This window comes from Pagrus major, chromosome 15 (genome assembly GCF_040436345.1).
Source record: "Pagrus major chromosome 15, Pma_NU_1.0".
Classification (NCBI taxonomy): Eukaryota; Metazoa; Chordata; class Actinopteri; order Spariformes; family Sparidae; genus Pagrus; species Pagrus major.
The window spans coordinates 15,196,260-15,440,285 of record NC_133229.1 but is presented as its reverse complement, the minus strand read 5'-3'; the positions used below and the strand labels follow the sequence as shown (position 1 = coordinate 15,440,285).

Here is a 244,026-nt window from a genome sequence, read left to right as displayed (position 1 = left end):
ATGTGGAAAGCACTGAGACACCATGGACAGGCCACCAGTCTGTCACAGAGCTATTTTAATCAATACTTTAAACAAATGTTCACTTTATTCTTTGTTTTCTTTTCTTTCTTTCTATTCAGACCTAATATTTCAGTAAAACTGTGAATTTAAGAGAGTTTACCTGTTGTCGACACATCAAAATTACAGAACGTGGTCAAGATCCTGATAGTGGAAGAGATGAAGGGGTGACGGTTATGTTTTGAAGTGTATATTTTAATCTTACAAGAATCCTACATCCTCAAAACAACATACCATCAACCCACTTAACCTAACATCAATCTACTCAAGGCAAAACTCAACCTAAAGTTCTCTCTCATATACAACAAAGCAAACTGGCTATTGAATCTTATGCTTCAGTTAGAACAAAATTACACTGAAACACAAATCTTTGCCTCTAAAACTTAAAACTTTATCAGTTTCTCAACATCAGATATTTGCTAACAGTCAAAACAAGAGTGGAGCTCAGACTTGAGACTCAGTGGAAATGGAAAAGGCACACACAATTTGCATTATTTCGCAACATTGAATCTTTACACATGAAATGGCTTCTGTGGACAAACGCTTCCCAGGCCACTACTGCAAATATTTGATAATAATCTAACTGCAAACATTTCTTAAAACTCGAGTGTATGATTAACAAATCATTTATGAAGGTGAACTGAGGCCAAACATTCTATTGTAATGTTATAAAAATATGAATTTATGTGATCCACCAAACATAAGTTGTATCTTGTACATTGTAAAAAAATCAACAAATAAAAGGCGTACTATCTAATCTCAGACACATGAGGTGAACAGACATACTGCACATTTTTAATGTTTATTATTAATTGGAACATAATCAAATAATAACAACGTAGCAATGATAACACTCATTAGTTTACATAATCATACTTTTTCCACAAAGATTGCCATTACAGTGAATCAAAAAGTGAACTGTAGTCTGACACGGGACATGGTCACAATCTACATTAAGCCTCATGTCCTTTACACTGGAGTAGCACTCGCTAGTTGATATTTTTCATGTAAAAAAAAACAACAAAACAAAAACAAAACACGAACAAAAGCATGAAAACTGTTCACTGAACATGTCTGCGTTACTTTTCTTTGGCAAGAACAGTTTTGAAACATCTTGTGGGAGAAACACAAAATGGGTCTTTGACAGTTTGAGGAGCACAATCCTCTTAAGTAGAAACTTTACATTTCCAGAACAAGTTCAGCATTTCTGCTTTTGTCCTCTCAGTCCCAGCTGTCTACAACAGGTGATGGTAAAGACGCCCCCTTTAATTCCTGGGCTGGAACAAGATCTTCACAGTCGCACATTAACAATTGGAGGCTATTGTAGAAGCGGCACAGGCACTTAAAAGACATTGACACTGGCATACAATCTGGTACAATAGTCATGCAGTGGTACAACTTGGCCAACATGACCCGTGAGGTAATAATTAACATACTGAAGAGCTGAATGAAGCGTGGTCTATATTGATCCAGCCGCTTTTGCAGCAAAAAGACCCCAGTTTTAAAACGTTGAATACCCGTGCAACAGAAAGAAAAGGGAACCAACTTTAGCATCAGATTGTATATGTACAGTCTTTTAGAAATATACACATCTACCAATTAGTCATCTTTTCTACAGTGTTGGCTTGTCTTTAGCTATCAAGCTTGTCCACAGCTTTTGCGGGTGAAGGCAAAGCCATCCAGTTTGCATAAACACTATCATTGGCATATCTTGTAAAGACTGGGTTAGTGGCATCATGTCTGTTGAGCGGTACCGGGCTCTTCTCGGGCCAGTTGGGGTATGACATGCCTAAAAACGAGAACATATCATTTTTCTGCACTCAGTGAAAGGTAAACAGCGTGCAGACAGTAAGGCTCTCAAATCAAACTCTGTAGTGCCTGTCTCTGATTTGACTCTCAGAGGTGTAAAGTTATGGCTTGTAAGTGAAATATCATATAGTTTAATGTATCATGGCTATAATGTTGCTTATGCGCCTATATTTGACATATGGCTTCAGAAATGCAGATACACAACAAGTAACTAGTCTATTATGTTCTTTACTTTTAATCAACGTCACCTGAGAGTTACGTTCAAAAGCCTTACTGTTTCTCTGTTCAGTATTGTGAAATCATCATAGATTAATAGCTAATATACATTAGAAAGTCAGGAGGTTTAAGACAATCTGGAATTAAAAAACAACAGTGAGTGATTGATGAAGCGAGGACCTGTTTCAAATGTTACACACTGTTTCTTCCAATGCAAACAAATAATGGAGTGATGACAATGGAGATGTCATGGAGTGGAAGAATGGACTATCTACAAATAAGATGCAGATGAAGCATGAGTATGAGCAGTGCCAAATAAATTAGAATGAAGGGTATATTCAATATTTACAAATGTTTTTTGGTCAGCATTCATGTACATTCGAAGCAGGTCCAAAGAAAAACAAAACAGTCAAGACACAAGATCTTTTTTTTTTTTCACTGAGCCTCTCATTTACGATGAAATGGGAGATATGTCAGCATTAATCAGCGAAAGGCATGCCTAGATCACAGTCACACACACTCGACTACGGAAAAAAGCCAATCACAAGTTGCCAAAAAAGAGAGCTTGTGTTGTGTGTCCTGTTTCTAAAATCTAGTAAATGCGTGGGAGATTCTACCATAGAGCTTGTTTTCAATCCATGTGGAGGGGAGGGTTCGAGGGAGAGGGGCGTTATTACAGTCCACTAGTGGTGTGTCCTCTTCAGAGAGGGCGTCGTCGTACAGCAGGGCATCAGCTGGCGTGGACGCCGCCAGGTCCAGGTAATCCTGACAAGAGCAGATGAAGGTGCGATTAGGCTAATTACTGAGGAGAGGAGTCGCAGCACGCTAAGCCTGCTAATGCTAAAGGACAGACAAATGCAGTGCAGTGTAGTCAAATGTCTTTTCTTTCCAGTCATTACATCAAGTGACATGCCCCACTGCCTCCTGTGAAGAGGGAGCCATCTATACTCTGAGATGTCTGCATTCCCTTGTCCTTAAATGCTCTATATTTAGCATCACTTCAACAGCAGGAGGCTTACTGGTATGCTCTGTGATTACGCTGCCCAAGGCCACATTTAAGGACTGCTCCTCTAACGCTAATTATGGTATCTAAAGCGTTTCGGAAGAGTGACAGATCATACAGTGAGGCAGTGTACATGCTATCCAGCAGAAATGATACACTGCTCACTTTGGGCCAGCCAAACATCCAAAAGGAGTGGGAAGCAAAAAACTTTAACATCTAACTGTCAGATTTCAATGATGCATCACGGAAGTTTTGTCAAAATTGCGCCAGTATTGCACGGAAAGAGGCTGATTAATAGCTGCTCTTAACTTCTTTCCTGTGGAAGAAGATGAATAAGTTATTATAATGTGTAGCTTCACCATACCCGACTTTTCACCATCATCTTTTCCAGTTCTTTGCTGATGTCTGAGAACGTCGGCCTCTTGTCTGATTCTTGTTTCCAGCATCGTAGCATGAGGTTATACCTGCAGAGGGAAAAGTTTATACACTGGGTGAAATGAGTATCATTTAATCCCACTCAATAGTCATTTTCCATGGCTGAGTGTTCTTAATGTGGAGGTGGGGAGTTATTGCACTCAGAGTAACAGAGAGGAGCTCACATTTCCTCCGAGCAGTTCTCCGGTCTCTCCATCCTGTAGCCGGTCTTGAGCAGGTTAAAGAGGCGTTCAGGAGCAATACCTGGGTATGGATTTCCCCCCAGTGTCACAATCTCCCACAACAGCACACCAAAGGACCAGCTGGAAGAAAACACAGGAGAATAATAAGATTCATGAGAATATTTTCATAAATATTGAGTGGAATAATCTGTGTAATTGCTTAAAGAAATAGTTTTGGGAAATACCCGTATTCGCTTTCTTGCTGAGAGTTGAATGAGAGGATCCATCTCTAAAGCTCACTAACTAACACATTATATCTCATTTGTTTCCCATAAAACCACACATGTTTTGTACAGATCCAACAAACAAGACTTAACATGTTAATAAGTGAGCATTAAAGGTGCTGGAAAGCAGATTTTGTTATCTTTACACAAAGCCAAGCGAGCTGTTTCCCCCTGTTACCAGTCTTATGCTAAGATAAGCTAACCAGCTGCTGATTGTAGCTTCCTATTTATCACACAGATATGAGAGTGATGTCAGTCTTCTCATCTAATTCTCAGCAAGAAAACAATTAAGTGTATTTCCCAACATAACAAACTATTTCCTTTAAATGATAATTGTACTCACACGTCACTTTGTGTTGTGTAAATGTGATCAAACAAGGACTCTATAGCCATCCATTTAACAGGTATGCGGCCCTGAAAACCAGAGAAAGACCTTGTTAGATTTTGTTAGAAAGATTGTTTCAACTACACCCAAATGTGTGATCTCTTTACCTTGCTCCTCTTAACATACGAGTCCTCTTCATAAACATCTCTGGAAAGGCCAAAGTCTGAGATCTTCATCTTCCGTCCTTCAGCTACGAGGACATTTCGTGCAGCAAGGTCCCTGTGAACAAGCTGTCGGACCGAAATGCTAATTTAAAATGCGTTTCAGTGCAACGCAATTACAATTCAACTGCATACAGTACAAACACCAGAAGTGGATTCAGAGCTTCCACTTCAAATTTAAACTACTCTCACCAAAACACCTCAAACGAAAATAAAACTGCTTTCATTTGTTAAAGGGACACTTCACCATAATCAAAACAATATATTTTTACCTGTAGTGATGACTGTAGTGCTATTTATCCATCTGAATGTTTTGTGAGTTGTCGAGTTTTGGAGATATCGGCCATAGAGTCGTCTGCCTTCTTTTAGATACAGTGGAACTAGATGGCACAACATATTTACTGCAATATTAACTGCAACCGCCCAACCATATCACGGCTCAGAAAGAAGTGTGCATCTGCTCATGGGTGAGAGGCTAGCTAACTAAGCTAGCTAAGGTGACAGCTCAGTTGACAAGGATGCCATTAATGTGCTTCCTGGACATGAGCCTCTCGCTCGTGAGAAGATGCATGATCCCTTCTGTGCAGAATTTCCCACATGAAACTGCTCACAACAAGTCCTGTGTATTATTGTTAGTAACTGGGTCAGGATTACATTGCTCTTGATGTTTTCTAATGTCTTTATGTAAACAAAAATGTATTTTTGATTTTGATTTTGGGGTGAACTGTCCCTTTACAATATATGCACAACATCACCTGACATTTTTACTTTCAGCACTTCCATTTTCACTTCTATTTCGCCTTCTTTCAGTATTTGTAACTTTCAGGATTTCAACTGTCTCAACCTGAAAATTTTAGCACGAGAACAGAAATGTTTTTTGGTTTGTCTGATACCTTCATCTCAGCCAGGTATTGCATGCCTCTGGAGATCTGCCATGCAAAGGAGATCAGGTCACCCATGGTGAGTGCCCTGTCGTCTGGGTTCTCCAGGTAGCTGGAGTTTCGGTTGGCGTCTCTGCCCATGTAGCTCGGGCCAACTTTCCGACTCTCTCGCAGGAAGTTACGAAGCGACCCATACTTGGCATACTCCACGATCAGATACAAAGGGCCTATTCAGAGAAATGCAGCACTTAAGACTCCTTGTGCAACACACATGCCCTGAGAGAGTGAGAGAGGATAGCAGGAGGAGCGAGTTCTTACCGTCCTGGCTGCATGCTCCATACATCTTTATGACGTGCGGATGGTTGACTTGCTTCAGTAAAGTGAATTCTGACAGCAGGTCTCGCAGCTCACTGTGGGAGGCGTTTTCTGTCACGGAGGAAAAGAGGGGATCATAATGATGAAACCATTCGTCTCTTCAGACATTCACTCCTCATATATCAGCATTACTTTCCCAACTCGTCTGGTTTCTGTCTGGCTTGTCTTACCTTTAAGCATTTTCACAGCCACTGTGGTATAACCAGCTTTTCCTTTCAGCCTGAATGCTGTGGCCTTAACAACTTTCCCAAACTCTCCTTCTCCTAAAGTCTTGCCAAGTACAAGGTTTTTACGAGGAAACTCCCACTTAGGATCCTCCTGTTGGAAAAACATATGAATATTTTTTTGATTTCTTAAGCTGTTCGACACACTTTGCTGAAGAAAAAGTCTGTTACAGACTGAAAGAAGCAGCTCACAGGTATTTTAAAGGTGTCAGTCTCGATGGATTCCTGTGATCCCCGGCGTAAATTGTTAGCAGGGAAGCTGATGGGGTAAGCCTGAGCTGGCCTTCGGAAAGTCATCTCAGCAGAGGCGATCGGGGGCTTAGGCGAGTTCTTGTGGTATCGATGGATGAAGTACGAGGACAGGAGGATGGAGACAATGAAGGAGAGGAGCAGAGCCGTGGCGATGATGGTCTTGCACATGTCGTCACATATGGCCTCTGCAGGAGAACATGTTGCACGACATGTCATTTTTCAAGAAAGCAGCAATCCGTGTCTGGTCAATTCTTATAGGAGGAGCTCTTATTTCACTTAATTACAGTTGATTTATATAAACTCACCCTCAATGTCTTCCTTCTCACAGAAGCATTTCTCAGTGTAGCAGTAGCAGGTTCCATAACCGGCCTGGATCCCATTCCTCAAGCCTCGCTCATGACCTCCGATTACACTCCCCTCTTCAGAGACAGATGAGTTCAGAGTGAACATGGTTTATGTAACAGTCGTGTTTTTAGAATTATATGCTTAACATCTCTAAATTTGTGTAATAAAAAGCAAGGCAAGTGTTTCTTACTTGTACAGTCTTGCGGGCATATTGACGTATCTTTGCTTTCAACTGCATCACAAAAGCTATCTGGACATGTCCGCAGGTCAGGGGAGCAGGTCGAGTAATTTTCAGATATTCCTGGAATGTAAACACAAAGCAAAACCTAAGTGGAAGAAACATTAGCAGATGACAAACAAATCCTGAAGTTTGATTCTCTTGTCTGGAAGTTAGCCTGAAATTAAAGACTGAGCAGATCAAACAACAACACAACATTTCCTGTTGCTAAAATTATGTTTCTCAGAAGGATGCAGATACTGATCTGGTCCTTTAATTTGTTCCAGCAACATGTCCTCGGTGATCATGGTCTCACTTGGTTCTAAATAAATTACTATTATACTTCAGGGATGTTAAATAGTTATATGATGTTATAAAACACAGCTTATATTTGTGTTTTAAGTACTCATTAAATTAAATGTACCTTTCTCACTGCCCTGCCTCCACTGGCATCTCCCTGTCGTCGCCCCCAGTCCCCGGGCAGACTCACAGTCTGCTCGCCGTCTGTTTTCAGCACAGGACAGGAACTGCTGGTTCTCCGGATTGGCCTTGTTTGCTGCGCAACAGTGCCAGAAATACACATAACCACATTTTTAAAAGACATTTGGGAAAAGGGAACACTGGTGAAAAGAGACTGTGTATGTGTGCCTTCGGTGGTGTAGAAGTTAGTTAGGAAATTAAACACAAACTGCCTCTGAAATAGCAGCGAGTGATCACTGTATTCAGAGAAAACTGAACAAACTGATGTGAAAATTAAACCAACTTTCTTTTTAAACCCTGGGAAATGTAATGTGGACCTTGTCTGACAGCCTCACCTTCACTATCTAGAATAATGTGGATCTGCGTGCTGGCCTCCAGTTTTGTCGTCTCCTCCTGAGCCACAACAAGGTACTGCAGGTCCTGACACTCGGGCCTGCGCAACGCCTCCGTGTCATTCACATAGAGCAGTCCCCACATCTCGTCTGGGGCCTGGGTGATGCTCACTGCCGTGTAGCAGGACTGCATGTCAGCGGACACGTTCTTATCTGGCACCTCGAGCCGGTATATGACGCTGAAGCCATCGAACTGCTGGCAGTTTTCCACACAGACTCTGCCAACCTGAGAGGAGACGGAGCGTTGAACATTTAATTGACAGGAGGGTAATTGAAGTGGAAGGATGACATAATGCAAAAACATTTACTACAGAGATACAGAAGTGAATTCCAGTTATTGTTTTTGTTGTTACTAAGCCAGCAGGTGGCAGTCTCTCAGTATGTAAGAGTGAGTCAGCACTATTGAATAACACCAACACTGTTAAACATTTCAGAATTAAATTTCATCCTCTTATTGGAGCATAAAATCACTGCGGCATCAAAACTTTGAGATGTATTGAACTTCTGGCCTCATGCTCAGAAATGTTTAATGTTTTGTTCTAGGCCTTTTTAGCAAGTCTGAGCACCTCAGGAGAAAAGCTTTATCATCTTGAGAAATGTTGAGTGACGCCAACAGGTTGTGGCTCATCCAGCTGTCAAGTCATTGTCATGTGTTTTCCTATTTGGCTTTGCTTGATCATGCATACTGCAATGAGAAACATAATTCTGATAACTGGGATTTGCTGACTAACTGTGCATATGGCCCTGGGCAGAGGCAAATCAAGTTGGTGTTTTCCAAAGTTGCATCGTCACACTGAGTCAAGCTGGAACTGCTGCAAGTCAGTTGTTATTAGTGAGAAATGTTCCTGTTGTCTTACTATCCCTCTGCGACAGTTCGGCAAGAAAACATTTTTGAAACGCAAAAGACAGAGGGAATTTGAACTAAAGATATTGATTTGTGTGAGTGCTAAAGCCTCAGATCAATTTGGATTGAACTTTAGAACAGGACTATGGATTTTGTACACCATCTCTTACATTGGCCAACAATTTTTTTTGCTGTTGTTTCGTTTACATGCAAGGACCCAACTTCAGAAACAAGTTGGCAATAACTAATGTTGCTCCACACCCATGTGACAATTGTGCAGAGTGTAAAAATTATATCTACCAGAAGCCTTAATCAATGTATTAGCTAGCAAAACAGTGAAATAAGACGCAATGATGTGATATATCAAGCAGAATGTCCCTTTAAAGTTGCTGCAAGCATTATTTTCTTATTGAAATAAGTGTTTAACAGCTTTATAGACTACAGTAGTCACTATTATAGAGTGTTTGGTCAGTAAACCATCTCTTGGTCTCTCCTCCCCCTGCTCATGCAGTATAAGAGAAAAGACATTTCCTGGTATCCCTGCCCACTTTATCCAATCATGACAACACTCACAGCATCCTGAATAAATTATCTCGCAATGTCTCCGCTTTCCTTTTAAGTATAAAAACCATTTACCTGCATCCATGCGTTCATGCACTCACACACACACAAAACCTTACAAACACTTAAGTGGTCTGGTCACATAATATGAATCCATTTAGAAGTTAGGCGCTTTTTTGTTACAGGCCACTAACATGCCACACCAGTTTTTCGCCAATTTCTTTATGCCTATCACTCACATTCACAGGAGTTATAGATTTCTATAGTAAGTATTCATGAGTACCTGTGCATAAACAGATGCTCTGCGTGTCAGCGTGAACATATGCGTGACGTTGGAGAAGTTAATGTGGACCGGTAAGATGGTGACGTTGAAGTGCAGCACCACTGTTCCCTCCAGGCCGGGGTAGGTGGTGTCATTGACCAAGTAGTCCAGCTGCAGGGTGCGATTCTCAGTCACGCACAGGTTCCTCTTCAGAACGAGCTCTAAGATCCAGAGGGAAACATGAGAATGTGTCTTAGAAACTACAGCATCCATGAAAACAGATCAGTTTCAGTAGCCCATGGATTACTTACTGTAGTTGTGGACTGTCTCTCGAATGCCTCCACGAGCAGCTTTCTTTTCACTGAAGGTGTCTTTAATATCAAACGTCTCCTTTATCCATGGGTCACTATTGAGCAAGGTCCCATCATACCTGTTGTGACTCTGGTCTATGGGAAAGATGGGGGTTAGATCCCTGTCAAAGACGAACAAATTGCCAAAAGAGCCACCCTGGAAAAAAGAAATGAAAAATTTGAATCCTGATGTAAGATAAAGACAAAATTAGCCAACATTGTGTCTATCAAACTGATGCGATCAGTTGAAGTCTTCTCACCATCGTCCGATTGAAGCCGATGATAATATCTGCTGTGTCCGTTCCATTCATGTACGGCGCGTTATCGTCCTCATCGTTGACAAAAACATCCAGTGACGTTTCCACTTTGGTGATGACCGTTTCTGTCCGGACGGTGCAAACCAGCAGGAGTCTGTAGCGTTCGCTCTCCTCGCGGTCCAAGGGAGCAGTCACCACCAGCTCTGTGGTGTTCTCATTGACAGCAAATGGTGCTGGGGTTTCTGTAGACAAAGATAACAACAAAACTCAGGTGTGTATGTGTCTACAGCCACCACATGAATGATACATAGCTGTTGTACAAGTGATGGTAATGAAATAATAGCATTTAGCTAAAATGCTAAACTAGCATAATAATGGCACAACTTGAAGAGTCACAATATCAGCCCACAATGCTCAGTCACCTTGAGTATTGTGGGTTATACAGCAGTATGTATGTAAGGTTAACGTTAGCTAACATTAGCCAAAATGGTTGGTTTGTTGGTTGGTTTGTCAGCAGGATTACACAAACACTACTTAACAGATTTCCACTAAACTTGGATGGAGGATGGGTGCCTGCGCAGAACAGACCCCATTAACTTTTGGTGTGGATTTGGTTTAAGAGATTTTTTCGCACTGTCTTTAACATTGTGAGATAGGGTGTTTTTTTAACATTTTATCTATGAGTGAGTACAATTTGATGTGGATAATAATAATAAAAATCTGCATCTAGCTGATTAAAATATGTTTTATTTGTTATTGGATTGAGTTTGATTGAATTAAAGGGAACTATTGGACCTTGGCGGAGGTTACGCTCTAATGAGTGTCATTCTAGTTACTTCTGAATTAAACTTTTTATTTGTGAGAGGAAGAATGTTTAATTTTGTCTTCCAAAGGTTACAAAGTCTCTCTTTAATGTGTCCTACCTGATTCCACATTGTAAGAGATGGTGTAGTTGGGGCACACGTTGAGTCTTGTGAGACGTCTGAGTTGCCGTAGAGCCCCGGGGAACCTGTTCTCCGTGATGTGAGGGTTGGAGGTGTCTCTGTGCGGGAAGCATAGTTCCTTCATATCTGTCTGAGCACACTGAGGCATCGTGGCGTTGACGAAGTCAAGGGTGAACCGAATGGAGTTTCTAATGTTGCACTGGAACTTCTTGGTGAAGTTTTGTAACACCATGGCTTGCAGGAACAACTTCTTCACAGACCATGACCTTTGATCTGAGGAGACACACAGCCAAAACCAAAACAAGAGCCATTTTAATCTCAGACAGTGCTCTTTTTGATGACTGAGCTCTTTTTTTTTTGCCTGAATGCAATTACATTATCATCCTGAAGGCGGAAAGCTCATTTGTATGCAAAGAGCATAAACGGCGAGAAACTAATTTACTCTCATGTGCAGAGGATACCTGGCATTGAAACAGGATTATACATAGCCATCAAAACTCTTGTATCCAACTCACATGGCAAGGCGAAGTCGCTCTCCTCCAGGGTTTTATTCAAGGATAGTATCCCAGTGTGGATGTCCAGGTTGAACCAGGAGCTGTAGGATGGACGTCTGAGATTGCTCGTCCAGCAAAGGTAGAAATGTGGCCGCTCAGAGTCGCTGTCCAGCATGGCGTGGACCTGGAGGATCGGCGTCCCTGCCGGCTGGCCAACGTACACTGTCTCGATGTACTCATTCTGAGGGAAGTACAGTCCTGTCGCTCCTGCAGGAAGAAGACATAAAATAACCAGATGTTGAAGGTGCATTATGTAGCTATTGGCCACCTGTCAAGTTCATACTCAAAACAAATAGGGGGCAGCATATCTAACTTGCTATGGTTAGCATTCTAACTTTAATAGATATCTTTTCAACACAATACACAGACATCATAACGCCTATAATAACTGTTGATAATTTTTTTCAACTAAAATTCTTACATATTGCCCCTTATCATGCTCATTTTCAGGTTCATCATTTTATTTTAGGTTTCTCCCAGAAAATGTTAACACGCTTTAATTTTCAAATAACATGTCATTTTTCTCATACTGTCCATTGCTGCAGCACCTCTTTTCACCCCGTCTGAATGCTACCTGTCTCGTTAGGCCTCCCTCCTGAGTAGCTCAGTCTGCTCTGATTGGTCAGCTCTCACAGGTCTGAGCAGTGTATTTGTGACCACGTCAATGCTGGTAGCGTGGTGTATGGTGGAGACTGTATAGTTGTGACATCACAACATTACGGAAGTTCTGACGGTTTGTTGAAGGCACAGTTTCTGAATAAGGGCTGTGTGCATTTCTCTGCCGATTGAGCCTTTTGATACCTTCACACTATTTATAAAAGACAGAACAATGGAAATCTCATTTTCTACAATATGTTACCTTTAAATACAGGCAGCCAAGTGAGTCAAAGGGGGGGTTCAGTTATATTCCCTTTAAGGAAAAACCTTGTGATAACTGAAAAATAAGCCCTGCTGAGACGCTATCTTAATACAGAGCATGAAAACAGCAGCTATCAGACATCTCTTCCCTGATATTTAACTGTGGGGACAATACCCCTCTGACAATGCTGTCTGGTCACTGAATGGAAATTAACACATACATGGAATATGACAGGTTCAGTTTTTTTTCCCTCTTCTGATACGTCTTTCATCTCCCCCGTTAGCGGAAATTGAAAGGAGGGCTCAAATGACACTTATGCAGCTCTTTTAATGAATTTCTCATACGGTCAATAACATGTGGTTTCCGATTCTCCTTGTGTTCACCTTGAGAAGTTTAATTACAAGGGATAACATGATATGGCAGAGAAATGAATCATTACCTGCCAGAGAGGAGTGCGAGGCGTGCATGTGTGCATGTGTGTTGGGGTAATCCATAAAGAGCTATAGCAGGCTGTGTCTTTTACAGGAAAATGGAGATGTGAGTGTTCCTCCTGTAATTATATCCCTGCTATGTTCCTCTTTGACGACGGTAGGCGACCATTTAGGGAACGCACTAATGTCATTAGCAGACAGCAAAACTAGATTTTCTATTTCTGTTGGTGCAGTTGAGGCCTCGGCTCTGGTTTCAGACATTGATTTAATTTTGTGGGGGTCGGATGACAGGAGGCCGAGCTGATGGATAAAATGTGGCTGTCCTTCCTGAAGGATGGAGATACACTCAGGGAGGCTGCGGCCCTTTTTATTAAAAGTGTTCCAGGGACAAAAACAAACAGCAGGATACTTGTTTGTTAATCCTGCAGGGATGGAGGGAGTCAGTTTCATGACTCAGATTTTAGAGATGAGTTCCCATTTCCTAAATCTATCACAACTAAACTGGCATGAATATGCTTGAAAAATGTTGTGAGGCTTTACTGTCTGAAGACTGTGAGATCTTCTTTTCTTCAGTTTATGTTAGGGATATAGATCTGTTAGATGACACTCAAAATGGGTTTCATATGGTGCTACTCTCAAACTGCTGTTCTTACGGATAGATCTTTTTTAAATGTTTTGTTTTTGTTTCAAACAATAAAATAAAAACATGGAAAGACAACTGAAACCAAATAAAATACAAAGAATTGTAATTTCTAGCAAAAAAAAACTTACATTAGAATGGCTCATTCATCAATTTTATGTTTCCTTAGCAATTATCGTGAGACACAAATCTCAACATTCGTCAAAGAAAAGAGAAGTGATCTACAGTAATGGAGGTTAATACAGTTGGCTCTGTTTCTTTTTAACTGACTTGAATTTGAACATGACAAGGTGTAAATTTGTAACCAGACCATAGAAGTATGAAAAAACAAAACAAAACAAAAACTATCTAAAGTTTTTATGTGGGAAAAAACAGTGCACGAAGTGTGTTCAGAGTAAAATCTATTGACATTACTGAATCTGACTTGGAGTGCCCTATGTACTGAGTCTGTGGTTGTAGACACAGCCAGAGGAGTGACTATTTATTCAATGACACTGATGAAAAGTCAATTTGGGCTTGAAACATCGTACCTTTTTCTAATATAATTGTGGAAGGGCAGAAACAAAATGGTTCAACATGGATTTACGGCTTTACTATAGAAGTAAAACATGGTGTTACACCTGTTAAGGAAATATAATACTCATAATATAGAGCAAAATAACACATGGTATGATGGTTTAATGTGAAAAAATACAGAAAGTAAAGCCTAAGATGTTCATGCTGTTCCTTTGTATACTTAAAGCAGCCATTAGAGGGAGCCGTTCTCTTACTGACGCAGGCATAAAGAGAGGAAAACAGCAGCTTAATCATTGTCATAATACATTATTAGACTAATGCCTGCACCGATTTGATAATATGCTAAAGATACTGGATTCATTAGTATGTTCGACAAGCTAGAAAAACACTCCTACTTGCTACATCCCTTTATTAGATAAATAAAGGTAATTAATTCAATCTACAGATATCTTACACATAACACCATCATGAATCAAACACAGCAGATGACAGCAGCTCCACAAATAAAACTAGAGGCTCCAACGTGTTAACCAGCGGGAGCCGAACACATTTACCAATGCTAGACTTGGCTCGAAGCCACGGTGGTTGGACCTCCTGCAACACAATTTGTTTATATCATTCAAAATTCAATTTCTTTCCAGGACCGAAGCCAACAGAAAGCAAGCAGTTTATATCAAAACTAATTAATTGAATGGATCAAGCAGACCTCTCTTAGCAAATGGCATATTTGGTCTGTGAAGCCATGATGAAGATTTTCCAAAAGCATGACTCATTAACTTCCCTAAATGATTCACAAGGAAATACAGAATAATAATGACAGTCAACCTGTTATGACTGTGCACGGATAATGATTTTAAAAATAAAAGATGCAGCAGAGGTTTGATTTCAGCTCTTGGGTTACAGTGAAAGATATTGTCTTCATATTTTGATATAAACATGGACAATAAGCTGTTTCTCACACAGCCTTGACCTCCCGTAACTCAAAGTGTGTAAACATAACCATCATAAACACACCTTTTACAGCCTTCAAACACCAATAAAACTGATACTGAGCTGCCACACACAGTCATTTCTTCAAAAGCAGGGGTAAGTAATTTTGCAAAAACAAAGTCCGTGTTTGAACAGGAGGACTCTTGTAGCAATCTGTGTTTACAATAGATATCATGTACTGCTGAGAGGATAGTGAACTTGCACTCATATGACGCTTGTTTGGTGAAAAACACAACACCACTGGAAAGCCCTCTCGCTCATCTATACACTCTTCCTGGTAGCCTTTGATGATTGCAGTTTCCTCCAGTTAATTATGGCCTGTGTCTGCTTTGTCTTATATTTTAACCGTTGAAGGACAAAAAGGACACAAGCTCATCACAAAATCTGAAACCACGCACTCAGCCAGCCACAGACCACATCGTGTCTAGGACTGGTCGGGGCTGATAGGGCAGGACGCCCTTTCTGTCGTCCCAGACAAAGACAGGAACTCAATTAGCTCAATGCGTGCTTCGGCTGATAGATTTACCAGCTATGAGCTCATGTGCGAGACCAACCCACAGGCTTACTAATCTACCTCTGTGAATCTCCCTCTGAGTGAAACAAAACGTGGGTCTCCCACCCAGACGTCCTCGCTGAGCATCCTTGTCAACAGCATGGCGAGAAGAAAAAGTGACCCGACCCAGCTGTTATACGATTCATTCTCTCACTAATCTTTCTTGTAGACTGGATCTCCTGCGGTGAGAGCTCAGCCCGGTGCCCTTTCTCTCCCAAGGTCAACGTGCACCGCATCTGTCCCTGGTAACGACCCATTGGAAAGGCAGCGTATCTGGCAGCAGACCAATCAATAACCGTTCTAATCAACAGTGATGCTGATTGTTTTCCACTGATGAGACAGACGAGGAGAAAGGCCGATGGCTGCATGTGTGCAATCATTTCTGTTGCACAATAATATGGCGCTCAGCTGCTCGGCTATAGATTTATTACATACTGGTTTAATTTCACAGCCAACTCCACAATTTAGCCCATCAATATCCACATTTTCAAATAATCTATCATCTTTTACATAGCAGCTGGAGCCAGCGGCATTAAGGAGCATTTCACCCAGTTATATCATGGTGATATAAATACAATAAATATCATAATCACTCTGAGACTGATCATGATTACTCTGCCTCCAAAGATATAACAGTTATGGGAATGGTTCTCTTCAAAGATTCAATTAACTAAAAAGCTGCACATTGGGCTATAATTCCACTTATGAAAGCTATTATTGATCATAATGTTGTGAAATCTCTCCCTCCTGGTTTCCTGTGCCAGTATGCATGATTGCTTCGTCACATCATACTGGATCCAGGACCTGGATTTAATATAGTTCTGATTGTGATGCTTTCAATCTCTAAACAATGAAGGAAAGTCATTTCCTGTTATGATGACATACAGTCATCCAACTTTTCATCAGAGTAACATGATATCTGATTTCAGTTGGGAGGAGGTAGTCAGGCTCCAGGTAGATTACTCAGTTTACCGTGATGCATACCGTAACATAATAATCAATTACCCTATTCTGTAATCCAATTAGCCCTCGGAGAATACAAGAGCTGAGATCCAATGAACCGTGTTCATCAGTCATCAAGAAATCTAATAGAACATCTCCTCAGGGATTAGCTGCGAGTACAAATTCAGTTTAGGAAATCCTGTGGGAATGACAGTGGCATCAAAAATTGAACGCGTGGTACATCATAGAGCTGCAGACTGAGTTTGACGCTGCAGTCATTAGACTGCTTTGATAAAACATCTCTGTGCTCATTACAGCGGTGGTAAAAAGAAATCAGATTCACTGACGTGTACACAGATCGAGTCAAGGACATTAGCTGCCTGTGGCAAAAAGCCTACAGTTACATCATTTTTATTTGCATTCAAGTACAAGCTTTGCCAAGAAAAACAGTCCCATCTATACTCATGCTAGCTGCTCTGTGAGGCTATACTGTAGCTCGGCTACTTATGCACACTTTGCTTTGTGCGAAAATCTAATGTCTTTACATAATGCTAACATGCTCACAATGGCAACGCTAACACTGGGATGTTTAATGTTAACCATGTCCACCATCATAGTTAAGCATGTCTCAAAAAAGGCGGTTCCTAACAAGTGGCTAAATGAGACTACAGAGTTTGTTGGAAACATTAAACTTCATCACGCCGAACACGGAGACTCGCCTACTCACTTGTCCGTCTTTACAGGCTGACTTTAGTTGCAAACTATTCAAACTTTAACTTTACAACTTTGAGATTGATCAATTTATAGTAGAGTAAGTACCAACAATGTGTTGGTGACACTGCAATCCAGCGATCGCAGTGTAATTTGTATACAGGCTAATGTTAGCTTTTTACTTCTGCCGATTTCATTTAGGCTTCAAAAATCATAAAAGTGGTGTTCATCTGTGAAGAAAACGTGAAGTATCATTAACTTGTGTTTGCCACAGAGCTTATTTATTTAATAATCCAAAATCTGATGTAAAAATCCCATTGGCTTTTTGCCAAGGGAGGGGTGATGCTAATTTCCGGGTTAGCCTGCAAACATACGTCATCCCTGCAGCACTCCATTGTACTGTTTTGTTGTTGTGTCAAGATGTCTGTTAATGCGAATGGTGATGAAATACATACTTCATACATACTAAAAATTCATTGAATTAAAGTCGTGTAGCATTTTAGCATCATTACATCTTTACCCAGTCAGTTCTGAGTTATTCCGAGCAACAAAAGAGATCACTGTCGACACGACTGCCATTAGCTCCTGCCTGCTTGTTACACTGTCTAACCACATCAGGTGTTACAGTGAATCTGATGTATCACATTATGGAAACAAAGGGAGGGACGTTGCTTTATGGCAGAGACTGGAGGACGCTGATCTTCCAGTACAAATGGAGGCGAAGTGCTTAGAGTTTCTGGAACTGGCAGGTGGTGGTGGTGGTAGAAGCGAAAGGCCGGTGGAAAAATTATTTCCAACGTGTTTGCCCACTTCTGTAAAGTGAAGGATCAAACAAATGGACACGGAGTGATGCCAGGGTGGGGCTGGTGGAGGAGGGGGGAGCAGCACCATTCTCTTTTTGATAAGAAGCAGCCGGGTTTAAATGAGATTTGAATTTTGAGAAAGTCAGGCAATTTTATTCCTGCAATCTTTCACAGTAATTAATATTAATTTGCAAATGAGGCTAAATCGTCGAGTTTAAAACTGGTACACTTAGCACCTTTAAACTGCTATAAAAATAATACACATTCACCCACATCCAGTTCTTCAGCATTAGACGACCATGTGGATCTAAATGAGCTGAGCTTGTTCTTTGTTTCATTCATTGTTGTAAATGATGGGTCAGACACAGCGTGCACCGCTAGGCGACTGGAAAATAACTTGTCAAGACCCATGTGAAACGAGAGGACTAAATGCCCCGAGGGCGAAATTTCAATCAATGTCTCCTTGTCCTTTCACCACAGCAAATTAGATTCTACCCGTGCATGAGAGGGAAGTGTGACCCTGAACTGACTAGAGGATCAGACAGAGAGCTTTGACAGGTAGGAGAAGCATCCATGCAACGGCAGCAGCAGCAGAAGCAACAGTCCAGAGTATGAGGCTGGGACTGAGACTCTCAGCAATGGAAGTTATAATGAAGCGGGTGGTGTCCCTCCATCAGACGTGATATTTCAGAAAACCAATGGTCTAGTTTGGCCAAAAGCTAAATGGGATGATGAATTTTTTGCCAACATTTTGGTGATTAGAAATTGCAAAAGCTGGCAAAAGGAGGAGCTATAAAGTCAAAGTTAAAGTGAAAATGTTAAACTCTGAAAGGATGAAACTGCTGCATCACTGCTCTCATCCTCCTGATTTACTGACTGTCCCAGTAGGCAACTGCTGCATTTATGGCTGACAACATGTTTACTGTTGTTCATTGAATTCTTTTAATGTTAAACTTTGATTTTTGGGGATCTTAGTATTTGTAGCCTATTGTCTATTGTCCTTTAGAGACTGGGAGGGTGGGGGGCGAGATTGGTGGAGGAAAGATTAGGCCAGATGGTCATGGTTTGAAATCACATGGTGAGACATGTGTTGTGTGTCACACTTCTTTTAAAAATCAATAAACTTGTAATAACTAAACACTGAAAACAAGACAAACCAGTGAGAATTTAAAGGTGCAATATGTAGGAATTTGAGTTCAACAATGAACTAAAAACACAATGTGAAGTGTTGTTGAGTGTTGACGTTATGTCAAAGACGTCTATGCATTGTTTTATGGCGATATTTTCTAAAGTTAGCATCCCAGGCTGGACCATTAGCTGCACAGCTACCTGAGCTAACTATCGGAGCTAATTAACTCCTCTTTGTTTGGCATATGAATTCAAGAAGTAGCAAATTCTTACATATTGCATTTTTATGTTTTCAAAGAGAAACAACGCTGTTTACACAATTTAATATAAGAGAGAAACTCTACAGCAAACAACTTGTTTCATGATGTTTTCCAATTACACTAAAAGAGACGTAGTGACAGCACAAGTAGAGAACTGACAAGATTTACAATGCATCCAACGGCAGCACAAGACAGAAGCTTTACTAAATCATATAATGTAATCAGGAGCTAAATCAAATAGCAGCATGTAACAAATGAGATTTATTGGTCTGGTCCTTCTCAAAAGCAAAAGATGCTGATGAAAATGGCCGTTCTAATGCAAGGAGAAGGAGGAGCAGCTAAACATGATGTCCTCAGGGATGTCGGGGTCATCTCTGGAGATGACTACTTTGTTAAGGTTTCAAAGGTCAGAGGGCAAAGCAGGGTCAAAGCTACAGTAGCAAGGTCAGGGTGGGAGATAAACGGATCGATGCTTTTATGTGAAAACATCTGTGGCTATTGGTTGGGAAGTGATGGATTACACAGAAGTGTCTGTTAAAAGGATTTGGTTAATTTAAATAAAGGCTTTCACCACGTTTAGTCACAGGTACCGTTTTGTTTACTAGTCCAGGAGCCTTCATCATGTCTTTAATGAGCTGGCCGGCCTTCATGTAAAAAAATCTAAAGTAGTTCCAAAATGCTTCTCCCAGACATCAAAATTTCTAATCTTACCAAAGCCACAAAATATTTCAGACTGTCCCAGCCTCCAAATTCACTCTAATTTATGCCTTGAACTGCTTAACTTCTTCCTCTTAACTCCACTCATAGGTGCAGCCACATTTAAAAGTGCTGATTACTCTTATAGTGAGCCGTGATTGCCAATTTCCTTTGTTTGATTACCTCAGCAAGAAACACTAAACTAATCAGTAACCTGTAACCTGGAACAGTGATGATGGGAATTGCCAAAAACACTTACGGTGGCATCTTTTGTTTTCTACGATCCAAACGATTAAAGCAAGTTTCAAATATCAAACGACTTGTGTGGTGATAAAAACTCAACTGAGAGGTCAGAAAGTGCACCACAACATGATTAATAAAGCTAATTTGGTGATTTAATAACTTTGGTGTAATGGAGGAAATGGTTTGTTAATATGTCTGCAGTTCAAAATGTGAGACAAAATCATCAGCCTGAACATACACAAGAAAATTAATCTGATGTGTCAGCAGTTAATGCCCGACCCTGCAATCTGAACGGCGTGTGCACTTGTATAACAGGCGATATTTTTCTAAAGAAAACAAACAGCCAGTGTTTGCCCAGAGATAGGAACAGCTGCCGCACACCTGCCCGCGGCTCGCTTCTTCTCCTCCCGGAACAAGTGTAGGTCTTTTGTTGCAACAAACAGGCAGGTGAAGGGCGTAGGGTGTAGATTTCAGCACCCGTTTAATTACCATCACGTCCTTGACACATGAAAACGAACTGGACCAACTGCTTTCGTCTATAAATATCAGGAGAAATGCCTGCTTCGGTGACAATCCGCGGAGAACAGAGCAGAACTGAGATGTAAGTGTATGTAGGCTGTGAAGTGTGATGTGAATCTCTCAGCCCCTGCACTGTCTGTCACCATGACGAATAACCAGAGAACATTAATACACCTTAAAAATTTCATTAATCATTTTAACAACACTGCAGGAAACTGCTCCCTCGGGTGATTACGCAGGGCTGTAGTTTACGATACTGTAAGCCCACTTTTCAGGCACGAAAATAAACAAATTTTTCACATCTCAATTCCACTAAAACACTGTGATGTTAATCTTACTTTTACACTCCACATCCCTGATGAAAGCACTGATAATAACCTCTGTTAAGACTGGTTGTAAGTCCAAAAACAAATTCAGGAATTCCACACAACGGCCTATATCTGTCCGAGCATCACATCTGACATACTTGCTGCACACTGAGATTTGCACACTCCTGAGCTATGAGAGACACTTTAAATATAGACTGCATGTGAGGACAGTGTTGGTACAGTTGGGCTGTGGGATTGTGAATGGGATTATAATATTATGATATATGGCTGTATTCATTTGACTCTAGGTTCCAGTGTGCCATACCACGCATAACAACCAGCACACAATGCAAGTATCACTTTCTGCAGCGTGAAACAGTCCTGGCATTGTGCTCAGATACTTCATGGAAAAACCTTACAACTCACTCAGCTGCCCAAAAAAAAAAAAAAAAAAAAAAGCAATTTAGCACCAAAAAAAAGCAATTTAGCTGTACACATGAGCAGCCAATTTCATGTGTATTAATCAGTTGCCATCTAGTCTTCAGGTCCACTGGCTCTGTGAAATCTTTTCCTCTCTGCATTTCTCTTCATTTTCTCTTCTCTTCATCTTTATTTTCCCACATGATTGTCAGTTTTGCAGGGAAACATAAATATTGTGGATCCAAAGGGCATCCCGAGCCAAACATCTTTTTAGTTCCCGCTGTGCTCAGACCACAAGTCACTGGCTTTCTGACTGTCAGGAGAGCAGGAGATGAAGATGCTTTAAACAAAAACTGATGCTGATTAATAGGAGGATGTCTCAAACGGGACAGAGGAGAAGAAATGTAAAGAAAACACAATTACTAATTTTCTCCTTTGGTTTTACATTCAGATTATTTTTAGCCCATTTAATTTTTACTTTTGCTTAAATATCTTTACAAGTAGCAACATGGGGCTACTTTAGTGCAACATTTTTAAAATTGCCTCCATCTCAGTGTTGTGTCCCCTCAGCAGAGAGTCTAACAATAAAGCTGATAATGAACCTTACCGTCCAGCAGCAGCACCACCACCACCACCACAACGATGTTTCCCCGAGAGAAACCACAACTTGACCCCATATTCGCGAACCATAAGTGAAAGTTTCTGAATGAAAACAGGCTTCAGAAAAGTTCCTTCGAGCGACGTATTAAAAAAAAAAAAAAAAAGAAATTCAAAGCGATAAAATAAATGAAGGCGATGGATGAATAAACCAGTGTGCGTCCTGTGCGCGCGGCTCCGGGCAGCCAGATGAAGTCCTCAGTGTCCCATAGACGGGCTGCTGTGTGCGGCTCCACTGGCTGCTGCTGGGCTGACTGGCTGGCTGACTGGCTGGCTGACCAGGGGGAGGAGGTTCACTGCTTCACTACACACTGCCCCGCTGCTTCCGTAGCAGCAGCAGGCAGCACAGCATCTACAGGAAATTTAAGAGCATAATTTAACAGCAGGTCAGTCATCTCATTAACACTCTGCAGGGGAAAAATTATTAGCAATTATCATTAAATGTGTAATGGTGCATTTTAAAGGTACAGGCACCTGTTCTGAAAAACAGGGTGAACCACTGCTTCATTAAAACAGACTTATTATCATTAATTATGAATTTTATTGTTAAATAATCTTTATTTCACGTGTAAAAATGAGATAAATATATTTACTTCAGTGGATTCAAGCAACATTTTTTAAAAAAAGTGTAATTTGAGAAGGTTTCCAGCAGCAAATGAACTCCAGCCAGTGGGGAGGCAGCAGGGTCTAAACATGAACTATTTCACTGCTGAGCTGCAGCCTTAAACACCACAATATGGATGAATAAACATTTCACAACTTACATCTGCGCTGACTATCTGCTCACAAATGATACTAAGTGCGGTAAACTACTGTAAGAGCAGCAGAGTGACTCTTGGTCAAGCTCTGTGGGACCTTTCACCTCCCAGGTCTTGAGTGTGCCTGAGGTTGAAGGCTGTGTTACTCTGAGGGATCTCTCTGTGACTGCATGGTGTGGAGTGATGCATTGCTGCAGCCTCGGGGCAGGACACCAGTCACTCACACAGCAATCGCTCTCCAATCAATGTCTCTGCTTGGAGCAGAAAACACTGGAGCTCGCTGGGCTGCAGAGAGGACGGCAGGGGCTTCTCTGGAGCTCCAGTGGCTTTCACCAAGCAGAAGAAAACATAATATCACCACTGTTACGTTTGTACCTGCTGCCTTGGGTTGACTAAGTTTGTCTCATTTGTATCATTTGTATCAGCTGGACTGAAACAAAGGTGTGTCCTTCAGTTCATGACTGAAGAAAAATCAGAAATTGAAAAGAAACCATAGAGTGTATATAGAAAGGAAGGCACCTAAGAGAGAAATGAGCAGGAATTAAAAGTAATAAAGAGCTGAATTCCTCACTGGTCAGTTTATATTTATGTGTATGCCTATACAATTATTGAATTATGCTGCTTTGGGGCCTGCTGTTGTATTAAAAATACATGCTGAATTCAGCCTGATGAAATCAACATTAGCAATTATATTCATTATTTTGCTAGTCTAAGGCATTTAACAGAATAAGCATCTATCTGAAACCCTGTATCTCAATTTAAAACAAAGTTATTGCTTAAACTACAATATATAATTTCAGCTACCAGGGGTTTACAGATGGGAGGAGAGCTCACCGATTACTTTTAAACTTTTGGGATTAAAAAGTGGATTTATCTTCACTCCCATTTATCAACCTGACTGCAGCAGCGATCTGTGGAGGTGACCTCCGTTTTCGTTAGCTTACAGCTAATGTACAGTAAAGTATTCTGGATGTTTAGAGTGAATAAACACGAATGATCCTGGGGTCAAGACTCACGTAGCTGGTGGTGAACACACCATTAAAAAAACACAATTGATGATGTGACTCAGGCACAAATGTGCACAGGCGAGGTAAAGTTTCATTCATGTTATGTTTAGTCTCGTTCTCCGACTTCCCTATCCCGGAAGTAGCAACAGCAACCAAATGAGACGCACTGTTATCTTAAGTAAACTCATGGATTTCCCTGGGTTTGAACATTTGTTATAATGTAAGTACACAACTCAGCAAAATATATAACAAAGGTCTATTCGTTTTTAGACATTTTAATGCAGAATTCTTACATAGTATATCTTTAAAAGTGTGCAAATTCTCTTTCTTCAAGGTTTCCTGTTGTCTTCATATGTGAAATTGATGTTAATACGTTAACAGATACTGTACTCACATGTTCACTTACACTGTAAAGGAGGGTAAATGCTGTATCAAGGGAGAGTGTGGGGATCATTATGTGATATAAGAAGCTGAGCAGTCTGCATGGTGTAAAGTTTCCATATGACAGACTATAGGTATCCTGAGACATGTGCTCAATGAGAATCGATGAAGACGAGGAAATGAGGTGGTGTGGTCATGGTATGTGGGACCACAATGGTTTCTTACTGGCTTTTTTCTGACAACAAGTTTCAGCAGAAATTCAATCTGAAATATAAGCAGAATACTCATCTGGGCAGTCTCATTTGGACCCTTTTTGATCTTTATTAACAGCTGCTTGTGATGTTTAATGGGTTTTGAGCTCATTATGCTGCTGCAGTTACTGTAAGCCCTCAGAATGAGTCAGCTAAACGCTTCTGCTTAAATACAAAGCTGTATCACTGCATGCGAATACACAAAAGACATTTTTAGACCTCTGTGGTGAGCCTGTATTGATTTCATTTTCATCTCATGAAGATGCAGCTATGCTTTTCCATTGCTGGTACAGTAGTTTGGGAAAGCAATTAAGGACTTGAGTCGTGTTCAAGGAGGCCGGATGCACCTACAGGGATTCAAACAACAACTCCTCTTTGTAAGACGATTACCAAAACCACTGCATCATAGTAAGCAATGTTATTACGGCTTCTGAGGAGTGTGTAATGTGATTTCACTCTGGAAGAAGAGCACGATGCAGCTTCATTTCATTAACTAGATGGTCATTTCATGATCTACACACCACCTGACCTGATGCTGAGGGCACACTGATCTGTTCAATACTGTCATGTGTGCATTCTATGGAAATATCTATAAATCACTCAACCTGATTGTCAACCACGTGGAAACATTATAACTCAAGTGTGAAAATAAACCCTGTTTCAGTCAGTAAGTAGCTTTGTGTATTAAATATGTAAATATAAAACATGTAAAGGGTTCAGGCTCGTTGAGGGAGCTTGTCGTTGTTCTCTGATGAATTGGATTTGTGTAATTTCCCTGATTTTCTAATACAATGAGTGCAAGAGGTGTCTGTCCCATTAATGACACTCCTTTGTGAGCTGTGCATCTTGACCCCTATTAAAGTACTGTCATTCGGACAGCAGATGGTACCAGCACACACACACACACACACACACACACACACACACACACACACACACAGAAAGAGAAGGAGTGGCCATGGCAACAGACTCATAATGGCTGGCCTGGTGTGTAGTGGAATCACTCGGCCTAATTTGTTAAGTACCACCTCAGTATATTTGATTTAATCAGTCTATTCGGTGCACAAAACAAGTGGCATCACATAAATTGTCAGCTGCCCACACTGACAGTGGATCAGACATCTTCGTTACACACTGGGTGGTGGTTTCATGGACGGACATTTTCACACTTTTATTCCACCTGTGCTGCAGCTTGTGTTGGATTAAAACTTTAAGCAGTTCGTCTGAGCGGCTTGATTTTTCAGATGGCTTGGATATTAGCATCAGTACAATTCATTCATATGTAAGTGGGGAGGTCGTATGTCACTGAAAGTAAACTAAACCCATTAAGCCGAGAACAGTTGGCCAGATTTTTAAAAACTACAGCAGATGTTATAATAATCCATAAACCTTATCATGAATAGTGTTTGTTTAGAATTGAAAGTAAGAGAGCAGCATCCACAGAATAGATGATCATGCTGGTTCATATTTTGAGGAAGAATTTCTTCCTGTACAGCAGGTAAGCGATGAGCACCCACAGTGCAGTTCCCCACAGGCTTTGGAAGAGCCACTCCCAGTGGCTTGCCTGGAAGCGCATCTCCCAGCTGAACGGGAAGTAGAAACCCAGGAGAGAGTGGCCAACATATACAAAGATGGAGTTCATCCCTGAGGAGGAGAGAAGGAGAGACAAACAGCTGTTAGTGAACAAGACTCTGCTCTTTTAAAGGAACATTTCTGTATTTTTTTTTCATTGTCATGATACTTTGCACTCACCACCTCCACTGTAGAGATTTGGAAGATACGGATAAAACAGGTATATAGGAGCAAGCATTTAAAAGCTTTCAAAATAAACTTTAATTGTACATTAATCATTTAAAACTCTTGTCTCTGACTGCGAACAGGAGTAAACAAATAACTGGAAGAAAAGAGAGAGGGCAGATTATAACCTCTACAAAGCAATCCAAAGCTTTTAAGACACTTTTGTAGTATTGATCCTTCTTGATACAGAATTTCGAAACATATAAAATGATAGGTAGGCATACTAAATGTTTTTAATTACAGGAGACAAATACACAGCTAGCTTGGTTAGAAGGCTATCTGCTGCTAAAGTAGCCTGGATCCCCATGTACAGTAGTTAGCTACAACAGTTAATCCATGGCGGCTCATTTCTGTATGTACCTTTGCACTGGCATTTAAAAAACAAACAAGAAACAATGAATTCATTGTGTTTTTGCTTCTTGTAATACCTAAAAGAACAAGTGAAAAGTGTCTGAGAACTAGTGCTAACTGTGTTTTTATTAAATGTAAGGAGATATGTAAGGTGAGTGCAAAGGAGAAAAACAGTAATTCATAGTGAGATTTTGAGTTTTGCATGGTTTGTTTCTGAGACAAGCATCTTTAAATGACTTATGTGAAACTGCCATTAAGCATTTGCTTGCCTGATATACTAGACAGGCTGTTTCCCAAACGACTTCACCAGAGGCCGGCTAGTGAGTGCAAAGTTAGCTTAAAGCATTGTCAAAATGGCAGCAATTATGAGAATAAGACGCAGGTTGAACTATAGCAGAAATTTGCTTTAAACCTGCATTTACTATTTTTTAGTTTGGGTTATTGTTAGGATTGGTGAATGTAACTTCATTATTGGCTCTCCTCTTTCCTCTGTTTTGCTCTGACTCCTGTGTAAAATATCTTTGGCTGCTAAATGCTCCACTATGTTCACCAGCTAGTTGCTAACTTTGTTTGTTTGATGCGGGGTAGGCAATATAAAGTGGATGTGTAGAGCTCTTTTGCTGAAAACAACTGCATGCATATGGAAATAAAGTTGATAAGGGGGTAATCCTCAACCAAAACAGTAAAGTCACAGGCTGGAAAACCAAAACAATGAGCTGAAAGACATTAAAATGCTCAGTAGAGCTGATGAGAACTACAGAGTCATGTGATGATTCAACCCAGTATCAAAATTTAATCTAAAGGATCTGTGTAAACGGACGCGAATTGTCTATTTTTTTGTGTTTCATTCAGTTAAAGGTCCACTTTGTCAGTAAGATGATTTTTGAGTCTCTTCCCCAACTCATTAAATATGTACACTTTGGGATTGTAGGTCAGGTCGGTCATTATCCCAAAGCGTCAGTATTTGCGATTGGAATAGAAACTCAAAAATCAACTTTCTTACAAACTGGACATTTAAAGACACATGGCGCGGGCATGAAAGATAGTCTAAAACTTGTGTCCATGTATTAGGATCTTTCAGATTATATTTTCATGACAATTTCACAAACTGCTGTGATACAGTGTTGGATAACTGCGTGGGTTCTTCACTAAAATTACCCAGGTGATTGTCAGAAAGTAAACGCAACAGCACGTGATTGCACATCTTGAACACATTGTTTCTGAGGTTTTTATTATAATGAAAGTATATATTAACCAGAAAAATATAATGAGCCCTTGATTTGTGTACAAACAGTACCTGGGTACACAAAGGGCCGTCCAGCCCACCAGTCCTTCACATCAGTGACAAAGTACATGCCTCCCAGCAGCAGGAAGGAGAAACAGCCCATACACATCACATACGACAGCGACCTGGCAAAAAAGACCATCAGCAACACTTCACAACAACAGCATCTGGGCATCACTGAAATGTTAGTAACACGGTGTAAACAAGGGTGTAAAAACACAGAGTCTATCAATCCTGGTCTACAGATAAATAACACCCAGAGGTCTTGAGCCAATCCAACACACTGCGGGACAGTGTGCTGGATTCGTCTAAAGCATCAGCAGTGGATCCTTGGCACGTGCCCCGTGGAGCCGTGCCAGCCAGCCATGTCCCTGTCTGCTCTTAAGTGCAAGAATGTTTGATGTAATATCATCTGATGTAAAATGGCTGCCTCCTGGAGCCTCCCTGCAGTGGGCCTTTTTATTTTTTATCTCAGCTGAAGTGGGGCCAAAAAGGACTCTTGGCTGGGAGTTAATTACTTCTAGACATCCAGGCAGGGACTCGTACTCAAGAGCTCAATAACCTGTGCATGATGAACTGCCTATAAAAGCCAGGCAGGTAATGGCGAGGGATGAGCGCAGCGTTAGCGGGGCCCCAGTGGAACATCATGAAGAATTTGCTTACACATCACAGATGAAATGGTATTCTTCCTGCTGCAACATTAAAATGATTCACATCATATTAAGGGGAACGTGGGAGATGGAACCAATGCACAGCTCGTAAAGTCATCTACGTCTGAGGTGGTAATAGTGTTGTATTTCATGCTAAATCATTACAAACATTTATCAGGATGCCATGCCTTGTTTTTCCAAAAAGCAATATGATAGTTTGGGAGCAGTTAGACTACACTGTGGTTATATAGATGCTTTTCCCAGAGCCTGATCCCATTCCACACGGACCTGGTAAAATATGAAGTGAGTGCTTCTGGGGCAGAGAGGATAAAGCATCCTTTATTTCACTGGCCGTAAGGAAGAGCGATCATGTTGGGAGGATGTATAACCGCTCCACCTCACACTCCTGACAGGGCTGGGTGATTATTTACAGTCGTAGCTGTCGTTAGAGGTAAGTAAACGCGTGTTTTAGCAGCCTTGATTTGTGCCTGTTGGAAACCCATCCTTTCTTTTGTGAGGAAAAGTGGCTGGATTTAGAGGGTCAGGAAGCACTTACCAAAGGTTTTTATTGACAGGTATAAATCCTCCGTCTCGTGTGCACTTAGTAAGGATGGCTGCAGAGATTCCCTAAGGGTGGAAATGAAACAGATTTCAAATCGATGGAAGGCGATAAAGCAAGCAGCATCAAGCTGCTAAAATGTGAGGCAACCGAATCAAGCGAGTCCGACAGATTAAACGATTATCTGAGAGTCCGATGAACAAGGTCCGTCAAGTCACACACACACACCACGTTGGACTGAAAACACGCCTGTGTGACCATTCACACCAAAATGTTACTGAGTCACACCCATTTGAGGCCAAGTTGACTCTGTGACTGTGTATGATCTGATGAACTCTGCATCAAAAAAAGCTTTTATTCTCTCATCTGTTTACCTTTACATGTGATTTAGATACTTGAGGAAACATTTTGTGCTCCACAGAGAAACCGAGGCCAGTGGATTAGAAACTGAACATGCTTGTTAGGTGGATATCCATCATGTGTATAGATGACAGAATCGATGGTGTGGAAATAGCCTAGCCGGGACTGGATTGAGTCTCCAGGCTATCCAGGCAGCAGGATGTGGGATGGGGCTGGTATGTGGGGCAATCGCTCAATTTCAATCTCTCACTTCTGGGGCCTGATCGTTGGACTTTAATTAACAGGGGCTGTTGTTTATTAGGAGGAAGATGCATGGGCGCCCTGAATATCAATCCGCCACAGAAATCTCACTGCAGTGAATTGTGGTGTAAAATCTGGCTTGCTGTTTTTTTTTTACTGTATCAACACTTTCTGGTTCTTTGTGAACCTTCTGTGCATAATATCAATCCTGTGGCTGGTTGGTTGGGTGCGTGCAGAAATGAGCTGCCTCCTCCACCGAGGAGACCTGCTAATGTCAAGAGCACATGTCTGAAACAAGAGGCAGTTCAGCTCTGCTTCCTGCCTCCCCTCTGAGGCAAAATCGTATTAGAAAAGTCAATATCAAGAGCAGGCCGATCGCTAAAACTAATTTTGCTTTCTTTGTTGGTGAAAACAGTTTGTGGGACTAAAAATACTTGTAGCTGCTGAGATTAAAAAAAGAAGAAAGTAAAGCAAACATACATCAGCAGAACACGTGGGATGATTATTTGCTGTATTCACTTTACATATGGTCTGTATCTGTTCCCAGAATCAATAAGAAAGAAGGCTAGCTCTCGGTCAGCCACTGCAATGTGAGAAAATCTATTTTACTGTTATTTTCTATCCCAGTTAACCAGGATTTAAAATTCTTTTATTGATCCATCACAAAACACTTTATGATCCTGAATATAACGTCTCCAGCATCATTATCTTTAGCAGCATTCACATCACCCATGTAGCATTAACTGGTGAACCATGAGATATGGCCGAAAAACATAAAAACCTAATGTTTATTTATTCCGTCATGTGTTACTTTATCACTCTGTGCCTCTGGGAGAAGCCAAATGGACCTAATTTATTTCACCTCCCTCCAGTCACTCCCTCCACAATGATAGTCAATAAGATTCAACACCAGGAGACATAATGGGGAGATTTGTCATTTAGGAATTGAGGTTAAAGACATTAAATTATCACAACAGAATTTCAATTGATTCTCATATATATATTTATGTATATAAATAAACAGTTTATATATATAAACAGGATTTTTTTACTCTTTCACCAAAAGACCCATTCCTTGGACCTCTTAACTTGTCATATTGGATTTATTACATTAATATTGGGCCTATTACAGTCCTATTGGATTATAATACTGTAGTTTTATTGTGTATTTCAATAAACTTTATTATTTTGTAATTGGCTCTTTTAGCCATGCTAACACATGGCAGTGTTGGTCTGTCTATGCATCACTTCGGTCCAGACTGAATATATGTCAAACAAAATTTTGTACATCCCCTTATGTTTTCTAGTATTAAGAAGTCTTAAAGGAACAGTTCACCCAAAAAAATTAAATTCTGTCATTATCTACTCACCCCCATGCCGATTGAAATGTGGGGTGAAGTGTTCCTTTAACAGCTATTGGTTTGATTGGCATAAAATGTAATAACAACATTCATGGTACCCAGAAAGGTTTGTACAGATATTCATGCTCCCTTCAGGATTAAATGTAATAACTCGGACATTTTCCTCTCACACCATCATCAGGTAAACAAGTTCATGTGTCCAGAACTTTGGTTTATGACCAAATACCTGCTAAACTAATTGCATTCCCACTAGCCTCAGCCTAGGGCTGGACAATATATCTATTATATGATTATCTTGATATGAGACTAAATATTGTCTCGTCTTTGGATATTGTTGGATATAATTGTTGTCTTTTCCTGGTTTTAAAGGCTGGGTTAGTCATCATATCCACATCCATATGATGATTATTTATCAAAAACCTCATTGTGTTAATATTTTGTAAAAGTGCCAATAGTCACCCTACAATATTGTTGCAACAGGCCAGTTGATCTTGAGGTATTTGGTCAAACAGGGTTGTGAAATTTGATTTTTTTGCCCAGTCCTAGTATTTACAAAGTGCTTTTGAGAGGATTTCAAAATATTGAGATGAATATCGTGTATTACGATAAAGCCTAAAAATATTACTGAGCCCTATTTCAGCTGTACTTTATATGCTATTTTGCTAATTATATGCTTAATTATAATTGTGAACATAGTAAACAGACCTGCTAAACATCAGCATGTTAGCATCGTCATTGTGAGTATGTTAGCATGCTGATGTTAGCATTTAGAAGTAAAGCCTCACACAGCTGCGAGCCTGGATCTAGACTATTGGTCTTATTTCCTGACATGTTTTGGGGGGATTTTTTTCTGAACTTTTCAGAAAGTTGGGCTATCAGTCTGTGGTACTGGGCTACACAAATAAACTTGTCTTGAAGCGACAAACCTACATGACAGATGTAGTATAGATAAGATGAAGTTAATGTTTTTTTAATTCCTTCAGTGTGGTTAAATCAGATGGAATCTGAAGGAACCTGTTATCTAAAATTGCAGAAATGGTACAGAAATATATAAACAGCGACATAACTTAATACTAATGGGATCTATTTCTGTGTATTTTTCTCTGACTGTGTCTACTGGCCCCTTCTTTTCATCCAGCACAGTTTGATTTCAAAGGCTGACTGATGCAGCCAGCTCCTCCAGCTCCATCATCGCTCCAGGTCAAAGGACTGCCCGTTCAGGATGTCTGCTTCCACAGCATGCAGGCTCCTACTAACCCCGTTTCGCAAACGAGCTACATCTCTGCAGCATCTCACTGTACGTACATACAGACAAGGGCCAGGCACAGTCCAGCAGAGCCTGGCCTTTCTGCACGGATATCTGTCAATCTCATCAGAGCGAACTAACAGCCTCATGTCACAGGTTTAGAAATGCAAAACGGGCCATCTCATATAACACTATGCTTCTCCCAGTGGGACACAATCCCCCTCTAAATGAAATAGAGGCCAGCTTGCCTCTTTTTGTGTTTTTGGACCACCCAGAATGAGCCCAGATCCAAAACAAATACAACCTCAAACGCTATCAGAGCAGATTCATGAAGATATTTATCTCTTTAATTTTGGATTGAATAAAACTCTAACTCTATACCACTCTATCCATACTGTCACATGATTTGTCTGTAAATGTTTGTCGAGATTTAGTGCGCAGGTATATGAATTAATCATGCTCTTCATTAGCCATAATGATTGCAGCAGACTGTAAATAATATGCACAACTATTCTAATCTAAAACCACAATTGAGACACAGGCAAAGAGAGACAGTGTGTATCCCCCTGAGGCACTGGATACCCATGTCTGCCCGGAAACAGAGCCACACATGGATGTCGTTTAATTGTACTGAGATCACACACATGTCCTCTACTAAGTCCTGCTAATGAATGGCTTCTGCAGCTATGACTAATACCCCAGTGGCTGGAAAACACTTCGCAGAGTTTACCTGCAAGGCGAAGTAAAACAGCAGGAACATAAAAGTGCTCAGTTCCGTGTGAGTCATCGAAGCAGGACGATGTTTAAATGGATTTGTTGTCTTGGTTTTAAATCATCAATTTCATCATCAGCTGTGTTTAAGACCTCAACATGATGTGACGTACCAGGATGATGGCCCACACGAGGAATCGACAGAGGATGTGATGGTTCATACCCTTGTAGAAAATGATAATTTTCCCAGCCTGTGGAGAAGCAGGCAGAGATAAGCACAGTCACCACAACTCATTCAATCATACATTTAATGAGAAATACCATGTAAACACCAACAACCAGTGTGTCTATGTATTCGCCCTTGGGTAACTAAATAGGCCTGGGATGTGGGTGTCAATGCTGTGTCCCTGACGCAGCGGTCACATTTCCCGCTATCCTGTTGAGCCAGATGTGGGGTGTAAGCCATCCGCACCCTCTGATTAATTTGGTGATGATGAATATGTTTCAGCTGAGGACATTAGCATGGACGAACACAGAGGAAGGCAGCGGACACCTGGCGTGTCGTCTAAGACTCGCTGACTGAAGGGCTCAGCGCTAAATACCCACCGGGAATTGAGCAATGTGGCTGCGTTTGCATGGCAACTTCCCACAACACAAATGGTTATATGTGACACTGTGGCCATCAGAGACTCAAGGTTAAAGACCAAAAGCTTTCTCCTCGCTTTCCGACAACATTTTGTCAATAAAGGACGGCAGCTGTGTACTTCAAATGAGGCGGGAAAAGGTCTTTCGCATAACCTTCACTGAAGTACAGTTAGTTAAATGTAGTCTTGTGGTTTTTATCATCACTGATCCTCTTGGTAAAGAAGCTCTGGTATAGACATTTAAAATTTGCAAAATCACAAATATGTGAAATGAAGTCAATTGTAAGACATTTAGATTAAAGCAACATTATGTAACTTGTTTTTCCTGAAAATAACAAAATCACGTTGATGGTACAGTGTCTTGTAACAGGGTGAATGGTGTCTCTGTCTCAGCCACTCAGGCCCCCATCACTTGTTTCTGCACTATGTAACTTCAGTGAGAGGGGAGGATCACAGGGTTACATACATGTTTACTTCAACATACAAGTTTTCAACACATAAGATTGTTGTGACGTAATGAGTTTTGTTTGTAGTCAGCACCTACATTACATCTGACACATTGTTACAGACCTGGGATTTGTATTGACGACAGTGGTGTTGCACTCAGAAACTGTGGGGGGCACCAAATTGCACAAAATGCCAATTTCTACATAATGTTGCTTTAAGGTCATAGCCACACACGATTTTGATTGGTTTCTGATACGAAACAATTGATCTCCCACAAAGTCTGGTTCCATCTGACTGAAAGAAGCTGCTGATGTCAGCCAATCAGGGGCCAGTACTGTGAGGACATAAGGGGCAGTATTTTCGCACTTACTTCTTGTGCAATCTAGCGTGACATTAAATAAAAGCTGCAAATCTAAAATGTCATATTGGAAAATGAAAAGACATTTATGGAAGACAAAACCAATATTTGTTTCTGAAAACCATTCCAGGTCACTTGCTTGCAACAGCTGTCACTGGAGCTACTTTGTACTTAACATTTATTCCCAATGAAAATTGTGACTGTTCTCTGAGTTTGAAAATGTGAAATTCAAAATGGTTTCAGCATCACTAATGAAATTTCAGAAATCATGAAACCAATTAAAGGGTAATTTGACCTTTTAATTAGCCATTTTACATCTTAAAATACAAGAGGTGCTTGGCCCGAGGTCCACCTTTAACTTGTGGCCCTCCAAGAGAAAAAGGTTGTGCGCCCCTGCTTTAGAGAAACTCTGACGTATTAGAAATACTCTTGCACCACTTGTTGAATCACACAGGAGAAATAAATGATCCATCCTACCTGCATCCCCAAGAATCCCATGACAATGGAGTTGATTGTACCCAGAACCCCCTCTGGGTCAAAGGGCTGCGTGGTGTGATACATTTCCTGGAAAAAGCAACATGAAAAGGGCAAGCAAGGTTTTTTTTTAATTCCACCTTGAAGCTTTCACGATAGACAGATAAAATAATGAACAGTGTTTGAGAAAGATCTTACTTTGCATGTGGGGTATCTGTACATGTTATCACCAAACATCCATCTATCAACGTATCCTGCTGCGCCTCCAGTGCAGTTTGGGTAAAGACCGTTATCACCGATTCCACCAGCTCCCAAATACCCTCTGAGAACAAACAGTAATGAAAAGAAAAAGACAATTCATAGCACTGAAAGCATTGCATAATTATTAAAAACAACTTAAAAAGCTCTAAAAGCGAATACTGGACAGGAATTCAGCCTCCTCAGGCACGTTTTATCTAACTGATGACAAAGATCACCTCTTGTTTTTAAGATTTTTGCTCACCTCACATCCTCACATTCCACTGAAAAATAAAAAACAATAAGATGTTGGAAGAAACACAAGAGCTGTGGGGGGGAAGCATTACAATTTGATCTCACAGTATTGTTACGCTGATGCCATGCAGGGCCACAAAAATGGAGGGAAAAAACCCCACACAAAAGCACTGAGCAGAAGACTCGGAGCGAGGAAGATGGATCCTCTGCCTCTGCTCCTCTTATTGCACATGACAGACTGAGATTGGCTAATTATGCCCTCTGAAGCATCCACCACAGGCCCATAAATCACAGCGGTTCATAACACCAGCAACACAAGGTGCACACTCACACCTCTGCTGCAGCGCAACAGCTCCAACTGGAGATTATCTCAGCATGGAGAGATGGATGAAATTTACAACTTCTCGCATATGTGTACAGTGAATTAATGGGTAGACTAGTCACAGCTTTGATTGGACTTACGTAGGGCAGTTGGGCACTGGCATGAGGAAAGTGATGCAGAGCCACAGAGTCTCCAGCAGGATGATAATCAGCCACTGGGGCCAATAGAGAATCACATCCTGGATGGGGTTCCACCAATGATGCTGCATCGTACAGTAAATAATTCTCATTAACATAAAGTTGTCTTTAAGGATTAAGTTCACCCAAAACTCAAAATTCAGTCATTATCTACTTAACCCCATGTGGAAGGAAAGCCGGGTGAAGTTTTGTAGTTGCATCAGCATGAGGGTGAGGAGATAATGCCAGAATTTTCATTTTTGCATGAACTTTTCCTTTAAAGTACAAAAACTGCTTAACTTTTTTACACATTTTAACATTACACTTTATTTTGGTGTATGTTTGGCCACTTATCCAACAATAAGAACAAAAACTCACATCACCAATCAACAAAAATGGACTCAAGCATCCGAGGTTCACACTGCAAATTAGCTGTATCTAAATGTGCTGTTTCAGGTTGGACTTTCTTTGTCTGCCCCGGTGTGTAATGACAGACTTAAGTGAACTCGACAGAGCCGCTCACCACTGTCAGTGGGATTTCTTTCTGGCCCCAGAAAGTCTGCAAGAGTGACAGAGCAAAGTAGGTGAAGCCCAGACGCTGCAGCACTCCAGGGATCCTCAGCCAGGACCAGGACACTGAAACACAGTCAACAACACACACCATGAGCCCTCATGTGTGCCTTAACACACAATGATGAATACTTGAACTTACAACTCAGGTACACGGACAGATATAATTCAGTGGTGTAAAGCTATTCCTGCCGATTTGAGCAAATTATAAATCAGGAAATTGATAGTATTGACCACGAGAACATCCTCTCAATCATTCTACTTCCTGCAAGAGGATGATGGACAGCAGCACACTGGGAAATGGTGTCAGCCTTCAGGATATGGACATGTCAAGAACGTGGGAAGCTAATCAAAGATTCCCAGTTATCTCTCTGTCTCGACAAATTGGGGAGGATAGGATTGGCTTGTGGTTGAGAGATTGATGGTAATCTACACATTAGTTAATTGAAAACCTCTTTGCCACACAGAGTGCCGTAAAAAAACAGTGTAATCCCAATCATTGATCCGGTTAAATCAAATAAGAGGAGGAAATCTCTCCTTTCACAGGAGAAGAGGAAGCTTTTACTTATGACACATTTGTTAAATCTGCATGTTACACCTCTACCAAGATCATTTACTCTATCTGTCCCCACAGATAATTGTCACTTAAATAAAAATCATCCTGAAGTCACAGTTTTAAGGTGAACTGCGGGAAACTGTTACATCTTTTGTTTCACTTTCTGATCAATTCACACAGGTTTTTTTGTGTGAAATTGAAACCCTTTTTGACGTTCAATATCATTTAAGAAGTGAAAGCTCTGCTGTCTGCTTCCCTTCTCTGAGCACTTTCAGTGTTAGATTGAATGAAATAATGATTCTCTTGTGGAAGTGAGCAGAAATGAATAAAGCCATCTGAAAGTTGAGCAAATAGCTGAGCCAAGAACTTTTCAAAAAGAGTTTTCTCTTCTTTGAACGTCCTCTGAAGGCTACTTAACAGTGCTGGTTCCAGTCTGACTTTCTCACCTCAACTTCATTTGACTGATCTTCTCTTGTAACCAGTCACCATCCAAAAAAGAATAAACACTGCCAAATTATCAGACATAAAATCTTGATTTCACTTTAAAGGTATAATTTGTAAGAAATAGCCAGAATTTGAATACACAGTTGCTCCAAACTATATGGGGCAGCATAACAGCTAAGTGCTGCTCACTATACTCTTTGCTGTAGCTATCGTTGGCTGTAGCAACTAGCTGCCATTAGCAAGAAGCTCAGTTAGCCGTGGAGCTAAGTGGCCCTATCAACTGACAGGAGTCTGCCGGCACCCAAGCTCTGGTCTCGATGGGAGTTACACAGTGTGCAAAGGGGCTCGGTCAACCAGGCTCAGCCGCCTCCCAGTGAACATGACTGCTGGACACCAGACTGGGACTGAACACAGCCTCTGAGACTGAGGGATGCCAGTTGGAAGACAGGGTAAACAGTACAGAGGTGATTTACAGCAGCTCCAATCAGGACTATGACTTCTGGCACTAAACAACACAGCAGGCGGAGACAGGAAAGGCACATTGCAACAGAGGAAACCAAGAGGGAGTTCAGTAATCAGCAGCGGGCGAAATTGGCATATATTAGTCTCCAGCCAAAGCGTCAAAACAAAAATAAAATAATCAAAATTGCTTTGACAATGAGTCAGACATCTAACCGTAGCTGTATTTATGTGAAATGACTCATAGTTGATGTCAAAGGTTAACACCTTCTTCTCTCTCGTCTGACATTGAAATGGTTTAACATATTGAGCTGATATGACTCCATTCTCTTATTAGATCAAACCCTGGGACTGAACTGCTGAGGACGTCCTTGGAGACGGAGGGCAAAGCTGCAGTTTATGGTAAAAGTCACAGTGCTGTTATGATCAGCCCCAGCAGCAGCCTCTGCAGCAGCTGCAAGGGGCTGAGGGGTGTAACACTATCTGTTTGTAATTGTCCATTACCACAGTGCTTGTTTTTGCTCAATCTTCCTCTGTTAAACGTCCCCCGGTGCTGGATTTTGAGACTACACACACAATAACAATATTTTTGTTAACCCAGTTACACAGACATCCACCCAGGAAAGTCCATTAGTGCTGGGGATGGCTAATGTGTGAAGGGCGCCCTGTGCATCCCCAGGTGGACAATGAAATGGGGGTTTTCAGCCTGCTTCCCCTCCTTTAACCCCGACACAGCCCTGCAGCCGTTGCTTTTAGCACAAATCTGGATCTAAACACATATAATATCTTTGTCAACTGACTTTTATTGTTGTGAATGTTATGAAATAAGGCTGAACAATATGGTGATTATTTTGACAGATGTTACGATTGCGATATGTTTCACAATTGGTGGGAAAGATCATTTTTCATTTTCACTGAAAAAAATTATTAATATCATGATGATGTGACATCTATTGGGATCTGTGCCAAACAAACACGTTTTCTTACATCTGAAGAACAAGATGTGAACATACCAAATATAAGCTGCATTTTACTCCTATCTTGTATGACATTATGGCTGCAGATAAGGATTATATTCATAATCAATTAGTTTGCAGATTATTTTTTCGATTCATCAGTTGCTCATTAAAAAAACAATGAAAAATGCCTGTGACAATGTCTTGGAACTGAGACATGTTGTGCTTATCTTCAGGTTCATCATTTAGTTTTGGGTTACTACTAGAATAAGTTTACATGCTGCATCACAGTTTTCCCCCTCCTGTCTGAAACACTCAGTTTCAGCTCCTGTCTCTTTAAGGCCTCCTCCTGAATACCCAGTCTGCTCCGATTGGTCAGCTTGCACACGCCTGAGCCAGCACCACTCACTATGTCTTCAGTCAGCTCTGTCATGTTGTCAGCTTTCAATTAGCTTCACTTCTACTCTGTTTTCTGTGGGAGAGAGGAGCTCATGTTGGCTCGGACCTTTTACATGCAGAAGAACCTTAATAACAGAAGGAAAGGAAAAAAAACTAAAAAGCATAATAGGTCTCCTGTAATCCATGTTTTCCATGTTAGCAATTTATCAAATTTGAGAGGTGAAACTGTCAAATGTTTAGCAAAACTGATGTTTACAATTTACCTTTAATTAATTATCAAAATAGTTGCCAATTAATTGTATGTTGATTGATCAATTGTGGCAGGTCTATAAGAAAGTATGGATTTGGATCTTGAGATTACCTCGCTACAGAATCTGGCAAAAGTGCTTAATGTTATATCATACGCAGTTAGAGCCACATTTTTCAGATGACAGATGCATTACCACGAGAAAAGCCTCTTTCTGTTCTCCTGCTTCAGTACATGTATATAATTAGACATGCTAGAGTCTGTTTTAATCTCTTCCCCGGTACAGAACAGAACAAGAACATCCACATGTGATGTATTTGTTCCATTAACAATCATGGGCTGCATATTCTGCACCTACGTGGTCCATCTCGTGGAGAGTAGTTGAGGAAGCAGAAGCCGAGCATCAGCAGGACGACTGTTCTCCAGGTGATTTTGCGCAGCAGCTGCAGGCGGCTGACTCCTCTCCTCTGCATGGATCTGAAAGCCAACACGACTGAAGTCCCAATAATAAACACAAACCTGCAGAAACAACAGCGTTTATTAGTCTATTAGTGCACAAAAAAAAAAACAACATATTTGTGTTTATTAAAATAGAACTGTAAATGTCCTTTATACCAAACCTACCATGGCATGACAAGATCTGCCACAGTTAGACCTGCAACAAATCAATGCAGAGGCATAAATTAATATCAATAGACACACAGATACTTGAATCTGAAGCTATTAAACTGAGTTCACAGTTCTCGCCCTTTCCTAATCTCTTCAATCCAAAAGGACTAGAAGGTGAATTAAGAACAATGTTATGCCCTTAAAGTGCTGCTTCCATCATTAACTATCCATTTTGAAAAGTGTGATTAATAAATATCTACACTCCTGTGACAGCAGTGGTCCTGCAGCAAAGAGAAGATAAATCAAACCACCCTGAAATCAATACACCCTTGTAGATGTGGCAAAGAAGCTATTATGAAATTTAAATTGAGAACGCCCTTAAAGGATGACATGGATTTTGTTTTTTTGGACTTTGATTTACTCCTGAAAAAAGGGATTAATCTGTCTCTTTGCTCAAGAGCCCCTTAACAGTGGCTGCTACTCATTCACTGCCCCCTTTCCATATTCTCCCAGCTGCCATTTAAACACCCTCCCTCCTCCGTCTCGTCTCCTCCCTGGTTGTTAATAACAATAAAAATCTATGGATCGTGCCTTTGATTGGGGTCCTATGAGAAATGGCATCCTGTGTGTTTAGTTTGAGACGGCATTTATCATAATTAGTGACAACAGGTCAGAAAATGCTGCAGACATGACGAGGAGAACGCTGCCATTGAATAATTGCCTTGAGTTCACACGAGCATTTCATATCTGGATTTATGTGAAAGAAGGTGTGCATTAATGTAAGTAGTCTCAGCTCCTCCCACGAACCAAACTGACCACTGTGAGCTGTTGGTCCTTTCAGGTATAAAAATCACCATGGTTCTTGTTAACACTGAGTAACTGACGTAGGCTACACTTGCCAAAGCGAGCAGTAAAGTTGCAGTCATGCATATGCTAAATCAACATTAGCCTGCCATTCACTTCCATTCTGTCTGTGCGAAGGGGGAAGAGTTCAACTTTGGTGAACTTTGACTTTGCAAAGTCGCAGCCACGACTAATAGCAGAGACAAAGACGTGTGTGTGGTTGACCCTTTTAAATGGACAACGAACCAGCCTACTTAGTTCCATGCGCCTCACGTCCTGCACAGTTAGCTGAAATTTGTTTATGTGTGACCGTACCATAAGCTTTGACCTCATTGCTCATAAACTTGATAGTGATAATCTTCATTTTTATATCTGACTGGCAAACCTGGCTAGTGAGGTGATTATCAAACCAATCAAAAAAACTCAGAAAAAACTATGAACAAAAATGTCCAAAGCTAACTGTGACAAGTGAAGGTAACTAAGGTAAGGATGATATAACGTTACTGTAGAGTTTACACAGGAAGTAAAAGTAGAAAATAGTGGCTGCAGCTGCAGTGCAACACTTTTATTTTGTATTTTTGTGCATGTCTTATACTTTACTTAACCGTTCCATGGTGCATGTTGAAAGAACCAGTAGCCTCCTCCACCATAGTTCACAAAAACCATCACCGTCAGGGAAAACCTACAAAGACAGTACAATGAGTAAGCATTATGGTACGCTAAATGACAAGTCAGTAATAATTGGATTAACCTTCATGCAGTAGAGTGAGCGATGGGTGAAACTGTTTTCAAACTATTCAAACACATGAAATACAGAATCAAACATTCACATCTGACTGTTTTCTTTCAATTCAACTAATATATCTGATTAAATATTAACTTTTGAATTCAAGTTAAAGAGATCAGAGGAGGGGCCAGCCTTTTATTCTGTCACACTCAAATGCAAGGTAATGCAATCTAAGCATTATGAATCACTCAGGAAATGAACACTTGTCCTCTGGATCTCCTCAAGCAGGAGTGCTGACTAAAGACTTTGCGTCTAATATATGATACACTTTATACTTTAGCACTGGCCAAGGCTGCTGAAACACAGCGCACGTGATGGAGTGCTTCACTGAATCAGACGTCGGAGGGAAAAAAGGTGTTTGCGTTGCATGTCAGAAAATGGGCGGGGGCCATTACACTACACAAACTTGTGGGGGAATGTAAATGGCGGCTGCAGAGGTTTGCTCCGAGGCAGGTTCAATCTTTCACAATCCTCAACATTTATGTTTATGATTCATGTGTTATTTAATCAAAAAGAAGAAAAAAATATCATCAGGGGGTCTTTAAGAGCCATAACAAGATTAGGACAACCTCTAAGAACAAGACGGTCTGATAAGGTGCACTGTATCTAACTCTGCCTCCTCTTGTTTTTCTGCCTAGATTCAATTAAGAGGTGCACCAGAGCCATTACTGCTCTTTTAGCCCCAACCTGCTGATACAAGATTTTAATCGGCCACTATCATCTCAAAAGGGCTATTAAAGTAGAGTAAATCCTGCTGCATGTGCCCATGTACTCTTTCTCCCTCTCACACACACACACATATAAATGCACACAGGCTATCATTTAAATTTTGACGAACGTACCCATTAGTCGCCATAGTGACAAAGACAGAGGTTAAATCTCTAGTCAGATGAGACCTGGTGAAAATCACTGCAACATCAGGGCATCTTTTTAATCAAAACACTTTGGGTGTCTGCGAATGAGAGCTTCATTTTAGGCAGATTACATTAAAAAATGCCACACATGAGACAGCAGAGGCGGCTTATTATGATTAAGGGAAACTATAAGTGCTTAATTAATATGATGTGCAATGAGATCACTTTGTTTTATGTTGCACCAAAGTTAATGTGCAGGTTGAGGCACCACAGGCTTGTTTCTTGGTTACTAATCAGGTTAAAGCTGTAAATATCCCCCTGAAGCTCTCCAATGAACATTTGTCACTGCAGTAATAGACTTAATTCATGTCTGGGAATCAGCATTCATGATTTATAGCGAACAGATTACAGATAGACACGTCTTTCTTGCAGCAGTGACAACTGGTTATGACTCGCTGATGGACGCTTATGGACTTCTTTGATTTGAATCACTGTACATGCATTACCAATTAAGAGTGCGAGCTTAGTACATTTTGCCGTTGCAAATGGATAGTTACGCTCTATCACTGCAGAGTATTGAGTTACCTACTGTACTGGCGGTATCAAGTACCCAATCTAGTCATAATAAATTACTCTTTGAGTGGAAATGCCAAGGTTCTTTAACTTCAGAGGGTATCTGAAACTGAATCAGAGGAAAACTTGGAGTTTAGTCAAAATAAGGCCCAGAATGAGTCAGCCATCTGGTGTTAAATGGGACTGACAATCCATTGTTTTGCTGTAATAGTTGTTCCCTCGGTTGTATAGCACTGCTAACTACTGACGGTGCGATTTTCCACAGTAAGGGAACCGGCGACAGGCTTTTAGCAGTGTGGCACAAGATTAAAATCCAAATCCTTTTAGAAAAATTAACGTGCAACCGTACCCTACTGTTCTCTGTATATCATGTCAGTGTGAGCCTGAGCAATGATCAGAAAAACCTTTCGGGCTCAGAAGAAAAGCCTTTTGCCTTCAGAAATGTCTCAGCATTTATGGCAGATGACTGATGTGTCTGTTCTCTGTAGAAAGTTGTTACTTATCAGGGGGATGGATCATAAGTCACAGGGCTGAGGAGGCACACGCAGCGTTAATCTTGAGCCCTGAGTCACAGTTTGATTAAGTGCATTGTCAGGTATGAGAATTTCCAGTATCACCAATCAGGACATCAATATTGCACACGTATCTGTAACCCCAGAGTGACATTTCAGATAATAAGATTGAGCAGGACTGCAGCAGGAAGTGTAACTGAAGGGAAATGAAATCGAAATGTATCCTTCCCTTGAACCTCTGTGAATCCTGATGTAAATGTACTCAACCAATTCAGCTCCCAAACTAAATAAAAACTATGTGGTATTTTGAATTCAGCCCATATGCACGGTGGTTTCAGATGGCTTTTCATCCAAAAGGAAGCCGCAGATGGAGAAGATGCCAATCGTCTGCTGGATGCTGCCTCTGTGCTGCTGGATTTCCTCTCGCTCTCCGTTTTGGCAGGAGATCTATGGCCGTGTGGATGTGTGCTGATATGTTGACGGTATTATTACATCAATTATTTGGCAAGGGGGAGGTCAAAGCCACACCAGCATCCTGTTTCCAGAGAGGCGTGCTTTGTGTCTACCCCCAGGCCACAATTAAGGCTAGCAGGGAGCCCAGATTCAATCACATGCATCACTCCTGTCCAACAGAAACACAGTGTTCCAAACCCGAGACGCACTGATATCAGAAATCACGCCCAAAGCTATACCGCCTGATAACAAAAGCTTGGAGGAGCATGTGGCCAGACTGTGACCCCTGTAATTATTCATTATGTTGGGCCTGTAGATCTTCATCATGCCTCAGACAGCTCTAAAAAGAATTAGCATGAGAACTAGCCACATGTGGTGATAGACTGATAAACAGGATGATTGTTGATGGCATACATACCCTCGGAAAGTGTCCAGCGAGCGCAGACGTTTTGGTTTAGCTTCAGTGATATTGTGCTCGACTTCAGAAGTATGTGGTCCATCCTGTAAAAACAATCAGGGGGTAGACAAAATAATGTCATAACTTTGGCTTTTAAGTAACTAAACACCAGTGTGGGTCATATAAGGTAGCAGCATTTGTTAACCCATTATATGTAGCTATTGCATTTCAATCTGTGCAGGGAAATCGTGGAAAGGTTTGGATGTGGAACTTACAAAAAAGTACAAACAGCACTCAGTTTAGAAAAAAAACTTTTATTTTCAAGAGGTTAAGAGATAACTGTTATTTATTTTTATGTTAGTGACACAGTGTGGTATTTGGGTTGTACATAGAATTTGGAAAATTGTTTATAAATTGTATATTTGTTAATTGATGAGTAGGGGAGAAGGGGTAGAAATAGAATAAGTATACAACTTCCTATTAACTCTTATTATTCATTCCCCTACTGTTGAGGATAATTTTCTCATTGAGTTTGTTGTATAGGTTTATTGTTTCTTTCATTTCATTGTTATTCTTTTTTTGTTAGATGTTCAAAATTCAATCAATCAATCAATCAATCAATCAATCAATCAATCAATCTGTTATGTATATGTTTCAACTTTTGAGTGGTATTTCTCTTTGCTGTTGCAGTTAATTTCTGTTTTTAGGACTTTAAGTTTTTTATTTAACAATAGTATAAACACATTTTTGGGGCAGTTGGGGTCAGCGGAACAAGATGTAAACATTGATCACCTCATAAAGGAAAATCACACATCTACGAGGCGTCTTTACGGATTCATCTGCTTGTCTTGCGAAGCACTTCCCTCCTTTGCCTCTGATTGGCTCACACTGGTATTCTTAACCAAACCCTAACAAGTCTCACTCCACATGCCCAAACCTAACTAACCCGATCAACGAAGGCAACCAATCAAAGGCAGAGTCGGGCGTCTCTTAACAAGGAAAGCGTGGTAAGGCGTCTAGGAGACATGGAGCAACAAAATCATTCATTTAGCGTTGTGTTTCTGGTCACCTGCTGAATGTAAAACAAACATTTACTCTACTTTTAGCTCTGTTTTGGTCCCCACCTACTTAGAGGGGAACTGCAGAGACAGGTTCGTCATTGGGTGTGTCCTTTCACATTACATGTAGTCATCTGATCCAGTGTTAATATAAAAGTATTGATCAGTGCAGCTTTAAATAATTTAGCTTTTTTGTCAATTAGAAGCCCACTTACTTGCCTCATGTTGCTTTGATTACTTACATGTAAAATTGCTGATTACAGGACTTCTTTTAATAGCTGAAAAATTCTGCTAAATGGCATTTAGTTGAAAATGACCCTCTTTTGTATCAGTGATTGATTATAATTATGTTAGAATTGAAGTTTTCTCTTTTGAAATGGCCACATTAATGTGCGTACCCTCTGGGCTTTAACTTTAATTTAAAAAAATTGAAGAGTACACATTTAGAAAAACATAAAATAGCAACACTATCATATACTTGTTCTTGTTTGAGTACTTTATGTCACTGTAATTGTTCTGAGATGCAAAAATGTTGACAAAACCAAAAATCCACATTTGTCAAATGGGTCAGAATTCCTCTAAATGATGATTGGCATCTCTCTGTCCCGGGTCATCCTGTGTGCGGTGTGGCGGCGCCTCTTTTCCCCCCGCTCTGTGAAGGCAGCATTGAGATGACTCTGGCCTGTTGCCCTCTCAGTTGGATTAGCCTGACTCGCTGGCCTCCATGCAGCAGTTAAAAGAGCCAGAGCAGGAAGACACCAGCACTAATATGTTATGATGGATCTGCATGCCATCCAGACAGCATATGGAAGACAGAGACATCTTGCTTGGACGAATAAGAGGAGCCATTCATGCTCACCAAAAATACACAGCAGCTCTTGCCATCAAGCAAGATGATTGGACGGATACGGCGCTCTATCGCTTCCATGTAAGTCTGCTGTACAATTGGCTCTGCTAACATTTGTATCAATCATTCCATTAGTGTCTCCCAAATGGCTTGATGACTGGAGTCTCAGAGCAATTTTGGTATGCATCTCTGGCGTTGTAGTTAGCCAATGAAAACAATGCAATGTAACTGTTGGATCAAGGCAACGCTGACATTTGCTTTGAAAAAAAGGATAAAGTCAATCATCTGCAGCAGTGAAGAAATAAAACTGGTGCAGTAACTTCGTAGGGCAATTTTCTACTTTAGTTTCTGGGAACAGGAATTTTTTTGCACTGAAGACAAACAAAAACAAACAAAATTGTGGTTTTGATGCTTGACCACTCATCTGATGGAAATCCTATGATTGGTTTATGATTGATCTTAATCTAATCACTCAAGTTATGCATCTGTCTCGTCTCATTAAGATATTAATCTAAGGCATTCATGAGAAGCAGCATTCTACTTACATTATCCACTGAGTACTGTGGGCCTTGGCAGCAAATGGTCTCAATAAATTTTGATGTACAATGCCTCCTGTGAACGGGACAAAAGGTTTGAGCTGCCTGGTTCTGATGGAAGAATAATCAGTGCAGGATGTGGATGATGTAAAAAACACATGGGCACCTGTATATGAAGGGTACCACGACGAATAAGAGAGCGATCACAGCCAGTGAGAGAGCTGCCACCAGAACAGCTGTAAAAACAAAAAGGAAAAGGAAATGTTTACAAATGGACATTGTGTAATCAGACTGTACTGCCCTACGTCATTCTGTCTGGAAGTCCAAGTCAGGACCTTTATGCTGTACATCTCTATCAGAATGGGATCTGACCGGGGATAAAAGGCCTGATAACCAGTCCAAACTGTCAGCCTTACTCGCCTCTAGATTCCCTTGTGGCTCTCTGTCAGTCAACCAGTGTCAAAGGGGATCCCTCAAGTGACAAACAGGAACCTAATGGAAAACTCTTGGTCGATCCATCAACTCATCTCAATCACGCTGGGTAATCTAACCCTGCAGGCATCTGACGAGGAAAATGTAAGGCTACACTGGGACAAGAATGAAAAAACAAAGACAGAGGCGAAAGAGCTGGAGGGCAGCATAGATAGGAGCAGGGTCAAGATGAGGTTTACAGTACGAGAGAGGGCATGAATACTGCAGCTGAGATGTATTTTATTTGATAAATAAGTAATGAAATATACCTAGATCATAGAGCAAGGACTGGGGTAAAGCCTATGGATTCATTTTTAAGCTAAAAAAAAAGGTGATGTTAATGGGACAGTTCACCCTAAAAATCAAAAACACATATTTTCCCTCTTACTTGAAGGGCTATTTATCCATCTGGGTTGTTTTGATACAATTTGCCAACTTTTGGAGATATCGACCAGAGAGATGTCTGCCTTCTCTCCAATATAGTGGAATTAGCTGGCACTCAGCTTGTGCTGCTCAAGGCGCCAAAAATATACATTTGAAAAACTCAACAGCAATTTCTCTTTCCAGAAATCATGACACGGTTAATCAAGATAATCCACAGACCTTGTTGTGAGTAGTTTCATGTAGGAACTATTTTCTGTCACTGAACTACAACCGCACAACCATATGACCGCGCAGAAGGAAGCATGCATGGTGGCTCGTCCTGTAGATGGATGGATGTAAACATCAACAGCTGTAACATTAGCCAGCTTAGTTAGCGTAGTAAGCTAGCCTCTCCTTAATGAGTAGACCGCTCAAAACTAGGTTTATGGATTATTTTGAGTTACAAGGTCATGAATCCTGTAAAGAGACCTTGTTGATGAGTTTTTCAAATGTATTGTTTTGGCGCTTTGAGCACCACAAGCTGAGTGCCATCTAGTCCCATTATATTCAGAGAAGGCAGACATCTCTGCAGCTGATATCTCTAAAACAATCTAGATGGATTAATAGCACTACATGTAAGAGGAAAAAGATGTAATTTTTATTTTGAGGTGAACTGTCCCTTTAAAAGAGACAAGCACAACATAAATTATGCTACTTAATGTGATTTCTACCTTCTTTATTGCAAACAAAACTACAAATTTGCGACTTTACTGCTCAGTCATCAGCACCAGAGTGACATTTTACAGCTGTGCTACTGATTATAAAACTATAACACACAGGCTCAGGGGATATCATTTGGTCTTCTTGCGTCAAAGCATTGGAAATAAGGGGGCAGTACGCACAGTGTTTGTCTTCAGTGGAAAAACAAACAAAAAGAAGCCATTTTAACCTGAGCTGAATCCACACTGTGACATCTACTCTGAACAAAGAGCAGTCACTTGATCGCCGTGAATAGTCACGGCATCTCTCTCCTCTCCTGAAAACACCATCTCAGCACATGAAGTGAAACAAATCTAGCAGTCATGCTCACTCTGTTAGTTATAAAAATAAAATTAATTGAGGCATTTCAAGACAAGTTTAGATCATCGATATGTTTGCCAAAGTCGAAGAAACACTTAATATGAGTCGATATTGTGGATTTGTTTGTAAGAATTAAGGCCTCAGCAGGTGACTTGTGGTTTGTGGTACAATGCAGAATACAGTACTAACATGATTAAAGGGTGGATCTGATAGCAGCTGCACAGAAACATATCCTTGAAGAATACTGCACCCAACAACAAATGACCTCATGAAACCCCACGGCCGATCAATCTGAGACACCGAAGTAAACTTTGAAATTCCCTAGCAAGGCAACTCTAACCTGTCTTGAGCTGCTGACCAGACCATTACTTAAGCTGAGCAAGTCCTATGGGGAGTTTGTATAATCACCGGTCTGTGGAGCTAATGGAAGCTCATCATACTGTGAGGGGTGCAGTCACACTGACCATATATCTGCTTGGATAATGGCTACTTGGCCTTAAAAGTCTGATCTACAACATAATCTGCAATATTGTTAAGTAGAGTGTACATTATGGAGAGTGACGCTTTCAAAATCCCATTACGCCTTAATCCTTCCACACTCCCTAATGTATTACCCACAATGCTCCACGTGCGGAGCCAGGCTTCAGCACAAACAGAAAAGCTTTTCTTTTATCCCTTTTCAAGAAAGCATGTCTTATCTGATCAATACACATCATGTCCCAGGAGATGGACGAGAACTGCTGCTCAGTAGATGTGGACAAGCCGAGTGATTCTGGTCTTTGCTGACTCAATTAAGTAGAGAGCGGATCAAAGGTTCGACATGGCTTCTTTTACTGTCACTGTGGCTCATTAAAGCAGTCCTGTTATTCAAGACTATGTGACTGATTGCCTTATTTCGTCATCCTGTAGTCTTCATCAGTGTTGGGCACTTACGCAGGTATGCGTTGTTTGGTGTTTTATCAACATTGTGAATGCAGCTGGGATCACTGGTGGCCTCTGACATCTGGATCCAAACAGAGAAATAACCACCCTCTCCATATGTCTGACTCCACCTGCATCCAAAAGAGTGAAATACTGAGACACACTTCCCGTAAAAGCACATAAAGCAACATGACGTTTTCATTTGATCCCCTCTGAAATTATATTTCCTCATAAATACTTTCTTCATCCACTGCTGCTCCTCTTCCTCTTGACCTGACTGTAAACAAAAAGACTCTTCCCATCTCTTTCCCCCATGAAGCTCAGGAGCACCACCTAGTGTCTCCTCACTTAAAGTGCATCCCTCTGTCTTCTCGTCATCACCAGTTTCAGGCCCCAAAAACATGCATTACACGCTCATATTGATCCACTGTTAGGATGACATACTAGCTATCACTTGGAGTGTTTTTTCAAAGGGGAAAAGGAAATCAATAGCTCCACAGTCTGGTTAGAGACCTCAGCATTGATCTAGGAAGCACGAGACCAGCCCTCTGAGAGGGCAAGAAAAAGCACCAGAGGCTTGTCATCCTGCAACCGAATCTCTGGCACCGTGTTAACAGGTGACCCCCAAATAGAAAAACTCTGCCCTTGTGTCTTGTCAGTGCTGATTGTTTTTAGAAACAGCAACTGTCTCCCACAGTTAACATCCCCGCAAGGTTTCCGCAGGACTTTGAAGTTTTAATGAGCCCTTTTCATCAATATTGGAATGTCAGGTCTTATTAACCCCAAATAGGCTCCTGATCGATACCCGGCGAGGTGGTTTAAGGGAGGGAATCACTCAGGTCCAGAAAGCAGGTCAAGATTACTCCCCCAGCCCTGTAAATAATCTCACAGAATGCTGATGCCACCACACTATATTATGTCTGAGCAATACACCACAGGCAAGAGTTCAAATGAGTAAACAGGAAACAAATCAGCATTTTTACCTCTCTGTGATTTGTAGGTGAAACCGACAGCTGTTTTCATGTTGGAGTGCGTAACTTGTTACCTGCAAAGAGTCGTGTTCCTGGTCTGTGAGTCCACTCGCATAGCCAGAGTGAATTTAGTGCTGATCACTGATGCATAGCTGTTGTTGGGTTTCACAGTGGCCAAATGCTGATACACACACTGAGAGTACAAACAGGAGAGACATTGACAGGTGCAAAAAGGGAATGAGCAGGGCAATGCCAAGGATTCGCTGAAGACAATAAGCTTGTCAAAATAAAATATAAAAGATTGAGTTTATCTGACATTCCTAACATTTCTTGCTTACATGGTTTCCTCTCCATGGGTTTAGTTTACTTGCCATGAGGAGTACTGCAACACCTTTAAAAATAAAGTTGGATAATATCTCCTGACTCTGAAGGGAACTTTCTAAAATCTTACATAGCAGTTGCTAGTGGTGGACCAATAGATGATTGAAATAAAGTCAACTTGAAAAAAGTCTGCACAATGTTGGTCCCTTTTAATTTATTGGCACATCCACAAGTTCACATGTTACGTTTCGAGCTACTGCTCTTCTTCAGACTTGAGTCTTCAGACTTTGAAGACTACAGGCACACAGACAAGTTTTAAAAACTAAAATTTGAGGAATTAAACCTGACGATGACATCAGGGGACATCTTGACTTAAGATTTGTAACAGAAAGACAGAATTACTCACTGAAAAGACTTGTGCATTACTTGTCTGAGAAGATCTGCTTGAAGACACCGAGTTGAGTTACATTATAGACTAGGGACTAAAAATCAGTAAAATATGTCTTCATACTGTCGCCTTGTTCTGTGTACATTGTTTTCAACCTTTTAAAATTGACACATCTAGACATATGTAAAGTTTTTTGGAGAACTAAAATAATTTAGCAGAGAAACCTTCACAAACAGATAGAAGAAGGGAAAAGACTCGTAGCAGACCTCGTAGCAGTAATCTGACGTGTAGAAGACCTGAACCTCTTCTGTCAGCTGGTTATGAAATGTTAACAAAGCCTGGTCCATTTTCACAGCAGGCTCTGCAGAGATTTAAAGCAGCACTGATTTACCGCTGGTACACAAACAGCTTTCTGTACATCATAAACACAAGATATAAGATCACTATCATCGTCAGGATCATTAACTGACTCAATAGTATTGATTCAGTAAGTTCCCACACTACACTTAAGGCATGTCCACTTGTTATATTTGAATTTTAACCTCCAATACAGGGATCAAACATTGATTGTCACAAGAAGCTAAGCTTTGGTAGAATTAAATCTGAACACCAGAATGATCCGCATACTCCTAATGAATCCCAGAAGACTCACTTGATTTTGAATGTCCTCCATAGCAGCTGGTCACAAGGATTAACAAAGTTAGACTTGTTTGTAGCAGTCTCCTGGTCTCCATGTTGCTACTTGAAAACAGACATTCCACTGCACATCTTTATAACACTCACACCAATATAAAAAGTGGTCAAAGGGCAGCGTGCATGCGTGGTTGGTGGTTCCCTCTTCTAACTTGTTTATGGTGTTCAAAATCACTTTCCGGGCAAATTTATTCTACGATTGTGTGGCAGAGATGATGAATAAAATGAAAATATAAGTTAAAAAAGCTTAAAGGGACATTTTACACCAAAATTCAAAAACACATATTTTTCGTCTTTCCTGCAGGCCTATTTATCCGTCCAGATTGTTTGGGTGTGAGTTGCCAAGTTTTGTAGATATCGATCAGCTGTAGAGATGTCTGCCTTCACTTGAATTTAATGGATCTAGATGGCGCTCAGCTTGTAGTGCTCAAAGCTCCAACAAATATATAACTTAGAAAGAAAATAGATCCTCCATGAAACTGCTCACAACAAGGTCTGTGGATTACCTTGAGTAACTGGGTCATGATTTCTGTAAGGAGACATTGTTATTGAGTGTTTTTAAATATATGTTTTGGCGCTTTGAGCACCACAAGTCAAGTGCCGTTCAGTTCCATTATATTCGAGAGAAGGCAGACGTCTCTATGGCCGATATCTCCAAAACTTGGCAACACACACCAAAACAATCCAGATGGAATGATAGCACTACGGGTAAGAGAAAAAAAATACGTATTTTTGACAAACTGTCCCTTTAGCATACATTATGCAAGGATACAGATACAAGAACATCAGCTTTTTGTTGCTTAAAATTGAATCCACAAGCTTTACCCCAATCCTTGGTCTATCGTGTATCATTATTTATTTAGCAAAATGATGCCCTCCAGCTCTTTCCCTCTGTCTTTGTTTTCTCGGGTGACTTGTCCCTTTAAATTAGTAAGTGTGTGTATTAATGTAGAAGTCAGAGGGATAAGCTACGTTTCCAAACACAATTTATACAACCATTTAACCCCAATCTAATCTCTTTGTTCTAAGTCCCAGCATGCCTTCATTTCTAACTAAAACACTGGAGCACTATTCTCATTTCCTCATCCAGCCAACTGTTAAATGCTGATCACTTGTCACATCCTCTCCCTCTCCTCATTTCATTAACCAGTTAATTTCCCTGAGCGCTCACTGTGACAGATGAGTTCACCGGGGCACTCTCACAGGAGCAGCTCATTAACCTTTGACATGAACCCCAGTCAGCTTTTTAAATCTGCTGTCCTGTTGAACAGTGACATCATTAACAGCAGGCTATTATTCTGAAGTTTGAGTTCATGTATAATATGTGTGCATATACAATGTAAAACAGACTATTATCCTTTCATCACACAGCAAACACTGCTGCAACGGCCCTTTAATTGTTGAGTCCTGCTACAATAGCTGGCCTCACGCATGCCTCATGCAACAGATGACAGTTTATGATTAAACCCGTGCTGACAGGAGGCTGAGTAACCTATCAGCAGTGAGGATTTCTGCTCAGGCTTGTGCGGGGGCAGCTAAGCAGGACCTACGGCTCATGTGTCGGATGGATTCATTCCAGTTGCTCTCACTGGCTGCCACAGCGGATTTTCCTCTGTGCAACAGGGAGCTGGAGCTGAACCTCCTCTGTGCATGAAAACACTCTGCAAACATGGTGAGTACACAGCCTCTTTACGGTGTGTGTGCCCAGTGTGGTGTGTCACACAGGCCTGCTTACTGCCTCACACACACCTGTTGCCATTTATTCACTCTCATAGTCTAAAAGTCCACTGGATAATGTTTTATTACAGGTGTCCAGAGAGATTTGAAACAAATCTCATAGCGTGATTTTGCAGGTAGAAGAATGGCATGAGCTTTGTGTGTGTGTGTGTTAAGCCACTGTGTGTGATGAATAGACAGGTTTAAGCCAGTGAGTTTTGTCTGTGTGCTCCACTGATTGAGCAGATTAGAGCGTTGCTATGATACCAGTTGATGTCATCGCTCTGGTTGTGACATCTGTTTGCTCTTTTGCTTTGTAACCATTAGCGCTCATGTGGACAAAGCCTTCAAAAGTCCCCTCTTGGTTGTGTAATAAAGTCAGAAATCTATTTGGGAAGTGTTATGAAATGTTGACAGTGCAGTCTAAATTTCAGGGATCATGAACGAGTCCATGTGACCCTGGATCATGTGTCAAGATTATAACTGAGTGACCAAAAGGGAGTCCCACCCCCTCCCACAACCACCAAATACCTTTGAACCAGCTATTTTTTAAAGCAGGAAGCAGCCTCTCATTGTTTCCAGATGGGATCCTATGCAACCAATCACAGTTTGTGTTTGTGAAGCTGCCCCTCTCAGATCTGCTGCAACGTTACCTCTGCTCTGTCCCACCAGGCTGGTAAAATTCAGGGTCTGACTGAGGAGGAGAGGGCCCACCTACTCCCCCTGCTACGCAACGCCCAGTGGGTGGAGGTCGTGGGACGGGACGCCATTTACAAAGAGTTTATTTTTAAGGACTTCAATCAGGTTCCTACTTTATCATAGTTTATTGCACTCAACTCTACACAACTACTGTATGTTATATATAAACATGGCTGCATGATTTGAGGATATGATGTTCTTTTCTTACAGGCTTTTGGTTTCATGTCCAGAGTGGCTTTACAAGCTGAGAAGATGGACCATCATCCTGAGTGGTTCAATGTCTATAATAAGGTATAAAAGTCAATGAAAAAGGACATTATGATCCCCAATTCTATAAACAGTGAATACGTCACAGCTGGACCTAATAACTTTAGTTTGCTGATTCACGACAACTTTATTCTTCCGCCACGAAACGTGCAAGGTGTATGGTGCTAAGCTAAGCTAACAAAGGCTAAAATGAAGTCTTTAACGGTCAAGTGTGTAGGATTTAGTGCCGTATAGTGAGGTTGCAGATTACAACCAATTGAAATACCCTCGCCTCACCCTCCCTATGGTGGCTGCTAAAAACACAAAAGGCTGCTACTGTAGAAACATGGCGGACTCTGTGGAAGAGGACCTGCTTCCTCTGTAGATATAAAAGGCTCATTCTAGGCTACAAAAACACAATGATTCTAAGTTTCAGGTGATACACTAATGGAAACACAATTATGAATATTTAAATCTATTTCTGACAATAGATCTGCCCACATCCTGCACACTGGACCTGTTGTTTGTCATCCAAACAACAATGTGAATAGTTGGAGGGCTATATCCAGGGTTTCAGTGTCTTTCAGCTTATTGTTTGGATTTTACAGCCTGCAACTTTAATTCTCACGTCCAGACAAAGCATGGAGTTGCTTTCAGCTAAAAGCTTTGATGAACTCTCTGGACGCTACCAGTTCAGCTGACAGACATATTTGGCAGCTAGCTGGTAAACGTAGTGGAGTATTTAGCAGCTAACGAGTCAGGCCCAGATATTTCTATTGGTGGAGACTGAATCAAAGCTAAAATGAAGTGAATATTGGTCTTACATCGACCAGTTGACCGGGAACACAACACCAGATGAATGCTAACGTTGCTCTGCGTCTGCATGCTGTTTGCTACCATGTTCATATCACCTGAAGTGATAATATGTCAGTGTTTTCTCTGCAGCATGTTAATGTGTTGCCCCTGTGTGGCTAAAAAATCAATATATGGAGGTTGAAAATACTTAATATTTTCACTTCTCAACCTTGTAAGGGAGGCAGATAGTGTGAATTTAATATTTTAATTTAAACTTTAGTATATCTTCTGCCTACACATTTTCTTTTAAGAAAGTCAAAATTGTAATATTTACTTTTTAACTGACGTTTGAGTTGATGTCAGTGTATCATCTGAACTGACATTTCAATTATGCTGTCACTGCAGCTACTTTCAGTGTTCACCTTTCAACGGTCATCTCAACTAGTTTTATCACAAAAACATCAAATAACACTTTGACTGCTTTAAAGGTCTTCGCCTCAGCTGACACATCAGCTGCTTTTATCCTTTAAACTCCAATTTGTTGCACATGGAGGCAGTGATAGATGTTTATCTTTATTTTTTGTGAAGTTGGCTGCACTGAAGCATCATCTTCAGGCTCAATCGAACACACTCGAATTTACTAAATTTGACTTAAGTCTGTTCTAGTCACATGATGAGTGTAATGCTCACATTTTTTTTCTTCTCTGCTCCATTGTCCTTTGTTCCCTCAGGTTCAGATCACTCTCAGCACACATGACTGTGGGGGGTTGTCCCAGCGTGACATCACTTTGGCCACTTTCATTGACCAGGCGTCACTGATGTGAACAACACACATTAACAGTCATTCTGGAAGTCAGTCTTTCATTTCTTCATTCCACTGAGAGGAAACGTCTGAGGATGTGACCTGTAATTCCAAAGAATATGAACCAATTACTTTCAATGCATTGTGAATGATGTAGCTTTCGGTGTAGGTCACTGCAAAGGGTCCAATGACTTTAAAAAATGTTGATGTTTTTTGTTTTGCGCTTGGTGAATAAATGAGATTACTGGCCAAAGATAAATAGTAAAATCATGTTTACACATTAAAGTCATTCAAATAACGCCTCAGCAACTATTCAACTTGTTTATACAGTTAACACTCACAGTGGTACATGTGTCCTTCTGTCAAAACTAGTGCCTTCTGTGCCAAATGTTTTTGTACTGTACTGTAACGTAGTAAATGTTATTTCTCCATCAAACTGTTCTTGTCTTAACTGGAAAATGACCAGAATATGATTCCTCTCATCAGACTGAATGCATTTTATTGAAAACACAACAATGTAGACAACTGCTATGGTCAGCGAAGAGTGCAACTGTGTTAACTGCTCATGGATCATTTTCTAAAAAGGAAGCAGCAGGTGCTTCCTAACTTAAAATACATTTGCTAAACAAGGATGCAGTCTGACATGAACAGAGATTAAACAAAAATCTTTAAACCTTTTACATTCAGAGCCTCACATGATGACAAAGTGTACAGTAGTGGTGGACAATAGTCATAAAGAAAACATTAAAGATAATGCAATCCAGTACTAAAATTAAACATTTTAAGACTGACGTAAGGATGTATTTGATTGCATTATACTTGAAGGTCAATGTTCAACCTGTGTATGTCTGAAAGGCCAGTGGACCTTTAATTATGTCGCTGTTATGGAGCCAATTCCCTGAGGAAAATCTGCTATGACGTCATGAGTTCAAACCTCTGAAGGCACAGAGGTGAACGCTCATTATTGCTACATAATGTCAGTAAACCTACGACAACACAGACCAGGATAGATTTTCTCTGCAGACCTGTAAGCGTGTAGTCACTTTCAGATAATGCCTAAAGAGGAATTTACATGTATTTTTTTAATCAAAGGAGATTTTTGTGGCCATTCAATCATCACAATTTTAGCAAACGGGATGGGTCATTATTGGAAAAGTCTCTTTTTTTTGCACGGGCATGGGTTTCCACACCCTGTTGGGCAAGGTATTTAAGGATGAATGGACACATGATGATGATCATTAGTGGGGGTGTTATGTCCTCTTTCTTTGATGTAACAAAAAAAAAATGCACATGAAAGAACCTACATACATTCACACTTAACCTCTTTAAACTTGAAAACACAAGTCACAAAACACTCACAAATTAGAGTGATTAATAAACACCCAGTGGTCACACAAATGGTAAAATTACTCTAACAAGGCAGATATGCTATCATTCAATGCTATGCGTCTAATGATTTATCTCTTAAACAGTAATAGAGCATTCCCCTTCGTTTCACTTCATAAAAGGAAAAGTTACGTATTGCACAGACATGGAAATAATTTCATGGAAATACACAATTTCAACAAGCAATATTAGGAAAGAAAGAAAAGAATGATAAAAGGTCCTTTTGGTGTTACAATATGCATCGTTAAGTTGTCAACCTGTTAGTTAATGTGTAAATATCCTGCTGAATGGATATCTAACCTAATATATCCACATTAAGACAGGGCTGGGAATGAGTTCGTCCCAAGAAAACCTCAATCACAGTGACTCTGTTTTCTTTCAGTTTCAGTGTGTCTAATAACACTTTGAGTACAGTCAAATACCTAAACAACGTAAAGTTAATAATGTCAGAAATGGTTGCCCTGTTAGAATGTGTTTCAATGGATGAATAAGTGATATTTGCATTGAGTAGAAACTGAGGTAGATTGAATTAGGAGACAAATTATTAAAATAAGGTGGTACACAGGTGACTATAGAGGAAATATTAAGTTATAGACCGGGGTTGGAATCAGTCTTCAGTCCAGTCTGTTAAAGGATGTTACACCTTTTGTTGTGTTTCAGCTACTGCGTGAAAAAAAAAAGCCCTTTTCCTTTTCTGAAAAACAAACAACAAAATAACCAAAGTGGCTGATAAGCGTCTGGAAGCCACTTTCAAAATATTCATGCCCTAGTTGCAACTTCTCCCAATTTAAATCTAAAGATAATTAAATGGAATATTAATGGCATTAAAAGCTCCCACAATGTTAATCATTCTCCCACTGCCTACAAATCCAAACGCTGCGATGGACCACGAATGCAGACTTAAAACTAAATGAATGTCATCGAGTGCTGACAAACAAGGACATGCACGATCATGCTTACAGACAAACTTCTACCATAACATCAGAATTGCAGTTTCAAGTGATTTACAGATTAACCTGATATGCTCCTGTCAGGGCGTTGCAGTGCTTTTACAGTATAAATGCTGTTTTCCAGAGAACTATTTCATGATAACACCTTTGACAGGCCTCTGCATGTAGAGCCGGTCTAGAGCAGTACGTCACGTGCCATGCTAGAGGGCAGCACAGCGCTTCTAACAAGCTATCAGTGGTCTGTGTTTCTGCTGAGTCATCACAGAGAGTGAAGCAGTGATGGCAGCAAGCTGAAATGTTCTGACAAAAAAAAAAAAAAAAGATTATGACAGACATATGAATTAAAGAAAAGCAAAAATTGAAATGGACTTTTTAAACAAATAAAATAACACACACAACTCACACACTTCCACTACACTGATCAAATTAAAAGACTAAAACATGTTTGGAACCAGTCATTTCTTCTCTCACATCCCTCTGGGCTGATTCAAATGACGATGGCTTGTGCTTCAAAGATCTTTGCAGATGTTTTTCCGTATGGTGTATGTATGCAAGATAAGGCAACCATTGAGCGATTAACTCTGGAAGGAGGCAAGCGGGTTTCCCTGCGTGCGACGGGTTCGGACCAGGAGGGCCAAGTCCTGCTTCAGTGGGCTTTGCCGTTGCCGTTCATGTGGCTGGTGTTTGACTTGGCCACCTCAGTGCTGTAGAGACAGTCCAAGAAACCTTGGGAGATCTCTGTCACCATGGATCTGTCTGGGATGGACTGGGCCATGCCGTAGATCGCTCCCTGAAGCAGCAGGAAGACATGAGTGAGTTTACACCAGTAATAAAATAAATCACACACTTGTATCCTTTAACACTATTAGATAATCAGACTGTGGCGTTAAGAACATTTAAGGAAGTGTTTGACGATTTACTTTTCTTGGTGCGACCACTTACAACCCTGTCTTGACTACTTGAGCGTCTGTTACTGTTCTGCTCCTAAATCCCCCAGCGTACCTTTCAACAACCCCTAGAGAGCATATTTTTTCTTAGCTGTATATGGAGAGGTTGGCACAGAGGTTTTCAAAGTCTGACACTCACCCCCGCCCCTCAGACCAAATGGAGTAATACTGAATCTAAAAATATGTGTATCAAGTCTGTGTATTCAGATCTCATCAGAGTACCTTTTATAGCAGAAATTGTGGCAATCAGGCTCAAATGGTTTTAAAGTACCTTAATCTCCTCTGTAGGTTATGTGTCAGAGCCTCTGCAGCAGCTCCAATTGCAGACTGTGTTGATCATAACTAACTTCCTGTTGTTTTTAGAGAACTGCACCCATTTATTTCACCTTATAGCATCTTTACCTCATTTCTCTCCCTCCGCAAACCCCTGCAACTCTCTTGTGCCTACCAGGGGGATTTAGAGTTTGAAAGCCTCCTCTGTTAGCCTACTACTAAAATTGCCAAATAAATAATAAAAAAATACATAAAGACATTGAAAACAAACTCTAAATTTGTCAATTGATTTAATTTTAGTGTAAATCTCAGGATGTATTTCTCAGTAGGATTTAACTCTACGTTTGGCCATTGTTTTCATTTCTATTATTAAAATGAAGGTGACGCATCATTCATGGGTGTGCTCTTAACCAACCTGACTGGTGCAACGCAGGTTTGTGCCAGTTGGGTGGAGTTTCCACAACTTAAAAACACACAACTGCACATGCAGCTTGTGTCGAATTGAGTCGATGACGAAAACAAAATGCCACGTGTATCAACAGCGTAGTAAACAGCAGAGCCTGGTAAACATATTTCACATGGTTTGTAATGCCGCAATACAAATGGTAATTGTACTTTCTCACACTCGCCTGTATTTACCAGCCGGTAAAAGATTAGATTAAAGTTTGGCCTTAAATATAGATGAGAGTTTAATTACAGCATTTTAAACAATGTAATTTTCTAAATGGTAGTCTCTCTTTAAATAACTTGCAGGGTGTAATACAAGTCCAGTCATTGTGGTAGAAAATTTGGGACAAAAAGGTTTAATTTGAGCATTGACATGGTTAGTTAACCTTAAAGGGCTCAGCATCCTACACATTTGGCTTACTTAATCTAAGGAGGCTTCAAGTGTCTAGAGGTAAAGATAAGATGGTCTTGAAGGGTTACACACATTGTGTCCGTGTGTCAAGTTTTACCAAGATCTTCATTGACGTCAGATTTGTGTTGTAGGAAACTTAAATGCACAAGTAATTACAAGTGAGGCTTATCTTGTTTATTCTTCTATTCATCAAAGTAAAGCCTGACCAGAAGTACAAGTTTTCCCACATCCCCTTAGGGATGTGCTGCTTCTATCTACAAAATAAGACCTTAAACTAAATTAGTACTTATTCTGTTATAGAATAGCCTCAAAAGCCAACTTGTTTAGTGCAGCAGTGTCCTTGTACATACTTGTTGTTTGGGTTGATAAAACAGACACACACTTTTAAAGATTTGTGTACTATTTAAATCTTTTGCTGTATATTCAACAAATGTGTAAGCAGAACTAGCTCACCATTCCTGTGGTTTTCTCTTTGGGGTTCTTCATGATGATGGCAACCTGCTCTTTGACATCACGGACAAACCGGTCAGCGACACCCGGCTGTGTGTGCAGAACTGTGCAACAGATGTGGATGCTGGGAGAGAGAAGATCATACACTTGTTACATTCTTGACTAATCATAAATGCTACAATTTTAAATGATTGTTACTATTTTTTTTTTTTTTACAATACCTGGATGGGTACTGCAGTGTGTTCAAATTCCAGCCCTTTGTCGTCAGTGCGTTAGACAGGCGGAAAATATCAAAAACATCTGAGCCTATTGCCACCACCGACACCTCTGGATCTCCAAACACAGTCACGCCTTTTATCTTGCGGATTCTGTCAATAATAAAAACAACAAATGTACACATTGAAGGCGATAAGATAAATGACGTATGAAATCAAAATTCAAGAGCTCTGCTTTCATGTCAACAAGTGTGAAGTGTCTTACTCTGTTTTGATTTTGCGTGCTGTGCTAATGATCTTCTTGGTTGCGTCGATGTATCCGCTCTCTCCCATGTGCATCATGGTGGCCCAGCAGGCAGCGATGATTCCTCCCGGCCTGGAGCCTGCAACAGAGGGCGAGGCATAGATTCCCCCCTGCCAGTCTGGAGCTACAAAGTACTGGTAGTGACGGTACTTTTTATCGCTGTACAGGATCACTGAGGAACCTTTGGGGGCGTAACCGTACTGGAAAGGAATGTAGGAACACACACAGGGTTAAAATACTATGAAACTACGGCCTAGAGCCTGTTAAAATAAAACACTGAACTTTAAATTCTATGATTTTTACATTATACCAAGTACAATGCCATTTCCAGGATTTTTTATTCGATATAACTTTTTTTAAACCTTGTGTATTTGTTCTTTTGGTGAAGGGAAGAACACAAGTGTGAGAAAAGAGTAAGTCAGTGAGCTTTAAAGATCTGAAGGTAATAAATAGCCACTCCTTACCTTGTGGGTGTCTGCAGAAATGCTGGTAACACCTTTTAACCTGAAGTCAAACGGGGCGAGTTGGTAACCAGCCTTGGCCATGAACACAATGAGAAAACCTCCCAGACAGGCATCCACATGCAGCGGGAGGTTGTAACGTACAGCCAGCTGGAACACACCGAGGGAAAGTTTCAGAGATTTGACTTCCCCGTTTCATTTCAGGACATATCTATAGTGGAAAAATGTTTCACTTCTAACCTTTGATACTTCCTCAATGGGATCCATGATTCCATGAGGAAACTGAGGCGCTGAGCACACGAGCATGGCGGTGTTCTTGGTGATGGCTCTCTTCATTGCCTTGAAAGAGAAGAAACAATAAATAATAATAACAACTAACGTCTAAGAATAGCAGTCGATTGGCTAATATGTATACTGTATATTCACCTTCACGTCTACTTTCATAGTTTTCTTGTCCAGGGGAATGTGAATGAGCTTCATCCCAAAGTAATGTGCTGCTTTGTCAAAGGCTGCGTGGACGCTCACAGGTGCAAGACTGGAAAAACACAAACATAATGTTAGAACTTCTGTGGAAAACACAAGTAAAGAACAAGCCGTAAAATTGGCCCATGTCTTCAAGTATTTAATTAAAATTTTCTTTATAAGCATGACCATGATTAAGTACAGCCCTACCCTATACATGTTTTGCATGTTTAAAAATTCAGATTGTAAGAAAAAAGCCAAATAAAGGTGAGACATTTGAGAGACAAGAGGTGCTGCGAGTTCTGAGAGCCACCTGCGAGTTCTGACAGCCACCTGCAATGTGCTTTTTTCATCTCAAAATCAGATACGACAACAGGAGGAAGTTAAGGGTGCCCTGGTAACTCAGCTGGTAGAGTGTGTGCCACATGTACAGAGGCTGTATTCTTGCCGCAGCCCCCCAGGATTCAAAACAGATCTGTGGCCCTTTGCTGCATGTCTCTGTCCTGTTACTCTTTAGCTGTTCTATCGACTGAAGCTTGTACAAGACCTAGATAGACAAATGGGCTGATAACAAACAAGCTGAAATTACTCTTCAACCTTAATAAAGCTCCTCTTACATTTCGGGGTATTTGACACCTCGTTCATACGCCATGTCTCTGTAAGCCTTGCAGGCCATCAGGATGCTCTCAGTTCCCCCTGAAGTAACCTGGACAAAAAGACAGAAAGTTGTTTAGGTAAAATCAATCAATGCTATAGGTCCTTCCGTCCTTAACTTATACAATGTGTGTGCCGATGTCTATGATAACTTACTGTGCCACAGGAGTTAGGTCCACCGTGGAAGAGTGTGCAAGACATTCTGACAACCTCTGCCTCCATCTTTCTTACACCAGGGAAGATGTCTGGGTGAAGTGGGTTGCTCCATGCAAAATCTCCATATACCTGGCAACAGAAAAAGTAAAGATCTGCATGAAACACAAACAACGGCAGCAGTAGTCTCTTTTAAAAAAATGCAATGTGTAAAAAATCGGCCACCTCAAAATTCACTCCAAAAATGTATGCGGCAGCACATCATGAGAGTAACTGCTAACTTGTGCTCACTATACATTTTGCTGTAGCTATGTAGTGCTGTGGGGACTTGCTGCTGTTAGCTAGTTAGCTCGGTACGCTGTGCAGTTAGTAGCCCTGGGCAACAGGGGAGTGATGGTGTTTACGTCGTGGGCAAAGCAACTGGATTTAGTAGCCTCCCTGTGAACATGGCCAGACTGGGTGATTTACAGTGGTTCGTATCAGAACTATGATTGAGTGAGTTTTATTTTATATCTATGGAGCTTGTATGAAGCGTATAACAAGGCAAACTAAGAGAGAGAGAAGAGAGAATTGAATTGTATTTTTCTGTTTAGTAAGGAAAATCGGTGTAAGAATATTTCCTGTCTTGACATTTTGTGAATTTATTTTGTTTATTTTTTAGACTAAAAAAGCTAAGAGCTTGTCAAACAAAGAAAACTCACTGTCTGTCTTTGATTTATCGTTAAAAATGTTATTTGTTTCTTCGCATTCGGTTGATGATTTTAGTTCATTTTCTGAATGTTTTAAACTTAAATTCTGACATACACATTACACCTTAAAAGGCAAAAAAAAGGAGTTGTTGGTCAAAAAATACAAAAACGATACAGAAAATAACTGAGTTCTGCTTACTGTAGCGAATACCAAAATGTATTCACGTTCAACCTTGACAATTGGTGCTTGGAATGCCAAAGTCCAGAGATGTGAACAAAGATGCATACCTTCACCAGGAGTTTGGTCAGTGATTCATCACCCCAGTACACTGCACCTGAAACACATCCGTTCTCCCACTGCACCTCATCTGCAACGACAGAAATCTCTGTTTATTCTCAAAGAAATATGAAGGAAAGGGCCACCAGTTTTCTTAAAAGTAATTTGGCTAGAAATAGTTTTCAGACAGTCAGCTTTACAGATAATGAACCCTGAAACTCAGGAATGAATGATGACTTACTCAGAGTCTCGTACTCTCTGATTTTATCCAGCACTTGGTTCTGAGAGAGGCCTTTAGAGGGCAGCTGTTTAGTGTAGCTCATCCCCTCCTTCAGAGTACAGAGACTGGCAGACATGTCATCCAAAGCCTTGTTGAGCTGGCTCTGAATCTGTTATAAAGAGAGGACGAAGTTAATTTATGGGCATCGGCTGTCTCTGCAGTAAAAACAACAGTAAAGTAAAGCATATCATTCCCTCAAATGAGTGAATGTGAAGTGACTGTGTTTCAGACTGAACGTGACAACATGTCCACTAGCAACACTTTTGATAAAATCTGAAAGTGTCCTCATAATGACCAGAAGTAACCCACTGTTATCTCCAGTGCATGATGTTACTGTAAGTGTGCCAAAGGTCTGACCCCCCCCCCCCCCCCCGCCCTGCAGCATGCTTTACTCAGTCATCCAAGAATGACTCATAAGAGCCTCAGACAGTACAATCAGTGCACATCTGCTGAGAAAAGAAGGAACAGATTCACCAGTGATACTTACCTTCCCCCCAACAAAGGGTATTTTTCTGATGAGTCGAAAGCACTGCTTCTTGATCCGGGATCTGAGACCTATTAGCCAAAAACACAAAGGCAGCAGCTGTGGTGAAAAGGCTGGCACACATGCAACCACAAACATTGAACAGCTGACTATGACCCATAATCACACGTCGAGACAAGACGTGGCTTATGAAATCTGGAGCCGTATTCACAAAGCTTTTCATTCTGATCATGTTTTCCTACTCGTTTCCTTAAAGAAGACTCACGCTAACCAACTTTCAGAGCTGAAGTCAGACGGGTGGAGCTGACCTTGTTGCTGTGGAATTCAACCACTGATTGATTGATAGCACATCTAGAAAGTCTTGCTGATTGAAGGAATTTCTTAGTCAAACAGACAGGAGAAACAAGTCGTCAATATATACGAGGGAAACTACCAGGAAGCTATTCATTTTCTTTGCTCAGACATCATTTTGAAATACCACACAGGAGCTTGGCAGAGGTCAAACCTCATGTTAAAAGCTCAGAGAATATGACTGAAAATTACAGTGTGGCAACCAAACTCACACATTATTAAACCAGCCGAAAAGGAGCATTGACTCCAAACGCTTTGTGAACATGGCCTCCCTGTGTTAGCACCTGATTTAGTTCCCAGCAGGCCTACTTTCTACCCATGTATCACGTGTGAAAGATTACTTTCTTGCTGGAAGAGGAAGCCTTTGATCCAGACTGCTCCCAGCGTGGTGATGAAAGTGGCTCCAATGATCTGCCATGGCTCCAGGTCCGCGCAGTGGGAGTTGACCTGCTGCCGGCCCTCCTCCAGGTACACCAGGAGCATCTCCTTATACACTTCCAAGGCACTCTGGACACACAGACACATGCATCTGTTACAATATGTGAAGGTTGTTTTGGATTCACAAAAGATTTTACGGGTGCAGAACATAATTTTAACGCCATGATTTATGCTTTTCATGTAACAATATGTAGGATTGCGTGGGTTTTGGGGCAGACTGTTCAGCACACATCATTAATGTCATAAATGAAAAAATCCACAAAACCTTACATCACTGCAAATATATCTGTCAATACATCTTTTCTCGTGACTAAAGAAAAATGGGGAAGTGATGATTTTCAACCCTGTGATGTTGAAAGCTAGTCATCATTTGTAAATGCCATGCTGCTTATTCAACATCTACAGTCTAAGTACTTCCTAAACAGCGAACTAGAATAGTTAAAAACCGAAGTGACTTGCCTTGAAATTCCTTAAAAATATGCCTTGGATTTCAAAACACTGACTGACTCCAACAAAGCACTCTTAAGGAAGAGTAACTTTGTAACTACTTACTTTAAAAAGTAACTCTTTACACTCATACATTGCCAACATGTTGAAGTTAAAAATGTCTAGGGCTGCAAGTAACAATAATTTTTATTGTCCATTAATCTGACAATGATTTTCTAGATTGAACGATTAGTTGTTTGGTTCATAAAATGTCAGACAATAGTGAAAAATGTTGATCAATGTCTTGCATTGTCCATAACCTAAAGATATTGAGTTTACTGTCACTGAGGAGTAAAGAAACCTGAAAATATTCACATTTAAGAAGCTGGAATGAGACATTTTTTTTACCCAATTTTTTAATTAGAAAATTACAGAAAATGATTTATCGATTATCAAAACAGTTGCCAATTAACTGACTAGGAGCTACAGCTCCAAAGATGTCCAAAATGTTAAAATCCTAGAATATGAATAACTATGAACATGTATATTACTGCTGGTTAGTGGTCTGTTTTGTTCATATATAACCCAATATCATAAATCACAAATTCAAGCACTTACATCAGAAGACATGATCGGACCTACAGAGCCGCCACCGCACTAATACTGTCAGCAGGTTTTCAGACGTTCGTCTCTTGGTTCTCCAGGTGAGAGTGAGAAAAACGCTCAGAGCTAAATAGATCACTCTCACTGGACTCCGCCCACCTACCAGGCTGCCAACAACACATCCAGCCAGCTGATGGGATGTTTTGCAATCAATCAGGATCAGACAAGACAGGAAGTGACCTTACCAATAGACAGAACTATAAATGATGATGTACATCAAGCAAGTCTGATAATTGACAAATGTGATATTTGTTCTGAATGCTGCTTCATGGGTACATCAAAATTATCTTTCCATTATCTGTCCTGAGTTGTGCTTTTATGACAAAAGGCTGATAGCAAGAGGGCTTGTTTCTCCACCTCAGCCATAATCAGATGGAGGAAAGCTTAAGGTTCAATGATAATATCTTAAGTATTTCCAGCCTTGTCTGCCTGAAATGAACCTCCTATAATAGCATAATGAGTTAATTTCATTGTGCAATTAAGATACCGTCTTAATTATGTCTGATAGTTTCTCAGTCTGTCTCCACCTGAATGAATGTGAGTTATCATTTCAGCCTTATCAATCAGAGCCTCGTCCGCCAACAGTGAAAATTCAAACGTAAAGAGTTTGATGCTGAGAAAATCAAGTGTTTTTTAGTGGAGTTAATTTAGTGGAGGGCTGTCAGTGAGCCACAGGTGTCCGCCCCCCTGCCCAGACTGCAGCTGTCATACCTGCCCGTCTGGATAGCTAGTTCTTATACAGGTTTAGCCAGATCGGCTGCACAGGGCAGAGTGGGAAGCAATGGAAAATAAGACATTAATGTGTGTAGACTGGGAGGCTGCACATTTTTATAATGATGTCTGCATGTAAATGTAGAGTAAAGGTGTAAAGCCTATCAGTGACCGTTGTCACGTATCAGTCATAAAGAAAAGATTAAATTGTGTTATCTAACATGTGTGCAAAAGGCCAAGAGACAGGCCTCTTTCTGTTATCCAACACATTTTCTATCCACCCACACTTTTTCCAAACCATTCAGTTCTATCTTTCCCTCAGTAAAACTTATACAGACTTCACACAAAGACTCGCAGACTAGCAGCATTGTCCGACTCATTGTTGAGCAGTGGACGCCCATTCCTTTGCTCCCCTTCATTCAGTGTTTGACTATTCTGTAAGGAGAGCTTTTGTTGTCTCTGAGGGGAGGTCATGTTCTCATGGAAATGTACTGGGGTGTGTGAGGTGGCTGCTCCTGGATACATCAAGGGAAAACACACTATGAGCGCACGCACGACATCACCGTGGCTTGTTGTCAAAGACAGATCCAGAAATCATTCAAGGGGGAATAATTACAGCTGTGGGATGTTTTCCTCAGAGCCTCAGAGCAATCGTGACATGAGCTGACATTTAGGCGTAAATCAAAATCAAGCTGTTTGAGTCACTTCTTCTTTCTCTTCCTGGATTTGACCTGAGGGAGTTCAGACTGTGACAGACGCAGTTTGGAGGTCGATTTTGCATTGACAGCAGATCTATATGTGTGTCAGACGTGCAGCTGCCCTCTAGTGCTGGCTCCTCTGTCTGATGTCTGCTATCAGCAAAACTTGATTCTGCTCCTTTAAGGAAAATCCCACAAATCTCAACAGCTCTCTAGCGGCAGGACTAAGAGTAGTGCTTTGTTTAAACTTCCTGCAGGTTTATGTTGAACAGAACAGGATCTCTAATTTTAAACAGTGGGTGCTACAGTAAACAATAGGAGGGAGCTCCAACACACAGCAGGCACCTCATCAAAGAGGAAAGCAGATTTTTGAAGCATAACTTGAAGCTTTATACAGGCAGCACAGTTGACTACTCTCTTTATTGTCTTATTATGTGTTAGGCTCATTTCATGTAAAGTGTCCCATCTCAGGAGCCATAGTATTAATGTAGGTTGAATGTTTCTTTCAAAACCAGCCATTTATTTGTAACACAAGGCTTTGATAACAAGAGTCACTATCAAACACGCTGTTTGTGGACTTCGAGCATCCCTGAGAGCAAAACAAGTGGGCTCATTAGCTCACTTCACTATTGATAAACAACTCTTCGCCTCTTCGAGCGTCTTGTAGCAGCACTGCCACCGTCCTGTGTTTAATGTGGGGGGAAAAAACAGACTAAAGTGAAGCGACACCTACCAAGTAATCCATGTTGTCGAGGTAGCTCTCGCCGAAAGCCCTCTTTTCTCGTCTGCTACTCGGGAAAGTCACCTCCAGCAGCCTGCTCTGAGTCTTCGGCTCTCATCTACATGCTACTATCAAACACAGCAAAGCTAGCCCCGAGTCAGGAAGTAGCCAACAGGCTGCGCGCGGCCCGAGGAGCAGTAGATCTGACAGTGCTGTGGATAGGTCCGATCACGTGCAAATATGGCGTCCGCATGACGCAGGTGATATGTAGATCTGCTGTTTATGAGAGCGGAGCGCCGCGCGGTTTGACACCCACCACTGGATGAGTTAGCAAAGACCTGGTGCTGCGTTTACATGCTGTCGTAAAATCCAACTCCGAAGCATTTCAGTGCCCTCAATAAAAACAATAACAAATTAAACATGGACCATAGCCAGGATTTTAGAAATACTGAGGTGAAGCCAAGCCAAGGCCTTTACCCTGAAAACAACAGCATCATCTTTTTTATAACTGTATTTAGAACAATTCAGTACATGGCAGTTTCTAGTAGAAATATTGATCTTGTATTCCTCAAATACAATACAAACAGATTCAAAGCAAGACTGAAGTGACAATAATAAACATAAATACATAGATAAATAGAAATGGAAAAATAGAATAACAGTACACGTACATAAAACTTTAAAAAATAAAATAAAAAAAAAGAAGCATCAGCTTCTCATGAGCAATAAAAACAGACTTGAGTCCATCTTTGTGGCTGTGCTTTTTTAAAATGGTTTGTTTGGAAAGAGGTAGAAGAATTTTCTCAATCCATAAAGTAACTCTTAATCTGGAAGTTTAACTGAAAAATTTAAATTTATCAAGTTTGGAGACTGATGCTTTTTATTTTCACTTCTGTTGAGGAAATAATAAACCCTATAATTCTTATCATATCCTATTTATTGGCCAAAATTGTAAGACCATTGGGACCAGTACATACAATTCAAAAGGTACCTGCAGAGTGCTAAAACTCCCAAATTCTCAGACAAAAATACAGAGACTGTGTCCTTAAAGGTAACTATGACTTTGAGTAAATTAATTAAAATGGATGTGAGACTGTTATTTTGACGTATCACGTGGTACTGAGCTACTCTTCTGTGAGAAGAAAACGCTCGTGGGTGTGAAATTGATGATTAGTCATGAACGACGACTGAACTGACAGCCATGTGTGTGTGAGGTTTTATAGAAAATGGTGATGTATTTTGTTTACAACTGTGATGGGTTGTTCACCTTTATTCCACTTTTTGTTTCCATATTTTCGACATTACCCGAAGGCACCATGTGGTCCTGCTTTTATAACGTGACATGTTGTTTTCTTTTTATGAGTGAGAACAGCGCCGCAGAGCAGCCGAGCAGTGGTACTGCAACTACACCTGCAACAGCAACAATATGATGAAGACACAGGCTGCAGATACAACTCTGATGTCTGTGTGAGACAGATTCCAGTCTGTTAAAGGGAATGTTTTTGTTTTTTTTACATTAATATTAATGTTGAAACTAGACAGATAAAGTGAAAATATAAGAACAACAAAGGAATTGTTGTATTTCTTTCATTTTCTGAGGTGATAATATAATAATACACTTTATTTATACAGCCTTTTTTTAGCACAAAGTTTCAAAGTGGTTTATAAAAGAAAATACAACCAGACATGCTGAGAAAATGAGAATAAAAGACATAAAAACAATACAAATAATGTAATATGATGGACCAGCGTTTGTGAAACAATAAGTCAGTGAGCTCAGCCTGTGGTGCACATGTTGGCTGCATATATGTGACAGGCTGCTGTTTTTTTATCCTTTATACAGACTCGTTTGTAGAGCTGGTAAAGGTCCAAAGTGGTTAAATTACCCTGGATAGTTTGTACACCAAGTTTTCATCACAGCACCACTGATCTTCAAAAGCATTTGTAAAAATGACCAAAATTAAAGCCTTTTATTTTTGTTAGATAACTTTCTCTAAAGATGTCGATTTAGGCTAATTGTGATTCCTGAAAAGTAATTGCAAACTTTAGAGTGGGTTTGCTTTTATTAATTTAATTAAATAATCCTCCTGTTGATTTTACTATATCTAATGTTGATCTAGAGCCCTCACCAGTCAGTTAAATTAATAATTGTTTATGACTGTTTCATTATTTTTTTATTTGTGAGTGGCAATACAGAGTATAAAAAAATGAAAAGATATTCAAAGTTTACAAAATACCATGTGCATATTTTGTTATTGAAAGACCTCCTGTTAAATGAGCTTTTTTAAATAGAAAAGTCAAAACATTAATCTTCAGTAGATACATTATAAATGAATAAATGAGTGTAACCTGTTACATTTCCTCTGATAATTTGGTCCATTTGCTCTTTTTATCCACAAAGAGTCACTAATGAACACAAGGCTGGCATTGTAAACAAGCTATCAGAGGAAAGAAAAACACATTCTGCATTAGTTTAGGGGTTGAAAGGAGGCGACTTACAGGCACAGCCCTATTCGTGCTTAAAATCTCCAATCATTACAGAAAAACAAACTGCTTCCATAGGACAGCTATTCCGCTATAATTGGTGTACACTGTCTTTAAAAGCTGAGGTGAGAGGTACAATGCGTTGCTTGTGAAAGGAAACTCCAAAGCACATTAAAAGTGAATTACTTCTTGTGTAAAGTGTGTTCAGGGTCATTCTGGTCACGACGCGCGCACCTCTCCAAAAGCGCACACGTCTCCAAAGGCGCACTCCATACTTTCTAAAAGGCAGTCACATTGTTGAGGGGTTTCACAAGAGGTGTACATATGGCATCCAGGTTGCAATTAAATGTTTTTAAGATGTTTTTCCTTTCTTGAAGAAGTTTCCTCTTTCTTTCTTTCTCTCCCGGCAGCTCTTTGCCAGAAAGAAGAAGAGGAGGGGGGCACATTGAATGGCTCCGCTCCTAGTTTGGGATGACAACAATCTGGTCAGCGAGTTGTTGGACTTTGATTGCCCCCCTCAAAACGTCCTTCAAACAAAAAGCTGAGGACGAAAATAAAGCCCCACCTGGTACCTCTGTTTGCTAAAATAATAATAAATAGATTTCGTTTAATAAATAAGCAAAGGAGACTATAAAGTGAAGTAGTAGAGGAAGTATTAATCAGGAGCATCGGGCAGGTATCACCTGCTCCGGAGCTTGCTCAGTTTATTGTTAAATATTGTTAAATCACTTTTCGAACCAAGTCTGCTCCGATATCTGCTATTTCCACAGCAACTGGGCGCTTATGTTTGCCTATACTTTGCATAACAAGCAGGACACTACAGCACACTGATAAAAAATCAAGGAGAGAGACTGACAACTTCAAACCAACACCTGTCCATGATATCCGAATATGGATTTGGCATCAATGATTATTTGTAAAGTGGTAATATTCAGTTTACTTTAGACTTTTCGTGCCTTTTATAACAGCAAGGCACCATCTCGTATCTCCCTGGTGTATTTGTCTAGTTTATTGAAAGCATATGGTTATCAGATTGTTCCCAAAACACATATTTAGACAGAAAGTTAAGGAGAGCTTTCTGTGATCCTTTGTTGGCAACTGTAAATCATGTTTGAGCTCTGCCACGCTCCCCCTCTCCCCCTCACCAGAGCTGACACGTGTCTGCATGTCGTTGGCATATTTTACTAATCTTTAACGCTCTAAAAGTGAAGTTAAATTATAAAAATGCAATGCGCAATTGAGTTGTGGCGATAGTGGACATGTTTTTGGAGATGTCATAGCGCACACATACAGGCTCACATTACGGGAGAAATCGAGCTTTTATTGTTGTGACACACAACAAGAACCTTTGTACTATCACTTCACACATCAAGTTTCAACCTCTCACATACTCTTTGTTCGGGGGGCCCATGCGTAATTGTCTTTGTCCAACCACCGGAGCTTTGCGCACAAACGCATTAAGCAAATGTTTGTCCAAATATATGTGTCATTAAAAATGATATTTTCTTTGATACAGATTAGTTTTTTCGAGCTAACAAAGAGATAAGTAACTATTTAGAAAAACTCTTGGCAACAGTCAGGTTCAGAGCCAACTTTTAGCAGATTAAAGTTCTTTAAAACCAACCAGATCATGTGATGTGCGCACAATCAAAAATACGCAACTGCATACTTAATAATAAACTATTTATTTAAAAATAATACCGAGATGCTGTTGTTTTCACTTCACTTTTCAATACTGTGATGCACTTGAAGTAGATTTTTGAAGCCAGCTTGCCAAGTTACTATGACCACCATGTCCTCAGCATGGCATGTGCCAATATTTTCAGTGCGTAAAATGTGGCATTTACAACTATCCTCAAGGATAGGGATTTGATAACATTTGCAAACTCACCTCGTGGAAAAAAAAAAAAACTTTCTGGAAAGAAATGCAGTGATATATTAATTATTTCCTCTAGTTCTAATGCATTTGCGCACACAAATTCGACAACCAGCCAAATTTAAAGGTCTTGCCAGCATCTCTTTATTAACATAGAGACATTATTGTTGACGACAAATAAAAAAACAAAAAACAACAACAAATTACTGAGTTTAAAAGCTTCCGAAGAAGCTGAACACTTACCATTACTCGTGTCCCGAGTCACTCTATATATCATAAGAGTGTAATAGTGGATGGAGAGTGCGTAAAAGAAGATAGATGTATTTGTATCATATCTTTATGTATTTCTTTAGTTTATATGCATTATATTATATATTATATGAATTTAAATGCCAAAATACAGTGCGGATTGGGCTCTGAGTGATCACCTCTGCATTGTGCATCATAAACAAGCGTGAACCCCGAGATAAAGCTTCTACAAGACGTCCAGCATTGGCTCTCAATGCTGGAGTCATGGCTGACAAGATGTTATAAATACACAATGAACAGAATGTGAACAGTTACAATAAAATCCCCAACGAAGCAGCAGCTCCCTGATTTTGAAATATTGCCTCCAGACAGACTGAATGGTTGATATTCTCTCTCTGATTTCAGTCAGAATATGAAATGTGGTCATTTTTCATCTAGCACACATTCTGCATTTTGGACTTTACCACGTTCATGCATTTGATTGAAAATGACAAAGAATACAAAAAGAAATACAGCAGTGTGAAGAATGAGAGAGAGGTGGGGGTGGAGGGTGAAGGACGCGCTGTCTGGAAGCTGATTGGCCACTTGACAGGCGCTGTTGATTCAGGCGTCCACCGCGCAAAAAGATAAGATAAAGGCCATATAAAATACAGAGATGCGCATCCATCCCTCACTGTCAGCTGCACCTATACACTGTCTGCTGCCTCCAGCTACAAGACTGTCTGTCTCTTCATCCGAGCATCACCTGTCAAGTAAGTGCAAATATATCCATACAGCTCTAGTGTTTTTTTATTATCTGGTATTTGATCTTTTACAGATATATGCTCTAGATAGCAGTGCAGTTATATGTTTATTCTGCCTCATTTTTATCTCTTAAATTGTTTAAAGAGGTAAAACCTGCACCGGAAGTAAATGGAAACTTTTCAGCAGATTTATTAAAATGTTTGAGGCTTGTGGGGAAAAAAAAGGAAATATGATTTAGACGTTCAGAAGTTAAAAAAGAAAAGAAACACAAAGCTTGGTTTTGTGATTTTTAAAGACATTATTCATGGTTTTCTTGTTGCACTTTTGTAGTTACATTAGAGTTTTGATTGTATTTCACTTATATTTGCACAGGATGTCTCCTAAAACACAGTGCGTCCCCAGTGACCTGCGCACATCCACCGACGCACTGACGCTCAGCAGGTTTTCTGTTCGCCACCAAGTGAATGAAGCCGGTGACTCAAGTGAAATTTTGCCCCGAAAACCACTGTCTGTTATCGGAGGGGAGGCCTCCTCAGTGAAAAATCTAAAACCCAGAAGCAGATGTGAGAAGTCAGGACAGCGGGGCAGGCGCAGAATGAAGGCCAACGACAGAGAGCGTCACCGGATGCACAACCTGAACTCCGCTCTGGACACGCTGAGGAGCATCCTGCCCACACTGCCCGACGACACCAAGCTGACCAAGATCGAAACTCTGCGCTTTGCCCACAACTACATCTGGGCTCTGACCGAGACTCTGCGCATGGCCGACCTACACGGACACAAGCCGGAGCACCTGCAGGTGGGATCAGACCTGAGCAGCCCGGCAAGTGTTTTATCTGCGGAGTGGGACTCAGCATCACCCGCAGAGTCTGCTGGTTGTGTGACGTCAGCTGACTTTGACCCAAGAAACTGTTTCACATCAGGAGATATATCCAGTGTTATCCCTGTCAGCTTTTATTTCAGGTCATTCTGTGGTGAGAATGGTCTCAGAGACACTTGGCACTGTTGACTTTTCACGACGTCCATCTTCCAATGAGGAGTCCTTAAAGGGTAACTCCACCAATTTTACACATTCAAGTGTGTTTACAGGTCTTGGGGAGTACTACTGCATATGTGAAAACATTGTAAAGCTTTCTGTGGCTCCAGAAGAAGCAGCATGTAATCTGATAAATTGCTTTCAGTGTTGTCACTCAGTTTGTTGCATTGTGGGTGATGTAGGCACCAGGTTTTGAAAAGCAGTCCACCGGTCTAGCATTGCACTCCTGTAACACTGGAAATTTTTAATACAAATTATCACAATCAATACAGCAGAGCCAAATTTTGCCAAACTTTTTTAATCCCTCATATTCTTCTTCCCTTTTTAAAACCTGGCACCTACATTACCCACAATACAACTTAACCACTGAGTGACACTGCGGGAGGCAATTTATGCATTCAGCTTCCTCTGGAGCCACAAAAGGGTTTGTATTTTTCCACATATGTTTTACTACTCCCAAGGACCTGTAAACATACTTAAATGTGTAAAATTGGTGGTTACTGTTTAATGACTGCTTAATCAGTGATGTCAGAGCAGGTTGAATCCTAATTGGCCAGAAAGCCAAAATAATTCTGCCCACAGAGCAGAGCAGCAGCACTTCTGACCTCCAGTGTGATTGTACTGTTTACAAGATGTCATGCTTTCCAAAGTAAACTGTAAGTGTCATTTGAGGCCATTTCTTAGTTTTAGAATTTGATTTCATGACAATCAAAGTTTCACTAAAAGACCATGAAGCACAATCAAATTAGTTTAAGCTAAAATATTTATTTGGAAATGATTCAAATGCATTTTTGAGCTATTCTTGCAGCATAAAAGTAGGTCTATTTATTTAATAAAACTGTAGAAAAAGTCTCGTGGTGAAAAGTAGTCTGGCTTTCCATTGTTTCCATGATTCAAAATACTGAACATTTACATTTACAAAGACAAATATTACATAAACACATTGGCTGTCATTCAAATGGAAGACTCTTTTTAGGGAGATAAAAAAAACAAATGCCATCATTTCATAGTATTCATCGATTTTCCTTTTGTAGAAGTTAATGTGCAAATTGACACTTTCGAAGAAGTGGTTCTCTACTGTCCTGCCCACCAGTGACCGTACTGAAACACAATGCGAGAGAAGACCATTTTGTAGTCATAGGAACATGAACTAAATGTTGAGACATCTGGGATTATGTCATGGTGTCCGATCGTGGCGCGCAATCCGAGGCTGAAGTGAGCCCTCTACTTGGGGAAGACGGTGACCACATCGTAGCCCTCAGGCGGAGTCACTCGCTCGCGTGCGTGCGTCTCACAATAAATCTGGTCTTCCACAAAGAAATGTCCCTTCTGTTTTAGGTTGACGTCGCAGTCTGTACAGGTGTAGCACTCGGGGTGACGGAACTTGTCCCTCAGCTTCACCACCATCCCCCTGAAACAGAAACATAACATCACGTTAAGCTTTATTAAAACAAAATTCTCAAGTTTATTCAGACATTAATTCATGAGCTGGATTTAAATCATTTGGATCAGTTTTGTCTTCTACTGTAAAAGCAGAGTGATAAACTACAAAGCCATTATTATTATTATATCCAAAGTATTTGGACACCTGAACATTACACCCACGTGATTGCTAAACACCTAATTTCAACTGAATGACCATCAATCAGCTGTTTTAACAGCCTCCACTCTTCTGCTGATGTTTTTCTGAACCTGATTTTCCCTGTTCAGCCACATGAGCATTAATGAGGTTCAACACTGATGTTTGGTGATTAAAACCTGGCTTCTAGTCGGTGTTCAGTTCATCCAAAAAGCTATTGAAGTCACATCAAAACACAGAAAACCTTTTTTTTTGTTTAAAATGGAGCTGGATTTGTGAACAGGAGCACTGTCACAAGCTACTAAACTAAATAACACTATTGTCTAAAAAATCATTGTATGCTGTTGTGTTAAAATGTCCCTTAATTTGAACTAAGGGGCCCAAAACTGCACCTGAACAAAACTACAGATATTGTGAACAGAGTTTCTTTGTACATTTGCCCTTATATCTTCAATGTTTGGGCATTTTCATGTCTTTTTTACAGACAGACAGCAGAGAGAAATGACAGGAAACGATGCAGAGTGAGAGATGCAACAAACATCCCTGACTCCGACACCCCACCTTCAGCCTTATATTGTATGTCATATGCCACTCTGATTCTCATGTACAATTACTTATGCAAGATAATACCATGTGGACTGTATAGAAAATAGGACGTAACCTGAACCAGGGCTAGTATTATTATTTCTTTTCATGTTTCATGTTCAAGTGGCACTGTCTTAACAACTGTCTTATTTTTTTTGTTTCCGTATTTCACAATCTTTATTTAAAGAGAAAGAACATAAAATTCCATGTTTCCTCTACAATCAGTCAGGGATGGTGGACCAACAGCGTAAGAACATTACCACCACAGCTAGACAAAATGGAAATATAATCCAGATGATAAAACAAAACAAAAAAACACAAGCAAACGTAAGGCCCAGTGCATAGAAGAAGTCCTTTTAGCATGATCAAGTAACTAAATATTAGCAACAATGCAGCAATCACTTATAGTACTAGAACCAAAACCAAAATGACAAGACCAAAAGGGATGGACGCTGAACAAATACACATATTTTCCAGCTGCCACCACAGCTGTCAGAATTAAACCAACAATATGCAATTTCTGCCGCTAGGGGTCTCTCAATCGACACCATGAAAACAAATGGTTTTAGTTTGATGACATCAAGTATCGTGGTATCATGGGAGTTGTTGTCTTCATTGTTAAACGACCACCACTGCTGATAAAAATCTCTTTACGTGGCTCAGGCAGAAATGTTCACGGATGAGCTAATGTTTAATCACGCTACGTTTAGTCATGTTCGCCAACTTCTTCCCTCATTCTCTGATTCTCTCCCAGATGTTATAATGACAGGTGACCAAATGAAACGCACTGTTATCCTGAACAAAATTAGGATTTCTCTGGGTTTGAACGTCGTGGGAAACATTTGGGATAATTTTACACATTATAACTTTTACTACACAAAGATACTAAATCCAAAACAAGGAAGTTCACTCAAATTAAGTAAAAATGTATTGTGCTTATATGTTTTTGGGGAAAGCAACAGGACTTCAGGATAACAGCTGACACATTTGTCCTGTGGTCTTAACAAAACCCAGCCACAGGGTGGAGACAAACTTCAAACAGAAACAACACCACTCTGGAGCCCTCTGTGTTGCATCACAACATTTTGTCACATTGTGGGGGTTTCCAAGTGTGGCTGTCAGGTTTAAAAGCAGGTCAACCTGAATTTCCTCAGAGGAGAGCTGAACACAGATCTGGGCTGACACTCGTGGTCTGGATTCAGACAAAGCCATAAATGGCTCACTTGCACTTCCTTGTGCTGCAAACTAAACATGTGATCTGTCAAACAGCAGGAAGGAATCATAAAATACTTACACAATGCCGGATCCACATTTATCGCAGGTGGGTAACTTGTCTGCGTTTCCCACAGATGATCCAATCTTTGTTGAGGGGGCTTTCACACTCCTGAAGCCTGACGGTTTATCACAGTCACCTACAAACATCCGACACAAACAATCTTAACATACTTTTTTAAGGTTCAACTGGTTTAATCAGGAACAAAACAAACAAAAAACAAAAGTAATATGTCATCAAATTAAAAATGAAAGATAATTGCGTGCCCCAAAGCTATACATTATAAAAGAGAACTCCTTGATCACTCTTCGAGGAAGCTGTGAATAATAACAAGGACCCATACCTGTCTCAAGAATCCCCTGAAGCACTTTGAATGAAGCAGACTGACGAGGAGGCTCGTCAGTCTGTTGGTTCTCCTGCAGCATCTTGTAAACCTCTGAATCTGCTGCTATAGCCGGCCGCTTGTCTGTCTGTGATGGATCTGAAGGAGCTCTGCAAAGCAAGTGTGTACATTTTAATATATGTGCAGGAGTCACAGGATTCAAAAATATCAAAGCATTCTTACTGACCAGATCACAAAAACCTTTTGTGTCTCTTGCTCATTTTCACTTGGACTTCTCTTATAGTTTAGTATTGTTCTATATCAGTATCTTTTCCTGGTTTCAAAGGCTGCAGGAAGTGATGCAATTTTCATAATGCACTGAATATAGCTGAGTGAATACATCTACCTGCTGGGCCATCATATCCACATTACTAATGATTTGTTAAGACATAAATCACTCAGACCTTTTGGGAGCTGGCCTAAATCTAACAAGCTCATTTTTTTCCTGAGTAAACTAATTAAAAATCCACAGTGAATAAACTCAATCCTGCAGTTAAAAGCAAACCAAACAGTGGCCCATGGCTGAGTGTTTTCAATCAATAAAATAATTGATCCCTAGAGACATTGTGTTTCTATCTTTAAAGATTAAACACTGAAGCTCTTTGATTAAAGTTTTTAGATAGTTTTTTTGAATTGAATGTTTTTTCCTGAGCAGTACAGTAGATAAAATGTTAAAGATAAAAAGTACAATTCAAATTGGGTAATGGTAGATAAATCTGTTGGGGGTTGCTTCAACCAAATGGACTGCGAAACATAAGTAATACCTATCAATTAGCAGTGGATGCTGTTAAACTTTGACCAGCTCAGAGCTGAGTAAAAGCACACAAACAGAGAACAAAGCTTCTTGTCTAAAGTGATATGAATCACTGAGTCATCAAAATAATATAATTTATATGTCAAAGGATCTGTGTCAGCATTATGTCGTTGAAGAACTAAGGGTGAATGATATGGGGAACAAATTTAGCTACAATGATAATAGATTAGTTTGCTTAAGTTTACTATATACAACTATTAAATCAATACCAAACTTTCCAGCTTCTTAAATGTGATATTATAAATATATTTTCTGAATTCTTTAATCTTTGGCTTGTGGACAAAACAAGACATTTAAGGACGTTTGAGGACGTCATCTTGAACTTTGGAAAACACTGAATGACAATTTCCGAATTTTCTGACATTTTATAAACCAAACAGCTCACTATATCTCCAGAAAATAATCTACAGGTTAATCTACAATGAAAATAGTCATTAGTTGCAGCCCTGAATTAAGCTCTCCTCGTATAATTTCATTATTAATATGGATATACAGTATATGTTGATACAGAACATTTAAGCAACTGTTAACTCTGCCGTAAAAGTGATGCAAACACTTCACAACTGACGCACTGATAATGGAAGTACGATCAGACTGTTTCCATAATTTATATTAATGTATCTGCTTTTGTCAATATTTTGTCAAAAAAAAAACAATTAATTACATCCATCATAATCATTGTTTCAAGTTTTTGTACATTTCAAACCCAAGAAAATACTTTTGAGTCCCGTCACACTGCAGTAACTGGAAATTGTCTGGGTCACCTTTGTGAGGCAATATATCACTCAAGTTTGAATACTGTTATTTAAAAGCACCAATAAAGCCCAAAATATCATCAGATTATTGATATTGATGCAGTGAGTAAAACACAGCCAACAGATCAATCAAAGTTCAAGACTTAGTGATCTCAAGCAATACTTTGACATTTTTTGGTACAGCTCGTACTGCATTTTCTTTGGGGTCTCGAGTCTCAAACTAAACAGGACTTAATTGTGTCATTTCAGGATTATCTTACTTGCTGTTGGGCTCATTCGCAGTAGCCATGGTTTTAACTTCGTCCACGGCTGAGTTGAAGTCCTTGATGTTCTCTGAAGAGTAGAGACTAGACGGGTTGTTGTACTGGTTGGTCACGACTTTGGAGCCAAAACCAGTGAACGGCAGAGCGCTCCTGTTGTGGCTTGAGCCGATGTGTTTCACCTCCTGTAAAAATCAATGGAAAATTGTGCTGTTAAAGCTTTGTGTGAGTAACCGAGCAAAAGGTGCTGATTGCAGGCATTTGTGAAAGAACTTGCACGCTGTCTGAAACATGCAACACTTGCGCAAACTTGATGCAATGGTGGTCACAACTTTGAACTTGAACTCTTATTTTTGAGTTTTTTTATGAGCTTGCACATGCACAAACATGCAGCTGATATCATGTGGGTTATCAATGTTACACAACATTTGAAATGACTCAACCTCAAGTGCAGTGGTTCCCAAACCTTTTTCTTTTAGTGACACCTTTTCTATCATTGAGTAATCTTACGACCCCTGACCCCCATATCCAAGGTACATTTTTCTGATGTTTTAAGAAACTTTTTTAGGGAAATATGTCTGTTTTCTGTATCGTTTTCATTTTTAAAAAATCATACATACTGAATAGGCTTCTTTTTTGACAGATTCGTTTTTTTCTTCTCCCAGACTCTTGGACTTTGTAATATTAGCACTTTGGTTGTTTTAACTGTGTACTTTTCTAATGCAGGACGAGGCTGCTGGGCAGAGAACGAAGGCTCTGTGAATATACATAGCTTGTGTTCAGGTCTTCACCATGCCCTTATCCTAAGGTCACATCTTAAAAGATAATCTAAACTTAAAAAATGACATGACAAGGTCATTTAGTTTTATTCACAGAAATGAATGAAATGCTCACATATAGGCCTACTATATATTTAATGTTTATACGTTTTGTTAAACCCCTTAAAATCAAGAAGGCCTCGCGAAGCTTTGGCGTCTCCCACGTTTGGAACCAGTTTTCAACAATTAATTCAATAATGTTGCAACTGCTGACTTTGAAAAAAATGAGAGACTTGGAAACATTGTTCGACTGAAAATAAAATCAGTCGTATTTGCTTCTTCGACTGCTGCCTCTAGTTTGGCTCAAAGTCACACATAATTTAACAGGATAATGTGCAACTATGGATTTTGCCTTAATTATAGTTAACGGTCTGTAAAGACAAGCACGTCATGACACTGGCATGCCATCAAAGTGGGCACATAAATACCACCGAATCGAGCTCATGCTTCACAGTGAGAACACGGAAATACCTCCAAAAATAGCTCATGCTTCAAACATCTGACATTTAAATTGCAGAATGCCCTAGAGTCCCTGCAAGCAAATAAACTTACACAAAAACTGGCAACCCTAGCATTAACCAATGTTATAATAGCCTAAAAAGGACAAAAGCAATGTTTTAGAGGAATAAAACAGTGAAGAGGTATCAAAGTGACAGACTCCAGACAAGCGCTTGAAACACGCGTTATTGTGTGTGTGCGAAAAATGCAAAACATCTGTGAAACACACAGAGCCGGAGACACACCACACTGTGTCCTACATGAATTCACACTTTGGCCCAGCTTTCCACTCAGCGGGCAGGAACTGAGGCTTGCGTCAGAGCTTGGCTGATAAACTACCGTCTCCTAGGAAACCTCCTGTTGGGAAGTAAACAATGACCTCATCGTTGGCAGTCAAGAAAAAAACCCCACAAGCCATTGTGAGAAAGAAAACTCGCAGGCTTCCAGAAACTGTATGGCTACCTGTAAATGAGGTTTCGAGCTAAATGAGAGAGCTGGGGGAGTCATTTTCGAAACTCATCCAGCTTTGATGTTGAGTGCAGGCACTCACTTGTGGCTCTGATGCAAGATTCATCTTGTACGGATTTGTCTTCCCTCCCTCAGATGAAAGAGGCGACCACATTTTAGATTCTGACCTGCAGAACAGAAAGAACAAAACAAATGTCATTGCGTTGCCGAGAAATACTGAGCCGCAAAATAATCATCACATATTGGCTTTAAATAGAATACGCCTATTCTTTTTTTTATATCTCTGGGTGTGTTTTCCTGTGACGCTGCACATGAACATGATATTACGCCTGCGTCTTTGAATGCAGCAGACTCCTCGCAGGTATGTTCTTTGGCTCGGGTCCCTTGACAGTTTACTCCGCCCTGTGTTCAATACTTTCCCTCTTAATTTGAACAAACATATTTGCTTCAACCTGCCTGCCTGCCTGCCGAGTCCATTTCAACACGCCTGTTGCATGAAATCATACGCTACCAGAGAATTATGATGTAATGTGCTGCCGACATGACAGAATTACAACACAGCGTAGCCTACATACACTTACCGAACGAAAGATTTCAGTGAAACAAAAGGCATGACTCGCCGTGAATAAACACGACATCACTCCCCCAACACCTGGATTGCTGCTGAGCTGTCTCATATTACTCAGTGTTTTTCAGGCCCGCGGCTATGCAGATCAGACTGGCACATGTTGCTACAACCTACCTGTCTATGGAGAGCACCATTTCCTCTATGCACCCCTTGATCTTGTTCTGCGCTTCCAAGTGAGTCATGGTCTCTGTCGGCTCTCCATCGATGGCCAGGATCATGTCTCCCATACACAGGTTGGCCTGGGCGGCTTTACTCCCAGGGGTGACCTTCAACACAGGAGATGTAACTGATAAAAAAAACAGCAACTTTTGGGAATATGTGTGACTTTGGATTACACAGTTTTAAAGGGTACTTGACAAAGCTGTAGTTTGTTATATTCATTAAAAAATAAACACCACTTATGAATAAATCAACTAGAATTATGAACATGTGGACTTTACAACTTTACAACTTTACATCCAGCCAGATGTAATCTTATCTGAACGCGTCTTTTCTAACCAGAGTTTAATTCTGCTGCTGTATTGTTTAACTGTGACCTTCAAGGACCTTTACACACATTTCATTATTTACAGTACACACAGTCGAAACCACATGGAGGGAGGTGTTTTCATTCAGGCTCAGGCTGAGAGCTGCCTGGAGGGCAGACCCTCTCTTGAAGATAAAGGCTCGAAGCACACAGAGAGAGAGACTCTGGCACAGTCCAGGAATTCCTAATCACTTTTCCATGGGTGGAGTGGACCGACTGACCACTGGGAACAACATTTACAACAGCAAAGGCAGCCTCCACTCAGGCAAAGTACACAGTGGAGAGTCATATTCAAAATCATAAGTCACATGAGTGTCAGACTGTGTATGAAGGATAATAAAACTTTGCATTTGTAAATACCATGCTGTTGTACAGTAACAGAATGAGGCTGTGAAGAAGGGCTTCCTGGACACTCGGGGATGTCAAAATAAAGGCACGTTTAGAATTTTCCCCTCAATATCAGGCTTTTAATTTGAAGTTAAGACTCGAGGATAAAATATGAGAGTGAGTGGACAGGATGAAGTGCTGGTGGTGGCATCATTAGTGGGCTTTTGTTTCACCTGTACACTGAAGGTAAAAGAAAGAAAAACATAGTTCACCAACAAAAAGACATCTCAAATAACAGTGGGGATTCATTATCTTGTCTCATCTGTATTTAACAGTCTAAATGGCTCGAAATAAAACCCAAGACGACCCCACATTAAAAACATACCGACACTGTACAGGGAGCTAACGTTAGCTAAACTAAAGTGATATCACTTTAGCATCTGTTGCGTAGCGTTAGCCTCCTGTTAGCTAACGTTAACTGGCTTTCTGTCAAGTCTGTTCACGGTGAAGTAGAGACGAAGCAACAAGAGGTGAAAGTTTCGTCGCGACAAACCCAGGTGTGGTTACACTGAATTACAATAGCGGCAAACAGTAAAAACTTACCCGGGAAATAGTCAGCGGCTGCTCGAACTCCTTTCCCCCAACCAGCCTGAAGCCCCAGGGTCCAGGACCCTGCATCACCACCCGGAGAGGCATAGCTGACGTTAACGTTGGATGTTTAACTGTGCTTAAAGATCTGTCTCTGGACACCAGCGCACTTCCTACTGCCTATGACATGTGCAGTGATCGATAGTGAGTCAGAAGTTTGAGCCTGGCTTCAGCTCGGCAGCTCCGGAGCAGGGGGAGGACCCTCAGGTTACAGTCGGACGAATAGATTTTGAAGTTTCCACGCTGATAAAGTGAGAGCACAAAGATCGTGTATTGAGAAGGAGGATCACTGTGAGGAAGCTGACCAAGCATCCAGGAATGTCAGGTGATTTTGGCCACAGGCAGATCACAGGTCAAGAAATAAAAAGGGCCCACGATCAAGACTTTTATTTATTATATTTTTTCTTAAAACACCAAAGAAATTTTTTTTATTGATCCTTCTAACATGCCTATGTATCCAAAGCTCAATAAAGCTTATTCCTCTTTGCCAAAAACTATTAAAAACACACATATTAGCTGCACTGGGTGACACTTGCCACAATGTTCTTTACTTTTCTTTTTTTTGAGTCAATCCCACATACAGCCTGCAGCTGCTGTAAATATTTACTAGCGCAATAAATGTGGACTAGACTAGACCGCATGCGAATATAGTCGATTAAAACCGACTAATTAAGATTGATCGATGCAGCTCTACTTGAGCTGGAGTGATTGGTTTTGGGCTTTTCATGTTGACAGTATTCTGTGTATTCTGTAGAAACACTGGCACATCAACTCCAACCTAACATTTTAACTAAAAGGAACAAACGTTGGCTTGAAATTGTGGTTTTAGCGCCTTTTGTGCTTCCAAAATCCAGTCTGAAAAATATTTTGGTTCTGTGATCTATAGTTGAATAAATTTGTGAATTTGGAGTTGATACTGCCATTTGTTAGCTACACAGAGCTATAACTCAAATTGAATGAGAGCAACCATTCAAAATATGTGGAAGAACTGTTTCAATATGACTAACAACCTCTTAAATGCAGCTTTTAACAGATGGTCTCTGATGGCCATAACAACCTTTCACCTGAATGAAAATACCTTGAAAACAGAGCAGAGTGATCCCTCTTCATTTTTTGCTCCTCTCGAAAGAGTTCCAGTGTTTGTTTTAGGGATGTCGGCCTGCCGGTACGTCACCGTGTTATATGCAAGCTTACCATTTATGGTAGAGCTAAATCCCAGGATGTGGAATGTGCCGCTCCCAAAACTTGAATTCCTGCTAGAGGATCTCTGCTGAAAGTGGAGAGAAAAAAACTCTGGGCAGACAGACTGAATGAAACATGTCCTTTCTTGTGGGGCTTACATGCATCCTTAACAGACCTTCAGCCATGCCAGTGATGTCTTTGACACAGTTTGCTTTAAAGTGAAGCCCTCATAATGTAGAGGAACAAAGGGAAAAGGAGACTTCTGCTCCTGACTGTTATGGCTGTGAAAACACATCTGTCAACATCATCTCTCTAATGGGATTTTACTCTTCCTGCTGCTTTAAAGGCCCCACACAGCAGCCAAAATAAGTGTAATATAATTATTTATCTTATCTCAGAAAGAACTCATTTAGATTTATTAGTGGCTTGTTTCACCCCTGGTGCATCAATTTCAGTAATTGCCCACGGTGTAGCCTGAAAGATGTGCAACATCAAAAAAGATCATCAGATAGCAACCCAAAGACAAAGAGCTCCACCTTTAGCCCGCATGAATTTGCATCCGCTCAGGATTATAGTATGTGTTCTCTATTAACTCTACTCCATTAAAGGACACCTATTGTGCTTTTTCATTATTCTATTCCTTTCCTTCAGTGTTTTATATCACTCTTTGTGCATGTAAAAGGTCTTGAAAGTTAAAAAGTCAAAGTCCGCACCAACAGAAGCTCCTCTCTCCCACAGAAAACACTGCTCATGAAACACCATGTCAGTGGTCCCGCCTTTACACTATGTCTCCATTTGACATATTTGCATAATTTATGTCTAGTATGGCTAGTTTGGTATTTAAGAATTGATTTAGCACAGCTGCTCTGTTGTGAGCGGTGCTGGCTCAGGCGTGTTTGAGCTGACCAATCAGAGCATTCAGGAGGGGGGCCTTAAAGAGACAGGAGCTAAAACAGAGTGTTTCAGACAGAGGGGGAATACAGTGCTGCAGCACTGTACAGTATGAGACAACTGATGTGTTTTTTGAGCACTACAGCATGTAAACCTATTCTAGTAGTAATGCAAAATAAAATGAAGAACCTCAAAATGAGCATAATATGTCTCCTTTCACTAACATGTTAAATGTTATTGGAATTCGCAGCTTGGTCTCTGCTTTCCTTTAGATCTTTGCCAGAAATCAAACCAGGTAACACACCAAGTGGTTTAAATGGTTTATTAAATATTGCATAATACCGAAGTCACAGCAGTGTATAGTATCTTTATTTTTAATATTGTCAATGTAACAGCACTGCAAATTGAAGCAAACAAACCAAACCTGTTGCAGGTTATGCGTCTCATCAAACTAGTCCATTCTCATGATTATTAATCATTAAGTTAAAGCATTGTGTCACACTTTTAGGTACTTGCACAGTAACTGACAAGTTCTTAGTAAATGTTCTCCCATCACAGAAACTAGGACTAACGGGAAAACCTTGGTTACATTAAATATGTCATGGATACATTTCAGTGATACTCCAAAAAAAATAAAGACATTAAATGAAAATGAGGCACGATTTTGCATCTAACATAAGGCATTATGATCCTCACAAATGGCAGCATAATGTTCATATGCGTCAAACTTCCTGTGCTCGGTTAACGCTCCACTCTGTGCTTTGCCAAAAAAAAATCCTTCAGGTAAATAAATGGCTGCGAGTGACCGAGAGCTCAGTCTGACGCTCCCATTGCTCGCAGTCTATTTCTTTATTTTACATATTTACAATCCTTCTTGTGCCATGCTGCTCAATAGATGAAAATTCATTTTTTGTACATGTGTGCATCGGCCACATTCATATATTCATACATTCATACATCCTGTGATGTTTAACGGAGCACAATATCACAGAAACAATCTTAAATGAGTTGTGTTGTGACTAAACGAGTGATTGTTTATTTGTCCATCACACAGTTTGATGGAGGTGAAGTGAACCTCACTCTCTTTGTTCTGTCAGGGAAGAAAAGCCAACCAATCAGCACATTCATGCGAATCTGGAGTCGCACAGGAACAGAAATGTTTAGCCAGCAGTGGAGGGAAAAACATGCTTTTGTGGTGTAACAAGATACCTGAATATTATATCAGTGCTATACAGGCCAACACATAACGCAGTGTATTATACTGACAAATCATTTCTCTACTAATGTTGGCAAAGTTGTCTGTTCTGCACAGGAAGAAACATCTGATTTTGCCCCGACAGCAAACGTCAGAGAGGATGAAACACTGATTGCTACAGAATTTTCTTAAATGAATGTACTTCATCAATTATTAAACCACATATATCACCTCACACAGCCAATTAGGTCAATGTTCACCACCACTGCACCACCGTATCTAACACATTCATACGCAGAAACAAAGATATAGTACACATACACTTTTAGATCTAGTAACTGTTTTATCTTTGAACACTTCACATTATGTTTCTGATTTTGTAGGCGATCATAAAGAGTTATACACAGAGGCTGACCTGCTGATAGTCTGGCACCAGCTGATTAGAAAAAGATCTGACTTCAGCTACTTGGAGCATCAGATAGCTCGCTACGTCGATCCTCCTGGTAGAAACTTAACTGATTTCTTCAGCCCTACAAACTGCATCCATCTGCCAGTCCGAGCAGGTCGCAACAAGTCCTATTTGACAGCTCTGCCGAGGATTGATGAGCACAGTGCAGCGGTTGATGACAACGCGGAATTTGATGAAAACACAAGCAAAGAAAAACAATAGCGATCATCTTTCGTTCTGTGAGTGTGGAGGGATCTACTCTGACATGTGGTGTCTGTTACAGGATGGTGCTGGACATGTGGGAGCTCTGTTCTCGCAGGAAGACGGCTCCGATGCTTTGATAGCAGAATTTAAAGCCAGCCTCCGTCGGGGAGCTATTGAAGCTCAAAGAGCAGCCTGTTAACCCTGTCATCATCACTTCTGTTCTCTTTAAGCTAAAGCTGACATATACAGTGATAGTGTTTCATGCTGCGATCTGATTTTACGGTGCATGCTGTACTAATGCTGACCTTATTATTGAAACATTCAACTAACTGTATTACCCATGTTGTAGTCATCACATATGAAAATATGTAGCCATATCAGAAGGCCTCTTAAAGTTTTCTGTACACATTTACATGGCTAAAACGTACAATCTTGTCAGTAAGGGCATGGTTAAAATCTCTATTCTCTAAGACACCTTGTTGGCTTCACTCAACACATTAAATAGCTTTCATGTCATCACTGATTAATATACTATTATCTTGTTAAGTGGGATCTCCCTAAATGTCCAAACAGGAAGTTAAATGCTACCACGCCTGTCCTGTGGTTGAGCTGCAGCCAGGCATCTAACACCAGCTACCTTACAGGCATCAACAAACACAGTTTGCTTTCATTTTGACAAAAGAGGGATAAAAGGAGAAATAATTTCTGAAAATACAGGATGTGCATATGCACATTTTCTTTTATCAAACATGCAACACAGTCCATGTGTCCTGTACTTGTGTTTGCTGTGGTAACTGTGAAAAGGAGAAGCTTAAAGCACACTTCAACATTTTAGTGTTTCTTGTCATGCACATGACTGTGTAAAACTGCTGTATAACAACCTTTGGATAGAAAATGAAGGCAATACTGTACCGGTGTCTAAAGCTTTGAGGTTACACTGAGGTTCTGTGAAAGTAGCCAATACTGACTTGATGATGATTCAGAACATGTAACAGAAAGTAAAACAGGACTCAAAGGGCTTCATACGTAAGGCTTTAAGTCTTCAAACTCTGGGGGTCCTTTTCTTAAATCTAAACTGAGGAAAACTGTCCACCACATTAAATGTCTGGCATGTTGAACACTGCCAACACTGGGGGTGAATTCACAACAGGATTGCACACCTTATGCAGCTGCCAAACCTGCACAAATTAGATAAAAAGACACTGTGTAATTCTCAAAGCACCCGCAAAGGATGAAATGGACCTCTAACTGTGCTGCGTCTCAGTGCTCTGGTGCTATCTGCATGTATATAAATTTGGTAATATGCATACATTTGGGGCATCATTCTATGCAAATGAGGCTCACTGGCAAAAAAATCCAATTCACAAACATAAGCGCTTATAAACACATAGAGTGAAAATTATTAGCCTCTTCAGAGAGTTGGTGAAGCGATGGTTCATTCTTATGAAGTCTCTCCTGATTGAATTTATGCTCCGCAAAAGTTTAATCAGAAAGACTATTCTTATATATTCATTCTCATTCCTCTCTTTCTCTCTCTTCCTCTTCTCCTGCCTCCTTGTATCAGCTGATTAGGGGCGTTTATTCTTTTGCCACAGTCTCCATCAGCGTCTTATCTTTGCTGCTCTTCCGTCCGTTTCTGCCAGCTGTCATTTTGAAATGTGCGTTATACTTTTCCACATGGATAACTGCACTCAGCTGCAAAACATTATGGGCATGTTGTAATATAATTTCTTTTGTGAATTAGACCTTAGGACGGCGGTGGCAGATATTACTTGCAAGTGATGCTCAGTTCAATCAGGGGGCGCAATCCATTAATTGTGAATTCGTCCCTGGAGGTTTTTTTTGGACGTCTAAAAGACTTAATCTTTGAATCATGAGATGCCTGTTTTGCATCATACTTAGCTAATCATGATAAACACTTCTGTACCTGAAAGGTAGCTCATGACAAACAGCTCAAACCCCACATCACATGAAAATACATTCTGAATTCCCCAAAGTCCACTTCAGGTAATGAGATCCACTCTTTGATCCATACACTGCTCTGCTGCCGGCCTCCAGACTGAGGTGCTACGTAAACACTTATTTACTGTATATTACATGGACAAAATGGAAGCTATTATCTGTACAATAAAAGCTAGTTTGTGGGAGGTTTTCACAGAGAAATTCCACACGTGGAGACGGACGAATTCTGTCAACAAGAGTGTAAAATGTGGTCAAGGTGTACACCGTGCTGAGGTTTGGGCAGTGAGCTGTCTCTGTCTCCGCCTCGTGCAGTCTGACATACCTCAGGCCGACCGATCACTTTCCCAGACAAGATGGATTCGCCTGGCTAAATGACTATGCTAACCAACAGCCATGCGCGATAGAAATGACTTCCCAAGCTTGACAGGCAACCATGTGTTACAGCCAGATTAGATATCTTTACAGATTCACCTCCTTCACGTAATTCCCAGGGAAAGTCCCAAACTGTTTTGTCCTCTTTGAGGTACCTGTGGAGAAAAAGAAAGAGAAACATGGATCAGGAGAAAGACAGTGAAGTGCTTCTTTCCCAGATCAAAGGAACAGCTCACGCAAAAATGAAAATTCTGTCACTATCTACTCACTCCTATGCTGATGAAATTTCGTGGTCCACAAAACATTTCTAGAGCTTCACAGCAAAAAAACGTTGCAGCTCAACAACATAAGGTAGAGGGAGCCTTAATAAACAACTGAAAATGAAATGATATAAAATAAATAAAATGGCTCATCCAGGGTACTCCAAGTCTCCTGAGACCCAAAGATCCCAAATTGATTTGACAGGAAGTTGTTTACACCCTCGAGACACGGTTGAGCTTGTGCACCCACTTCAGATGGGTGCATGCCAACGCTTTTAGCTCTTAGCAGCTACATTGTAGATTTCGGCTTGAAAAAGAGTGTAAATAATGTCTTTTCAAATCAATTTCGGAGCATGGGGCTTCTGGAAACTTGGATTACGTCAGACGAGCTCTATGGAAACATTTTATGTTTGTTTTTCAGTTGTTGTTTTTTTTAGTCCCTATCTACTTCAATTGATGCAGCAACACTATTTTGCTGTGAAGCTCCATGTTTGTTTTCTGGACTACAAAAACTTCACCCAGCTTTCCATCAGCATGGGGGTGAGTAGATAATGACTGAATTTTCATTTTTGGTTGAACTATTCCTCTAAAGGCGAAAAAGACCATGATTTCAGTACAAAAAAGAAAAAAAGAACTTATTTAGCTATATTTAAAGTCAAGGGCAATGCCTGTGCATGCATCATGTGCTGTTGTCCTTTAGAAGCCCTATATGGAAGGTTGTGACATGGTGAAAATGACTCTACTTCTCCCGGAGCCCTGAGCATGCACATTGCACGCGTTCAATCCTTTGCTGTCATTCTGCAGAAACCCTATATGGATTAATGTGACACAGCAAGTGTGACTGCACCTCTAAGGAATCTACCCTGAGGCCTGCGACACATACCGACAAACCAGCCGTCATCGCACTTCTCCATGACGCTGACGAGATCTCCCTCCTTCAGCTCTAGCTCGTCCTCGTTCTGTGGCACATAACTGTACAGAGCCTGGAAACTGGAGCAGGATACAAGGACAAGTTGGTAAATCAGTACACAATAAAACTATATAATGGTAAGTGAAATTGAAACACAGATCTTACTCACATTCCACAGTTTAGACGGCTCGGCTCCGGGCTGCTGCTGTGGGACTGGGGTTGCTGGGAAATGATGAAAGATTGTTTACTGGGGTGGGGGTGCAGTCTATGGACAGAGTCATGAGGGTGGTGGGACAGGTTGCTGCAGTACCTCACCGAGGTCTCAGCTATATTCAAGATCTCATTACACACTGCCTCCTAGGAGCAGTAGTAGAAGGTGAAGTCGTCAGAAAAAGACAGACAGCGGCCCCACCGAGAGTCCCGGAGGAGGCCGAGGTGAAGTCGAGGGGAGGAGGTGAGGAGTTAGAGAGGAAGGGGGGACGAAGTGCGAGACAGGAAGGTAGGTCCAGTAAGTAGCAAGGCAGAAAAGGAAGTGATCCGTTAAAAGCCAGGAGGGAAAGCAGAGGAGACGTTGGTGGAGCCCAGGAGAAAAGGCGAGACACCAGAGTGAGAGCATGTAGACAGGAAACATGAAATATTAGTTCACTTTTTACAGGAGAGAATTCAGAATGAACATGCAGTATTAAAGGGAAGTTGAAAGGTACAGCTTAAAGGAACAGTTTGACATTTTGGGCAACTGTACTCTTAGTAGTCTTATTCACTTTCTTGCTGAGAGGATGGATTCCACTTTTCCTTTCAATATGAAGCTGAAGCCAGCAGCTAGTTAGCTTAGCTTATCATAAAGCAAATGTAAACAGTTGGGAGTGTTGGTGATGAAAAGACTCAACAAAATCACTGCCTCGAGCCAAGAAGTCATGTGGCACACAACACCCTAAATGTCATGTTTTTGGTTTTAATTCAGTTATTTCCTGTTTTATGATGAAAAGTGAAAGTGTTTTACTTCCTGTCTTTATCCCACATGTCCTCTGTGTCACCTATGTCTCATTAGTTAGTTAGCCTTTTGTGTACTCAGTCCATGTGTTTTCCCTCTTTAAGTTGTCAGGTTATCCTCATTTGTTGTTTTAGTCCTTTGTCAGCATTCCTGCCAGTGTTCCCTGTGCAATTTCAATTTGTTTTGTTCTTGTTTTTTTTTGTTTTAATCTTGTATAATTATGTTTCGACTGAAACTAGGAATCGTTTTTTTTTGTTTTTGTTACCTAACAATGAGCCTTTTATATCTACAGAGGGAGCCCGTCTTCTTCCACAGAGTCCACCGTGTTGCACTGTCGAAGTAGTCAAAAACGGATAAACAAAACACTGGTTCAAGAGATGACCTTTCATGTTTCCGCCTTTTTCACATTTTTTGCGGCCACCGTAGGCGAGAGGTGTTCAGTTGTTTGCAATCTGCAATCTCACCCCTAGATGCCACTAAATCCTACACAGTGGACCTTTAACTTTCAGAAAGCGAAGAGATTTTTTCCCCCAAAATGTCAAACTACTCCTTTAATGAAATGAAAGTCTTCTAAGATCTCACATATTTAACATGTAACACAAATATAGAAGAATAATGGGAATTAAACATGATGTGAGTCAAATGGATCTTAAAGGTGATGGGTTAAAGAGTTAAAGAGATTATGTCACTCATAGTACACATTATCTTCAGTACCAGCTTACCGCAAATGAGTTAACATTGTTGTTCTCTTGGATGTCAAACAGCATCACAGGGCTTCTTGAGCTCCGTCCTTGATGGTCGTCATTCCTCATAAACTGCAACACAAACAGTTCAAATCAGTAAAGGACATTTCAAAATAAAAGCTTTTATCTCTAAAGCCCGCTCCACGTATCCACCTGCTGAAAATATTGTCATACTTCAGTCACAGTCGGGTTGCATTTCCTTACAGGTGGAAATTTTAACCTTGCAGCAGCTTTTAAAACAGAAGTCAACATGTGAAACCTATAAATACTCACTAATAAATACGTCACTGGCCTAAATAAACCTCTAACCTCCAACGGAACTGAGTTACACACGTCTGCATAGAACAACAACAACATGCAACTAAATGCAGAATTTTATGAAGAGAAAGAAACTTGAGCTCTCAAATCAATCCAGGGAATGCAGGCACAATAGCTCCTCTTATAGTCCTTTACAGCTAGGAAATCTGAAACTCACCATACAAACACTGAAAGACACTAGAAAACGTTTGCGTGTTAGTAGCGCACACACAACAACATGCAGACTTGCAGCTTTGAGCGGTGTGATTGGTTTTAACTCATTCTTTCTCCATGAAACTAGCAGGTTCATCCCTCCATGGGGTGATGATAAACACCAGGTCAAATCTACCAGTTAGTCACGTCTTTCAACAACATCAGCTTCAGTACTTCATCCAACATCTGTTTTAGGGAATCAAACTGTGGCCACAAGCCCTTATTTCAGAGTGAACCTGAGATGCAACACCGCACACCATGCAGAAGATACCTCTGCAGGGCTATTTCGCCTGCTGCCTGGGGCTGCGTGGCCCCTGTCCCCCTCTGCGCCTTCCCCCTCTGTCAACTCCTTCTCCCCCCTCAGCCAGCCCTCCAGCACCGGCCCGCCGCAGGGGCTCACACTGCGTGACAGACGTGGGGAGGGAGGGGAGAGCAGGAAGTCCCCCCCCTGAGGTGGGGTGAAAGTGACGAAGGGAGTGGTCGAGTTGGGTCTGGGCGGGTAAGGCGGGGGAAGAGGGGAGGCAGCTGGGGAAGCTATGGGGGAGACACAGTATGGGCTGCCAGTGATGGGAGGCACAGGGCTGGCAGAGAAGGGCGGGGGCAGGTACTCGCCGCAGCGGTAGGACACGGTGGGCAGCGGTGGCAGGGGAGGGGTGGGGGCGGCAGGAGGGCTCCCGCCTCCCACAGTCAGGGAGATCCACTCAGAGGAGATAGCGTGGACCTCAGGGGACACGGAGCGGCGTGGGGAGCGAGGGAGGGGCAGGGGGGAGGTGGTCAGACGATTACGATACAGCTTTCAAGAGCAACAGGAACGTGGGAGGAGGATGATGGAAGGAAAGACAAGAAATGGAAGAAAACAGAGAAAGAAAAGGAAACAAAAGATGAGACGAATTCACCAGACAAAAAAACTGAATCAAAAAGGTGTGTGTCAGGGTGAACATAGAAGAGGATAAAAAAATGTGGGTCAACTCATCACTACATAAATACATGTATTGTACATTTGGCCCCGAGTCTTTACCTGAGGAGAAGCATTGGTGCTGCGCTGTGGGGACTGGCTGACAGGAGGGTCAGGATACTCCACCCCATTTTTGACGCGGGGTCGTCTCTGCACTTCTACGTAGGTGACGGGGAAGATGCCCTGGCGGTTGGTGCCTGAGACTTTGCCTTCATACCAGTTTTCATCGACTCTACGAATCAACGTGATCCTCTCTCCCTGCAGATACATGTTTTATAGGTTCAGAACAATGTTAACAAATGAAGACTTTTGTAACCATGAATTCCCTCTACGTACCTTTCTAAAGGACATTTCCACCACTGTGTCCCCAGTGAAGTTGAAGCGGGCGAGAGCTTCTCCATACTCCAGTACCTGCACTGGTACACTTTTCTTTGGCTGGGCTTTCTCTGTGGGGGGAAGGAGCTGAAGAAGACAACAAATGACAAGAAAATACAATTATTCACACCGTGCAGCAATATGCAAAACATCTCTAAAACTGCAACTGAGTGATGCAAAAATTATCTTTTTATGGAAATGTAGAAAAATGTAAATGACAAACTAAAACAAGAAACATTATTTCAATAGCTTGTCCTAGTTTTTCATTTCTTTGAAGAGTAATTACTGAGTGAAGAAAGACAGAGAGAACTCACACACCTCAACATAACTTTGAGGGAAAATGCCAACTCTTCCATGGTGTTCCCCTTCATACCAGTTTTGATCCACCTGTCGAATAATGTAGACGATGTCTCCTTTCTGAAACGGTAACTCCCTACAAATGTCCCAAAGAGATTGGTTACACACATGAAAGAAAAGTCACAAACAATTTGAAAAAATGAAAATGAAAATGAAGCAACTGTGATTACGCAGACCTATATTTAGCAGCACTTCTTAGCTAGTCTGCTCGGAGTATCTGATGGGCTGGATTTATTCAAATTCAAGTAAAAGTTGTAATGTATAACCAGTATTCTACTACTCTAAACAGTCATTTCCTTTGATTGTATGAATTTTTGGCATCAAGTCGCTAAATCCACCTATGAGTCAGAAGTTAAAACACATGCCAAAAACCAATTCAGCAAACTTTGTTTATCTTTAAATATAACAGAATCATTAACACATCTAGAATAAATGCAATCAAACCCCACATCCCTGCAACAAATACCACCTGCTGTGAGACTCAGATAGCTAGGCAAGTAGGTAGCTTGATAGATTTTAACACAGTGTCCCAGCTTTATTGGAATTGAGAGTGCAGAAAAAAAACTTACTTTAGAGTTTCTGCTCTGAAGTCAAAGCGAGCCATAGCTGGAGTTCTCTGTGTGGATATAAAACAAAGGTGGGTGACTAATAGTTTATGACTACAACTACATAAATATTATTCTTGGCATTGTACTGAGTCAATGACAGTTATTCAGGAGACTAAACGTCCTCATGTAGCTATATCGTTTTTACTTTGTGTTTACTACACTCTCTGGGCTTTGTCATTTAAGTGTGAAGAAAAGATTCTTCTGCTGAGCTGTAAATCTGCCCAACTTGTCCTCTCAGTGGCCAGTCTAAACATAAATATTAAAGCAATGACAGGAATGAGGTGCATGTGACTGACTGGGTTACTTGTCCTCTGGAGCATTCCCAGTATGAAACTATTGTGGGTTGTTTACTGTGAAACTGGTCGGCCAAGAGAGCAGGCACACCTTGGTAAACACATCTGGAAGTCCATTTGAAATACTCAGTGATAAACTCAACAACTCATATTTTGCCTTCTGTCACTGCTCTCACCCTCTGAATGTTTGACCCAGAGGAGATAGCCGTCTGTGTGTGCAGAAATGACAGGCCTGTCAGCCGCTCGCAGCCTGATTCACACACAAACTAACAAAGCATCTGCTGTCCTTTTTCCTGCTTATAGAAGGATAAGACGCGGCCCTGTGTTGTACCTCTACGCCTGATTTCCTCTTCTCTGCGTTATCTGTGATGTTGAGCAGGTCTCCGAAGCGCTCGTTGGTGATGAACTGGTGGTGCGTCGGGACAATGCCTGTGTGTCGCCTCGACGCCGTGTCAGCCTCTTCCTGTTCCCGCTTCAGCCGCCGCTGCTCCTCCAAGATTTTCTGCCAGGAAACCAGACTGAAGTGTTTGTGCCTGCAGATATGGGTCTCCTCTACTCTTTTATTCATGTGACACGTTCTTGGTTATGTATAATATATGATTTCCTCATTTATAACCAGTGATGGAATATAACTTAGTTACTCAAGCATTGTACTTAAGAATACTTTTGAGGAACTTGTACTTAACTGGAGTATTTCCATTTTTTTGTTACATTATACCGACACTCCACTACATTTTGGAGGTAAATATTGTACTTTTTACTCCGCTAAATTAATTAGACAACTCTAGTTACTAGTCATTTTGTAAATAGCATGAAAATAGCACTGATTCCAATAATCAGAAAATCCTGAGACCTTCTACTGAAGTATGAGTATCGGGCTGGGTAGAGCAGTAGGATACAGTACAGTCTTGTTGTTAAACACACTGTCAAATTATATTTACTGTTTGTCAACTGTACACAATGTTATCAGCTGTGAATCATGCTAGCATAGTGCTAGCTTTCTAAAACAGCTGAGCTAAAGGGTGTTATGAGCTGAGCGGACTAGTTTATCTCCCGTTGCTGAGTCAGATCTAGGGTTTGTCCTATTTACTGGAGCAGTGAACAATGTTTACATTGCATAAGAAATGTATGGGACTGTAAAGACTGTTCCAGCTATTAGTCAAATCCTCAGGTGTTGGCAGGGAAACAAAGTTATTGCAAGTGAAAAACGTTATTTTAATTTTTTTTTACTATACTTTTGATACTTAAGTACATTTAATATCAGATCCTTTAAGACTTTTACTATTTGTTTGGGTGAGTTTCACTTTTATCCAAGCAATATTTAACACAATATCTTTACTGAAAGTGTGACTTTTGGGTACTTTTTCCAACCCTGTTCATAACACAGCTCTCTTTAATAAAGCATTGTCGGTTTGGTTTTCTGAAACTTCAGAATTCACCTCTTTGTCCCCATGACGTCTCCGTAACACTTCATCCGGGCTCTCCCCATGTGCTGGGGACGAGTCTGAAACAGAAACAGAAAGAGGGAAAAGTTGTGAAGCATTTACACTGTCAACCTTGAGGCCAAATCCAATTCAAGAACAAAACTTTCCAAATATAGGATGATGATATTGCAGTCAACTCCTTAATTCCAATGAAAAGAATGATAAAAATATATAATAAATACAACCAGGCATGCTTTAAACGAACACTGTAATATCTGCAACAGTTAAAACAAAAAAGCACACACATTCAAAAAGCCAAATGTAATCCTGCATGCAAGTAGGAATGAACACAGAATGATCCGATGTGTGTTCATGACAAAACAAACGCTGGAAAGAAAATATGAAACTTACTGTACTTTGGCCAAAACATAAACATGACATCATGGTTTTACTGATCGACCAACCAGCATCCATTACTTTATTGAAGTTTCACCTTGATCATATTAGCTCTGTATTTTTATGACTTAATGTGCTCGCCCGCACCACCATAGATGTTTCATTCTGTGTCCCAGCAAGGGCCACAAGAAACAACTATTAATGTTTCAGGTTTGTGTCTGATGCCCCAAGTAGTGGCTGTTGTGTAACAGAAATCAAAGCAGGGAACATCCTTTCTGGCTAAAACAAACCTTTCATAGTGAGAGAATGAAAGATGGCTGATGTAAATTGTTCCAGAAACAGAAAAATAAAACTGATACAGACATGGTGAGACATCAATTTGAGAGAGCGTATGCAATGTTATATAAAAATATCCTGCTTAAACATTACAGAGGAATGCTGGGATTGTAGTTTAAGATGAGACTTAAAAATATATAGCCTTTGTGAGGACCAGATTTGACATATTTCACACTGGAAAAATGTAATAAAATGCAGAATCGGTGTAATGCTTACGCAGGGTCAAGCACTCTTGCATACAACTCAAATTTGATGTCACCAGGAGATAGATACGTTACCAAAAGCTGCCTGAACCTCCTACAGTCACTGAAGTGTTTTGATGGGACCATACTCATTCACAGTGAAATGGAAGAGCACCACACAGCACAATCAGAATGAGATGGAGGCTTCCCTGTCACTTTGTAAACACACGACACAGACTAGAGATGGAGGGCGGCGGCGTCGCTTTGTGGAGAGAAGGGATACAAGGTGAAGAGAGAGGCGAGATAAATGAGTGACCACAGAGGGAGGAGAAGAGGAGGGTGACAGTGGTGAAGGGATGGAGATAGCCACCTCTGCGGTGAGCTGCCAGCGGCTGCAGTAGGTTCCCGTTGGCGTCCAAGCCCTGCCCGTTACTCAGGTGGTCAGTTCCCTCGCCGTTACTCAGCCTCTCCAGGACCTCCAGGGAGGACAGGCGCTGAGGGATTGAAGGTCTGAGCTCAGGAGACCGAGTGCAGGGCCTCTGGGTGCCTGTTGTCACCTTGGTGGCTAACAGGGTCCTCCGAGTTTGGTGGGACTGCAGGTTTTTTCGTAACCTGAAGGGAGCGGGGCCCATGAGGAAGAGGTTCCCAGGCAGCGTGGTCTTCTTTTCCAGAGGCGGCGCCCTCTCCTGTTGGGTCGTGGCCTGCTGCCTCTCGTGCCTGAGGATGGTGGTGAAGCGGGTGTACGAGGCCGGGCAGGAACCTTTGCATTTGCTTGGTTTGTGGAGGAGTTGATGGTTCAGGTGGTGCAGGAGGTGTTGGTGGTGGTGGTGGACATGGTTGTGTTGTGGAGGGGATGCTGTCAGGCGTGCGGAGGGACTCTTTGATTCACTGACATTTGGGTGGATCAGTTCTGGGGACCTTCTACTGAAGATCTGCTCGATCTCGGCCTCAATGTTAGAGGGGGACTCAGTCCTGACAGTGTGTCCATCCTCTGAGGAGGAAGCAGACTCCTCCACCATCACACCGGCCTCCTCTTCACAGCTCTTGCCCTCTGCCTCCACCGGGGAGCAGGCATCCGTCTGTGTGGCGTCGACTACCAAAAGGGACTCCGCTGACACTGCAGAGGCCATGTAGAGGTGGGCGGGGCTGTGGTTGGGGCTGTGGCTGTGGCTGGAGTGCAGGGTAGGCAGGGAGGAGGAGCGGCTGGGCGCCGAGCTGGACCGCTGGATGATCATTTCAAACTCGCTGACCCGTGACGACACTGCATCTCGTGGAATGTTACCCCCGTCCTCTCCCTCTGACCTTTCACCCCTGTCGGCCTTTGCCTTCTCAAAAAGAGAAGCCAGGCTGCGGACGCTGCCATGGGGGCTGCAGCCGGTTGAGCTGGGCCGCTGGATGTGATGCATGGTCCTGTACAGGCTGGAAAACTCTGATGCGCTCCTCCTAATTGCAGGGGAAACATTCCTGAGGCCATCGATGCACTCAGTGCTACAGCTGGACTTACAGTCTGCATGTTGCCCACTCTCCCTTTCCTCTGCTCCAGCAAAGTCTGAGTCACACGGCCCTGTGTACAGATCCTCACAGCTGTGGGCCTTTGGGTGCCTGACAGCTTTAGTCCTGCTTTCCTGACTGTCACCACTGGGCGGCAGCAGCTTGGGCTTGAACTTAGAAGGCAGGATTTGGGGTATGCAGGCTTTGGCAGCAGATAGAGGCTTCATACTCTTACACTGGTTACCTATTGCATTACTGGCAAGAACCGATCGACTATTTACAGAGGAGCAGGGTGAAATTATATAGCTATTCCCACCTTTATAATCCACTGGCAAGCATGCAGGACAACAGAATAAACAACATATTAGATTACAATGGTCACAGGTTCACACACACTAAAACAGAGTCAGGCACATTTCTAAAGTAAAGACCGAGTTTCATCAAAAGTAGATGAGAAGAGGAAGCAGACTTGATGCACTGTGCATCAAGTAATAGATGACTGTTATACTAACAGCATGGCACTGTACCGATGAGTTATGCTTTGTCAAAATGGAACAAGGGGAAATTTACAGTCTGACTTATTAATATTACTGTAAACAGCAACATAAGTGAAACATAAAGTATTAAAACAGCAATATGCCATGAAATGTTATGTGATGTTGGAGGTCATATAGGAATTCTTAACACCGACTGCAGTATCAATTTCAAAATGAAAAAAAAAATAATAACCTATTCAAATCTTTTCTGTATTCATGTTAGAGCTAAATGTTCCCACATGACTGCTGCCTGTCCCACTCTAACCTCCCACACATATTCTTCTCCTCTACTTTTAGCAATTACACAGACGGCTGCAGTGATAAATGGCCTGTGGCACTGCTGTTAGTACACAGCTCCCCCGCGCAGTTGTAAATAAAAAATGTATCCTGAGTCAACCTGCCCAGTAAAATATGACTGTCAAGAACCTCTGAGAAATACTCCAGTCTCAGTTACTGGCTATGGCTATGTGTGTGATAGCACTACAGATGGAACTAGGAAATGACACAACACTTTCACATGCTGTGAGACACTTGTGTATCATGAGTGACCCATCTGTCACATTTATATCTACCAGAAAAACACACGCTGAGGAAGTTAACTAGATTTTATCCAGAGCATGTGGCAACCAAAGGGTTCTGGCCACTAAAAAGACTTCAGGCTCAGTTCTTCAAAACACAAAGATTAATACAGATATTTCTTTTTTAATTCATGAGCACAAGACAGAAACACATGACGAAGTGTTTGGTTTCTAGCACTTGGTTATTTCTTTGAACAAGAGGCTAATGAAAGAGCGTGTTAGTCAGTTGACTTTAGTGCCGAATCCATTTACCTCATGGTTCCACAATTCTCAGCTTATACAACTATATTGATATGTCTTTGTTGCAAGACTGCTAATGTAAATGATTCCTCTTTTAAACTATTCATAATTAGTAGGGCTACAACTAATGATTATTTTCATTATTCATTAATTTGCCAATTATTTTCGCAATTAATCAATTAAGGAAGAGAACCACACAGCACACTATGACGTCTTCACGTTTCTTCTTTTGACCAACCAACCAATTTTTACATTTAAGAAGCTGGAACCAGCTATTTTTTGGCATTTTTGCTTGAAAGATAACTGAAACAATTAATTGATTATCAAAATCAAAATATACATTAATTGACCAATCATTGCAGCTTTAGCCAATATATCATTGTGGAAACATATCAAACTTGAACTCTGAATGGACACTTTCTGAAGTGACATCTGTTGCGTGTCTTCCCAGATGTAATGTAATGACATATTTTAGGGCACACTGTCCCTTCCTGTCTTTTCCTTACATCTCCTCTGTCCCCCAGCGCTTCTCTCTCTCCCCGGCCATGTGCACAGGCATTCCAGCCCCTGACCTCACACTGACAGCTGACTTCCTCATGCCTACCCACCCTCTGTGTCCCTCCTGTTTATCTCACCCCTGTCTGGCTGGGTTGTGAGGAGCAGAGCTCTGTTTATCTCGCACGTCCCCTCCTCATCCATCCCCTCTCTGGCCCTCCGCTCCCTGGCGCTGGAACGCTCTGGAGTCTTGCCCTAAGCCTGCCTAGCGACTGGCGACTCACAACTGGAGCAAGAGGGGGGGAAAATCCCCAAGGTTAGCTTCCATCAACTTAGCAAGACAACCTCACTCCCTCCATGAGTTTTCCAAAGCAGATGGCCAGGACACGTTTGATGAAAACATCCATGGCGTCAATAATAAATCAAAAGCTGCTGAGCGAATGAATGCTGCGAGGTGATTGGCCAATGCTGTGAGGTCTGGGAGCAAAAAAAAATTGTGGATTCCAACAGAAAGGTAAACGGAAACACATGTATCCCTGTCTCTAACTGATTGGTTCTGTCTCAGCAGGAAAGGCCTTTAATGGCTGCACTGTCTAGCCCCCACATCCATAAACATACACACACCTGCCTTTTTACTGGCCACATATGTATCTAAAGTGGCTGGTATCCTACCTTTAGAGGAGGAGGAGCTGCCTTGGCGCTTGTTTAGGGCCCGTAGACCTTGTAAGGGTATGTCGCCGCCCTCCAGGACACTCTTGTAAACATGGCGGTCGCAGTCTGGAGCCACAGGCTCGCCCGTGGATGATCCACTGTCCTTCTCCACCTCGCTGTGTCCAGACTTGCTCGAGGAGCTAGACAGCGGTGAGAGGAACGCAGACAGCTAATTAAACACAGTTGAATTCATTCCAAGAGGTTGTGTTACATGTTTTTATGATAAACAGAGGCGCTCAAATTGGGTAATGAGCTGTCATATGGTTCTTATTTAGTGTATCTTGAGGTAATTCCTGTCTTCGCAGACTTGTGGGAGACAAAATAATCAGACACAGAAGAACTTGAGAAAGAAAGTGCAGAATTTGGAGGCTGATGTTGAGAGAAGGCATTGGCTACCGCACATATCTTGGCATTCCAGAGAGGCCAACAGGACAGATTTCTATAAATATTCTCTGAACATTCCCACATGGTGCATCAGCCCCTGCCATGCACCTGTACAACTCTCAGGTTTACTGTCTTTCACATGCCGCTCATGTGTTGCTCACGCTGCTCCTCTATCTGTATACACAAACATGGTCGTTAAACTGACAGAGACCCCAGTATCAGCTAGGTGAAATAAAAAACCCATACAAACCAGTTTCACTACTGTTAGGAGAGAGCAGAATGTGTTTTCCACAATGTGTTTTACATCTGCAGTGATTGCCAACTCAGAGTTTTACAAGCTTGCACAAATATATGGATACATTACTCTCCTTGTTCACTACCTCAACAAGAAGCTCTTTCATAGCTGTTAGAAAAAAAAATATGTGCAACTCTGACTGCAGAGAGCCATTAAAATCATGTTGGTTCAACGTTACTTACAGGAATTCACTTAAATGCTATACAGGAAGTCTGTAGTACAGGAGCCATGCAAGATTTAAGACAATCTCTTGGGAAGGTTCTGGTTAAATCAACAGTCAGTATCCTGACAGAGAACACGTGACACTGCAGGTTGACTGTAATGTTTATCTATTTACCTGGAGCGATTGTTTACAGCTTACAGAACACATGAATTGCATATACACTTTTTTATGTTTGTCATTGTTTTTCTCATATACTTGTTTGTTGGTTTGTCAGCAGGAATACATAAAATCTACTGAACAGATTTCCACGAAACTTGGAAGGAGGATGGGTCTCAGCCCAGAACAGATCCTATTAATTTTTGGTCCGGTTCCGGATAAAGGGAAGGATCCAGGAATTTTTTCTCACTTTCTTTCACATTGCAAGATTTTTTTCTACATTTTTGCTGATCTCTCAGGGAGTAATGCATGCAAAAAATTGCCAGGAAACAAAAGGTGAAGGCATGTGCCCTACTGAGTGTTATTCTAGCTTGTTCAGCTTTTGTTGTCCTTGCTCTTAGCTGTATGTTTATTCCTGTGCAAGCACGCTGACAGCAATGAAAAACTGGTGTCATACAACCAAAATTTCCTGTTATTTATATCAATCCTCCATATGCAGGGTTTTCCCTATCACTGTCATTTCTGGCACTATGTAAGCCAAATGAATGTAAAATCAATGTGGAGAGCATCAAAACTAACTAAACGACAGGTCTAATGGTTGAAGTTAGTTCCCAGAGGACTTCTTTAATAAGTTTTATCGTCAAGCTTTTTAGGTGTTGATTATTTATCATCTGCTCTAGCTTTTCCAACTTTTGTACACAGATATAATAATAGTCTTAAATAAAGTTACATTGCATATTTTTATAGACAAAGGCAAAATGTCTTAGGGGAAGACCTCTAAACTTCCTGCAAAATACCTCCTACACAAATCGAGGGGAAACGCTTATATACTTTACTATAATAATGCAACATTTACTTGCTATTTTTGTCCGTCTAGCATATTTTAAAGTTAATAAATACCAAGCAAACACAGTGGGTCTCTAATCGAGGTCTGAAAAACGCAAAAATTTACTTAGAGGTTCATTCATTCATCTAATGACACTACACTAGCACATGTGGTTTTGCACTTCGCAATCAAATGATATCTTTACCAGAATGCTCTTCAAAATGTCTCTGATTTCAAACAGACCCCAAAGGGAAAACAACTTCCTGCCCTAAACATATGTGCCTTTGAAAGAAGTTGTTTATGACTTGAGGTTTCCTTTGAAAAGTTTGGGTGAGCGAACTTCCAAGACCCCTTCATCAGGAACCCCTTCCTTCCAAAGTTAACAAGGAATCAATGGATTAAAACGTTGGATTGGGAATCTTTTTCAAATAGTTGGCCATGATGACATTAATGATTGTAGCAGATGGAAAGTTTGTAGCAGAAATGGAGGGAGAAGTTTATTTTCCCTGGACTGTAGCGCGAGACAGTCACCACGGCTCAGTCCTAAATTCCTTACATTTTATGACACAAACAGAAATAGAAGATGTCAATCTCGTCAGACAAAAACAAAAAAGATCAAGGGCTCGGTGGGCTTTGGTTTAACAGCTAGCATCCTCTTTCATAATCCAGCTGCTGGTCATACTTCTATACGCACACCCATTCAGGAGATAACGGTTTTTGAGTTATGCAGCAGCTGGGCGAGTTCCCTCTATCCCAGTGACATCCAGGTTGCCGTCTTTAAATAAATCACCACATAGCAGCCATGTCTCCACACTACAACCAACCACCCACCCCTCTGAGAAACACCATGAAATAAAGACAGAGGACACACTGTTCTGGTAGCTTCTTGCTTTCTTAACAGGATCTCCTCAGGAAGCAGGAGTCCCCCTGCGGTAGGCGGGCGAGCTCTACAGGGTGGAGAAATCTCTCACTGACATTTATCCTCATAACATGCCTTAAATAATCAACAACCTACTGGAAGGAGGAAGCAAGGTTTAAAGCACAAGTATTCGCATAAGAAGAAGGCATGGACTTACTACTGCTGCAGGTCGGAGGCTGTTTCCAGGGGGCTGAAAGAGGGGGCACTCTGCAACAAACCAAACAAAGAAGTCATTGATAGATCCACAGGAAGGTCTCCTCCAGCTAGAACAGAGGCAGGAGCATTAGCTATGGCCAGATTCTCTCTTCTTTCCCTCTGTGTCGTTCACTCGCTGGGTCTGGGTTTTTGTCTCGAGCAGCCGGGGTTCTTAGCTTCTCTGGACTGGGCTTGGCATGGAGGAGTAAAGCGTGTGTTTTGGCCTGCATGCAAGTTGGAGAAAACAAGCGGCAGTGAGGAGAGTGGAGGGGAGGGAGGGGGGGAGTGGGCGGGTGGGTGTGCATCGGTCAGGGGGCGCCCATGCGGGGAGGGGGCTGTCACAGGCTCAGCCAATGGGCTGCTGTCTCCCAGTGAAGCCGTCTCTTTTGTCTGGTATTGAGTCACTCTCATTACCACTGGACCAGACCGGGGGACAATTAACCAGCTGGTGGTGCGAGCAGGCCGAATTACACACACACACACACGCACGCACGCACGCACGCACGCACGCACGCACGCACAACGCTTACACATACTTGACACTCTATCTCACACACTTGAGGAGTCAAAAAGAAACACAAACGCTTACTGAACAAGTAAAGAATACAGTAAAACACTGTAGGAACAGATAATTAAAACAATGTTATAAAGAAGTTATAAAAGAGCAAAAACAAACGAAGGAAGAGAGAAATAAACTGTGAGTGAATAAATGTTTAAAGGGCTAGAAGAGTAAATGTAGTTGGTATTTAGGAGCAGATATTATCTCCAAAACACAGGGGTGATCATTCAGTATGGTAGCACCCGCTAGCATTTTGAATGGTTTACAGCCAACTAATTTTAGCCCACTGTTTCTGTTGCTTTCCTCTTTTCGGACGTCACAGCAGGCAAAAATAACAGACGTGACACGGGCACTATGAATAAGAGCGCAAGTGTTGTTTGCAAATACGATTGCACAATCCCCATCCCAGCCAGCCTGGCCCTGCTGTTAATTCCACATCCACTTCCCCACGGTGTGGCCAGGCCTCCGCTTCCCACACCGATGACCAGACAAGGAGCATTCTCAACAGCTCATTTGCCACAACATGCCTTTGCACTTAGTTGCCAGGGCAGGACGATCATTAATAACCTTTCAGAATAAATGCCTATCTTTAAAAGAACAGAACATCAGGCTGGCAGGTCTATAGTCTGATCTATTTATAAAGGCAAATGTTCCATGTCGACTCGGGAAACACTCCAGTGTCATTGAATAATCTGCAGACCTCCTTGCTCTGCCGTGTCTTGTACCCCCCTCAAATCTGATCTGAAAGATAGTGTCCTCTGACACCCCCTGGGTAATTGGGCTTACACACACACCATCAGTGGAAAGTAAACAGGAAACAAGCATGGAAGGCTTATCTGGAGTGAGGAATGGAATCTTAATCTGGTTATTTACAAGATGCCTGATTAGTGTCAGTTTGTTTGAACTTTCCTTTATATAAAAAGGGTCAAATTGCTCCGTTTCAAACTAATCCGACACTGATATACCACCTATAACTATATACTAAACTTTACATTACTCTGAGACAGTTTCATGTTTTTCAGATAAAGGGTCAAATAGAAGAATAGGGGCAGAGAGTGTACAAGAGATGACAAACTGACTTGATTTATCAGATAAAGACGCACAAAGAGGATGGAACTACTTGTAACCGTGTGAAGTGTCTGAAGCTGTATAAGGACATGAATGAAGGCCTCGGTGAGTCAGTGGAACACCGATGACAACGTTTCTGCAGAATTTCCCGTGCATGTTTCCTAACAGGTGTCCCCCCCCACCCCTCAACTACTCAGAGCTCTGGCTCCTGTGTGCCGCTTTCATATTCAAAATAGCAATCATGAGTAGGTCATGGTAACATGAATCTCATTCTTTCCAGCACCTTATTTGTGTTGATATGTACTCATGAAAACAAACAGCTCCCCCAGTGTGAAAGGCCTGTTATAGCCACGCGCGCCCCTCGTCTCATCTCCGCTAAATGCTTAAAGGTAAAGGTTAAGTGTATAACAGAGGTTAAATATGACTGCACAATGAGCTGGCGGGCTTACGGAGTTGCCTCCTTTAGAATATGTCAGGTGGTAGGGGTGAGACTCTATGTAACTCAGCGCTGAGACAGTGTGGCAGCAGCCCCCCTCGTCAGCATATGCTCGACAGATGGAGTCACTCTGTCGGTTGTAGGGGGCCAAAACGCTCATCCGGACCATAGTTATGTGTGGAATTCCAGCTCCAGCTAGACATGTATATCGATGAGCCTGCGTTTGACCGTAACTGTCACTGGATGTGTGTTCAGACTCATCTTGAACCCAGAACTTGTTAATATTAATCAAGAGGACCATTACTATGATTATACACAGGTGTCACTCCTACTCAGTGGATATTGGGTGACTGGAAGTGGCCACTTGTAGATGATTAATGATGATTTGACAAGACAGGATGAAGAATAAACAGTGAAGTCTTGTATTCTATTTTCTGGGGTTAGGGTTCTGCTACTTTATTATTCCACTCCACTACATTTTGGAGGCAAACATTGTACTTTTAACTCACTACATTTATTTTATACAGTAACTTTAGTTACTTTGCAGATTGCAGGCTGCATCAGAGCCAAAAGGAGCAGATTTTTAAAGGGGCAGTACTAAGTCATACTCCAAACAAATAGGGGGCACTATATCATCAGAGTGATGGTGTTAACTGTAAACTGCTGCTGTTAGCCAGTTAGCTCAATTAGAGCGATCCTATCAGCTGACTCTGCCCAGACTGGTAGCTCGGAGCACTGGGGGAGTGTTGGTGTTTATACTGCTAGCTGGTTAGCATGCTAACTGCAGTAGAGATCTTTGCAACACGGTACATAGACATCTTTGACAGAAAGTCACCACTGTTGTTTCTTCACACTGTTGATCATTTTTGTTTTAAACTAACACTTTTACATATTGCACCTTTAAATTAATTTATATTATCAGCAGTTGGATATATAGATGGAAAAAATATTCATTCTGAGCATCAGAAAAATGCTGAATATCGGATCCAATAATTAACTGGACGACCCATAGTGTACAACGTATTACTTGTACTTTAAATACTTGAGTAAGTAAGGTAATATCAGATACTTTATGAATTTTACTCGCACTATCCATATGGGTGACTTTTACTTTTACAAAAGTATGATTTTGGTGACTTTCACAACACTGTATAATGTAAAGTAATCCTGCTCTTTCGATGTTTACAACTGGCCAATTAGCAGTGTGAAAACCACAGGAAGATTAAGATTTGGATTATATGAATCAGATTAATACTGTCAAGAAGTGTCCCCTTGTTATAACACCATTCATTAGTAGAAGTGGTCCTCCACAGCACTTTGAGGGTTATTAATAAAAACAACAGCTAACTGGACCATAGCCACGAAGGCACAGCTCTTCATTTAACTCCCTGAGCACTGTCATTCTTGCCCACTTCTAGCCATATCGCTCCTACAGTAATACAGAGTGAGTACTGATATGTCAATCAAACTCCAATGAGCCAGTGTGTCTGGCTGGGCCTTAAGGTCAAATACTGCACATACCAGGTGCAGCTTTAGAAGTGACTTTGACATTAAACAGGAGCCAGTCATCGAGCCGAGCTCATCTGGCAACCATCCAGACTGCCATGAGACAGAGTCGGGCCGCCTCCAACGCTAAACCTCCTCCACATATACACTAACCTGGATCAGGAGACTGTGCCCCTGCGTCTGGTTGATGCTAGGACGTGACCTCATGTCAGAGTTACACCTCATATGATCCAGGGTGCGGCTCTGGCTGACAGAGAGCGAGGAGACCCAACATCTGTTTGTGGGCGGCCTGTGCCACGCTTGTCTGGTGCCAACTAAGGCCCAAGGCATGGATGTGCCATGACACTGTATACTGCTTCAACATGCCTGCACCCGCTTGGATATTTTGGTAAATAAACCAGATAGCAGACGGGCAGCAATTATTATTTCAAGGGCCTGGGATTACCCTGGAGCCTAATGCTTGCATGGACTGCAGCCTCTCCAAGTGTAGAGTGACTTCTGGATGAAACATCCAGTCCTGGCCTCCAGTTTATGATAGGTATTTTAATAGGTAGGATGTACATCAAAATGAACAAAACAAAATGTTTGTCTTGAGTTAAAGAAAGGGGTGATGCCTTGGTTGGCAAGAGAGAGCAAGATCCTTGTGTAAAGAAAAAATGACATTGATAAACTCACAACAGCCCAGTAATAGTTTAATTGGTCCTCTATCATGGGCACCTGTGCTACTACTGGAGTTTAATACACCCTAATCAATAATCTACTTTATTAAATATTCAGTATCTCAATTGCACAGGGCGAAAGCCACAGCTAAGGTATGTGGTCGGACACTTTTCTGTTGCCTGAGCCGTTTGTGCTCACTCAGCCTCGCAGATACAAAAACATTGCTGAGAGGCACTTTGGAGGAGGGCAAAAATAGATCTCAGTCGACTATTTTAGACACTTTTGGGGACAAAATGCTTTTATATTGTATGAGGTGGTGACGATTGAGAGAAGTGAAATCAAGGGCTTTAAAAAACATTTGCTGCAGATAGGGTTATTGATAGACGTCCTTTAAAAGAGTGAAAATATAAACAGAGATTATGATGAAAAAATAAGGATGAATAAAAGTTGTTCAGTCGTTGGTCTCATTAAGCCACGTTGATGGGACACATGGTAGTAAATTTAGTTGAAGAGGAAACACATTTTCCTCTTACGCATGCTGTCACATAACATTTTATGTGCAGGATACATTTTTCAGTAAAATACAAGTGAAAGTGGGGGTAGAAACTGTAGTAGTCTTTACAGACAGACACAGTTTGTTTAGGCATTATTTGAACATGGATGTTATCACATGCAATAAAATACAATACACTGTCACTTTAAGGACAGCGACCACTTACCGCTTTGTCAAACTCCATCTCTGAAAAGAATTTATACCAAGGCTCATTCTCTAAATCTACATCTTCTGGACTTACATCCTGAGTCTAGGGGCATGGCAACAAAAAGGGGAGGAGAAAGACAAAGAGAAGACAGTTCAGACAGCACAGAATATACACACCAAGGTAATGAGCCTATCATACATTGATGATGGAGTCAAGGTTTGTACCCAACACCATGAATGATCAGCAACCCTGTACTGTGTTCTCAATGAAGAAGATACCTAATTTTCTTTCCACAAGTAAACTGAAGGATGGGTTCACATTTTTTCTGGTCTATCTTAAAGAAATAGTTGATGCTTTGGAAGATCATGTATGAGAAATAAGAAGTTACATCAAGCAGCCAATTAGCTTTGTTTTGCATAAAAAACTGGAAAAAAGGGGGAAACAGCCAGCCTGGCTATGTCCAGTAATAACAAAATCTGCCTACCATCACCTCTTAAGCTTACATCAGTTTACAGGAGTCTTGTTGTCACCACAAGGTTGCCAGGCAACCAGCTGAGACTACAGGAAGTCACTGCTTCTGGCTGAGTTACTGAGCAGTTTTCCACTGTATTTGTTTTCTGGAAGTTTCAGGCGACAAACTATAACACAGTTACCTTTAACAAAATTAGGGATTTCTCTCGTGTGAACATTGTCGGACACATTTAAGATAAAGTAAGTACACAACTCAACAAAATAAACTACAAAAGGTCCAGTCGTTTTTAGACATTTCAATGCAGAAATGTTACATATTATATCTTTGAGAGGTGCTGGCTTTAGCTAAATATCTAATGAATGCCCCAAAATGTCAGACAACTCCTATAATATACATTCAAATATGCACATTAAAAAATGTTATAGGAAACCGATGGAATACAAAGAGGGAATTTGGTACTGAAAAGAATTCAACTTGGGAAAATATGCACTTGATTTGACTGCTGAAGCCTCATATAAGCCTCTGCTGACGTTTTGACATTTTCTCTCTCTTCTGACATTTGCTTTAGTAAAAAAAAAAAAAAAAATCATTTTGTGGCTAGAACGGACAGCAGGAACATTTTCATCCACCAAAATGTTTCAATGTACAAATGGGATTACAGATAATGTATTAGAATAGACAGGAAAAAAATGAAGCCATCCTTTGAGCAAATCTTTTACCCTAAAAGTGCTGTTATTTAATGTGAACCACATACTTATTATTTTCATTTTATTCTACCTAATCGACAGACACATACAGATGATGACCACCTAAACATGCAAACTCATTTTTTGAGCTGTAATATGATTATCTGGTAGAAATATATTTTTGGTAGGTCTCAAGTTTGTAAGTGCCAACACTACTTTAAGCACCAGAGACTAAAAAGAATGGACCTAATGTAGGAAATGACAGCAACAAGAACACTGACCCATGATAACTGAGCTTGTAAGTGACAAACAACGGAGTCCATTATTTTAAAGTGGTCCCAGGATTAACTGGAGCGAACTCTCTTTAATGAGTGTGTTTGATGCCAGATCTTGGCTGACGACGTTCACTAGCTTGATGTAACTGAGTGTCAGACAAACAATAATTATATAATCAACTAACTGCTTAATCACAATACTGAACACCTCTGTGACCTCTATTATATAAGATGGAAATATAAAAGGATGTGTTCTGCTTTTGGTAAATATTATACTGCAAATCGAGACGGCAGCTGCCGTTTATCTATTATATGTGGCAAAGCTCATCCTCAGAAGACAGCCCTCAAGGACACTGACTAATGCCGCGTCGTTTGATTCAGCAAAAACTATTAAGGCCACAGGCAAAAGTAGGGTGGAGAGCATTACACTTCCTCTCAAGAAAACACACAGGATCCATGTTTTGTGTCAGCACTGGGATCCTCTCACACCGAGCCGATTCACTCCAATAACCTTAAATCGAAGACAGGAAGACAATGGCTATCCTTGTAAGTGATACTCCCCCGTTGCCAAGCAGGATCATCTGTCGCCGCAACGGGACACCCTTTAGGAATGTGGTGCACATGGCGATTCAGGCTGCACATAGGTTGCCTTCCAAGCTGTTAGTGAAGCTGCCACCCGGGAGCTTAGATACAGAGGTGGTGGGTGGGGGTGTGGATGGTGGGGGACAGCTAACACGGCATGCACACAGACAGGAAGAGAGAGACAGAGAGGGAGAGGAATAGGCAGGCGGCGAGCATACCGTTCTCTCCAGCTTCAGCACTGACGATTTCCCCGGCTCGTACTCAAAGATGCTCTTGGGCTCGGCGCGGTACTTCCTGGTGTCTACCTTTTTATCCGGGGGCTCCCACTCGTTCCTGTGGAGAGCCGGGTGTAAGGGAGGGGTTGGGGTGTGGGATGGAAGAGAGCCAATCCTTATCAAGTAGTCTCCATGGCAACCAGCATAGGCTAAGATGTTTTTTTTTTTCAATCTAAACATGACGTCCGTCCTCATTATCCCTGCTCTCTCTCCTCCCCTCACTCACTTCTTCTAATGATGATATGACAGAAAATCCAATTCATGGTTGAGCTTAATCCGTAATTTGATCAAGTAAACAAGATTCAACCCGATGAGTAAAAACAGAGCACAGCGTTTCCAATGAGAATTTCTTAATACACAGCCAATTCTTAAATTACTGCTCAGAGGAGACTGAAATAAGACTTTAAATAAGAAACACCTCATCTTACAAATATTCTCACCACACATAAAGCACATTCTTTCTGGCTTCTTTTTGGGCATCAAGAACATCAAGCAGCTTATTTTCAAAAATGCACAAAGACATGTGCCCCCTTCACACATAACCACTTATGAAAGAGGAAGGTCAGTCCTCCACATGTCATCTGCAGCTCAGTTTATCCTCCATCACCTGCCCTCCTTCATCACTCCATCACTCATTTCTCTGAGCAGATTGTTCTGAGTCAATGCTGAGATATATGTGGAGGGATGAGGCTAATCCCACCTTGAGTGAAAACACTGTGAGGACACAGTAGTGGAGCCACCAGGGTTAAAATAACCTCATATTTGCAAATTCAGGAAGGAGGAATTGATCTTTTGCCCTGCTGTGTGTACTAGAAGTGAATGTAAATAAGGATATCACAGGACAGTTTTTTTTAGAAGTGACTTTTATGTCATACTGTGAATAATGCACATTACGGACTACCATTACAGTTATGGTTTTAACAGTATTTAACACTATGTGTTTCATCGTAATCGTGATGGGAAATTGTGATCTTTCATCCCAACTTTGAAATGTTCTGTAGTTTATAGGACGACTTAAAATAGCCTGTGAATTTCTCCATTTGCACCATTAAAACACAATATTGCATTGCACTGTGGCTTAGGATGTACAGTAGAGCGGGTCGTCCACTTATCAGAAGGTTAGTGGTTTGATCCCCAGATCCCCAGGCAGCATGTCATGTATCCCTGGGCAAGATACTGAACCACAAATTGCCCCTGATGAGCAGGGCGGCACCTTGCATGGCAGCCTATGCCATCAGTGTATGAATGTGTGTGTAAATGTGACAAATGTAAAATGTTTTGAGTAGTGAGTATGTTGGAAAATCCCGATATAAATGCAAGTCCGTTTACCATCCGCCATGTTGCGAGACATAACTCATGTTGCATTATTTACAGAACATCACCAAAGGAAGAGCCACGTGAAGTAATTCACCACTCAGTATTGCTTCATCACTCTATTGGTATGGTCATGTCGCACGAATCTGCTAGTCTATGACGTAATAAGTAGTTTGGAAGAAGAGGTAAGAAGACATTTAACACTGCCTGTCATAGAAACAGACAGAAATAGGATTTCTCTAGTGAGAATTATATATAGGGTGAGTTCTATAATTTTCATTTGTTTGCATTTGAATTATTCAAAGTTGTAAACAGCTTCTTCCTTCATTGACAAACATGAACAGTAGTGAGCTTTTTTTGTGAAATATTGAAATGAAAGTCATAAGGAGGGTTGGAGCAGATGGATGAGACTGACCTTTTGGCAGACGGTTTGAGGGAAGAGGAGCGTGTTGGCACAGGCATCGACCGGCCTCTAGAATCGACCTCGGCGTCACTTTTTGAGCGTGGGACTGTTTTCACTGCAAACAGGCATATAAATATTGATGGGTATGCATATGCATGATGCGTCAACTGAAATGTTGCCAGTGTTTAAGTCTAACATGTGAGTGTCATCCTGGATGAATCTCAAACAATTTTAATACAGATCATATACAGTTATTATGTCCTTTGTAAAATGTGAATTTTGTAATTGAATCAAAAGACCAATTCCAAAACTCACCATCTTTCAAGTAACCAAAGGGGCTGGGACCATCATCTGAAAGAGGAACAGACAATAATTAAAAATCATTTATCACACTTTTTATTTATTTATCTCTGTTCTGTTACTTGAAAAGCATTGAATATAGCACTCAGCTAAATAATTCATAAGGCATTAGAAACTGTCTTTTCCTTTGTTTTCCTCCCTGCCTCACACCTTCCATTAAGACCGAGCATTACAGGTTCAACAGACAAAATCAAAGTGTGCCAAATCAAAGCACTTTACAGGAAGCATTACTGGACTAAAAAGGGATCCAGGCATCGATGAGCGTCAAGGTCCTGAATAAGTAATGCACTGTAAAGCAAAAAAGCCATAACATCCAGAAAGATCTCTGTAAAAGTTAAAGGATTACTTTGAGATAACATTTACAGAATCAGGTATTCTGTATCATGTCATGCTGCGACTGAGAAACCTGCTGTATGTACAGTATGTGGTACAACTAAAGACTTAGGCAGGTCTTTCTCTAATAGAAATATTGTCTTTTTACCTTTCACCCAAAACTAAAACATGAATCTCCACATAAACACTTACACAAAACTGATAGGTGAAGCTTGTTAGCGACAGTGCACATTCTGAAGGTTGTGCAACTGCCTAGGAGACTGAACTCAGGGCAGGACAGTAAAGTACCTCAGTGCAGGACTGCAGCAGCATCTAGTGGCTTTAATCGTACACTACAACAATGCGCTTCTGTATGATGACAATTCTCTTAGATAAAGCTTTTACAACTAATGAAATATTTGGGAAATCAATTGTGTGAAGCTTTCAATATCAGATGGTTAACAGCAAAAAGAGAAAGGCCATGAGTAGTTGTTACATTTTTCAGGTGAAGATAAAATTACACTACAAGGCTTCGTGCATCATCCTTGTCAACATGTCAATACCAAAGTACTTTATAAAATTGGCTAATTTTGTGCCGATCGACCCTTGTGGAGCTGGCCGTGTTTAACTAAGATTTTTAAAGGCACAATCAGTATTTTTTTGGTGGCAACCTTAATCACATGGTATATTTTATTAACATACCTTTACAAAAGTTACTGATGTTCATCTTTTAACAGCTTTGTAAGGCATTAAAGGGGCAATTTAGTTTTGCACTTACATAAAGTTGGTGAACTTACAGGAGATGGATTTTTTTTTTTTTAAACTGTCAAAATTGATGAAGCAGAGGATGTGTTATCCTGACTTTGTGTTCCTAGTGTGAGTCAAGCTTGAAAAACAATGGCTTCTACATTTCCCATACTCCGACTCTTTTTAAAATGACCCAGAAGTACGTGACAGTCATTATAAGTGCTGGTTGAATTCTCTGAATATTCAGGAAAGGTGCTTCAATGTTTCCTGTCTTATTTTCTTTAGTATAGGTTCAGGACTGTCCTTTACAAAAGGAAAGGAGATAATACCAACCCACAACTCCTTGCAGCAGCAACATGTAGAGCGACACACCAGTCATCCACCTTCGCATAATTGCATATCCTAGTTTAAGTGCAGTCGGATTTGGCTTTCTTTTGGAATTCTCCTTCAAATCTTTCCTTGACCTCAGGACTTTCTCCATCAGTGTTGAGGAAAAGACACAGGATGTAGTTTTTTTTACTATTCGATGCAGCCTTGAAGTCTCCAAGCCCTATCCTAGACAACCTAAATTACATCATTAGAGTTTCTACATCCGGACAAGTAAACTGACCTTCATGTGTAAAATAAGTGGACTGCCCCTTTAATAACTTCTACTTCAGTGATATAAGCCTGTCACTTAATTAAAGGGTGGGTGTGCGTATTTGTTTCAATCACTGATTGTGCCTTTTACTGTATTTTACCACTCAGAACAAAGGTTGTTTTTTGCAGCAGACATTTTGCCTTGTCATAGGAGGAAAAGTACAGATGTCACTAACAACATTAACAATAGCTCTGTTCTATTTAAGTCATAACAGTGAGCCATCATGCACAATACATGACCCTGAAGCTGAATCAGCTAAATGGGATTCAGCCATCGTATATTTTATCTTTTACGCCTGAGGTTTTCCTACTCTGACATGTCAAAATGTCTTTTGTGAAAAAGGCCTATTAAATCCAAAAAGCCTACTGATCTTGAAAATGCCCCAGGAGAGCAAAACTGAGTTATATCAGGAAATCTGCACGAAACCTGCAGTGTATGAAAGACTTATGGAGACAGCAGCTCTATGGTATGGAACAGATGTCAGAAAAGATTAGGAAAAGCCTTTCAAATACTTTGTACATCTTCAAGGTATGTGGTTTTGTATTCGCCACAGGGCCAGGTATGACAGATTAAACACAGCTCAAGTATTTGAAAGATCTCAGGATGGCTGCAGATTAGTAAAGCAAACGATAGCGGAGTCACTGCCATCGGATACCTTTGGATTTCATCTGAATGTCATAGTTCTCAGGGAAAATGTAGGTGGGGCGGTAAGGGTTTTCCTCAATAGGCTCTGAGCACAGTGATGGAGAGACAGAGCACAGCGTGACATAACATACAAACACATATAGAAACACACAGAGGGCTTTGACACCAACAGCGAACAACATGATCGGCAAAACTGATCAGGCACAAAAAAATGTGTAAGTGATGATTTTCTCTTACCTGGTATTCTGTGTATCTGTTTAAACATAGTCTTGTACCAGTCTTTGGACTTTTCAGTGTTCTGAAATTAAGAAGGGGAGATTGTTAATTGATAACAAATGAAGAGCGATGATACAACAGTGTCAACTTTGTAATCTTAAAGCAGCCCTGGTGATGTTCAAGGCTATATCTATATAGCACAATTTAGGCACAAGGCACAGTGGGCATAGAAATAATTTGAAAAAGACATTAAAAAAAATTTAAAGATCATGATTACAACAAAATAAATAATAACAGATTAAGAAGAAGTGTATCTAATTTATTTGAAAACCACATCTTAGTGCATACCATTCAGATGCTGGCATCTAAATGGAACACAATCATTGTTTATGTAAATAGTTACACCTCAAAACATAGTTAATAGCTGAAAGATTATTCTAAAATCAGCTTAAATCGACAACATACTATGTTACAATAAAGTATAGTGATATGCTTTAAGTAAATACTAACTCTTCTTCTGTATGATATAAACAAAACACCCATTAACCATCTGCAGTGAGTAGATTAGTGTTCATCTGACAGGAGGTTTTGTCACTCACCCGTACAGGCACAATGGGCTGGTTGAGAGGACTGAGGACAGGGGAGTTCAGTGACAGCCGCAGCCTCTTCCAGTCCATATCAGGGACCGGACTGACTGAGTCTCTCCCAGGTTCAGGGCTTTTGTCCCTTTCTGGGGTCGGATCTGTTACACAAAAAATTAAAACATCAAAAACCTGTAAACCAGAAAAAAACAGCACATTTCTTGTGAAATGAAAGTGAATACCAGGTGATTAACTGTTGAACTTTCACTGCAAACCTTTTTTGTGCAACATGTGCTGGAGGAAAAAACATTAATAAATGCAAAATGCTACTGGTACATCACAGAATGCATTTTGTACCAAAAAATAAAGATGACTGAAATTATTATAACTACCATAAAAACACTATATTTTGCACAATTACTTTTGTGCACATATCTAAAATTCGGGAGTAACCAGTTACCTGTTACTAGTTACATGTGACTGAGTTAAAAAATCCATGTAATTGTAATCTGGAACAGTTACTCTGAAAAAATATGTAATTAAATTATTAGTTACTAACAAAGTGTTGGTGATTACAACCAAATATATTATATTCTTCAATGTAGACACTATTTCTGTTTTGCATCTTTTCACTGTGCAGGAATTCCTCCTTTTTTATATTTGCGGGACAGATTTGAGTATAGCACCACTCCATTCATCAGGCAGTATGCACTTTTGATTGGGTCACTTGTTTGAATTTGCGCTGCCTCTCCTCTGTCAATCAGATCAATGCACATTGCTTGCATTTTACAATTTTGATTGGTTGATTTGATTGATTTTATGTGCGTTCAAGATGTAATTTAGCTCCATATTTTGTAACTGTGCATCCAGTGAGCCACATATGTACAATTTATCAAGCTTTACCGCCCAGTTCAAAACATTTGTTAGAAATGCAATGAAAAAGTATTCAAATGTAAAGTTACACACTTTAAAAATTGTTACTTTTTTGTTGTTACATTTTTGTAACTCTAACTTGTAATATGAAACCAATTACATTTCAAAAGCAATTGTCCTATCACTGCACATATGAAGCATGTAAAACTTGACCTCAAAGAGTGAGCTGGGCCAGGTTTAAGTAAGTGGAAATAAGAAGAAAATGTAAAATCTCATTCTGGTAGTCATGGTAACCTTTATGTCAAACCTGTTATGTGAACTGCAAGGAAATACACAGGAATAAAATATACCCCTGATGTTTCTGTAAAGTCTGCCACCTTCTTTAATTGTCATATTTCCAGTGACACATAAAATATGACTCACTCACTTCAAGAGGCTTGTGGCGAACACATTTCTCTGGCAGTGTTACGGCAGTGGGAGGGTGACAGATTGTTCAGTCAAAGAACAAAAAATATTTGTCTGTAATAAAACTGAGACTGCTGCTGGCTAAGTTTAGGACATGAAAAGTAAATGACAAATATGTATTAGACGTCATCAAGTCCCCAGTGCATACCTTCAAAATGAGAAAGATGCTTTTGCTGCTCTGTTGTGAGAGAAAGACACACAAGGACAGGACAGTGAAGGGTGTGACAAAGCAATGAAGCAAACGTGAGAAAGCACTGGTTATGTGAAACACAGAGCAGGACGATGCTGATGGATCACAGACAAGACAGGGTCTAGATACAGCTAAGACTACCATAAAGCTCAGCTCATAAAATGTCACACAGACATGTAAAAGCATGTTCATGGCAAACTTGAGAGCTTTTGGATATGGCCCCGACTTACAGACTGGCATGCTCACCTCTGTTGTGCTGCAGCAGGACTATGGTGGGGTTAACTGTGCTAGTGCAGGGATAAACAGAGTTGGACGTCGATGTGATACAGTCCTGAATGTCAGTGAAGGACGGAGGCTGATTTTCGCTGATACTTTCTGGTGAATATACCTGAAAGTAACAGAAGATACACACTAAAATTTATAAAAGTTAACAATTTTTCCTTGGAATTTCATCTCAAACTAAAGAGATCACACAGTTCTCATAACTGTAAAACCACAAAGAGCCAAACAAAAAGCCTGTTAAATGAAATGGAAGTAAACGTACCTGGCACTGAGTGTTGTTTACAGGAGGTAAATCAGCTGTGATGTTGCTGCCTCCCTCAGCCAATCCTGCTTTAGAGCTGTCTCCATTAATCTGGCTTGTCCAACCACCTAAAAAGAGTCCAGAACTCTCTCAGTTTGGCAGCCAGTGCAGCAAGAATAAAAACAGACTGAAGATGATGCTAAAAAGTAAAGAGTATTCAGTGAAAAAGGAAAACATTACAGCTAATTGCTCATCAAATAAATCTCCATTACAGTCAGTGGGGCGTGAATGCTTTCCTTGGTGGTTTTCATGCACAGAGATGTTAATATGGCCAGGAAAGGAAAAAAAAAAGATTCTCCCACAATCTCTGAACTCTGTCATCAGAACAAAGCGCCTATTCAGTGAGCTGCAAAGGCCATTTGTTCCAATGGCCTTTATGTTCAGGCTGTACAACAATTAAAGCATCTCCCCAAAAGCCTTGGCCAGCCTCCAGTTCCACTGTGCTCTACGTAACAAACAAGCCCACAGTCAAGGCGCCCTGCTCCAAAGTGCAACGTGGGCAGGCCGCAACAAAAAAGCTCTTTGACACACGCATGAAAATATGAGCAATCGCCCTTTATCGCAACTCTGAGCGCCACTGAGCATGCACTTCAAAACGTGACGAGTTACATAATCCTGACATCAAAACAACACTCTGAAAGGCATGTGGGGAATTCTTACGACAAAATAAAATGATGAAATGCTTTTTAAATTACAGCAACACTCACACGCTGTGTCCACATTCTACAGAGACTTGTGCTTTTTTTCACATGGCTGTGCAACTATTACGGTCCTCCAAATATTTTTTCATCATGTGGAGAGTTGTTATGAAACAGCTGTGGCATTTGCTTGGACTTACTTGGCGTTGTGATGACATTTGGCTCTTCGCTGATGCAGCCCTCATCATCTATGTGGACGAGGGTGGCCCTTAAAGTCACCACTCCTTTGCCTTTGCACACTCTGCTTGGGTCCAGATCTGAAAAGATTCAATATAAGAGTCTCACTGCCACAGCTCCTCATCGTTCAAGGCATTGGAGTGTTATATTCAATATCCTCAAGGTGCACTGCTGCTGGGAATCTAAGTTATTTAGCTAACCCTACCACATGCCCCAAAAGACTGAAATAGAACTGTAACATCAAAACCAGGTCATTAATTTAATATCCTTCTGTCCCGTAAAGCTAATTGCCATGATCACACTGTCAGAGCTGGAAGTAGAGCAGCTGGAGCTCGTCCTGTCTCAGCACAGGTTATATTAAAGTGACAGCACACTGTTAACGAGTGAGTTGAAAGTGAGTTAAAAGCATGACTCTAAGTTTTCTTTGTGAGTGTGAGGTCTCCCACAGTTGTAGACCATGAAAGATTGATGAGACGGAGCGATACGTCACCTGCAGCAGGAATCAGGTCAGGAGAGCCTTTCATGTTTGTCAGAGGTGTGATCCTGACAGCGCAGACCGCCCGAGGACCTGATCGGACTTTAATACACAAAAAAGACGTGGGTGAAATGTCTGAAATTTCTCATCAGTTAAAGTTAAGTTACAAAGCGAATACAAAAACACCCTCTTTAGAGGAAAAAATGTAGAAAACCCAGGAGGAATGAAAGATCTTAACACATTCTATACCAATAAAAGCTTTAAATGAAAGCGTTTGTGTGTCTTTGTGCTTCACCAGTATCCAATAATTAAACTAATTATTTATTACTATAACTACTCAGTGGTAATTTCATAAAGTAGGCCCACTGAATAATTTGTTGAACTCAGAGTGAGATGACTTACTGGGAGTTGCACTCAGTCTTACGCTGCCCTCTTCTGGAGAGGCCTGGAGGAGAAACACAGGGACAAATATTTGATAGTGTTATCAAGGACAGGAACTGATATCTGGAGAACATACTGTCATATATCATTAAGCATCAGCCTGCAGGTAGAGCAGCAAAAATAACCCATGATAATATACTACAGTTAAGACAGATATTCCTTATAGTCTGTTTGTTTTTAAGTTTTCCTTAACAAAAACCCCAAACTACACATGTAAGTTTGAACTGATGAGTCTGACAAACCATGCAGCGTAGCAATGTTGGTAAGGCTGCACAATTCATTTACGTTTTTCAAAGTTGCAATATGGCTCTATCTATCTATCATTCTATCTATGTATCTATCTGTCTGTCTGTCCAAATAACAGGGCTTGCCCTTAATATTCAACTATTCAGATATTCGTCCATTGGATGGGTATTCAGTTTTTAATTTTTGGATTTGGATATTTGTTTCTTGTTTGTTTTGTATTTTTGTATTGTTGCATAATAAATACTGATAGCAACAGGGTTTCCCATACATTCAGTTATTTTTGGCAGCCCGCCACAATATCAAAATTGGCTGTTACATATTTATTTTCTATTTTCAGAGCTGCGCTCTCTGGTCTCATGGTGTAGTTTTTCCCACACATAGACTTTACTTGGGCATGGGGCAAAGGTACATTAAAGTATATATATTGGTGACCCATTTTAGCCTTCATTTTTATTTTTTCAGAGAGAACGACTCCATCTGTGATCGACTGACAAGTGGACAATCTGCCCTCGCTCTATCTCTCCTGTACCTGCTCCTGCTCTGCAAAGAAAATAATTGCAATATGATTTTTTTTTTTTTTTGCATATTGTTTTTTTGCATATCTATCAGTGCTGTATATCTGCTGATTTATAAGATGGCTGTAACTTCTCTTTTCTCGGCATCAGACCCAAGAAACTTCACATCAGATGGAATTCCTATATTAGTTGTGGATCAGAGTCAGTTTGGTAACCAGGCCAGTGCTTTGCTGCAGTGTCAGCCTGCAGCAAGCAGGGCGTTTTATCATGACAGACTCTGTATTGCAAAAGTAATATTACACATAGAGAACATTTATTGAAAGGGCCTGCTTGGCTGTAGTGTATACTGCACAAATAGTGGAGTCACTGCAACCAATAGCTGTAATTGGGGACCTCATACGGCTAATGAAATTGTGCTAGTACTCCTGTGGTTCGGTTACACATTGAAATGAGATACAATGAAGGCAGACAGGAAGGCGGTGAACTTCCAGTCATCTGTTTAAATCTAGTCTACAGCACACAATACTCCATATTTTACTAGCAATCAATGACACAGATATGGCTTGAACTGCACCATAATTTGTAATGTTATTGTCTTAAAAAAAACAGTAACCTCAAGTGTTTAACACAGAAAAATCTAATATATAAAATGACGTTTTCATACCCTGGCAAGTGCCACAAAAAGTTCATCTCACTGATATTAAAGTTCACAGCAAAGCGAGTAAACAGCAGCACAGATCGGATGCCTATTGACTGTGTCCAAACAGTCCAATATCAGTGTTTTTCATGCCGTACTCAACCATGATATCTATGAGAAAACAATCTAATCTAGGAAATCAACAGCTGCTACAAGTGAAATGAAATAGAAGAAGGAATTTTCTATGGATAATGGTTCCGATATACTGCTTATAACAATTCGATGAGAGTGACAAGGAGCTCGACACTCATCTCTGACGGCATTAAAAACCTCACTTTGCATGCAGTTACTTCATCAAGATTCCTACATCTTTTCCATAGTCAAATTCATGCTTTTGAGCAACTTGCAGCAGTGCTAAATTACATATCTATACACAGTACATACTGTAAATACACTCAAAATGATCACATCAGATTACATCAGATGTTATTGTTCTATAAAACAACCATGATAGCATTCTACAGAGGGATGAAATATTAAAGAAAACACCCATACGTATCCTGCTTCTTTTGGTTTAAGGAGGAAGTCTGGCTTTTTTCGGACCAGCGATATGAATTCAAAAATGCATCTGTGTTCCCCTTTAAGGAACGAGTAGGGAGGGTGTGAGAGAGAACAAACATATGTTAATCTGAGCTGCATCAGTGGAGCATGCACAAGCAACACCAAGGCCACCAGAAAAGTGGCTGAGAAACACTTCCCATTGCTCCGCCGGGCCTCTCATTGTACTCAGCCAGCACGGCTGATTTAGGAGACGTCCCCATTTAAAAGGCCAAGAAAAGGGCTGATTGAGTCAAGACACACACACACAAAGGCACTCAAACAGTCACTCAAGAATACATGTACACACACATAGACGCTCACAGCTGGTGTTTTATGGCTATGAATAATGAATGAATTTATTATATGATGAATTTTTAAGCTGATTTTAAAGTTATTCCTTCACTTGTTCCACTCTGAGCATGTGTGGGACTGTGTGTGCACTATGTTTACACATGGCAGTAAATAAGCCAACCTGCAGAACAGGCAGGGGACTCATGTTCCAGCTGGAAACCTCCGCAAATAGGCCAAAATGGATGAGGGAAAATGGGAGCGATTCCAAACAAGTCCCATGAGGACACAAAGCACAAACCTTTTAAAACATCTTCCAGGCTTGGAGCTGAGCTGTCCCTGAGCATCAGAAACTCTGTGTATTTATTTCCACTCTCTCTTTAATAAAATCAACTTGCTTCCTGACCCCCTACATCCCAGAGAGGCAACGCGTTCATGATCTCATTTCCAAAACCATTAACAGACATTCCTTTGAGGAGTGCTTACACTGATCTCAACTGTACTTCCGCTGTATCCTCAGATGAACCCCAAAATGGTGAATATAACTACAAAAGAGGGATGTGGGAGTATTTGAACCTCTCACATATGATAGATAGATAATGGGAAGATGACAGCCTGCAGTGTTGAGTTCGCTGTATAAACACGCGAGAGCAGAGATCACCCCTGGCCTTTTTAGGAAGAGATGCCTCAGAGCAGAGCCAGGCATAGAAGGCCATCCATCGAGCCTGTGAAAAAAGACGAGACCAGTGCAGGAGCTGTGGGACGGGCCAAGACAAACAGGAAAATAAGAGGAGACTTTATCAGCAAAACTCCCGTAAAACTGCAATTCACCTAAATGCACCATTACTCCTTAACATCGAAGAAGCTTTTAGATGTCTGATCTGATCTGGAAAGTAAAAACGAGTTATAGTGAAGCTGAAGTGGAGAACTCAATGTTCAGCAGATTGTGAGTTAAACCGAGAAGCTCAACAGTCAAAAGTGGGATTTTTTTCAGCTTTAAGCTCACATTCTTCATAAACATTGGCAAAAGTACAATAATATGTGTAATGTCAAAAGCACTTCAATACTATTTTGATTCAACATTCTTGTTGTTAACTTTGTTTAGCTTATAAGAATATTAATTACCTCCATTTGATTTACTTTACTCATTTGTTGCTTGAAAATACCTAAGATTGCACAGTTTAAGTTTGTTTTTTGCCTTTTTTGACAGATTGTGTGACAATCTCAGAGGCTTTTGAACATCCGCACTACCTCAAGAAGAATACTGTTATCATAAATGCAAAACAAATATTGAATTATTGTTAATGTTTACTGCAGTCATTCTACTGTTCTCTGCAACTAGTCAAGAAAAGAAAAGTTGTTGTTGTAATGCTGTTGCCTTGTTATATTTATCTTTGAATAAACAATCTTAACATTTCCGGTATTGAGATGATACTACTCTACACCAAGGATTTTTGGTAAGTGACCTGATGTCCAGACCAGAACTAGAGTCAAACTAAATGTTGGTGTTTTCTGTAAAAATGAGGGAGAACACAAAAGCTGCTATAAAGTAGAGCTGTCCTAGTGGCAGTCCTACTGAGCTCACATGTCCTCTGATAGTCTCTTCAGACTCGAAATTCACAGACCTGAGAAACCGTGTACAAACCATTTCTAATAATACAGGTGTCATTCACACACTAAAAAAAATCTGGAAAATCACAGCTAATGAAACAGCCTCTCAGCTCAAGCCTGTGTGAGTACCTAAAAGCAGGAATATGCAGGAAAGGCAGGATGACTCATCCCATCTGCAGCTCAGGTCCACTACTACATGATACTCTTTCTCACACACACAGATGCACAAATCTCCAACTGAAAGCTCTTGGGTGTAACTAAAATACCTTTCCAAAACAAGCAACTCCCAAAAGGCTATGATCATCCCAAAGCATCATAGCGGATCTAGAGAGGGGCATTACTGTACCTACTTGACAATGTGCACAGTGAGTCCTTACTCCACGGACATCAGGTCCTTCTGAAGCCTCCTGAGACTTCTGGCTGAGCTTTGAGGGTCTCGTCTTGGCGGGACGGTCCCAGCTTTGACCTTGACCCTTGCTATGTAGGGGGTCTGTTTGTTTTTGACAACAGGCGTGCCCAGATGGACCTGTCACTACATGCCACCTGGGAATGTGGCACCCACTCAACAACTGTGCAGACCACCACATAAAATTCTCCTACCCCCTCGAAATGCTCCTGCAGGGCCACTAGATGAGAGACAGACAGACCACTGGAGGACGGCTGGAATTTGCTACTAGATGACTCAACTGTCCATAAGGTCATAATGCCTCAGTCACCATGATGAACTACTGCAATGACTATTAATGACTGTGTGTTAATGTGTGATTAGATCTATGATATCAAAATCTTTAAAAAGGGATTAGAATGGTAAGATAGCAGAAACACGTAGTTAAGGAATAGTATTTTAGTGAAACAGTTTTGACACTGATGTATGTTGTTTTGAGGGCTGACACCAATGTTTATGTACCAAAGCTCATTTTTGCAGTTTTGGTTACAAGAATTTACAGATTTTTTCCCCACAGATTTTCTCTCAAGTGAAGCCCAGACCAGTACTGTTCATGAATGTGCTAAAAGAGTGTGTGAACTGAACATATCCCTCTGCAATTAGTAAATGTAAAAGCATTGTTAACGTGTGTTGTTGTTAGCGTGAGTTCACGCACTGTGTCACATGGAACCCGACATGGCTGATAACACTGGCATGGCTAATGCAACTGGCAATTCAGATGCAGCTACCAGAGCCAGTTCATATAAACATTTGAAGGAGGTTTATGAACAAATCAGTAACTATTCCAACAGAAAAGATATCACATTTTTAAACCTGCTGGGTCTCAAGAAACAGTCAGAATGCCAGCCAGGTCAGCAAAGACTTGTACTGGACTACACTGTAGGAGATTTGCAGCAAATGAACTCCTTCATTTTAATCTGTGTGAACAGTACGTTGAGCTAGTTCTTGTGAAGCGTGAACTTGCCTCAGACTGAAGCTCTGTGACCAACCACACCTTCTGGATAGTAGGGAGAAGTAGATTATCACTTATTTTGAGCAAATTATTCAAAAGAAATATTATTAAACTCTTAAATTATCGTAATAAATAAAACATTGAAAGAAAAGCTGCTTTTATGTGGCTGTGATGTGGTCAATGATCAGAGAGATCATTTTATCAGTTGTGGGTAAAAACAAACTGGATGGTATCCAACAAATCGGTCTAACCCTAGAAAATTGATTTTTTTCCTGAACTGCTTTATGATCTAATAATTCAACGTCATATCCAGCAGACCAGAGCATTTTCTATTGGCAGCAACAATCAACAACTTTATCTGGAGCAGGCTGCAGTGAAAACTAAACAAAGGCAGAGTGGTACCAAGTTGAACTGCGATGAATTTCATGCAGGGGGTCTGTGCTGCAGTCAGAGGCCGCCTTAAAAGTGAGCTATGTTAACACAAAAGAGCTCTCATCGCATGCTCAGCTGTACTATGGATGAAGAGAAAGGGCTGTTACGTAACGCCGTTTGACTTCTGCTTTGTCAACAAATGGCAGAGAGGAGAGAAGCTGTCCAGCACTGTGCGTGGATCCCACCAAACAGCTCCAAACATGGCTCGATAGGGACGCTCCAGAGCAGCAGCTTATCCCTCTAATTGAGAAGAGACCCCCACCTACCCCTCCACCCTCCCTGCTCTCTTCCATAAACAGCTTCCACTCTGGACAGCAGCCTGGGATTCTACACATTCCTCAACCAAGCTATTTGAAGTTCATTTCAAACAACTGCAGCATAAAAGGAAATGTATGTAACTTACACACTGCAGTCATTAAAGGCCTCAGAGCAGGATTACGCATCATGTTGATAATGGATAGAGCTTAAGCTGAGTCTGTATGGACGCTGCTTCTATGCCTTTGAATTCTTTGAAACTCATCTAATGAAATATCACAGTAACAGAGACTTAACAAGTTTAAAGTGATCCTGTGGTATCACCCTCATATTTGAGGACTATTTTAAGGGCGTTTGTAAGAGTAAAATCCGCTGTTTTTGAGGACAAAAAACAAAAGCAGCCATCACACCAGCCAATGACAGATATGTCCCTCAGTGCCTGTAGAGGCTCACAGCCTGCCAGCATGTCCATGAGAAGCCCTGACAGTTATTGGATGTGACCATGGCCAGATCCCTGGGACAGAGAACACTTGGCTGGCACGTGTGAAGGTCCTGGGGAGGACTGCAGTTGGCCGCATGGGCTGAACGTCCTGTTACAGATGCTGTGTTAGGGAGCCAGCCTGCTTATAACGTGCCTGCTAGGCTTTTAGAGCCAGTGTAATAAGAATGTCAGGGAGCTGACAGTTTCGCCAGGGTGATACATCTTCACAGCAAGGGCTCCGGGCTACACTCCAAGAGTGAGAAAGCTTGGATCACCAGGCCCGGAGTGAAGATAAACATTGAACTGAATATTCAAGTAGCCCCGTTGTGTCTCTTTAGGGGGCTCTTACAGAGTTTACTTTGGTAGGTGCAAAGTGGAAAATTCAAAATAAGAAAGGAAAATAAGGAGATCATAACTGGTAGAGCTACAACAATTCACTAACTATTAAACCAGAATGGCACTAGCCATTCCACCAAGGCCCGCCAGCCCCTTTAATTTAATCAAACCTAACCCAATATCAAAGTCAACAGCCTTGTATCACTCTAAATTTTAAACCTAAACCTAAATAGGCCTGATTTTTAAAATCAAATCCATGCATTATTCCCTGAGAAATTAACGAAAATGTTGCAATGTTCTCGCAATGTTAAAGAAAGTGAGAAAAAATTCCTGAATCCATCCCTTTGCCTGGATCGGCACCAAAAGTTAATAGGATCTGTTCTGGGCTGACACCAATCCTCCATTCAAGTTTTGTGGTAATCCTGTTGACAAACCAACAAGGCAACAAACAAGCCAACAAACAAACATATAGACAAGTGTGAAAACAAAAGAAAAAAATCTGCTGTAGGTGATATATTTTTATTAAAATAACTGTATATTCCAACAGTAATCACTGTTATAGAGTGTTTGGTCATTATGTCTCTCCTTCCACTGCTCATGCAGTAAAAGAGAAAAGAGATTTTCTGGTATCCCTGCCCACTTTATCCAATCAGGACAGAGAACTCTACAAAGAGGCTGCTTTTTGCTGCTTTGTCCGGCGATTACCACTGTGCATTCATGTTGTGACGTAGAGAGGAGGGAGGAGATTGCTAGCTGCAAAACGGACAGGAAGTTAGCTAAAACTACAATAACACTTACAGCAGCTTTGATAGCCAACTATTTTGATAATCGTTAAATCAGTTTGAGTAATTTTTCTCACATTCCAGCTTCTAAAATGAACATTTTCTGTTTTTTTTTAAAACTGCTCTATGACAGTAAACTGAACATTTTTGGGTTGTGGACAAAACATGATATTTGAGGATGTCATCTTGGGCTTTGGGAAACACTGATCAAAATTTTTCACCATTTTCTGAAACTTTATAGACCAAACAACTAGTCAATTACTTGAGATAATAATCAACAGATTAATAATAATTAGGAAAACAAATAATCTTAGTTGCAGCCCTAATAACTGTGATACAGTAAGTGACATAATTGGGGGAAAAAAATCCTCAACGACTACAATCTAATGACAAATTCCTTGAGATAATATATTGGCATTTAATTTGGGAATATGAATAAGCGACACACATGATGTTATCTAATGTCATCACTGGATAACGAGCTCAGCTGTGCCCAACAGATTCCTCCGGCCTTAGATAATGGGGCGTTCTACACATTAGGTGAACAATTCAGATGATTGTCTGAGAGAGTGCTGAAAGTGTTTCCTCATCTCTCAGCTGGATGTTTTGACTTGGACATGGATTGGAAGCTCTGAGTGTGTTCCCTAATATAACTCTCCGAGCGCCTGTGTGACAGGGCTACTCGATAATTGAGTCATAGGATATGGCGGCTAAACATGAATATAAACAGCGATGTGATAATCCAGCAATTTTAAGTGCTATGAAGGTATCCTCGTGTGAAATGAGCGTGCAGCAGGACTCCAGCGGGTCCCCATCATCTGTCTATTTCGGGAATGCCGGCCCAGTCTGACTCCGTCCCGTCACACCCAGACACAAACACAACAGCCATCAATTACAGGCTGGCTTCACAGGTGGCAGCACGGATATCAAATTTTCATTATTGTTTATTATATTCTGCAGTGAGTGATTTATAAAACATGCTATGTGTCTCTGTCACTTAATAATTCCGGTTTGGTTTGTGTGATGATGAGTGAGAACACATGCTGGTTCTTATTAAAATATCTGCCAACAACTGTGGTGATGCTGTTGTTTCCACCATTTGCGGACATATAATACAGGAGAGGGGGTGGAGGGTTGGCGTTGGGAGAAAGAGGAGCGCTGCTTAAATCCATCACTAACGCATAAATTGTCTTTTCACTGCCTTGTTTACATGCGTCCATGATCGGGGGGCTTCTTTGTGCCAAAGCATAACACTTCACTTCACCGACCACTTCAGCCAATGGCAGCAGATGGAGGAAGCTCACAAGAGAGGTGGGAGGAGGGGGTTGCTAAGCGACCTGTTGTAACATTAATGGAGTGAAAACAGAAACCTGGTGTCTGGCTGAAACATCCGGCCTGATCCTAAGCCATTGGTTATTCACAGTGAAGACAAGGCTGTTTTCTACAAACATTGTGACGACAAGGTTTTTGTCAATGACATGCTCATATGCAGCTTCACTAAGCAGTTGGTATGCATGAACTCTTAATAATAATAATAATAATAAGGGTGATTTTAAAAATATACCTTAACAAAAAAAACAAGATAATTTAATTGTTTTGCTATTGTCCACTTGAATTGTGTACTACATCCATAACTGCAATAAATAATGGCTAATCATTGGTTTACACTCAGGCAGGCCGACACTACAGAGGCAATATTTTCTCATACATGTATGTTTCAAAGTAACCGGTAAAAGACACTTATTTTGCAAAGCAAGCTAATTCTAATGACTGTCGTAACTCGTGTTAACTTGAATAAACCAATTGTAACTGGTTAATATTTTCTAATGTTCAGTGTCAGATTCCAAAACGCAAAGCGATCATGTTGGAAAAACATGGCTGGTTGATCTTGAGGCCAGCTGGCTTCAGCAAATCTTCGAAATTCAGTTTTGAGATTCGTGTCTCCAAGGGTCTCTCCTCTCAAATCTAACGTGTAACGTGACTCTGAACAAGCTTCATAAAATATTAACAACTGCGCTGGGTTCACATCAACAGGTCCCATCCTTACTCCACAGGTTATCATTTCTGTTTGTTGAGCTCAAAAGCTGAAATGCAACACTCTGACCTTGATTTATTGCCTCTTGTGAAACCGAGCACCGAACTTCACGTTCTGTTTGAATATTCTTTTGCACAGCAGCACTTTGCACCCTGAAATCCTGTTGAGTCACATTTAAACATAAAAGAAAATCCTCCTTAAAAACCCCCAAATCAGCCTGGGCCCTGTAGTTTGCACTGAAGCTACTTAACTCTAAAAATTCAGAGTGGTTTGGCTGCTGTTTGAGTGAACAAATGGCTCCTGGCTGAGCTGCTGGCGACCAAACATATGACAGAGCTGTTCCATTTACACACGCAAACCCAGTTGTGTCTCTGTGTGAAAATTTACAACTCAACCAACCACCAAGTCTAAAGTTAAAGTTAAAGTCTAAGGTAAATATAATGAGGACAATCAGTCCGAGGCTTGGTCACACATACACAGACCTTTAACATGTGGGAAGCAAATGAAGGTCCTGTTCTTTCTGAGTAAACACCACGTAGATTCAGTATCTCTGTTAAACGTGTCCAGCGTGATAAGAAAAGCAGGAGATTGTGATATTCTGAATTGTGCCGTCCACATAACGAAACACTGAAACAGGCATTCTTAAGAAAATCAGTCAGGCTGCTTTGCCTCTGTCCTCGAGGCAGTTTGATTAATTATTTGCGCAGAGGTTAATATTTTATCAAGCTTGTTTTCGCGTCATGTTACTCGGATCCCTTGGAGTGAAAAAGAAATCATTACTGTAGTAAAATCATGAATGAAAGCACAGGCAGAGGCAAATACATCTGCTGAGTTTCAGAGGGAAACTAACACAGCTTGTTGACAGTGGAGCAACAGATTTCGCAATGAGGCTTGTCAGATTTGGAAATATATTGAAGGCGCATGTTTAAAGTGTTTTAAATGTTTTAAATGCAGAAAAATGTTTTGCTCGCAATCAGCACCATTATGATTGGTATCCTGTATTTTGTTATATACCTGTGTAGAGTTTCCTCTTTACTTTGGAAACTATTACAAATCCTGTTGTGATAGTGCTTTGTCGTGCAAAACAAGAGATGAATATGTTTGATTGTCTTTGTGTCTATATACTATTTAAGTCCACACTTGTGCTGTGAGGCAGTTGTTCATGTCAACTACAGTTTATTATGAGGCCTCAGGCGGACCAGCTCGTCAGACTGGAACATGAAGTTTACCATTCAGGTCCACTGTGTCAATAACTCACACTATTACTACTGTGCAGTTACACAACACAGGTGCTCATGAAGCAGGCACTGGAGTGATAAGAAGAAAACTAAATATGATAAGTATCATTTGAAGGTATTTCTCTAAATAACATTACAACCTGTTTTACTGCTACTTAAAGGTGCTCTATGTGGTCTTGAGGAAGACATTTTAATCAGAAGAGAAAGATCTTCATTGACTGATTTTTTTCCCTTTGTTTTCATGACTGAATAAACTAAATAAACAACTGACCTGAAAGAAAAACACAATTTCATACTGTTTTACATTGTTTATATGTGGCGGACCCTGCCACCTCTCTAGCTTCAGACAGTGTTCTGGGGACCTTATTTTCCTCTGAGAACAGCTTGTTTATTCAGTTAGAGAAAAAATAAATATTTCTGAGTTTGTGTTATTACCTCATTAATATTTTAAACATCAAAATTCTGAGTTTGAATTTCTTATCCCAAACTACCCAGCGTCCCTTTAAGGAGCAGCACTGAGACTCCTCTTGAACTGCATCACACAGCTGCTTATGCACCTCCAACTCTTTCTCCTACATTCAACTCCTCGCAGCCTTTTCACGTTCACAATCAAATAATCAAGAACCCCACAGGCTACAGTCCAACCTGACAACATTGTGACAAAAATGACAGTGAAATACTATCCAATAAACTAATCCTAACACCTCCATGCCGCATAATATGCATTCCATTAAGTGCATGGTCCTGATGTCACAGCCTTATTGTATGCATGTGGAGTAGCCTGCACGTCTGCTCCCTATGACTCACAATGACAACCGCTAATAAGCCTCACTGCTACCTGCCAGCTTAAAGAAACAATCACACTGCACAGGATTAATTAGTCTTTTTGAAATTGATTCCAGGCAGTACTCTGCATGGTGTAAAGTCAGGGAAGCGTTTGATTCCCACACTTGAGTATGTGGGCTATCTCCTGGGCATTGAGCCTCAGAGTGCGGCACCCATGGCGGGTCGCATTTCCACCGTATGGATCCATCAGTACTGCAGTAACTGTCCCACAGCCACAGCGCCTCTCTGCTGAGATGCAAAAATCAAAACTGACTGACTCAGAAATATCCCTGATAAAGTCTGCTGAATTCACACTTAATCATTAAATGATGAATAGGAAATACACAAGTGTGACATAAGATTATAACATCAAGTCAGTTGTTATGAATCCAATGTAAAAAAAAAAATAATAAAAAAGGGTAGGCATATACTGGTGATAGTTTAAAAAAGAAACCCCTCCAGAATAAGAGCATCAGCAGCAGCCACATGCGGCAGTGATCCAGGAACATGCTTACCTCTGTGTGCTGGTAATCCAGTGTTGTGCTTGCTGCTGCTGCTGCAGACACACTTCACTGAGCTCTGTGCGCCGACGGCTGCTCTCCACCAGCGTCCTGTCAGCGCTTCACACTCACCGGCCCCAGCTGCGTCAACACCGCCGCACAGCACACACACCGAGCACCCGGGGGCCGAGCCGCCGTCCCTTCACAATAAAAGCTTCCACTAAGTCGCTTCGCAATAAAACTGAAATAAAGTTGGAGTTGTAGCAACATTAAAATATTTTGACTGAAAGCAGTACACGTTGATAGATTTCTTGATAGATTTCTTTCGGACACTTGGGTGCAGCTGAACAAGCTGTAAGGTAAACACAAACACATTTGGCTAACTGTTAGCATTAGCTACACATCCAAAAGCAAAAAAAGAGCAAAATTACCATTCGTTTGGAGTCATGTCTGTTCAGTTGTTGAATGTATGTCCAAATTCACTCTCTCTTGCTCTGTTTTGCTTTCCACCAATTCCTGAGGGAAATATGTGGCTATAAAGCTGCTAAATGTTACACTAGATGTTTGGGGATCATCCCTATGTTCCCCGGGTCCTATGTTCCCCGCTTTGTATGTGACCTGGGAACATAAGCCCCTTTTTTAGAAAAAGGGTCCTATGTTCCCCGCTTTCCCCCAAAAGGGTTAGGGTTAGGGTTAGTTAGTTAGGACCCTTTCTTAGAAAAAAGGTCCTTTGTTCCCCGGCAACAGTGGGGAACATAGGGCCTTTTTTTAAAAAAAGGGTCCCTTTTGGGAAAAACGGGGAATATAGGACCCGGGGAACATAGGTACGCTCCCCTATGTTCGCTAGCTAGATGCTCGATCTCTATTGGCCCATGGTCTGGTGCTGGACAGGTAGCTAGCCTTCAGTGGGGTTTTAGCTAATACATTCACCTACAGCCAAAGACCTATTACTACCTACAGCTTAAAAAACAAAATACAATAGATTTAAATACAATAGATTAAATATATAGATTTAAATACAAACCTGTTATGGCGGGAAACGTGGTTAATAGGAACAATGAGAACAAAATTAATCAGCTAAACACTAAAAATGGAGGTTACAGACCACCATTACGACATACCGCCATTACGACATTGTACTATTCAGACATGTCACCATTCCGACATACCACTATTCCGACATGCGAACGTCCCGCCATTCCGACAAAGTTTCTTCCCGGCATTCCGACAAGGCTAAGCCTAACCCGCAACCTGTACCCTAACCCTAACTCTAACCCTTTTAAAAGATTTGTCGGAATGGCAACACGTTTAAAAAAGAAATAAATACCACCATTCCGACCTTAGGAGGCAAAAAATGTCGGAATGATGGGACGTTTAATTAAAGGGTTAAGTGTTGCCATTCCGACAATTAGGGCCTAATGTCAGAATGGCGGTATGTCGGAATGGCGGTTGCCTCCCAAAAATGGAAAACAGTGAACACTGAAGGATGCTGAATGCTCTGTAAAGCTGAGGGGAGGCTAGCTGTAGTGTCTGGTAATAGTTTATCATTTTGTTAAACAACCCCACATGCAGTCATTTGATTTGTTAAAGCAACATTGTAACTGTTTATACCTTAAAATAACAGCTTCAAAATCATTTTGATGGTAGTGTCTTGTAATAAGGTGAATGGTGTCTCTGTCCCAGCCACTTGTTTCTGCACTATGTAACTTCAGTGAGAGGGGACGATCACAGTGTTACATACATGTTAACTTCAACATACAAGTTTCCAACACTTAACATTGTTATCACATAATGAGTTTTTTTTGTAGTTAGCACCTACATTACATTTGACAAATTGTTACAGACCTGGGATTTGTATTTACAACAGAGGTGTTGCACTCACAAACTGTAGGAGTCGCCAAACCATTAAAAATGCCAATTTCTGAATACTGCTGCTTAAATATAAAATTATTGATTTTTTATATATATATATATATACATACACACACACACACACACACACATATATACATACATATATACATATATATATATATATATATATATATATATATATATATATATATATATATTTGTGCAAATAGACCTTTTAGGTGTGATTAAAAGGTTAAATTGAATGCATTTGGCAGTTGGGGCCAAACAGAAATATAACCTATTTAATAACATTTTTGCCAGGATATATGTACAATGTAAGAAATGAGCTTAACTAGTAGGTCTATATCAAATGTGTTATAGTTCAGTACGTCTCAGTCATGTTTCTGTTTCTCATGATGACTATTAAAGAAGAAGCAGGCCACAGTGTCTGAGACACAGTTCACAGGAAACCAAAGAATACAAATAATAGATTCTTTAAATGTGTGTGCTAGTTTCAATCTTTCACCTAAAAACAGTCGATGCATAGAGTCAGCTTGTTCATACAAAAAAAAAAAAAATAACACCAACATCAAGTCAATTTTCTTTAGATATATCTGCATAGGATAATAAACCACAAATCTCTGCATGGTTGTAAATGTGTTTTTCCCACTATGATGCTGCGTGTTTATCAGTGAGGATTTTACTTTGAAACTTTTTACCAGAAATGCTTGCTGACCACAGTCTCTGACACTTTGTACTGTCTCTCCTCCCAGAACTTCAGAGGGGACAGCTGTGGCACTCAGGGGTCATTTATATTCATAACAGTGAAGTCATGTGTAATTTGATTAAACTGTTGCATGCTTAATGAGATAAAATCCACCTGGAAAAGGTTTTCACGAAGATGGAAAAAACATGCTGGTATAGCTCACCTTTAAACAGAGAATATGGAGCACCACCAAGTGACCAAACCTCATATTGCACAAGAAAAACATCAATTAAACTAAGGGCAAATTCAAGTGTATAAAGGAACATATTTTTATATTTCATCATAATATTCAGAAGTTACATGTCTGACTTCCTAAAAGCACATCCGAAAGGTTATTTTATCATCCATGCATACATTTTTCAAGTTTAAGACAGATATTAAAGGAATATCACAGCCAAACTCGAAGCCCTTCAACAATATAATGCTGACATTATTTGAGGTAAAATAAGTAGAATATAATGTCACAACAACTCAAAAGTAAGCACAAGCATACTTAACAATAATATGCAGAGTATATTTCTCTGGTGAACTGAACAGCATTGACATCACTGGCTCAGTTGGAGACCCACCAACAAGCATGCTTAAATATTATAATCAAGATTTCAAATAAATCTAATTATTTCCCTTTTCCGTACTTCAACACATTTGCAGAAACAAAAAACGAAAATACTCTAAACCTATGATATGTTTTGTGAGGGATACTTTACAGTTATCTCAGGAAAATGTTTTCAGAGGTGAAATGTCACATGAGGTTTGACAGTAAAAACATAAAACAGCATATACACTAAATATCCCAGACTCACTCACCCACACAGACACAAACAAATACTTTGAAATATTACTCTGTTAGGAACACTGATACATATAACTAACAAAAGCAAAAAAAAAAAAAATTAAAAAACTCTGTCGATTCATCTTGTTAAATCTTGATGGTTGTTTGCAGAAGAACTCCTCCATCCTACATAACTTCAGAAAATAAACCCAGCAATAGTAGACATGTCGATCACCGCAGACGGCGAGGTACGGGAGGTGCTGAGTCTCTGTGTCTATGACTGGGTCTTTGAGGAAGTGCTCGCGTCGGGCAGGATATGTAGCGCTCATGCAGCATCTTCTCTGGCACCCTACGAGAATCAGACAGCGCTGTGAGGTCTTGGCTCGGATGCAGACGCAAATAGCAAATATACAGTAAAGGGTGGGTAAACTGTGAGCTCAAATTTGTTAAAAAAACTAACAAAATAGAAGAAGTAATCACATGTACATCCAGACTTTGAAACTAGTGCCTCATATACAATATAAAAAAAACTGACACAACATTGAGGGCATAAAATTCTAGATATTTATTACAAGGTATAGCAAGGCTTGCGTATGGTATATTAATATCAACAGCATCTAATCTTAATCTTTTTACATTTCTTATGACAGAGACGGGGCTATGTGGGCACAAAAGTGGCGTGTGTCAACTTGCTGTCAGTGGTTAAAGCGGAGAAACACAGCTACTGCTGGTGTATTGATACTGCGTAAAATGAATGTTGAAACGGATTAAATATTCAGAACCCATGTGTATTGGTATTTTGAATTTTTGACACCATTTATTTATCCCAGAAATTCACTTTTAACAATTGGGTAAACTGAAACTTCACTAAATCCTTTGCAAGCAAATTATTATTAACTGTATGTAGATTTCCTGTCTGTCTGTACTTCCCGGCACACAGTCTACAAAAACAAAATGTGTTCTTTCACTTTCTTATTCAATACATGTAGGAGGTTGTACGGAAATCAATATAATGAATTAACTTACAGTTTTAAAACATTCAAATGTTTGATTACTAAAAAAAGGCATCTTAACAATGAGATGAAAGCTCAGAATGTTTTAATCATTATTGGATTTAGGTCCAGGCTCATTTAGCTATGTGGAGTAACAAACTGAATTAACAAGATTAATTAAAATTAAATTTCAATTAGAGATAGCAGCTACTGTAGGGTAAAAAAATCTGTCAATTAAATTACAGTTTTAGCTTGTTCTAGCTGTGGATATGTCACCAGCTTGCTTTCAGTTGTTTGCGTTAAATTTCTTCCTTGAGCTGTCTAGTCGTTGTTTGAGTGTATGTGTGATGGCGAGTTTTTCTGTGCATGTATTGCCAAAACTGAGTGCGGTCGCTATGGTTTTGTTTTTAGCTCTGCTTTGAAGCAACTGAAATCCTAAAAACAGGTTTTCACAGAAATTAAAAGTTTCTATGTCATTATAATTTTCAAAAAGTCAGATCCTGCATTTATTTGCTTGTTGTGTAGAACTACATTATTATCCCAACACAGCATTTCATTGTATCACTTGTATTATATTGTCTCACTAGACACTAAACAAAAGCACTCTGGTTGACACCTTTTGCAGCACCTTGAACTTGACGTGGTGTAAGTGTTTGTTAAGGTGCGTCTTCCTTTTTTCATTGTTATGACCCTTACATTTATCTAAAAATATTACTAATTCCATATAAATTCAAAAACGCATTGGTGGGGTTTTCAATATCACACAATCACAGAATTGTATTAATAGTAATGACAGGTTTAAAGAGAAGAAACTTTCCGTTCACAAAGAAGTAAGCTTCTTAATGAACAAACAGGAACATGAATAGGAAAGACATACGCTATATATAGTACTGTACATGTTAATATGATAAATGTTCTGAACAAACTAAAGGCAAATCAGATTATACCTGCTATGCTGTAGTACACACTGCACTGTTCCCCACATGACATTTTAAAGAGTTAAGATCTATATCACTGAAAACCATCAGACTGCAGGCCTTCTCAAAGTTACAGGAATTACGTGCCTTTATAGTTCAAGCCGCTTTTAGAGGCACTTTTATTCCAGTTTTCTTTTTGAAGTGTTCTCTCACTTGTGTGTGTGGTAGATATTTATAAGTTTTCACTGCATGAACATTGACACATTCAACACTTTCTCATTTTGACTTCCCCCTCAAATGCACAGCTGTGAATCACTGGTGGGTGAACATTTCCTCTGTATTTATATGTATGTGTGTTTCTCATCAATGCCTTCAAAATCTTTATCAGTGTCTTTGGTTCTGCCATAAATGTCAAACCTACACTTCTATTATAATTGCTATTTGGCATTGCCGCATTGGTTGGCTACATCAAGTCGTTCTATATTTTATTTGACAGGGACGGTACATGTAGGCATTGTTACACCTAAATAAAATGCAACCAATGAAATATATGTAAGAATTCTAGCCATGGCTAATTTGTAGTCCTTGTCCCTGATTAGGCTTTTTAGGATACTAATTAAGAAAAGAAAAAAAAAAAGAATATCTATGCTAGATAAACCAATGTAACTCTGTGTTCATAGATTTTCCTTTGTATAATATTGTTCAATATTGTATTGTTCTGCATTGTAACTCAATCACTGTTCTTTGAACTAACCTCTCTGGGACTCGTGGAGGAATCCTGGGAGGAATGGGGGCTGCAGCGTCAGATGGCCGCGGAGGCCGTGGTGGAGGTGGGAGATGTTCTACAGAGTCCTTTAAAAAGAAACAAGAAAAAAATAAATGGAAACTGTGACGACACCTTACACACTTGAAAAAAAAAACATTTTGACAAATCCAACATTCCACTATCATCTACCTTTACAGCTAAAATAACTACTAATTGATTTGTGGATCAACAGAAAATGTTTAAGTTTAAGTAATCTCTCAAGCAGAAATGTGCCAAACACTCCCTAGTTGTGAAGATCTTCATCTATTGATCTTGTGGTACAGGAAACTGAAGTTGTCTGAGTATGTTTGATGAGACTGTTTGTTGGTTTTAGGAAGGTGTGATGACAGTTTTACTATTTTTCTCTTACATTAAGACCAATAATTAATGGATAAAAAAAAATGCATATCAATTAATGAAGAAAAGAGCTGGTAGTTGTAGGCCTACATACCTTCATTAGACATTAGACCCTTATGATTTGTGCAGGCATTTAGTGTGTGAGTGAGTGTCACAATAAAGATCTGTACAAAAACCCATCACAGTTCTGATCACACACTAACAAGTGATTTCTACGAAACCATTGAGCAATGTGTATCTAGCTTGAGAGATTTCACAAGAAAGACAAATGTGGATCTCTCAGCTTGAGTCTTTTAACAAAGTAATTCTAAAAGTAGATCTGTGCTTAGATGTATTTTAGGAACTGAAGAACTGAAGTACCCAGTGACTGCAGATTAAAACTGAACACCATACCCTTTGTCTGCGCCTCAGCTTTATATGTATTTATGTGAAGGTTGAGTTTGGTGTATAGACACTAATGCGGCAGTAACTGTACAGTAACTCCGATGTGAAAGGAGGTAAGTTGTGTAAAGAATGTTGTTAGCAGGGGCACTGAAAAGACAAACGTTCATGTTGTTATTTCGGCCTCACCTCAAAGTCAGGCTCTGTCCCGCTGCTGTAGCTAAAGGTGCTGTGAGTGCTGAGTCTGTTGCTCTCAGTACCTGATGTAAAGAAAAATCACATGTTAAGTGGGAAGAAGACACATGATTTCAAGTTTGTCTGAGGTTAGTTCTTGTGGTGAATGATGCCAAACGACCACCTCACCAAATGTGGATAAAAATAACTCTGAGGCTCAAAACAAAGAAGGTATAGTTGTACAACATGTCTGCAGGGACAGGTTTGACGTATCAGAGCGAGATCACATAGAGACGCCTGCAGAGAACAGACAGACTTAACGTGTCAGTGAATTCTTCAAACCAACATATCACTGCATTTCAAAGCACACTGTTTGTGCTCTTCTGATTTTTGTGTGTGTATTTCTGATCATTTTAATGTTAGTTTTAAGCAGGTTTTGTGAATTATAACAAATTTATACAAAGTACAAATTAAAGTGACAGTTCCTTCATAAAACATAAAATAACCTAGAATTCATACAACAATGTAAAAATTAAAAACAAAAAAAATGTAATTGTGAAAAACCCTGAAAGAACAATATAACTTAAACACTATAAACATTCAGTTACTGTTAAGGGTTAATGTTGCCTCTGTAGTTGAGGCAGCCAGGTCTTATCTTTAATGAGCCCTAGCTTGTCAAACTGTCATGCAACTGAGGGAAATATCTGTTTTTTTTTTTTCTTTTTCTTTAGCTTAGCTGTAAGAGAGGAATTGCTGTAATGTCAAGGGACATATGAGACAACCAACTTTTAATTTCTCATATGGGCCAATATAAGTATTTCAGGGAAATTTTAAGATTTCAGACCCTTTTTCTATCTCAGGACATAGAAGCAGGTTTTCTCTCTGGAGAGTTGTCAGGAAATTTGTTGTATAATTTTGTCTATGAATAATTGAGTGGCGTTAATCTGTGACAATGTCTAGAATAAACACAAGAGTGAATCTCCTCAAGACTAAATACCCAAAGCTACCCTAAGAGATTTGTTTCACCTGTTCACCTGTTCATAGGGAGAGTGTTAACTGATTGAAATACATCATAGAAAGAGGGCACTTTCATATGGCTTATTACCAGCCACGACAGTGTTGGTAGAAACTATTGTGAGTATTTTGCCAGGCGTTTTTATGTTTGTCCGTCTGTGGACAGATTTTTATAGTGTCACAAATGTGCAAGATGCAGTAGTGAAGATAAAAATGAAGGCCGAACCACATCCATTTTACGCCCCGAAATTTTTTTTCCCACCAACGAAATGCCGTACTTTGTTTTTCTTTCAATAAATATATTCTAGCTAGCAGCTTCTACGCTAACCTCTTTTGGAGCCGTTTACAGTAAACAGTCACTTCTGTAGCGGGTTGTCACCCCTAAACCACACCTGGAGTTTCTGTTGATGCCGACTGGTTGAATCAGTGTGTGTGCGGCCACAGGCACACAGCTTGAAGCTTAGATCACATGGCAGGTGATTCTGCGACCAACAGCTGAGAACTTTCCTGTTTAGTTACAGTTCTAACCATTGAGCCACAGTGCTGACAAAACAGATAAACATACTAAAAAATAAAGCATTATGACTCACTGGATGTGCTGGACGTGCTACCTGTCTTCCAGCTGCCTCTCTGAATAATCTGAGCCGGTGGAGGGGGAGGTGGAGCCGCCGCTCTGGGTGTGGACTCATACACAGAACACTCTAATGTCACGGTGGAGCCCCAGTATAAGTTCCTCTGCATCGGAGCAGTTATCTCATAATCTAGGCGGGGAGAGACCACATCAAATATTAGCATTTGGAAAACAACAGGATGTGATTTTATAACGGCAAGGAACGTAATTCAGACATATATTAAAGCTGCACTATAGCCATGTGGGTTTGACGAATCAAACAACAACAAATATTCAAATAATAAATTATTCTACCAAGATCTTTTCCTGTCTTTTCTCTCTCTTTGTGACGTCTGGTGATGCTGTCTCGTAATCGCTTCAGATTTTCCTAAAGAAGAAAGCAACATCAAACACAATGTATGTTAGATCAATTTCTTGACCACTAATCAGCACCTGATAGGCCATACAGTTTGTGTGGTTGATCTACCTGCTGATAGCGAATGGAGTTGGCCCTCCGCTCATGGTCAAACTGCCAGGCCTTGAACTCTTGGACGGCCTCATCCACTGTAATTTCCCCTACTTTCACCCTCTCCTGCAGAGATATTAGCTGCCTCTGTCCAGGTGTCTTCATCCCAGCATAGGGATCATAAACAGAAGAGGGGGGGTCTGCCACAGGCCGAGCTGTATAGGTACAAAAAAGGTTGTCATTCAATGAAAACAGGAGCAAGCAAACATCATGAAATTTTAACTTAATAGAAATTAATAGAAAAACAAAGTAAAGTAGCAATTAAAGGTTGTTTTTTTTCCATTTAAGTGCAACTGTTTAATGTGGAGGAAGAACTAAGCTCACTGGTTGAGTTAAACTTTCATTGGCAGAGTCAAAGAGGCATTGATGTTTGTAGCCCAGTATTTAAAAATCTTTATCTCTAGTGCATCTGAACATAGGTTAACAAATTAAAATAAAACAAATTAAAATGGCAAATAAGGACCTTTGTTTAAAACGTAAAATTTACATCTCTGTTTTTCATGTTTGCATGACCACAGCATTCATGATACTAAAAGGCCAGCGGGCTCTCTGACTAGCCTATCAAAATAACTGCAGTAGATACGCGGGTATTGTTGTTTGATCTGCGAACCACAGCCAGGCTGCATATCTGACCAGAGTAATTCCCCTGACTGAATGGGTCACATTTGTGGTCATGACTTGGTCTAAAACATCTCTTACATTAGTTGCACAGCAAATGAAATATCAAATGTCAGATGTTGTTTCTTTTAATACACTGAATTAAAGACACGCATGCTGGTTAAGCTGTTTGCCTGTTTTGCACACACACAATAGAGACAAATGAACAGCATGATGTTTCAATGCTAATTTTTAAAAAAAGTTTACAGGATTAAAACACTAAAATGTTCACAAAAAGATTTTTTTACTGCCCTAACACACAAACGAGCTGTAACCATTACGCAACAAAAGGGACTGGTTACTTGTTGTCACAGAAGAGCCGTCATCTGTCTCACAGTATTATTTATTTAGGGGGTGGCTGTAGCTCAGTGGGTAGAGCAGGTGACCAGCAACCAGAAGGTCACTGGTTCGAACCCCGGCTCCCCCTGGGTGGTACCGAGCCACATTAGACAGATGCCGAAGTATCCTTGAACAAGATACTGAACCCCAAAATTGCTCCTGACGTGCAGTTGGCACCTTGTGTGGCAGCCTCCGCTGTCAGAAAGGGCCCTGCGATGAGCTGGCGACTCGTCCAGGGATATACCCTGGCCTCCACCCCTATGAAAACTGGGATTGGCTCCAGTAACCCCCGCAACCCCCGGATAAAGCGGTAACATCCCCGCAACCCTCACAGATAAAGCGGTCAAGAAAATGAGATGACATGATGAGTATTATTTACCATAGATGGTAATGTATTGTATTGGTAATTTGAAGATAGTGTTTTCCATATTTGAACAAACACAATGAGATACTGAATCAAAATACACTGTAACATTGGTGTTGTTGGGATATCATAGATAATGTTGACAAATGTTAGAAAAAATTATCAATGTAGTAAAGTGCTAGGTCTGTTCCATTAACCTTTTGAGTATTTTACAAAATACAAAAAATACAAAAAAGGATGTTTGGCTCCTTCGATACTGAGGCTGAACACATGGCCAAGTCGCCAGAATAAAATGTTGGCAGCTATCAATTATCCAGACCACAGACTCTATCAAGTTGTGCCTGTTATACTGTACATACCACTGACATTTCAACAATACGTGTCATATCACGTTCACATTACATGAATATGAGCTGACTTTCATTGTCGAGAGGTGGAGTGGATGGTGGTGGAGTGACATACAGTAGACAAGAAGGCTGCCAAGCCAATGACTGCAGTTCAAAACTGTGTTTCAACACTTGTAAGTGTGACAACAGTGGATTTTTAAGGAGACGTCACAACAATTTCCAGCCATGTTTGTTGGGACAAAACCAGGTATTTTTAGGCAAAACAACATTTTTCTAACCCTAACCAAGTGTTTTTGGGGTCTAAACGTAACCAGATCATAACCATTGAAAACATAAAATTGAAAATTGAACCCACAAAATGTAAATGTTAAGTTTCAACATATCCATGCTTTCTAGAAATGTACATTGCCAACATTTGTTCTGGCAATTGGATTGGAACACAACCAATGACATTATTAAAAGTTTTGTAGTGGATTTACAGTTTAAGTTTAAGTTTAAGTTTAAGTTGAAATGAAAATAATGACAAAACAAACAGATTTTCAATCATTCAAGGAGCTCTTTACCTGCAGGATATGCCATTTCCGTTGTTGCACTTCCACTGGGCGTACCTTTATCTGAAAATACTGTCAAAAATATGTGTATTTGTAATTTGTCTGGAGAGCACTTTTATGAAATCTGATGTGTTTGAAGAACATTTTGTGGAAACAAAAGAGACCAATCAATACCTCTAGAGATGTAGGTCATAGGCTTTTCAGGCTCAGTCTCGCCCTCCGGTCTGGGGATGGGGGCTGGAGGACGGTTAAGGATTACTGGGTTGTAGGTACTGTTAGCATCCACAGTATCATATATATCCTCTGGGCAGAGGTTGTATGGATCCTCCTCTTCTTCAATTTGATCTAAGTCATTATGATAGTCTTTTTCCGCTTCCTCACTTTTAAGGTACTCGTTGTTCTCCTGGTTTGAACTGGCATGTGGTTTTGCTGAAGGAAACGACATAGGACACCAAATTATACATACTGTTTTATACATGTTGCCATTTAAAGTCTGTACTTAAGAAGTTTTAAAATGTTTACCTTGGAAGAACTTCCTGAGCATAGCTTCCTCTGGGTTCTCCTCTACTGCACTCATCACCTCATCTTGGGGGGGGGGGGATCATCAGCAACAGTTTAAACACAAGTTTTGTATCTCCATCATTGTTATAATCATTAATTAAAAAATAATAAATCTTACATAGGTCCTCTGCACATTCAGGGTCAATTCCCAGCATCGACTCATATATGTCCTCTGAGCAACCTGAGTACTTCATCATGATATCTTGAGAGGTAGTTGACATCATCTCATACACCTCAGCAGTCTCCTCTGTGTTGATGGTGTCTTCAAAGTGACACTTGAGCATGTCTGCTGTCTCCTAGATTTGTTTCAACACAAGAGACAGATGGACAGTGACTAAAAAGGTACAAGAACCTATGGGTAGATTAAGAAAAAAGCTTTAATCACTGGACTTACAACAAATTCATCCATAAACTGCCTGAGATCAGAGAAGCCACTCTTCTCTGCTAGGGTGTTTGGGTAGTCGCCGTTCTTGTTCATCACGCTGTAAGCCTGCAGTGCCCCGGGACACTGAAGGAGAATGGTGGTCAGCTTCTTCAAGCCGTACTTAGCAGCAAAGTGGAGCAGCGTGGGAAGCTCCTCAGTACGCTGATCTGAAGGACAAAAAGTAATCAGATACAATATGTATGACTGAAACTGTGGTTTCCTCGTATTAGATCGAATGGGCATATCAGAGGTGGCAATAGTTCACACATTCTTTACTCAAGTAGAAGTACAGATACAGATACTAGTGTTGTTAACATTAGTAAGGGATGCTCATTGTTTATAAAGCAACATTTGACTAGGAAGACATGATATTTCAGCGCAAATTATGTCAATATATAATTTGAATGCGTACAGTTAAACTGACTGGTTTTTCCGGTGCTGTCTAGTGAAGGTAACAACGTTTAATCAACCAGTTGACTATGCCTATACTCACATGCCGCCATATTGTCTTCTTCAATCTGTCTTACTCCAAACAGCTGAAGACTAGTTGCAGGCATCCTGGATTTTAAGGAGTCAGTTAGCATGATGTCCAGTGATTCTGTTGCATTGGATGTCAAGTGGAAGGCCTGAAAGTACAAAATGACTTATTTAACCTGGAGAGCTTCTAAAATGATCCAAACATTTGCCAACACTATCTACAATGTGACATAATGTCTTACCTGGCAGATGAAGTTAACAGGATCATTCGCATTTTCAAGACAACGACTGACTTCTCCCATGTTAGTATAATATGTAACAGGCCTCAAGCTGACACAGGATTGGTCAGTGTACATGGTGAGTGATACCAGTCCAGCAGGCATATCTAGAAGAAAAGAAAATGCAGACATTTCAGATTTAAGTTTTCAAGATCTTGCCATCAACACTGAAAAAACTGATAAAGGTTACATTTTTCGGGGAGATACTTGCCAGGTGCAGTAACACTTATGGTGTATTCATTCTCCACAGTGCCTGGGACCCTTTTTGCAGCTACATTTTCAGATGAAAACTCCACCTCTGGTACCGACTGATCATCTACTTTATGCGTGAAAATGATAAAAAGTGTCTCCGACTCCTTAAAAAAAGGGGGGAAAGGCGAATGAATATGGCTTCTTCGTATTTTTAACTAGGCTATGACTATAACACGCTTGTACACATAGTGGAAGCAGCTCTGAGCTATACTATACTGTTTGTATCATGCAGTTACTTTAGTCTTACCCCACACAGAACTCTGCTTGGTTGAACGGTGAGACAGGTAAGGTGCGTGGGCGTACTAATTTCCTCTCTTGTTGAATTCCCTGTACTCACTGGCTCCTCATCCGTCAGGTCAGTTTCTTTTTGCTCTCCTGACACCACTTCCTCAATTTCATCAGTGGTGGGATTTTCGGTTGAAGTGGCTGCTGCATTATGTAACTCTGCTGCTTCTGCAGCTCCGCTCTCATATTCAGCCTCCACTCGCCTGCCTTTGAATAAAAAAAATATTGCACGATTAGTCAGAAATCAGTTACTTGTATGGTGACTTACATTTTCTACAGAGCTTAAAGGTGTTTTTATGTAGCCTTTAATTTTACGCAATGGTTAAAGGTTGTTACGCACGGAAAAATCCCTTTCCCGCTTACCTACGCAGATAGTTTATGTTCTATATGTCAAAGTTTGAGGTGTCCACATCTGAATCATCCCCCACACATAATGGAGATGATTGGCACTCACTTGTGTTGCTCAAAACATTTGATAATCCACAGATCTCTCTTTGAACAGTTTTCGAAGGGACTGTTCCTTCAGCAAAAAGCAGTCCGAGTGAAAACAGTGGAGTGGAGAAGAGTTTGATATCTCAGAACTTTAGCACATAAATCCAAACTATCTGCTTACTAAGACACCATTACAGGTAAATAAGATATATCTTTTTGTAATTTGAGTGAACTGACCCTTAAATTGATTATGTTTTCTTTTAGGGCCTCTAAGCAGCTTATGTTTAGCTGAAATAGCTATAACCTATTAGGAAAGTGCTTCAGAAAAATACCTATAATAATGCAACACAAAAGAGTGAGGTCTCTAAAGGGACAGCTCACTCCAAAATCAAAAAAACATATTTTCCCATTTTACCTGTGGTGCTATTTATCCATCTAGATTATTTTGGTGTGAGCTGTCGAGTTTTGGAGATAACAGCTGAAGGGTCGGTAGATGTCGGCTTTCTTTTGAATATAATGGAACTAAATGGCACTCAGCTTGTGGTGATCGCAAAAATAGAAAAAGACCTTGTTGTGAGCACTGTTTTATTTCCATATCACAGCGATGAAGGAGTCCAGTCGGGACGGGGTGGTGGACTCTGTGTTAATGCCACCGATGTTTGGGGCTCACACACAGTCAAAGTTGATGGATAGATGTCGAACTTTTAATATGCAGTAGCCGACCATATATCAGGAGTGCGGAAAGCATGAATGAGGGGCTAACTAAGTATTCAACTAAGCTAGCTTATGCAAGCTCAGCTGAGGAGGATGCCATTAATGGTGGTTATGTGGTTGGTGGATGTAGCTCGATAGAAAGAAGTAATTCCTGCACGAAACTGCTCACAACAAGGTCTGTGGATTATCTTGGGTAACCAGGTCATGATTTCTTGAAAGAGACATTGCTGTTGTGTTTCCAAATGTATTCTTTTGGTGCTTGGATCACCACAAACTGAGTGCAGTCTTGTTCAATTAATTTCGAGAGGAGGCAAACATCTCTACAGCCGATATCTCCAAAGCTCTGCAATTCACACCAAAACAATCTAGGTGAGTAAACAGCGCTCAGGTAAGAGAAGAGATATCTAATATATATTATGTGGCGAACTATCCCTTTAAAGGCACAAAAACAGAAATAAATAAGTGTGAACAAGTTTTGCGTACTGTCAGTGATGGAATCCAAAATGGTTGAAACATAGACCGAAGGGTCATCCTCAGCAGAGAGTTTTCTCCAGCTCGGCCAATCTTCAAACAACTCCATAAGCATGTCGTCCTCCGACACGCCGCACAGCAGCGTCACCACTCTGTGTGGAGGATAAAGGAGTCTCTGAAGCGCTCCCTGCAGTTCAGGGTCACACAGCATGTCCAGCAATGCTCCCGTGAGAAGCAGCACAATGCATTTGCAGCATTGGAAATATTCAAAGTTATATCCATGGAGTTGATCCTCTGGGCCGACAGCATACAGCAGAATAGACCTTTCGCAGAATTTTTTTGAGGAATTTAAAATCTGCTGCAAATACGCCCCCCATTCCTGTGCGTCAGCTGTGTACAGAATTAACAGCTCATGTTCTGAGAGGGATTCAGAATGTGCTGGAAAACAGAATATATGACAGTGTGATTAGTATGTACAGCACATGCTTTCAAACAACCTGAAAATTGCCTTACTTAAGCTGGAAAACATTATCATTAGTTCCTCTTAAACATGGCTGATCCAGCCAGACCACGAGAAATGATTCACAATCCAGTAATGGGCTCAAACATTACGCTAATGATATGACACTAGTCATATTATATGTTGGTTTCCATGTTGCAGCAGGTAGTGTTTGTCAGGGAAACACTCAACAACATACCAGCTGTCCGGCTGCGAGATGTCAAGGTGACTGTGGTTAGAGAATGAATGTCCGATTTGTTTAATATGTCAGCGCAGAGCCAACAAGGAGTTGTGCAAACATTGCACTGTGTCAACACTGGTCAGAGTAATTTTGTTTGACTCATTACAGTGTTTAATCAGGTCAAGTTCACCTCTGTACACGCTAACTGGGAAAGGAATCCAAATCGACTATTTCACCTTCATCGCAGTTCCCACTGATGACAGAGGCGACAGACTTGCCATCTGTCTCTTAATGGGCCGATAACATGACTGATACAAATTTAGACGTGTGGGAAATTGTAAAATAATTCACATGTGAATTTAACCATACAGGAAGGCTAACGTGTGTGCTTCCTCTTTTTTTCATAAGCTCAGAAAAGAATTTTAAATAACAGTTCAGTTCAGTTCAGTTCAGTTAAACAAACCATATTTCAAAAGAAAGGAAGAAACATTCTGAAAGAGTAATATATACTGTGTATCAAATGACAACTGTTCAGTGCCGTTTTTAGGTAAATATATACATGGGTATTTTCACCCCTTGGAACTGGCTAAAAAGACAGTTATAGAAGATATGTGATATTTACCTGATTCAATACTCGAGACGGGTTCTTCCATGGTTGTGAAGCCTCAAACGTGCACAAAATCAGCCCACCAGGAGCATCTCAAATATGTCCTTTTGGTTTCTCAAGTATACTTAAGGTCCTCTCCTCTTCAACTGAGGCGATTGTAGCTTTCACCAGCTATACTGTAGCTCTTTGCTCAGTTGTATTAATAGCAACCGTTAGTTTCCTGATTTTGGTGACACTGCCCCACTTCCTGAAACAGTTGAAGAAGTGAGAAAAAGCACCAGAGCGGTGTCATGTCGTGCAACATGTCTGTGACTACACTTGCCTGTTTTTCATTAGTCATATGAAAGAAATAAAAAAGAAGGGGTAGCTAAGAGTGACTGTGTTGAATTTTGTTGCATGCAGGCACAGACCTTGACAGAGACAGAAGATAATGTAAAAAACTTTTTGTCTTGTCAGAAACACTTTAGTTTTAGATCTCTGTTCTCAAAAATACACACACGCCCACACACACAGACACTCACCCACAAATACATCGATTCACCTGTTGTGTGATCAACGTGCTCCTTCCTTTTTTTCACTTCCTTAACAAGGTGCTTTGTGCTTCACAGTCAGAGTGAAACTGGGAGACTAGAGCTTAAATAAACAAACTTGCTCATCTCGAAACAGCAAAAACATGTACTACAGTACACCTACCTCATGGCATGGTCTTGTTAGACCTTAAAATCTGAGTGGTTTGACTCCCTGACAAAGGCTTGGTGTTGAAACGTGTCAGAGATAGTTTTCAAGGTCTAACATGAACATGTCATGACAATATAGGTATTTTAATAGTTTTAGATTAATGTCCACATGTATCCTTATCCAAAGAGCACCTCTAACAAACTCAATTTAAGTCCAGGGAGAGCTCCTTCTCTTACATTTTAAAGCTAAGCTTAGTTCTAAAGGCAATAAAACTGGCTTTAAGCATGCTGATACATTGTTCTGGGTCATTATAAAGCTCAAAGGTGCAATATGTAAGAATTGGCCACTTGTTGAAACAAAACAGGGGACAGGATACAGTATCACTAGAGTAACTGCTTACTGCTGCTAACTATAGATGCAGTTAGCTAGTTAGCTCAGTTAGTCATGCAGTGATCCAGACTGGGATTTTAGAGAACCGGGGAGTGTTGGTCTTTACAATGCTAGCACAGGAGCTTTGGACCGGGATGGGGTTAGCTGGTTACTAGCATGCTAACTTCAGTAGATTATACCTGCAACGCAATACAAGGATATCATGAGTTCAGAACTATGAATCACATTCTGTTGATAATTTTAGGCAAATTTTGAATGTTTTCTCTAAAATGTTTACATATTGAACGTTTAATATGCACTCGAGTGACAGTGACCGCTTTAACAAATAGCAATCTTAGACATAAAATGTGATGCATTGCATTAATATACAGCCACAGTCAGCATTAAAAGTGACTTCCTGAGGATATATTTTACGGCTTTATGCTGTATAAATGCTGAAGATTAAGATTAAGACTTTTGCATATCATTCAGTCGTTCAGCACAGGCATCTATTGTAATGTATTTCTTGAAGTTAAACAGGCAGACAAGACAACTGAATGAATGACTCAATGAAATGAATGAATCATCTGGATGTTGTCACTATTACTCAGTGTGGGAAGTTCCAGTCCCCCACCCACCAAAAAATGACACAACTGATTGCAACATATGGCACCATGCTCATCAAACCACTAGAGGGCAGCAGACAATCATTTACATCAGCCAACAGACCGTCCCAATCACCAGTCACTGTGCAGACAACAGAACAGCAGAAGACAGCAGCAGATACAAGACATGCAGAGATACAGGTACCTCTTCACAGGTGTGGTAAGATACTGACGCAGTAATATCCCATCATACAAAGGGTTTAATGCATTATTTATATGCAGTATTTTGTTTCATATCTCTTAACTGTGGGGAGTTGGTTTGAAAATCTTTACTTGGCAAGAACTCTATCGGAAAAACAATTGTAAATGTCAACTCTTTCTCCTCAGCTTCAGTTTAAGTTAGTGTTGACAACTGAACTAAAGACAAGACCAGCATGCCTCATCCACAGAGGAAAACTGGTTGGACTTCTGTAAGCCAGGAGGATGATTGAACTTTTCTGGAAGAACATGGACATACCTTCTGTGGGAATGTGGATGCAGCCATCCTTTATTTTTAAAGGAAAAGCCTTGACTTCACTCAACTTTTAGGGAGGTTTTTTAACACACTGATCAGGGAACTACAAATGAAAAACTGCTTTTTGGATAATTCTGGCATTTTTACTAAAGTATTACCATGTGTTTTAATACTTAGAATTGTCTGTTTTTAACCAAACTAAACTAAACTATGGAAGTTTTGGTTGGATTTTTTTTTCCGCTTTGGGAAGGAGAATGTTCTAAGACTGCAGGAATTTGCTCTATTTGTACTGTCTGCCATTTTATTTTACTTTCTTTCCATGGCATATACACTACTTTCCGCTAACAGTGCAATGCATTACATTTTAAACCAAGTCAATCAAACCGAAATTTCAATTCACTGATCATTTATATATAAACGGATTTAGCACAAAGGATTTAAACATAGGTTCATTTTTTAAACCCTTGTGTTTTTAAAAAGCTTGCTCAAAAACTGTTTAGTAAAGAAGCAGACACAGATAAGCAACTCTAACACTCAAAATAATTGAGGCCTCTTCACTGTATTTCCAAGTTTAAATAAAGTTTGAATGAAAATCAACTGACTGGAGGCTCAATCTAAAAGGTGAGCAGGTAGTTTGAGCTGCAACAACAAACCTCAGAGAGGTTGCAGAGCTTAAAGCCCTTTTTCACACTTATGCTGCACATGAAAAGTGTTAAGGGCTACACTTGAGGTATATTTTCCTGGCACGGCTTAGAACCACTGAACCATTTGGAAGGCGAGGCAAATGCCAATAAACACAAAGCAATCATCAGTGATCATGATGATTGCATGAGAATTGATGAACCTGAATCTGGGATTCTGTGTTAGCACCTGAAACAGCTCAACAAAACACCATCACATCTCTAGGATGACTTCAACAAACTTCCAGACACTTGTCGAATCAAAGCCAAGGAGCTGTTCTTTCAAACTATTTCTCGGTGTTTTGTTTATTTTGGCCTATATATTTCACCCTTTCCTCAATCTTCAGTTTCTTTAATAATAATTACAAAATCATAAGACGAAAGTTTATTCACTTGTCTAACCATGAATTTCAGCCACGAAATCAATTTGCACAGCTTTGCCTTCCTCAAATCATACAACTAGTTTTGTTCCTGCTTTGACCTCTCTCTACGACGTAGACCTTTTAATGGCCGCGGCAAAAGTTCACTCTCTGACTTCTGAGGCTGCCTGTGAAGAGCAGGGTGATCCATGACCCGTCTTTAAGTACAATTTCCTGTAGAAAAAGAATCCCCTAATTTCTTCTAACTCTGCCATTAGCTACCACAAGCATGACCGGCCCGTTACCTTTTGTTTGGGCTCCCTTGAAACCACTATCTATTAGGTGGCTCAAATCAAATCCCTGCAGCCTGAGTTTAATAAGAGAATATTTTTGCTCCTATATTTTAACCTTGTTATCCAATATCCTGTCCTTTTAGTCTGCAGTGTGTTTTCAGCGCACAGAGCGACTCTGCCAGGGAGCGCGCGTCAGTTCACAACAGAGACCTGACTTCCTGCCTCTCGGAGCACAAAAGTTCAGCTTTCACAGCTTTGTGATATTCTGCTATGCTGGCACTGGATTAACATACAGGAGGTCTAACACTTTATAACTAAGCATTATTTTAAGTTTAGGTCTACCTGTGTCATGCGCAGATGTTTGTTGGACCATTTAATATGAGGCTGCTCGAACATGTTTGGTTGATTTAACTGGAAATTGCAATTTTTAATTTTTCTGCATAATATTTAAACATGGGCAGAAATCATTTTGCAAACTTCTTGTTAACTCATTGTTACTCAGAGTCATGAAATATCTTTTGTAGCAGACAGACACATAATGTAATGGGAATGAGAAAATTGATTTGTGCCAATTTTCCCAACTGCATTTGATTTCAGCAACATCCACACAATGTGCCTCCTGGGCCAACACTTTGTATTTCCACGAAGATAATTTTTGAGGAATGGAAGAAATGCATTTTTGAAACAGTTTCATAAGCTCATGAAATTTTTTCGGTTCGTAGCGAAGCGTGTAATTCTGCAATGACAGAGTAACAAGAAAAATATCAAAACTGAAGTTACAAAGCAGCAAGCAGTCTACGGCAGGAGGCTGTAACAGAGGGGTAGCACAGCACTATACATCTAATATTGCCGACATAACGGTCATGTTACCGTCTCATTTACTGTACTTCCCCATGCCGGGAAAGCCCTACCTCGTATCTGCACTGCCTCTGAGGCTGTTTGGGAGACTTTTAAAGCGGAGGAAACGAGAAACAAAGCACGGTCCGAGGACATGGAGTGCAATCTTGAAATGGAAAACTGAAATGGGGAAAAGGGGTCTCTCGCTGAAATGTTATTTGGATGATAGCCTGCATAAGAAAGGAACTGTGTTTGGTTTCTCATTGAGAGTCACCAGCAGGGCTCATTGTGATAAGAAAATAAGTCTAATGTTACCTGATCTGGTATAATGTGGACCAATTACCACTCCATTGCACTTCATTACAGGACTGTAATAGGGCCGGGGGTCAGTGCTTGAGATGGAGTGGCAGAAGAAAATTGAGTCGTCATTGATAATATGATAAAAACTGACAGTGAGAGGCCCCTCCAACAAATTATTGAAATTTACAGTTGATAGGGAAACACTATAACCTCATTTGGTAAGCAGCTGGCAAGCACTTGTACAAAGCAGGTCCTTTAACACAATGAGAGGCTTATGGAGAGAGGGAAATCCAAAACTATCACAGAATAGTTTTAGGCTCCTGCTCATTGGCTTCTGGCACTCAGCGTGCATGTATTTGTTTTTTAGAAATATCTAAAGTCACACAGACTGCCTCAGTGGCCAGCATTTTCCTCTTGAGCAGGTGGATTGTGGAACCCATCATTATATGTGGCAACAATAATATGCTGACAAAAAAAATCTGGCTGAACAAACAAATCAAGTCTGGCTGACATTATTGTCATTCTTAGTGTCTCTCCATGGTGGAATAGAGAAGTGCGGAGGCTAACAAAATATAAAATCTCACAGTCTCTGTAAACCGCAGCGCTCCTGGAAAAGGAACGGCAACCATTTGTTTGCCTCAGTTAAAGTGCCTCCATTTGAGGCCCCTTGAATAAATAAATCAAATAAACTACCGTCAGACATACATTTTCAATCCATCAAGGTAATCAGATTCTGTTTACCTGAATGGGAACTATTCTAAAATGTTATTAAAAACTTAAATGGAGTTTAGGTGTGGAATAACTAGGCACAGGAAATGATGAGCAAACAGCAGGATAAGATTCCAATTACTATTAAACAAGCATTGCATTGACTAGTAAAGAGCAAAATAGCTTTGACATTTTCTACAGCCGGAGCTCCCTCCTGACAGGCTTTGTCGTATGAGAGCACGGCAAATTCAATTCACAGGCTTTTAGACTTGAGGTAGTCAGAGCTTTCTCCTGAAATACTGCTTAAAGTCCCTTGTTCACTTCTTTGATGTGTGGTCAACATCCATATGTGTGATTCAACAATAGATACTTATTGTGCAATAATTGCTTGTATTTAAAAAATAATAATTTTGACTTTGATGGAAAAACTGGTATAAATCTATATAATAGATAAAGATAATAATTAAACATTTTATCATGTATTAAAAGGTGAATCAAACACAAAATGTGTCTTTTCAGGCTCACCACAGTCTCCCTAAAGCTTTTACAATATGTCCCAACATTAAGTATTCAACAAGGCCATAAAGTCATTACCTTGTACTGAGGGAAATATAATTTATGAATCATTTGGAGGCCCAGCTAAGTTTATCTCACATATCTAAATAGGCAATATACTGAGTGCATGCTTCATTGATCAAAACTGTTGTGGAACAACTTATCGAGCAACCATCTTTAACTACTATTTAAAGATCATTTTGCTTTCATCTACAGTCTCCACTCAGCTGAAATCACTTCGACATGATAAGACAGTCAATTTGGATGTCAGCCTTGGCTACAGTAATCACACTGGCCACTAGATAAGTGTGACTTTATTTATTTATATTGAGCCCTGTGCGTGTCTAGTTGAAGATAATAGTTTCATTTTGCAGAGAAAGTTTGCCAGCTACCCTCATTGTGGAGTAAATGTGACAGATTTCTGCTTCATTAGGATTCATCGGGCTGGCAGAGATGGATTCGTAAGATGAATCAACAATAGCAAAAGCAATGTGCCGGATTCCATGAATCTCTTTACTTCCCTTGTACTGGCTTAAATACATGTTTTACAGCTTGAGATTTACAGATCCCAGGTGACAGGAGGAGAATAAAAATGAATACTAACACTCTGAAAAGTGACGGTTTGAGAAAAGTTCCTCCAACATAGCAAATGTTTTTTGAGCAATTTCAAGAGAAACTCATAAGGTTCTAGGGTGGTATATTTAGGATAATTGAGGACTTTTTAGTCATGCATAGACTTCATGTAAAATGCATTTAGAGGTCACCAATGCCTTTAGAGAAAATGTTCTGAATTAATCTAAAAACAGTGATGGGTATCAAAATGTGATTAAATCTACCAGCTTTCTTGGGGACTTAATTGTTTTATGATGTTCAAATTCATAACTATCTTAAGCCATTTTAAAGACAATTTAAAGGAGCTATTGGAGAATATATATTTTCTTTATCTCTATATGTATGTATGTATGTATGTATATATATATATATAGATTGTTTAAACGTAGTTTGTGAAGCTGACATTTCATCCGTTAATTTGTGCTATAAATTCATGACATTGACATATGAAACTTACATCTATTGGCCCTTGTTTAAGAAAGCTGAATAACATGAAAACATTATTGCTACGATTACATAGAATCAACTGCATGTATCATATCATATTCTATTCTATATATTGTTTTTTATATCATTTAGTGTCTACTAATTGTTTTTTTGGTGATCATTTGCAAACTATGAATGATGAATTTAAAAATCCTATAAAGGGCAGAACTACTGTAGCTGTTTTGAAGGAAAAAACTGGCAGCATAGCTGTTGCTGATGTTTAATGTGATGCAAACTGTAACTAACATTTCCTCATCATTGTCCACATCAGCTTACGCTGATCCTGAAACCTCCATTAAACTGATTTCTTGAGTTTTTTGATATCCACAGATGTTAAGCTCAGGTCATCGACACCCCTTTACATTAGTAATTCATTTTGTCTGCTATATGTGAAATTGTGGACTTTTTTTTCCTGTTGTATGCTTGGGTCCATGTTGGTGGATTTTTGATGATACCAAACAGGTATGTTTCCAAAAGTTATCTGTGGTCTCTGAGAGACAATCAGTGAAAGACTCCCATTGTTTTGCTAGTTGGCACAATGCCAGGTGGGATTGTTTATCCAAGTTAGCGACAGTAGCATTGAGAGGTAGAAAAGGTCACTTTCCCTGCTGCTTTATTACATATGACAGGAATTAAAGCAGTACTGATGAGGCATTCAGGAATATTTAATGGCATTTCTGCTTTAACTGTGTGCAGTGGAGAGAGACAGGGATGACGAGACAGTCAGACAGCAAAGGTCATGAACCATGTGCTACAACAGAACCACAGGGCACCACGAGACAAACGTTCATTAAATGATTTGATGATGACACTGACTTAAAATGTGTTCTATTACAAGTAGGCACAGCCGTCTGGATGAACCAGCACTGGCACTGTACGTGTCCTTTCAGAAACCGAGAAAGGCTCCTTCACAGTTCCAGTGTGAACAGCCCATAAATGGATCCTGGTGGAACATTTCTTTGGACTTTTCAAAATATCACCCAACCGGTTCCTACAGGGACTTTTATGACGGTTTTTCTGGTAGTCACCTGAGGGGCTCATAAGGTACTACATATGGAGGAACTGTGAAAAGGGCCTCCAAGAAGCTTTAATTTTTAAAATTAAAGTGCATACTTACAAAGATATTGCATTACAGAGCTTGTCATAACCACCACTGCCAGTGTAGCATGAGGATTTTGCACTTCCACATTGAGGCACAAGAGGTCAGAGCTCCACTACAAATACTACGAAATGCCTTGGCAACTAATCCACAGCTACTGTATGCCAGACATGCACTATTCATCGTTATCATGTAGGCCTATTGCCTGAAAGATGTCTGTTGAAATAAGTTTGCTTAAAACATCATTACAAATCCAATTAATAGTGTCATTAAACTAGATGAAAAGAGTGACAACATTGTGTGATTTAAAATATAGAAAGCCTACAGCTGAATACCAGGTAGCAATCTAACATGTCACTGATGTTTAAATGTAGACATTATTGAGGAAGGAACTGCTATGGGCTAATATGACTGCAATAAGCTGTACTGTTATGTCACATTTACAGTAATTATCAGACAGATTTGAAAAATTTCATCTCAACGGAGTAGCATTTTCAATATGTTTACTGGAGAGCATGTCTGAATTTTGTTTGTTAGCACCAGTAATACCATACAAATAATTTAAAGTCTGACATGAACTGTACATTTTGAAATTCATATGGTATACCTCACTGTAAGTTGATCTTGTCAAGGTTGTTTTTATTGAAACCCTCTGTCTACAGTTGACGGCATGTATCTGTGACCGGGCCGATCTCTACTAACAGTCCATATCTCGCACACATAGACAACACACTATGATTCATGACATGAGAGGATCAACAGGGTCAGAGGAGCTTGCTGAAGTTTACCAGCTGATCAGTGAAATCAGCATTGTTTGTGAGCGGCTCCTGACAATGCCCAGAGCTAAAGTTAACAAGGATACTGGCTTTAATTTAAAGACCTCTGCTAACATATAGGGTTTACAACGTTATTACCCTTTAATTGTGGCTAACAGACCAAACATTGTTTTTGACACATTTTGTTAAAAATCGGCATTTTGTTGTATGTAGTTCTTTTTATTATTTGCTTAATTTATTCTATTGTAAACTGAGTTTATATTTCCATGGGATAGCATGTTGATGTATTTTCAAAAGAATGCAAGGTACAATGGATATTAATACAATAAGCTGCCAGTATGAAACCTATTAAATGGGTTACCGTCTGTGTTTTGAATATTAAAACACTGCAATAATGTTTTGGTTTAAAAGGGGATGGAAAGATAAAGTATGCTCGATATTTATTTCATTTGACATGTAAATTTCTTGTGTTGGAATATTGTATGAGGCTATGGTAGTATAAAAAAGAACAAAATAACAATAGACATTTTTTGTTATCCTTCCTGTGACTCTAAGGTAGACTATACCAAACAGTACTTAAGACTTCTGCATTTACAAAACGCACTGTTCCACAGAAAGACAATGCAGATGTGAAAACTGGACCCAGACGGTGACCAGTCAATTCCTGAAATGCACTTCTTGTAGCATGGAAACTTCAAGTCAAAGCTTATTTACAGTAAGCCACTGCAATAATATCAGGGACTGTCCACGGTTAACATTTCACAACTGACCAAAAAGCACATGTAAATTCTTAAATTAGCTTCACATGGAAAATATTAACATGTAAGCTAATTCTCTTTGTTAGCCAAAACACTTAAACTCAAAATATTGCAAATTTCAAAACTAATTAGCTAACTCTATCATGTTATATCACCAAGCTAGTTTTGTGGAATATTGACATACATGTAACATTTCTACATTATGGCCAGTTTCCGTCTGACTATACTAATACTTCAATTACAGTGTGATGCTTATAAATGTTTTTTAAATTATTTTTTCACCTCTTTCGAAAATATGTTATCTTATAAACATATTAAAGATGTAGTCATCAAAAACTACCAAATTACCACATACAATGTTATAAAATGTGTGTACAGTTTATCATGCTAGCTATATCAACATTTAAAAAACAGTTTTGAAGCTAATATTTTGGTCCACTTGTAGACTGAGCGTCGCATATCTAAACCCCACAGGACAACATGAATACCAGTATCCCATTAAAGCTAATCTGTTGTCTCGTTTTGCTGTCAGAAAACGTCCTCCATCTGACACGCCGTTCCCATTTCCTCCTCCATCATTGACGACATTGACACTGAGAGGATTACAAGGTAAATCAATAAACACCAGCGGCTTCATGAATGAGCACAAGTCTCGGTGAACTGATACCTCCACACCAGGTTAGGTCTATTTACCATCCACAGCGGGATCTCTGGGGCCCGTTCTCTATAGTTAAGGTTAGATGTCACCACGCTTAACAATGGGAAGACACCTCACTGCTCTACAGCACAAATCCACATTGTGTTGGTCAATCATGAGTTAAACATGTTAAAGCAGGGAGAGACACATTAGTAGTATCTAGTATGAAAGTGTGTATGTATGGAACTGCCCAGATATCAATGCCGATGTTATCCAACACAGCAGAGCCTTTGTTATTCTGTTCATGCCTTCTGTTTTTCTCTTTAATAAGCTCAATATCTTCACATGTATCCTAGTTAGGAGTCTCCACTCTAAATGAAAGTCTTCAGCTAGATATTCTTCACTTTCTGCAACTTTAGCAACTTTACATTTTACAGCTGGAAAGTAGATCTCTAACTTTCAGCAAATAGCATGGGACAAGAAGAGGCAAGACTGCCGACCAGACAGACGAGCGTTCCACTCTCCAGCTCTTAACAAGCATAGTAATACATCAGTCAAAAGCAATAATTTTACTATTAATGAAATTCCAATTTGCCTTCAGTGCATTTCACGTTGACATTTTCCACATTGCAACAGTGCTTTGATAAAGTTTTTAAAATGCAAAAACGCATCTAAGAGGCTAAAGACCAGCCCGGGTGTCAGCGTGCCTGGCAGAGGACTATGGTACTTAATTTTTATCGCCATGTGCCCGGGGCATTGAAAGCCTGAATGTTAACATTGGCTCCATTTTCATTATCATCGTATGATTATGGATTTTACTGCATTTAGCTGATAATACAACTAGGAGCTCACCTTAAAAGAAGTTGCTCGAAGGTTTCATTTCTGCCCAAATGAAATTTTCATTTGACAAACAAGTATAATTAGGCTGCACTTCTTGTTCAGTGTCAGTCTGTTTTCTGATTGAACTTAGACCAATTTGCTGCCACTAAATGAGTTTGAATAATTTCCATTCTGAATGTCTCGGGGACATTAGCTTTAGGAGTGCTAAGTGGCAGCATGCTTTTTGAAGTTGCTGATTATTTGATGCCACCCCTGTCTACCTATACGTTTTTCAGCTTACTTCAAAGTTAACAAGGAAATAGCCTACCTTGGAGTACAATGAGAATTTGAAAGTGTTTTTGGCCAGGTCTGGGAGGCAAAGTGAAAATTACTTTAATAAGTGTGTAATACACTTCGTTAGCTTCAATGCTCTTTGCTTCTTCACTTTATTTCTTTCATGTGGCCACTTTTATTGTACTGAATGAGTGGATTTGTTTCTGTTGAAACTGTACACCTAATAACTAATATTGCAGTATCAGTTTCATTAAACCCACTAATTATAAATTAATACACTATGAATTATGAGAACTGCTACAGCTGGCTCTCATTTTGCCTCTCTGTTATTGATAATAAAGTGACAGAAGAATGTTTAGATTACTTACGAACAAGTGGTAAAGCTAGTAACTACTGGAAGGCAGTTATATCATAGCCTTTATGTACATGAAGTGTTTATTTCCTATAACACAATAAACATAAATATATTAGGAGACAAAACTGTTGCAGATTATCTTCTATTAATAGCACAGTAAGCCTCTGCAGCCACAAGATGAGGAACAGCAGACCACTATGGATGGCAGAGAAAAATGGGGTTATTTGTATATTTACCCCTAATGGATTTGGTAGATGACCTAAAATCTGAGTAACAGCTATTTCAGTAGGGGTAATCCAGTCATCCTCAAAAATAAAAAAATAAACACCAATGTGGAGCGAAATTGAACGGGAGAAATGGAGTGAACAAAATGGGTGAGGGCAAAAGAAAGAGAGGATCACAAATAAAGCTCAACGTAGGATTGATGAGAGGAAATGGGGATTTTGACAATGTGATTAAGTAATGGTTTCAAAATATGGAAGCATTGGTAAAAAGAGAATAATTTACTCAAGTATAAGAGCCCTGCATGTCAATGAAGGGCGGAATTACATTTCATTATCATAAATAAGGAAAACCAAACTGTGGCTTAGTTGTGACGAGTTTACAAGCTGCCGAGGCAAAGACACCCCAGATCCTCCAACACAGCTCGAAATTTTTCCTCTAGACTTTTTTTATTGGTTACATCTGGAGATTTTGGTCAGGCAACAGAATAATGAGGGTGGCACTGAACAGTTTAACAATAATAAACAATTAAACATATGAAATCACTGTTGAATTAATTCAATGTGTAGTTTTACGTCAAGATTAAAGTGTATTTTCCTATCATCATCTATTTTCATGCTTTTCAGGGTTTCCAACTCTGCTAAGAAACACAAGATCGAGCTCCATTCTGTGTCCACGCTCCCAAAGTGGCACTAAATAACGGAGCCACACACAGAGCAGTGGTGGTTTACAGTACGGAGGGCTATTGAACTAACATGACAAAGGGCTCAGAGACCACTACAAAGTGGAGATAATGCTGCGGAATCGACTCAAAAGGCAGAATTACTGTGGATCCAAAAGGATTGCAGCACATCTGCGTTTCATTTGCATTGTACTCATTTTTCCAAGGAATGAAAAAAACTCCAAACTTGTACAACAAGCTGACTCACACAGCGATACACTGGGGCTTTGTCATTTCTCAGATCAATCGCTTGATAGAAAAATAACAGATTGGGAAAAATTTCTCCCAATCAATCAACTCATAACAAAGCCAGTAATGAATAAACAGCGTTTCAGCAAACAGCAAAACTAAACTGGATTATTTAATAGATTGCATAATTAATTTCTATGGAGAGTTTACAATGGGGTTTTATAACTAACTGGCCATCCAGTGTGTATTTGACAAACTCTTTGTTCATATTTATGTCTTGAAACCATCTGTCTTACTCACTTCATGGTGGACAACAAGTCATTTATAAAGTCAGCACTTCATTAGGTTTGAAAAACAAATACACAAATCAATAACGACATTTTATCAAAACCAGGGTGAGAAGGACATTTAAGCTCTTGCGCATTATATGGCAATGAACTAGTTTTTCAGATATAAATCATATAACAATGTTGTTGCTTTGTCTGCCTGTTTTCCTTTTCAGCTGAATTCTTATAGACGGATGCACCATGTCAATTATCATTATGAGTTCTATGTCAAAAAGCTGTAAAAAAAACAACAACAACAACACTTCAACCCATTACAGCACCTGAGAGCAGAGAATTTTAATTGACGTGCTGAAATTTTATGCATGGTTCTATGTCTGGGCTTATTCTATGCCAGAAAGGGTTGACTTTTGCTGGTTTTACATCTGCCATAATGATTACAAAGAGCTGCGCTGCATCGTGGAGACAGGCAGATTGCTGCTGAGTGTTCCTCTACCTGGTTTTGACATCTCGGTGTCGCGTGCCAGAACATTTTTTATAAATCTTTGGGGAGGACTTACTATGTCTCAGCAAGCAGCAACACAAACCAGTGTTCTTCGCCACACATAGTAGAATCTCATTAGCTCAGGAGAATTAAAACCAACTGGAAGTTGCGTCCTGAACACCAAGTCAAAGATGTGAGTTATACTGTATATTTAGTGGATACTAGGTACTTGCCCATCATAACCTCTAACAAGGCTGGTTGTTCAGCTATTAATTATTTGTTCCCTTACCCTCTGCTTTTGCATTCAGTATTTGACGTGGATCAATTTTTGGTACTGTTAAATTTCCCAGAAAACTGCTTCCCCATTGAGAAGAGACGTGGTGTACGGGTCTGAGCTAGAAATAAGAGCACCTGTCTATGACTGTTATGCTCTAACAACACTGTAATAATAATGTATTCTGCTGAATGTACAAATACAACAATCTAAGCATTTTGAAAGTGGCTACATAAGTCTCAAAAGGTTGCAAATGTTTTAGATTTGGATGAATTCTTTGACTAATAACAACTACTGGTGGCCAATATTTAGGATATATTTCATTATCGTGATAAGTGACTATATATTGTCTTAGATTACAACTTACCAAACTGTTCTACTTGTTCTAACACTTGCCTTTACCTACTTACTCATTATATCCGCATTACTGATGATTACTGATCAGAAATCTCATTGTGTTAATATTTAGTGAAAGTATCAATAGTAAACTCTAAAATATTGGTGCAATATCAATATCAAAATAGGGCCTATTGGGCAACTACCAACATCAGCAGATCCTTTGAATTTTGTTGCAATGGGTCATTTCATTTATTCTGACCCATGACTACTGCATATTCTACATTTCTGGACATATGTGTATACACTGACTGAGTATAATGACTTCATACATATTCTTACATATCATCCTCATCTCCCTTTCATCGCCTACCTTTGCTTGCTAACTGTAATGCAAACAAAAAGTTTTTAGAAGTAATTAGAGCAAGTCAGAGATGATTTGTCATCTCCCCTGGTAAGGATTTCCAAAGATTAAATCTCTCTTAGCCCACTCCACAAACACAAACAGTGATAAAGCCAAAATCAGATTTCAGTATCTACAGCCCACAGTTTGCATCCCTATCCATTGGAAAGCTGCTTAGCCTTGGCAGCTAGCACACAAATGAATTGCTCCAGAGTGCAAGAAGCCTCTGAACCGAGCTGTTAGGAGCATTAATGAATAAATGGGGAAGAAACAATGCAAATGATTTACAGCCATAATTACTGAAGGCCTCAAGATCCAACAGTTTAAGTAGCCTTTTCATCATTAAAAGCAGAGTTGATCACATGCTATTGCTGGTGGGAGTTTACTCAGCTTCAATATTCACCATCTCTCTCTATTCAGATCTATGGCTAAATCCCAGGTGAGTGACAGGTGCCAGCTACAGGGCTGTTAGGAGAGAGCGTTTGTTGATATAACCGTGTTTTCCTCTCTTTGAGCGACTGATCTGCAAAGGTACACATAAAGGCCCTCCTTCAGCAATGTACACAGAGCACTTCGAAAGGAGTACATAAAAATGCCCCACCACCACCACCCACCCCCTCCTCCGTGCAACATTAAACAGTGTGGAGGGGGTGCGGTGGGAGGCATGCGGGGGAGGCTGGGGGGGGGACTCAAACAAACGCTGGAGAGTGGCAAGTTTGCATTCGCCCATACCAACAAGCTCCTATCTCATTAACAAACCGCTGAAATAAAAGAGTGCTTTTTTGGCTCACAGCTATAAAAAAAAATTATCATAGTGATGATGTTCCTCAGCCGTCAACAGAGCTGTGATAACGTTGTTTGATGATGACTTTCCCATGAATGTTAAGCAGCCGCCGCGGCAGAGGAAAGGAGCTTATCAGCGTCTAATGCCCATCTCTAATTCCTGCCCTTCTTGAACTAGCCATTTTCTAACAGCGTTAACTGTCAAATTTACATCCCGTCTTAATGCCACTAAAGAGTACGGGGGATGAAGAGTAAATGACAGCAGTGTAATGAGGAAGGCAAGGCATTCCTTCTCCCACTTTCTCTCCCCCTCTCTTTCTCTGAGGAGAAGGAGATTTCCACAATATGGGGGCTTTTTTTCCTCCTCCTGCACCATGATGGTGAGCTTACCTGTGAACTCACTGTAGGTGCACATGAGCTTCATTAGCAGTGGGCTCTTATCTGGAGGAGGAAAAATAGATTTTTTTTTCATTGCATTACAAATAAACACATGGCATACAAAAAAATCAGGCAAATGACACTTGAAAATCAGCATTATGTATTAAGAAGAAAACAGCAGTTGGTTTAGAAACTCAGCTTGGGCAGAAAAAATGTCACTGCTCCAAAAATCCATCACTGTCTAATAATAAATGGAGGCCAGGAGGGAATCTTTAAACATGACTAGAAATCACAATGATTGCTAATTTTTGTGACAAGATTTTCAATAAAACAATTACACATTATTATTATGATTTTTGGAGTTGTCGTTATGCTGAAAAGATTTACCTGATTAGTACAGCTTACAGGCTTTAGTAAAGATAGACATCCTACCACACCTCTTTAACATGTTGTATTATTAGTCCTTGGAGCCTAGTGCACATAATGAAACAAAACAACGAATTACATCAGTATTTTGATTCAGTACAACTGAGCATTTCTTATCAGGGAAGTCACCGCTTTAATTTCCTGTTTTTAAATTGCCATTTTGTCCATTAAGTCAATTAAAAATGCCGAAATATTGCAGGAGACAATCACTTCTGACATTCAAATAAAATAATGGGAAAATTGCCACAGCTTCATTGCAAAAGAAATTAAGTTTAAAATTGATAGGGTGCAACCTCTGATATACATATAAATATATATATTTTTTATTTAATTAATTATTATAATAAAACCATCCAGTAATCCCACACTGTCCTATCAGGAGGTGACAACAGTCACCATTTCATATATAATAAGAAAAAAATCCTACTTTCACATCAGGAATAAAATCGGTCATAAGTGGAGAATTTTATCAATTTTCTTCTCATTACTGTGTGATTCATAATTTCTGCAATAAACTGATCAGTCTTCACAGACTTGCCTCTTTCCTAGGGAAGCCTTTGTATTTATGCATACTTCTGCTCCTTTTATGCAAATGAGACAAGTTGAAAGTTTTCTAATGTCTGCATGTAATTTAAGATGGCATTTAAGCCTCCTACCCGAGATGCTATCATCATAATTAATTCATCAGGTAATATTTCCCATTATTCCAACGCATTATTTTATGCCAGGCAAGGTAATGAGTAGCTATGAGGGCACACGCGCTATTTAGCTACTAAATACAACAATGTCTGCCGTAAAAAATTATACAGGGGACTGTTGGAAATTATAGAAAAGGATAAAATATGGACTGGGTGGTTGTGTAAAAGCACTTGTGATTTGTTCATAGTGTTACTTGGATTGATGATAGACATGTCATGTCATTTAGGTTTTCACTCAATTACTGGGGGGAATTCATATTCATATTCAATCTTCCTTCCCACACAGGAAAATTGGAATAATGATAAACAGAAGAAAGGTTGCACCTTCCATCTATGCCGTTATAATCAACCATGCAAGTGAACCTATGAATATGTAGTCCATTTCATCTGAGGGGTCGGACTCTGGTAGGGCAGGCCAGCCAAGATTACATCTCAGCTCATCTGATTGGACCGTATAAAGATTCAGACTGAGCTAATTTCATGCCGATCTGGTCGCCTCCTGTGAAACTATCCAAAAGCCAAGAGGCTACAATGATTTGGCAAGGAAGAGACAACAGATAAATGGTGAAATGAAGTTGAAGGGCCTTCTTACCTTTGAGAAGAAATATTTCAATTTAAATGTATCACTTGATCAGGGTAAAGTCCTCCAGCTTTGCAGCTCAGAGATTACACCAATTAAACATCAAATATGGTGAACTAACTGCAAATGAGCAAATGATTTGTGTGCTTCTGTTTAAAGGTTCAGAGATTCACTTACAACTACAATTAGCCAAATCTGCAGAGTATGGATTTAACACATCTTCACACAGGCCATAAACACATCTACGTGCTCACATTACTGGTCAACAATTCCATGCATTTTACTGCATATGCATTACATAAAATGTGTAATATAACAATTGTGCAATAACATATACATAATGTCCTTGTATTGCCATATGAAAGAAGGAGACTACTGTATATACTACAATTAGAGCTGGGCAATATATTAATATTACTGTATATCATGAACATAATATGAGACCATATATCATACTGTATGTTGGATATCATTATATCATGATTTGACAGAAGTGTTATCTTTTCCTGGTTTTAAAGGTTGTATTACAGCAAAGTGATGCAATTTTATGAACTTATCAGACTGTTCTAGTTGTTCTAATACTTGCTTTTACCCACCTTGTCATTATATTCACTTTTCTGATGATTACTTATCTGGCATTTCATTGTGGTAATATTTTATGAAAGTAAAAATAGTCATCCCAACAATATTGTCGCAAAAATCAATTTCAAAATATCAAGATATATATTGTGTATCGCAATACAGTCTTATAATATTGTGGTATTATTTTAAAGCCATATCACTCAGTCCTACTCTTGATATATGCACATTAACCTAAAATGTATATATTAACTTATCATTCATACAGTACTGTTCATACTGTAGACCAATGATTCTCAAAGTGTGGGCCGTGGCCCCCTGTTGCGACATGAAGGTACTGCAGGTGGGCGACGAGAGGTCATTTACAAAAAAAGAGATGTTTTTAATGATCAATTTTGTCATTAAGTTTGAAATTACCATAAAATATTGAGATAATTAAATATTTACATTTAAAAAAGTTTCCATCTACTGACTTTAACCTGCACCGCTGGGTGGTACTGCAGGAAACACAATTCTAACAGGAACATCGAAACGTGTCTTATATCGGGTCAATGACAGGGAATTGCAATTGCATGTGTTGAAAGATTTGCAAGTTTTAAAATTGTTTAGTGTATGTGGATGGATCATTAACTTGAACTGCATTGCCTTAGGCCTGAAGGGTACTTCTTCTTAGTCTTGTGTGTTGATCAGAATTGTGATTAAAGGTCTAGGTGGGCCCCACAAGATTTTCCAATTACAAAGAGGGCTGCGCCATTCCGAAGTTTGGGAATGGCTGCTGTAGACAATTCATTGTCCAGCTCTTACCTGTTTATAATAGCTATATGTATATGTTTGTTTATATCTGTTGTATCTCTACACTGTTCTGATTTTAAGTGAGTAAATTCACTACTTTGGGATCAGGTACTTTAGCTTACTTTTCTATTGTTTTTCACATTAAATTGAGTCTGTCTTTAATTGTATTATCAAAAAGAGGAGTGATATCTTAGTCATGAAAATAATAATTAAATTTCTGGAGCCAATATTTTGACCCTGTTCTGAAGCTCCAGCTATTTCCAGGCAGTTCAAGTGGCTAAAAATATATGCTATTCCAAAGTTGAAATTACATGTCATTGTTCAACTCTGATGGTAATACTGTATGTCATAGGGTTGGGCCCCAGCGATATGGCCTTAAAATAATATCACAATATAATAATAATAATAATATGACTATATTGCCATACACAATAGATCTCAATATATTGAAACCTCCTCAAAAGCATTTCATAAATACTCGGACTGAGTGAGAAAATCAAATATCACCATATACCTCAATATCAAACCCTAATCCTATTGCAAAAATATTGTATCCAGGAAAAGACTACACTTGTGTCACATCATGATATAATGATATCCAAAATATAAGACAATATATGGTCATATCATGTTAACGATATAATATCGATATATTGCCCAGTTCCAATATGTCGGCAAAGAGATCACCTGACTCAGTCTGGGTAAACCAGGAAACATCCAGAGGACACAGCACTGGTTTGTCTTAAATCCCTCTCTCGCTCTGTAGTTTTGCTGCCGCTGAGCTCCGCCTGTGGGCACAATAGATTTGACACAAGAGTGCTGATGAATCTCATCAGTTTAATGTGTTTATGCTCGCTAAGCCCTAAAAGCTTATTGCTGTTCAATGGAGTGCTACAAAGTTACCTAATTTCCCCCCTGGATGTCTCTCAGCATGCTGGCAACATAGACTCCCAATAACACCATGTACTCTGCAACCTGTGGAAGACAGAAGGCACGCTGTGTCTCAGTGATTTGTGTTATCGGGCAGAGAATAGACCTTGACAGAAATACAGTGAGCACAGATATTACTGTTTTTTCCACCTTAAATTCAGCCCATGACTGTCTCTCTCCCTCCACATTGATCCCTTTTTACAGCCTTTTCACAGTAAGTGCTTTAGTCTTATCTTCGCTGCCCCCACCTCGCCTGTCTCATATTCTAACCAATGAGGCTGGCTGCCTATATGACAGCTAACACCCAGTATTAATTAAAATGTCATGCCTCCAAATCAATATTGTAAAACAGTTCAAACACAACTCATCGCCACTGCTGTGATAAGTGCTTTTGGGTGACAGGTAAGTCCAAAGACAGAGATGCAGGAGAATGGTATGACGGAATAATCCAGAGCGAACATGTAACATTAAAATGTATGACCCCCCCTATGTGTTACTTCATCACTCACAATTGCAAATTATCCACACTGTCAAGAAGTGTGCTGCGCTAAACTGACAGATCCATAAGTCAGCAGCAACAGGCCAGGAGGCTCGACGCAAGAACTCTTTAGCTTCAGATGTCTGACTGCAATGCGTTAAAAGAGACTAATACACACTCATTTGGGAAGGAGGCTGTCAGAGGGGGGATTTATCAGTGCTGCTAAAATAGCTGGAATCCATCTGATTAACTCTGCTCTGTTAGGACAAAAATACAAGAAAAGGATGCAGGTTATTACCACTATTTTCAGCAGACGTATGTGACACGAGGTGTAGGCTTTTGCCATGAAAAGTTTTCCATGAATAAAGTCACTAAAGTGGAGAACTACTGGTATTTTTCGCAATATTCTAACCATTATGAGCGACAAATAGGTTTGATTCAAAACTTTGCGAGGCTGTACGTGTTCACACATACTCATTGAGAGACATTGTTCAAAAGCAACGCTCGGGATATGGATAGAATGTGACAAATTCTGTCAGAGTAAATATGGTTTAATAAATGAATTAGCTTCATAAATAATGGCTGTAATGACATTTTAGGGGACAATAAGCCTAAGCGTTGTCAGGAAATAGTTGATGTATGAGTTTCATGCCTCAGCGGTTCCTCAAAATGAATAGGCTTGGGAAGATAGCAGGGGCCTGCAACCAGCCTATTTCCTCGAATTATCTACTTGTTGTCAATTTGCACAGTGGAATTACACATGCAAATTGAACTGCCTGCACAAACACCACTTGGAGATGATAAAAACAAATTAACAAAGGCTATAGAAGGAGGATTTATTTCACTGGCTAACCCAGGTCAAGCAATACATGTATTTTACAATTGTGTGTACCCAATTTTGGTGTAATTATATCAGCAAATTATTCTTTGTAATCTTATTATTTTTCCCCAACCTTCTCCTTACACACATAATTAACTTCCTTCATGTCCTCACCCCAAAAAAAAAAAAAAAAAAAATCAGCTTGCCTCTGCATCAGAGTAACAGAGTTTAATCTGATTTGGGGTTCATTCTCGTCACCTTTTTGCAGCTTGAATCCAGAGGGCGGTGAGAGGTCGACTGTTTAGTGACACTGTTTAGTGTAAGCGCTTAGAAAAGGAGCAGACAAATCTACACAGCAGAAGTCACAGTGTTAAAATATATATAATCACCTCTTAACATCATCCCTCATATTGGGGAGGAAATTAAGCGTCCCCGGACCTCCACGTTTGCTATTAGATATCTCATTTACTTTGTACACACAGTGCTAATCTGCACTAATGAATTCTGCCACACCAAGCCAGATCGAGATGACTTAAAATTATTACCACTTCCACAGATATGCCTTTCCTCATTTGAGGCTCAATTTGGCTGGCTCGCAAAAACAGTCTGTCACAGTAAGATACTAATAATTAGGGTTTTAAGATGATTAGTTTATCTCTGTGCTCTTACAGTCCTGCCTCTTATCCACCATGGCCAAAACTTAATAAGAGGCTCTAAGTTTTAAACAGCCAACTCCAAATTACCAAGAAATGACTGAAATAATGAACTGGAGCACATGCCAGGGAGAGAGACACAGAGAGAGAGAGAGCGAGGGAGAGAGACAGAGATGGATTGTGGGAAAGCTGAGAGAGACATTAATTCAAGTGTGAAATAGCACACAAAGTCTAGTAATCAATAAGGAAATGATTCAGACCTGTAATGCCAAAATTGTTTAGTATTAACAGGACTTTGTGACTCTCATTTACCTTCAGACGCTGCCGTGCTCATCAACTTGTCACACAAGTAATTAAAGTCACGATAATGCTGAGTGAGTGATACCAGTTAATGGTTGCATATTTTAGAGGATGAGATAGAGATTTTACATGTTCGAGATGACATTCAATATAGCATAAGCCTTATCAGCCCAGTTTAATATGCACTGCTTTTTGCAAAGCTGAACTGTGTAAATCTCTCATCGTAGGGTACAGGAAGGTCAAGGAGAGTGCAAGGTCTCCAGGTTTATTTATTTTACATTTGGGCCCTGACACAGGGCTGGGTATGAAACCACAACACTTTCCAGTTAGAAACAAAAATGTGTAAAATGTGTCAAAACCTGGAATCAAATGCCTAGTCAGTGGTCTAGTTTATAATTTTAGGGATGCTACTTAATATTACTGTCATTATAGATTAACCTGTCAATTATCTTTTAAATTATTCGATTAGTAGTTGATATATGACTAAAACGTCAAAAAATTATGAAATACGGCAATTGGAAGTTCCCAAAATGTTCCCGTCTTCAAATATCTTGACCAACCTACAGTCCAAAACGCGACAACATTCAATTTTAAATTCCAGTGTATAGGATTAAGGGGCAGAAATGTAATAAAATATTCAGAATTCAGGTTTTCATTGGTGTATATGTAAAGGGAGAGGGTGAGTCCTCTTCCACAGAGTCCGCCATGTTTCTACAGTAGCCCAGAGTGGACAAAACTAACACTGGCTCTAGATAGGGCCTTTTGTGTTTTTCGCAGCCACAGTAGATAAGGACGAGGCAAGGGGTGTTCAGTTGGTTGCGACTGGCAAAACCTCACCACTAGATGTCACTAAATCCGTCACACTGTACCTTTAAATTAATTATGTTTATTTTTAATTTACAATGAAAGCAGAGAAAAGCAGCAAACTCTCATATTTGAGAAGCTGGAAGAATGATGTTTTCACTTGATTAACTGAACTAAATTATCAAATTATCACAACTGTTCTCAATTTTCTGTCCATGGATTAATCGTGTAGTTGGGACGTTGTTTCAGCATTGTATTCTTTAAATCTCAGCCAGTTCTATGCAACACTGCTGGTTTATCTGAGACAGTTTTTCCTCCAGAAACTTTTTTCTTTCCATATACAATGTCCGGCATACCTGAGCCTGGCTATTGACCTTTTTATACATTAGTGTTATAGGTCTCACTCTTTATTCTACATTTATATGGCACACAAAATACAGGCTATAATTTATGTAGATTATTGGCTTTGCAATAAGATGCAACCAAAAGAAAGCCTAATGTGAATGAGTGTGAAAGAGCAATTTAAGGGTAGATGTGCCTGTGCCAGTGCCAGGGGCTATACAAGATTTGCATGCTAATCATTCTAATAATAATGTAATGCCCAGAGCACTTTGAGCAAATTGCGAACCATTGGTCATAGAAGGAAGCTTATCTCGCCGAGAACATGACACAAATATAGGTTAACATTTGAATGATTCCTGGTAATTCACGGACCTGTCAGTAGCCTGGCTCACCTCAATTAGAAATGCTCCACACCAGCTTGCTCTTGAATTTAGTTGGACCGCTAAAAGTTCGTAAGTGCTTTCTACACGTCTATTCTGAGCTCTAAATATCATTTTAACAAGTAAGTTTACACGATTAAACCGCTCAGCTAGCCAAAAAGCTCAAACTGAACCATAAAACGGTAAACATCACTCAGCCAATGAGAGCTTTTAACTCGTGCTCGTGCTCCACTGCTCAGCCTCTGTGAGTACAGTTCTGATTGGATCGTGTGCTCAACAGTACTAGCTATTAGCCAATCAATGCTTTCTTACAGTAAACGTCACAATGTTTACCCGGAAATGAATTCTCGCTGTAACAACTGCTGTCGGAATCTGTAATTTACCGATTTCTACTCTTTATTTGTGCAGCGAAATTATAAATTACCGTGTAATCTGACTGTATACCACTGACGCGGAATGTACAGCGGACTCCTGCCCAAAGGTTTAACCGAAGACGACCTCAGTCCCGATGACGAGGAGGATGAGCAGGAGGATGATGTTGAGGAGAAGAGGAGGGAGGGTGACAAGTGTGAGGGCTCTGCTGTAAAGTTGAGCTCTGCGGGAGAAAACACAGGCTCAGTGGTGGAAGCACGGTCGACTCACGATGCCAGTGATTCAGATAGTAATTCCCCGACATGCAGTATGCCTGGTATATCCCAGGAAATGTGGCAAGTATGTTGATATGGCATGCAGTGAGCTGAGCTTAGCTTAGCATTCATTGTGAAACACAAACTAGCTGTAGAGTACCTTTGTTGTTGTTGTCTGTAAGTGCAAGCTAATTCTTAAACATTGACATTTACAACTTCTGTTGAATCCCTAGCCCTGCTTGAACCTGAGCTAACAAAATGTGATTCGTGACATGTTTTGGACAATGACTTTGTGAGTCATGATGAAGAGCTGTAGTGCTGTTGTGAATTCAGTTTGTGTGTGTGTTTAAGAAATTTCAGGACCTACAGAAGAAGAATGAGGAAATGAAGATGATGAAGGTCCCCAGACAGAGAAAGAGAAGACGACACAAGAAAGGTGTCTGTCATAACACAATGAAAATGTCATGCTTGATACTGTATGTTGGTGTTGAGCCACAATGAATGCTTCTGTGAGTTTGTATTTTGCTCACTCTTACTTATATTAGACCTTTAGGCCATCCTCTACTGTATTTAATAGATCACCCTATTGGCACATCTGTTGTATTTGTGATTGATTTTGCGTCAAATCCTATCCTATCCTATATAATTGTATCCTACCATCCTTTAACTGTGTCTTGTGTCATTCGACAGGAACAGGAAGTGAGGAACCTACAGAGAAAAGGTACAAAATTATTATGTCCAGCCAAGGAAATACGTTTATACAACAAAATGTGTAATTCTTCCCAAACTATACTGTAACTTCAATACAATCTAACACTACACTGTGTTTCAGTACATGGTATTATATAAGTAATAAACTGTAAACTACATTTACAGTCAGAAAGCTGTAGAAAAACATGTATGTATTGGCAAACCTTCTGCCAGTAGTTTACTACAAAATCAAGAAAATACTATACAATAATTTAGTACATGTATTATTACAGTAACACTGTACCGTAAAGTATATTACAGTGGGAGACTGTAAAATTAACATGAAAATCATTTACAGTGATCTGTGGTAAATGTGTAGCTGCAAGTGTTGACTACCAAAATAAAAAGCTTGTGAATGCTCTCATCACACCTTCAAAACTGCTGGATTTGCAATGACACTATCATTCAAAGATGACATTCTTTAACAAAAAATGAATGCAGTTGATGATGTTCGCTGTAATCGACTGTCCAACACAAACGGGTTACAAGTCTGCAAGCTGATCCTCATATCATATTCACCAGAACTAGAATCAAATGGCTGACGGTAAGGTTAAACATCAGCCTATGGTATGATTAAGAAAATGGTAGTATATGTTTTCTGTAGTAAACATGCAGGAAAGAGAGATCCTTTATAGTTCTAATCATCAACCAGTGTAGCATCATTTAGTTTTCTTGTGTTGAGGAAAGTGTGATGAGGCAGAATAAGCCAACATTATACCTTTTTTACAAGCACTAACATTATCCATGTATCATGAAAAACATGACATATGGATCTGATTTCAGCTAGTGAATGAGTCCATTTCTTGGATGGACAGTGATAGTTTGCCTTATCACAGTGCTGGTCTACATGTAATGAACGTTAACACATATTTTCTCTGTCAGCAGAGAGCGTCAGGAGGAGCGGGAGAAGCACTGGGATGAGCTTAAGCAGTATTTTGGTGTAAATGATCGATTTCACCCCCCTGCATGTTCCAACCCCCCTCCTAAGGTAACAAAGACTTCTGCCTTCCAACTTATCTGCTGAGGTTTAATACTATGTCAGTCGTAGCTGTTAGTAACACCTTCCCATCCTTTGTGTTTCTATGCCACTGTATCCTCTCATTGTTTTATGTGATATGACATTATGGATTAGAAGAATCCTTGTGGAAACTCAACCTGACACTAACATGAATATTAAGGATTATGTTTGGGTACGTTTAGTGATAAGATTAGGATGGATCTCCTTTCTTGTGCAGTTGAGATTAAAGTCAAATGTAGGTGTTTCCTCTGCAAGAAATCGAAATTTTGCTTGACAAAAGAAGAGAGGGTTAGAGTACCTGATACAGCCTCTGTGATTGCCGCTAGAACATTAAAATTAACAGTTAGATAATAAATGAGCATGTAGCACTGCTGAGGAATTCATCATTGAAGAAATTATGACTTAACTTTCTTTCATTTGGATACATTTCTGCACTTAAAGATGAATGAACATTTTCTGCAAAGGCTTGCAAATTGCCAATGAAGCAAAATATTTGCAAGCTTGATGAACATTATAGCTGACCCAGTGAATGGGAACCATTCTCATTTCAATTTGAAATCCTTTTAATGATTATTTTGGAGTATTTTGTGCTTAATTTATCTCTGAGCAGCATAAAATTGAGTTTTTGCTGATTTTAGCCTCATTTTGAATAGGGCAACTATGAAAGGATAAAGGAAATGATTAACAAGCTGAATGAAACAGAACTTGTCACATCAACATAATGAGGCGCTCCTTCTTCCCTCAAATGCAGTTCCTTGTAATTAATATATCATATTTTTTCTACTTCTGCCAAGTCTTTCACACAGTCATTTGAGGAAAAAGCTGTCATAGCAGCCAGATGTGATTAATTCATCTGCTAACAGCATTTCTTCAGTGACCTTAAAAACACATTTCATGGCACAAAGGATGATGGTCTGTCAGTTTGAGGTTTGTTTGTGAGATACAATAGACGATAATTGAGATCACAAGACAGGTTGTATCAGTGTCAGCTTCAGTTTATGTGAAGAATAATAAACTATAAAAAGCAAAATCAAGAGAAAGCAACTAGAGAAAATTGTTATACTAATTCTGCGTTTTTAAACCTGATGCTATTGTCCCTGTACTTTTACTACTGAGTCAAGGCCCTCAAACAATACATCAGAGGAGACACAATAATAATTACAGCCTCTTTCTAGTGTATTTTTTAGCATGATGAAATTTTGGGAGCTGCAGAAATCTGGTGCTCAGCTTCCTCAGATAGGCTCGTCACAGCAGAACTGCCTTGCCATCAGTAATCGGGGGCTTCTCTGCACCCCCTCTGCTTAGGCCTGTAATGGAAATGTGTAATTAAAGAGTCACATTTATGTTTGGTAATCTCCTGTAGCATTTCTAAGATTTCCCCACTAATATCCAATCAAAAAGGTTTTCATTTGTGAAGGGAAATCTACATATTTGTAGTAATGGCAATCATATTAAAAATAAGGCCCTGGGGACTTTTGAAGTTACTCTTTGATTTTTTTTTCCCTCCCTACCCCTATTTCGAGAAAAAAAAAAATCTGAATTTTTTTCCCCCCTCTTCTGCAGTCCGGCCTAGAAAAGAGCATAGAGAAGGCCATAGCTGAAGGGGACATTGCAAAGGCGGAGGAGATGAGCGACAGACTCGCCACTCGAGAGGTACGTTGTGCTGATAAGAGATCTTTGGGGTGCTCCTGCTGTGACAAATCAGGCTAATGGATCCGTGGCCATTTCTGCTGCAAAGACATAGAGGAACAAAAACACACGCAGACACCCACCATTCAGTCCTGCAGCCCTTTTCCATTGAGTTAATGGAAAGCCCTCCCCTTAGTTTTGAAGTGCTGCAGTGTCTAAAGGACTTTTGGCTCTGCTTTTTAATGAAGGGTACATTGCTTTCAAGCCAACTGTTAAATCATTCTCCAGGTAAGAGTTTCATACCTTTGAAGTGTACATGTCCCTAAATGCAGTGCCTGAAGTTTTGTAACTAACCGCCTTGGCAGGCATCAAGGATCAAGTGGTTTGAAACTAATTTAGCATAAAATGTAGCCCACACACACATATAATTGTGGTTAAAAAGACATACAGCTGCGGTGTGACTTCTCCACTGGGGCGATTGCCGTACTTTGAGCATCAAAGTTAAACTTCTTTGTTTCATGATGCATGTTGCTCACAGCATCCCATAAGCTTTTTCATCTTGTGCAGTAATAGTAGCAACACAAACATGTCGAACACTGTGGGCTCAGATACATTGTCGCTCCTACGTTGCAATCGAGTTGAGTAGGGGGGGTCTGCTGGTTCAGGAAATATTTGCCCCCACTCTGAATTGCAATTTCACATTTTTTCTTTTAATAATATATCCATTTACAACACTGAAACAAGGAAATCTCCCGTTTAATGCACTGATCCTATCAGGGCTGCACGATACAATATATTACAATTGTTTTTGACACATATTGTGATTTGATTGGTGGGAATGATAATTTTTGTATCACAATTTTCCTTTTCACTGAAAAAACACTAAACAAAATGTTCTAACATCAAAAACCAGATTTGTAGGCCAGAGCATCTCGGCAGTGCTACAGTACTGTGCTGTTTCGTCACACATTTTACCTTCATTAGAAAATCACTATTTGGATATTGCACTTGGCAGTATTGTGATTTTGCAAATATTTAGATTAATTGTGCAGCCCTAGATCTTATTGTACCAGTTTTAATGATTGAAACCTAGTTTCCTCGAAATCCTATTTTGTCTGGCAGCTTATCATGGGTATAAAAAATACAATACCCATAAGCCTCTGTCACCAATGCTATAGAGGAGTGGAGAGTCAGAGACTTGTAGGGAATTCAAAACCCTTCGTTGTTGCATTTGTGAACAAATCATTGTGCTATAGTTGAAAGAAATATGCTTATTCACTTTCTAGTAAAGAGTTAAAATAAGAAGATTGATATCGCTGTCATGTCTGTACACTGAATGTGAAGTTTCAGCCAGCAGCCAGTCAGCTTATCTAAGCACAAAGAATAGAAACAAGAGGAAATAGCTAGCCATTGGTACTTTTACAAAATATAAACACAATGAGATTTTTGATAAATAATCATCAGTAATGTGGATATAATGACTGAGTGGGTAAAGGCAAGTATTAGAACAATTAGAATAGTCTGGTAAGTTCAGTAAAGTACAACACTTTAGCCTTATGCAGCCTTTAAAACCAGGAAAAGACGACACTTATGACATATTATAGTATATGATATGAGCGATATTCCAAATCTAAGACAATATGTATAGTCTCATGTCAAGATATCAATGTAATATTGGTATAATTTCCAGCCCTATTTTGTACCAGTGATTATACCAGATGGGTTTCATCCCAATCCAAAATGTATAAATGGTCTAATATTGTCCATGAAAAAAATGAATGAATTCCCTTAGGTATCCAGGCTCCTTCCACATCACAACACAGTAACAGTGAATCAGAAATAGACAGTAGAAAATTTGAGACTAGATGTGTCACCCAAAAAAGGATATTCAGCAAGAAATGACATCACAATTGTAAACAGTGAGTATTTGTGAAATTGTATCTTGCAGCTTGTTAAAGGAAATGTTTTGTACTCTCAGTAAATCTTTTCCTGGAGAACCTCACCCTCTTGAATGAATAAGTAGGCTCCTAAAACAAGGATCTGTGTTAAAAAATGAAAAAAATCAGTTGTACTATTCGTTGAATTGGCATTACATGCGTAGCCGTGGTATCTCCAGTGTGTAATAGACATTAGTGTGCAGCATCAGAGCCCTTTCATATTCCCATCTTAACAGCTAGCAGAATGGTCAAATATGGGGGGAGTTAAATGAAAGCTCTTGTGAGTGGCACCTGCGCTGTACTTTCAGAAAGCCTCTTAGAGCGCTGCTGGATTGGTTTTAGCCTGAGCCGAGGTTCTCGCCTCCCTGGCACCTGCCTCGCGTCTTGCCAGAACCGTGATGGGACGTGACAGCAGTCTGGCAGCAACAACTCATTGTTTAGCAGTGATAACTTCATTTCACGAGAGTATAGTCAATTGACCATTTTGAAATCCCCCAAACCGAGGTGACGTAAAGTTCTTTATCTATCACTTTTGAGTACAAAGAAAGGTAGTGCTGAAAATATGGAAAATATACAGAGAAGAGGGAGCTAAAAGCCAAAAAGTTTGAAGGATTCTGAATCAGTTAGAAAGGATTATATTAAACAGTGCAGCCTGTAATGCAGATAGCATTAGGACCGACATGTTTGTTTACAGCACTCCTGCTCACTTTTGACAGGAGTACTGTGACAAACATTTAGAGGATCAATAATCCCCGCTGTGGCCAGAATCAATTTCAAGGTTATAATTGAGTGGCTCATTTGGTACGGAATGGCTTAGATGTTTAATTTGTTTACGGTCATAACACCAAGACATGATTGTGGCAGGCTTTACACCGGAAGAATGGAAACAGGTTTTCTTCGCAAAAAATGCAAAAGCATTCTGACAGCTGTGAGAAACTAAAGAGGCCTGTATGTCCCTCTAGGCATTGTTTTGTAAAGAAAATGCTGGTACATGTTGGATGACATTGTTTCAGTATATTTTCATCCTCAATCTAACGGTTTCCCACTTATCTCCTCCAAGCAAAGAAAAACGGAAGGAAGATAGAGAGCTTGCTGTCAGAATCCCTCCTTTTATAAGACGGAAATGTTTGTTTCTGCTGTTTTGAGCTCCTTCAAATCAATTAATGATTTCCATTTGCTCTACTTTCTTCTTTTAATCTGAACATTAAAACAATTTGGTAAAAACCTGTTTTGAAGGCTCCTTACAAATTCGGAGATATGTTTTCTTTCATCTGTCAAACTTCTGAGACGCACTGCCTGGATATTGCAGGTTGAGGTTTTTTATTCTCATTACCGTTTTTAAATATTTCCCGAGGCTGTAAGTCTTTGTTTTAGATGAATTCATGGAGACATGCTCCGTTTTAAGTGAAAGTATTAACGCCCACGATGATGGTGCAAAGAAATCACATCCCCTTTTAGGTAACAAAATATTATTTATGTCTGTATTGCTTAGACAAAGCTCCCTAATGTATTCCTTTAAACTGTGCAGATAGGGTTTTTTTTTCTCATAAAGATGTCCGTTGATCCTTCTCAGCACGTTTAGATTGCTTTTCACAAGCCTTAGAAGACACAAAATAATGTAAAAAGCTTCTTTCCTCTGAGTAGTCCTAGTGGTTCAGTAGATTAAAAGGTGTATGTCCTCCAATTAAGATGACTGAGTCTCCATCCTTTGATTACTGCACATTATTTTACACTGCTGCAAGTTGTATATGGGCTAATTCAGTAATTGGCATAACATGGAGTGACTGACACATATAGAATAAACGGCTGACAGCCCGTCAGGAGGCTTGATAGCATCCAGCAGCTCATATTTGACAGATTGATTTTGCAGCTATTCCTGGTAAATGAGCCAGAGCAAAAAGCTGATAACTCATCAGTACTACACAGCACAGTGGCGCTTCCCATGTCATCCAAAGTGTGTAGTGTGATCTACAGGAAAATTTGTAATGTATTGGTTCCAGTTGGTTTGGTTTTATTCTGTTTCAGACAATGCACAAATAAGGGCCCATTCAGACAGAATCAGCATTGCAGCAAAAACGCAGTTCCTCCCATTCATTTGAATGAGGGTAGTGTGTTGAGGCTGCAGCAGTGTGAACCGCAGTGGGAGAAATGCAGTCAGCTGTTGCAAAAAAGTTGAAACAGAATCAACACAAACAATCACGAGTAGGACCAGCAGCTAGTAGAACTGCAACATAGCAGCTTCTCCTTTGTTGTTCAATGGCGATTGGCAAAATGATTTTCATTGCGTCACTGCCAACTTCTAGATCATCAGGATTAAAGTCCACAACATTACATAACACAAACGGGCCATGAAAGGACACTCCCACAATGCTGCACAACAATGTGGCTAATCATCGCCTAATTTGGTCTGAATGAGGCCTCAGGCACAAGTACTTATCGCCTCTTTTAAGCTGTTTTTAAAAACTGTAATAGATTCCAGTTATCCAACTTTATCTGCTTCATTGTTCCAAACTTTCGGATTGAGACCCAATAGAACCATATCTATAAATTTTGGCTGAATATTATATTATATTATATTTATGCTGGTCTTTAGTATACTCAAACACAGGTAAATACATTGAACCCTATTGCAATCTTTCCCAAATTTGACACATACATTTTGAACTTACAAAGCCAAATTGTCAGCATACAGAAAACGCTCAGTCATCTACAGATTTGATATAATATACATACTGTGTATTAGGAAAAATAAAGGTCCAAAGATTGATCCTTGTGGAACTCCTCACATGACCACTCCTACATCTGATAAAGTATCATTCATATCTATATAATGAATAAGATTACATAAGTATGATTTAAACTACTGCTGAAATGTTTTGAAGCCTCTACCATTGCCATGTTCATCGATGTTAGAAGGAAGGAGACGTTGCGTTGGCTACATGGAGAAAGAGGCAAAAGACGGAAAAGGAGAAAGGAATATATCTCCTGTATGGCAATTGAGAAGCCTACAATACAATAATAGCAAAGTATACAGGTCGATAACGACTTCTTGAAGTTTGATAACCCAACTGCGATGTCAACGTTTCAAATATTCTGGGTAATTCTTACTGATTTTGAACAGTGCTAATTTAAGTTAGATCAAATAAAATGATTTAATGTCTCAGGATTCTCTTGAAGGTCAATTTGAACCATATCATTTTGTGTTTTAATTCAGCACTGTACGCTGCTACTGCTACTGTACAGTACTGTCTTTGTAATCTCATTGTAGTAAGCCATACAACATTATCCTTACAACAAATAATTACTCCTTCGTTCTTTTTTCTCTTTGTAAAACAGAGCCACTGAGGTCTTTTGAAATAGTCAGGAGCTGTAGTTTATATATAGTAAGTGGGTATATTTCACCACAAAAGACTGTCACACCATGTTAGAGCTTACAGTTCCCCCATAGCACTCATCATAGCTATTAGGGTGGCATTACCACTTCAAAACAGAAACTCTCTTAGGCTGTCACAATAGGGGGTGTCAAGTCCATTTCATGACTTCCAGGAGCTAAAGAATATGAAAAAGAAAAGGTAGTTGCATGCCTGCTGGCCTCTCCTAAACCAACAGGAAAGAAACAGGCCTGCAAATGGCACCAGACACACAGAGGAACATATACAGTATGTTCTGAAAGGAAGTTTTTTCTTTTCAGTCCATATAGTGCAAAAGGGTACTATAGAGGAACTGTATACTGCAGACATACCTGGTGTTGAGCTTCTGAAACAGTTTTATAATATAAGGATCAGTGTTTTGTCTAGTTGTACAAAGTGTCAACCATGCTAGTGCAATCCTTCCCACAACAGAATCAAGTCAGTTTTAAATGGACCTTTATTCAGATTATGTTACCTAAAAGTTATTAATTCAATCCTTGATTTACTGGCTGTAATCCAGTTCAGGTCTCATTCAGGTTCAACTGTTGACCCTGACCTTTAATATCCAGCCCAGTAATGTTCACAGGTGTTATGAATAAAAATGTTTGCCTCATCTTCTACTGCAATAGAATGTGTGTCATAAAGGGTGACACACATTTTTGACCAGTGGCTTCCTGTACTCTGGATGACCTTTGACTAGAGGACCTAAAATTACAACCTGTTTTTAAGTCTGATTAACCCAATAAGTCTGAATTGTTCAAAAACTGCTCCTTCTTAATAGTTGGATCACTTAATATACAATAATTAACTATATGAATATGTATTAACTGGAGCCATTTATGGTTTCTGTAGCGTTTGAACCCGAGGATGGTTATAATATCCCTCATTATGTTCCAGCTCGTATTTCAATAGAGGCAGCTGCTGAAAGGGAAAGCCCCACTGTCCTTGAAATCTACCCTTTGGAAAGCCTCGCTTAAATGCTGTGAAACAAAGGTGGCGAAGCATTTTGTCGGAGAAGACATGGTGGCTTAGTTGAAACAAAGAGCTGAACTAAGAGTGTTTCATGATATTCATGTTATTTAACACCTTTTTTCTTCTCACCACCTTCTCTCTGCCATGCCCCGTGTTTGTAATCAAAAAATTAATGAGCGCTGCTTTTGTGGAAAGTGGGCTTTATCAGATTCTGACTTTCCCCGCCCCGCATCAGAGTCGGAGGCTGACTCTGTCTCCCCTGCCAGCCCCCCCAGGCCACCTCGCAGAGAGTTTAGGGAAACTCTCCTCTTTGTTCATTTTTCCTTCAGCATAAGCAATTTATCACTGAATGAACTTTTATTGTATCTCTGGATGACTCACATTAAATTTTCGCCCATTAATTTTGAAATGGATTTTGAAATGGGTACTAAGCTTTTATCAAATGCCTGGGAATCTCATTTGGATTATTGTATTTCATTAATTACTTGATAGACAAAGCATACTTTTCAATGTAGATTTGTGTGCTGTTTAATTAATTAGCATGTTTTCTCTTTTAATTAAAGCCATTTTTTTAAATTAAAGCCCACAGCAAAACACATATATAATTTGTTTGTAATTAGGCCTTAATTGGTGGTAGTGGAAGCTTAGCACCCTCGGTTTCTTTTTTCATGATTGCCATTTTATTGCCAGTCACTCATTAATTAAACTGTTTTTTCTAATTAGCTTATAAAACTGTTGATGGCATATTATTGTAAGTGTGAGTTCAAAGCTTGCTAATAAGCCTACCCTACTCAGAAGAGGCAAGATAATGGAATGTGCACAAAGCAGGCGAACTTTCAGAGATTTTTTTTTTGTCTACTCCCTAAAGATGACATGTCATGTGTATCTAGCATCAGATTACTGGAAGAGAAAATGGAGGCACGGCTGTTCTACTATGCCCTCCCTGGAGTGGCTTTCTTTTTGCTTGCCATGTAATTCTGTTTGTCAAAGTGGAGGCAAGATTACAAAACGCTCTTATGAGGCTGCCCCATGAAACACTGAATGAAACAGTGTGTGAACACAGAAATATGTAAATGCATGCGGTAATTATTTATATATTTTTTTTAGCTTTTTATGGAAAATTGCCATATAGTAATCACATTGTGATTTGTTTAACAGTGGTTTTGCTGTTGCTGAATTTAGTGTTGAAGCCGCCATTGTCGGAGTGATTCAGAGAATGTAAGTTTCCAATAAACTCCGAAGCAACTATTAGTTGAGGAACCAATGAGTAAATTGACCAGTGTTGAGATGTAACTAATTGCATTTACTCAGGTACTGTACCTAAGTACGAATTACAAAATAAAAGTGCAAATTCTTCTTATTCGTCATCACCTGTACAAACATTTTGTGAAAAACTCACCTTGCAATGTTGCCAACATGTACACAAAAATACATGAAAGTATGCTGCTTGAGTGTGATGTGTGACATTTTTTTAGCGATTTGACTAATTTTAGTCTGAGTAAATTTTCACATACACAACAATGGGAAATCATGAAACCCACCCCTCTTTGGACCCTTATTACTTCATTAAATTTCCACATAGAAAAATGTATCAAACTGTTTTGGTCTGACTTCTACTTTTTGAGCTATGAGAGTATTTTTGATGATAAGTTTAAGCTTACAAGCTGTCATCAGCCTCTCATGGAGCTATTTTTAATGTCGACCATTTTGTCCTTTTAAAACGGGACATATCAAACAGCAGCTTTAAGGTAGATGGTACTATGATGATATCAACAATGCTTTGATACCTGCTGTGACCATGGTCTTTGCCATTGATGCAACCACTGCTATTAATACTTTTGGTATTAGCACTCAGGCCACTGCCTGTAGTAGTAGGACTATCACTGCCACAGATGCTATTAGCCACAGTGCTTCAGGTACTCCTGCATTAACGCTACTATCAAATCCAGCATCTGGCAACCATGCAGTGCTCCCTCACATCCACTTGGCAAACACAGAGTCAGAGTCAGAAAACTGATTACTGGGATATTTTCTTATTTTTTAATTTAATTTCATGCCAATTTATACTTTGACTACGACTACAATTCAGAGAGAAACATTGAACTTTTTCCTCCACTACATTTATTCACAGCTCTAGTTACTACTTAGTTTATAGATTCAGAGTTTCTGTGCAAAACATATGATGATCTTATAGAATACCATGCATGATTATATATAAGTAAGAAGTATTAGAGCTGAAAGAATTAGCCAATTAATTAATTAGTCCTTTAATAAATTTTTCATGCAAAGGGACAAACATCTCTTGATTCCACCTTCTAAGATGTGAGGATTTGCTCTTTTACCTTGTCTTAAATTACAGCAAACTGAATAATTAAAGTTTTGACCATTGGTTGGAAAAATGAGAAATTTGAATGTAAAAAATAAGTAAATCACAACCTTATAGGAAACGGTAAAAAAATGATCTCCACAGTAAAATGTTGCTCACACATTCATGCATCAGGAAGAATAATCTAATGAACATTATTTAATAGTATAGCACCCACAGGGACGTTTGCACTGAGTACTTTTGTTGCTTTAAGTATATTTTGATAATTACAGTTAAATCCGTTTAGTTAAGGAACATCTTCAATACAAGATTTTTACTGGAAATGGAGTATTTATGGTGTGATTTTACTACTTTTACTTAAGTAAGTAAGTGATGTCCTATTATCTTCTGGTTAATTTGCATTCTTTGTGTTTATTCCAGTCTATTACTTCACTTGTGTCAAGTAACTGAATGAAACTTTGTATTCCTTCCCCTTAAATGCGATATGGGTGGTATTGATTGACCTCTTGATCCTTTGACCTTCCCACTGTTGCTGAAACACTGAGGCTTTACAGCCAGAACCACATTTTTCTTCCCCCCTCCGCCTCAGTTCTAAGAAATTATGCTGAAATAACACACGAGCTGCCTAATCTGATATTCATTCCTTTCTTATATAGCCCTGCTTTCCAAAGTTGACTAAGGCCACATTATTTAGGCATTAAGGTAGTGTGATAAGGGAATTAGGCTGGTCATTAATCGTTTACACGTCAAATGCAGCAGAGCAGCTCGGGGAGGTGATTTAGCGAGGCAAAGCCATATAGCCCATGTTAATCCACCTCTCACACGTTTTAATTGGAAGAGGCTTCCTGGATAGGAAATTTATGAATGGGTTTAAGGCCATTTCTTCCTTAAAGCCATCATTTATTTCTTATTGTTAATAGGAGCTTTAACACTTTATCCACACGGAGATGTATTTTTCCTCATCTTTCATTCAGCTATTGTCTTTTTGCACTTGCTGTTTAATTGCCACAGTGTTTTTGTAAACCCTGCGCTGCTCATAAAGATTTCCAAATGCTTCTTTCATTTATCAAACACCTCAGAAATGATGCAACAGAACAGACACACAAACGAAAACAGAGTGTGAAACTGTCATTAAGATAGACTTGGTTTATCTTGTGTATGGCTTATACAGCAGCAATGCAGATTTTCTTTTTTTTTTCTTTTTTTTCTTTTTTGGATTGAGGCCCCATGTTTGGGTCTCCACTTGAATCTCCATGACGACCCAAACATGAATGAACAGAAAACGGTACTATTGACTTAACCCTCCTAGTGGCCTTAAGCTGCTGCTGCTGCTGCAGTGCCAGCATTGTGCACCGTGATTTTTTTTTTTTTTTTGCCCTCAAATCTTCCAAAGGTCAGAGTATTAATCCTCTGAATAAACCTTGTATATAACAGGGCTGCGCCCAGGCCACACAAGAGAGACACACCAGGCACAGAAACATGGCTGTGATGGACACTTAATTGTATATTAATGTGTGATGGAGTGGGAAGAATTGCCTTTTAGGAGCCACATAAACAAAGAATGCAGGAGGTTTCCTGTCTCCTGCTTTTATTCCAGCTTTGTACTTTCATTCTTATTTTTTCACCAGCCTCTGATGTGAGAGGATTTGGCACTAAGATGCACGCAAGGGGAGGGGGAAAAAATCCTGAAAAGTGGATCAAAAAAGTAAATGAAAAATAATGTCATATTACTGAAAATATGAGAGGCTAATTTGTGCCGACTTTTTGCTAATTTTGTTCTCGCCACAGAAAGAGGAGCCGTCACCTGCTCGGCGCCACAGCGCTGACAGTGCCAGTGATCCATGAAATAAGCTGCCGCTGGCTTTGTTCAGATAAGAATGAACAAATCTGCACAATGTACTGCTCTCGGAATCTCATTTTCATACTTGCATGCAGGCTAAAAGAAATAAGCTGTTTGCAGGCTTGATTAATCAGACATTTGAGGGTTTTTTTTTTGTCTCTTTGATCTGCTCTGTCTCCTAGGTAACTTGGTTGACATTAATGTTGAGCCCCAGTAAAGACAATCAGGGATTGTAGACTAAACTGATAAAAAAAAGGGAAAAAAATTAAAGACCTTTAATGCTTTAAATGTAGTAAACGCTATGTTGTGAATTTAAAAGAGGGGGAAATGAGGGGCATGGAAGTGGGTTTTAATTTTGCTCTTGGAATGTTTGGGAAGGCGTGTTTTCAAGACCTTTTGCATTTCAAATGCAACCCCACAGGAGAGCAGGTTAATGTGGGTAATCCCAGTGTAGAAAAAAAGAAAAATCTCTGTCTGTAAATCTCCAAATGAAACCATTTAGCATCATGCAGTTTCATTTGATTTGCTCCTAGAATGAGCCAATGGGATCTTTTTTTTACAAACACAGAGAGCAGGAGCTGCTCTCAGATTTGTCAACAATTTAATAAACGGCTTGTTTATAATCTCTGCGTGCATCGCAGACACTCAGAAGCATTTAGCACCTACACCATTCCAACAAGGAGCAGGGAAAACCCTGGCGTGGTTTTATCTGCTCGCAAATCTCCTACAAATGTAAGAGCAATCACCAGTTATAACTCTCTTTAAGAGGAGAAAACATCATTTGAGGAATTTAAAACCTATAAAATGGCAAAGAACTGGAGAACTGTCATAGTATGTGCGCTTCAGGCTGTGCAGACGCTTTCACAAATCTTCCAGTGACTGTATAGATGAATGCCTTGAGGGCCCAGCCGGAGCCCAGTACTTGCAGCCAGCCGAAGCCCTTATCTTAAATCCAAGCAAAGTACCATTAATCTTTTTGAAAGACCTTTATGGCTTTTAATGTATCCCAAATTAGAACATTTTACACCCTTGGTTCCTGAAATATGGTGATAAAAAGCCTTTAGAGTTTAATTTTTCCTGCCTGCTCGCTCTGACCTGCTTAATCCCAGCATGCATTAGGAGATATTTTAGTTTCAGTCTTTCTAATAAAGTTTATCCCACTTAATTATAATTGAAACATTTTTTTTCCAGCAGGTCTTTTTTTTTTCAAGTGGCGCAGTGGTGGCACATTTCTTCATTACCTTAAGACTTTCTTTCCCCCCTGATTGTACTGTGAATATTACAGAGAATTACCCAAAGGTTTGGTGAAATTGTTCCAAGTTGTTTATCAAAGTTTGCCTTTGCTTGAATAATAAACCTATCTCAGGAGTGACAGAGGAGGCAGGATTTTTCTCTTTGTTTCCCGTGCTTCTGTGTGACTGGGGTTATTGGGATTATTCTGCTTCACAATACATACGTCCTCCCTGGGATTTGAATGTTTGCTTCTTGCAGTCACGGTCATTCTCTTCACTTCTGATTTCAGGGACTGCCTGCAGTACTCCAAACAGAAAAGTCTCTTTTACACTGGTGATGAGCGAGAAATGCCGTTGCAACGTTTTCGACACGGAGGGGAAAAATGTCAAAATGCTGAACGTTGCTTCTCATTGTTTATTTATTCACTTGTTTCATTTGCACATTAAACAAGAAAAAAAGAAGTAATCAAAAAGAAACAATGTGCGGGAGAGACTATAAGCCAGGAGCTTAAAAATATGACTTCCTCTTAAAACACCTCAAACAAAAGGCAAAATAGATTAGAATAATTTTAATAAAACAACGCCCCTGTAATTTATGGAGCTATGGGGCACTTCAGCCCCCACACAAAACACACACACAGAAATAACTCACATATTCAACACTTACATTTCTGAGCACTGTTAATGTATTTATACTTCACCTTTATTTTTCACTGGGTATTGCTTGAGCGCTACCTCAAATATGTTGGGTGTTGCAGATTATAAAACCAGCTTGTAGGGTAACATTTTTAAAGAAAAAACACAAGAAGCACTTCAGAAATCTTAATCTCAACTACTGACTCTTTTCATTATTGATTTATCTGCCAATTGTAAAATATTACTGTCACACCTTCCCAGAGCCCAAGTTAGCATCTTCAAATCGCTTGTTTTGACTGAATCCCAAATCCAAAGATATTTACTTCCTATCAAAGAAGGCTAAAGCATCAGCAAATATTAATTTTTGAGAAGATGGAATCAGTTTATTTTCAGCATTTTTTCTGGCTTAATGACTTAGAGGATTTATCGATTATCAACATTTTCTGTTGATTGACCAAGGGAGTGTTTACTAGACAAGAAACTTAAAGGTGCACTATGTAGTTTTGGGGAAGACATTTTAATCAGAAGATTGACTGATTTAGTCAATTTATGCCTAAACAAACTCAATAAACAAACTCTTTGTTTTCATGACTGAATAAACTGAAAAAACTGTCAAGGAACTAAACTAAATGAACAACATCATTTCATACTGTTTAACTTTGTTTATATTTGGCGGACCCTGCCACCTTTGCTTCAAACAGTGTTCTGGGGACCTTATTTTCCTCTGAGAACAGCTTCTTTATTCAGTTATAGAAAAAATAAATTACCATTAATATTGTAAATATTCAAATTCAGTTAGAATTTCTTCTCCAAAACTACATAGTGCCCCTTTAAGTTTGACAGAGGAACAGTTCATACCTATACATTACAGACAGTTCATACTGAACACATAAGAAAAACCATAAGATGTCTTGAGGAGAAGAACTGATTGTCATTGCAAAAGTATTATTGCAGTTGGAGAGTAAAAAAAAAGACAATTAGCAAAGTTTTCAAGATGCAGTGAAAACAAAGTCATGTATTAACATTAATACATCAGTATATGTTCATTGCACATGTAAAATTTCCTTATATTCCTTTTCAAGCACCTGTTTTGTGTTGTATTTGTATTTTCACACTGTTGTGCTGCTGCTTCATCGTGTACGTTTGTTTTTATGCTGCAGAAAACTGTAAGACATCAGTTTGAGTTATTTTCTGTGACATACTGTATGTTATACCCAAACTCCAGTCCTAATGTCCTGTAAGATTTGTTAAATTCTAGGATTTTAGGATAGCATGTCTGTTGTTCAGCTCAATAACAGTTTTGTCTGTGGTGTGGAGGAGGAGGCAGCACTGAGAAGCAGAGACACTGACGAGAAGCCACCCTGACACATCAGTCAGAAAGCTTTTTCCTTCCACGGACTGATTTCCATTCTCTAATGGGCCTCTCCTCTGTCTGCCTCTAAATAGCTTGCTGTGAATATCGCTCAAGCCGCTGATTGCCGTGACTTTGTGCAACGCAAACAGGAAGAGGAAGCTTTGAGGGCAGCGCAGAAAAGGAAGAAGGAAATAGCCTGGGGGTACGACGTCTTCTCTCTCTGTCCTCATGTTTATGTTTGCCATCATATCTGCCATGTGTGACACTCTGGGTTCAAGTTGAGTTAAGATAGAGCCACTGAAACCTGCATTAGCTGCACTTTGAATGATTACTCATGCAGAGATTGAAGTTGACAGCTAAAATGTATTCATAAAGGCTTCAGTAATTTCATGTTTTTCTGTGTTGCAGGTTTGAAGCTAAAAAACGATGGGAAACCAAAAGCAACATGGGCTTCATGTGACAAACACGGAGCAAGAGGAGAAAGACTGTTTATTTATTTTTAAAGTCAATTTGATAAAAAATAATGTTTTTAATGGCGGACTGATCCCGTTTCTCTTCATTCTCTTTGTATATTTTGAAGACTTCACTACAGCAGAGTGTGAGAGGGGGAAAAAGTCAGACAGTTGGCTGAGGAAAAACCAATCCAGCGAGTACAAGAAAGAGAAGAATTATGGAGCATTCAAATTAATTCCTAAGGCGCCCATTGGTGTCTGTATTGTGTTATTTTTCATTACATTTCAGTGATTTGAGCGTTCTGGCCTTTTTTTTCCCCCTTCAAATTAAATCTGGTGTACATTACTGGATGATGCGTTTATTTATTGCTGTAAAGTGGGTTAATCATGAAGGCGCTCCTTTCTTCTTCCGAGGAAGAGAAAGGAAAGATTAGGGCCCTAATGCAATGTACAGGATAATGTGCGATAGGATTTGGGAGTAGAAAATGAAATTTGGCTGCTGTAAACAGTTGTGAGCAGTTGTAAACTGGAAGTTGGGTAAACGTCATGAGGAGGGGGGGTTGAGACATGAAACAGAGGCTTTGCTGTTGGCCCTCACCCATGCTGGGAGACATGCTATTGTATCTCAGCCTGAACAAGAGGCACGCGCTGTTTCTCGAAGCCTACACTCGCCGCTTATTGTGTGATGAGCTCTCCTCAGCATCTGTAAACTCGTCTAAAACCGTCGATTCCTCTCGCTGTTACTTTGATCTTTTTTTTGATCTGCAGCGTTTGCCTTCGCAGCTACTAGCACGTCTGAAATGCTCATTCAGATTCCAGGAAGTGTTAATTGCAAACAGCATGCAAAAAAGCACAAGAATGATAATTACTTTTATTCATAATGCTTGCTTATATTTTTTTCCCCAACCATAGAAAATGATTACTTTGCTTCAAGGTAATGAGAATTAAAATTAATCCACCTAAGTTGTTTGCATTGCACATATTTGGGCACTTTGTCCCCCGGTGAGGAGCAGTATCTCGTAGCTTTGCTGTGTAGGCTTAATCTGTACGAGGAAAAATTAACTAAACATCAGAAATAAAAGTTTGTAGGCAATTATGATACAAAACACCTGAGCTGAAGAAACCTAGATACGAGAGGAGTACGGAACCACACGCTGAATTTTTAAAAATCAAGCGTTTTGGATCATTTTACGTTCAAGTGAATCACACGACTGTGTGCCTGAGAAGCTGTCAGTTGTTGAGAATTGATGCTAATTAAACTATTAATTATCTCTGTAATGAGACGCGAGTTAAAACTGTATTAAGCACATCAAAGTACGACGTGGGATTTCTTTACTTTGATGAAAATATATCTTGACTGTGGAATGAGGAAACATCGGCAGATGCTTTATTAACGGGACAAAAAGTACCAAAATTTAAAGGCCTTCAAAGGTTTTGGGTAACTCCTGGAGAATAGCGTGCTGGTTCAACAGTCTTAAGTTTTATTTACAGATAACTGCTGGATGCAGGGGTTTTGCTTATTTCCTAAACATTGCACAACTTTATCATCTACATGGAAGAACTTGCAAGAACACTCAAAACACAAGGCAAAAAGCAATGTTTTCCATAAAGAGATGTAACCATTTTCCAAAGCTAGTAGTTGTCAGTGAACACTACCAGCACTGATCCAAGAGCAGCGCAGCACTGTATCAATAGCATCTCACTTTATTAATCTCTTGGAACACAGCATAATGCCTTGAGCAGAGATGATTCTGCTTTTAAGCTGGAAAATCCACTTTCCCCTCTCGTCATGTTGAGGAGCTGTTTTCAATAGTCTGTTACTGGAGGCCAATCTTAGCCTCTGACCTAGGCTGATTTGTTGTGAAACGCGCCGACAAATTCCTTGGGCACATGTCGAACCACTTCTAGGAAAAGTGTTTGTTGTATGGAGCGTGGGTAAAGAAAAAACAACAACAGCAATCCCATTAAATGGTTGGAAAGCTGCTATTGTGTGAAAGGGAACATATGTCGCTGGTTACAAGACATCAGCACTATCGCTCGCTGCTATCGCCGGCTAGAAGAGGATTAACTCAAAGGAGAGATCTCTGAGATGCAGCTGATAAAGGCAAGCAGTGTTCAAAACACCTCGCACCTAATGCAAAGTGTTGATCAGACATGGTAATGTTGCTTCGTTGTGTGTTGTGTTTAATCCCCTGCAACTTGTTACACTCGCTCTCATTGAATTTCCCTGTTTAAATAATACAGCTGCAACTTATGGTTATTTTCATTGTTGATTAGTCTGTTGATTATTTTCTTGATCAATTAGTTATTTGGGCTATTAATCGTCAGAAAATGGTAAAAATTGTCGATCAGCCCAAGGTGATGTCATCAAATGTCCACAACCCAAGACATTCACCAAAAAATTCCCCCCCCAAAAAAATACTCAAACTAATTCATCGATTATCACAATAGTTGCAGATTAATTGAATAGTTTACAACTAATTTTTAATCATTAATTGATCATTGCTGTGATCAGTTTCAGATTTCACTCCATATAAGACATATGAAATGTTTTTCTCTAACAAGGATTCTGTAGATATTTTATGGTACATTTTCACAAGGGAAATTGAACTTGTTCTTATTGTAAAACTACAGTACAGTGGCTCTGAGGTTTAACTAAATAGAAAATACAACAACATCTCACAAAACACAACATTACAGAAAACACAATGATATTTCTGAAAGCACAGTAATAGAGATAATATAGAAAACAACAATTTCTAAAAAACATTTAAGGCATCACCACATTGTGAAACCTTGTCACGTTTTCTGTTTTGCTGATGTGTTTCGTTCAATAATTTTTGTGTTTTGTACCTCACCACCACTGAAAACTCCCAAAATGTTACTTATCACATGAATCATGTTTCAGTACACAGGAGGTATATTTGTTCCCTCCTCTCAAAGTAACATATTGTAGGAGCGACAGGCAGTGTGGATGTTGACATATTCCTCGGCTGATTTAATGACCTGTTTAATTCTGGCACGTCTGTAGTCCTCTCAGATGTTTTGCAGTTTTAATTAGTGTAATCATCGCTCTTGAAAAAGGCCACAGGGTTGTTTAATGGGTCATGTTTGTCAAGATGCACAGAATTATAACACAAAAGACACGCCATTTATTCAGCGCTGCAGTCGTTCAGTGATTATGGGTGTCACAATTGATAATTAGGGAAAGAATTGATTTATCTGAAAGCCAAAATGAACCTCTGTGGTGTGAGGAAATTAGTTTGACAGTGTTTGGATGAGCGGTGTTTACACTGCAGTGTGGCGGTGGGGGAACACTTAAACACTCCAACGTTAAATGAAGCAACGTGCACACACACACACCCACTGCTGTCTCTGGACGGGAGAGTCAGGAGAGTTTTGATGTGACATCTGGAGCAGCAACTGGATATTTTCACTAATTACAAAACTTCATATGAAATTGTGAATATACTGTTTCATTCTGCAGGCTTTCATCACATGATAAGCAGAGGTTATGGTTCCAATTTTCAGGCAGTAAAGTGTTTTACACAGTTTCCTCAAACTGTGGGAATTAGGTCAAGCTAACATTTACAATTTGATAAAGACTGTTTAAATGCACTTCCTCCATAATTAATATCCATACTGTAATATGTGGGTTACATATACACCCTCTTAATTGTTTCTTAGTTTGAAACTGCTTGGAAAGCATCTATTTTATCATTAAGCATAACTTATAGAACAAAAAAATGAAAATGAACTTTCAATTAATTTCTTCTTTTGCTATCGCGAAATAAAAACATTCCCAAGCACAAATATGCTGAGCATGCACTCATTATGCATTCATCTCTCTCCCTCCGCAAACCACATACTGCATTTTATCTGAGTGAATTATTAACCAAGTTAATGAATATTTCATTTTTCTTTATGGAACCATTTAACAGTCCCAACAGAGGTAATGACATCTTAAGCAGTGCCAAGTACCTGAAGAAAGAGGACAGAATATCATTTATGTGGCAAACCAAGTTAAAGTGTGCAACATATATTGAGATGTTGAAGCTGTTATTGTAGTCTATATTTAACAATGAATGATTTAATGTAGGTCCTTCCTTCATGTGATAGTGTATAAACACGTCTTTACTGGTAACTTACACTGACCTGGATTTATTTCCACACACACGGTCCTGAAATCCCATTGTATCTTGAGAATGGACGCAGCATGATCTAGAGCAGCCGGGGGGAATTTACACTGAGCAAATGAATTTAATGGTGTAATTAACATTACCTTGATTTGTCCCAGGAAAGACCTCAGCAAGTCTTGCTTGTGTGGTAATTTATTGCCGAGTTCCTATGAAGAACACTCACCTACTGTAGAGCAGGTAATTACCAATACTGGCTTGATTAGAAGGGGGTACAAACTGTGCCAGACTTGTTATTGATCAATTAATACTGGTAATACTGCAGTGATACCACAACAAGACAGTGGTAGTTCAAAGTACATTGAATTAACCCTTAGATGCATACATCATCTGAGCCTCTACTCCATTCTCCAGTGGTGAAGTTGGTCAGAAATAACCTAGCTTACAATCAGTTCCTTTTCATAAAAAAAAATAATTATCAGAATTTCAAACATTCATTATCAAAGACGTGTAATGTTTATTTGTAGTTTTTAACACATTTTGAAAGAAAAGACTGAGACACATTAGCATTTCAGACAAACTACCTGTTTTAGTTGTTGACTTTTTGGTCAGTTTTACTTTTCACCTGAGCCTGTTTGGTTTTTCCGGTGGCTTAAGTATTTCCTTTGTTCTGCCACTTTATACTTCCTCTCCACTACATTTATTTGACATTTATAGCTTATTAAAGCTATACCTATAATCAAATACCAAACAAGCAAACATTAATTTACAGGTCTCAGAATTTGTTGTTTCACTATGAAGCTAAGTAGCTAAGCTACGAATCTACAACAACAACCACTGTGAAGTCTTATGAACTGACTTAAGAGTAGGCTAATAAGTCTGTAACACAGCTACATAATTATAAACAATTAGTAAATGGTAAGTAATACATTTAATAACAGCATTTTATTGAATAAGAAATATATATAATATTTACGTTTACCAAATGTTGACAGCTAAGGTGTGGTTTACAATAGATACAGTAAATGTTGACAGTACAGTATAAACCTGACAGAAATTACTGATAATAAGAAACTATAACAACAATAAAAACAATAAGAAACGTGGCAATTTAGTCCTCTTGATGTAATGTCAGCTAACTGTCACACATGTTTGCTAACATTAGCTTACCTAAAATGGGACTATACATGATGTGTTGTGTCCCTAAAGATCATGAAACCTACATAATCTGACTTTAAATTGTACTGTCACCCTTAAGCAATGGTAGGTGTCTTTGGTGATGGTTTTGAGGTTCAGCTGATGGTGAGGTCTACTGCACAGTCTAATCCACGTTTTAGATCGGACAACATTTGTCTTTGGTTTTGGCGACAGAATAAACACAGCATCTTTCACATGGTCAGGGCGTCAAGGTACAAGAAGAGGTCCCCAGCAACATCTTTTAACCATCTTCTTAACTTGTTTTCTTTTTCAACATAAACGTAACCCAGCACATGGTTTAAGTTTAACAGGAAACCGCAACCGAAAGTGAGAATGGCGGGACTAAGGAAGGATCAATTCCCACAGGACATGTGTGCGTGTCAATTGTGACCCACTTATGCGTCTAAGGGTTAAGAACCTTTGTAACATTACACATTGTTGAGGAAATTGATTTATTTTTCTTTTATTGTGAATAAACTTTTCCATCATCTTAGGGTTTTAACACTGATTGAAGCATCCATGTTGACTCCAAATCTTTACAGTGTTGTCTGAGCAGTGCAGTCTTTTTCAAGCGCTAATGTTGCCATGTTAGAGGAGCTGTCTAACAGTACGCACAGGCCTGATGAGCAGAGAACCAATTTGTGTCCAAACCCCAGGAAACTCCATACTCTCTCAAGTAATTCCCTCTATTCTGACTCCTTAAAACCTTGTCTCAGCATAAACAATAGCAACGCTTTGTAAAAGTGACTCTAAAACCTCTGCCAAGCATAATTTATCATTTGAATGACAATAGACCACTTAGCACTGCCTAAATTATTTCGGTGCTCTATCTGCTACTTGACTGTCTTTGTGTTGTAACAGCGGACGATCATTAACGCCACAGGGTGATGTGGTGCTCCCTTATCTCGTGCTTGGTCCTCAGAGTTTACTTTAGATAGAAGCTGCTCGGCCATGACAGCAACAACTTCCTTTTTTATTCTAAGACAAGTCTAAGTCATCACTTATTAGATTTAAGTGTAACAGAGTGAACAATGTAGAAAGTAGAATTATACTTTTATAGAGGTTTTGTCATGTGAGAGGCTTGGTGATTAATTTATCTTTTAAAAAGGGAACAGGCAAATAAACTGTCTTAATTATAATAGTGGGCTGCAAGTAAGAGAACCTGAGAGTTTGAACGTAACAAAGATTTAAGTTGTTGAAGAAAAGACCATCAAGCTGTCAATCATTTTTTGTCTGAGGAGTTTAAAATGTCACCTGGAAAGAAAATGCAGTTTCAACTGCTGAAATATTATACACAGGTTTACATCTGAGAGGGTTCACTTCACAGAGGTCTGACTGTTTTGGCCACTGTGCTGCTCCACTTCACCAGATTCAAAGAGGCATTATGGTCAGTGCTGATGACAATTCAATCCTGAGATGTTTTCAGCTGGTCACCCTCAAGACACACTTATGATTCATCTCAACTACTTGAACTCCCGATTTTCTCCTTAAATTTCGCCTAAACTATCATCATTAATAAGTCTGATAATATTCAATCTTTTTCTTATTGTTAACAAATCCCATGAAAAGACCAAAATCATCAATACATTGATCCTGCTGACAACTATTGTCTGATTGGCGATGGCCTGATACATTGGTATATCTCTGTGCTATATTGCTCTGTTGTTCCACAAAAACTAAAGAGTGAGTCACAGAAATACTCACTAGAGCATCAATTGTGTATACGCCCACAGCTGAAAATAGTCCCCAACTAAAACACTATTTACCCCTGTTTGACTAATGTTTGCTAAAATTACAGTGTCCAGCTGTTTTTAGGAAATTACTAAGCAAAATAATTATTATTATTATTGTTTGTTTTGAAGATTTGTTTAGGTATTTTTTTCAATGAGATTTGTTTACAATACGACAGATATAGATTAATGACTGCTTTACCCAACTTTCAAACTGATTTTTCCCCAAATCTTCTTTAATTTTCAGAAAAAACAGAACAAAGAGCTTTCTCATGTGCTTTTTAACGTGTGCCATTTTATCCATGATCCTGACAGATTTGGTGTCTGTGGAAAATAAAATCAAGTTCTGTGGGATTGGATAGCTATAGAAATATGAGGTCCAGCATAAAATAAGAATATTTTAACATTTTGGTACATAGGCTTATTGCTTTCTTGCAGAGAAATAGATGACACGATTGACACCAGTTTTTGATACACTGCATATGGAGCTATGAAGCTAAGCTCTGCAAAACAGCTGGAAGCAGAAGGAAACAGCTAACATGACTTTCTATGGTAACAGCATCCTGCAGCGCATTAATTAAGACATTATGTCTTGTTTGTTTAATCCATACAAAAACTAAGTATTAAAATTATGCATTGTGGTTTTACAGGGGGTTATGTGCTGGACTATTTCTTGGCCAGTTGCTATGATTTCCAGTATTTTCTGTTGGTGGCCTGATGGTGACTCCAACACTCCAGTCACTGTTGATGAGTAATTTTTGAGTAGCTGCGACATGGAAGGTTTTTTAAACTTTGACCAGTCAGGATAGCTGTTTCCCCCTGCTGCCAGGCTTAATGCTAAGCTAAGCTAACTGTGTCTGTACTCCAGCTTCATATTTAATGGACAGGTATGAGAGTGGTATCAGTCAATCTTGTAACTCTTGGCAAGAAAGCAAATGTAGCAAAGCCGTTTTCCCAAATTATTCGAGGAGGAGAGGTTAATTTAAAACCCTTAACGTCAAAAATGTATTTGGTATGTCTATTTAGTGTTGATAAACCCGAGAGTATTAAGAAACCACAGATTTTTTAGATGTGCTGTAACAATAATCATCTAAACAAAGTCTAATTTTAAATTCCCATCACGATGTGACCTAACAGTAAGTATCATGTTCTGCAGCATACAGGTACCAAATTCCTGCACCGCGTGGCTTTGTGGCCCATCGCTCCCGTCTTGTTCTCCATACAGTGATAACTGCCATAATGAGATTTGCCATTAAGAGAGAAAAGAATGAAAAGGACCCCAGCCATCTGTATAGCTCACCATGGTAAAAGGCTGAATGCTATCAAGCCAGAATTCAATCGCTGAATTATACCCTCTTTGTGTGCGTAGGGCCAGTGAGTACCTCACACTATATTCATTTCAAAAAGGCCTCAATTTAATTAGTTCTCATATGTTGAAAAATTCATGAATTTGTCTGCAATTCCCGCTGCCATTGTTGGGAGTGACTTAAGCGGTGGTGTTAGGCTTTCAGGCGGTTTGGAAGGAAAAATAGCCCCCCACAAAAAAGAAACAACTGTTTATGTAAATAGACACTGCATGTTTACTTGGTGGAAGAAAGCGAGGGCCCTGAACAGAGTGCTAAGCTTAGCGTGGCTCTGCCAAAGGGGACCTCTCACCATCAACTTCAGTCTTATTAAACTGATTACCAACTCCAGCTAATTAATCAGAGACAGTGCCCTTTCTTGTCATGCAGGGAGGGAGCTCTGTGCGTCTCACAGAGTTCCTCTCTCTCCACCTCCCCCTCCCATCTGCTCGCCTCTGTTCCCCCCTTTCTCCCTTTTCTTTTTCCAGCTTTGATTGAAGTAGGGGAATGGTAATTTTCATGCATCATCTGGGCCGGCAGGATGGGAGGACAAGTAGTAATTACCTTAAACAAACAAGACCGAGATTGCTTGAGAAGCTACCTCTTTATTCAGGCTCGCGAAATAAGAAAACAGACCGAGAGCGTAATGGTTTCAAAACACATTTTACAGGCCATTTTGTTCTTTGTGTTAGATACGGTTTTCATCTCAGATAAAGAGTCAACCCCAAAATTTTTAGAGTTAAGACTTGAAAGCCATTTTAGCAGTAGTTTGGTTCATGTGTGGTAACTTTGAAGGTTCACTGCTTTTTAAACGTTATTTCACAGCCTGTGGTAGAAAGCATGTGGATGTGCTTTAGAACCAAAATGAACAAATAGCCTAATTTTAGGGTGGCATATGTTATTTAAAGTTTTTGTTTTTTTTAACATGTCAAAGGTGCCAATGTTTTCTGCTGATGGATAGCATTTAGATCTGTATGGGAAACTTTACTTCTGTGCTAGCAGCTCTGTTAGCATTGCACTGTGACCAACCACCAAAATTAACAAATAGAAAAAGAAAGAAATTTACAAAAACATGGGAGAAATGTACTCGTTTAATGAATATAATGTTCACAGACATTTTTAAGAAAAGCTACAGCTGCAACCTCATCATATGACCAGGCGAATCAGCAGAAAGTATGTGTTCATTTTGCGTAGTGCATTTTGAAGTCAAAAATAATTACTGTTACAAGCGGAAGCATTTAAGAGCCCACATAGTCAAGCGGGCACACAGTGACTTTTCCTATGTTTTTGCCAGCTGGCTGTAAATAACATAACTCAAACAAACCTTAATTGGACATGCATTAAGTCAGTCCGTGCATGTAAACATAGCCGATGTGTTTAGCCCCTGCTTTGCACCGTGCATTCAGTCTGCTAAATCTCCCAGAGTTCAAGCCTCTCATGATCACTCCTCACTCCCCCCACACGCTCACGCTATAAAACTGTCCAGTTTTCTTTGTATCACAGACGTTTATGGTTAATGTGCAACCGTTTCTCACTTCAGCGACCTCTGTGTTGGTACTGCACCTTTTGCTGCATGCTCTAATTGCTTTTAATGGCTTATTTAACAATGTTAATTGTAATGCTGTTTGTTTCATAGCTGATTCATATGTAGTGAACTTTTCTCCTCTTTTGACAATTTTCTGATATTTCTGTGTGAACCAATAGACTTCTTGTCTGGTCTCTGCTTTCCCCTTCCTATCAAGAGCGGTTATGCCTCAATAAGAAACATTTTGATTGACTAAATTTAAGGTAAAATGACAGATTTATTACCCACGGAAGGGCAGCAGGAATATGTGAAGTTGTAGGAAAGATTGCACAGGTGTTTTTAGGCTGGATGGGAAGATGGCTTATAAGATCAGTATGGATGTGTGTTTTAGCCATAAGAACTTATATTAAAATAAAACAGCTGCAAAATATCTTCTCCACACTGTCAGACCAGGGTGCAGTGAGTGCAAGTATCCAGTCTGGGTTTGCCTGTGCTTTGTGTGGGAATGGGGCTTGAGAAGCTCAGATCCCCATTCTCCCAACTCACACTTCCTGCTGTTCTGTCTGATTGTGTCGTCTTTGTCTTAGCCTGATGCGCTCGCCTCCTCCTCTGGAGAGGCTAATGCAGGCCCTTTTTTTTCTCCTGCAATCTCACCAAATGCCAAGTGTAACTGGTGCCCCTATTGCTCCTAATTAATGCGTGATTAAAGAGTGAAATAAGGGATTCTACCAGTGATTTGTTTTTTCAAGGAGTAAGAAATTAATCCCCTTTGGATCTTGCAGAATCATTTAAGGATTCTCCTTGTTCTGTTTATCAAATAAACCAAGTAATTAAAGACTTTAGATAAGTAGGCTAAATTGATGCCCGCCCTATGTCTTCCCAAGCTAGTGTTCACTGATAGAAACAGCTGTGTTGCTCTGGTAATGTGCAGCATTATACTTGTCCAATAACAATGCCCTTTGTGTTTGGTAGTCGTGTAATTACGCTGGGGAGCCTCCTTGACCTTGGTAAGCACATCTATCTTACTTGTGGATCAGTGTATTTCATTTCTTAACCCACAAAGATACATCACAAGGGAGTTTACTGACATCCCTGTGAATGTAATTCAGAGTACAGACTACATTACTGGCAACGCACGATTGTGTAGTATGCAATAGTGCAGTTATCCCGGCTGATGATACACGCACAGCCTCTGGCTATTTAACAGCATAATCCTCAGCTAACTTATTGTAGCTCTACTGTATCTGGAGAGGCAGCAGTGTGATTTTTATTACTTTCACCTGAGTACCCAGGGGAGGTATCTTATCTCCCCACTTGGTTTTATGCAGTTCAGTTTTGAAAGGTCTTCAAATGTTGGGAAATTTGAATTTAGGCTGCATGTCTGACCAGCGAGACACACGAGGTGACTTCACTTCGCTCCTTTGCCGTTTTTCCCCCCCGTATGGAAAGGGCTCGACCATTTCTGGTGTTGCATCAGTGTTTCCAACACGGCACCTGCAGCAAATGTCCAGTCTGAGACCTCAAGCCGACACTTTGAAGCCGAGCAGGGCAGGGCTGTTTAAATGACTTCATCTTGTCCAGATGAAAGGGAAAATGTTGGACTTCTCCGTCACAAACAAAGATCGAGGATGTGCGTTACGTTTTCCTGCTCCTTGCAACATTTTACACTTTTTTTGTTGCATAATTTGTACTCTGAAGTTTTTTATTTGTTGGCATGAAATAGTCATTTGTGCTCTTAATTACTGTCATGGTTATGTAATTGTGGTTAGCAAGGTTATAAACTGATGTATTAGCAGTAGGCTAGCTCTTTCCCTTTGCCTACTGACCCACTAATACTGACTGGATATTGTTCAGCTATTATCACATTCATTACATTTGTCATTGTACCCTCAACACTCTACACTAATAGCATTCCAGCTGTAAAACTACACTGGAGTTTGCTTTTAGCAACACCATCCAGCTTTGACTACAGTCAGTTAAATGCACATATACTAACTACTGTGTATCCAAATGCAGCACAAAATAAACACTGGACACAGGTCATGGAAAGTTTGCCTTAAACCAGAGATACACTCTGGATTCTGCACAATTTATTAATTTCAGAATTAACTAAAACTCTCTTGTAAACAAACAAAAGTTAGGCTGCTAATTTGCATTGTGGAGGTATGTGAAATCGGCAAACTTATTTATTTGTGTTGTCATTTTTAGCCGTAACATTTAAATATATATGGTAAAACACGGTGACCTATCTGACTTTTCTATAGTGCTTATTTTACATACTGTGTTGCTTTGCTAGCATCTTTGATAGCTGTGAAAAATATGAGATATATCTGTTTCCACACATATATAGTATTACAGTCAAGCCAATAATCTCATTAGAAGAATAAACATTTATATACAAAATATACTACTACACTATTACACTGATTGTAAGTAGGTGGATAAGATCATTACACAATGCTTTAAATAAATCACATTTACCTGTTCGGTTCTATGTACTGTGCACTTATTTTTTCTCCCTCTTGTTCTTTCTTCTCCTACATCTCTCTCTCTCTCTGTCTTTCTATTTCACTGACTTCTTATTCCCTCCTTTCCCTGGGCACACGGTCCGCCTGTGTTCTTTAGTCTTTTATGGCAGGCCTAGCGCTGAGCCTTCCTCTAATTAGATCAGGAATTATGGTATGGATTAGGTGATGGAGGGGCATGCCAGTTCTTCTGACCATGGTAGCTATTTCAAGTCACCATTTCAAAGTTATGTGCTTAATGCTTTTCCCCCCACCCCTTCTTGCTTTGCATTATAACACAGCTGCAGGAAGAGTGACAAACACTGTTAATCTCTTGTTTGCTGGCAGTCCATTACAAAGGGGTAAAGCAGGATTTTTCTCCAGCACTGTAAACACTCAAAATTCAGCATTGTCCATTACCTCTTAAACACAGCTGATAACAAGCATCATTAATTAAACTGTGGGAGTAAGTGGGGTTACATAAATTGAAATTAATAATCGGGTGCAAACAGAAATAGAATGCATGTTTCCGAATTGTTTCCTCAGAAACTCCCAAATGTAGCCACGTAGATTAAGAAGGTTTGGCTCCTGTTTCGCTTGTGATGTTTCCACCAATCCTAGGGATAGGTTTAGTCATGGAGTGCTCTTTTAATTTGTTTGCCACATTCTCACATTTTCCGAGAAAAAATGATCAAGTAGGCATTTAATTACTTTAAGAAAATAAATCACTTCCCATAGCCATTGTGTTGCTGCCAAGTCTGTTGCACATAAGCTGCAAAGAACATGAAATATTTCACCACTTGTATTTGAAATACCCACTGTTGAGTCAATTTTGGGCTGACAATGGGGGGAAATGTTGACTCCAGTTTGTAGTTAGGAAGAAGGTGCAGCCTGTAATGGCAAACCAAAACATATTCTGAACTTACTGGAGAATCATCACAGGAGGCTGATAGATATCGTGCTGCACAAGATGTTCATTATTGGCCATTATGTCATATCTAATTACGTCATAATAGCTGGATTCTTGTGTGAACTCACCAAGCATCAGTGAGAGTTACAAATGTCTGAGGCATGATACAAATCAAGACTAGCATGTTGTGTTTAGAGCGCTGACATTACATGAGACACCAGCGAGCCCTCAGAGGACTTCAGCATGCCTGACTGAAGTCACAGCAGCCTGTAGCTCTGTTGTCAGGGAGAATCAAGTCAAGACATGCCCATCAACATCTGACAGTAGGAGACAGACGAACTGCACCTACAAATGTTTTTATAATCAAATTAGTTTTATACATTTAAAGGGGAAAATTTTATCATTCGACATGAGTAGTATAATCCGCAATTTTTCATCCAATTTGAGTTTGAGATTTTACAAGTGAACAATGGCAGCGACTCCCATGAGTGACTGCTGGCACTGCAGGCGACTGAGATCACTTTCATGTATAAATAACAGCCACATTGGGCCGTAATTTCACCTCTGGGAAAACACCAATCCACCTGATGAAGACTGATAATCAAAATCTGACAGAAATCTCCCAAACTCCCAAAAGGTGACACCAAATCCCCCGTGGGCCAAATTGAGCGATGGGTTGGACAAACATCTGCCAAAAGCCACAGTTGAAATCCATATGGCTGGGAGTTAATTGGCGCGCGCAGGCCCGGGCTTGACGTGAGCATGGATACATAACAGCCTGTGTGGGTGGGCAGAGGTGGCTGGAGGTTTGAGGTCGAGCCTCGGTCCCCTCTCGTACCATTTCACACAAGAGTCCTGGAGGTTATCTGACAGAGAGGGGGGATCTCGGGGCACTTCCTGCAAATGGCATGTTAAATGTCTCATTAACGGCAGTGACCTCAGCCTAATCTATCGGCCATTTCCTTACGGGGTAATGTACTGCAGCCAGAGAGTGACTAATCAGACAGACATGAAGTGATTTAACATATAGGTCTTTCTGTATAGGTTTTTGTTTTGTCATTGTGTTGTTTCAATCAGAAATATGACATAACAAGAGTGAAGAGGGAACTCTGGTGAGTTTGGCAGGTTTGCTGAAGCCTCAGTAATAAAGAGTCACAGTTTTCCCCCCACAGGTCCTTCCCCCATTGGAGAGGCTTGATTCATTAGGACAGCAGGTCTCTTGAGGGAAATCTCAAGGGTCTTCTAACCATACAAGTGACTGGGATAACATGCAAAAACACTCAGAGAGAGGGAGGACAAACCTTCCTGTACTTCACTGGAGCAGTAGACTACACTGACATCATTTGCATGTATTGTTTTTTCTGTTTTTCGCATTCATTTACAGCAAAACACATGAGTTCTCCCCGTCAACAAATTGCCATAAGTGCTCCACCCCCACCAGCTATGGGAATTTCCATTAAAGGTGTTTGAGTCAGAATCGGCGTACAAATAAATGACGCGCTCCTGGGAAATCACGGCAACAAGCAGATACATGTTAAAACTCAGGAGAGGCTTCTCATTTGAGCTGGAGAGGGCTTCCCAAAATCCAGATGTGGTGGAAGCGCAGACGGGGCTCAGGCCTCCTCACCAGTAATGAAGCAATTAGACAGACAATTATGAACACCTGTGACGCTGATTGGCACCATGCAGCTTCGTCTCCTTCCGCGGTGCTAAAGACGCCTGAATGTTGCTAAAGTTAACCTCTAACAAGGCCTGTAATGACGACGAGAGCCAAAACACACCACACTGATGCTCACACACACACATACACATACACACTCACAGGAGGTTCGCATTAGGAAGACAGGCTCATCCCACACAGCCGGTTGCGTCATGTATTATTGAAACCAGCCCTTGTATAAACACAACTCCAATAAATTGGGGTCTCAATTTTTCTGATTCATTAAGGTTAATGCAGTTTTAATTAGTGCTTGATTTGAAGCCTATTAGACGCAATTTGTAAGTCCTTTTCGGGGACCTGCAAAATGATGTTGCGTGGGATTAATAAGATAAAAGGCACAAGTTGGAATTGTAGTCCCTCCTGGGTTAATGCACAGACTCAGGGATTCCTCTCTTTTCACTGTAACGGCTTGTTTATTTGCACAACTGCTTTCAGGCACATTAAAACAATCTAATGAATAGAGAGCTTTGGCTTCAGGGATTGCATCACCCATTGGATGAACAAATGAAATGGTGGTTATGGCCTGATTAAAAGGATGCTCAGGAAATAGGTTGAAACAGCTGAGGGCTCAATAATTATAAACCATATAATAGGGATTGTGGCAGCTTTTCACCTATCAGAGCAACTTAACAGCTCATTCCTGATGTTCCTGTTGCTGTTTTCAATCAGATTTTGAGGTATGGTCAAAAGTAGAACTGATGCTTACTTCAAGCACCATCAGAGATGTAGGAATTTCAAACTGAGTGCACATGAACAAGCAAAAAACACTTAACCCCTTCTGTTAAGGGACTGTATGTAAGTTATTACGGGGTGTGGGGGTTTCAAAAAAGGGGGAGGGCGATGTATTTTTAAAAGAAGGTGGACTACATTGTTTTGGGAGAGCAGTGGGGTGTTTCAATTTTTTTCTGTCCCGGATTTATTCTGGAGTGAAAATGTTGTGGTGCTTACTACCATGAAAGTTGCCGCATGGGCCTAGTTGACTTATGTATTGGCTGTAATAGGCCTTACCATTTACCATCTAAAAATAAAAAATAAAGAGGGGTTGTATTTTCACGATTTTGTTGTATTTCCAAAGTTAGTAGTTACGTTTTTTGGTAAATGAAGGGTAGAGTCCAATATATAGCCCTCACTTGCTTTTTTTTCTAAACATATATCAAATAAAAGATTCAGACAACCTCCTGACTCCGGTGATTTTCATACAGTCCCTAAGCATTTAGACTTGTAAGCAGCTTAAGAGACATAGACAAGTGTTTGTTAGTGTATCTGTGAACACTTAAAACTCCTTTAACAATTATAAGCATTAGCATGATAAGCATTTGAAACTGGCATATTAACAGTTTACTAATAATTAATAAAGAAAATTTTATTTACAAAGAGTTTGAGAAAATTGTCAATCTTAAAAAAACAAAAACAAATTTGGGACGTAAAGCTTACGCGAGACTTAAGGAGAATGTACTGGCCAAAACAATATTACTATCATTCACTCCTACGTCATTTGTAGTTTTTATGGCGTATGAAAATCTGTACGTGATAAAATCATATTGGTATCACCAAGCAAAATGGAAAATAAGATTTATAAACTCATGAAAGTTCAGGAATAAATTGGCAGATAAGAAATAATAAGGGTCCTAAAATAGATCCTTGTGGTACACCACATGTTATATGAACTGGTTTTGCTATTACATTTTACTCTAGTGAAACACTTTAGTGTATAACCTACCCTACTGGCTAACAAAATATCATGATTAATGGGGTCAAATGCTTTAGAAAGATCTTTAAGGTAGCAAGTACACATTTATTGCTTACTTTTACAATATATACTATGTGTTTGTTTATTTATTTATATATAACAATAAATAAATAGTATATACTGTAAACATATTTAATAAATACTTGAACTTCAATAAAATATGGAAATACATTTAGATGACAACTTTGTCATTTATTTCGTCAATCTTTTATTATCTGTTTATACACCAGTTATAGATACGTCAAAGACTTTATAGTGGTTGACAAATACATTAATAAACACTTAAAATGTCTGAAAAATATCTGCTTACACTGCATTTAATTTTGTTATAATGTGTTATAAACATGTATCAACTGTTTATATATTTCTAATGAATGCTTAACTGTAGAGTTACATTTTTAGTCTTTGTTTATATGTCAACTTACACTTTATTTTTTGAAGGTTGTGATTTGAGCTTTTTACATTGCTAACTGGCTTAGTTTCTGAACAGACATAAATTATAGTCAGTTTTTGCAATAGAAGTACAACATAAATTAAATCACCTCTTTAAGTTGTTACTGTGACGTAGTGATGCTTGATTTCTAAAAAAAAAACAAAAAAACACCAGAGGTATACCCCATCACAGGGTGCATTTGTTAATATCACCAAGGTGTATCTTCAAATATTGAAACTAGAAGCCGTAACTTACGAGGAGACCTTAAATGTGGCACAAAACAGTCTGATCATCCTTTCATCTTAAATTCAGCTGGGCCACACGGGTGTTTTGAAAGCATCTTTCTTTGCTCTCATACAATGTAAAACATCAAAACCAGAGCAAACAGTTAATAGCCCCCTCAGCTCCAGTATGAGTGATAGTGAGCAGGCTTTTGAAACGGTATCAGTGCAGTGGAGATGGCTGAAAATTACAGGAAGAGAGTGTAGAGCTGAACTGCTGACAGCAGGAGTCACAATACATTAGCAGATCCTCTAACTGGCTGCTCTTTCTGCATGACATTCCCACTGTACTGAGTTGAATTGTTAACACACATTGTTTGACATTGTCACAGCTACATTTTTTCCCCTCTGTAGGCAGGAAAATTGTGCTCCAACAAGGTTATGAGACAGGTGGAACTCCAGCATTTGGCTCGCAGGTTGTGGTGGTGGAGCTCGCAGTTTTGCATGTTTGTAAATTGCCACCAGAAGTGAATAAAATGGTCCCATGTGTAAACTCCAGCTCTGTGGGCCCACTTCAGAGACCTGAGATCAATTTTGGTGCATTTATTCTCTGAGAGAGGCACACAATGGGAGTTCGCTGAAGATCAGTTTTCAATTGGATAATAGGGTTGTGAAAAGAGGGGATCTAGAGGGCATTGCTTTCACACATTCTTATGGCTTCATATCTCTGTAACACGAACCGTGTACCTCCATAAGCCTTTTTTTCCCCTAAATCAAATTCAATTTGCACCTACAGGACTGTTAGTCTTGCACTACTACATTGTCAGACCATATTGAAGCTCCTCTTAATGAGATATTCAAACATATAATCAAATTGAATTGAATTATGTCTCTGTTTTCTTTTAATTTTACAGTCATTTGCATCCAAAGTCCCTCTTATGTTTCAACACAGGCAAGACGTTTTTTTCTGCTATCTATCTATCTATCTATCTATCTATCTATCTATCTATCTATCTATCTATCTATCTATATATATATATATATATATATATATATATATATGTATATGTATATATATATGTATAGTATATATAGTACAATATTGATTGTATTACAATTGTGTAGAGAGCAGCTGGTTGAGGTCTAAAAGGTGCTGCTGACTCTGTCCTCCTCCTCTCTCCTTTAACCCACAGCAGCCACTAGATGGGGTATGATAACCACAGAGAGGCTCTCCCAGTGGGACGCCTTTAACTGTGGTGGGTGCTTCTTCTCATGGGAGAGATGAGGAGAGGAAATTGTCTGCCAAGTTTACCACAGATCCCTATCAGCTTCTCATTTGTTTTTATTGTTTCTTTCCAATTCAAATAACTCTCAAACTAATCTAATGTTTGACTCTTAGAATTAAGTATTAATTGCACAGGGACAGTAACAGTAAAAGTCAGCTGTAAAAGACTCCACTGGCACTATTGCTGATGCAGTTTTCTTGGATGAGATTGGTTATCAGTTTCCAGTAGCTGCAGATTTTAATCGGTATAAAATGCTCATTAATTCAATTAACCTCATAGTTTTGCAATTTAGAGCTCCAGATTTTTCCATTTTTTATTGAAATATTTCAATTCCTACAAGAACAACTGATATTACAAGTTTTTGCACATTTTAAATGTATTTGATAAGAAGGAAACAAAGCTGTCATTTCTACTTCATTAAATAACAGTAAACTGTGTCATCCAGTTGATTTAAGAAGGTTAAGTAGGGTTCAAAAACACTTGATTTAACAGTTTGTTTTACTTTCGTGACTGAAGATAAATACTGGTATTAATACAGCACCTGTCCATTTGAGTGCTTTTCAATTTCTATTAAATAGTTCAAAAGGCAGAAACACATTTGTTTTTTTCCTGCTGAAAAGCAAACTAATAAAGTTGATGTCCAATTTAACTTAAATTTGAAGCTTTAATGTACTTTAATTTAATTTACATTATTTGCTAGGTTTCAATTAGTTCCCACATTTGAGTTAGAGTGCACACACTACAAACACACAGACCGTCTTCTTACAACCAACGATGTCTTGCCGTGACATGACTCCCTCGTCTCTCTGCTTGATCTAACACGTGTACAGTGAACTGTAAAACATGAAAATGTTTACTCTTTAAAACCTCACCTCTGAGTATCAAAAGTCTCATTTCCAATATCAGAAAACAAATTAAAACAGATTAAAATGTGTGAACCAAAATTTACCTTTTCAAAGACTTTTTTTGCAAAAAAAGGACAATAATAAAAGTACTTGACAACTCTGATGGTGATGTTACAATAAATAAAAACAGATTTTATGTTTCCTAATTTGTTAACTGACTCCATTACAATGCTTGGAACGGCTACATTGAGATCATAATTGTGTTTACTGTGTTAGTGGTGCCCAAACTGGGGCTCAGGGACTGCCATGTGTCCCACAGCAGCTCCCCAGTATAAAAAGGACAGATTATTTAAGTCATTAGAGTTTTGACCGACTGCTCTGATCTGAATTTTCATCTATTATCTCCTACCGTTCAGAAAAATAACAAATATCTTTGGTTGAGGATCTCTCAACAGCATCCACTTTGCAGTGTTACACATTCAACACCATGCTGTCAAACAAAACAATTATTAAGAACGGAAAATATGTGGGAAGTGAAATGTTAATTTGTCTATTGAATTTGAATTTCATTTATAAAACCCAGCTGGATTACTTGTGATCATAAATTGAAACCATGACTGTTTTTATGAAGAGCGTCGACTCTCTCGGTGCTCATGATTGGTTGAAATCAGTCAAAATTCATAACATTTACTATATTTGAGCCTGCAGTCCTTCAAACGGTTAAACAAATATTTTGGGGTAAAAGATGACCTCTCATAATTACATTTCTCCCCTGCTTGTGAAGACTATTTTCAAAGGCTACTGTAGTGTACAAGTGTGTGTGCATGCGTGTGTGTGTGTGATACAGAGAGAGATCTTTGAGTATACGCAGCAACATGTTTTTCTTGTAAATCATTTCAGACAAATTCGCAAAAGTATAATTTCTCCGGCCAGTCACCAAGTTTTTTGATTGCACAACTATTGTTATAACTATCAAAATCAGCAAAAATGTCAAATCACCTTTTAAATCCTGTTGGAGACATAACTTTGGACTGTGTACACATTCCTCCACTTTTATTGAGATGTTCCTGAAATTTAAAAACATTCGCATCAGAGCCGATAGTAATAACTCTGCGGTAGTTTATTCTAATGATCCGGGCAAAAGGGAACATATTCTGATTTATCTGCATCATTGCTTTAAATGGTTCACAGACAGTTCATTCACATCAATGGCCAAAATAGATTTATTTTACTTGGGGCACCTATGTCAACAGTAGTTACAAGAATTACTCTGGATGCGATCCCATTATAGGATGTCAAATATTTTGATGCTATTGGTAAATGGCAGAATGGTGTGCAGGACAACAACTGGATGGCAATTCTGCAATTTCTGGATCAGAATAAAAAAAATATACAGCCTGTCTGCTCACCTTTGCAATCTCAGGGCTCACCCCAGCCGGCAATGTAATACTGAACAATGAATTTTAAATAAAGTCAAACATTTGCTTCATGCTCCTCCACAGTTTAAACAAGACATTTCTGATGGAGACGTGTGGATTTATTGTAAGTAAGAGATATAAGAGATAACTTAATCCCCAATTGGATTGTAAACCCCACCTCCACTTCACATGGCTCCACCCCACCACACCGCTTCCTTGACCTTTTGTCTCATTTCTCGGCGGGTAATGAATGCTTTCGGACTATTTCAGACGAAAAGATCTTGCACATAGTCCCGAGCATTGGAATGTCATATCAGAAAATCACCCAATCAGCATGCTGGTGTTGAGAGCAAACAGAGAGTGAGGCCGCAGCTCGCACAGAACAGTGGTGGACTGGGTCGTCTGGATGTCAATATAATAGACTGGCTTATGATGTGTAAATAACACACCACTTAATGGTCCTCTCTCACTCTGTCAGAGCATTTTGAATCACATGGGGGGCAGCGTCTTCCTCTCCACTCCAGAGGGTCTCGTCATCCACTATTCATCCATCTCGTCTCTTTCATCCACAGAATACAACAACAGCTAAAAAGATTTTGAAAAACTGAGATTATGTGAATTTACAATGATATTACAAGATGTAGTGACAATATAACTGTTTATTTATGTTGGTTGTGTTAAAGAAGTGAAATATGTGTCTTTCTATGCAAATGTAAAATACATTTCATTGCTTCTGTTATTCCCACCTCTCTCTCCTCTGTCTCTTTGTTTTTTATCTCCTCTCATCCTGAGGGACACAACAGTACAAAAACTAAATTACATAAGATATATCATATAAACAAACAAAAAAAAGATTGATGGGGTATCACAAAAATAGTTTCTGACATAAATCTGTTGTGTTAGTACTTTATGTGCAACAAAGAAAACATGTTGCCTTCAAAATGTAAATTTCAGAGACAAAGTGAACCTTTACTGAAGCGACTTACCAAATTAATTCATTTAAACAAATACATTGGCAACTTTAACAACTTTTATGTATCTTTAAATGATTATTTTTTATAGTTGCAGATCCATGTGAATTCCCTTACTGAATTAACTGTAATATTCAATGGTATAGTTGTACGTTCCTTTAATCCATAGAATGATTTATATAACATTTGTGTCAAAAGTGTGAACAGATGTGAGTATAAATGTTTTAAATTAAATTAACATTTGTGCCTCTTATCCATATTTTGCATAATTCATTTTAATTCCAAATGTGCTTAAACACTCGTAAAACTAAATACAAGTAATTTAATTATTCACTTCTTGTTTGCCTCTAAACTTTGCTATTTGTTGTTTAACCAGAATAAATACACCTAAATAATTTTTGACTCCCTGAATCTCAACATTAAAATTCAGCATTTACTAAACATCATAATTAATTCTGCCAGATGAATGAATACATGCAGGGTGGCAGACATATTTAAAAAATATTTACAAAACAAATATGCCCCAGAGACATACTCTGACACAAAGGGTAATACTTTTTGTGAATTAATAATTACAATACATACTTTTTCTTACAAGTGTTTGATGTTGGGCGTCCTTACAATGGTGGTAAACACCATGACATTTATAGCAATAGCCTTGAAATTACAAGACTAAGTCAATGACACACTCTCACTGTGTATTTGCTTTATTTGTTTACAAATTTGAACAATTTTGACATTAATACAATGCAATCCTTTCTGTGTTAATTACACACTCTGCAGCATGCAGATGAGGTGGAGCTGCCTGTAGTTAAAAGTTAGAGGAGAGCATCTCCACCAAAATAAAAGAAGTACGACTACAGTTTGAATTTAATTTGAGGATAAAGACACACAGGTAAATACAGGGCTGAAGTCAGTTGTATAAGCTGTAACACTTGGATAATAACTTTCATGATGACAAGTCATTCACACCTGCTGATGACATACATCAGGCATCATTACTGTCCCCTCCATTATAGACCTATAGTATATGTGATACTCTCCCCCTGCAGTAATAAATAGATGTGACCTCAGTGAACGTATCACTCATGAGCCGTCTTTGATTTGGTCACTATTTCCGTCGGACCCAGGAGACAGCAGCAGTTCCCACATCCACTGACCTTGGAGTCTCTTTAGAGCTCTTTCCAAACCCGCTGCTCAAGGTTGCATCCAATCTGTCTGTTGTTTTTCTACATTAGCAAACCTCAACCCTCCGTCACCCCGCGAGCCCCTCTTGAAAACTAACACCTGAGTGTAAGGGCTGTAGTGAGAGGTGGCGTGGGAGTGCAGGGTTGAGGCAGGTCAGATAGGGTGATCAAAAACAAAGGAGAAGGATAAAAAATATAATTTTACCTCCCCCATAATCCCGGACCTCCAAGAATGACCTTTGATCTTGCAGCATGTGTGGTATGCTGAGCCGCCTGCTCGTGCTGCATGCCGCTCTGATCCTGGGAAGCAATCACCGAGCGCGCTGCTATCAGAAAGGCTGCTGGGGAAACACTCTAAGCCCAAGTCTGGAGGTGAGCGCCGAGCAAAAAGCAAATGTGCAGGGATGGAAAAAATAACCAAGTGCAGCCAACCACATAGAAAGCCTGATGGGCCAGAGCGCTGCATGATAAAGGTAAAGTGGATACTGTATCTACAACACAGGCTGAGGACAGCAGTGATTCAACACCACACAAAAATTGAACGATCTTAACTGGTGAAATGTTGTCTGAAAGAAGAGAATTATTTCACACAATATTTCAATTAAGAACTACAACAGTGTAGTATAATGCTAGTTTGTATGAGTCAAAATGACATGAAAATGTAACTCATTAGCATTTTTTGAAATGGAAAATGAACACCTTATGAGATTATAATGTTTGTTGTGGTTGAAATAACTTTGAAATATACTTTTTTAAAAGAACATTTCGTACATAATTGACACAGAGATATGTTTCCTGAATGTTTTATATGTTTTCAAAGGTGTCAAGTCCAACCAGTGAATCTGTAATCACTGCTTCACAAGCTCCATCTCAGGGCCTTGGGCATGGCAAATTCCCGGCATGTGCGTTTATTTGATTGTTTAAGAGCTATTTCCGGAAACCAAGTTTTGGACGGCCAGGAGCTGCCTTGTAACAATTATGGGGTTAAATGGCAGTTGGCCACACAGGAGGGCATTTGCCTGCTGGCAACCCCTTCCTGCTCTGCAGAGGTCAGAGGTCACAGACTTTTCAGGAAAAGTCCATTTCTCAAGCACCCTGAAACAGGTGGAGGCCCGGACAGCCCTGTTTACTCAAACAGCACAAGGAAAATGGGAAAGATTAAAACCAATGTAAGTGCTTGGTGAGAATAACTGTACTATGGACTTTTTTTTGTTTAGTATACAATACACTGATTATTTCAGAATTCATAAGCATCTTTTTATAATACAGCCTTTTTTTCATCTTTTATTATGACCTGCAGCTTTTTCACCTGCAGGTCATAATTTATAGCAACTTTGATTGAAGGAGAAAGACACACTTGTGTGAAGTGACGATGTAATTGTGAAGTTACAAGTGCTAATAGCGGTGTAAAAAGGAGAGGAGTAACTTTTTCCAAAATATAAGAATGACACTTGTGTTTTCACAACTGCATCTATAGATCTTCAATCCAGAGGAAAGAGTTAATACACTGAATTAAAAGAAAAAAAGGGCAAAAGGCAACTCGGCCGAACTCGACCCCTCAGTGCTCTCACTATTTGGATTGGTTAAATCGCTGGGACCTGGAGCTGAACCCATCAGGAAGGGCTTAAGTGTTTAGGATTAGGGATCTAAAAGGCATTTGGAGGCCCTGAATCAAACCCACAGGACCGGGGCGGAGGCGAGCCTTGGTGTTTGGCCTGCTCCGTAATCAAACGGGGGAGCTAGGACCTTAGCACACCTGCAGGAAGGGCCCACAGCAAAGAAAAAGGTCCCAGCAAGAGGGGCAGGCGAGGCGGCTGGGCTTTTTTCCCCGGCTGCAGAGTGACAACAGCTGGGGTGGTGTACGGTGGTGTAGCCCAAGGGCAAGGTCAGCACGGCGGACCGGGGGGGAACAGCGGGAGGATTGTTTTCACTCCACTAGTGAAAACAGCAACCGTGGAGATGGTGAATGTGCCAGCTGTGCTTGTGGATTTCTAGTCCACAGCCTGACCCCATATTAACACTATGAAGGGAAGCTGGATCGCTAATGACCAGTGGCCTCTGGCCTCACCTGAGCTCCTCCCATACAGCAGCCAGACCTCTGGACACACTTTGAGTGCATGTAAGGAGACTTCACGCTATTAATTCACACTCTGGATGCATTACATTGGTATTTATAAATTACATGTAGATTACTTTTATTGTATGAATATTTAGTTGCATGTTTTGATTCTCTTTTTTGTACATAATTTGAAAATCCCACATCTACATTAAACTAGAAACTGCTATTACAACTAATTCTACTCCCTCTAATAAAAATAATTTCATATTTTAAAAATCATATTGAAAAATGTGATTTAATTTAGAGGAAATTTCTGGGATAGGTTGGTGTGTGGTTGCAGCACACAGAGAGTCAACCTGAATCCATCCATGAAAGCGTCAGGATTCACACATGTCCCCGGGCCTAATTGGTCTGGACAGTTAACATCAAAGAAGCTGGGCTTTATATGTAATCTGTTCGCTCCTCTGCCACATTCTCATGCCGGCGCTTTTTTTATATGTTCAAACGTTGTAATGAAGGTCATTCTCCATCAATTCACTTTGATCTAAAATGGCAAAAATTTTGCATTTTAATAAAAATTTTCTTCATTGCCTCCACCGCTCAGTTCGCTGTCTTCTTGTCTGCACACCCTTTCCCTCACTTTTTAATTTTTTCTCTCTCTCTCTCTCTCTCTTTCTTCTAGTCTTTATTTTTTTCTCTCACAGTGTGTGCAAACAACCGGTACAGCCTGTGTGAGGTAAATGAGACTATTTTGAAAGGTAGATCACAATAAAAATATGGTGTGAGTCTCATAATGCAGCCTCTGACATGTCCTAACACCTGCAACAGATATATAATTAAACTGTGTGAAAGTACCATGCTTTATAATGATTAGCTGCTTTTATGGATAGTACAGAGTCAATTATGTGTAAAGTTTAAAAAAAATTTTCATGGTAATAAAATTCGCCTCTGTGGAAATTCCCTCATAGCAGACTAAAGATTATCATTTAGCCTCTTAAATTGGGAGAGGTTTGTTGACTTTGTTTATTGCCATGCCAGTCTCACTCAGTGGAAAACGACTGTAATAGTCTCTTGGAATTCTCCTATAAATATTACATTTGCTCCTGGATGAAAGTTGCACATCACGGCATGCTCGGGCACCGTCTACTGCAGCAGCTGTGTGTTTCTATCAGTCTGTTATAATGAGAAATCAACTGTCTGCAGATCAGCTGCTGAAATGCTGTAACGAGCCATGAGCGCTAATACTTGAGGATCAGTTGCACTGGATGAGGCGGCTTTATCCAGTTATTAGGGTAATGTAATGGAGTCTCCTAATCCAAACCCACCAAACCCTTCCACCGTAGGGGGCACAATAGTGAGGCAACACGTTATTCCAGCACAAAGCTGACTTCCCCGCTAATATAGCAGGACACTGAGGCTTGCGGCCTGTTCAAACAAGTCCTTCACACTATCTCCCATAAAATGATTTTCTCCCTTCTTTCTCTCTCCCCCCCTTTTCCCGACTAACTCTCCCTCTCTCCAACAAACGCTCTGCTGGCAAGGCATATTCTACGCTCCTTAATGCCAAATTAAACCCCAACTCTTTTATTTTAAATGAGAAAAGGCAAAAGAGAGTGCTGACAATCTTGATTAGGCCAAAGAGAAGGAGGGGAGAGAAGAGGAGCAAAAATTAAACGGTATTAAAAAATATAGAACATTACATTAATGCCGTCCGGCACAATTGGTGCTAATTGGCAGATAATCCAGGAGCTCTGGGCTGCCTAATGCCGGGCTGAGTATAGGAACAAGCCGGGCCTCTTGTCCTCTCCCACCACAGAGTCCTACAAGCCACGGGATGGGGTCAGAGCGCGGTGGAGGGGGAGGGATTAGCACTGGCATTGTTGGCTCTTTCTACTGGAACATGACCTTGACGAGAGTTTGGTTCACCCCCCGTTCTTCCCAATATTCCAGCAACATGAACTTTAATAGGAGCGTAATGGGCAGTTTTAGAGTGCCAAGAGAAACACATGAAACAGAGAGAATAAAACCTGACATTCCAACACCTTTGAATTTGAACCCACTTGGGAAACGACCTCTCGGAATAGAGTTCGCACTATATTTACGCAACCCCACGCTGCAAATAGCTTCTCAAATTAGGATTATGTATAAATCTGATGAGCAGAGTAAAGGGGAATTTGTGATTAATGCACACACACAAGCTTATAAAAAATAAATTTTGTCAAAAAGGAATGAAAACTGTTTATCCTGGATGCTGCGAGTATTAGAGCAACGACTTTAATAACACTCTGTGCTCAGAAACAGCTGTTCCATCTACAACAATAAAGTTAAAGTGTGCCAAAACAAGAGTGGTGATCCAAATTGCTGTGGGAAAGCCAGTAAATGTTATGTGTTTTGAAAATGGTTCAGATAATCTTTATCCTAATCCCTTAATTGGGAGTCAATATGGTCTCCAGTGAACATACAAAGCGGCTGGCTGGAAGGAACTCAGGACAGAAAAGAAGCTCTTAAGGGGGACCATCTACACCTGGGCGCTGAGTGTGCTTTTCACTACTCTGAGGAGGCTTTCAAGCAAGTCCTTGGCTGTGAAAGTTCCCATGTTAAAAGCACTACCTATTACGGTATATCCGAAAGAGATGTATTTCCGCACAGTGTTTGAAGATTTCCCATTTGCATGAAAAAAGGGGCTCGGCAAAACTGTAACTTGTGAACTGATCAAAAGCCAGAGGCCGTTCTCGAGTTGAATGGCTTTCCCCCTTTGACACGAAAGAGGCTCTCTTGAGGCGCCTTCACGGCGGTGGCCTTGGAGGTTAGGAAAATGTAGCCTCTCAGACCAAACGGGACTATTCTCTGGAGTCTGGACAACACTCGAGTCTGCAGTGATAGAAAAGAGCCGGTTTGCCGCTGTGGATCAGTACTTCAACAGGCCTCACTAACATTCCATAAGAGGGCTTTTACTATTGCAATGGGCGGCCTTTCATGTTGAGAGGAGTGTGTGTGTGTGTTTGTGTGTGTGTATATGTGTTTACATATGCACATCTATGCATTCTAATGGCTGGGCCGTTTTTGACAAGCTAACATTATTTGAAAATGATAATAAATTGCAAAGAAAATACCTAGTTTAAAATTTAATCAACATACTATTCCCAATTTAAGAACTAGAATTTTAAGATTGCTTGTGTTGGAAAAGTCATTGTTCGACCTCTTGTTAGGAGTTTTGAAACATAAGAAAGTATAGCCATGCAAAGGAAAATAAATGCCTTAATAGGGGTCTTGCAGGTCACACACATCATTGGCTAAATGTATATTGGCGCAATCCGCTCTTGCAAACATCTTCAAAGTGGAATGAAGAGCGATAAGAAGCTGGAGCATTTGTTATTCTTTCCAGGTCTGTTGAATGTGTTTTGACTAGATGCTTTTCTTGGGAGAGGAGGAGCTGTGATGGTTGGGAGAGGGCTTCACATCGACGGCATGTTCGCCGCTCCGGACTGATGGGCGAGTGAAGCTCAGTGATTGTCAGGCCAATCCAGCCACAACGCACAGACCCTTCCCACTCCCCTCCTCCCCTCTGTGACTCAGCTGGTTTCACTTAGCGAACATGGAGAGAGGGGGTCAAGGGGTCATACCATGACCTCATCAAATTAGCCCCAACCGAGTGAGGTGTTTAGCACGAGTTAAAACAAGTAATCTGAAGGGCATTAAATGCAAATGCAACGACCATATGCCCACTTCAAACACGGACAGCTCCCATCCAGCCGCGCTCCCCCTTTCGCCCTCTCACACACACACAGCGGAACCATTCACATGTCTCACAGAGTGGGGGGCTGTTAAGATGACAATGGGTTTCTGTCATGCCGACCAGGTGCAAAACATTTCAACTGCTGGCCCAGTCCTGAGCTGTTTGATATCTGTTAACAGAACATTTGCAACAAAAGTCTGCAACTGAATTACTCTCAGCCTTTGATAATAGATATCTCTTACATATATGTATTCTGTGCATCGATATCTCTTTTCATCCTGACCTTAAACTTGAAATATGTAAATAAAGGGGGAGATGCGTAGAAAGGTTATCCAGCAGTTCAGGGAGGAGAAGAAGAAAAAAGAGAGAAAATGCTGGGGTAATACTTGTGCCGTGCTTCGTAAACGCTACGCCATGTGTCCCTGTTAGTGGGAGCGAGGGCCCGGTCAGGCTGTGAAGATTATGGGCGAAGACTGATTTTGCCCCCTCGGGCGGTGGCCGGGCTGGGAACATGTGGCAGCTCATATATGCTAATAAGCACCTGTGGAGAAGGGGGAGAGGGAGCAGAAAAACCCCCGCCGGGCTCTACAGCCATGCCACCTGCACAGACCTCCACTGTGCCTCACTGGGACTGAGAAACCTGACGGACCTAACTACCACTCAAATGCAGCACTGGAGAGCTGGAAGAGCTAGCAAATAATCTCCACTGACGACAAATGAAAGTGGTAATCTGGGTTTTATTTGTGAGATATCTTCTTGCTGTGTGTTTTTGTGCCAGAGATCACTCAAGCAAATACTTATGTGTAGGAGTGTTCTGTACTTTCTTTTCCTTGTATTTATGACTTTTTGCAGGTGGTGTTATTTTCTTTTGGCTGTCACTGTTCATCTTAGACCCCAACCGACTCTGTTTTTAGGGCTGATGCTGATCCAGATACTGGGGAGTTAAAAATTCTGAAAACGACATATCAGTGATCAAACACAGACAAGGATATGTAACGGAGATGGGATATTTTACAGTTTAACTATAAACTATATTGTGTAAAATTACATCAGTGCAATGAAACAATAAACTCCACTAGTTACTAACTTAACTTTTTCTGCATTATAATCTCTATCATCTACACCAATACTGATACATCTGTGATAGGCCAGTATCGACAGGCCTGTAACCGATGTCAACCGGGCTCTAGTTCATGCTTCAAGTTCTTCCTTTGTTTAGTGTGAACAAATATGTTGCCGCTGCTGGAAATGTTAAATGTATCACTTTCTGTGCAGCAATAGCAAAACTCAAATGGATTTGACCGAAGCTATCAGTAATGTATTTATAATTTTTGAATTATACTAATTTTGAACTAGTGACGACTGCTGTGATGAGTGTGTAGCTTGTACTGTACACCGTCTGAGTTTACAAAACTCTCAATGACACAAAATAACACTTCTGAAATGTGTCATGAGTAGCACATTCAGGCCCGCGGAGACTCGTATAAAAGTCCCACTTGTTCCAAGTCGATAGTGTGTGTGTGCAGCGCAGATTTCCAGCCTTCATCTCATTCAAAACGGCGCACAGCTGCTGACGAGGAATGTGAGAGCAAAAAGAAGACATTGTGGGAGAGCGCCCTCCTGTCAATCAAAAGAAGTCTTATTAAATTTGTTTAAGCTGTGAAAGCATTTTGAAGAAAAGAAACAATGTTCCTCATGACCACCAATTTTCCTGGACAACGTTTCCAATCAGACAAATTTTTCTTCAAATTAAGACGGGAAGAGTATTAGATTCATTTTTCCCCATAAAAAACGAGTACATCACTAACTGAACTCCCAAATCCACATGAATAGATTCTTTATTTCTACAGCCTTGAAAACTGATAAATAGTTATCACTGCGAAGGATTTAGATGAAGTTCATACGTAACAGTGAGCCCATACGAGTTCCTCACATGCTCTGTCTCATGTCAGTAATGTATCTCAGCAGCACATGTTTATATGTGTGAGAAACGAGCAAATACCTAAACGTCGACTTAAAGAATCAGCCGTCGATGTCTCCAGTTTATGAATCTTGCTTGCTTGTTCTCCCATCTGAGTTCTCTATAAACCACATTAAAACCTGTCACTATTTAGAAAATATGCAGCTCTGTAATCTTCAGAAATCTGCTTTGAGCCATGAGTGATGTACTTATGCATTTTTCAATGGCCAAACGTAGCAAGCTAATCAGCCTCCAGTGATTTATGGGATTTCATATTTTTCACATCTGGATTCCATATATAAAGGAATATTTAAGACACCACTTTACTACACTCTGCATACTTTATTGACAATCGGAGTGTTTCCCCACAAATATCCTCCTCCCTAGGATTCAGGAGGTGGAGGAGGGCTGTTCTGCGCGACTGTGTGGAGATAGCGTGTCCAAACACTGCTGAGGAGGCAACAATCACTAACATGAAGCAATAACTTTACTGTAATTTAGCCCAAACTCTTTGGAAATGACTCCCAGCTCTTCAGGCAATTTCACAAAATCTATATAAGCAAATGAAAAATATTTATATTCAATATTAGAAAGACGTTTTAGACGTTTATCCAGAAACTATAACCTCCTCACTCAAAACGACACTTCAAATAAACTTTTCCAATTCTTGTTATTCTTAAAGTTAGCTGAAACATTATTAATAAAATTTCCTATTTGAATTTTAATTGAACAACAGAGCACTTGAGAGCAGAGTTGATATGAATTCCTTCTCCAGTTAAGGATGTTTGAGGAAATTAGCCTAAGTCAGCACAAGAGTTATCAAACACATTATAAGATACTGCACATTTGAGTTGATGTTTCTCAGCTCTCAACTTCCACAGTTCAAGTCGGAAACATTACAAATGTACACACTCACACTCACACACACACACACACACACACACACACACACACACACACACACACGTCATTAATGGATTGAATTCACATCATCAGCAAATTACATAGTTTAATTCTCAGTTTGGTCTTAATTATTAATACAAGTTCTTCCATGTGATTTTTTTAAAGGACCATAAACTTAATAATTTATCTAATAATTTCTAGTCACTCCACCCTGTTTCTTTGCTCGTCGTACTGCTGACTTGTCAAACTTAAATTATTCTCGCTGCTTGATGTAAAACTGCAGTGAAGCTTCTGCATTCTGCACCTGAGAGATACTGATGCAATTAACTGCACGAACAAATTTTTACCTTTTTAATAGTCACGATGAGAAAACATTATGGTATTAATTTGGCATGTAAGTGTAATGCTGCTTTTTCTAACGCTGGAAAACAGAGCACTCATCAAACTGGTTTGCACTCATTGAACTTTACCAAGTACAAGAAACTTTTTTTCAAAGATGATGTATTTTGAGGGGAAACTAAATAATAAACATCATAAATCAACACACATTAAGGGAGGTGTGTGTTAAAGATGGTGTGGTAGCTAAAAATAAAGGAATATCTTTGAAATTTGCATCATTATATTTTGTTATTAAACTGGCTTAACACATTTTTCAAGTGTCAAAACCTTAGGTGAGAACTTGTGATTTTTTTGTTTCACAAATTATAAAGTATTAAATGTTGATCTTACACTAATTGAGAAGTTTACCTTCTAAGCCACCACTAATAAGAGCCCTTTGCTTCCACCTTCTGAGCCACATTTAATAACATTTCTCCAAGTCTTTCATTAACTAAACAAAGGAGAGTCTCCCCTAGTTTACATGATGCTGATGTATTTCGGTGAGAACCACTGAGTTTAAACTGTGGACTGTTGCAGTTGTCCTTCAATGAAAATAAGCCCCACACATCTCAAATCCCTGCTCCAAGACTCAGTGGGCTTTTGCCCCTTCAAGGAGCAGAAGTCTTTGATAATGACTACATGTTTTAGACAAGTGCCCCCCTCCCTAAACTTCTAATAAAAAGCTTCAAACGTAAGGGATCCTGATCAGTGCTTTGAGCAAAGGAAGCATTGCAAGACCATGAGATCAACCCCTGGATTATTCTGCCCTGTGCTGAAAAGCAGCCCTCTCCAGCTCTTGGCCCGGGCATAATACCCGTTGGTTGCCACAAGGAACACTATTCGGATTAAGTGGTGCCCCTTTCACATCAGCAACAAGTGACAAAGGAGGAGATTGGGCAACTAACCTGCTGTTTAGATAAATAAAGGTACTCTATCAGCTCTAATAATTGCTAACCCCCTCTCCTCTTGCCCCATTGTCCACTGACAAGTGCTGCTTGGCCTCCTTCTAATTGCTGACAGATTTGATTTTTCAGCGACAGCAGGAGCTCTGTTTGTGGCCTTTACATCGAGTAATTACTCTCTCCCTCTCTCCTCGCCGCCTCCTATTTTGTCCTCTGCTTTTCTTAAATCCTCCTCTTCCTTCACCTCATTCTGAAGCTAAATTTCCCACTCCCTCAGACCCCTTTATTAGTTTCCTTTTATGGGAATACATTTCAGTTACGTTTAAAGATGCTTGCAATAAGTGATTTCTAATTATCCAGCACTAGGTAAGTAGCATGACCATCCTTGATTAAATCTTTATTAACAGTAGTGACTCTACACAGGTTGGGTCAAAATATAAAATCTAATCAATCTAATCTAAAGAATATCCTTACAATTAGACAGAATCAGATCATAATGCCATAAATCACCACGCCATTTGGAGGTATTTATGAGTCCTCAAAAGATCTGGGACTCGGCAGTTTGAAATGTGAAGACCAAATTATCTATAACCAAAAGTCTTGGTGCATTTGTTTCAAACTATTGTTGTACAAGATGGTAGTACGATCATTTTGGAACTATATTGACAGATATTGCAATTGCACTATGATTCATTATTAGTGGGCGTGTCATTTTTGCATCACAGTTTTCCTTTTCACTGATATAACTATGGTCGGTACCAAACAAACATGTGGAGAAGAAGTTTTGTAGGCCAAGACATCTCTGCAGCACTATAGTACTTCATTACAATGTTTTGTTACACATTGTATTTTTTTATCAGAAAATTGCAGCTTCTGGAATTTGGATATCACAATAAATTAAAATTAATTACACAGCCCTATTTTTTAAAATTGGAAAGACATTTTATTATATCAATGGGAACAAACAAGAAAACAGACAAACTGACAAAGAGAAACGGATGAAATTTTCCAATAACTTATATGTTATTGTGGGATAATATATGCTTTTGTATGGCTTTTAAAAATACTAAGACCCGTAGCAGTGTTTGCAATAATGATTTAGTTGCTTTCAAGGAAAGCACCTTCTTGTGAATTTGTTATTGGATTTTGTAACTGTAAAATGCACATTCCCTCTCCCAAGACTTCAGTCTTGTTTGTAAACAAAAATGATCCTCATTATCTAAAATGGGAACTATCGAAATTGTGCATTTATTAACTAAATTTACTGAAAGTGTAAAACATGCTTAAAATAAGCAGCTTAAATCACTTGAATGATATTGTTTCAAAATTAAGAACAACTTTAATAAAGTTTGAAAATGACACTGTAATGTGCAGTAGCTTTAGCCAAAACAACACTTCGTCTTGCAGTAGGAAGTGTTTCTGCACATGCTGCTTTCTTAACAAGTGTTGCCTTCCCTCCTCTCCTCTGGCCTGCAGGCTGCGTGTAACAAGCGCTGCTACCCCATGGGAGAGCTAGAGGGCTCACTCCAAAAGCAGCGGAGCCCAGGAGAGCCTCCACAATCACCCTCGCAACATTAAAAAGCTAATTATCCCAGGAACAAAAGTGCACTTTATTTTCACTTAACACAATTAGTCATAAACTGCGTTTCTGAGTTCTAAATCGACACAGGCTTCCATTCTCTGCCAATTATTCATAGTTTCATGTTCGTGTCACATTCAGAGTTTCAAAGCAAACATATTTTCAGTGCTGGTGTCTGTGTTAATCATCCCACCCACACATTTCATGGATTAGTCATTCACGTTGCATGAAATATGAACCGGAGTGCAGCTCTGCCAACTATATACGTACGTATTATCCAGAATATTTCTATTGGGGAGTTTGAAAGGGTTAGGTAGACACTATATATACACTGAGAGAGAGAGAGAATCAATGATTCCTAATCCACTCAACAAGCGGCTGAGATAATTATGCATTTCATAAATGATTAGCAAAATACAGGAATATTTAATCCCTCTTTGCATTGATGTTCTTTAAACAGCTCTTAGGTACACCAGGGCACATGATGAGCATCAAATTGGCCTTTCTGCTGGAAAATGGCATATTTGTGGCAAAAGCCATGTTTGAATGTCGCTTTTTTTGCAGGCATTAGAATGAGGTTTTTAACATATTCATAATTGAAAATGGAGAACTATTTACAAACAGATGGAAAGGCTTAGAGCCCTGATATCACAGTCGATTCAAATTTAAGGGATTATCTGTCAGGTGTGCCATCAACACATGTGGATTGAGTTTGTTTCACTTATTATTGATAGTCCCGGCAGAGCCAAACTGGAATTTTCGATAAACTCACTTTGCCACATGTTCATTGATGAAGACTCTGGCTTCCCTTTGAACTGTTCAGTGTACGGTATTAACCATTTTTAACAAGCAGTTTGTGTGTTTGTGTGTGTAAATGGAGCAGCAATGACATTAGCGTCCTTCCTTTCCATCTGCCGCTAAGGTAACTGTGGTTGTGTGGGAGCAATGAGGCAGCTTTAGTGAATCACACACCTCAGCTGACTTGAATAGAAAAGTCTAGAAATGTCTTGCACACTTTAATGCATAAAAAAACTCTTTCAAAGAAGAGATCTAGTAAAATTAGTCATTTTAATATCAAGAAATCGCAGTACAGTACAGACTGTGTACATCACAAAAGGTCATGAGACTCAAATTGCCAATCAGAGATGTCGACTCTGCTTAATGTCATCTAGGTAACCTTTTGGGGTTGATATGACACAAAAATGAGACAATACTTCAGCATTTCTCCATCACAGACCTTGACCTTTGTTGTCACACTGACTATGTAAAAATGATTTCCCAATTATCAATATATCATCACCTCAGAGAGGTATGAGACCTCATGTCAATTAAAATACACTTTCAAACCAACTGGAATGGACTTGCCACTGACAACAAGCAGCAAAAGGTGGTGAACATACTAAAGCTGCCATGATCACAACATCTGGAACACATGTTAAGCCATGTGAAGATGTACTGTATGGAGATAAGAAAGTGTCAGTGATGAGTCCTGAAGAAGAAGTACAAGAGGGAAGAAGAGGGATGATGACAGCAGCGTGTCTGACCTGAACAAGGAACGACCCCAGGGAACGAGGAGCAGATACCTTCAACAGACACTGGTGACCCCAAGTAACACACTCGATTTTACTGGTATCACGGTTCTGCTGCAAAAAAAAGTAAAATATAAGGCATCAAACGTGAGTATTTTTATACTTCTGGGACTTAAAATGTGGACTTGTTTCTCCCTGCGGCAATTGTGGCAGGATGATCGTGCATCAAGACAGTGGGGTTTTTTAACTCTTAATCGCCAACCCTCTATGGGGTGCTGACATCCATGATGGCAGCTATCATCTAACCTGACAAGTACTCCATAGTGTAATCTATAAAATGTGTCATTCCAGATTATCAATGCTCACACTTTCTTGGCCTTTAGCAGAGTGAATACAAATGTCAAATGATGGAGGGATACTATCTTTTCATTCATGACCTTACTGACATCACGCTGCCAAGAAAACATTTACAGCTATATTACAGTTTTTGTCATAAATTGCTAAAGCTAATGCGGTCTAATCACGCACCTGCAACTTTTGTTAAATTGTTGAAATTGACTATCTATCTCCATCCAACTGCATACTGGACACAGTCCTTAGGGGAACTTTTAAGGTGGTTGTTCTGGGGGAAAACACACACCAAAGTCATCAATCATCCATTATTCACACACATTCTGGTATAAAGCTCTTCAGTGTGCACTGCGTTTAGTGCATGATATTTTATGTGAAACGGCTGCCACTGGATTTTTCAGTTATTACCTATAGATATGTTTTAACATAAATATCATTCACTCAATATAGAGGATATGACTATATTTTGAAGCACTTTTACCATAGCAAGCATACGTTTATAGTTTCTGGCAGCACAGTCTCCCATCATGTTATTTAATTACTATTTAAAAGATATAATGTTACATCTAGGCATTAAAATGTCTGAAAATGACTAGACCTTTGTTATAGATTTTGTTGAGTTGTGTAGTTACATTATCCCAAATGTTTCCAACAATGTTCAAACCCAGAGAAATCAGTAATTTCATTCAAGGTGATGGTTTCTTTCATTTGGTCGCCTGTCACTATAACTTCAAGGAAAACATCAGATGAAATGTCAGAGAATGATGAAGGAAGTTGGTGAACGTGACTAAATGTGAACGAAACTTTAATATATTACCTCATCTGTGAACATTTCTGCCGGAGTCACGTCATATGGATTTCATCAGCAATGGTGGTTTAACAATGAAGACAACAAACTCCCATGATCCCATGCTACTTCTCAACATCACCACATCTTCTGTTTTCATTGTTTTGATTAAGAGACCCCCAGTGGCAGATATTACATTCTGTGCATTTGAACACAAAACATGGTCGCTGCTCTTTAAAGCAGTAATTTCATTCTGTACCAGATTTTGTTTAAATTGCATCTCATTTGTTGAGAAATTGAGCTGGAATGCTATTAATGCACAAGTCATCATCTTCAGTATATATGCAATATCCAGGTGGTATTACATTGTTGTTTTAAATGCATACATGAAACACACTTTCAGTGCCGTTTGTTTGCTGGCAGGATATCTCAAAAGCTGCCTTACAGATTTCAGCGAGTTTTGGAAAATTGGGGCCATGGGCCAATAAACAGGCGATATGATTTTGATGTAAAAGTCTTTCCACTAGTGACAAAAAGTGTCCATTTTACAGCATTTCACCTGTTTTTTCCCCAGATTCATTGGTTCATTGTGCATTTCCTCCCCCCCACCAACTACTCTTCCTACAAATTTCATCCAATATTCAACAAATTTGTTACATATCTGGATTAGCCCCCAGAGTGCAGGACCACAGCGGGATGAGTAAAGGGTGGACTCACACACACAGTGGAAGAGGATGGACAGCGTTTCCCAGATGTCAAACTTTTAATGTGAAGGTACCAACCATATTATCATCATCATCTTGTTGCTGCTGTTTACATCTACCCTGACACAATTTTTAAAAAAAATGCATTACATGTTTATGTATATATGTATATAAATAATTGTATACTGTATATTGTATTTGTGTAGCATTCGCAAACTTTCATTTTCTTATTCAGCCCTGTGTTGTATAATGACAATGAAATCACCTAAAACCTTGATATAGTTTTTCACATGCTTTTGATATACAATATTATTGGTTGCCAATACATGGCCTATTTGACATAAACTATCTGTTTCATTCATTGTACAACTGCAAATAAATATAGATGAGACATGCACATATTAAAACTGAGTAATCTCACACAATTTGTGGATAATTCTATTCTATCCTTTTATTCATACTTATTCATTGGTGAATTATGTCGTTGCAGCTTTCAGCTGCACTTTGGTGTCCCTACAGGAGTCAGAAAGTTTCCTCTTATCTATATGCAGGTCTGACTTTGCTACTTTGTGTAAGATGTGTCTATGTGTCTAGAAGAAAATGTTAATTTGATACTTAATATAAGCAAATTGCTATAAAACTGTGCAGACTGAGTAGCTGTGTGGGATGTTTATCCTTGTAGAAACTGGTAATAAGCTGATTCCATTCTGCTTCTAGCTTTGAAGACTGGTAAATGTAATGATACATCCCACTCATTTTTTCTGTAGGGCTAAAGTAATACTACTTTATATTTGTGTGTGTGTGTTTTTAATGTGCAGTCTCTACAAATGCAACATTTGTTTTACATTTTAATGTCTCGCTGCATGTAACAGTTAAGCTATATACTCATATATCCTATTGACTATGCAAATGCCGGTACAAGATACAGGCACAGTATTAGCAAAATGGAAATCTGGAGAGACTCATTTAGAGCATGTTCTACATTCATTACTTTAAATGACTTTAAATCATTTCACTGGAAAATGCAGCAGCATTTTTATTTCGACTGTGGAAAACTCTGTCCTCAGCAGCAGGGTTTTACAAGCTAAAGTGGTCCATATGTTATATTTTCAATTGATAAAATGGCATTGACAGGGATTGCAAATAAGCAAATTCTTTCTTTAACATTTTTCATCTTGGAATATCCAACAGGCTGCCTGGTAGTAGAACTGGACAGAAGAAATCCACAAAAGCCAAGAGAGCAAAGCATAATGCATGCACCATGTGCTACAAAACCACCAATTTCTTTTGGACATTTGCAAGCCCTCCACATGGATTACACAAAGATATAAAGGAGTTTGAAATGGCCTAACCTCTGTTCTGCCGTTCTCAATTCATTCAGAGCTGACAGTTTTCCTTTTCTCCGTGAACATGCTCTTGTCATTAGCATGCCTCTGAACTTTGCCTCACAATGTCTCTTCAGAACAGTTCTGATGAATTATTTCATCCTGTATGAGGCTGACTGCAGGGCATACACATGTGGGTGCTTCCTCTGGCTCGGGTAGACTCTTTCCATACTGGTGCAGGACGGACACCTGTTCCCCTGACCCGCTAACATGACCTGAGAGCGTGCTGCTGACATTAAACTGTGCATGTAAGAATGCACTAATTTAGAGGCCTACAGGGACACAGCAAGGCTACTATCAGTATTTCTTTCTTGCACTGAGAGAACATAAAAGTAGTGTTTTCTTAACTATACATTTGCATATAATCAATATTAATAAGGCAATGAATTAAAAACGGTAACATCACAATCTAAATATGACACATAGTATACTGCCATAATGTGCATCATATGTGATAATAGTAGACAGACAGGAAGGATTGGTCTGTTGGTGTTTGGTACAAAGTTGAATATTTTGTCGAATGAATAACGACAGTGTTGAGCACTGCTGTATGTGAGGCAGACTTTAACTGAAAGTAAAAGATTGAGGTATGTTAGCAATGGCGCCAGGTTCAATAGTCCAGTCATGTTTTATTGATCGTGATGATTTAAGTGCTACAGTTTTCAGTGAATTATCATCCATTTCTGATGAGTTTGATCAAATCTTTTGATCAAAAACAAAAAAAATGTTGTGACAGTTTTTATTTGTCAAATGGGACAGGAGACTAAATTCTTTATTTGCAATGTAGTGTTTTATGTAAGACATTATGTTCATGTCTAATATGTTTACCGCTACAATGGTAATTTTGGTGTCTTACAAGTCAGTGTGGGCTGGGCACTCATAATATAACTAACTAAATAGAATACAAGAAATATATCTGTTTTAACATGTCTCTGATTATTCATTGTTCATTCTCTTTCTGCTCAGCATGCTATAGTTACAATCTAACCAATTGGAGAAAAAAAAAGTTTATATAATGAACATTTAAAGATGCCAAAGATATACACTCCATAGAAATCGAAATTATAGGAATCCATCTATCCATTTTTCAAAGCTGAAAAAAGAAGCCGGACATCCCTCTGCTCAGCAACTTTTCCCAGCTGTTTCCTACTGTAGGGGATCCCAAGGTGTTTCCAGGGAAGATGAAATATAAAAATCCCTACAGCATGTTTTCAGACTGCTGTGGGACATGCCTAAATTATTTTGTCATTGAGGCATTCACGGGGCATTCTGCTCAGATGCCTAAACCACCTCATCTCCTTTCAACTTCTGCTCCTTCACAGCGAAAGAGCTCCTTCACCATCAGTGAGCTTGTGACAACAGGTGAGGGTTAGAACATAGAACAATTGTTAAATGTCCACCATGACAGTCCAGGAAAAAGGCTGCATCTTACAACAATTTCCTAAGCAATCAAGTTTACTGTTAACCATCCTTTAAAGGGTAATTCCACCAATTTCACAAAGTAGAATGTGTTTACTTGGGGAGTACTACTGCTACTACTACTCCAGAGGAAGCTGCATGTAATCTGGAAAATTGGCCTGCAATGATGACACTCAGTGATTAAGTTGCATTAAAAATAAATGACAGTTTAAAAACAAATGATCAGACTTCTCAAGATTGGTAAACACACTTGAATGTATAACATTGTTGGAGTTACCTGTTAAGACATCCAAGGAAGCTGCACCGACAGCCGCTGTCCAAGAAGGTCACAAACAGAATTAGGGACAAGACATAGCTTTGGTGGAGCCAAAAAGTGCCCTCTGTCACTGCTGAATATGCAGACACAACAAGCGTTCTGGTTACACAAGGACCACAACACACCCTGACATACAAGGTCCTGGACTGCTAAGACAGAAAAAGAATTTTGCGCAGCTTTGTGCACAGTTGTACAGTCTAATATGGTAAACCAAGGATGAGGGTTATCTTTTGTAATTATTGGCTGCAGAGCAGAGAGCTCTGCACATAGTGTGATTGACAGGCAGGAAGGAACACCTCCTGCACAAACAAGTCTGCGCTAATTGGATGGTTAGATTCAGAATTAGTGGTATTTTTTATTTATTTATAGTTAAGTTTTGGGATGTGATTAGCAGTTCACCCAGTATGTTTATTTGCTGGTTAAAACAGTCACTTTAGATTTCCACATTAATTTTCTAGATGTTCCAACTCTTCACCTGTTTTTGGTTTTGAAAAAAATTAGTCAGTAAACAACAAACACACATAGAGTTTATTGCCCAGTGAGTAGTGGATATTTTTCTGGTGTTAGTTTCATTTACTCTTTCTGAGGTTACGAGGTAGAAATCAAGGCCTTTAGGGAGTCACCAGGCTGACATGTTGCCCCAGCTTAGCAGCCCCTTTTTAGCTCTGCTCGTCACGCTGCAGTCGCACATCTGCACCTATATATCAAAGCCGTGCACAAAAAACATTCCTGAGAGCAAAGCGGAGGTGATTTGTGTGCCTTTCTCCTTCTTTTTTTATTAAAATTCATCTGTGATCTAACTGTTCACTCGGCTAAAAGGTATACCTTTTAAATCAGTCATCCGTCCAGAACTTAGACCTGCACCACATTAAGACCAGCACTGACATCACAACTGTTTCCCCTCTCCCCACTGCACCTCATGCCTCTTTCATATATATTCTCTTGTCCTCAACAGATGGACAATCTTACAGCCAGAGATTTTTTCAGTGTTTAATAAATGTAATACAACATATCTAGTGTTGAAGAAAGGGGCCTAAACCAGAAACATGTGCACAGAGTGGCTGGCGGCCGTTAGGGGTTAGAGCTAATATAGTTCAACATGTGGAAACGGACATGCAGGCAGGTTCACTTGCATGTTGGGCAGTTTATGACCTTCACTGTTGTTCCCCCAAAAGTCTGGGGTCTTACGTTACTACTCTCTAATTTATAGCATAACGTTTTGTTTTTAAATGCACCAATGTATTCTCTACTGCAGGAGAGTAATAAAAGGATACAGGTGATGTTGGAATGCAGTCTTTCATGTTTTATCTCACAAACGAGTCGTACAGTGGTATTAAGTTCCTATAAAGGGTAATATACGAAAGTGTTTGACTTATTGTCAAATTAAGGGAGAGTGTCATGACCCGGGTAATGTATGTGCATGCCTCTGGTCGTTATTTTATTCAGCTCAACCCGACACTGCTACCCACAACAGATAGTAAAATATTTGTGAAAAGGAATGTGAGCAGTGATAGGAACGGATAAATCCCAAACACTTGGAAGTCAACCAGGTACTGTGCAGTGTGAATTAAACACTTTATGCATTGAAACCTTTTCAGATCTTGTATTCAGTTGTCAACAAAACTCAATGGACTTGTTACAGTCTTTTGGGGTTTTGCTTGTCTTCAGACTTCCCAGACACCCCTGCTGGCTGTCACAATAAAGATCAAGAGCCAGTCAAATCTACAAAACGCTTTCTTGTCATTTTATTTTGACCCACTGGTGGGTCAGTAGTCTCTCAAACTCATGACATGCAGCCAAACTTTGTGCAAACTAGGGCAGAACATTTAATCAAAATATTATCGCAATTGCAACATAGCCATTCGCGTTTTTGGTTTTTTTGATAATGGTAAAATGGGTCACAACATACCTTTATAAATGAAACACTGTGGCGCAACAAATCATGTTGTCCAGACATATGTGAGCATGCTTGTTTGGTACACACCCCAGCAAAAATCGTATCATCATTCTTATATTTTTTTCAGTGAAACTTAAATGCAAATGTAACAAATCCCGCAAAAAATTGTGACTGGTGTTGTAATTGCAATATCTATCAAAAATAAAAGCAATCGTGTTTTGTTTTGTTTGCATTTTGCTCAACTTTTTTTTTAATATTCTTCAGGTACTTTATCACACTGAGGCAAAAAAGTAAATTCTAACACTAACTAACATAAAACAGTCCTTCTCAATAAATGTCCGCAGGTAAAGGAGAGCTAATGCAGAACTAACAGTACGGTTTGTATAATTCACAAATTTGTATCATCTTACAGTTTATATCATTGTTTTGCCAAACCCTAAATTCTTCTTTCGAAATATACCACATACAGTATGTCAGCCTGGTATTTTGGGAAATGTGTATAAAATGAGCCAGAAATCATGTAGAATATTTCCCATTAGTTAAGTGGAGCGGCCATACAAAACAGGGAGCCTTGGATTTGAATACTTCCATTTATGTCATCTACATCATACAGCTTAAATGAAGAGTTGGAACAGGATGGTACGAAACATAATATATAATACAACTGTCAGACAGAGTGTAATAATAGGATTTATACAACCTCATAGGTATTTCAGGGGGATTTAAAAGAGGGAAAAAATGGATGTTAAGAGGTAATGTCGTTGCATTTTATGATAAGATATAAACCAAAATACACACTGTATGCTGTATGTATGTTTGTATATTTTTATTAAAATGTATATTAATTATTCCTTAGGTTAAAATAGTTGTATTTGTCTGGTGAAAATATTGTTTTGTTTGGCCAATTCATTTTAGGTGAGCTTAATATCCTTTATACATTTACAAAGTGACATTGTACTGTAATTATTCACCTAATGCAAACATCAGGGTGAAATCCTAACTCACATTTTTGGACGGCCTAATATTTCACTATAAGCCTTAGCATTTCATTCAGAGATGTACTCTAGATAAGTGCAATAATCTCAGTTTGATGGATGGCGCAGCCGCAGCCTCAGGCCGGTGCTGTGTACATACTGCACTGGTTGTGGCAGAACGATAAAACCAACACAGGCAGGTGTGTTTGGTTAAGATGCACTTGTCAAGTGGGGTGACAAGCATGTCTGTGTTCATTCAAGTGAACCCCTTATCTGCACCTCCTTGTCCCACTCATGAGACAAAAGCACTTCCCATGTTTGTATGATTTACCTCTCTCAAATAAAAGTGCACGCACGCTCACACACGCACGCACGCACACACACACACACACACACACACACAATCAAATGCACATATATGAAGGACATCTCTGAGGAGACTGTTAGCTAAAATTATTTATAGCCTATCGTTAGCCCCTAATTACAGCTTACCTGTACAGTATACCCACAACTCAACACGAGAGTTCGTCTTCTGTCTTTATTTCTTTTTCTTTCTTTCTTTCTTTCTTTCTTTCTTTCTTTCTTTCTTTCTTTCTTTCTTTCTTTCTTTCTTTTCGCATTTTTTTTTAATCACATTTGTTTACATTTCTAATCGACATTTTAAAACTGTTGAGTGCGTTAGCGCGTGCGACCACCGCTTCTGTTTTTTCATGACACTTGAACTTTCACCGGGCTGGTGTGGAAGTGACGTCAGACAAGGAAGTAAAGCTCGCCGCTGGCCGACAGCAGTGAGCAGCAATGGATAGCAACAGCAGCAGCGGCAACAACAGCCAACATTAGCTGACGGCATTTGCCCCAGAAACCATCGCATGAATGTATTTGTGTAGCCAGTCTCTGCTGAGCTGAAGTGCTGAGTGTCCTTCCAGTGTCTGTGAAAATGACACCGAGGTAAGCAGCTCTGTGTGTGTGATGCTCTGTGTGCCTGCTAGCTCAGCAGCTAGCCGCATATAGCTAACGCTGTCTTGGAGCCGAGCAGAATGTGACAATAGCAAAGCGTCTTCTAAGCCTCATAAGTTAATATTGCCTCGTAATGTTTAATATGCTTTAAAGCACGAGTCTGCCTCAGCAGTCAGCTAAATAAAAGCCCAGGTCGTTATGACAAACCTGTGGAAAGATGCTCACCTAAAGGTAAAATACCTCACATGGATATGTCAGTTCTGTACAGCTGGGTTTTCTTGTAAATGTGTTCAAGCTGAACAACAGACATATAATTTATAGATAATCCAAAGATAGCATCTAGAGATGCTCATATATAGTGGAAAAAAAGATCAGAAAAGACACTTTGACAGTACCAATGGCCATTTCACTTGACAATGGCTACATTTTCTTCACAGTATGATTAATTTGGAAGTAATATATGGGACCATCATGCCACCATCCCACTGAGTCAGTCACTAATTCAGTGACACCAAAATGTGTCACTGGATGAGATCATCAATTTAGGTCTTGATACTACAGCTGAGGGAGACATATTTATAGGTACTGTACGAAATCATGAAGCACAGTCTAATTTTGATATTTCCTCTGATAACATCAAAATCACATGTTGGTGCAAGTCACTGCCATCAAAGCTGGCTGAAATCATTAGCTGCCTTGATGTCAATCTTCCCTGTGTACCCACATGAGTCATGTCTTGGTTCTGGGAAAGATACTGATGCTGCTCCGTTTCTGTGCTTTTTCAGATGACTCACCAGTGGCTTGGACATCTGTGATTTGACAGAAGATGAGGCTTGCTGAGTTTGTCAGACTTTTCATTGCTTGTAATGATTGTTACTGTAGGCACATAAACCACACTGACATGGACAACAAACTATAGTGAATCATGTTTGTTGCTTTTTGCACATCACACTCACTCTAACTAACCACATAAATTATCATTTAGTTTGTTTTGAATGGCTTTCAGTTGATAACCAGTGCTGACGATGTCACTGGGCGAGCAGTCTCAAAAGTGGTTTCCAACCCATGTCCAAGCCACTGTTCTTCAAGCAACCGGTTTACAGCCCAAGGGCAAAAATGGCACCAATGATGCCTACACTATCATCCAGCTTGGCAAAGAAAAGTACTCGACATCAGTGGCGGAGAAGACACTTAACCCTGTCTGGAGAGAAGAAGCCTCCTTTGAATTACCCGGTTTACTTCTGGAGGGCAACCCTGAAGTATATGAACTCTGCCTTATCGTGATGCATCGCTCTTTAGTTGGGATGGACAAGTTCCTGGGTCAGAGGTCCATCAACCTAAATGAAATCTTTGATAACAAGGAGCGGAAGAAAACTGAGTAAGTATTAGAGCTGCAAAAAAAAATCAATTAGTTGTTAACTATGGAATGAACTATTTCTAGCCTTTTTCAAATGTGAATATTCACTTATTTCTTCACTCCTCTCTGACAGTGAGCTGAATATCTTTTGGGTTGTGGACAAAGCAAGACATTTGAGGGCATAATCTTGGGTTTTTTTAACACACTGATTGACATTTTTCACCATCTGCTGACATTTTATCGACCAAGCATCTAATTGATAAATTGAGAAAATAATCAACAGATCAGTTGACAATGAAAATAATTATTAGTTGCAGCTGTAGTTTCATACACTGTAGCAGTTAAGTCCAAGAACTAACCTCAATGCATATAATTTCATGGGAAGTCATGAACTTAAAGTTGTAATAGGCCAGCGTTACTATTAATTTCCAGGGATAAGCATTTATTACCTTTTTACTCTTCTGTAGTAGGCTTTAAGCTAAATTATGTTCAGGTAAGATCTGTGTACCCATTTAAATGTGCAAACCACTGATCCAAATTAAAATATAAATCAATTTCCACTGCAAGATCTTGACCATAAAGTTTTTGTACTGTTTTAAAAATGTTTTGGCAATATGCCTCCTTTGGACGATCAGGGCAGCATAAACTCTGTCAGTGCCAATGAAAAATGTAACTTTTGTTATCTATGGATGTAAACTAGTTGTAAACATTGTAAACTAATGCAACGGCATTCGTTTGCAATGTTACACCTGCATAATGTTGCAATAATATGTGGAGCCACAGTCAAATCCTTACAAGAGAATACTTGGGCACACTTCTGATTATATGTGAATGATGGAACAATTGATGCAGGAAAAACTAAAATACCAAGCTAATGAGCGTCTGCATTAGTTTATATAGTAATTGAAATCTGGACACTGGGATGTCTCTGTTGTATTTGGATGCCACTGAATTGAGTTGGCTTGTTTGAATTTTGATATAATGCGTTCCACATGTGGAGCGTCACATGTGAAGAATCACATGTGCAGTACTTCAGCTATTTTATAGCATTCGACTGCTTTTCAACTCCAGCTGACTGTCATGCATCAGTGTGTTGTTAGTCGAGGAATGAACTTGTGAGAGGAAGTGGAAAATATTTGCAGAACTATTCCAGTCATAAGTGGATTACAGCATGGGCTAAATAAGTTGTTATTTGTCACAATTTCTGCACGTGTTATTGAAATATTCGGCTGAATGGCAATGGGTTGTGTTTTGTGTATTATATATTCTTTGTTCTCAGTTGGTTTTATGACCTAACTCCTTTACACCACATGATTTAAATACCATTGCACTGTCCTTTATTCACTTAATGTACTTGTTTTAGAAAAATCGTTTCTTCAGTTTTAAACTATATAACACAGCTATCACAGATGAGGTAATGTGCTCAGTTTCTGACCACAGATTGGTAGGACTTTTCCATTTTATCGACCCTCGGTTGTTTAAGGCTTAGCCTACATTGTTGAGAGATTATTTTTAGCTTAATCACTGACATGGTGAGCACCAGTTGGCCAGATTGAAACTAGTGGAGCTGGCCAAACATGTCTTGTTAGTCACTCGTTTACAGTGGCTTAGAGAAGAAATGGTGTGTTGTGTGTAGTTTAATTACTCTTTGTGTTTTATTTTTTGTGTGAATGGGTGTTTCCTCAGTCAGCCCTAAAGGAATGCGTGTCAGGTGAAGTGGAGACTCTAACTGGCATATAGGTGTGTTACTGGTCTGTGTAACTGAGTCAGCCCTTTCATTAACAGGTGACTTGTCTGGGTGTTTTACCCGCCCTATGTCGGGTGAATGCTTGGGATGAGGTTTGCGGTGCCTTGTGAAATTACTGTATAAAAGGTTTGATCAGATAGATAAAATTAATAATATATAATTAATAATAAATAATAATAAATGTGTAATAAACTAAACCAACGTTCTGTACATACAGGGCCCCAGACTCACTTTTTACACTGGTTGCACTGGTGCACATAACATTTTAATTTAGGTCCACCAGCACATTATTTAGGTGTAGCCAATAATACATTTTAGTTTAATTTCTAAATTGAAATTAAAGAGAGTTATATAAAATCCTGCTATAAATTGCCAAATGATTGACAGAAAATATGTTTATTGGAAATTCTTTGTTCTGTTGCAACTGTGTGAACACCCAGTCTGTGATTGTTACAGGCACTTTTTTTTTTCTTTCTTTTTTTTAATCACCACCAAAATTTTATGTTCACTGGTGCAACCAATTAAAAAGTGAACTTGCACTTGACAAATTAAAGAAATAAATCATGAAGAAAATAAAACCACGCAATGGAAATAATAACTCTCAAGCCCTGTTTAACAAAATTTGCACAAAAACAATGTGAAACATTTGGCACAGGGGTGTAGATGTCGATTACTGTCAATCCAGTATTTGCCTTTTTTCGTTGGGTCATGTTCATATATATATATATATATATATATATGTGTGTGTGTGTGTATATGTGTATATACATATGTACATATGTACATATATATGTACATATATATATATATATATATATATATATATATATATATATATATATATATATATATATATATATATATATATATATATATGTGTGTGTGTGTGTATATGTGTATATGTGTATATACATATGTACATATATATATATATATATATATATATGTATATATATATATATATATATATGTATATATATATGTATATATATATATATATATATATATATATATATATATATATATATATATATATATATATATATATATATGTGTATATGTATATGTACATATATATGTGTGTGTAGAAGCCGATAAGATATGTCGATAAGTTGATACATAATTATCATTACAGGTCTAACCACCATCATAGCGTGAAGTCTTATATTTGGCTAAACTTGGGACTTTTGACCCTTACACGTCTACATTAAGCAAACAGGAACAGAATAATCACATTGGATCTGGTGTTAATTAGCTCACTGCACATTTCAACATTAGCACACTTCCTCTTTGCCCATCAGTTGGGAGAATCACAATATGTTATAATCACGGGTTTTATTTGTTTTAGGTGCCTGAGCAATGCACCTTGAGGCCGTGCACTTTTTCAGCAGAGCGTCTGTAATGGATACGCTCATGTTGCTTGTTGGCCTAATCCCACACTGCAGGCATACTTGACAATGACGCCGGGACCCTCGATGCTATATCCACACTCCACAGTGGGTCTGTGTTCACTGCGGCCCATCCACAATGTTTTTGAACTGACATATTGGGAAGGAAAGCCCGTCTTGATATCTGAGTAGGCAGCCCATAATTATCGCACACCTGTGTTTGTTGATTGTGAGGAGTTTCCCAGCGGTCCAGGCCCGAGTGGGAGGATTGTGGTTCCAAGCACAGGGAGGTTTATCTTGGCCTTGAGACACACGTGAGGTGCAGCACCGGCCCCACGGCAGCGGCATGCTGTGGCTGCTGATCAGACCAAGCGTGGCGCGCAGCCTGGGAATCAGACCCAACAAGGCCTTTCATGACTGGGCTCCTGAGCCACGAGCTAGGTGGTTTAGAATAGCGTTCAACAGCTGTGCTTTTTCAAAAGCTCAATACCAACACTTTTTATGGACTGAACTGATGACTGATTTTTCCTACTGGAATTCAACTGATACCTCAAATCTCCATTTAAACCCAGGAAGAAATGTCTGTAACTGTATGAAAGACAATACATCAAGTTGAAAATTGTTTAAATTGATCAAACTGTAGCATCATGGAGGTGGGTGAGCGCAAAGACCAATATAT

General features: G+C 39.7%; 9 protein-coding genes across 10 annotated transcripts in view; 3 read left to right on the top strand and 6 right to left on the bottom strand.

Moving 5' to 3' along the window:
- Positions 1-840: 840 nt before the first annotated feature.
- Positions 841-22,362, bottom strand: ret (ret proto-oncogene receptor tyrosine kinase). Its single transcript, XM_073482269.1, has 20 exons — positions 22,076-22,362; positions 11,411-11,656; positions 10,875-11,168; positions 9,955-10,193; positions 9,656-9,851; positions 9,366-9,565; positions 7,621-7,903; positions 7,230-7,361; positions 6,779-6,889; positions 6,549-6,662; positions 6,184-6,428; positions 5,938-6,085; positions 5,711-5,818; positions 5,405-5,619; positions 4,458-4,580; positions 4,309-4,379; positions 3,685-3,822; positions 3,450-3,549; positions 2,700-2,847; positions 841-1,846 (listed from the first exon to the last, which is right to left on the bottom strand). The coding sequence occupies exons 1-20, from the start codon at positions 22,143-22,145 to the stop codon at positions 1,689-1,691; spliced, it is 3,339 nt and encodes a 1,112-aa protein (XP_073338370.1). The 5' UTR covers positions 22,146-22,362; the 3' UTR covers positions 841-1,688.
- A 3,109-nt stretch (positions 22,363-25,471) lies between these two features.
- On the bottom strand, positions 25,472-51,957 carry LOC141009730 (heparan-alpha-glucosaminide N-acetyltransferase). The gene is made up of 17 exons (XM_073482423.1): positions 51,835-51,957; positions 50,976-51,094; positions 49,943-50,061; positions 47,262-47,331; positions 47,105-47,171; positions 44,676-44,758; positions 41,684-41,760; positions 40,251-40,281; positions 39,985-40,145; positions 36,519-36,631; positions 35,960-36,081; positions 35,204-35,327; positions 35,009-35,095; positions 33,256-33,333; positions 29,162-29,232; positions 27,968-28,080; positions 25,472-26,166 (listed from the first exon to the last, which is right to left on the bottom strand). Exons 1-17 carry the CDS (start codon positions 51,955-51,957, stop codon positions 25,985-25,987), a joined length of 1,740 nt encoding a protein of 579 aa, XP_073338524.1. The 3' UTR covers positions 25,472-25,984.
- A 1,918-nt stretch (positions 51,958-53,875) lies between these two features.
- On the top strand, positions 53,876-56,859 carry pcbd1 (pterin-4 alpha-carbinolamine dehydratase/dimerization cofactor of hepatocyte nuclear factor 1 alpha). Its single transcript, XM_073481362.1, has 4 exons — positions 53,876-53,975; positions 54,692-54,823; positions 54,929-55,009; positions 56,491-56,859. The coding sequence occupies exons 1-4, from the start codon at positions 53,973-53,975 to the stop codon at positions 56,581-56,583; spliced, it is 309 nt and encodes a 102-aa protein (XP_073337463.1). The 5' UTR covers positions 53,876-53,972; the 3' UTR covers positions 56,584-56,859.
- Positions 56,860-57,043: 184 nt separating this feature from the next.
- On the bottom strand, positions 57,044-69,566 carry sgpl1 (sphingosine-1-phosphate lyase 1). The gene is made up of 14 exons (XM_073481361.1): positions 69,426-69,566; positions 66,098-66,263; positions 65,409-65,476; positions 64,883-65,030; positions 64,653-64,732; positions 63,679-63,807; positions 63,486-63,574; positions 62,833-62,941; positions 62,647-62,745; positions 62,410-62,556; positions 61,907-62,145; positions 61,648-61,794; positions 61,430-61,550; positions 57,044-59,687 (listed from the first exon to the last, which is right to left on the bottom strand). The coding sequence occupies exons 1-14, from the start codon at positions 69,435-69,437 to the stop codon at positions 59,544-59,546; spliced, it is 1,698 nt and encodes a 565-aa protein (XP_073337462.1). The 5' UTR covers positions 69,438-69,566; the 3' UTR covers positions 57,044-59,543.
- A 6,981-nt stretch (positions 69,567-76,547) lies between these two features.
- On the bottom strand, positions 76,548-85,513 carry pdlim1 (PDZ and LIM domain 1 (elfin)). Its single transcript, XM_073482479.1, has 7 exons — positions 85,319-85,513; positions 83,977-84,128; positions 83,317-83,401; positions 81,451-81,635; positions 79,583-79,731; positions 79,261-79,378; positions 76,548-77,213 (listed from the first exon to the last, which is right to left on the bottom strand). The coding sequence occupies exons 1-7, from the start codon at positions 85,409-85,411 to the stop codon at positions 77,027-77,029; spliced, it is 969 nt and encodes a 322-aa protein (XP_073338580.1). The 5' UTR covers positions 85,412-85,513; the 3' UTR covers positions 76,548-77,026.
- A 2,230-nt stretch (positions 85,514-87,743) lies between these two features.
- Positions 87,744-135,568, bottom strand: LOC141009625 (sorbin and SH3 domain-containing protein 1). The gene is made up of 27 exons (XM_073482305.1): positions 135,480-135,568; positions 123,248-123,290; positions 122,861-122,947; positions 122,334-122,450; positions 121,457-121,563; positions 121,159-121,300; positions 120,871-120,900; positions 119,403-119,545; positions 118,825-118,885; positions 118,598-118,672; positions 116,199-116,234; positions 115,896-115,998; positions 114,110-114,224; positions 106,909-106,958; positions 103,970-104,148; positions 100,328-101,776; positions 99,059-99,123; positions 97,951-98,121; positions 97,288-97,334; positions 96,680-96,794; positions 96,323-96,448; positions 96,050-96,244; positions 95,303-95,824; positions 94,501-94,593; positions 92,957-93,009; positions 92,761-92,867; positions 87,744-91,772 (listed from the first exon to the last, which is right to left on the bottom strand). The coding sequence occupies exons 3-27, from the start codon at positions 122,892-122,894 to the stop codon at positions 91,705-91,707; spliced, it is 4,203 nt and encodes a 1,400-aa protein (XP_073338406.1). The 5' UTR covers positions 122,895-122,947; positions 123,248-123,290; positions 135,480-135,568; the 3' UTR covers positions 87,744-91,704.
- A 2,761-nt stretch (positions 135,569-138,329) lies between these two features.
- Positions 138,330-152,264, bottom strand: pik3ap1 (phosphoinositide-3-kinase adaptor protein 1). The gene is made up of 17 exons (XM_073482520.1): positions 152,087-152,264; positions 150,797-151,222; positions 149,130-149,374; positions 148,842-148,986; positions 148,595-148,737; positions 148,369-148,501; positions 147,846-148,042; positions 147,570-147,747; positions 147,413-147,475; positions 147,065-147,319; positions 146,903-146,962; positions 144,594-144,787; positions 144,422-144,494; positions 144,087-144,257; positions 142,498-142,568; positions 141,520-141,617; positions 138,330-139,205 (listed from the first exon to the last, which is right to left on the bottom strand). Exons 1-17 carry the CDS (start codon positions 152,115-152,117, stop codon positions 139,088-139,090), a joined length of 2,601 nt encoding a protein of 866 aa, XP_073338621.1. The 5' UTR covers positions 152,118-152,264; the 3' UTR covers positions 138,330-139,087.
- A 23,736-nt stretch (positions 152,265-176,000) lies between these two features.
- Positions 176,001-194,189, top strand: fam204a (family with sequence similarity 204 member A). Of its 2 annotated transcripts, none has more exons than XM_073482115.1 (7): positions 176,001-176,372; positions 176,639-176,723; positions 176,978-177,008; positions 177,923-178,025; positions 179,619-179,708; positions 193,484-193,593; positions 193,800-194,189. In XM_073482115.1, the coding sequence occupies exons 1-7, from the start codon at positions 176,118-176,120 to the stop codon at positions 193,849-193,851; spliced, it is 726 nt and encodes a 241-aa protein (XP_073338216.1). In that variant the 5' UTR covers positions 176,001-176,117; the 3' UTR covers positions 193,852-194,189. The 2 variants fall into 2 exon arrangements, with proteins under 2 accessions (XP_073338216.1, XP_073338215.1); XM_073482114.1 differs by having other exon boundaries at positions 177,920-178,025.
- Positions 194,190-238,683: 44,494 nt separating this feature from the next.
- The window catches only part of rab11fip2 (RAB11 family interacting protein 2 (class I)), a 16,896-nt gene continuing 11,553 nt past the window's right edge, over positions 238,684-244,026 (top strand). The window contains exons 1-2 of the mRNA XM_073482268.1: positions 238,684-238,846; positions 239,641-240,233. Coding sequence (XP_073338369.1) covers positions 239,881-240,233 — 353 coding nt within the window. The 5' untranslated portion in view covers positions 238,684-238,846; positions 239,641-239,880. The remainder of the gene's footprint in view (positions 238,847-239,640; positions 240,234-244,026) is intronic.

What these genes read in the sequence shown, in the direction of transcription:
- LOC141009730 (XM_073482423.1), bottom strand. Translation starts at nt 51,957, where the DNA reads ATGGACCAGGCTTTGTTAACATTTCATAACCAGCTGACAGAAGAGGTT. An exon ending in TCGCTGGACACTTTCCGAGG is followed by an intron (nt 41,761 to 44,675) that starts GTATGTATGCCA and finishes CTGTCTTTGTAG; the next exon opens with GTTTTCCCTGACGGTGATGG. An exon ending in GCAGATCTTGTCATGCCATG is followed by an intron (nt 40,146 to 40,250) that starts GTAGGTTTGGTA and finishes TTGTTTCTGCAG; the next exon opens with GTTTGTGTTTATTATTGGGA.
- sgpl1 (XM_073481361.1), bottom strand. An exon ending in GGTGTCAAATACCCCGAAAT is followed by an intron (nt 62,942 to 63,485) that starts GTAAGAGGAGCT and finishes GTGTTTTTCCAG; the next exon opens with TCTTGCACCTGTGAGCGTCC. An exon ending in ACACTGCAGTACCCATCCAG is followed by an intron (nt 61,551 to 61,647) that starts GTATTGTAAAAA and finishes TCTCTCTCCCAG; the next exon opens with CATCCACATCTGTTGCACAG.
- ret (XM_073482269.1), bottom strand. Translation starts at nt 22,145, where the DNA reads ATGGGGTCAAGTTGTGGTTTCTCTCGGGGAAACATCGTTGTGGTGGTG. An exon ending in TGAGAAGGAAGACATTGAGG is followed by an intron (nt 6,429 to 6,548) that starts GTGAGTTTATAT and finishes GTTCTCCTGCAG; the next exon opens with AGGCCATATGTGACGACATG. An exon ending in GGCTGTGAAAATGCTTAAAG is followed by an intron (nt 5,819 to 5,937) that starts GTAAGACAAGCC and finishes CCTCCGTGACAG; the next exon opens with AAAACGCCTCCCACAGTGAG.
- LOC141009625 (XM_073482305.1), bottom strand. Translation starts at nt 122,894, where the DNA reads ATGAAAGGCTCTCCTGACCTGATTCCTGCTGCAG. An exon ending in TAAACAACACTCAGTGCCAG is followed by an intron (nt 121,301 to 121,456) that starts GTACGTTTACTT and finishes TGTTACTTTCAG; the next exon opens with GTATATTCACCAGAAAGTAT. An exon ending in TCCCTCAAAGTTATGTTGAG is followed by an intron (nt 96,449 to 96,679) that starts GTGTGTGAGTTC and finishes TGTCTTCTTCAG; the next exon opens with CTCCTTCCCCCCACAGAGAA.
- pik3ap1 (XM_073482520.1), bottom strand. Translation starts at nt 152,117, where the DNA reads ATGGAAGAACCCGTCTCGAGTATTGAATCAG. An exon ending in CGTCTCGAGTATTGAATCAG is followed by an intron (nt 151,223 to 152,086) that starts GTAAATATCACA and finishes TCTGTTTTCCAG; the next exon opens with CACATTCTGAATCCCTCTCA. An exon ending in CTGTTAACTTCATCTGCCAG is followed by an intron (nt 148,502 to 148,594) that starts GTAAGACATTAT and finishes TTGTACTTTCAG; the next exon opens with GCCTTCCACTTGACATCCAA.
- pdlim1 (XM_073482479.1), bottom strand. Translation starts at nt 85,411, where the DNA reads ATGCCTCTCCGGGTGGTGATGCAGGGTCCTGGACCCTGGGGCTTCAGG. An exon ending in TCAGGGGATTCTTGAGACAG is followed by an intron (nt 79,379 to 79,582) that starts GTATGGGTCCTT and finishes GGATGTTTGTAG; the next exon opens with GTGACTGTGATAAACCGTCA. An exon ending in AAATGTGGATCCGGCATTGT is followed by an intron (nt 77,214 to 79,260) that starts GTAAGTATTTTA and finishes TTTCTGTTTCAG; the next exon opens with GGGGATGGTGGTGAAGCTGA.
- fam204a (XM_073482114.1), top strand. Translation starts at nt 176,118, where the DNA reads ATGTACAGCGGACTCCTGCCCAAAGGTTTAACCGAAGACGACCTCAGT. An exon ending in GAGGAACCTACAGAGAAAAG is followed by an intron (nt 177,009 to 177,919) that starts GTACAAAATTAT and finishes TTTCTCTGTCAG; the next exon opens with CAGAGAGCGTCAGGAGGAGC. An exon ending in GTTCCAACCCCCCTCCTAAG is followed by an intron (nt 178,026 to 179,618) that starts GTAACAAAGACT and finishes CCTCTTCTGCAG; the next exon opens with TCCGGCCTAGAAAAGAGCAT.
- pcbd1 (XM_073481362.1), top strand. An exon ending in TTTTTAAGGACTTCAATCAG is followed by an intron (nt 54,824 to 54,928) that starts GTTCCTACTTTA and finishes CTTTTCTTACAG; the next exon opens with GCTTTTGGTTTCATGTCCAG. An exon ending in GGTTCAATGTCTATAATAAG is followed by an intron (nt 55,010 to 56,490) that starts GTATAAAAGTCA and finishes TTGTTCCCTCAG; the next exon opens with GTTCAGATCACTCTCAGCAC.